At 40.9% G+C, this 264,057-nt stretch overlaps 10 protein-coding genes and 2 long non-coding RNA genes across 59 annotated transcripts in view; 7 read left to right on the forward strand and 5 right to left on the reverse strand.

Annotated features, from left to right (window-relative positions):
* The window catches only part of hs3st1l2 (heparan sulfate (glucosamine) 3-O-sulfotransferase 1-like 2), a 36,638-nt gene extending 31,200 nt beyond the window's left edge, over positions 1 to 5,438 (reverse strand). The window contains exon 1 of the mRNA XM_038704005.1: positions 5,418 to 5,438. The gene's annotated coding sequence lies outside the window, so the exon portion shown is untranslated. The remainder of the gene's footprint in view (positions 1 to 5,417) is intronic.
* A 12,023-nt stretch (positions 5,439 to 17,461) lies between these two features.
* LOC119892037 lies at positions 17,462 to 18,560 on the reverse strand. The gene is made up of 2 exons (XR_005442502.1): positions 18,329 to 18,560; positions 17,462 to 17,661 (listed from the first exon to the last, which is right to left on the reverse strand). It is a non-coding gene; the product is annotated as an uncharacterized LOC119892037 (long non-coding RNA).
* A 143-nt stretch (positions 18,561 to 18,703) lies between these two features.
* On the forward strand, positions 18,704 to 21,858 carry LOC119892527 (nuclear factor 7, ovary-like). Its single transcript, XM_038704802.1, has 2 exons — positions 18,704 to 19,207; positions 19,547 to 21,858. The coding sequence occupies exon 2, from the start codon at positions 19,799 to 19,801 to the stop codon at positions 21,221 to 21,223; it is 1,425 nt and encodes a 474-aa protein (XP_038560730.1). The 5' UTR covers positions 18,704 to 19,207; positions 19,547 to 19,798; the 3' UTR covers positions 21,224 to 21,858.
* Positions 21,859 to 23,566: 1,708 nt separating this feature from the next.
* On the forward strand, positions 23,567 to 37,066 carry LOC119891249. 4 transcript variants are annotated; one of them, XM_038702690.1, is made up of 10 exons: positions 23,567 to 23,620; positions 25,857 to 26,468; positions 26,562 to 26,598; positions 27,290 to 27,369; positions 28,691 to 28,771; positions 28,940 to 28,999; positions 30,417 to 30,524; positions 32,760 to 34,636; positions 35,498 to 35,642; positions 36,378 to 37,066. In XM_038702690.1, the coding sequence occupies exons 2-8, from the start codon at positions 25,896 to 25,898 to the stop codon at positions 33,402 to 33,404; spliced, it is 1,584 nt and encodes a 527-aa protein (XP_038558618.1). In that variant the 5' UTR covers positions 23,567 to 23,620; positions 25,857 to 25,895; the 3' UTR covers positions 33,405 to 34,636; positions 35,498 to 35,642; positions 36,378 to 37,066. The 4 variants fall into 4 exon arrangements, with proteins under 4 accessions (XP_038558618.1, XP_038558616.1, XP_038558615.1 ...); XM_038702688.1 differs by having other exon boundaries at positions 23,581 to 23,661; XM_038702687.1 differs by lacking the exon at positions 23,567 to 23,620 and adding an exon at positions 23,668 to 24,088.
* Positions 37,067 to 37,882: 816 nt separating this feature from the next.
* LOC119891248 lies at positions 37,883 to 56,057 on the forward strand. Of its 2 annotated transcripts, none has more exons than XM_038702685.1 (9): positions 37,883 to 38,101; positions 39,874 to 40,491; positions 40,585 to 40,621; positions 41,211 to 41,290; positions 41,556 to 41,636; positions 42,203 to 42,262; positions 48,704 to 50,572; positions 54,064 to 54,207; positions 54,855 to 56,057. In XM_038702685.1, the coding sequence occupies exons 2-7, from the start codon at positions 39,919 to 39,921 to the stop codon at positions 50,459 to 50,461; spliced, it is 2,589 nt and encodes an 862-aa protein (XP_038558613.1). In that variant the 5' UTR covers positions 37,883 to 38,101; positions 39,874 to 39,918; the 3' UTR covers positions 50,462 to 50,572; positions 54,064 to 54,207; positions 54,855 to 56,057. The 2 variants fall into 2 exon arrangements, with proteins under 2 accessions (XP_038558613.1, XP_038558614.1); XM_038702686.1 differs by having other exon boundaries at positions 37,883 to 38,052.
* A 1,769-nt stretch (positions 56,058 to 57,826) lies between these two features.
* On the forward strand, positions 57,827 to 69,668 carry si:dkey-13n15.2 (protein transport protein Sec24C). The gene is made up of 21 exons (XM_038703523.1): positions 57,827 to 58,069; positions 58,438 to 58,501; positions 59,124 to 59,182; positions 59,608 to 59,661; positions 60,007 to 60,118; positions 60,662 to 60,789; positions 61,020 to 61,155; positions 62,028 to 62,137; positions 63,363 to 63,475; positions 63,668 to 63,859; positions 64,285 to 64,381; positions 64,540 to 64,644; positions 64,867 to 65,034; positions 65,367 to 65,463; positions 65,541 to 65,689; positions 65,800 to 65,936; positions 66,551 to 66,674; positions 66,983 to 67,185; positions 67,621 to 67,795; positions 68,078 to 68,167; positions 68,949 to 69,668. The coding sequence occupies exons 1-21, from the start codon at positions 57,827 to 57,829 to the stop codon at positions 69,087 to 69,089; spliced, it is 2,697 nt and encodes an 898-aa protein (XP_038559451.1). The 3' UTR covers positions 69,090 to 69,668.
* A 3,534-nt stretch (positions 69,669 to 73,202) lies between these two features.
* Positions 73,203 to 144,749, forward strand: camk2b1 (calcium/calmodulin-dependent protein kinase (CaM kinase) II beta 1). 41 transcript variants are annotated; one of them, XM_038702667.1, is made up of 24 exons: positions 73,203 to 73,501; positions 78,873 to 78,967; positions 90,721 to 90,780; positions 92,024 to 92,078; positions 92,360 to 92,425; positions 104,101 to 104,173; positions 107,370 to 107,472; positions 108,329 to 108,412; positions 108,559 to 108,653; positions 111,015 to 111,137; positions 111,358 to 111,441; positions 112,319 to 112,361; positions 114,999 to 115,094; positions 120,701 to 120,735; positions 125,948 to 126,016; positions 130,860 to 130,904; positions 133,199 to 133,247; positions 136,811 to 136,900; positions 137,635 to 137,778; positions 139,722 to 139,910; positions 140,705 to 140,780; positions 140,877 to 140,971; positions 141,778 to 142,011; positions 142,853 to 144,749. In XM_038702667.1, the coding sequence occupies exons 1-23, from the start codon at positions 73,440 to 73,442 to the stop codon at positions 142,008 to 142,010; spliced, it is 2,064 nt and encodes a 687-aa protein (XP_038558595.1). In that variant the 5' UTR covers positions 73,203 to 73,439; the 3' UTR covers position 142,011; positions 142,853 to 144,749. The 41 variants fall into 41 exon arrangements, with proteins under 41 accessions (XP_038558595.1, XP_038558558.1, XP_038558557.1 ...); XM_038702630.1 differs by lacking the exons at positions 104,101 to 104,173; positions 136,811 to 136,900 and adding exons at positions 98,621 to 98,693; positions 123,128 to 123,160 and having other exon boundaries at positions 73,204 to 73,501; positions 120,698 to 120,735; XM_038702629.1 differs by lacking the exon at positions 136,811 to 136,900 and adding an exon at positions 123,128 to 123,160 and having other exon boundaries at positions 73,204 to 73,501; positions 120,698 to 120,735.
* LOC119891236 lies at positions 73,205 to 93,579 on the reverse strand. Its single transcript, XR_005442414.1, has 4 exons — positions 93,532 to 93,579; positions 77,279 to 77,317; positions 75,064 to 75,110; positions 73,205 to 73,338 (listed from the first exon to the last, which is right to left on the reverse strand). It is a non-coding gene; the product is annotated as an uncharacterized LOC119891236 (long non-coding RNA).
* Positions 144,750 to 149,876: 5,127 nt separating the features above from the next.
* LOC119891237 (zinc-binding protein A33-like) lies at positions 149,877 to 152,760 on the reverse strand. The gene has a single exon (XM_038702672.1). The coding sequence runs from the start codon at positions 152,380 to 152,382 to the stop codon at positions 150,964 to 150,966; it is 1,419 nt and encodes a 472-aa protein (XP_038558600.1). The 5' UTR covers positions 152,383 to 152,760; the 3' UTR covers positions 149,877 to 150,963.
* Positions 152,761 to 152,886: 126 nt separating this feature from the next.
* si:dkey-174n20.1 (uncharacterized protein LOC796174 homolog) lies at positions 152,887 to 155,550 on the reverse strand. Its single transcript, XM_038702673.1, has 4 exons — positions 155,147 to 155,550; positions 154,623 to 154,865; positions 153,508 to 153,810; positions 152,887 to 153,399 (listed from the first exon to the last, which is right to left on the reverse strand). The coding sequence occupies exons 1-4, from the start codon at positions 155,265 to 155,267 to the stop codon at positions 153,140 to 153,142; spliced, it is 927 nt and encodes a 308-aa protein (XP_038558601.1). The 5' UTR covers positions 155,268 to 155,550; the 3' UTR covers positions 152,887 to 153,139.
* Positions 155,551 to 155,615: 65 nt separating this feature from the next.
* susd2 (sushi domain containing 2) lies at positions 155,616 to 179,224 on the forward strand. 3 transcript variants are annotated; one of them, XM_038703568.1, is made up of 14 exons: positions 155,616 to 155,696; positions 156,293 to 156,491; positions 160,947 to 161,095; positions 161,782 to 162,139; positions 162,829 to 163,030; positions 163,639 to 163,724; positions 163,822 to 164,090; positions 164,981 to 165,124; positions 165,755 to 165,907; positions 166,358 to 166,606; positions 167,542 to 167,820; positions 168,211 to 168,387; positions 178,347 to 178,443; positions 178,578 to 179,224. In XM_038703568.1, exons 2-14 carry the CDS (start codon positions 156,424 to 156,426, stop codon positions 178,603 to 178,605), a joined length of 2,259 nt encoding a protein of 752 aa, XP_038559496.1. In that variant the 5' UTR covers positions 155,616 to 155,696; positions 156,293 to 156,423; the 3' UTR covers positions 178,606 to 179,224. The 3 variants fall into 3 exon arrangements, with proteins under 3 accessions (XP_038559496.1, XP_038559497.1, XP_038559495.1); XM_038703567.1 differs by having other exon boundaries at positions 155,630 to 156,009; XM_038703569.1 differs by lacking the exons at positions 178,347 to 178,443; positions 178,578 to 179,224 and having other exon boundaries at positions 155,628 to 156,009; positions 167,542 to 167,879; positions 168,211 to 168,347.
* A 22,662-nt stretch (positions 179,225 to 201,886) lies between these two features.
* Positions 201,887 to 260,722, forward strand: kremen1 (kringle containing transmembrane protein 1). Of its 2 annotated transcripts, none has more exons than XM_038704562.1 (9): positions 201,887 to 202,232; positions 224,383 to 224,545; positions 233,361 to 233,452; positions 248,882 to 249,006; positions 250,654 to 250,807; positions 251,607 to 251,939; positions 256,402 to 256,641; positions 257,230 to 257,314; positions 257,698 to 260,722. In XM_038704562.1, the coding sequence occupies exons 1-9, from the start codon at positions 202,154 to 202,156 to the stop codon at positions 257,855 to 257,857; spliced, it is 1,431 nt and encodes a 476-aa protein (XP_038560490.1). In that variant the 5' UTR covers positions 201,887 to 202,153; the 3' UTR covers positions 257,858 to 260,722. The 2 variants fall into 2 exon arrangements, with proteins under 2 accessions (XP_038560490.1, XP_038560491.1); XM_038704563.1 differs by having other exon boundaries at positions 201,888 to 202,232; positions 256,402 to 256,599.
* Positions 260,723 to 264,057: the final 3,335 nt, after the last annotated feature.

The following is a 264,057-nucleotide window of genomic DNA, read 5'->3' on the forward strand; positions in this document are numbered from 1 at the left end:
ATGTTAAAAGCTGGTTAGGGATACAGCAAAATTAAACTTTTTCAGCCATAAACATGTTTATATAACTTAGTGAGCAGTATTACTTTGCTTTTTCACACTTTTCAAATCATTCACTGGAAATTCTCTCTTGCTGAAATCAATAACTTTCTCCACCAAAATATGTTCAAATTTCAGACCATGTTCTGATTCTTTCATAGTTTTAGTGTGTAAAAATACATAAATCATAGAAAAAGCAAAGCTTTAAGAGTTTCCACATATTTACCAGCTGCCCTCTTGGTTTGAGCTTGATGTACACTTTGGACTGCTGAGTGGACTCTGCTGCTTATAGTAATACTATTTGTATATGTTATTATGTTGTAATGATAATGCCATTCAGATGTATCTCTTCTGCTGCGTGGGCCTTTCTGCAACCAGCAGCACAAAGTCCTTTATTGGGTTTGTTAATGTGATTGTTTTGCTCGTTTTACTTCACAGCATTTTTGTGCTGTACATAAGATAACATTTTTTATTATTATTATTATTGCTTCATTGACTGTTTTGTTCCTATGGAGAAACTGATCCACAAAAGGAGCTTGTGGTGTCCGAACAATAATGCTGCGATGATGTGTTGAGAGGAAACCCGTTTGACACTGTTCTTGATCATAAAAGTTTATTAAATCAAAGAGTTCAGCATCAATTACAAGCTCTGCAGCAGCTTGGAGAGTGACCCAGCCCGATGGCCACTCTGTCTCTCTGTTTCATCAAACATAGCTTATATAGGATATGTTTAGGTATCTGTTAGGTACCATAGAGGGGTTTGAGTCTGCAAAATAAAAGGTCAAACCCATAGAAGGGTACAGTACTATTTTGAAGTAACAAAACAAGGGGTTAGAGGTCAAATTCTATAGAAGGGTTCAGTCCCTACTTAACCACCAATCACTGCTCTACCAGTAGAAGGTCACTGACCCTCTGTCCTGCTGCAACAGTGCTATTTTGAACTGTTATGAGTCAAATGCATAAATATTGGATACTACAAGCTGAAAAATATTTTTTTTATGAATGTTGACTCATGCAAGCGGTGCCCTGCGATGGACTGGTGACCTGTCCAGGGTGTACCCCGCCTTTCGCCTGATGTCAGCTGGGACTGGCTCCAGCCCCCCGCGACCCTGTACGCAGGATAAGTGGTTGACGATGGAAGGATGGATGGATGGATGGATGGATGGATGGATGGATGGATGGACTCATGCAAGCGCAACAGAAACAATTTAAACAGTATCCAGTAAGTTTCTACTATGAATCTTTCTAACACTGGACTTTAACACAGGACACAACTGTTTGTTTCCTGTTTCAAACTGACGATCAACATTTTCTTAAAGTGTGACCATGCGTTTAACCATGAAGACCATGACAACAAAGTTTTTATTTTAATCTAAACCATGATCTGTTCCTAAATTTAAGTCGTTTTTATGGATAAACCTAACCAAACCTTAACCATAGCATTGCCATATCATAAAACAGATGTTTTTTCAACAGGGATTTGTAACAGTTTGTTTGTAAGGCAAAGACAAATGATGTCGTCCTGCTGATAGGGACGATACATCTATTAGTCTAGACGAAACTGGAAAAACAATGTATTTTGACATTTAATTTGTAGTACTTGTGCAAATAGTTTGTTACACTACAGGAAAATGAATGTGATTACAGTAAACATAAAACAAACTGCATTAGTGCTCTTCAGCCACATAATGTTAATTTCATTTATACCAACATAATCTGCATTTCAGACACATGGTTTTGTAGATCTGAGATAAACAGCTGTTGACTCTCTGCTCAGAAAGCCCACTCTGTGAACATTTGGTCACTGCTGAAGCTGCCAAACTCTCAATGTGTTGTCCACCATGACTCTCAGCTCTCTTCAGAAGCTGCAGAAGGACAAACGGGGTTCATTAGCTGATGATGAGTCGTGCAGCTGCAACAGGCTAAACTAGAACAGAGGCTAATTAGCCAACAGTTGCCAGCTGGGACGTCAAACCTTTGTGCTCTTGATGTGTGCAGTCTTTGTGTCTGGGCTGAGAAACCAAGAGAGCAGCGACTGTATAGAAGAGATCCAACGAGAGGCTGTGATCGTATTCAGGCCTCAGCTCTCTGCTTTGAGAAGACTCCAGTAATTTTAACAGAACAAGAACCAACTGCTGCTCGAGAGAGAGAGAGACTTTGTAGTAAAAGGAGGTGGCAGCTGTTTGCTTTTATTTACACGTGGAGTGATTTCTGATGATTAAAGATGGTTTAAGATGCAAGGTGCTTATTTCTGTGGTGATTCTGCATTTTCCAGAAATCCTTTCTTTAGATTTTCTGTTTTTGGGGTTTGCGTTTGTCACTTTTCAAAACTGTTTCCACCGTACTTTCACTTTACTGCAGTGTCACGCTACATTGTCACGCTACATTTATTCATTAACTCATTAATTCATAACTTTTTTTAAACTAGAAAAGTGGAGATCAGTTATTGTTCTAAGCTCACGGTAAGCTTAAAACAATAAGTAAGGTCTGCGCAGGTAGAATGTGTCCAACGGCGTGTAAAAACGGCGCGGTTTTTACACTCTGCCCATGCAGTCGCCTGCAGCTCAGTCATCTTGAACGCACCTAAAATGTCAGCTGTGAAGGGGTGGCCATGAAAAAATCACGGCATGGAGGGCTCTTTGTACTAACAGGAAACAGAAAATGGAATTAATTTAAAGTAATTGGTTTTTACATGCATTGTAAACTCACACAGGTGACCTCTCAGTACTGTGAGTGTATACAGACTCTTGAATGACTCCTTCCTCACTCTCCTGTTAGATTTGGGGACAACACCTGTTGTGTGTGGGAGTGGTGGGCTTTTAAGCAGGGCACAACTATGAATACTGAGATGTGTACCCATTCAGCTGTAGAGTTCTGTTCTTTTCATGGCATATGTATTCCATCCCCAACCCAATGAGCAAATAATAAACCGTAAATTAATAGTGTCAGTCAGAGTGCAAATTATACAGTGACAATCAGAGGGGTTAACTTTTTTTCCAGGTCATAATGGAAACCCAGTTTGAACAACCTTTGTAGTCAGGGGTCACCAAGTATTCCAGAGAAAAACTGCCAGTAAGTCAGATGTGCACACAGCAGCAGACCATCATTTACGCTGAAATATCATTTACGCTGAAACATAGATCTACACAATGCTGAACCAGAACCAAACTATCATAAAATATAGTCTGCATTATCATCTCTAATTCCTAATTCTTATCATACGTTTTAAGTTTCAACTTAATCTTTTTTTGGCACCAAAAAAATGTCAAATATCTCCTTTCCTCTTGCTCACGTTCACTGAATGTGAAATGAAATCTGCGGAGACAGCAGTAGGCACACATTTGAAAAAACACACCTGGACTTTAACATTTTTCAATTTCCCAGCCAGCTTAAACTTCTGAACTCTGAGCGTGCTTATTGTAAAAAGACTTTATACTGATGTCAAAATGTTTCTCTACAATAACTAATCCTCAATTTCACTGCTCATGCCTAAGCACCAGTGTTAGCTAACTATTAGATGAAATTTGACATTCAATGCAAAGCCAACACTGGAAATCATAGGGCGGGCTATCTGCTAGCTACACTGAGGGGAGAAAAGTTAAGAGTACTTAACAAGCTAGCTATGTAACTACTTACATTAACCTGCCTCCATTAGCTTGGTGTGTGATGCATTTGACTTTAATGAGCCTCTGAAAGTGATGCAGATAGACGTTCAATTACTGTCAAGGTTAGGAAATGGTATGGTCCATTTTAGGGGTGTCTTTAGGTATAATTATGGGAAATTGTAATATTTACAATTGACCCTTCACTAAGCCACGCCCCAATAGTTAGTTTTGCTAAGTCCGACAAACTGTTTGACCTGTCCGAATTTTAGTCTGTTACTGCCCTCCCTGGAGAAATATTTTCAAATTTTTGGAAAAAGCGATCGCAGAAAGAAGCAGACAGTTTTGCTGTTACATTTTGCCTTTGAAGGTTGTATCAGGCTGTCAAACTCACGTGAAAAAAAATAAAGACAGAAGCTAAAGCCTGTGATTGGTCAGCTGTGTATTCGGGGGCGTGGCTTAGCGAAGGATCAATTGCAGGTAAGAAATACCGTCCTGAACTGTTGTTTATGCTTCTTTTGGGGGCTGTCCAATTCTTAATTAACCCCAATCACTTCCGTAATTCAAATAAACTACAGAGAGAGAGAGAGAGAGAGAGAGAGAGAGAGAGAGTGAAGCCTTATTGGTGTATCAACATAGATAATGAGATAGCTTCCTACATTCTGGATCACCTGGTTCTGTCCTTCAAAATTCAGTGCTGTCAAGGGCTTGAATTCACACGTCAAAATTTAACTCTGATTGTCACAATTTATTTAAAAACATTTCTGTCATCAGTGCTGTTGTGATCTTCAGGAAAGTCTGTCCTTAAATTCAGCACTGTTTTCCCTCTGTCCATGTGGCTTCAAGTGGCATAAGACAGATATCTGTGTGATTTTTTACCAGCAGCTGATTTGAAGCATTTTAAATAAAACCTCAGCAGCAGGGTTAATGCAGGTGTGCCTGTGCACATCTACTGAACTCTCTGACTAATTATCTGCCACGTGAGGCAGGATGTAAATGGCTTCTCAGGAGAGTAAAATAAACATTTGGTGTTGAAGTGGCCTGAGACGTCAGAGCAATGGACACTTAACAAACCTACAACTCCTACCAGCAGTTAAACAGAGCCGGGGGCAAAATTATTAAAAGCTGAATGCCTTCTTAACTCACTTTAGCTAAAAGTCCCTTCATGTGTAAAAACAGATCAGGGGTGGTTTTAATCAGTGAAAAGAAAAAAATCTGCATGGATATGTGGATACATAGATAGGATAGATTGGTGTGTGACTGCTATGGATCTTGGTGTATTTGTGCAGACACCACAGCTCTGTCAAAACTGGGAGGCATATTTTGTTCCTTAACTATAAATACGTATGAAAACAAGCAGAAAAAGTGTAGGGACAAAATCAGCTGTGACACCTTTTGTTAAACCGACTCGCACGTGTACGCACACACGCACACACGCACACACACACACACACACACACACACACACACACACACACATCTTCTTGACATTGCTGTCAGTGCATGTTGGTAGGGAATATGTGTTACATCCTAGAATAGATATGAACTGTCATCCAAAAACACATCTGATTCAAGCAGCGATTCAGAAGTCAGCACGAAGGCCTGCGGTGGGACTGTTGCCGCTCAGACACACGGATGCACATAGATATATACACAGAAATACACATCACAGGCAAGGTTTTGGCGGCCTGTCTGTGAGCTTAAGGTAGCGAGAGCAAATAAGGAAAGACACAAGTGGAGAAGGTGGAGTGAGTGGTAAGAGGCAGTGTTGTTCCTCACCTTCTCTAGTAATTGAGAAACGTTCTCTTCAGCCCAGATATTCAGGAGGCATCCCACTTCATTGTGACCAGTCACCAAAACAGGAAGAGAAAACATTTTTAACCAATGACACATAAAATAGTACGCTTCCAATCATTGATTTGAATAGTGCTCACACCAGAAAATAACTGCTCCAGAGTTCATTTGACAGCAGTCCAAGACCACCCATTCAAGGTGAACCAGAGAGCGGTTGTTTGGTCCCCTCTAGAGTTTGAGTTCAACATTCACACCAACCCAAACAAACCACACCAAGGGGGTAAACACTCCAGGGTCCAGTTCAACTGGTCTGGTCTGTGATCTGGTCACACACCTGCCATAATACTAGTTACATAATAAAAATACTGCCTGGGTACACAGTGCATTTGTCTACAGGCTTGTCTGTCATATGAGGTAGTTATCAGTGTAATTAAAGACACAATCTGCACCAACTACGAGAGCCCACCAAAAAAGGCGCAGGGCTTTCCTCTTCAGCTGGGTCTCGGTGCGGTTGTTTGGTTCATACCCGAGTGTGATTGCTGTATTCACACTTGCCTAAAAGATCTGCACCAAAGGGGGACACAAGTTTGGTTCAATCAAACCAAACCATACAGGTGTGAATACACCCCAAATGTATGTTGTTGTCCATCTTTTTCATTTTATTAATCTCTGACCGTATTTCTCCTGCTCATTTCATGTTTAATTAACCTCACCGCTCACATGCCTACACACCTGCTTCCCATCAGTCATAAGCGTCAGTATATAAATGCTCCTCATCCTGCATTCAACCCTTTGTCAGATTGTCTTTAGAATTTTGTTTTGTCTCTATTACTTTCTACCCACCTATTTTTATGAAAAGTTTCAGTTTGTGTTTAAAAACTTGAGTGGGAACACGAGAACTTTGAGACCAAGTTTTTCACTCTTGGCTGAGGTGGAGAAATTGGCATACAGAAAAGAAAATGTGATAAAAACTGATTTTTTTTTTTTTTTTTAATACACCTTGTTGTTTTTGGTGCTGCTGCTTCAGCTGCTGTAGTCAAAGCATTCATGCTTGCTGCCACTCACTCTGCTCATGACTCTGCTTCACCAGAAAGCCCAGAAAATAAAAATAATGGTGGCAACGACTGGAAACAACTGAAAGAGATTTGTAGAGAAGTTTTTCATGCATTTGAAGAGACTGAAGATTGGAAAGTGCAATTGCTTGGTATTTGGTTAATAAGTGGGTGCAACCTCACATGTTTTTGAAACAAAGTCTGAAATTATTTTTAATGTTGTTTTTGTTAAGCTTTGCTCTCAGTTTAGCTGCAGTAAAGTTCCAGAAATGTGAACATTACCTAAGATTTGGATTTTAGAAGAAGATAGGGACCTTTTGGTTTGTCCTCTGAAGCCTTTATTTTGTTTTGTGCACCTTTCTGTCTGTAGCAGTGTACCAGTTGTGTGTTCTCATACTAGAGCTAACCTGCAAACACTGATGTCATATGTCACATCCCACTTACAGATAATATTCTAAAACATGTTGCCGTACAGAGTTTATCGTCATGATGTCAATCATGTTAGCGTTAATCCAAATCTGAAAAAAACATATCTTCCCTCTTAGCCCAACTAGTTTGAGTTTTTGTTTAATCTGAGGTCTTGAAATATCAGCCTCCTCAATGATTAAATGTGGGGGGGTAGGAATTTGTTTGTGGTACTCAAAGTATTAAAACAATGTCTGTTTATCTGGATAATCCACAAATAACAGTTTTCATTCAGCAAGTGTTTGGTAGAAAATAGAATGAAAACTGTCTTGTGGTTTAGGTATAGTGAGCCCTTAAACACATTAAACTGTAGACATCAACACCCTGAAAATAATCACTGAATGTTACTAAAACTATACTTGCATAAAATCCAATTATGCTGAAATTAAGCTTTGCAATAGGTTGTTATTTTCCACAACTTCTCATAGAATATCTCACATATAGTATGGTCCCTTGCCAAAAAAGGGTAAATATGGTTATATAAGCTTGTAAACAACTTTGTGGTCTGCTTGGCTTTGTAACAGTGATTACACTGTAGCTGAACTACATGAGGACGGTTTAAAGACACCTCTGGCCTCTGAAGTGTGCACTGAGACCATGGTGTAATAAACATTTAAAGGATAAGACTTATTGTCAACAAATCCAGTGAAAAACCAAAACCAACAATGCGTCCCAATCCTGCCTGTGACACTCAAGCCCATTGGTTCCAAACAGGGAAACAAAAGTTCACAAATAAAGTTAAATTTTTTTTTTAATGGTTAATTTTCCTAAAACATTGGCCACTGTAGTTTTTAGCAAATGTATTGACAGGAGTAAATAGTGCATTTGTTGGTGCGTTAGAGTATTTTTGGCAGGCAGCAGGGAGGTGTATGTGGGACTGAGGCAGAATAAACTACAGTGTGTGTGTTCAGGGTAATGAAGGTCACCCTGGGTAACAGTGCAGCTCATTGATGTGTTTTTGGACAGAAATTGAAGATAAATTGATACATTGAAGATAATCAGACTTTGATACACACAGAAAATTAATATATAGTTATAGTCTTTTCATGGAAATTAGAGCCTTAAAAAACAGAATTTCATTACAGACTTATCCTTTAAGGGTTTGCTTTGAAATAAGGTAACATAACATTTCAGTAGCATCACCAGTTGAGTCTGAGTTGCTGCTTCCTCTTACATGTGAAGACTCATGTCAGATTTGTGCTTACCTTGCAAATCAGAGGATAACAGGCATTAAATATTACAGTATTGCTGCCAGGAAATGTGCAACATGCTGATGAAAACTGTGAAATGTTGTGCATAATGCAAAAGCATCTTAGGTTCAACACCAACTCCAAAGACAAAGAGACCCAATATGATATTATGAGAGTGATCAAATTCAAGACACCCCCGCAAACTACTATCAAAACAATGTTTAGATTTTAAAAACTCTCCAGGTAGCAGCAGTAATTGTAGTAGTATTTTAAATGTCTAATATTTGACCAAACAAAATCTACGTTTAGTGGCTTTAAGGAAAGGTGCTTTTTTACTTTTTATTCACATTGGTCCACTTATTAAATAAAACAGCAGCTGATAAAGGGAGACCTTAAGAGTTTGTATGCTACAGCAAAAACATATTATTATTGATAATGATGTTCGTTGTTAATTCTCTCTGTCTGACTCTGCCCCTCTGCCCCAGCAGAGGGATTTTGGTGTGTTGTGTCTGGAGCCTGAGCATGGAGATGCTCCACTATGACGCTCCTCTGAACCTTTGTGGCTGGAGAGAGCCACAAAGGTTCACAAAGAGAGAGAGGAGAGGAAAAAGGGAGAGGAGACAGGAAATCAGTAGAGGGGAAAGGCATTTAGGGGAGAAGAGACAAAAACAAGAGAGGAGAAGAAGAGAGAGGAAATGGGGGGACAAGAGAGGAAAGCAGGAAATATGAGATGCAAAAAAAACAAAAACATGGAGAGAAAAGAGGAAATTCAATTAGGAGGAGAGAAAAGTGAAACAAGAAAAAGAGAGTTAACAAGTAAAGAAAAGAGCAGAGGAGGCAGGGAGAGGTAAACAGAGAAGGGAAATGAGGGGAAACAAGAAGAAGAGAGGACATGGAAACCAGTAGAGTAGAGCAGTGTAAGGAAATGCAGAGAGGAGAGGAGAGTATGACGGACAGGGTGAAGAAGAGGTTGTTAGTTTATCTATGAATTTTACATGAGTGGGACTGTAACAGCGAGGCAGCTGCTCTGAGCCTTGGCCTTGAGTTCATGACCCACAAATTGACTGTCAACTTGTTGCTCCTGCCAGCACAAATTACTCATCAACATTATTTATTGAGGTACATCCAGGTGAAGGCCCCCTGATGCAGAGTCACGCCCTCCTGATGATAAGACCTCCTCTGCCTCAAGACTCTGGTCCATCGTTAGCCAGCACAGCTACATCAGTGGCAAATGTGTGCATGATAATGATAAGTCTTTGGGCAAACCAAAAACCAGAGAAAACAACCAGAAACAGATATCAGGTAACAACTTTGTAGCCCACATGTCTGAGTCAGATCCAACATATATTGCTATATGTGTGGAACATTCTGAAAGCCCTTTGAAACAAATATGTTATTTGTGACGTTGGACTATTTATAAATACAATTGACTTGATTGGCCTCACTCACACCAGCAATTGCAATTAATTAAAATCAAAATCAGTTTTCTTTCACTTGATTTGCCTATGTAGAAGAGGTACATTTGGACTTCTGCATATTGTTCAACTTTGGTGAAACAGACATTAACACTCTACTCTGATGTCAAATCCACTAAGGTCCATTTCCTGAGAACCTGTTCAGGCCCATCTCAGGTTTTAGTTCGACAGTTATCATGTACAACTTTTCAGATCCATTAAGTCCTCCAATCCTTGTTTGTAAGTGTCTGTGATGATGATGATGATATGGTTGTTGACATTTACAAAGTGTTTCATTCAGCCTGAGCCCAAAGCGGATTTGGTAAACTCCACGTAGCACCCCCCCCCCCCCCCCCCCATCAATTAGCTAACTTGTCGATGTCAGCATGGTCAGTATAATCTCTCTCTTAATGTACTGTAATAAGCCCCCTCAATCCTCGGCTCTTTGTCAGTGAAATACATACACACACACACACACACACACACACACACACACACTCAACAGCTCCTGGGGGAAACACACAACAACATGACAGGATGCTGCATTAGCCCAGCCATCATAACAACATTACCAGGGGCTGAATGAAACTCTCCAGGGCTTTGGAAGAGACAACTTTCTGACCCAGCTCACAACTCTGCTATGCAAGCATTGAATTTACTGTTAATCTGGTGCCATCTCATTGTTGTTTATTAATTTTATGTCACTCTTTGTAAAGTCACATAAAGGTTATTGTAGCAGTATCAGGTGCTGAGGTCCCTTGTTGCACCTAAACACAAATTACAGCTGAGGCTGATTACTTCAGAAAGTATTTGCTTTTAGACCAAAAACAAAATGGAAAAATATACATTTTTACTTGACGATAGTGTGAAATTAAGGGGTCACCAATGAGATCATAATTCCTCTATGAATGTCTGTACCTAATTGTATGGCAGTCTATCTAATAATTGTTGAGACAGTTCAGTTGAAATGTTGACCTCATGATAGCACTACAAGAAAAGTAAGGGGATCACCAAAGTCATTAGGACTCTGCCTCTGAGGGACATTGTATGTCTGCGAAACTACAAAGCAATCCATCCATCCATCCATCCATCGTCAACCGCTTATTCTGCGTACAGGGTCGCGGGGCAAAGCAATCCATCCAATAGTTATTGAGATATTTCAGTCTGGACTAAAGTGGTGGACCGTGTGGTGGCTGTTACTGCTAATGTTCATTACCCATCTCTGCTTTTGTTTATTCCAAACAAACAATACTGTTTTTACATATGGAAAAAATGTCTTTATGAACAGAAAACACAGTGATGACATGTTTATTTACGTAACTTCACCAAGTTTGCAGGCACATTTTATTTCATCCTGAGCTGCACAGCCAGAACAGAAATAATGACAACCAGCCTCACTTCCCCTCCAAAACTTCAACAGCACACTTCCAAGCAGCCTGTCTGTGGCCTCCCTCTGGTTCTGAGGGACACAGCAAGCGTCAGCCAAGATGGCGGCAAATGATGCGAATCTCGCCAAGGGACTAAAGCGAGACTGCCATTTCAGCCGGGGGATGGTCCGGTCGGGGCGGCTAATGCATCCAAGACAGCTGGTGACACAAACTGTCTAGAGGATCTGTCGGGTCTCTCCAGACATTCAGCCACCACGGCTAGAGTATCCCTCCTGGAGAAATTGTGGAGTTGTGTGTGTGTGTGTGTGTGTGTGTGTGTGTGTGTGAGGGGAAGAACAAGATGATTTTCATGACTGACATCAGTAGGGACAACAGATCTTCAGAGTCTCCAGTGGGTCTAATGATGATGAGGGGAGGATATGAAGATTAACAGCAAGTCTTGAGGAGTGTGTGTGTGTACAAATGTGTGTGTGTGCAGGTGGGTGAAAGCATGTTATGTAAAACAGCTCCCAATGCACAACACACATATTATCTTAATGTCTCAACTGTAAATGCTGCAAAATTTGAAAGCAAACAACGAGGTGAACAAGAAGTCTCACCTGGAATCAGCAAGAATCATGACCACAAAAAACAGACCTTAGATGGGAAGCCGTGTGTGTGTGTGTGTGTGTGTGTGTGTGTGTGTGTGGACATGTTGCCTTGTTTCGTACACATGAGAGTCCTTCAAGTGCTAAGTGTCTTTTTCCACCTCCTCCGTCTCCATGGTGAAACAAATGAGGTGCCTTCCTTGAGGGATCATTGATGAGCTTTTGAATGTGTGTGTGTGTGAGTGTGTTTTGTTTATGTGTGTGTGTTTTTGTTTATGTGTGTGTGTGTGTGTGTGTGTGTATTTGTAATTACATAGTGAGGACCAGAACAAGATTTTAGCGGAGTGAGGACATTTTGGAAAGTGAAGACAACTTCAAATCTCAATGAGGGTCCTCACGACTATAGGTGTACAAAGGTGTGTGTGTGTGTGTGTGTGTGTGTGTGGCAGGCATCTCCAGGTGTCTTTTGCACATCACTGTGTTTTCAGGAAGCGCTGCCTGTCTCGTCCCTGAAGCCTTAAACACACTATTTGTTTTACGCATCTGTCTGCCAGCTGTACACCTGCTGCATCAGAAGAATAACACACAATGTACACACACATATGTAGACAAATTATTTCTAATTGGGGAACAAATTTAGCTCACTTGTACAAATGAAAAAGTTTATTTTGTTGTTTATTCCATATTCCTCAGGGTGGTCTGTTTTATAGAAGTGATGTGATTTTTATTTAGGGTACATCTATGTGTGTTTTAGTTGTAGTTTGCAATGAAAGTGTGTTACTGAGCTAAACCTTAGAGAGTGTTTCGCTGGTGGCCTTGGTTTACGTGTCCCCGAGCTCTTCTGAAAAAATAAATAAATAAAAGATTTCTGAAGCAAAAGCTGTTGAATAATTCAGCCATGTTTAAAAAGAAAAAATTATGATCCTCCTGGTAATCGCCAAAGATGCTCCCTCTTTCTCTTTCCCTTGAGTTCTCTCTCTCTTCCATTCTTTTGCTACAACCTGCTCCACTTTCTGGGTTCATATTCTAGCACATCACAATTATTTACCCTTAACAAAACTTACCAGGGAAATATATTTGTTTTAGCCTTTTTACTACATGAATGCCAAAGATTTTCTAAAGTATACTGTGTTTAGATCAATTTCATATCTTGCAGGTAGGTTTAGTTTCATTTTATCTTATCTTCTTATCTTATCTCATTATATTGTCATCATTGTATTTATGTATATAAATATAGAGTATAGAGACTTTGACAGATGATCAAACTCTACTTACTTTCTCACCATCTGGCCAATCGCTGTGTGACTGGCAATAGTTGATGTCTGCCAGGAAATATGTCAACTGTTATATCCAAGATGTAGAAAAGAATGAAAGAACATAAAAAGATGGAAGTGTTTGAATAGGAAATATTCTGTGAGGAAAGACACAAAATATTTTAATCCACAGAGCAGACAACAAGAGAGCAGAAAAAACTGCAGTTAGAAGTCATAAGTTACAGTGCCCCTCCTGCTGAGCCTAAACTCTGTTTCTTCTTCTCTGCAGTGTTGATGACAGAGGAGGCACTTCCTACTAGTAAGCAGGTGTCATGCACAGAAATGTGACCCCGACACAGACTCAAAACCCATCTACAGCTCCAAATGAATCAACAGTCAAGAATATTAATCCATCTTTGAACCTCTGAACCCTGTTGATGATGTTGTTGATGCAGAAGGAGAGACTTTACATCAAACTTGAATGCTGATGGTAAAATGTGATATCATAATGCAGCACAGGCTTCACATTAGGGAATGAAATGAGACAGAACGTAGAACATGACACAGGGGTAGCACAGCACCGTGCCACAGCAGCAACAGCTAAATGAAAGGGTGCCCCCTATGGATAGTCAGATTTAATCACAAGTAAACAGAAAGGGGAAAAAAAAGATCACAGTTTTGCTTTATGGCTGACAGGTGATCTTAAGCAAGTGTGAAGAAACATCAGCAATAAATCTTCTTAAAGAGCCAAAATTCTGTAATGCAGATTCCTGTTTTTATTTTTAGATGAAAAGTTCTGGATTTTATTGACCAAAGACTGATAGACATAAATTGTGAGCGCACACTGTACGAGTAGAGGTGGACAGAAGAGTCAGTGTTCAAGGTTTACAATTAGCTCCAGATGAAATGAGTTATGGTGGGATCCCCATGGTAATAAATCATGTATACCAGACTTGGATGACAATTGTTTTCTCACCTCCACCTTTCCTCCTGTGAGTGTAGTCGCATGTTGGACAAATCATTGCGTGAAATGTTAGTTTATTACCAATAAATTAATACATTTAAATCACTTGGACCAAAACCAGGGTAATTTGGGAAATAGAAACATGGTTATTGCAAAATAAAACAACTGCCCCACTCTGTTTTACTGTTGATGAAGTCAAGCTGAAGGTTTAACATGATAGACAAAGTTGGCAGTGCTGCCCGCGAATTCATGATCAGATTTTGAAAAATTTAGGAGCTTTATAGCTCCCAAACACTCTGGGCCCACTGACAGTACTGGACAGATTTGAATGGAGAGCAGTGAAACCAGTTTTGGACCAATAAAATACTACTACAAGGCTACTTCCTGTTGGCACCAGCGTCTACTGCGCATGATCGTGCAGCATAATGTTGGGTCAGATGTGCGACCAGGCTGGGCCAGTTAAGCCTGGTCCCCACCTTCACCAGCTTTATAAACTTTGTCAAAAAATACTCCATTAGCTTTCTATTATAGTCAATAAATTTGCAAACAAAAACTTCTCTGGAGACGGTCAAGAGTCGGTGCGAAAGAGTTTATTCCAAAACAGGACACATAAACCCGTACAACATCCCAGCAGGTCGGAGGATGAAGTCAACCCTATGGTCTGCAGACAGTCTTATATATCCCCTCTGGGCTGGTTTGCCCCCTCCTTTCCTCATGATGAACTTCTTTTTCTCTGTTGTTGTGGTGTTTTTACCAATTAACACTGTTCCCCAGCTGTCATTTATTACTGGATTGTTAACTTTCTACATCTTTATACTACTGGATAAGAAGTTCATCATTTACATTTCAACTTAAGTCTCACCGTATTTTGTAAAGGTTACGCATGCTTAATTTGACACACAATTATTTAACAATTTAATATAAGAATAACATAAGTAAAGTTGCATTTTTCATTAATGCTTGGTTTCTTACAGCAATCTTGATGTTATGCTGGCTGCTTTCTGCTTATTATCTCTCTGTCGTGTTTTTATCAAGCATCTGATGGTTTTTTGGTCATCCTGTCTGTCCTGATTTCTGTCAGCCTCTGTCGCTTTTCTGCAATGCAAAAATTCCTTAAGCAAATTCACTCAAAGCTCACACAGGCTATAATAACCAGAGGTTGGAAGTTGACAATCAAACCCCTTAATCAGTAATTAAGCATGTAGTCTTAATATTAGCAGATTAACACATCAGCAGTTCCTCATGTAATCACAACAGTAGGTAACAGCAGAATGAAGCATGCACTGTCACAGTGTCAGCAGATCTTGCACACCTGCAGCCTCTCCTATAGTCATAATCTACAGTAGATGACAGTTGGACAAGGCGAACCACCTGCAGCCACTTCCTGCAGTCATTCCTCCCACTCAAGGATCTAACCACAGTGAGCTTGTTTCTGTATTCATGACTACAGTTCACTACTTATAAGTAAAAACCGAAGCACATCTAGGTAAAAAGAAAATGATTAAGAATGATTAATGATTAATACTAATAAAATTATCAAAAATGATGATATAAGAATGATTACTTATTGATACTGATTAAAGATAATAAAACTGATTAAAATGATTATTAATATTTATTAAGGATAATCACTGATGACTGTTTCTTGACTGATGTCTAATTGTTTATCTGCAATGCTCCCCCTCTCTGTGTCCTAGGCATGCCCTCTGCTTTTTTAACCAGAAACCTGACTTTGTGGAATAAGCTGGTGTCTCTTGTGCTGTGTGCTATAGATAGGACCTTCTTACTGTATTGATGTATGCTTTGTAACACAATATTCACTAATTCTGCTTCTACATTTTCCTTTGCTGGTGATTTTTTTGACCACACACACTCAGAGCTATAGAGTCTGAACACTGTGATCTTAACTTTACACTATAAAATAACACTCTAAATGATGACAATAGCAATAGAGTTTTGACACTGTAATCTTAACTTTACACAATACTTTAAATGATGCCAATGCAGACCACCTTCGCTCTAACAATATATTCTCAACAATAACATTTAATGATGTAGAACAATGGCAGAAACACCGTAATTCTGGTAGCTGCAGCAATAGAGAAAGTCTTAGATCTTTGAGTTCAGTTCATGATGAATGGGGGTAAAAACCAAAGTGTTGCGTTTATAATTTTGTTCAGTATATATATTGAAAAAGATTTTGATTCACTTTTTGTGACTCACATACAATATTAACAGGCACCTGCCAGCCAATCAGATTCATGTACTTTCAGTTGCTATGGTATGTGACCAGCACAATGCAGAGAAAAGGTATTTTCCAACTCACAAGATGTTTAAATTCTGTGAGAAAACCGCATGTAAGGAAATCCGGTATATACTTTCACTTTACTCACACATACAGACAATTGTCGTCATCATACCACACTGGTTTTCTCTACTGGGAGGTCAGGGAGAGCTCAGGTGTGTTAGCATTGTGCTGATATATCTAGGAACCAGAGAGAGACGGACTCAAGGCCTCTGGACCACATCAATATTGCAGCACACAGGGCCAGAGAGGAGCCAATCAAATATTCATTCATCACTGCTCCTCTCTTTCTTTCTCCAGCTCTGGTTCTCTCCAGCTAGCCTGTAACACACTGAAACAGAAAACACAGTCACACACAGTGTTTACCTCTGTGTAGACGCTCTGCTTGTGTATGCAGTTATTCAGAGTTTCTGGGGGAGAGCTTGGGTTAAGTGTTACATGGAGCAAGAGCTCCTTTTGGGGTCAAATGCAGAACAAGGATGACTTTACTCTTGTGTAAAGTGTAGTCTGTTCTTTACTGCAAGTACTAATCCTGCAAATGCACATACTCACAGTGTTGAAAGAAGTACTCACATCCTTTACTTAGTGAAAGTACCATAATGAAAAAATACTCTCCTGTATCTCCTCCAAGTACAGTATAAGCAGTATGTTGTACTTAAAGTAAGAGTAATCCATTCAAAGACATTTTATTTTTTAATTCATTACCATCCAAACAACACGTTGTCGAAGTAGAACATATTTTAACACCTGAATATACTGTTGGGTAGCATATGTTAAAATCTCGTTCTGATGAGTAACTATACTGTACTGTATATGTTGATGCTGAGATGTGTTTTTATGTTGCTGCAATGCAGAAAATTACTGGAACAGAAAGTTTTCAGGAATTTTTGAGCTTTTAGGTTTTTAATACAACTTTAAAGAGAAACCTCACAGCAGTTTTTGTTGATCATCACATCAGTAATGATCTGCAAAAAAATGTTATATTATATTTTTGTGTATATATAAACTATACTGGCTGTTTGTAAGTTATGTTGCAAGGAGATGTGTGATGCCTGATCGCTTCTGTAATGCATTTTACATTCATATACAGTGCATGTGCGTTTACACATACACAAATTCTGTTATATTTGTGTGTGGACATTTCCACAAGGGGGAGACAAAGCTTGAACTTTTCCTGCTGGGGAGGAAGTCAGTTTATTTCCACTTACTGCCTGTTACCTCTTTGTGAGTAAAACTTGAAAGCTAAAAGATTTATCAGTGTAGTTTAAACTACTATTTCACACATGTATCAGTTCAGATTGGGTTATATATTAGTTTGATCCACACAATCCTGGTAAGTCTTACATATGCCAAGTAAGAACACCGACACTATTCATTGTTTTACAGTAGTTTTTATGGGTTTTGCAATGAAAATAAATAAAGTGAAAAAGACACAAAAACAAGTTGTAAAGTTGTTGATTTTACAGACAGTTGCTACAACTGATTCGTGTGTCATCTTTGGAGTCGCATGGTCAGGTACAGGCATCCAAAAATTTATCAGACAATGTCCAGAGATAAGCGAGAGCTGTAATCTGCAATCAACAAGAGGAAGAATATTTCAGTTGCATACGAATATAGGTTAAAGCTCAAATGGGCAAAAACAAATATACTCACACACACTTCCTTAATGTTCCTTCACATCATCGGTAGGCTACAGTAAATAACAACTTTCGAGTTTGTGGTTTGTTCTGTTTAACAGGTTCCTTGTCCAAAGTATATTTTTGTAGATTTTCATTTAGATAGTCAAAATCAGCCACAACATTTTGTTGAGATACAAATGTTAACTGGTAAATGTTAAATTGGTGTTTAAGACCAGATTTCTCAAACTGGTCAGATCCTCACACAGAGGGAAACAGAGGGCTTAATAATGTTTGAGCCCAGATTGGACAGCTTGTAAAATATCCGTTTTTATCTGCTGGTAATAAAAAGACAGGACTGCATTTACTACCACTGTACAACAAATAGCCCCTCTAGGATTATAAGATATCCTTAATCAATTAATGATTAACCAATGACAGAGGTGAAATTGAAAGCAAATTCTGACTTGTTGAACAAAACCACAAGTCATGTACAGTGCGTGTCAGGGTTTGGTATGGGTGAAGCAGGTAGTAGGTTGGAGGACCCAAATGCAGGACACGAAAGCCAGCAGGAACAGTTCAGAGGGGTTTTAATAAGCAAACAAAAGCCGAGCACACTTACAACAGAGTGGCTGATTGACTGAGTCCAAAAGCAAAGGCTGTCCAACAGAAATCCAAAAGGGTGAAAACCAGAATCCAAAAATGAGCAGGGTAACAGGGAGACACGGCGAGTAAGGCTGAAGACACGAGAACAAACTGCAACACAGGGTGACAACATACAACAGGAGACCTCACAGCAACAACAGGAGACAGCATGCAATGACCCAACAAAGACAAGACAGAAACACCAGGTATATATACACACACACACAGGGACTAACGAGCAGGGCAGGAGCAACACAGGTGAAGGACATGAGATTAACGAGGCAGGCAGAGAGACAACCGGGGGAACAGACGGAACACAGGTTACTGAACACAAAACAGACCAGAGTGAACACTTAACATGAACTAAGGTACAGGACTGGGAACAAGGACAAAGAACTAAAACGCAGGAACAAGAGCAAGGCAGTGACTAAGAAACAATATAACAAGTAGACTACCAAACCAATATCAAAACAACACAGGACTACGAGCTAGAACACCAGACAAGACATAAACACTAAGGACAAGGAAACAAGAAGAACAGGAAAACAGAAGGACACCAGAAACAAATGGCAAAAACTACAACTCATGACAGTGCGGGAGATCTCTAGCCACTAACTTAAAAGATTTGAAGCAGCATTACGTTAATTCATTTAGCTGATGCTTTTTTCTTTTAAAACAACTTACAATTACTATATATGTCAGAGGTTGCACGCCTTGAGGAACTAGGGGTAAAGGGTCTTGCTCAGGGACAAATAGGTGTCTCACAGTGGATTTTAACCCAGGTCTCTCACACCAAAGGTATGTGTCTTATCCACTGCACCATCACCACCCCAGCAATCTGAAGGAAATTGATAGGGTAAGTCATAATTTTCTTTATGAAAGTTACTAAGATTGTCATTTATGTTTGGAGACTTTCAGAGATCATGTGTCTCTGAGCTGCAACCACAGCTTTTGTTCAAGCTGCCAGCAAATATTCTGGGAACAAGCTGAAAAGGGGTTGAAATTAAATGAAATCTAAACAAAAGCCTTCCAGTGCTTTCATGTTACCTGGATATATCTACATATGGGTTAAACACAGCCATTGTTTATGGCATTTTATGAGCATTTTTATTTTTCTTTGCTGAGTGAAAGAAAATTACAGATCAGATTTTTTTTTTTTTAAGGGAATTTGCCTTTTGTGTTTGTCTTCCTACAGACACCTGTAAATGGAAACAGTCCGGTAATGACTCGCTGTAGACTGTATATAAAAAGGACTCAGCGGCATCTGCTGGCGACGAGATTACATGACATCACTTCCTGCTGTTGGTTTTGACATTGTTGAACAGAGCTGAGGACATTACAGGGTGAGAGATCTCTGCTGGAAAACACATATTTGGAAGATTTTAGGCACTCAAAGGAAGAGATATTAACTTGGTCGGTCTTACTGTAAGTCTAACTTGCATGTCAAATGGCTGAGAGAGCTCTTGTTGAACGTTACCTGAACTGCCACGTGTGTTCAGAGACTTTCAGAGAGCCTGTGTCTCTGAGCTGCAACCACAGCTTCTGTTCAAGCTGCCTGCAACAATTCTGGGAACAAGCTGAAAATAAAAACTGTCCCATTTGCAAAAGAAAATCATCAAAGGAGTATCCACATGTGAACTTTACACTGAAAGAACTGGCTGACTCCTTTGCTGGGAGACAGAAAGCTGGATCACCTGAGGCAGGACAAGGAGAGAAGAAGGTGGAGGTGGTGTGTAGTAAACATCAAGAAGAGCCTAGATTATTCTGTGAGGACGAGCAGAGAGCTGTGTGTCCTGTCTGTGAGTTTTCTCTCCACAAGAGTCACAAGGTCGTTCCTATAGAACAAGCAGTCAGTGACCTGAAGGGCCAGCTGAAATCTGACTTAGAGTCTCTGCAGGACAAGAGGGACAAATACAAACAAGTGGAGAAAACATACAATGAAGTGATTCAACACTCCAAGAAGCAGCTGTTGTCCACAGAGAGGCAGATCAGAGCCGAGTTCAACAAGCTCCACCAGTTCCTGAAAGAGGAAGAGGAGTCCAGACTGGCAGCTCTGAGGGAGGAAGAGGAGCAGAAGGGGGAGACTGTGAGCAGAGAGATGAAGAAGATTCAGGAGCAGATCTCCTCTCTGTCAGACAGTATCTCTGCTGTTGAAGAAGACCTGCAGAAACCCAGCGTGCCATTCCTCAGCAGTTATAAAGCCACTCAGACCAGAGCCAGAGTCCAGCGCTCACTGTCAGATCCACAGCTGCTCTCAGGAGCGCTGATAGATGTGGCCAAACACCTGGGCAACCTGTCCTTCAGAGTCTGGGAGAAAATGAAGGACAAGGTCCACTTCAGTCCTGTCATTCTGGACCCAAACACTGCAAATCCCGGTCTCTATCTGTCTGATGATCTAACCAGTGTGAGACGTGGAGACACATATTGGCAGCTGCTTGACAATCCAGAGAGAAACACAATGTATGCCACTGTTCTGGGCTGTGAGGGCTTCAGCTCAGGGAACCACAGCTGGGAGGTGGAGGTGGGAGACCACCCTGTCTGGCTTGTGGGTTTGGCTAAAGAGTCAGTTGATAGGAAAGGAAAGCGAAATGCATCACCAGAATTTGGAATCTGGTGTTTATTGCATCAAAATGGAATATACACTGATGGAGCTGGAACGACTGTCAGAGTGAAGAAGAGTCCCCAGAGGATCAGAGTCCAGCTGGACTATGACAGGGGGGAGGTGTCCTTCTACGACCCTGAAGTAATGACTCACATCTACACTCACAGAGACACTTTCACTGAGAAACTCTTCCCATATTTCAGTATTGCTGCGGCTGGTGATGCTAAAACCACTGATATCAAAATCTGTCACACTGAGATGTCTCTGTGACATTATTTGTTTCAACTTTTACCATCAAAATGTTTGCATCATGATTGCTTGATATTTATTACACTCTAGACTCATACTTTACATCTAAACGTCTCTTATTATTATTTTATATGTAATGGTGACGAGGGTTACAGATATTTTAAAGGTAATTAAGACTTTACTTAGACTATAATGTCTGTGTAGAAAATCAGAATAAATAAAGGTTAAACCCTTTTCAAATACCAAATACTGAAACTATGTTATATCATCTGGCCTTGAACATTCATACAGCTACAAATCAATTTGAATTCTAAAGTATTAGCCCGGTCAGCAGAATCTTGACTTAATTTAGACGAAGAGATTAGATTGGAGAAGTATTCACTATACTAATATGCTGTTTCCAATTGTGTGATTTAATCCTTATCAGACATCAGTTTTAGTTTGAGATTTCTGGATCTTCTGATGAGTTATTTCAGTTTCTCTACACTTTACACTCTCTAGAGTCTCAGATGTACAGTAAAACACCTTCTGGCTCTGATTGATTGTTTTTTGTTGTTGTCCAAGGTCACAGAAGTTGTTTTTCACACCTGTTTCTACTGTCTGAAGTGAATTATGCAAAGTGGTTTTCATCTTCTGAAATTCATTTTTGAAACACTGAAGGACTCTGTTTTGTTTTGTTCAGTCAAATGTAGGTGTTAACACCTGCTTTAGATATTCATATACATATACACATATATATATATATATATATATACACATATACACACACACAACTTTTCCACAATGGAAAACCAAAAAAAGGCGAGTAGAGTTGAGCTGGTACCATGCAGTGGAAAAGGCCCTTTAGATTACATGTTACAGGGTGAGGCCTTATGAAAGAGCTCCACTAAGGTGCTTCTGTAGAATATTCCAGACAACGTGATGTTATATGGACATGTGGCTGTAGTATGTAGAGGAGTCAGAAGATGTGGGAGATGTGTGAAGAAGAACTGTGAAAGTCAGGAGTGTGAAGGGGAGCAGGAACAAGTAAAGTGCATTCACTGTGCGGGAAATCACCATGCGGGGTCAGCACAATGCCCGGAAAAATAAAACAGATAAAAATGAGTAAAATCATACGCCGAAGCTATCAAGAGAGCAGAAAGAAAAGATGAAAGAGCAGCAGTGCAAAAGGAACAGGATACATTTCTGGCATTTGTTGCCATGGTGCTAAATTGTGCCGAGCAAGTCAGAGAGGTTTAAGGTGGTGTTGCATGCAGCAAGAAGATTCTTGGACATTGTGGACTTAACAGGAGAAGAAATAGACATTACACTGAGGGAAGGATTTACACCAACTCAGACAACTGAGTCTGAGTTGTAGTAGTGAATGGAAATCCTTTGGGTGGGCACTGTCCAAAGATCCTGATACAGGGCGTGCAGGTGCAGCAGTCTTTTTCCCAGCAAGTGAGTCATATATCAAGAAAAGAATATCAGATCATGTCTCAGTGTATACCACAGAGTTGACTGCAATAGTACTGGCCCTGCAGTGGATAGAAGAGAGGGAAACAAATAGTCATTGCATCTGATAGCTTGTCTGCTCTAATGAGTATTAAATCTGGCAAATCATCATTTAGATCCAAAATCCTCAATGACATATTCCTTATATTGTACAGGATGGAGCTAAAGGGATGATCCACATGCTTCCTTTGGGTTCCTGCTCATGTTGGTGTGGAGGGAAATGAGCAGGTGGATATTCTGGCCAAAGGAACACTCAAAATCAAACATGTAGACCTAAAAACCCCATTAACTAAAGATGAAGCTAAGACATTTATCAGGACCTATGCACAGTCAGTTTGGCAGGAGCATTGGGACAATAGTGAAACTGGAAGGCACCTATATAATGTACAGAGACAGGTTGGTGCCGGAAGGATGGTGGGCTGGAAACGTAGGGAAGAAAATATAATCACTCGTCTGAGAATAGGACATACAGGTCTCAACCTTTCATTATATAAAATAGGTAAGCACCCAACTGGGAAATGTATATATTGTAACCAACTAGAAACGGTTGAACATGTTCTCCTTCAGTGTAGCAGATACACTATCAATAGGCAACGCCTGTTTCAGTCATTACCGAAGGCAAAACATCATGATATCTCATTGGCGGGTCTCTTGGGGAAAACAGCAGGCCAGATATATTGTCATATAATTAAGTTTCTTAAAGAAACTGAGTTAGGAAAAAGAATTTAATTTATGTTTGTTTTTTTTGTTTTGTTTTTTGTTTTTGTTTATTTCATTTATTTCCTGCTTAATCTCTCGTTCCACACTCCAGTCCAGCTTGTGGCGGTAATGCACCGTTAAACTGGTTTGCCAACCGCCATTAAACCCTAAAGAAGAAGAAGAAGAAGAAGAAGAAGAAGAAGTCTGTCAGAGCTGAACTGGGAGGTAAACAAACGGCCTCTACCTCCGGTGCTCTTCTAATAATGGTATCCATTACTTGGACACTTGACTAAAAATTTGATGCAACGTTATTTCCCGCAGATGCGTTTTTTTCCAGCTTTGTCATTTTGCAGTCGTCAGTTCTACGAATAATTACACAGCCAAGCATGCTAACAGCTAACAGCTAATAAATGAAGCTAGGTTAGCTACAGAAATGAAGAAATCACGCTGCTACGACACAGCGTGCCGATGTGTAACGTTATAAGTTATGATTATACCTACAACGATTTAGCTTAAAATCCCCCAAAGTAAGTATAACTGTAAAATTTGGGGCAAATAAAAAACTATGCTGCAATTCAAAACGGTTTATGCAAATGACGCAGTAACGTTAACGTTACGACTTTACGTACGAGCTTTTAATTAAAACCTGAAAAAAAAATTTATCTGCATGGCTGGGCAACGTTACTACAAGAGGTAAGACAGGAAATGTGTGTTTTCAAATTACAAACTACTAAAGCCATGTGTGAAAACTCAACATTGTTATTTCACTCGGGTGTTTGACCTTCACTGTGCGTGCAGAGTTCGACACTTAAAGTTTACGTTCATCTGCTGAAGGAGGAAGGTTTGTGTGTCTGTGCTCACCTTAAATCTGAGTTTAACAAGTGTACCCATGAGCATGGTTTTGAGACCTCACAACGAGTTTAAGACTCAGTCGTGGTGCTGTGTGAATCTTGCACAAGTGTGATGTGAAAACTTTTAACATCCAGCGCGCGCGCGCACACACACACACCCACCGAGTAAGGACTTATGAGTATTAGGAGGCATCAGCTGTTCTGTAACGGGTAACGTTTTTGTGAAAAAGGCACACATTATTTTCATGTTTGTTAAATTACAGCTGGAGTGAACTATTTCAGCATTCTCAGGCCATTTGCCTTTTCTAAATATATGGCTTTTAACAAACCGTACCAGTTGGTTGATTATTTGATTATTTGACATTATTATGACCTGTTAATTGTCATAGTCATGTTCAAGTAGAGCTGGGCGATATGGCCAAAAATGTTATCATGATAAAAGATTTCATATCATTTGATATCAATTATCACGATATATGTCAAATTAAGTTTAACGGCTGATTTTTTTTTCTGGAGTGAAAATGACAAATGACACCAGATGTTTAATTATGTGATTAAACTTTTCTTTATGGTCAGAAACACTTGATGCTAAACAGTGAATCACTTAACAAATCTGAGGTAGAACATTCAAAACTGTGATGATAAAATCTTTTTCAACAAATATGATTAGTAAATCTTTTTTCAGTCCCTTATCCTCAACAAAATAAATATTTTTGATAAAAATATTATAGTGATAATTTGTTCGTGATTCATGTGATTCATTAACATTTGATGGTTCCAGCTTCTCAAATCAATAATCAGTTCTAGAGCTGAATCTGTTGGTGGCTTAATTGATGAGTCTAGCAACAGATTTTTAAATATTTTTTTAATCAAAAAAGGTTTTTCTAATGCTTTTTTTTTCATCTTATACCATGGGAAGCACAATCTTTGCGTTTCGGACAGTTTGGTGGACAAAAATATTGAATATGTCCCTTTTGGCTCTTACAGTTTTATTACATGCGTTTGCACTGTTTTCTGGCATTTTCTTGACACAGCTGTTAATATACTGGTCGAAAAAATTATTGGCAGATTAATTGTTCATAAAATAATTGTTAATATCTTTCTATATATTTTGTTATGATGTTCTGAAATTTTACCTATTATCCAATCTATTGAATAAAAAAGTTTAGTATCCAATCGTATTCTTCTCTTATTCATAAGAGAAGAATACTAATATTAGCAATCATTTTTTTTCTGATACCTGTATTAGACAGGTATCAGAAAGAAAATACCTATCTAATTTTCATTTTTAAAATGTATGGCTATTTTTAATATATGCTTTTTATTGGTTGATCTTTTTATGAAATTCTACAGTATCTCATCATTTTTTATTTTCAGCTTGTCAGCCTATAGGATCCCTTCCAACTGAATCCTATCAATTGTTTCTCTGTCATGTCCCCAGTGTTGTTCAGTATAATATCCTAAACCACTCACTCGCACCTCTTATGTCTCTGTTATACAAGGCTGAAGGCAAACCACAAGAATGTTTTGAAATTTATCCTATAATAAAAGAGAAATACAATCAGATTTTGACCATGATTATCAGTTCTGCATGTTGTTTGTCTCCGAAGGAAATAACAGAGACTGCAGTCAACAAACTGTGATGGAGAATGATGGACAACCTGACAGCAAATAGGAGTCGCAGAGCCTGTCAGTCATGGGCAGACCAGAATGGCTGGCCAACAACTTTAACTCAAGGACCCTCTCTCAACCTGCTGCCCACCTCTCAGCATCTCAACCTGGGCTCGTCTTGTGACCAGAGACCCTCCTACGACCACCTGCAGGCGTCCAGCCAGAGCTGTATGGGTGATCTCAGCACCTTATCATCCAGAAACACTCTTCACTCTGCCCTGTACAAAGGCCCTCACAGTAGCAACAATCCATCATCCAACATGCTGTTTGCCAACACTGCTATCCCGTGTGACTCTCACATGATTTCCTCATTTGCTCAGCAAATCCCTCACACTTCATCAATGCTGCTAACTGCAAACCAAGGAAAAAATATCCCACCACCATCTCTCCCCCAAACAAACCAAGCTTCAAAGCCCTGTAGGTCCCAACATCTACCACTTTTCTCACCCCACGACCCATACAAAGCTTCATTTCAACCTCCATTAACCAATCAGGGTGTACCAAACGGAGTTCAGGATCAGCCCATTAGCCTGCCGTCGTGTGGACCGCATGTAAGTACATCTCAAGCTGCTTTTGAAGGAGCAAATGTAGAATTTCTTGGTGGTGCCGGAAACATTCACAGCCATACCTCATCCACTTCTCAGGAGCAGCGTCAGTGGATACCTTCATCACCCTGCAGGGGTAAGCTGTATTTATAGTACCTTTGTGGTTCTCTGGCTTGTCCGTTGTATTCTTCTTTTTATTTATTTATTTTTTTACTTCACTTATATTTTCAGATCCTGATTGAATTTGAGCAATCTGAATGTATATTTTGAATTTTTGAAGATCTTAATTTGTCAACCCCAAAACTATATATACTTGAATTAAAGTTTTTGAAATTGACTAATTCTTCCGTAAAGAAGTACAGGTTGTTTGTGGTAATAAGTTAGGATCCATTATGAACAGCTGTATGTTCAGATTTCAGATGCTGAATTATGCTGTCTTTTACATATTTATAATGAGGTCTTACTGGTCTTGCAACCAGATGAGACAAATAAAACTACAAATGTTTATAGGACCAAAATCTATACATTAGAAGCTGCAGTCACACAAACTCTACTCTTGTTAATTTCAACAACACCTAACAGGATAATGCAGGACTCCCAAACTTTAAACAAAAACTGAACATTATTACCTTCATGGAGGTAGGATTTATTGCTGTGCTATGACTGCTGTATTAGACTCTTAGTTTAAGCTAGGTGAAGCTAAAAATTTAAATTTCAATACACTACAGATCAGTCACTTGTTTAAACAAGTGGTGCAGTTCAGATTACAGTACTGTTGGATGTTGCCTCCAACTTCCTCTTACATTATCTGACTATCTTTTCCTCAGGAGCTGTAAATGAGTCTGTCCCTGATGCAGCTGCTCATCTTAACAAAGAACCAACGCAAGAAGGGAACACAGCTCCACAAGTGAGGAAATGAACAGCACCAAAAGTTATTACAGAAGAAAGTTTTGATGTGTTGTGGTCTCTTAATTGTACATCTTCACAAATAGTAGTGATTTGTTGATTGTACACATTGGGCCGGATTTACTAACATCCCGAATAAAGAGTACTAAATTGCGTGTGCATTCTAAAATATTCCACGTTCAATTGTAGTACCTGTTAGGGGTGATCAACTAAGAATTATTGCGTAGGTGGAGGAGGCAGTATTTAAATGAGGTTTTGCATGTTTTAATGGTTTCCGCCATGGAGAGTCGGGAGCGAAAGCAGCCACTGCGTAAAAACCTTGGTTTGTTTCGTTCAGTGCGCCCCGAGTATGTGGAAACCATTATGTAACTGCCCATCCTGCCTAAGATAGCACTAAGTACTTGGAACCGCACTGCTTTAGAAAACCCCAGCAGAAACAGCTACAGTACGCTGGAATGACCCAGACGCAAGGAAATGCTAGCAGATCGTGCTTCATCCAGCCAGAGGGAACGATCACCAACCGTCCGCACCATGCCCGGTCGCTCCGCAGTCTCTGTCTCTGTACACCCGTTGTGTCGCCATTACGACCGGCTGTGAACAGTTGGTGATCGTTCCCTCTGGCTGGATAAATTTTACGCGCGATCCATGCACCACTGCAGGTGGGGGCTCTCCGCAGCACCACGCAACTTTCTAAATTCTTCCCTCTCACAGAGAAAATAAGTCAGGTCAAAGCGAAATTTGCTTTATTGGCATGAATGTTAATACAACAGTATTGCCAAAGCTTCAAGGAAAATACAAAAAATTTTTTTATTCAAATAGTTCATTGAATAAATGAAATAAAATAACTGAATAATATTATCTAATATTTTTACTTTCTCTACGTCTTCTTGCATTACAGCTGTGTCTCCTCGCAACGATAACAGCAGCCATGCAACACTTGGCGGTTTGCACCTTCCTTCCAAACGTTTTAAATACAGATGCTGTTGCACTCACATGAAGTTGCTTTTAGGCTTGTTGGATCAAATTGCATTTAGTAAATAAATTTATTTGCACGTTACCCTCCCATTACTTTGCACACTAAAACTGAAACGCCCCAAATTGCATATTCATTAAGGTAAGTAAGTAAGTAAATGAACAACAGGTGCTGTCTTGCACTTTTGGAAGGAGTCATTCTCCGTGCACACCGTTAATAGGTTCCGTGTTAATTTGCTGGCGATATCAAGTTTGCACATGTTTTTACTTACACAAACCTTTAGTAAATCTGGCCCATTGTAAGTCACTTAACAGTTTCATCTCCCTTTCTAATTTAATTCTGCTTTCAGACCAGCAATGAGAAATTGCGTTCAACGCTTTTACATCATCGTGCACAACTGCTTCAACAACTGTCAGAGTTGGATAAACTAGTAAGTGTGTTAAAGCAATGTTTTAATTGAAGGTGGTCTTCAGATGGTTGCCACCCACTACAACCTTAAAACGCTGTTTCACTTATAATTATAAATTAAAGCTAAAATATGAGAGATTATAGATAATTTTACACAGTTACCCCCTGTTGACTTTGTCTCCCCATTAAGCTGGAATCGGTACCTCCAGATGACAGCAACGTTGGGCAGTCTCCACACACAGCTGTTCAGGTAGGTTAAGTTTTTTTAGACGCTACCTTTTTTCAAAATAAGAGTAGTGATGCCTAGCAGATTCAGCTGTGTATGAAGGTCATTGTGGCCAGCCTAAGGCACACCTGTGCAATACCCATGCCCAACACAGATTTTGTCAGATTCGTGAACAATATTTGAGAGAAATAGGCCTTTTGTGTACATAGAGAAAGTCTTAGATCTTTGAGTTCAGCTCATGATGAATGGGGGCAAAACAAAAGTTTTGCGTTTATAATTTTGTTCAGTTTAGATTATATATTTATCAATTAACAAAATGCAAAGTGAATGAACAGAAGAAAAATCTAAATCAAATCAATATTTGGTGTGACCACCCTTTGCCTTCAAAACAGCATCTATTCTTCTAGGTACACTTGCACAAAGTCAGGAATTTTGTAGGCATATTGTCAAGTGTATGATTAAAATATTATACCAAACAGGTGCTAATGATCATGAATTGAAATATGTAGGTTGAAACACAATCATTAACTGAAACATAAACAGCTGTGTAGGAGGAATACCACTGCGGCAGGCAGGGATTTCAGATGTGCTGTCCAAACTCTCTTGAAGAAGCACAAAGAAGCAGCCAACATTGAGGATGTAGACGCAGTGGTCAGCCAAATAAACTTACTGCAGCTGATGAAAGGCACATCACGTTTACTTACCTTTGCAACTGGAAGAAGTCAATCTGCTCAGAACTGCAGAAAATAGCCGGACCCTGGTACACCCATCTACTGCCCATAGAAGTCTGGTCAGAAGTGACCTTCATGGTGGACTTTTGGATCAGAAAGCCATACCTCCGACATGGAAACAAGGCCAAGCGACTCAACTATGCACAGTAACAAGGCAACTGGGGTGTAGAATAGGGCTGCATGATTAATCTAATCGCAATTGCGATGTCGTCATGTGTGATTTAATAAAACAAAAAAAAAGTGTGTGTGACGCTGTCTTCTCTATTTGCGCTACAGTCTGCTCATTATCTCACTGGGCTCTCGCATGTGCCTCTTAAAGCAGGTAGGCCTATTTGCAATCAGAAAAAATTATTCATGAGGAGTGTGCCAGTAACTTTTAAGACAACAACCTACCGTAACCCCCCGCCGCTAATTGTTCAAAACATAGTCGGACTTGCTACCTGAGCACCGAGATAAATGCAGGTGTTCCGGTTGCTCTGTGACAGAGACAGAGTGACAATGTCAGCAGCTGAAGCGGTAAGACAGAAGAAATAAGAAGATTTGGGTTTAGCTAGCTGGCCATTTAACGTTTGCTGTATTGGTGCCTTTTGTTGTTCAACTTTTCATAAAGCCGACATGCTTGTCAGTCACTGTTCGTCAACCCGCCAGTCACAGCCTGGATGGGGCGGGCCATTAAAAAAAATGTCTTCACTGTTTGTTTTGTTTTTCAGTCACAGTCACGCTCAGCGGATTGTTCACCTGCATCACCTGCACCCTGTGATAAACAAAGTGAGACTTGGGACACACCAGAGGACCCAATGTCCGCCTCAGAATCAGTGGTAGTTACCTGTATATCTTTCAGTTTGTTTGTTCATTTATTCTTTAAAGCTAGAGCGCTGAACTTTTACACTTAAATGAACATCTGTTACATTTAAGCCCTTGCCAAAGAGTTCACAAAATACTGATCAATTTCCATTCCATTCAAAAAGTGAAACTTGGATATTATATTCATTCATACACACAGACTGATATATTTCAAATGTTTATTTCATTTAATTGTGATGATTAAAACTGACAACTAATGAAAATCCCAAATCCAGTATCTCTGAAAATTAGAATATTAAGACAAATACAAAAAAAAAGGATTTGTTGGCCAACTAAAAAGTATGAACATGAAAAGAATGAGCATGTACAGCACTCTATACTTAGTTGGGGCTCCTTTTGCCTGAATTACTGCAGCAATGCGGCGTGGCATGGAGTCGATCAGTCTGTGGCACTGCTCAGGTGTTATGAGAGCCCAGGTTACTCTGATAGTGGCCTTCAGCTCTTCTGCATTGTTGGGTCTGGCGTATCGCATCTTCCTCTTCACAATACCCCATAGATTTTCTATAGGGTTAAGGTCAGGCCAGTTTGCTGGCCAATTAAGAACAGGGATACCATAGTCCTTAAACCAGGTACTAGTAGCTTTGGCACTGTGTGCAGGTGCCAAGTCCTGAAATCTGCATCTCCATAAAGTTGGTCAGCAGCAGGAAGCATGAAGTGCTCTAAAACTTCCTGGTAGACGGCTGCGTTGACCTTGGACCTGAGTAGTGGACCAGCACCAGCAGATGACATGGCACCCCAAACCATCACTGACTGTGGAAACTTTACACTGGACTCAAGCAACGTGGATTCTGTGCCTCTCCCTCTCTTCCTCCAGACTCTGGGACCTTGATTTCCAAAGGAAATGCAAAATTTACTTTAATCAGAGAACAATAACTTTGGACCACTCAGCAGCAGTCCGGTCCTTTTTGTTTTTAGCCCAGGCGAGATTCTTCTGACGCTGTGTCTTGTTCAAGAGTGGCTTGACACAAGGAATGCGACAGCTGAAACCCAAGTCTTGCATACGTCTGTGCGTGGTGGTTCTTGAAGCACTGACTCCAGCTGCAGTCCACTCTTTGTGAATCTCCCCCATATTTGGGGGTTTTGTTTCACAATCCTCTTCAGGGTGCGGTTATCCCTATTGCTTGTATACTTTTTTCTACCACATCTTTTCCTTCCCTTCGCCTCTCTATTAATGTGCTTGGACACAGAGCTCTGTGAACAGCCAGCCCCCTTTAGCAATGACCTTTTGTGTCTTGCCCTCCTTTTGCAAGGTGTCAATGGTCGTCTTTTGGACAGCTGTCAAGTCAGCAGTCTTCCCCATGATTGTGTAGCCTACAGAACTAGACTGAGAGACCATTTAAAGGCCTTTGCAGGTGTTTTGAGTTAATTAGCTGATTAGAGTGTGGCACAACTTTTTGATGATATTCTAATTATATGACCAGCACCTGTATATTGGGTGTCTGTGGCAACATTCCCACATTGGCAAACTAGTAGTGATGTGTTTTGTGGCAACTAGCAATGCTTGGTTTGCCAGAGCTGAAGGGTGGAGACAGTGATGGCAGCAGCAACTCAGTAAAACAGAGCCTACACATCACAAGCACGTGTCGACAGTGTTGTGTAATGACTCTCACAATCAGAAGGGGAGAAAAGTTCAGCACTGCAGGTTTAATAGTATGTGCTAGTTTTTAGTATTGGTGCTAAAAGGTTTCACATTTCAATGTGATATATTAGGGCATAGCTATCTGTCACTTTTGGATATGTTCTTTTGACTACATTGATAAGTTGCGGTTATGTGGTGTTTAATGTGAGAGCTGTTGAGCCGTTTTATACTGTAATACTTTTTCAGTGGGATTTCATTTATTAAAAAAACCCACTGTCCAGTAGCCTCCCCTGGAGCACTTTTTTTACTTTGAGTGAGAGAATGTCCTATAACCTGTTGCAGTTTTGGACAAAATGTAAAAGTTATTTAATAGTCAGTGTTTTATAATGAACATGCAATTGAATGAACCCCAGGAAGTATGGCCAATGCATTATGCTAAATGGGATTCTAATAAAGAAATTTCCGTTAAAGAAAAGTTACAGAAATATTTGTGTACGGCATCGTTGGTACTTCTTAGAAAGAAAGATATTTGGAAAAAAGGCAGGTCTGACTTTAAAAACATCAGTATTGGTGAAGAAAATTGTAATCGCTTTTTTTTTTTTTCTTTCAGAAAAAAGAAAATTCTTCCGCCGAATCAGAGGAGGATGCTGATCTTGATGACTTAGATCACAGTGATGATGACCTCTCTTATGTCCCACATGAGAGCTCTTCAGATGAATCCAGTCACAGCACTTCCTCAGCCGACACAGACAAAAGACCTTCTCTCCCGAGGAAAAAAAGGGCTAAAGCGGGAAGTTCTTTGTCTAAGGCTGAAAGTGTCTGTCCCCCCAAAAAGACATGTGCAACTAATCAGAAGAAATCATCTGAAACTGTTGTGTCGCCATGTTCAAATTCTAAAGCGAAGCGTGTTTATGACAGGAGGAATTATTGTGTGTTTTGCTCTAAGCCAATATCCAAAATGGCACGGCATCTTGAGACAGTCCACAGTGACAAAGCAGAGGTTGCAGCTGCCTTTCAGTATCCCAAAAATTCCAGAGAAAGACAAAAGATATGGAACAGACTAACAAATGAAGGAAACTTTGCCCATAATAAAAAATGTCTTGAAAACAGGGAAAGGCCAACTTGCTGCCAGAAAAAGGCCGAGGCAAACTGGAAAAGCCCAAGACTTTCTTCATTGTCTTTACTGTCGAGGTCTTTATGGGAGGAAAGCTTTGTTCAGACACATGAGGTTGTGTCCAGAGAAAGTGAAGAATGAAAATGAATCACAGATCGGAAGAAAGCGTATCGCATTGCGGTGTTTTCTTGAAGCTTCAGAAGACCTTGGCATAACTGATGGTTTTAAGAGCGTTTTGTCCCAGATGACATACGATCATGTGGCTGAAGCTATCATGGATGACAAGGTCATCTTGCAGTTTGGCGAGCTCCTGTTTAAACAACACGGATCAGATGTGAAGAGGCATGAACATATAAGGCAGAACCTTCGTCAGTTAGCAAGGCTTGTACTCGAAGCTCAAAAGATAACTCCTCTGAAGAAACTGGAGGACTTCTTTCTCCCCTCAAGCTTTCCACATGTGGTGTCTGCGGTGAACGTCCTGGCAGGCTACGATCCGGAAAAAAAATCGTACAGCATTCCTTCACTCGCCATCAAGCTGGGCTACCACCTACAGAAGGCCTGTAGTATCGTTGAGGGTAACGCAGTGGAGTGTGGTGATGAAAGTCTGGCAGAGTCTGCACGAAAGTTCCTCTCTGTGTACCAGAAAAAATGGAACAAACTCATTTCTGCAGGTGCATTAACAACACTCAGAGTAACAAAACTGAACACCGCAAAGAAGGTGCCGTTAGCTCAAGATGTAAAGCGCCTGAACTTCCACATGGAGAATGTTCATGTTGTTGCTGAGAAAAAGCTCAGAGAGAGCCCTTCTGCAGAAAACTATGCTGCTCTGGCCAAGGTAATACTGGCTCGAACAATACTTTTCAACAGGAGAAGAGCCGGAGAGGTATCATCAGTGCAACTAACAGCTTTTATGTCACGGAAAACGTCGAACCTGCACGCTGGCATGGACATAAGCGTGTCAGATTTGGAAAGAACCATGTGTGGATTCTTCACCAGAGTAGATATACGAGGAAAGTGCGGCAGAATGGTCCCGGTTTTACTAAAACCATCATTCGTTTCTGCTATGGAGCTTCTTGTGAAGGTTCGTGAGACCTGTGGAGTCCCCAGTAAAAATCCCTTCCTGTTTGGCCGGCCAAATGCACTGTCTGCCTACAGCGGGTCAGATTGCATCCAAAAATATGTGAAAGCATGCGGAGCTCAAGACCCTGAAACCCTGACATCGACAAAAATCCGGAAGCATTACACAACAATGCTACAGATGATGAACCTGGATGAAAACGAGGCCAACCAAATTTTAGGCCCCAATAATCAAGTCCAAACCCTGCGACATGACAGCAGCATGGAGCTGGATGACGTCAAAATGGACTGTTACGGTAAGAATAGAAAAGGACACGTTTTTCCTCCCACCCTCCAAAGACATGCAGACTAGGTTAATCGGGGACTCCGCTGAGGTGTGATTTTGAATAGTTCATGTCTGTGTGCCCTGTGATCGACTACCGACTTGTCCGGGGTGTACCCCACCTCTCGCCCGATGCCAGCTGGGATTGGCTGCAGTTTACCCACGACCCTGTACACAGGATAAGCGGTTGACAATGGGTGGATGTTTTCAGTGGTATATAAAGACCTTACATAATAAACCGTTGTTTTTTATTACCTTAGAATGAGCCATTTCTATCTACATACACTGTAGGTCCCCTTACACAGAGGTCGCCGTGTTGCGCTACCATGTTTATACATTAACTCAAACAGACAAACTGCTCTACAGACTGCGTTTTGTCACCACGTTAAATACGTACAAAGAAGATGATGATGTAGTAGTAGTACTCGTCATCATCGTCGTCTGGGTTAGAAGTAAGAAGAGAAGTGAAATTTTGGACAAATGGAGGACCACACGTATTTAGCACAAGGGCTGACAGAGTGTCGGTCACTGTAGCTTCTCCTGCGCACTTGCAAAGGGAGGGGTGAGCGGTTAGTGAGCAGCTGGTTACAATTCACAACCATCACCACCAAGTGCCACTAAAACACACACACTCGACTCATGAAGACTTGAATATCTAAAATCATGTTGATTGGGCCTTAAAGAATTAGCTCTATTAAATAAGTTTTGTTTGACAATTTAATTTGGTTACCACCAAATTGCTAATGAGCTAGATGTTCAACCCAAAACATATGTGTGTGTGTGTGAGAATAAGTAAATGGAACATGTAAAAGATTTATTTTTGTCTTCAATACAGAGAGATTCCAATCTGCAAGAGAACAACAAGCTGCATCATGGGATCACAATGGATCAGCAGAGTTTTTATCCTGAACAAGCACATGGAGCAACAACAGACACCAACATAGCTGCAACTCCAAAATCTGTCAACTGGGGCAACAAAGGTATTGAAGTTGATCATTAACAGTCTTTCTATCTGGCCACTTTGGCTTTAAAAAAAAAAAGATCTTCACAGCTATAGACAGTCATACAAAGTTATGTTTAGATTAACAATAGCTGTAGTCAGAAGAATTAAAAAGGTCTAGTTTGTGTTTTATAAATAAGAACCAAGAGGAGAAGTCTGGTTAAGGTACAAGGACACGGAGCAACAGAGTGATACTACTGATCTCAGGGGTGGAGGCTCAAGAGGTGTCCTCTTACTTCATGGCATATTAATAACTAATGATTATGATGTATGTTTGTATTTAATACCTGCATTAATTGCCTTGATTGTTTGTTTCAATGTCAAAATGAGCTAATTTGTTCATGTCGTGGGAATCTTCTCTAATCCAGATCAACATATGGGGTGACATGTGAAATATTTACTACTAAAGATATTGACATTGTTGTGACAGCCCTCAGGTTTGAAATATAGGCCACACATTGTAAAATCATTAATGCAGATCAAAGTAGAGTTGAGGCAAAGTATCTCCTGAGTTTCTTTACTGTCCACGTCATTGTTCAAGTTAATGACAAAAATAAAATATGGATGCTGAAGATGATGGAGTTTAGGGTTTGAAGTCTTTGAGAACAAATGTGAACAGCAAAGCGTTGCAGTGATGACAGTAAGATCTTTTTTATTTTTGGAAATCTTTTTTTAGTGATGGCAGACATTCACTTGTTTCTCTTTTACCCCACAGGCTCCCAAAATAATGGTAAACATAAATGGGAGGAAGCAGAGGTCCTCGCTGTTGAAAGACAAATGATGCGTTTAATTCAAGGACACAAGGTGCCTCAGAAAAACGACTGCATTCAGTGTCTCGAGGCTGAGCCAGAAGCGCTGAGGAACCGTTCATGGAAAGGTGTAAAGGACTACGTCAGAAACAGGATCACTGCCCTGAAAAGACAAAGTGGAGCTTCTCGGGCTACGTCCACAAACAGTAACTTGCCCGGGCAAGTGGAACCGCAGCAGAGTACCGGACATTTTCAGCAGTTCTGAACGTGATATTTTGTCGGTGACAAAATCTGTTTGTGCAACTTTGCTTTCCCACCTTTTTTATCCTTCACCTTCATCTACGTCTCTGATGCAACGTTGTGAGAGTTTCCATCCATTAGGATGAAGAATAGATTAATATTTCATCTTTGTTTTTTTTAAGGGTTATGATTACAGTATATCTGTCACAGTGGTTTTATTTCATTTAATTAACTTAATTTGTAAATAGACATCTCATACATACTGAAGAATGATGTATTTTAATTTTTTGGAGCTGCAAGTTAACTTCTGTGATCAAGTTATCTGGCATTTTGTATTTTGTTATTCTGTTTGGTACACTGTATTCTCTTTGACTTTGTATAACAACTTGCCACCATTAAAAAGTGCCAAGAATAATATTTGTGTTTGTTAACAAAAAGATAAGTTACCCGTAATTCACTCATAATATGGTTAACGCACCTTAGTGATTTGCGTCACCCGGTGATGTTTATTATCTCCATCCTTGCATGTATGAAGGACATCGGTAAAGGCCGTGGTCAGAGAACTTTGCAGATAGCAGCAAAGTAACCCATTCAAAATTTTACTAATGTAACAATACAGGATGTGTTTAAAATATCAAAAAGTGAAAATAGTCATTAGGCAGCAGAATTGCCCATGTCAGTGTTATATATAAACCTGTGTCAGATTATATATATATATATATGTGTGTGTGTGTATATAATATATATGGTACATTTGTTAAGTAGTAATCCTTAATGTGTAATTTTATAAACTCAGGTTTTCTATGTAAAAGCTAAATCTGAAAAGTAACTGCAGGTGTTAATGCAGTGGCGTCAAAGTTACGATACTTTCTTCTGAAATGAAGTGGAGATAAAGAAGCATAAATTAGAATTACTTTGAAGTACAGTACCTCAGAATTGTACATCGGGGAAATATCCTTTGACTGTGTCAACTAACTATATTTCTTGGATCCAACAATCAAATGCTTTTACTTTCAAAGGAACCGCAGAAATGCGTTGTGATTCATGCTGGCATGACACTAACAAGTAACATATTTGTTATCAGGGAATTTTAATTTAACGCAAACATTTATTTGAACCTGTAGATTAATATATGTATTTGTAAGAGATGACGCTCTTATTCTGAAAACCGAAGCGGAAGTGTCATATCATGCACAGGCACCCGGAGGTAAACAAACTAACTCCTTTGCAGTTCATGTAATGGTACTCATGTATAAACATTTGACCAAAAATTGGTTGTATTTTCTGCAGATATGGGTTTTTCAGCCTTGTCATTAGTTTGGAGACGTTGCCAGTTACGAATAATAGTTATAATAGTACGAATAATTCCGCACAGTCACAACAGCTTAACAATGTAGCTAGGTAAGCTAACGTTTAAGAACTGAAGAAATTGGACACCACACTGCTAAGAGTAAGATACATTTTGCCAATCAATAAATAACTGCCACGATTTAGCTACCCATGCTCACTTTAAGCATAACTCTAAAGAGATTATGGGCAAATAAATAAGTATCAAAGTTCTCAAAGGACCCCGTAAATGACAGACTACGACTTTGGGTGATAAACGTTAGCTTCAAGGGTAACGGTAGTTGGGGTTTAACCAAACTACTAAAAACACATTAATTACTAAACCTAATCTTTTAGTTCACAAGAGCTTCACACAGTTAATATTGTAAGATAATTGGTAGATTAATGGATCATATATAATTGTCAAAATCTGTACTCCAACATCCTCTCTAGCCTTCCTAGTTATAACTTCAGCTGAATATTAACAGTTTGTCATTCTAGAGAAGAACAGAAATATTAAGAATCCTTTTCTTTCTGAAACTTGTATTAGGCTGGTTTTCAATTTTGAAAATGTATGGCTATTTGTAACGTGCTTTTTATTGGTTGATCATTTCATGATATTCTATAGTATCATAATTTTTATTTTCAGCTTGTCTGCCTATAAGAGCCCTTCCAACTGTTTCTCTGTCATGTCTTCACATTGTTCAGTATAATTACCTAAACCACACACTCACTCACCTCTTGTTATGTCTAAGTTACACAAGGTGGAAGGCAAACCACAATAATTTAAAGGGGCCATGTGTAGTTTTCAGTGGTCTCGAGCAGTGAGCTTTCAGATTGCAACCACTACCTTCCCAAGCGTGTGCTTGTGCGCATGCTCAGCTTGACTTTTAACTAATCCATGCTTCGTTGCGTGTCAACATTACATTGACTGAATTTAGCTGACACGATACATCGGCATTAGCTAGCCTGCCACAATTTCAATAACTATTTGAGTATCTTTCTTCGGAGAGGCTCAGCAAAGTCAGCATAGCTGAACGTATTGGGTGATAACAGTTAGAGAGCTTGTCTGAATATTATAAATGAGATTGTTGCCACACTTTATAACGGTTAGGCCGCATTGACATTCCACATTTGCTTTGTACCGTCACATCATTTCTGTCAGGCTAAAATCAAGTTGCTCAGTGTGTGCACGTAACACAGTGTGGTTGAGGGTATCGATGGGCCAATACCGCGGGAACAGCTGAGCAGCTAGTCAGCGATAGGGACTATATTAACAGTATGAGAAGACGCTCCGTTGTAGTTAGCGCCGGTCGAAGTTGTCATTTTCGAAGTGATCGTAATAAATAAACACACATACAATCCCTTTCGTCCCAGAGAATATTTCTCTTCATCCTAATCACATTTTCTGTCGTCCCCAGGTCAACGGGACGCTGTTAGTCTCGAGCCCTGTTGTGTGGAGTTTATGTTGGAGCTTGTGTTGTGCTGGGAGCGTCTAGTTTTTTGGTAGTAGTGGACTCCATTTTGTTAGCTGCGGTGTTGTCGCTGTTCAGACAGTTCAGAATCAGTAGGCAACATGGCATCACAGCCTCCATAAACCAATGGATTTCACAGAACATCTGACCCATTTGTTCACATAGGAGGCAGTATAGTGGCTGCTCCAAGCGACTGAGAAAGCAGGCGTGTGGTTCATTTGGTTCATCATTCATCATGAGGTTACAACCAGTTCACAAATAGGCAATAAAAAAGTGATTTATTTCATTACAAAACTACATATAGCCCCCCCCCCCCCCCTTTAGATGATTGTTTTGAAATTTATCCTATAATTAAAGAGAAATAAAATCATTTTCGTTTTGACCCTGAATATCAATTCTGCATGTTGTTTTGTCTCCAAAGGAAATAACAGAGACTGCAGTCAACAAACTGTGATGGTTAGGGAGAATGATGGACAACCTGACAGCAAATAAGAGTCGCAGAGCCTGTCAGTCGCAGGCGGTCCGGAATGGCTGGCCAACAACTTTAACTCAAGGACCCTCTCTCAACCTGCTGCCCACCTCTCAGCATCTCAACCTGGGCTCGTCTTGTGACCAGAGACCCTCCTACGACCACCTGCAGGCGTCCAGCCAGAGCTGTATGGGTGATCTCAGCACCTTATCATCCAGAAACACTCTTCACTCTGCCCTGTACAAAGGCCCTCACAGTAGCAACAATCCATCATCCAACATGCTGTTTGCCAACACTGCTATCCCGTGTGACTCTCACATGATTTCCTCATTTGCTCAGCAAATCCCTCACACTTCATCAATGCTGCTAACTGCAAACCAAGGAAAAAATATCCCACCACCATCTCTCCCCCAAACAAACCAAGCTTCAAAGCCCTGTAGGTCCCAACATCTACCACTTTTCTCACCCCACGACCCATACAAAGCTTCATTTCAACCTCCATTAACCAATCAGGGTGTACCAAACGGAGTTCAGGATCAGCCCATTAGCCTGCCGTCGTGTGGACCGCATGTAAGTACATCTCAAGCTGCTTTTGAAGGAGCAAATGTAGAATTTCTTGGTGGTGCCGGAAACATTCACAGCCATACCTCATCCACTTCTCAGGAGCAGCGTCAGTGGATACCTTCATCACCCTGCAGGGGTAAGCTGTATTTATAGTACCTTTGTGGTTCTCTGGCTTGTCCCTCGCATTGAAGGATGAAAGCCTCTTCAGTGTGGTTAAACAGTTGTTGTTTGATTTGTGTAAACCATGTTTTAGCTGTTTTGTTTATCCTTGGTATCTTGGATGTTCAGATCTGAAATCTGTGACTGTTGTTTCAATTTGAGCAACCAGATTGGTTTTTATTTCACTTGAATTTTCAGATCCTAATCAAGCTGATTGAATTTGAGCAATTAGAATATATTTTGAAGATCTTAATTTGTGAACCAAAAAAAACATATGTACTTTAAATAAAGGTTTTTGAAATTGCACATCTTGAAATTGACAAAAAGAAAGGTGACTTCAGAGCACATAAATTCAGATTGATGCTTTTCAAAATAAAAAATGTAAGTGCTCTAAATTTAGCAATATTTAAATTTCAATTAAAACAGTGATTACATTTAGACATTCAGTAGCTTATAAGATTAAAATATGTATGAACATTATTTACTTCAATATGTGGCTCAACTGAAGTACAACTTGTTTGTGGTAATGAGTTACCTCTTACATTGTCTGACTATCTTTTCCTCAGGAACTGTAAACGAGTCTGTCCCTGATGCAGCTGCTCATCTTAACAAAGAACCAACGCAAGAAGGGAACACAGCTCCACCGGTGAGGAAATGAACAGCACCAAAAGTTATTACAGAAGAAAGTTTTGTTGTTTAGTGGTCTATTTGTTTGTACATATCTTCACAAATAGTAGTGATTAGTTTATTGTACACAATGTAAGTTACTTGAACAATAGCATCTACCTATGTGAATGAATATTGCCTACCTCCTGGGTAGAGTGGGTTGCCTGTTAATCAGAAGATCGGCGGTTCAATCTCCGGCTCTTCCAGGCTGCATGTTGAATGATCTGTTTTCAATCTGCTTTCAGACCAGCAATGAGAAATTTCGTTCCGCACTTTTACATCACCGTGCACAATTGCGTCAGCAACTGTCTGAGTTGGATAAACTAGTAAGTGTGTTAAAGCAATGTTTTAATTGAAGGTGGTCAATATATATATATATAGATAGTTGCTATCCAGTACAACTAGGGGTGTGACGATACACTTAGCTCACGAGACCAGACAAGACACGATATTGGGGTTATGAGAATGAGAGAAGACAGTATTTTAAGAGTGTTAAGAAATCTTCAATGATAAAATGTAAGACTGGAAAAATAGTATTTTATTCAACTAAAAGTCAAAAATGCAAAACAATTCAAGTGCATTTTGAAATATTGCTTACATGTTGTTCGTGCCTTGTCTGTCACTCTGTCGCTGTTTATTGGTTCCACCGGGTATCCAAAATGCTGCCACACAAACTATTCAAAAGTGGTGGGGGCATCTTTTATGCTAATTTCACCCTCACCTCAACGAGAAATATCGTCACTTTTTAATATCGCGAGATCTCGTGGCACGACTCGTCACACCCCTAAGTACAAACTTGAAATTATAAAAGGCTCAAATACCTATTAGAGGGATGTTATTGAAAAGTCTACACAGTTACTTCCAGTTGACTTAACTTTGTCTCCCCATTAAGCTGAAATCAATACCTCCAGATGACAGCAGCGATGGGCAGTCTCCACACACAGCTATTGAGGTAGGTTAAGTTTTTTAGATGCTGCCTGCAGTTTGAATGAAGTACAACAATTAATATCTAAAACACGCACAAAACCGGCAATGATTGGTTTGCCAGAGCTGAAGTGGGGAACAACCGTAGCAACAGAGTAGGCTACAGACAGAAGGAACATGGAGAGCCTACATGTCATAAGCAGGTGTGGACAAACTTCCTTCTACAACATATCCTCACTGTAGGTGTTGCATTTTGCTCTGTCGTTATGTTTTTGTAGTGAAGCTAAGCCAAACTTTTGATTGTTTGCTGCAGTCCGCCATGTTCCAGGAATGTAAACAGAACTCTCTTCTCACATGCTTTTATCATTCCAACTTTTATGTACTGTAAAATGCTCACTGAAGTTCATTTGGGAGCGCGACTGAAATATGCAAAGAGTTAGGAACCAATGAGCAGAACAGAAATGATGTCTTAACGAATCCACCGTTCTTGAAAATTTGGTAACAGTTCCAACCTGGAAGCGGTTCTCGATACCCAATCCTACACGTACTAAGGTCAGCGTATTGTGGCGATAACATTCTGACAAAAAAAGATACTTGCCTGCCACAGGGGTAGTCAGTGAAAAAAGTTAATTTCAGCCCATGATTGGTACTAAGTAGTTTGTCAACAGTTTCACAATTCCATGTGATATATTATGGCATTAATCATAAAATGGCGGCCCCGCCAAACTTTCCATGTGGCCCGCAGAAGGGCCACAGATGAAAATATTGCAATATTAATATATTTGTTGTATTACAACTCTGCGTTTGTGGCGAAATGCCCTGTAAAATGCTGGATTAAGTTATTGTTAATGCAAACTGAACACGAACACACAAATTGACTTTTATTATGAAGAAAATTCAATGTGTTAGTCAGTGAAATTAGTACTGACCGCTATCGTTTATCAAAAAATGTGTCTACAAAACAGGACAATGGTCATTTTAAACATTTTATGACTGCACGCGACAGGCTGCACACCTCCACCTTCTCAGCCAGGTAACCAACTCCTTTCACTTTTGCTGTTCACACTCCTGTCGTGTGCAACATAAAGTCAAATCATGACTGCTCACATAATTGGGGAAAAAGACCATTTACTGCCTGATAATAGTTTCTTTAGCTGCCCCAGACTTCTGTAACATGCAGTATTAAACCGCATTTTCTGTTACCACCGGTAACTACAGGTGTCATATGCACATGCATTATAGCAGACTCTGAAAAAAACAGTTGAATATTTTTCCTGCCAGTGAGTACTGCATCTTTCAGTTACATTTACAGTTACAGATTTTAACCATATCAGTCCTTAGTGAAGAGCCTCATGGCAAAAGTCTGACAGCATGTTCTAATTAAATAGGCTAGATATCATAATGGATTTACCATATTTTTAGGAGTCTGTTCACATTGATGAAGGCTAATTAAAAAACACTTATTTCATGAAATTTAAAATTTTAACCCTAATATACTAATTAAGCCTAAGTCAAAAAATGAAATGAGCAGTGAGAATTTCCGCTACTCGTTGAGCTATGTTATACTTAATTCATTTTCAGTTGCAGTTATTAATAGTAAGTGTTTTATTATAAACATACAATTGAATGAACCCCAGGAAGTATGGCCAATGCTTATTCTAATAGAAAATAATACTTTTCAGTTAAAGAAAAGTTACAAAAATGTTTGTGTATGGTATCATTTTAGTTCTTAGAAAGAAATTCGTAATCGGCTTGTCAGAATCAGAAAGCTCAAGGAAATTACAATCGACAAGTTCAAGGTAAACTTTATTATCCCACAAGGGGAAATTCATGTGGTCATACACGTCCTGTTTACCACACACACACACACACACACCCCATGCACCCATACATCCACCACAGAGGAGTGATAAAGTATCCCATACAATGCTGGTAAATTAAAATATACATCATATAAAATATACAGTATACAATCTAAATAGTCTAATACATACAATGGTAAAATCTGTCTTTTTAATCTAATTGCACAAACGTCTATAAATCCTATCATGGCAATATGGAAAATATACTACAGTATGCAACATACGATCTAAATACTCTGATATAATAAAATCTAAGATTGAGAACACAAAATGACATTGCACCTTTATAACCAGACAGGTGCGTTGGAGTGGGACAGGAGAGTCAAAAGTAGCAAAGAAAAATAAAATCTAACAAATGATCATGGGTATTGCACAGGTGTGCCTTTGGCTGGCCACAATAAAAGGCCACTTGAAAATGCATTGTTTCCCACACATAGGCTTTATTTGGGCGGGCCGCCCAGGTAGATTAACAGCCGCCCAAGTAAATTTAGTGAGCCGTTTTAAAATCGTTTTTGATTGCAGTGCTGCACAGCTCATATTAGCTCCGCACATCCTGTCACTCGGTCTCTCTCTCTCTCTCTCTCTCGCATACACGGACAACGGACCGTCTGTGAATTGAATGGTTGGTATAAGAAACACCGCTGCACAAATCTGCCCAGTGCAACGCTGTCAATGTTGGAGACCCATCTTCAAAACGGTTATTAGCAAGCATGTAATGAGTCTAGCTAATTAGCATAGCTATGTTAACTTTGGAAAACAGCTGTCGAAGTAACCACGCTGTATAACTGGTAGTCAATAGGTGTGTTCCACATAACTGTGGCTGACTTTCGCCGACTTCACAGTCTAAAGGCTCGTGCAGACTACACGACTTTCAGCGTCGATCGATGACCATGCAGTTCACACTACACAACTTGCCATCTTGTGACGGCAGTCTTGAAGTCATTGTGGCGTTCACACTACGTGACTGATCGGTGACAGGGGGTCACACACACGAGCTGACAACGACTCTGTCACCCGACGCTGGTCTCCAAACCACGTTTTGAAAACACACGTGAAATGTGAAACGTGAAATGTGAAACGTGAAACGTGAAATGACATGAACCTACACATGAAACTGGAGGTGAGTAAAATGTGTTTTGCGGTGAAAAAGTAGCTGCCTGCTCTCATTGGCTGGATGTGGATGTCGAGTCGGCCGACTTCTCCAGATATTTGGCGTGCTAGATATCTGGCAGACGTCCGCGATGTGTCAGAAATGTGTCGGGGAGCCGTTTTGATGCATCCCCCCACCACAGTTATGCTGTCATTCTGTGGGAAACACTGAAATGTGCAGTTTTCCTGTATTGGGCGGGTCTGGGGGGCTCCGGAAACCACTCAGTATCTGGTGTGACCACCATTTGCCTCACGCAGTGCAACACATCTCCTTCGCATAGAGTTGATCAGATTGTTGGTTGTGGCCTCTGGAATGTTGGTCCAATCCTCTTCAGTTCGAGAACCCGATGAGGACGACAAGCATGCAGATGAGCTTGCCTGAGACGGTTCCTGACAGTTTGTGCAGAAATTCTTTGGTTATGCAAACCAATTGTAGCAGCAGCTGTCCGGGTGGCTGGTCTCAGACGATCTTGGAGGTGAAGATGCTGGATGTGGAGGTCCTGGGCTGGTGTCGTTACACATGGTCTGCGGTTGTGAGGCCTTTGGAGAAGGCTTATGGTAGAGAAATGAACAGTCAATTCACGGACAACAGCTCTGGTGGACATTCCTGCAGTCAGCATGCTCCCTGAAAACTTGCGACAGCTATGGCATTGTGCTGTGTGATGGAACTGCACATTTTAGTGTGGCCTTTTATTGTGGCCAGCCTAAGGCACACCTGTGTAATACCCATGCTGTCTGATCAGCATCTTGATTTGCCACACCTGTGAGGCGGATGGATTATCTCGGCAAAGGAGAAGAGCTCACTAACACAGATTTTGACAGATTTGTGAACAATATTTGAGAGAAATAGGCCTTTTGTGTACATAGAGAAAGTCTTAGATCTTTGAGTTAAGCTCATGCTGAATGGGGACAAAACAAAAGTGACGTTGCGCTTATAATTTTGTTCAGTATAATTGCTGTAGGCACAAATGATTTGCTGTACCTAGTTGTTGTAGGATTCTGCCTTTTGACCTACTACTCCTTCGGAATTTCAGATGGAGAGGATGAGTAGGATCATTGAGGATCTGATCAGCCTTCTTTAAGATAAGGTCATTGGACAGCTGTGTTGCGGACACCTGATCGACCCCAGTGATCCTACTTGCCGTCTTGATCATCCGCTGCGTTTCCAAACATAAGTCCAAAGACAGTCTATAAAACAGATTTGTAGAACAAATGAAGAATACTACGGTCTACTCTAGAATGATTAAATTTCCTGAGACAGAACAGCCTCTGTTGTAGTTTCTTAGACTTTATCCGTGCACATTCATTGAATCTTAAGTGATTATCAGTTATCCACCAATTTGTCCAACATCAGGTAGGGTTGGATGGTGTTGAATACACTGCTAAAATCCACAAAAATAATATTGACCAGGCTGTGAGCCTGTTCAAGGTGCTCAAATATGTTAGACAGCCAATCATAAATAGCAGTGCATCTTTTCAAGAGCGACGCCTCTTCCTGCACAGTTGGCAGATTGGTTTGGATCCAAAATTGGTGAAACCTCAAATAGTAGTTGATATAGCAGAATCTTTTCAAGACATTTCATCGCTGCAGATGTCAAGGCAACTGGCTGTCTGTAGGTCATTGAGATCCTTAGGTCTATTATTTTTGAGCACAATCATAGATCTTTTCCACAGGTTGGGGACTGACCAGTATCCAGTGAGAGCTGGCGCAGCCTCTGGAAAGGCCTCACCAGTTGTTGCGCACATCTGTATGTCTTGCAAATGATGCAGTCTGGCCCAGGGGTTTTGTGAGGTTTTACACGTCTAACATCATCTAACAAAATTACATATAATTATATGTAATTATATATAATTATCCACATCCGCCATATCCCTCACTTTCATGATGGCCTTAGCCTGTTCTGTTTTAAAATTATGTGAGTCATTTGCCAAATCAAGTTCATTAACAACAGTCATGCAGTGGCTTTTAGGCTTATATCCAGTGATCATATGCAACCCCTGCCATGCTCTTTATAATTTATATTTATATTCTACCTTACAATCAACAATTTTTATTTGAATCTTTTTCTGCAGTATTTTCTTTTCATCTCTGCTTCCACCTGACTTAAAGTGGTCATATGCTCATTTTCAGGTTCATCATTTTATTTAGCGGTTGTACCAGAACAGGTTTACATGGTTTCATTTTAAAGAAAACACCATGTTTTTTTGTCATGCTGCACATTGCTGCAGCTACTCTTTTCACCTTGTGTGTCCATTTTAGCTATGGAGTAATACATATTACCTCTACAAAATCTTTGTTGGGAGTTGCACATGTGCAGTTCTTAGTTAAGGACTACTAGCCAGCTTAATGTTGCTAACCAGCTTAGCAACATGACTAGAGCAAGAGTTTCAGAGTGATGAGTTATTAATCTATAACAAATGTATCTTTCATCCATAAAGTTATATCTGTGCACTGTCTGTACATCACAGTAACAAGTGTCCATTGACTGCGTGGAGGGTAGCTAATGTTTGGGAGGGAGAGCTGTTTTCAGGCAGTTCAGAGCAGTGCTTTAACTTGCATAGATTGAAGTCCCCCAAAATGAAGATGGCTGCATCGGGAGCCTGTGCTTCAGCCTGGGATACTAGTTCATGAATAATAGTGGCAGCATCTTGCGTGTCAGCAGAGGGGGCGATATACATAACAAAAAGTCTAATTTGGTGTATTTCTAGAAGCAAATAGTATGGCCTTAGACTGAGCGATAATAGTTCAATGTCCTTTCTACAAACCCAATGCTTTGCTGTGGTATGAGCTGGGTAACAATATTTCTTGTTGATGAACAGGCACACTCCTCCGCCCTTACTTTTGCCAGAGACGAGAGTGTAGCCCTCTAGGTCAACAGCTGAATCAGGGTCCGTCTCTGTAAGCCAGTTTTCAGTCAGGCAGATAAGACAGGACTGCCAGAAGTCAGAGTGCAGACCCGCAACTTGTCCACCTTATTACTAATTCTCTGAACATTGCCGAGCATAATTGGTGGAAGTTGTCTATAAGGCCTCCTCCTAATCTGCTCCCGGATTCCACCTTTCCTGCCGCGTTTCCTTACTTTGGCCGTGTTGCCTTTGACACACTCCAGTGGTAATCTCCGTAATGTGTCATTGTAACGCAGATGTGTTGCAGTTGATTTAAGGTTAATAAAAAAGGCTCGGGTCCCTGGTTGGTGTTCGTAGTAAAACCAGTGGCAAATGAGGCACTTTGTGGCACCAGAATCAACACCTCTTAACCTTCCGTTATCATATATGTTAAATGTAGTGGCCAATGTTTCAGCTACCAAAGACAAATACTTAAAACAAACAAATACATGGGAAACATGCATGTACAGTGTCGGCGCAACCAGCAATTGCTGCATCTTTGATTATATTTGCTGAAACCACAATTTGTTAGAAGACTTTATTCCTACATAGAACCTCTTTTTTTTTTTCAGAAAACAGAAAATTCTTCCGCCGAATCAGAGGAGGACGCTGATCTTGATGACTTAGATCACAGTGATGATGACCTCTCTTATGTCCCACATGAGAGCTCTTCAGATGAATCCAGTCACAGCACTTCCTCAACCGACACAGACAAAAGACCTTCTCTCCCGAGGAAAAAAAGGGCTAAAGCGGGAAGTTCTTTGTCTAAGGCTGAAAGTGTCTGTCCCCCCAAAAAGACAACTAATCAGAAGAAATCATCTGAAACTGTTGTGTCGCCATGTTCAAATTCTAAAGCGCAGCGTGTTTATGACAGGAGGAATTATTGTGTGTTTTGCTCTAAGCCAATGTCCAAAATGGCACGGCATCTTGAGAGGATCCACAGTGACAAAGCAGAGGTTGCAGCTGCCTTTCAGTATCCCAAAAATTCCAAAGAAAGACAAAAGATATGGAACAGACTAACAAATCAAGGAAACTTTGCCCATAATAAAAATGTCTTGAAAACAGGGAAAGGCCAACTTGCTGCCCGGCAACGGCCGAGGCAAACTGGAAAAGCCCAAGACTTTCTTCATTGTCTTTACTGTCGAGGTCTTTATTTGAGGAAAGCTTTGCACAGACACATGAGGTTGTGTCCAGAGAAAGTGAAGAATGAAAATGAATCACAGATCGGAAGAAAGCGTATCGCATTGCGGTGTTTTCTTGAAGCTTCAGAAGACCTTGGCATAACTGATGGTTTTAAGAGCGTTTTGTCCCAGATGACATACGATCATGTGGCTGAAGCTATCATGGATGACAAGGTCATCTTGCAGTTTGGCGAGCTCCTGTTTAAACAGCACGGATCAGATGTGAAGAGGCATGAACATATAAGGCAGAACCTTCGTCAGTTAGCAAGGCTTGTACTCGAAGCTCAAAAGATAACTCCTCTGAAGAAACTGGAGGACTTCTTTCTCCCCTCAAGCTTTCCACATGTGGTGTCTGCGGTGAACGTCCTGGCAGGCTACGATCCGGAAAAAAAATCGTACAGCATTCCTTCACTCGCCATCAAGCTGGGCTACCACCTACAGAAGGCCTGTAGTATCGTTGAGGGTAACGCAGTGGAGTGTGGTGATGAAAGTCTGGCAGAGTCTGCACGAAAGTTCCTCTCTGTGTACCAGAAAAAATGGAACAAACTCATTTCTGCAGGTGCATTAACAACACTCAGAGTAACAAAACTGAACACCGCAAAGAAGGTGCCGTTAGCTCAAGATGTAAAGCGCCTGAACTTCCACATGGAGAATGTTCATGTTGTTGCTGAGAAAAAGCTCAGAGAGAGCCCTTCTGCAGAAAACTATGCTGCTCTGGCCAAGGTAATACTGGCTCGAACAATACTTTTCAACAGGAGAAGAGCCGGAGAGGTATCATCAGTGCAACTAACAGCTTTTATGTCACGGAAAACGTCGAACCTGCACGCTGGCATGGACATAAGCATGTCAGATTTGGAAAGAACCATGTGTGGATTCTTCACCAGAGTAGATATACGAGGAAAGTGCGGCAGAATGGTCCCGGTTTTACTAAAACCATCATTCGTTTCTGCTATGGAGCTTCTTTTGAAGGTTCGTGAGACCTGTGGAGTCCCCAGTAAAAATCCCTTCCTGTTTGGCCGGCCAAATGCACTGTCTGCCTACAGCGGGTCAGAGTGCATCCAAAAATATGTGAAAGCATGCGGAGCTCAAGACCCTGAAACCCTGACATCGACAAAATCCGGAAGCATTACGCAACAATGCTACAGATGATGAACCTGGATGAAAACGAGGCCAACCAAATTTTAGGCCCCAATAATCAAGTCCAAACCCTGCGACATGACAGCAGCATGGAGCTGGATGACGTCAAAATGGACTGTTACGGTAAGGCTTTTTTCCATAGATGAGGATTAGAAAGGGGGTCAGTCTGTGTTTAAGTCTGCTGTGAAGAAAGTTACATGTTACTTGTACGAGTTGTAAAAGAATGATTTTAACTCTGATATCTGGGCAGCCACACATTTTTACTTCACTGCAAAACTTGTGTTTGATGACCTGGTTTCCGTTACCTGTGATAAAGTTAGCCATGTAACTGCTGATTTCCTGGAGCCGGTTGCACCAACAGGGCTTTACTAAGCCTGGTCCTAACTGCTAAGTAGGTCATAGTTAAGACCAGTCTTTAGAATTGACCTATCAAACTGCTGTCAATCCAGAGATGGATGTCGACCACTCAAGCAAAATTGTGAAGGTGTGTAGCCTATATGTTAGAGTGCAATAACAGTTAAGTCTTAGAAGTTGTCAGACAGCAGTAGGCTATGACAGATTTAATGGATTCTCTATTTTTAGACTCGATGGAGGCCCAAATTACTCCACAAAATTCTCATGAAGTCAGCAGCGGTGCACTGCTAGCGAAACGGAGGAGGAGGCTGGAAGATCTGCACAGATGCTTCTTAAGAAATAAATAGCTCGAGTGGAGGCTGAAACAAAAAAATCACAGACTGAGCAGGAAAAGCTGGAACTTGAAATCAAAAATTAGAAATATAGTTGCTATAATGCATGTACGGACTAGTCCTCCACCGACATCTTCATGGCCCACAAGGTCGACACCTTCCTCCGGCACCAGCTGATGGTGTTGCCTAGGGAGAGGGATCCTCTTGGTGACACAGATGTTGTGGAAGACAGTGCAAGCTGCTAGTACAGTGCAGACTTGCTCAGGGTGCATCCTCATCTCCCCATGAAGACAAAGAAACCTAGAAAAAATAGCCCTAGTTAATGATTAATGTCAAATCGAACTTTGTCACTTTTGGCATTTGTTTAAATAGCCTATTTATATAGTTTTCAGCGATCTAGTGACAGCACTTTGCCGCTATCCGCTACCTAGTGGTAATGTGCAGGGCTCCAGACTAACTTTTTTCACCTCTGTCCCAAAAAAAATTTAATCGTCCTGAAGTTAATGTAAAGTATCCCAAAATCAAAATGTTTTTTCTTTACTTTATTATCCTCTATAGTTGTTAGTGACATAGTAAATGATGAGAAATTGACAAATTGATAAAATAAATAATATTTATTTTTCTCGTTATTTCTCGTTTCTCGGAACCGCAGCAGAGTACCGGACAGTTCTGAATGAATCTGTTTGTGCAATTTTGCCCTCCCACCTTTTTTGTCCTTCACCACTTAACCACCCTCTGTTCCTCTTTGTCTTTCATACAGTCATCTCTTTTGCAACGTTGTGAGAGTTTCTATCCATTAGGATGAAATATAGATTGATATTTCATCTTTTCTGTTTTTATGGTTCATGGTGGCGCATTTAGACGCAGAGGCCAGTATTGCCTTCAAACTTTACTGCACTGTTCCTATTCAGACTGTAGGCTTACTGAATGAGACAAGTGCACTGCACTTCATCAGAGGTACAAACCGAAATCTAAACCAATACTTGATACGTGATCAAGCAGAAATCTCTGCACAAATCCACACGTTAACTTCTGCAGCTCTGATAAAGTGCAGCCCACAGACCCAAACAGAGCCAGGTTGTAGATGTTTAGGTATAATGCTAAACTCTAGCAGTAGGTCTCCTGGCTGCGTCTTACCGTGCGCGGGGGTGGGGGGTTACTTTACTTTATCACATCGCATGGCGAGCTGCATTAGCTGGGGGGAGATATTTGCCGCTTGTCGACGTTATCAGAATATAGATTTGTTTTTCACCGTGTGACAATATTGATCTGTGGCGCTTAATGCATTAGCATAGGCCTATACAGCGCGATTGAGAGATCAGCAAGCCGTTTGTGACTGAGAGGATAGATGGACATGTACCGCGGGAAAAGGTGAGCAGCCAGCCAGTGAGAGTGACAGTAGTAACAGCATGATTGTAGCTCTGTTGTAGTCAGCGCTCGTTTTAGTTTGTCATTTGATAGTAATAAACACACACACAATCCCTTAAGTCCCAGAGGCATCCCAGAGAATATTTCTCTTTGTCCAAGACACATTTTCTATCGTCCCCAGGACGGGGACGCCGTTAGTCTCGAGCCCTGGTGGTGTGGATGGTGTTATACCATAGTTCTTGCTCAGTCCTCGGAGCAACGATAGGTGTCATCAACCAGTGTTTCAGTGGGTATCTACTGTCGCCAAGAAGCAGCCCGTCTACTTTTCCAGCCTCAAAATCCTGGTATAACGCACTCTCCTGGAGGATGCGTGCGTCATGTATCGATCCAGGCCATCTTGCCATCAAATTAAATATGTTGTAATAAGCATTACAAGCAATCTGAACATTGATCAAATGGTAACCTTTGCGGTTGACATACAGATACTCATGCTCAGACGGTGCCTGGATCCAGACGTGAGTGCCATCGATGCAGCCCACAATACCAGGAATGCCAGTGGCCCGGTGGAATCGGGCCTCTGCAGACTCTGCCTCGGCGGGGATTTGAGCAGATTGTGGAAGGCGACTGCTCAGTGCCAGCGACAACCTGCGGATGGCCCGACATGCGGTGGATTTGTGGACATTAATCATGTCTTCAACGGGGTTGAAAACGTAAAAACGTAGCGCTATTAACAGCTGTAATGCGGGTGTCAAGCTGCGTTGTGGTACGACACAAACTGTAAGCGGAATGACAACTCTTCAATAAGTTCATATTTCTCCGACAGAATCGGACCCTCTCAATCAGCTCCTGGTCATTGTAAATGTCTAATGGATTGCTTATGTCCCTAATAAAGCTCTCCACTCTAAAAGCCCGATCGTTGTGAAGTCTGTGTATAAGGCGCGCCATGTCTTTACTGCTGAGTTATGAAGTCGTTATTATAGAAGCCTAGATTTTGATTTTATCCCTGCTACTGACTAGGCGTAAGATTTACGCCCGGTCTTAGCGAGAAGAGGACTTAAGCCTAGATGGTGCAACTGGCGTAACTATTAGGTCGGACTTAGAATGCTGAGTTAAGACCTACTTACCTTAAGACCAGGCGTAAGCCCTTTTGTTGCAACCGGCTCCTGATGTCCAAACCTCAGAACACTGATCCACAGACCATATTAATAAGGTTACACAGTGCTTGTCCCATCGCTTTGAGAATATCCAACATAAAAAGAGGAAGACACACAACTGTTTACTGTGATCTTCTGCAGCTTAAAATCAGTTTCCACTCAAAAATATAGAAATGAACCACTTTGTGGTGTAAAAGCTGGATTGATGTTTTCAATGATCTGAGCAGCATTGTTAAAAGCATTATGTATAACCTACTAAATAGCCAATATGAAGTCTCATCGTTTGAAATCCCACCTATGATGATGGTGTCGTCCGCAAACTTCACAACAGTGAAGTGTATGTGTGTGTGTATGGAACTAAAATCAGATGGACTATGCAAAAGATTTATTTTTGTCTTCGATACAGAGAGATTCCAATCTGCAAGAGAACAACAAGCTGCATCATGGGATCACAATGGATCAGCAGAGTTTTATCCTGAACAAGCACATGGAGCAACAACAGACACCAACATAGCTGCAACTCCAAAACCTGTCAACTGGGGCAACAAAGGTATTGAAGCTAATAATATATAGCTGTAGTCATTAGGAGAAAAAAAGGTCTAGTTTGTGTTTTATAAATAAGAACCAAGAGGAGAAGTCTGGTTAAGGTACAAGGACACGGAGCAACAGAGTGATACTACTGATCTCAGGGGTGGAGGCTCAAGAGGTGTCCTCTTACTTCATGGCATATTAATAACTAATGATTATGATGTATGTTTGTATTTAATACCTGCATTAATTGCCTTGATTGTTTGTTTCAATGTCAAAATGAGCTAATTTGTTCATGTCGTGGGAATCTTCTCTAATCCAGATCAACATATGGGGGGACATGTGAAATATTTACTACTAAAGATATTGACATTGTTGTGACAGCCCTCAGGTTTGAAATATAGGCCACACATTGTAAAACCATTAATGCAGATCAAAGTAGAGTTGAGGCAAAGTATCTCCTGAGTTTCTTTACTGTCCACGTCATTGTTCAAGTTAATGACAAAAATAAAATATGGATGCTGAAGATGATGGAGTTTAGGGTTTGAAGTCTTTGAGAACAAATGTGAACAGCAAAGCGTTGCAGTGATGACAGTAAGATCTTTTTTATTTTTGGAAATCTTTTTTTAGTGATGGCAGACATTCACTTGTTTCTCTTTTACCCCACAGGCTCCCAAAATAATGGTAAACATAAATGGGAGGAAGCAGAGGTCCTCGCTGTTGAAAGACAAATGATGCGTTTAATTCAAGGACACAAGGTGCCTCAGAAAAACGACTGCATTCAGTGTCTCGAGGCTGAGCCAGAAGCGCTGAGGAACCGTTCATGGAAAGGTGTAAAGGACTACGTCAGAAACAGGATCACTGCCCTGAAAAGACAAAGTGGAGCTTCTCGGGCTACGTCCACAAACAGTAACTTGCCCGGGCAAGTGGAACCGCAGCAGAGTACCGGACAGTTCTGAATGAATCTGTTTGTGCAATTTTGCCCTCCCACCTTTTTTGTCCTTCACCACTTAACCACCCTCTGTTCCTCTTTGTCTTTCATACAGTCATCTCTTTTGCAACGTTGTGAGAGTTTCTATCCATTAGGATGAAATATAGATTGATATTTCATCTTTTCTGTTTTTATGGTTCATGGTGGCGCATTTAGACGCAGAGGCCAGTAGCGCCTTCAAACTTTACTGCACTTTTGTTTTTTATCAGTTTTTTTCCAGCTTTATTGCCAAAACACGTATGACCTATGATTGGAATACAGTCATTGGAAAAGGAAGCCAGGCTTTTGGATTAAAGAGCAGCGGACTTTAGATGATCCACCCAGCCCGATCAACCAGACCAATCACCACAGCAGGTGCAATAATCGCCCAGAGTAGAGGAAAGAGAGCCTGGATAAGCCTTAAGGACTTAAGGTTGCTCGTAAAGGTCTGGTCTGGACAAAACGGGACTCAGGTCGGCAAATCAACGATAATCAGAGACTTCATCCCAAAGCACTCAGCGTGCAGACCGTGTTCTGAGCTGACAGACCACAAGACTGGCAAGATGAGAGGAGGCGGTTTTACATTGATGATTCTTGGTGCTCAAATTAAGTCAAAATGGACACTGTTTCCCAAATGTCAGACTTCTTTATGTGAAGATAAAAAACATACTATGATCACTATCTTGTTGTTGCTGTTTACAAATTCAAAAAATGCACTGCAAAATGTTCAGGGTGTATATGTGTATGTATATAAGTGTATAAATAACTTTATACTGTTTTATTTTATGTTACCATACTTTAATACACGTTAAGTTCTGTATGTGTAGCATGAAGGGACTATAAACCTTCTTTTTGTTATACGATGATAATACGATGATAAATAAACAACCTTGATTACAGGATATCTGTCACAGTGGTTTTGTTTCGTTAAATTAAGGTAATTTGGAATAAGACGGCTCATACATACTGACGAATGATGTGTTTCAAGTGATTAAGTTTTTAGAGCTGCAAGTTTAGTTCAACCAAGTTATCTGGTATACTGTTCAGAACAAGAAGCCACAACATTCTGATGGGCTGCCCAGGACCTGCACCTGGTTCAACAGCTGCTTCACCGCAAGATGCCCAGGATATGTTAATCAGTGACACACCAACAACAAATTACCAACTTAGAGGGACAGAGCTCCTCGGGATGTTATGGCTTCTTGTACTGACCTGAGTGAAAGGAATATTATTCCAGCTAGTCCCCTTTTTACTCAATCAGTGGACTGTGTCTGAGTTTCCTCTTCAGAGGACTCATCGGACGAGTCATTAAAGGAGTCTTCTTCATCTGGGAGAGATTTCAAGAATTGCCTCCTCATCTTACTCTACCTGTTTTTTATGCTGCATCTCTTTGATTGCAAAGTGGCTGTGTTCAGTTGTGAAATGTTTGGCAGGTGAATAGTGGTCTTCAGTAAATATGTTCCTAATTGCTAACCATAACAAGTTTCTATCAACTTCTGTAGTGAATAAATATGGGTCATTTTGGACCCATGTGGGTACAATTGATGAAGGAATAAAATATGTTGGTTAATACAGCAATAAAAGGAAAATAATGATTTATGGTAAAAAAAAAAAAAAAAAACAAGATATTTAATGACTACTTTAAATATTAAATGATGAAATAACTGAATATGGGTCATCTTTGACCTGTATTGTGCAGGAGTCGAACAATTAAACAGATAGAAAATAAAAACAGATGAAAATAGGAAGTTACAGTGTAGTTTATCTGAAATGTACTTAAGAAACTCAGTATACTTTATTTACTGATGTTAGTAGTTTTGAATTCAAGTATCGCATGCTTTTACTTTGAAAGGAAAGGTGGAAATGCGTTGTGATTCCTGCTAGCGTGACTCTAACACTGCAGCAAAGGTTCAGGTTGATGAATGTAAGCGGTTATGTTGTGGCTTAAATTACAGTTAATAATGTAACAGTTTCTTATCATGGGATCTTAATTAATATAACGAAAAAATATGTGTATTGTAAAGTGAAGCGGTCGCAGAGGAGGAAATGAAGATGTTGACGAACAAGTGCCGCACGAAAAGACCACTGTTTCCGTTGATGTCCAAAGGTATCGACTCAAGATTTTTCAGTGCTTTAAATAAGATTGTTTCCCACAGATGCAGCTTTTTATTTAACCCTGTTTGTTTATGTGAAGCTGCTGGCTGTCCGGCGTCCATGTCGAGACTTTCACATACACATGATGCCTCTGTGTTGCTAATATTAACGTTATACCAACGTTAGCTAACCACAGAGTAACGATAAACAATTCAAATAATAAGCTTATATTAATAATTTCCCGACATTTTGCTTTCATAATCATGTCTGTAGATTATGTAGTTAGCTAACGTTAGTTTCGGTAACGTTAACCTGCTGAATAACGTGATATGGCAGCTAAGTTAACTGCTAAATTATCATTTTCAAATATGTAATCTCACTAGAAATTGTACACTTTGCTTGTAATTGGTTGCAAGTAGCTATAAGCTATCTGCAGTAACGACTGTCAGCGTCCGCTTGTCTCAGAAGCGAGCTGAGAATAACATCACGACCTGATGGTCAATTTGTTCATGTTTGTGTTGCCTCGTTAGATCCCGCCTCCACGGAGAAACACACCTATCAGTGATGGTTATGGAGGATGATGGACGTCCCCACAGCCAATCAGAGCCAGACACCCTGTCAGCCGTGGGCGGGCCAGAACGGCTGGTCCCCGGCTTCACCTCAAGAGCACCCCTGCAACCCTCTTCCCAGCTTTTATCATCTGAACCTGGGCTCACCTTCTGACCAGAGAACCTGCCACGACCATCTGCAGGCGTCCAACCAGCGCTGCCAGAACGACATCGCTTCATGCAGAAGCAACACTCCTCAGAGCACGCTGTATGTTAATGCTGATCAGTGTGTGCAGCCTATCACTCCTGATGCTAATCTTTCATCCGTGGTTCCAGCTGCAAGCCATGAGAGAAATATACCTCCATGTTCTCTCCCTCTTATGAACGAAGGGACGCTGACTCGCAAGCCACAACAAATGCCTTTTTACTCTCCTCACAGCCCTTACCAAGCGATATGTTCCCCTTTCCAGCCTCCGTACACACACCAGGGTTTACTGAATGAACCTCAGTCATCACATCAAAAACATCTTTCTATCAGCTCTCCATCATTTGGACAGTGTGTAAACCAGAGTCCACAGTGTACCCCACAGCCGGCATTTGAGAGGGAAAATGTGGAGGCCTCTGTCGGATACACCCACAGTCACGCCTCACATCCTCTCCTATCCAACAGCAACCTCACTGGACACTTTCACCAGGCTCTAAAGGTTGGTGTATTTGAAATGTGTACATGACATGCTTACATGCATGCTGCAGAGCCTCTCTCAGGAACTCATCATTTAAACTCAGTGACTCAGGATGGCTGAGAAAATAAATAACTTAAGCTGCATACCTGTGGCACTACAGGAAAAACACATAATAGAACAAGGACCCCTAAGCGGACACAAATTAGACCTGGACCCCTATGAAATGTTGCTTTTAGATGTTTTATTACAGAAAGTGAATGAAACCCATGATCAAAACAATCATACATTCTGCCACTGATTTACTTTGCAATTATAGTAAAAATAAATCCTTACCCTTTTTTCTGGGGACCCTCTGGAATCCCCTCAAGGACCCCTGGGCGTCCATGGACACAACTTTGATGACCACTGCAATAGATCAAGTTAACCCCATCATCCAGCGTGCAAACCACCACCACCACCATACTGATTAAAGTACAACTTTGATTCTTTCAGACAAGTGTTGTAGTCATCGATGGTATAAAAGAAGTGGACATAGTGTGACCTCACCCACTGGTTTGTGTGACGTAGACCGTATAAAAAGAATCTGAGAGAAAACAGCTCACTTACCTCGTACTCTATTCTGGTAACTCTGTTTTCTCCTCAGGAACCATAAATGAGTTTGTTCCCAATGCGACTCCACAGGACAGGAACATCACGCCACAGGTGGGGAAAATACAGGAACAGCATTAAAACTCTTTCATGTAGAGATTAATCAATACACCTGCAGATTTTATCCTTAATTAAATGCTTTTATTATCACAAAATATCCTCAAATGTGTTGTTTTGCTCAACCAACAGTCCAAAACCCAAAGAGTTTCGGTTTTCACTGCTATAAAACAGAGAAGGACAGCAAATCCCCACATTGGAAAAGCTAAAACCAGCAAATTATGTTTTTGCTTATCAAAACACAATATAAGAAAGGTTTCGGTTTTGGTCCCTCAGAATTAAAGGATGTCTTTCCAGACTCAACATTGTTGCAGTCATAGTGAATATACAGTCTAGAAAAACAAAATCTCACCGAGAATAGTATCCACGTGTAAAAGTAACGTCAAGGTTAGAGAATGAGTCGTTATATTTTCTCTCTGCAGTCTCCTAATTCTGAGTCTCGTTACGGCCTGGACCCAGAGCTCCTGCCCAGTGCTGTAAGTTCTTTCATTCTCTCTTGCAAAACATCTCTTCTTGATTGACTTCTGCAGCTCCTCTGACGATGAAACACTATTTCCTGGTCAGCGTGTTTTAGGATTTTGCCCTTAAGGATGACGACACAGCAGAGGCATCGTGAAGCATTGCATCAATTGACAAATTGAACAAAACTACTAATATACTGCATTTTGTTGACAATGAGATGAACTTTTTAGTACATGGTATGCAAAGGCTGTAACTATTGTATGAATCTAAATATTATATAATAAATCCTGCCTTTATTTAAATATAGTGAAATGTCACCATGCTATTGTTGACTGACTGTCTCTTTCTGTCTGTGTCAGGTGAAGGTGATTGCAGAGGACAGGGCAGAGTGGGAGGGCAAGGTCTTCGTCTCTGAGCCTTTTTCCCGTCTTCCTCCTCTGGCAACTACTTCCTGTCTCATAGAGGACAGGGGTAAACTCACACAACACTGCCTGTATCTGTGTCACAGAGATATACTCTATTAAAATGTATTTTATGCAGTACTATGGGTGCAGATAGTTTCCTTAAAACTGCATCAGCATTACTCACAGCATCAGTGTGACTGAAATTATTACATGCATTGATAGAGGTACATCAGGCATTGATAAAACAAGAGGACACATTCTAAGCATGTTTAATCTAAGAAAGTGGACACTTAGAAATGCCTTAGAAAACATGCATGTAATGTCTCACATCAGGTGCGTGTAAACATCTGTAATGTCTTTATCGTGGTTTGTGCTCGCTAAATGCTAAATATTTGGGTCAGACCAAGGATTATGATAATTCCTGTCTGCAATGAAAATGTTCTATTACAGTGTCTCAGATGATTCAGTCTTTTCAAATCCAATTACAAAGATGATATTTTGATGTGTTGGTCAGTTTTTTTCCCCTCTAGCCCTTCCTGTCACCAGATGGAATTTCACCGTACTTTAAGCTAACCTTCTTGTCACTCCTGACATTGTCTCTGTACTCCAGGTAACGCGAGTCCCTTTGCCATCCGCTCCGCCTCGTACTGTGTGCCCTGTGAAGGTCAGGCTGCCCTGCTCAGCCGTCTGCCGCTGGGAGCTCTGGTCACCCCTCTGGCAAAACAAACTGCTGGAGAGGTTCATTTTGAGCTACTCTGCTTTTTCTAAAATCTATAAAAAAAATATGTTTGAAATATATCACCAATAATGAACTTAACGTATAGTGAAACATAAATATCTAGGGAGATGTTTGCATGGAAGTGAAGCCATTTTGTAGAGCCACAATTATCCCATGTGCCTTTTAGATCGAAGGTTTCTGTGCACATATTAACATGTGTATTTACTGTTGGTGTGTCTGTTGCGTCTAGAAGCCCCTGCCGTTGTGCAAAGAGCCAGAGTGTGTTATGGGTTGTGGTTGGTGCGGAGCCTCCATGTGCCCGGCGATGAGCTGGCAGGACTGTGGGCAGAGGTTTTACTGTCCCTTCTGTGGGAAACTCAGCGAAGGTACACTGCAAAAACTAAAATCGAAGTAAGATTAATTATCTTAATTGAAAGCAAAATATACTTGTTTTTTGTCCTTACCAGGCGGCTTTTATGTTAGTCCTTAAGTAGCAAGTGAAATATTCTGTTGGCAGATAGTTTTGCTTATTTTAAGTTATATTTCCCCCATTTTAATGCTTTTCCCCTTGTTTTTGAGAGCTCACTTTTTGCAGTGGATTTAAAAGTGAGCATCTACCTGCGGTTCACTGTCCGTTTGACAGAAAACAATTTTTCACACTCTGTATGGTCTAATACCAAGTTTACTTACAGCGATAATATCATTTTATTTATTTAGCTCAAGCAGTGTTTTTCACAAAACATTAAAATAAAAACTATAAAAAGTCCTAAATACATTTATTTCATTAACAGTACATTCATATGAACTGAAAAAGCCAAGTTTCCACACAGTGCTAGTGTTTTGTTGACATTAAGCTGCTGGGAAGGAAGATGTGTGTAAAACCTTTTCAACAGAAAGTGAAGACAACTTTTTTTATAACTTAATTTTATAATTAACATATTCATGTTGCTTGTTTTGTTTGTCCAAAACCCCAAAAATATTTAGTTTACTATCACAGAACACAAAGAAATCACATAACTAGTGACTTTGGGGCACTTTTGCTTAAAAAAAATTACTTTAGTAACTGAAAATCAAAGTGGAAGCTGGTTATTTTCTCTCCATTGACAAATCCATTTATTGTAATTGTGTCAGCTATAATACAAATATCTGAAAATTCAAGAATTTTTAGTGTTGCCAAATTGCCTTTGAGTCGTTTTACATCAGTTTGTTGCTTTGTTTGCATACAGCAACAGTTTATCTCTCCTCTCTTGCGTCTCAGTACCGTGGCAACACTACCAGCCCACCAAAGGCGTGGAGGGGGTTCGGGTGGACAAAGACACGAGGCCTGAACTCAGTATGGGGTCATACGAGATCCTCAATTCTCAGAAGGTAAGTTTCACCTTTCGCATTTATTAGCTTTGTTTTCATGTTAAGAACAATTTCTACTTCTGCGTCAAATCTGTTTTGTAGGTACACCGTAGCCTACGCGTAGCCTCTACGCAGTAGTATGAATTGGCCTTTAATCGTACCTGGTCTCTGTGCACATACATCTACTGACGCTACTGGACACTTCTTCAGTGATGTTCCTGGAATCATTGGGTGTTTCAGGTCTTCAGGTTGTTGACCAGTCCTTCGTACTTGGCGAGCTTCCTTTCAAAGGCCTCTTCCAATCGGTCTTCCCAAGGGACAGAACCTTTTGTTTGGTAGACTCTGACAAGAGAACAACATCTGGTCTTAAGGTGGTGGTCACAATGTGGTTGGGGAACTTGAGTTGCTGCTCCAGGTCCACCAACAGCTGCCAGTCCCTCGCAGTGGCCAGGATGCCTGCAGATGTTTTTGCAGCTGGTCTTGGCTGCTCTCCAGCTCTGATGAAGGTGATGGCTTGTTTGGAGGGGCGGGAGCGCTTGGCCCACTCAACTCCTACAGCAATGGCCTTCAGCACCTGGTCATATCTCCACCTGTACCTTCCCTCTCCCAGTGCCTTTGAGCAGCAGCTCAGAATGTGTTCTAGGGTTCCACGCTTGGAGCTTGGTGACTCCACTTTGCCCCATATGTGAAGGTTTGATGGGCTGGGAAGCACATCATATACCGCCTGGATGAGAAACTTGATCCGCTGTGCCTCTGCCTTCCACATGTCACCTTCCTCTCGATTGCGTTCTTCCATCGTATCCAGGCACCCTGTTGCCTCATTCCCACTGTTCTGCAGGTTCTCTCCTCCTGGACTAGGCGGCACCTTTCCTTCCCTTTGGTGGTGTCAATGTGGGGAGTTGAAAAGGAACCAGTCTCTAATATGGGCTTTGTCAAACATATTTCAATCTGTGTGTGGTGGGAAGCAGCGGTCCGTTTCCCAAAACAGATCTGCTACAGCCTCCAAAAATAGAAATACGTTAATTAGTTTTTATATGGGACACCACATTTGTGATCTCTGTAACCTGATATGATTCAATTATTAGTTAATAAATAGGACATTTATTAGGCAGTAATACAACATATTTGGTCATTCTAGGTCCTCAAATATGAGGCTGTAACTGTTTACATTATTAAAAGACCTTTTAATAGTCTCAGAATTTCATGGGGAAAGATGCTGTTTGTGTGTAAATGTTTGTAATTCTAGGGTGAACCTGCTGCACTGCTTATAGCCTTAGACGTGTCTGCCTCCGCGCTAAGAGGAGGACATTTGGAGTTTGCAACACAACAAATACTCACTCTGCTCCACTCTCTGAAAAGGTAAAACGCCCTCCCACCTTACTGTACACACACACACACACACACACACACACACACACACACACACACACACACTCACAGCCTGCTTAGCAGTATCCCTGTGCAGGTTTGTAAATACTGTAGAAACAGGAACAATTGTACATGATTTAGTTTCCAACCAGCAATTTTGAAAGTCTCATCTTATTTGTGTAGGGAGGATGGTGAGGCCACGTCTGACGTCCGTGTTGGTTTGATGACTTATGACAGTAGGATCCACCTGTACGACCTCAGCCCCGCCCTTTCCCGCCCACACATGCTGGTCATCACAGAGACGGACGACCTGCAGCTTCCTGTGAGGGAGGGGCTTCTGGTGCCCCTGAAAGACTGTAAAGATGGTATCGACAGGTAACTGACCATTTTGTCAGATTTATTTTGCAGAGTCTGCATGCTATGATTCTGCTCATAGTTTCATTCATCTTATACGTCATACATCATCTTATAAGTAATATTTTCATTTAATGTATCGAGCTTTAAAAAGCCAGCTCAGTTTTTGCTGTCAGACATCCACTTAGAAAGAATTGAGCCCAGCAGCTAGAGGCGGACAAAAGGTGAAACAGAATTCATGGTCTGGTTTTATGGCTCGTAATGTTCTCTCATTTTTTTGCTCTCTCATAAAGGGGGTGTTTAGTATTTACAGATGTTTTGTCTGTACCCAGAAAGTAACAAATACTTCCCTGCAAATAAAAGAGACAGTTGTTTGCTGCTTTGCTGAAAATGATTTCATCACTTTGGTATTCTTTAGCGTAAAGTGATCATATCTGTGTGTGTAGTGTGTTGCAGCTCATTCCTCAGTTTAGTTCAGAGTGTGATGACTCTGGTGGAGTTCCCATGGAGCTGCCTGTCAAAGCAGGACTAGCCGTACTGCAGGTCAGTGAGTCTTCAAAGTTATTTTGGCTGGACAAGGAGGCAGAATATCTGATTATTTTGCAAGCTGTCAGTGATTAGAGGTAGAGATGTTACATCTTCTCTCAACAACTTGACTATCGTCAGGGACCTGATATGACTCAAGGGCCGTTTGTTTCTAGGCCCTGAGTTGTCCTGGCAAGCTGCTGATCTTCCATACTGCCCCTCTGATAGAGATGGGACACACAAACACGTCCTCAGGGTTCTTTGGCTCCAACAAACCAAAGGTACAAAACACTCATTCACACACACACACACACACACACATAGACTCTACAATATACTGTATATACTCCAGTCTCCATAAAATAAATTTCATCTTCCAGTGGGTGCTGCTCTTTAGCTGACGTTCCTGTACAGGTGGGAGGACAAAACAACAGCAGCATTGGGCAACAAGTATGAAGAGTTTCACAGTTGCATTTTTTCCCTCCTCTCTTGTTTTTCCCTAGTCCATCTTTCAGCCATCAGAGTTAGCCGTCTCATTGGCCAAGGAGTGCGTCAGTCAGGGCTGCGGCGTTCACCTGTTTGTCCTTGCCCAGCAAGATGTGGGCGGGGCTTGGCCGGGACACATTCCATATCTAACAGGTGGAGCTCTGTACACCTACAGCCACCTCCAGGTATATCGACAGCTGCACCCTCAGTATTACTGGATGAAGAAATCAAACTACAACAGTTGATCAGCTGTTGTGTTCTTTTGTTAAAGGAAATACGCTATTCGCTTACTTACTGAGAGATAGATGAGAGGAGTGCTTCCACTTTCATTTCTGTCTGCTAAGAAATGCTAAAAAAAAAAAGTCTACAGCCAGAGTACAAAGTACAATATTTTTAACTTGAAAATACAAAAACAGTTGCTTCCTCTTCTTGATAAATAACAGAATAAATAATGAATTGAAAACAGATGAGTTGGCGGTCCAATTGTAGACTAGTATTTTTTTCGTTTCCACTACAGGGTGAATTGGATAGAGAGCGTTTCAGCACTGATCTAAAGAGGATCGTAGAGACGGACACAGGCTACAAGGCTGAGCTCAGGATTTTTGTCAGCAAAGGTGAGATTTTCTTTTTTTATGCACACTGTGTCTTTTGAACATACCTGTGATTCCTCTGTTTGTACCTGTCTCGACAGATTTGCGTGTGTCTGGCTGTTATGGACTTTTTATTCCTGGGCCTAGCCCCGGCCAGGTCCCCATGGCGACTCTTGACTGGCTTACAACGCTGGCTGTGGAGCTCGCACACACCAGAGCTCTGGACGAGGCGAGAGGTGTAGCCATTCAGGTGGGTTGACGTTCACGATCATAGATCAGAAATGGGCTGAAGTTACAGACCTGTGGTCTGTTTTGTTGTTGTTTAACCGTAATCCTCCTCTCTCCCCTCCTGTTTGTCAGGCTGTATTGTCTTACAGCACCCAGACCGGAGACAGGAGGACCAGGGTTCACACTCTGACCCTTCGATGCTCACGTCACCTGCAGGAGATATTCAGGCAGTACCAGGCCCAAACGCTACTCACCTTCTACTGCAAAAACGTGAGGGTCTTATACTGCAGATGGTGTTTTATTTAGGCATTATACTATACTAAAAAATGCAGTGCTTATTAACATCTGCATCAGTTCTGTTTTAAATAGCAATTCATATTTAAATATTTTTATCCAATTTGGGAAATGAATAGACAGTACAGTACAAAAATATGTACTGCACCCAGTATTCAATATTATCGATATAGTATCAATATTATGTTGAAGTGATAACTTCAGTGCTATTAAACATGTCAGATAAATATTATTGCCTTTATTATGCAAATGCGACCATGATCAACATGATTTATAGATTTCCCCAAAGCTGAGATATTATTATCTATGTTCCTAAAAATTAAGACCATAGCATTTTCCATAATCATAAGAAGGTTTTTTGCAATCTAAAGCCACTTTTAGTTTGGAGTCTAGTTGAATTGTAAATAAAATGTAGAATATAAATTATGAACTGTGTGAAATGGCATTACAGACTGCCTTCCTAGTTCTTCCTTCTTAGTTATGGCATCATAAGTTTACAGTAATTGTCAAAATTAAAAAGAGATTAAATTGAACAATTAAACAAACATTAATTTGTTTGTTGTTGTTTTGGTTGGGGGGGTTTCTGTCTAGTTTACTGTGCAGTGTTGGAGCGCCCCCTACATGAGCTGAGGGAGGAACTGCAGACGGAGGCAACAGAAGCGCTGGCATCTTACCGCAAACACTGCTGCTCTGCTTCAGTGTCTGCTGGACAGGTGAAACATAAAATACACCTCAAAGTTTTAAATCCTTCCACAAATATAACTTTTTCCTTTTACTATTAAAATATAATATGCGCTTTTGTAAATGTTGTAAATGTCTAAAACATGTAAATCTTGTTATATCCCTCTGTACCTTTAAATTAAAAAAACCTAACTATGACTGGAGTTCATTTACATCTTTTTGACCATATGAACTGAACTCTGTGTGTGTGTGTGTGTGTGTGTGTGTGTGTGTGTGTGTGTGTGTGTGTGTGTGTGTGTGTGTGTGTGTGTGTGTGTGTGTGTGTGTGTGTGTCCTGTAGCTGGTTCTCCCTCAGTATCTGCGAGCTCTTCCTGTTTACATCAACAGTCTGAGGAAGAGCGAGGTGCTGCTGCCGGGGCTGAGGAGCTCCGTCCACCAGCGGCTGCAGCAGCGCTGTCAGGTGCTCAGCATGGATGCCTGCAGCACTTCCACACACTTCTACCCTCTGCTGCTGCCTCTGGTCTGTACCATCACACATGGGAGCTTGTCTTGATCAGATTTAGGATGTATCGTGCTGAAATTCTTCACTACAGAGCTACAGGAATAGTAACCAAAATACTGTATCTAGCAGTCAAAAACCCATGTTGTTTAGGAGGTATCACTGCTGATATGTCATTTAGAGAGTTTCTAAAACAGTGTCAACAAGTCTTTGTTGTCTTAAGTTGAATGATTTAAAGTGGAGCAGGTTCATGTGAGAGATACAGACGTTGATAGTTTGTGTGTGTTGTTGCCTCTTTTTGTGATAACTAACTTCATGCAGGGTTGTTTAAATGTTTATAGGTATTGATATTGCACTTTAGCGTTTGTTTTAGCCTTTGTAGCTTTGGCTAGAATGTTTTAAATCAGTAAATATGTGTCAGATGTTCTGGAGAGACTGATTTTAGTGACATTTTCACTCATTTGTAACCTGCAGCCAAACTGTCCAAACCGAGAGGAGGCACTGCGCTGCTCTGCTGCCAGCCTGGAGCCCAGAGGTCTGTATTTGGTTCACACACCCCTCACCCTGCTGCTCTGGGTGGGCACCCAAGTCCCAGTATGCACCCTGGTTGAGCTCTTCAACACCAGCTGCTTCTCCTCCCTGCCCTCTGGAGAGGTAAGAGATTAGACGGATGGAGGTATACACGTACAGTACGCTAATACAGTAATGCTGCATCTACCGCAAAGAAAATGCCTTAAATCAAACTGTTCGAATCTTTATAATGGTTCACAAACATTTCGATTTTAAAAATGAAAAAGAATGATTCCTCATCTGCTGCATCAGCTTTCCTATAAAAGTTTCAAGACTTTTCTGGCCGGCCAAAATACGCATGCAGCATCGTGAGGTTCACTGTTTGCTGTCTGTTTCTGATGTTTTTATGCGCATGTGTTCCTTCAGACCAAGCTGCCAGTTCTTGACAATCCTCTGTCCGTCAGTGTTCGATCGCTCATCAACACACTGAACTCCCAGACACCCTGTGCCCGCAAGGTGAGCTGCCGACCGTCCTGCTGTAGCTGAAGCAAAGATGTCATATTTCAACAACAGCCTCATGAGTCAGCGAACAATCTGTGACCTTAAATTACACAGTTGCTGTGTCGGAATGTGAGGTCAGTTAACATCTGCTCAGTTGCCAGCCCGGTGCTTCTCCTTATGCTCAGAAATGTGTTTCTTTATATGTGCTCTAATATCAAATGATACTTTACACTCCATAGCTGGAGACAGAGTGAACACTCCTGCTGTCTGGAGGTGAGGAGATAGTTACAGCAGACCAGCAACATGTTGTTACTCAGCATTGGCTACTCTGAGGAATTAAATAGAATTTTTCCCAGAAAAAGTTATACAGTAAGTATTTTGCTTCAGAAGTTTGATAATCTTCGACCTGTTGCAACGGTATTATTCTTATCTTGTATTTTAACCTTGCTCTGACTTTTAATATTTATATTTCTGTTTGAGATATGCGACAAACAAACAAACCTTTACCTCCAAAACTATTTCATTTGTCAAGGCTTTTTAAGCTAACAGAACCTCTGAAGGTAAATGAGAAAATCATGAAAGAGCTGCAATAAATTCCATTAAAAATAAAGGCGAAACAAAATATAATTACAGTGAGATATTTACTCAAGATCCCAGACAGTGCTGAAGCTGTAACCTCCTTGTGCACCGCCCTCCACATCCACGCCAAAGTCCCATCAGGATAAATGAATTACAGCGGGTGCTGACAGATGACGCCGCAGCCACTGACGAGACTGTGTCTGTTTCTCTGTCTCAGCTGTGGGTGGTGAAGCAGGGCGACACCTGCGAGGAGGCCCTGCAGCGCCACCTGGTGGAGGACAAGAGTCCCAACGGGGGAGCGTCCTATGCAGACTTCCTCTACCACCTCCACGTTAACTCTGTCCGGCTTCTGCAGTGACACACAGACATGTTCGGACCTCTCTGGGTGCGTTATCGCCTGCAAAAGACGACTGCAGCAGATTTACCACAAAAAAAACTAGACCAGTGGGATCACAAGTATTACTTTACTGTAAAGTAGAAACGATAAAGGAATGTTGTCAGGCAGTGCATGGGGACATTTTATGAGATATTTATTTATTTCATGACAGCTGTGATACGTGTGATATGTGAGTGACGTGTGCTGTGTTGAATGTGATTCGTGCTGTTCTGAAAATGTGTTTGTTAATTTATTCCTGTGTCATGACAATTCTCTAATCCCTGCCTGAGATGTGTGTGTGTGTGTGTGTGTGTGTGTGTGCGTGCGTGTGTGTGTGTGAGATGCCCACAGTATGTTCTGTGTGTGCATAATCTCATATAAATAAATAAAGGCTTTAATTGAACCTTGATTGAAGTGTCTTCCAGTGTAGTTCTGCTGAGAAGATTTTTCAGTGTTTCATGATCATCAGTGGAAGAGTTTTCTAATTAATGCTTGAGAGGTGAAGTCGCATCTTAGACGTCATCCCGCAGGATCAGATGAATATGTGACTCAGAAAGCCAAAAGTGCCAGTGTCTAATGAGTCCAAGTGGCTAATCAAACTAATTTGCAGGAATTATTATGCAGGGGCTGAGCTGGAAGGGGGTGGGGGGTGTCACAAATTTGATAGGCCAAAGACAAAGCATCTACAGCCATGGTGGAGGTTGAGTGATGTTGTATTTGGGCACAGCAGTGCTTGGAGCTAAAGGCTAACACATCTTAGTTTAGCGAGTTAGCGTGCTAACATTAAACACAAAGTACCCGGGGTGCCCCTTTTGTTTTGGCCACGATCCAAGTCTGAGTCTGATCCCATAATTGATTAAATATATTTTTGGCACACTAAAATAACAGCTGTAGCTATTTAAAACATTTAAACTCATTTTAACAAGCTGTAAATACTGAGGGTCCTGATTCAAAACTGTAAAGATGAAAAACTTAAGTTATTGGTATATTAATGAAAGTTGGATTTTGCCATCAAGTTTCTCACAGAATTATTCTTGATTAGCGACAGCTGATATAATCTGCTGCCAGCGACGTTTATCCAAATGACAAGCAATGCCACTGAATAATTTTTCACATTCACACAATCCTAGTTTTCACTCGCAGTGTAGACCCCGGCTGTCAGCAAGGAGAGCAACGCTACAACACCGACAGGCTGTGGTGGACAAACCACTGTAGAGGCTGCATTTTAGTCGATACCCATCCATGAAAATATGCCTGAATCTGCCCCGATGCCGATCCTCAGGCTCAACTCAGCACAGCCCTACAAAGTACAGCTGAGGATGGTGGAAGTTGCTTTGCAGGTATTTAGTCATAAATCAAAGTGTTGGATGAACTGAAATGTTGACCAGATGATGGCGTTGGAGCACAAGTTAAGGGAACACCAAAGTTATCCTCCGGGCAACATGTTTGTCTGTCTGGCAATTCATCCTGAAGTTGTTGAGATATTTCACTCAGAACCACAAATGTGAACCTCATGCTGGCTCTAGATGAAAAAAGTCGGGAAATAACTAAAGTCAGTAGGCGTCATGCTGTGGGTATCATGAATTCCTGTCCGCCTGTGCGAAGAAATTCAGTCATCCATTAAACACTTGTTGAAATATTTCAGTCTGGACCAAAGTGATGGCTGACCAAGATAGCCAATTAATATTCTTTCAAACTGCTGAAATGAGTCTGTGTGGTTAGGATGCTGCTGGAATATGTTTTGGGGGAAAACAAACCCTCCTAACTGTTGGTTGCAGTTCAACTTTGATGCACAAAAATTGACTTAAATGTAATTTTCTTGCAAGGTGCAGTTTTAGACGGAAGTGCTATAGAGAAAGAAAAGGTGTTTTGATGGTGATTTGATTTACCGTCACTTTTTTTCATCTGATAAATCATTAAACGGAAGTCAGAGTCAATACAGAGTCTTTTTTTTTTTTGGTTAACAGGAATCGTTTCCAAATGCATTACAGTTAATTTTATCTCCCAAGTCTCATCTTTACTTTGTGATCTCTGCCAAACCCTGATCACACAGCTTTTATTTTTGGATTTAGTTGCTTTGTATCTTCCCAAATTCATACTATTCAAGTATGATCACTGTCTATGACAGTCTGCGAGGCCTCAGTAATCACCATCTGGAGCTTACATGATGTTTTTATATACAGCACCATGTCACAGCTTCATGGGCACTCTGAAAAAACAGGCCACAACACTTCAAATAAGTTATTTTGTTTCCTTCCGAAAACCTGCCAGCCACTTAGTTAATGTCTGTGTGCTTGTTGGCAGTGTGTAGGATGTCCTGGTTTGTTGAATTTGTATCCTCAAGCATTTTTGGATGCAGCCCAGCTAGATTGTGGTGGGATCATGCTGACTGAGAGGATGTGGGCTGCCGGAGCAGAAGTTAAACTACAGGAGCTCTATCTTTGACACTTTATTTTAAATCAAAGAGAAAGTTTTTCTTTTCTTGAAGAATTTAAAATATGCATTAAATAGATCAAATCAATGAAGAGAGATGACACCGTGTCAAGATAATGTAGACTGTACTCATGTTCTTGGTAATATGTCTACAAATATGAACACGAAGAGGAGTTTATATTCTACGATTACACATATCACACGTGTTGTTTAAAAGTGATTATGATAGTATTTAACTAAAATAATATTATACAAACATATACATTTTAATACAATTGATGGACACCTTCCAGCATTGCATATGTGTTGACAAGTGTAGAGGAGGATTTGAAACAACATTTAGACAATAATGTGAACAGTTAAATGACAAAAACAGTGACAACATGTGTTTTTGTGTTAATCCTGTGTTTTTTTACAGTTTGGTTGGTTGGCTGTAAACACTCTTCTAGTTGTTGGTTTGCTTCGACCCCTGAGTGCACAAAGAGCAGAAAGCAATTTTGCATTGTGATATACTTTTTACATTTGAACACAATGCAATTAACATGCAACTGAATATTTATCATGCAATGAAATCCAAATTCTGATGCCTATTAGTTATTAGTATTTCCATACTAATAACTAATAATAATATTGCTATAGTGGCCCATTTCTCTGCGTCCTGAATTTAATAGTGATATTTGACTGTATTTTCTGCAGAGCTACCAGAGCTTCTGTCTCAATTATGTCTTTCTGAAATTAATTTCGGGTTTAATATAAAAGTCTTTCTGCAATGTTTTGTGGATTAAACCGTGTCACCAGCTTGAATCCAGATAAACACCTTCATCCACAGCACACATGGCGGCACGCTTTGAAGGCACAAACCAGCTCACTCATATTTGACCCTATTTGGAAATACGCACCGTGCAGCCGGGAGGTGTGTTCGATTGCGTTGCCGCGCTTTGCCGTTGCGCGGTGTGTCCACCAGAGAGCGATTCCTCCACCGCAGCTCAGCAGTGAAGCTGCAACCAAATCAAGCGGACTTTTGTCAAGTCAGGCAGCCTTATCCGCACAAGACCGGAATATAAGTGTTTTTTGCCTTCAAAATAAAGTGCAAAATTGCCGCTAAAATGACTAAAACTATTAAAGCACAGAAATTCTCAAGTAGAAAAGGGCGGGTAAACTATAACATCCTCTTAATTATCATTACAAATTCAAATAAATAAATAAAAATATTAAAGCAAAGACTTTCTCAAGTAGAAAAGGGCGGGTCGGTGATCATTACAAATTCAAATTACTAAATAAAAATATTAAAGTAGTTCCATCTGGAAAGTGTCCCGGGAAAAACTTTTTTTTCAACGGAAACGGTGGTGTTGCCTCGAACACCCTGGGTGAGTTCAATCTCAAAACGTTTTATTATTTTATTTATAATATTATTATGCACACAAGATAATAAACAACTAGCTAGTTAAAAAAGATTTTTGGGGCTTCAAGGGCTCCATTTTAAATTAAATTATCATCAGAGTCAATTCAACAACCTCCATAAAAACGGCACGTTTTATTGAAGTCCTAATAATGAGCACTTTAATTTCAAAGCTGCGTTTTATTCTGGAAATCCCAGCAGCAGGAAGTGACTTTACTTTGGTGGGCCAGCTTGACTACGGCTCGGTTGAGCGCGGTCGCTGTCAGATGTTGGTGGAGAGAGACGGAGAGTGAACACCCACCCTGGTCGCTTCGTCTTGTCCGTATCAAACCCTCCTTCTCTCGGCGCCTGCAACAAGGCACTTCACCGCTCCTCCGGCCGTCTAGCTGCTGGGCGGACCTGTTTTTCAAACGCACATTTAGCGCCTTGTAACCGCAGTTTTTTTTTTTTTTTTCCCCCGGAGCTGTCAAAGTAGAAGCAGCGAGAGACAGGGGAGCGACATGGCCACGACAACCTGTACGCGATTCACAGACGAGTATCAGCTATACGAGGAGCTGGGGAAGTGAGTACCAGCTGTTTTAATGAGTTTGTGTCCGCTTGTTTGTGGGAGGGTTGCAAAGTGTGAGGTGGATAAAGAGCAGAAAGGCTGGTTTCCACAGGCAGTGCAGAGCTGAGCGTCTGTGCAGCTCAGCAGTGCTGTGTGTGTGTGTGTGTGTGTGCGCGCGCTCTCAAAATATGCAGCTCGCTCTTTCTCAGTCAGTGTCTCACACACAGATTCCTCTTCTCAGAATATTTTGACATGTACGTTTCGAGATTTTTAAAAAACAAAAGAACAAAAACTGGCAACAATATTTGCACTTACATGTTTGTTTCACCTTGAAATGCAGAGAGACGTCAGAAATGTCTTGTGGTGCAGCTATTTGAACCACAGATGAATAGGAAGGAGACTGCGGTTCATTAAAAGTATTTCTGTTTTCTCTATAAGTAACAATTTTTAGGCCTTTACAGGGAGCTTGCATTCAGAGCTCTTCAGATGTGGTGAATACAGTGGATATGTGTGAAGTCTTTATGGCTGCTCACATGACGTTTCTGAGTGGTTTGACCAGATATCCTCTCCAAGAGTCATTAGATGTCATCTGCAAAGCTAGAAAGCAAAGTTCTGTACAAATAAACCCATCCTTGTGGCCATTTTGATATTTTTCTTTATTGTCTTTCTGAAAACCTAGTTTTCATTTGACCTACTTTTTTTTTTTTCATTTAAAATGTGTAACTAACGTCATCTAGATGTACATGTGTTATGTAGAAGTAGTTTTACAGGTCTTTTTTGTTGCACATTTTGGGAAGGAGTGGCAACTCTCTCTGCCTTTTTTTTTTTTGCTTCATTGTGGTGGCAGATAACACAAGATAAGACATTCTGCACACACCGTCCATCTCCGTTTAACTGTATTAAATGTGTGCATGCACACATTTCTTTGTCAGAGGGTCTCTAATGTCTTGGAACAGACACAGTTTGTCCTATCCATGAACCATGTCAGTCATAAATTCTGCTGTAGCACCACAGGAGATTGAAAAACAGCTTGAATGTCATAAAGTCACTTAGTCCTCTCTGTTCTTAATAAGTATGAGCTCCCTGTACAACATGTATGTTAGTCATTGTGATCATCATAAGAGATGAAAACGAACATGAAGGTCAGTGAGGTCACCAAACGCACCTCTGAGCACTGGAGACGTAGTTTCAGTCTCTGTGCTGCAACATTATAGTTGTTCTGTCATTACGACGGGGCAGGGGAGGAGGGAACAATAAAGAAATCACTCCTCATCAGACGTGCATCGTTTACACGGCTGACGTAGAGAGTCGTGCATCTCGCTGCTGTTGTTTGATTATCATGCACATCACTCGTTATTTACTGATAGCTTGATTGTCCCCTTACTGTTTTTTTTACAGCCACCACGGGCATGATAATTGCAACAACAAAATATTTAAAACACATTGTACAACCCAGTATTTATGGGTTTCATGGATTAAAGGTTAGGCTCAGGCAGGATAATTAATGCACGATGAAACGGCAAACTTTGGGGAAGGGGGTTTGCTTGTTTGTTTGTTTTGTGGATGTACCCACTTACCTTCAACCTGCTGTTTTGCTGTGTTTCCCAGAATGCCTTTTGACAACCTGAGAGAGAATGAGCATCCATTTATTGCTTGATTTATTGTCAGGTCTCGATACTAAATATTTTGCACAAGGACTGACTAATAAAAAGTTAATTAAATGTTTTAAACTGCTTGCATTGAGTGTTTGCGTAGAATTTGATCATTTGCAAAGTTAAAAGGCCTCCAAAACAGCAGTCAGACCATCTGTTGACACTTAAACTTGCTTTTGAAAGTGGGTTTCGTATATATTTTAAGGTGTTAACAGGTCTTAACGGCAGCTAATGTGACATCTGATCTCTTCTGAGGCAGGTGTAACTCACATCTGTGGCAAGTCAACTGACATTATTAGATTTTAAATTAATAAATATGCCAAGAGGAAATTAAGTAGGGGGCCCTGTTGGCTTCAACAGTGCCTCTGAAATGCGGCTGAACAATTAAACAAAATCTTATTGAAATTGCAACATGGCCTAGGGCAAAATGTGTGTCAAAATCGCATGTCGTGCTGCAGAGATGTCCTGGCCTACACATCATATTATACAGACTTGACCTGATACAGATCCTTGCAATAATCACCTGAATATGTTTTTCAGTGAAATGAGAATAGGGATGAAAAAATCATCATTCCCTCCAATATTGCAAATCGTAGCGCAAATGCAATATCAGTCAAAATAATTGCAAATAGATCTTTTTTCAAAATCGTTTAGCGATACTTTGAAAAGATAGTAACTTGCTGCAGTGAGCTACAAGTTAGCTAGTTGTAATCAGCTATGTCTGCTTACAGTGGTTATGAGCAACAAACATCTAACTGCCCTAGTAAACAGAGCCTGACCGATAAATCGGTGTGCCAATTATTATGCATTAATAACATGAGCTAATTTCAGATACATCATTGTTTATAACAGCCGATAAATGACCGTTAAAAAAGAAGCGTGAAGACCGATCCTTCAGTCATGTTATGAGTGTTGTGATTGCACAGTTTGTCCACCAGAGGGCGCTCTGCAGCATCTCTGTTGGCAACACAGGTGTGGTTGGAATCCACAAAACTTTGTTAGGGATAATCTAGTTTATGTTATGTGTTTTGAAAAAGAAGAAGAATATCGGCAGATGTATCGGAATATTGTATGTTCGTTAATCTTAACAGAGCCATATCGGTCGGGCTCTACTAGCAACACACGAAAGCTGTATATTTTACATTGTATTGGCATATTTGTGTGAAAATATATTGTTTGGAACAGACTGAACATAAGGATTGATATCAGAAAGGGGAGTCGGGCTGTAATGAACTGAGAATTGTGTGTTTTGGTGTAGCTCAAAACCACAGACTGATTTAAAACACTGCGTCCCAGCCGTGCTCGTTCCCTCCCATAAGTAATAAATATTCTTAGCAGGGAAGGTTTTGCCTGTCTGACTCCAATATATCCCATCCCCAGTGAGACCTCACGTTCCTTTCTCTTGATTTAAAAATACATTGTGAAGAATGCAACTGATCAGATGTGTAGGCCTCACTACAGTACACTGCCGTCAAAAGCTCTGGCTTTGAAGCTCTCTGTGCGAAAAAGATTAATCTGCACGCCCTGCACTGCAAAATATCTTTCATAGAGCACTCTTATTATCCACCCAGTCACATGAAGCTCGGAGGAAAGAGCGCAGGTGTGATTGGCTCGGCACCCTCATGATAACGCTCTCTGTAACTTTGTTATACTAATCCAACATCTGAGGAGGAGAGCTAATTGTTCTCTCTCTCTAAGGGTGTCACTTCCTTAGCAGGGCTTGTGACATTTAAGCACTGTGTCTTTACTTTAGTATGTTTAGCCCATTTATTACAATATAATATCTACCATACTTAACTATAATCACCACAGCATGCATCAGCAACAATATTAAGTACTGTACATGTGATTTACTAAATGGGATGAGCTATGCTAAAACACTTAAAATGACTTCAGTGGTTTTATTAAATGTTTGTGCCATAGGGTTTCAGAATGTTTATATATTATTTCCCATATCTGCCAGAAAATAAAATGTTAGAAAGATAATCAAATATATACTTCCTCATTTTAATTCTTGATAATTATAATTTTAAAAACAACATCCTGCAAACCATGCACTCAAGAAGCATTTTCACGTCTAGGAACAATAATATAAACAGCCATGCAGCCTTGAATGTAGCTTCCTGTCACAGTTACTCACTGAGAAACACACCCGAAGGGCACCTCTCAAACGTCTGCCCTAAAAAGAAGAAAGCAGAAAGATTAAGAAAAACTCTTTTTTTTTTCCTTTAACGGTTTTTATATCACCCTGTTTAGAATCAAGGTTTTACAGTGTGCATTCACAAATCCTACAGTGCGTAATTCTTCTACATCATTGGCACCTTGTGAGGCCGTAACCAGAAGCTCAGAGTTATCCGGTTACAACGCTTGACTGCTGAAGGCACCAATGTTTTTCAAAAATAATTTGAGGTCCATTTAAATCCCTCCCTGTCTGTCCACTGTCTAGGTGTCAAACCAGACTTTGAAAAGCAGTGATTCATGACCTTTTACTTTATTTAACTCTGTGTGTGTGTTAAAGCATATTTAGCTCCTATGCTAGAAACTTACCTCACGGAGTGTGAACTTTCCAGGCACTGCTTTGGAGCTTGGTGTCAGTAATGTATGTCTTTTCTGTGTGTGTGCGGTGTGATTGGTGTCGCCCCTGTAGTGCTTGGACACAACTGTGTGTTGCATTTTAGGTCATATTTTGCCACAATGCGCGTGGTCACTAAAGAAAAGACAGTCCTGACCCTGAGATAGGGCATTTTAAACTTTTAATCAGGTGCTGAAACTGTATTGAAACACCCTGTGAATTCTGCTGGGGTTTGTGTCTCCACATAGATATTTCTGCTCAGTGTCAGCTCATCAGGTCAGCTCGTCTCTCAACTTTCCCCTTTGACCCTGACCTTGTTGCTTGTCTGTAACTGTCTCAGTGTGGAGGCAGACCAGTGGCACCAGTTAACCTTTTACTGTCAAAAGTGGCAGTAAGACTGGGGCAGATCTAACTAAACAGGCCAGTTCTCTGCAGAGTGGGTTAGGGTCAGTTCTGGATACTCATATTTTTGTGTTGAGACTGCTGATATTCGGGATGTTGAAATGTGACATTTCTATGGCAAAATACATCTAGATATTCAGTATTTCCAGTCAGTTTTGTTTACATTTTCACGTTACAAGACACAGACACAGTGGATACTTTGCAAGCTCGGACCAGGTAAAGCGACAGTGAACACACCAGCGCAGATGTCATTTGTTAGCTACAAGGTTGGTTTTGTTTTCATAGGCTACGTCATTAACAAGCCTTCAACACATGTGGTGCACCTGCTGCTGTAAACCGAATCCCGGGTGGAAAAATCCAGAAGAAGACGCTCTGTGTCTTTTCGGTGACTTTATTAAACTTAGAGAAGGTCAACAAAGTGGACGCATGCAGGGAGAGAGAAGTGCAGCAGAGGTGTGTGAGTGTGGGGAAAGTAGAACTGAGGGGAAAGGGAGCAGATTTAAATAAGTGAGTAAACGCTAAAATATGGTGGAGAATAAATTAGATTTAAAATAGGGAAATAAGAAATAAGCTACTAGAAATTGAAAATATACCCCGCTAACACCACTCTGATAATAATAATTTTCCATTATATGATGATGCAATGAGAGAAGCACAGAAATATGGTATCAATTGGACCCCCGGTATCAACCTGTTTGTCTTTGGGGTGTGACAGAGTTGTCCACTGATAATAGTAAATGCCTTTTCTGTGTTTTTACAGGGGAGCCTTTTCAGTGGTGCGCAGGTGTGTTAAGCTGTGTACAGGACAGGAGTATGCTGCAAAAATAATCAACACCAAAAAGTTATCTGCAAGAGGTAAGCACGTCCATACTGTATTTCCGGATCATTCCGTCAGAGCACAACACTGGAGATGAAACCAATGTGCTCTGCTCTGAAACCAAAACTGTATAGCTGAATTTCACTGTTATGTCATTTACTAAAAGTACAATGTGTAACCATTCAAGAATGACTAATTTGTTCATAGTTCCTCTGTCCCAGTGGTCACCTCCCCACCTGCAGTGTAGACAGTTATATAAGCGGTCTCTAACAGCAATTACCCCCTCAGATGGTGCTGCGTAGGACAACATTTTATCACACTGGGGTCTGTGTATGAGAAATGGAGGGCAACGGAACAGTTACAGAAGCTTGTGATAGCAAAGTAGAAACGCAGCTACTGTTGTACTGCGATGGCCTCTGGTGATGGCCCTACAGAGGGCTTTTCTGAACACCAGGCTCACCTTTTACACACCCCCTGAGATGCCGCTCATTCTAATTGATGAATCCAGTAGTTTTAAAGCTATGTCATGCAATAAAGGTTCCCATCATCAGATGGGCTCTCAAAGTACCCAGGGGACGCATGGCTGGGGCAGGGCTAGAATTCTCATCCATCCCATAAGCAAAACCTCCTTCTTGGCCCAATTGGTTTTGTTTGTATGTAAGTGTATACTTATACCACACAACCTTTACTGGCGGGTTGGAGTTGAACTGGTGGGGATAGCTTGATACGTCCTCCCATCGAAGTTTATGACTGACAGGTAAAAAGAAGCGAATGGTGACACCATGTGTCACAGACGGATCACATTTTGACTTATGTTTTGCAGAGCAAACACAGCAGTAATGATACCCTCTGCAGTGTAAAGGGAATTCGGCAATCCAAAGTGTCCAAAGCTGAAAATCAGAAACATAAAATGTGTAGAAAATAGTAGATATATTTGGGTTTTGGACTGTTGGACAGACAAACAAATCACTTTGAAAGTGTCAAATTGGGCTCTGGGAAATTGTGATTGGCATTTGTTGCTATTTCTGACATTGTACTGATGATGCATGTACTAGAGCTACAGTCGAGAAGAATCCTTCTTACATTTTGTCAGCCGATTCACTGCACTTTTTTTACGTTGGCTGCTCAGACTCTAAGCACTGGTGATGAATTCTAGTGAAGTCTGCTGAACTAGGCTACTTCTGAATCCAACGCTGGTACAACCTCTCCTGTTGTCCAGCGTGAGGAACTCTTTAGCGCAGTCAGTAGACAGACAAGACAAAGTGCACTAGGATTTTAAAACTACACTATGACCAACGTTTCTTCGAACATGAGACTCATGTATGCTATAATATGAGTTTAATATAATATGAGTTTAATATGAGATGGCTGCTCTGCAAATCAGCTGAACACACACTAAATGGGCAGGGGAGTGAATAGTAGTGAGTAGAATAACATTTTTGATCTCTCTGCGTGGCTGAAAGATTTCCTCCTCTTGGTACCACCAACGCATCCTGCCACTGTAGGAAAGGTTAATCTCTATTGCTTTTCCTGGTACTTTTCCATTAAATAATCACTACATGGAGAGACTTTTGTAAAAGCACAAAAGGCTCTTGAGTTTTTAAATGTTAATTACTTCTAAATTTGGTGATGAAAAGCTTCCTGCACTGTTTTTAATAACTGGACACATAACTGGGAAAAAAGCTCAGCTAAATGCTTCAAATGTAATGTACTAGGCTTGGATGGTATCTATTTTTTCATACATTCATACCATCCTGACATTTCACATGATGATTTTTGTGGGGAAAAAAAATAAAAACTGAGCTGCTGGCAATAGAAGCCATTGTAGCATGCTGGAGTGTTTCTACTTTAACCACTTGTTTAGCGCCCCAGAATCATTTCACGTGGCGCTACTTAGCCAATCAGATCTGTGCATTGCGAGTCAGCTCAGTGAGTGAGATACTCCCTGTGGGGAGACGAGATGGGAGACAATCGCAGAAATAAGTGAGTCAGAGAAGCAATTTCACATGGCGTGCTCCAAAAGACAGCAAAAAGAGAAATCAAGCATGGACAGATTCATGTTCGCTCTTCCCACCGGCAGACTGTGGCAGTTATTAAAAGCGGAAATGTGAAGCGCCACTAACGTTATGAGAAAAAGTACAGAGCAGCTTCAAGCAAACATACTCACTGAAATCCAAACTGAGGGCACAACAGAAAATAAACATCTACGATCAGTCCACCAGAAAGAGGCTGATACCGCCCAAGTCTATAATGTAAAAATGTTTTACTAAATAAAAAAAGACATTTCAAGCACCTTAATTAGTGTCATGCTGTGCAGCCAGTAACGGTTTAAGTCAAAGCCAAGGCTAAATGCCATGGCTATGAAGACCAATCCGGCAGCACAGTGGCTGCTGTGGCTCTTCTTGCCCGGTGTAAATCTCCTGCCGCCCCTGCAGCCTCGTAACTGGAGCCCCACTGTCTGGGTCCTGCCAGGTGGCACCACACTTGACTATTAACTGGCCTTCACACACGCACACAAGCAGTGTCCCTGTTTGTGTTTGAAAACACTGAGTGTGGCAAAATAGGCGTTAGCAGAGGGCATCAACCTAGAATGTGTGGCCATAACTGTTGTCTCTTAAATGTTACTCTCAATTACGACTGTAGGACTTGTCAGAATGGAGACACTTGGAAACAGTGTAGTGTTACTACATAAATTAGATAATGGTGTAATGCACTTTCGGCATTGTATTTCAACATAATATTTCCAGCTAATGAATATTGCAACAATCATAAAATTTTGTACAGTGAAAATACACATGGGTTTGTCAGCCTTTTAAGAGGTTTGTAGAGGATATCTTTTTCAGCTGTTTCAGCTTTCTTACTTGGCCATGACCAAAAATCATGGTTCAGCTTTAATGTTTTTGGTTCACGGTTGGACAAGTGGGTCAGAAATCTACTTGTCCAAAGCAACAGCAGGCAGCTGTTTTCAGCAAAAAGCTCTAAAAACCGACCGTACACTACCTGCATTACAGCAGACAGAAACATTTTGGGACTAACTGGTGAAAATAGTGAAGCATTTGGCAGCTAACAACCTAGATGCTACCCTGAGGAGCTGGTAGATACTAAAAACAGAGCTAAAGAGAACATTCGCCAGGTGACCAGAAACAAAATATCAGTTATTGCAGGTTTAAAGTGTTTGTCTTTCTCAAATTGATCCATTAGTTAACCATCTTAACGTCCAGCATGTTCAGTTTTTACTTTTGTGCTACTGTCATGTAATATTTTCATAGTGCTGGGTTGTGTGTCCTCAACAACATGGAAAAAACTAGAGCTTGTATTAGAATTTTACTTTATATCAAAACAAAGAAATAAAAGAGAAAAAAACCCCCAAGATGACAAACTACCATTTGTAAAATCTACATTGTTATTTACATGCTTCATTCTTGGCAGCACTCTTTTCATATTTTCACTATCTGTCAGTGCAAGCAAGCAGCTTTTAATGAGATTAAACCCATCCTAGATTATCCTGATGCGATTAGCAGGGGACTAACAGTTAATCCCAGTGATTGGCTTGGTGAAAGCTAAAGCAACACAGAATAAATAATTCACCTGTAGGTTTCAGTATGATTGGACCTATACATATCAGGGAGTGCAGCTGCTTGAAGCTTTCCACCATATTTCTGAGGCACAGCATGATCTTTCTACATTTGATAGGAGCACTGATCTGACCTGACTGGGTGGTGCGCGAGGCTTGTGCTGCGCTCCTTACTAATGGATGAGCCATGTTCCATAAAACAGCAGTGCAATGTTAGAGCCGGCAGAGCTGCTGCATACTACTGCTATTCCAGGTCCTATTTATAGCTTCATGACCTATCTGACATGGGCTGCTACAGTCGGGTTTAATGGCAGCCATCATCACGATCACTTGCTGCTCTACTTTAGTGGTATTTGGTTTAGGATGTTGTAATATTTCTCAGGCAGCAGTTAAGATCGGTGAGCTTGGAGCCCTGGTTGCAGTAAAGAGGAGAGTTTGTTTAGGACTGGCAGATGGAGATGGTAGCTGAGGGGAGGGAGGGGTCAGGCGAGAGAAGGCACCCCAGGCACTTGGCAGCTGAAGGCCATGTGCCTGTACTCCTACATGCCTTTAGCACGGGACTCTCATCTGACTCTCTCTCTCTGGTTCTCTTTGACACTCATGAAGATATTTAGATGATAGCAGAGGAGTTGAGACTAATGCTCAGTGGGTTAGGTTAGTTAATAATCCATTATAGCTACAACAAGAAAAGACTAAAGATTTCTTGTTTGTTGTAGCCTAAATACTTGAAGCCATGATGATTCACTGACTCACAAGTCATGAATATTGGTTATGATATTAAACATTTATAAATAATCATAGTTGCAGCCTGTGTGTGTGTGTGTGTGTGTGTGTGTGTGTGTGTGTGTGTGTGTGTGTGTGTGTGTGTGTGTGTGTGTGTGTGTGTGTGTGTGTGTGTGTGTGCAGAATAAGATACAATGAAAATCTTGTACATAATATTAACAAACACAGCCAGGTTTCCCCTCTGTGTGTAACATCTTCCAACCACCCGACCCCCTTGCAGCAGCAAACGTTTAATGCCAATCCAACACATGTCAAGAGGAAATGTAGGACAGGTCTGTTGGGCGAGGCCTCCGGCCAATCGCAGAGCTTGTTTATTGGCAGTGCTCTCTGGACAGGGGTTTCCAGAGGTTGCTGTATGGCCTGGTTATTTATCATCAGAGAGAGTAGTTGCACTTGTGTGCCTGTGTGTGTACAGGTGTGTGTCTTTATGTGTGTGTGGTGTTTGAGATTCACCTGCATTGCAGCAGGAGGGATCTGACCTGGTTTGGCCAGCCAGCTTTGTGTCAATGTCAAATAACCAGGACAGATGTAGTCACCTTAGTTGAATGCGTATTAAACCTCAGTTTTAAGCCTTTTTATAAAGTCAGATCACCTTAACTGTAATTAAATCCTGATTTGTTGGTAATTCGTACTTTATTCCTACCAATACATACAGTCTACTTGTATGCTAAGATTTAAAGCAGTATTTCACTTTTATGTGACTCGAGGATTTAATTTAATGACCTATATTATGTCTATTGGCATAATTTAGGTTAAATTGAAGGATTACACAAAGCGACACCTTCAACAGGATTAGATAATTTAGGTTTTTGGGGGGGGATTGTTTATTCTATTGTTCATTTGTCTACTAAATCCAATTAGATATTTCTCACAGTGAGATATAATTTCCCCCCAAGGGGTCAAGCTTCACCTTTAATTTAGAAGATGCATTATGACACTGTGTCCCTCAGTCTTGCCATTACATATCTGCTCATGGTTTAAATGTGGCTGCCTCCTGACTTCCCTGATCAGTGTAGTTCATATCTAGCATTTCCCAACTGGCAAGGTTCATGGTAATGCTGTGAGTCAAATGTTCAGAACAATGGTTATATCTGGCTGTCTTTGTCTTTTTACATCTCCTCCCCTCTCGAGACTTAAGTCCTCACTGGTGATGATTAACCCAAATGTATTCCTCTCCTCTTTTCTCCTTTCACCTCCTCCCAACATATAGATTCCTGCAGATGTCTCTGAACGATGTCCTTGACTTATACCAATCAGTGAAAACACCTGCTTACCCTCTTTTTTTTCCACTTCCTCTCTCCTTCACCCCATGACCAGTCCTCATCCTCCTTCCTTTCCTGTCCTCTCCTCTCATTTCTTGTTTGCCCTGCTACATCAGAGGCACAGGATTGGTATCTGACCGACTGACTTACTAAATTAATATTTTACTGACTCACTGAGCTCTGATTTTAAATTAAATCTTTGGCAAATGCGGTTTAATACTACAGGGCACAGAATTTGCGGGGCAGCAAAACAAACTATTGTAGTTTTTAACAAATAATTCAGGCAATAATTGTCCTTTTCCCATCATTCTTTGAGAGACCATGATTTGACTTCACACTGCACACAGCATGAGTCTGCAAACAGCAGGGCACAGTGAAAGGAGTTGGTTACCTTGCTGACATTTATAGGTGTGCAGCCCTTCATCTAACAGCTCACTGTGGCTGCTCCTTGTTCCGTTACTCACTGCAGTATTTCAAACTGTCGAACATTTTTGAAACTGACCATTGTTTTGTAGATGCAACAACAGGAGCCCGTTCTAATCTCAGTGACAAACCATTTCCTGCGACTACATCATAATATAAGTCAACTTGTGTTTCGTGTTAAAGGCAGGGTAGGTGATGCTGGAGAATCTGGCAACAGACAGCTAGATTTTGAAAGTATCTAGCTGAAAAACAACTAACAAGCTGGCGGGAGCAACGCAGGTGAAAGGGATCAGGACTAACGAGACAGGCAGGCAGAGAGACAGCAGGGGAAAACCTAAGATACAAGACAGCACAGATGCTAAGTGAGCAAAACTGAACATCCAAATGAGCCATGGAACAAAGAAGGCTAAACAGAAAACACAAGACAAGGAACATAGACAGGAGCAACCAGGAAACAGCACAACACTAAACATGGAACAGATCAGAAATGAGGAAAATACCAAAACACAACACCAGCTGACAGATCATAACCAGATAAATAATAACATCAGGTAGCGGAAGCACACTAAGGTAGCAAGCAAACTATAAACTAAGTCTAAACTAATAGAACAGCAACAGGGAGTCTAAACGCAAGGCGTTAGCAACAAAACAAACAGGGGCCGAACTAATAACACAGAGTGGCTAAGGGAGACAAGATAATAGAACAAACTCAACAGACTAAGATAACTGAAGAAGACAGATTAACACTAGCAGACTGGACACAGGACAATAGACAGGACTGAAACCCAAAACACAACAGACAATATAACGGATACAGAACTGACCAAATAACAAATAATACTACTACTACTTTACATTGTAGCAAAGTGTCATTTCTTCTGTGTTGTCACATGAAAAGATATAATTAAATATTTACAAAAATGTGAGGGGTGTACTCACTTTTGTGAGATACTGTAGTTCGTAATATTGCAAATGCAACGGCTTTCATTAGTGGGTCATATGCTCCATAATCATTGTGTTACCTCATTCGGCAATAGATGGTGACTTAACAGACAATTATGTAAATGAAAATCTTAGGGAATATGGAGGATTATGACCCGATACATTTTAAGATATGAAAAAGTGGTGTCTTCACTGTAGGTTTTAGATGTCTCACCTGCACCCATTACCACTGCAACTCTGCACATCATAACTCCCTAACACAGTAACACAAGCCAGTCTATTAGTCCACCAGTTATGTTTTTTCTGTCCATTTGTCAACCCGGCCACGATCCACCTCTTCTTGCAGTCATATGTGCATTTAACCACTACCACATTTTTATTCTCAGCATGTACAAATCCAAAGAAAACACTGACTAGCTGATTAGCAAACTATCTGTATTCAGAACTACAGTGGTGGCAACATCACATAAGAACATGATACCTTAGACCATCTTGGCAATTCATTCACTGCCTAAACCCCCACATTGCATCTCACCCCCATGTTATCGCACATAGTGCAGATTGTATGGACAGTTGAGCCTTCTTTATGGGAACAGCAGTCATTACAAAACCTTGTATGAGTGGCGTGCAAACGGCAGATCATATGTCATTCACAGTGTTGGCTCTAGGTTTATCTTCCATTGATCCAGCCAGCCTGATAAAGCTGGGATGAAGGACCTGAATAGTGACCTTCCTTGTTCAAGAGGTTGTAAATCTCATTTCAAGTCAATCTCCAGCTGTAAATACCAAGACAAGTTCTGTGTTACCCCTGCTGTTTTCCAATCCCAGAAGCACGGTTACTCATTTATATCACTTTCTTTGTTTCTATGCCAATTAATAAAAACAGAATACGGTATGTCTTTGTCAGCGTTATTGAAACAACTACAGGGAACTTTCTTTTTTGTGTTGATTCTGGCCCCTGTGGACAAAAGCAGTTGTGTTTCCTCCTGTAGTAAAGATGTTGATCAGGCTAGCACATGCGTTTGGTTTGGAAGCAAGTGAAAGAAAGATGCAACTTATTTTAAAACTATTTTTATTGATTTTGTTATTTGAGGATTTTAAAACCTTTTTTTTTTTTTTCAGAAACAAAAATCCCCCCCCCCCCCCCCCCCCCTAACATTTGTTATGTGTAGTGATGAGACCTCACCAAGATAACATGACATAATGACCTTTTAGTACTTTGAACAAATGTGCGGCTGATTATGTCAGCTGATTGCGATGTTTTGTGGCATTCCAACAGCACCTGTGTTGCCAACAGGGGAGTTGCAAAGTGCCCTCTGTTGGACACACTGTGGAACGACAACACTCAGAACATGATTGAAGAATCCGTCCCTCCGTTTCTTTTTTAATTGTCATTTATCGGCTGATATAAACACAGGTACCAATTTATCTGCAATTAGCCCATTTATTTGTGGCTATGCAAGATTAATAACGGTAATATAATGATGGTGAAACAAAGTAAACTTGTTTTGGTACCATTCATACACCTAGGTTACATGTAAACCTACAACTAACATAAAAGCATCAAAACATCAAAGCGCTTTTACACTGCACGTCACATTCACCTCATTCACATGCTGTTGGCACAGGCCACCATGCAAGGTGCCAACTGCTCGTCAGAAAGAAACTAATCATTCACACACACTCAAGACATCAAAGGGACACCCTTCAGGAGCACGTTGGGGCTGAGGATCTTGCCCAATGAAACTGGGGATCGAACCGCCGGTCTTTTGATAACTGGTCTCTAGACCACAGCCGCAAATAAAAATTCCACTTCAGCCTCAGTCATGCAGTCCTTCAAAAATGAGTAATGTCAGCAGATGCCACTGACAGAATGAAATGCAATGCTTGTGGTATGACATGTTTTCCACCATTTGACGTTGTGGTATGATGAATAACATATCTGGGAGTGTTCAACACCAGTGGACCGTTGGTAATTTTTAAAACCCGGGATGAAGCAAGTCGCAGAGAGTTTAGCTGGAGTGAAAGCATGGCAGCACTCTGTGAGGAAACTGTAAAGATGTGATCCTTTGCGGACAATAGTCTTACTTGGGGTGCTAACCCATGGTTCGTCTTTCCCAGTTTCTCAGCACACTGATAAACTGCAAAGAGATAAATCTAATTTTTACATTTTATCCCATTAACAGTGTCCGAAATGCCGTTTTTAATAAAGTAACTAACAAACGAATAGGAAAAAAAAAATCAGTTTGTCAATAACATCCTCCAAAACCAAAATTAAAAATTCAAGAACAAATCAATAGTGTGAGAAAAAACAAAAACAAGTAGCAGGCGGTGGCGGTCGGTGAAACAACAGCAGCGACCAACAGTGTCTTATTCTTTCAACAGAAAAACAGCAACCAGGCTGTGTGCATATTAATCACGTTTTTTTCTCCTTACTTCCTCCCCCTTCTGTCCCCTCTTCAACACTCCTCCACTCCTGTCTCCGCCTCGCTCCTCTCATCTTCTGAGACTATAATCACTGGGCTTACACTTCACTGTCACTCCTCAATGCCTGCGTGAATCTGTGGGCTTCTGTATTTGTGTGCCTGCATGTAGCTACTGTACGTGTTTACAGTACGTGTGCATTTGTGTGTTGCTCTGCGCTGTGTTCTGCAGGCCTGCACATTCGGGGTGGTCAACCCCCTGGGGTGGGTGGGTGTGTTTGTGTGTGTTTGTATGTATGTGGGCTAAGATTGCTGCTTGCTTGATAACCACGGAATCCATGTTGGTTAGCATCATTAAGCTGTTATATAAGCGTACATGTGCACACATGTGAATAGGCTACATAATCTACATACGTGTTTATCGGACAACAAGTTAGCAGGCCTGTATTCTGGCTCACAGGGAATGATATTAAAATAATGTTGCTTTCTTAACACGATATGTTTTCTGTTAACCTTATGAAACCCCACAACCCGCCACCACATTTACTTAAAAAAATCTCCAAAAATACACCCTTTATCATAGTCAGAAGCTATAAAAACAGAAATGATCTTCTGTTTCTTACATTTCCGATGGTCCTGGATAACATCGTAGATGAACGCTTTCATCAGAAAAAAACTACCAAATCTAAGCTTCAAATTGTGACCTTTGATTCAAAAATTTCCCCAGAAGATTATTATATTTATATACTATATCTATATACAGATAGATGGATGGATATATAATAAGATTTTTTTTTAAGTGTAACTGTTCAACTACCTTTTTGGTACAGTATGATAGAAACAGGTTTAAAGGTGAAAAGTATAAATTGAAGTTTGTTTTTGAAAAACATAATATATTTAGATGTGGAGCTGACCCCTAGTAGTGCTGTGGAGCAGTTTTTTTAGTGTTTCTGAACGTTGCGCTCACACTTGAATGATGCTATACACAATCCTGGCAATTGTTTCTATCTACAGGACACAGGGCACCTTCATATTATCCTCATATTCAGGTTTATCATTTTATTTAGGGTTGAACAGGTTTATGTGGTTTCATTTTCAAATACACCATATTTTTTTGTCATACTGCACATTGCTGCAGCTCCTCTTTTCACCCTTTGTTGAATGCTTCATTTTAGCTATGGAGTGATGCATCTCACCTCTACATGATCTTTGTTGGGAGTTGCACATGCGCAGTTCCTAGTTAAGGATTACTAGCCAATCAGAAGCAGAGTAGGGCGGGTCCTGCAAGGCCGGTAAACAGGGCTGCAGTTCAGCTGTAGATGTTCCCCTTACCAGCTTAGCAACATGGACTGGAGCAAGATTTTCAGAGTGGTGAGTTATTAATCTGTAACAAATAAAGTTTTAACTGAGCACTGTCTGTACATCACAGTAACAACTTTATGTCCGTTGACTGCTTGGAGGGTAGCGAGTGCTTGGAAGGGAGAGGAGAGGCAGCAAGCAAACGTCTTGTGCTGCAGCTCAGTCTGAATCTAACTAGTGCTGAGCAATATGCCAAAAAAACATCATATTGAGTTTATGTTGAAAGATATTATGTGTCACAGTGTTAGTGGAAATGGTAATTTTTGCGCTTAATTTTCACTGAAAAAAATATAACAATCACGACATATCTGTAGCAGCACAATGCATCATTTATCGCTCCTGATTAATTGTCGAGCCCTAAATCTGACCTTTCTTTGTTTGGTTTGAGTGGATTAAACGATACTTTCTCGTCCCCACACAAAGTTGTTTTGCCTTAATAAAACTGGGTCTGGCTTTGGAGAAGTGTGTTGTTTTTTTTTTTCTTTTGTTTGTATTGAAATGGCACAACGAAGGCATGACTATAGGGAGATGAAGCAGACATTTGCAGTGTGCCTCATATTGCACATCCATTTGTTGATTTCTGCCCCCATGTTAACTTTGAATGCTCATTTTAATAGATGGATTGAAAGCACTGCTTTACCTTTAATTTATTTGTTGTCAATCTATCCATTCATCCGGGAAGCACCAATGATCTTGTCAAAACCTGGAGCAACAACTCATTATATTTCAGGTTTTATCGAATTTACCCCACTGGGTAGATCTACATACTGAAGTTAATTGTGTGTGTGTTTGTGTGTGTGTGTGTGTGTGTGTGTGTGTGTCAGATCTCACAGTGGATTTTTGTAAAACTTTGAAATAGCATATCTCAGTCACCACAGTGTTTTGACATTTTCACATTTAACCTGATTGTCCCAAGCGGGCTGCTAGAATATCAGGTCATAATGAGATAGCGTATGCAGTCATACTATAAGAATAACTCCTCATTATCTCTCTTTCTCTTTTTCTCTACCTCCGTTGCCCTTCAGATCACCAGAAGTTGGAGCGAGAGGCTCGGATTTGTCGCCTCTTGAAACACCCCAACATCGGTGAGGCCATGTCTTTCTATTTTCCTGTTACCACCGACATTTGTCTGATTAAATAATAGAACTTTTATCAAAATGAAACCCAACTATTACCCGTACTTCAAAATAAAGATCTATTTGTTGTTGTTTTGATTTTGCAGAACATCCATTCATTACATCTTATCACAAAATAAATCACCTGTGTACTACCTTGTGTAAAGTGAAATAATTTTGTTAGTATTACCTTAAAACGTAAAACGAAAGACTATTAGAATGACTATAAGAAAAAATAGAAGAAGTAATACACAGTACTATAATACTAGCAGTGTTTTACTGCTGCTGCTACTAAGTAGTAATTCCATAACTTGCGATTCAGAGTTGCACTGAAAAGACAGATGCACAGATGCAGACAGATGTTATGTTTAACTGAGTCTGAAGCACAACGACTGGGTTAGAGGAGAGCGACTAATTTAAAAGCCATCGCTTTAAACCATGTAGGCGGTGACTTAGAGCATGTTCAGTGGTGTAACTGGGACACTGGGCTGCTTGTCATCATAGAAACAGATCATATGATTGTGATGTTTATTGCAGCTTGAGTAATATCTGCTGCGTCCAATCAGAGCGGGCAGAACATTGAGCGAGACGACAGAGTGGTGACTACATACAGAGAGAGGCGACTACATCAGAGCCAAAGTAGCGCATTTTAAAATTAATTTGACTCAACTCCGTAAAATGATCCAAGCATGACTCAGAACCACAGTATGATCCGAACCGTGAGTTTTGTGACCACTGGGAATTGTGGGCATTTGTGGGTCTCTGTAAATAATATTACAAAGAGTACAGTCTAGACCTGTGATAACTTTAGTTATGAATTGGCGTTAATTATAATTAAATTGGATTGAAATGAATTGAAAGTGTATCCTAATATCCATCTATTTCTGTTGATTAAGTAGACCAGAGTAAGTCTTGCCAGAAGCCCTTTTCATACTGTAAATATATATGATGTAAGACTCAATTATTTTGACTCCCTGTGGTTTCTACCCCTCACCCACTCGCACTCCCTCTTGATCTCTCCTTTATCTTTTTTTATTCTCCTAGTTAAAATGCAGCACAGTTACCCTGTGTAATCAGAAATGCATTTTCAAAAACAGTTTATAGTTTCCAGCTATGCTCAGACAGGGAACTCATAATAAAACACAATAAAATAACAACAAATATCCTGAAAAACAGACATTTAAGTCCTAATCTGTGTATCTTTCTCCTCCAGTTCGCCTTCATGACAGTATATCAGAGGAGGGCTTCCACTACCTCCTGTTTGACTTGTAAGTCGTCCTCCTCTCTTTCCCCACCCCTGCCTACATATACAATTATATAACTCTCTCTTCCTATATTACCCCACCACCCACACCCTCCACATCCATCTCTTGGCATTCCCTCTAGTTTCCATGGTAACGGTGTGGAAAGGGGGAGGATTGGGGGAAGAGGGGTACCGTAGGAAACAAGTGATGAAGTATGAATCCTTGCTTTATAGCCTTTATAGCCCCCCCCCCAGACCTCCTTCCAATCCAAGCATCCCAATTTGAATAAGTGTGTGTGTGTGCAGGGTGACCGGAGGTGAACTGTTTGAGGACATCGTAGCCAGAGAGTATTACAGCGAGGCCGACGCCAGGTAGGAACACAGCTGTTACTCCTGTGTGTGTGAAAGGGCTTCTCCTTGTCCTTAAATGGTCTGTGTCTTCTGTTGTCTTCTCTCGTCTGTTCTTTCTTAGTTTTACATATTTCTCCTTTTCTTATGTGACTCTTACGCTTCACTCTCTTTTCTACTCTTTAATCGTCTTCTTCTCCCCTTCCTCTTTAACTCTACTTTCTGCTCTGCTCTGTCTTTTCTTTTCCTGTTTTCTGCTCCTCACATCCCTTCTTTGCATGTTTTCTTATTCTTTGCTCATATTTTTTAAAAGGTTTGTCTTCTCTCGTTCCAGCTGTTTCCCTTTCTCTCTTTCTGTTAAATTCTAAGTCAACCTCCTATTTTCATATCATCACCATATGTTTTCTTTTCTCTGTACTTCTTTTCCTCCTCCTTCATTTTTCGCTATTCCTCCTCTGGCCTTTACTTTCAGTATTTCACCTCTCACTCTGACACAGGAGCAATGTGTCTTTATGTCCTATCCAAGGTTTGACCAATATGGATTTTGAAAGCCAAATCAGATTTTTAAAATGCCGCTTTTTCGGGTTTTCAGTTGTGAAAAGTGCAGTGGTCCCAGAGTCTATTTTGGACTGGACAGTGGCCCATTTCAGTAAAATTGACATTGAATGGGAGTTAAGAGTCTGTGAGTTAGTGCCTCAAATTGCAGCACATCTAATATCTTGTAGTAAATATTAAGCTACCAACAGAGTTCTGTTTGTAATAAATGGACAAGTGATTTCTGCAGTGGATAACACGCCACAGCGAGAAGCACTGAACCTCAGGACATAACAATTACCTCGCTAATAATAGTAAAAACTACATTGTTTCTCACATTGAAGGTCGCTGATATTTGGAAAAATACCAACAAACTCTTATTGGTCAATCCTTAAGTATGTGTCTCTTAAATTATCCAATTAGCTTGACTGGTGCAGGTGGTCTAGGGTGTCCCCCTACTATGTACTGTATTTCCACCTTCATTTCCCCCCATTTGCTTTCCCTTAGTCAAACAGCAGGAGAGATAAAAATAAGTATGTAAGCAGAACAAAACAAATGGCCACCTATAGTGTTTCTGTCTGTGTGGACAGTCTCACCTTCGCTATTTCTTTTCTTTTCTTCATTTTCATTCAGCCCTCTTCTTTACTTTCTTTTTCACCCTCACCCCCCTGCCACTACCCATGTTGTTTTATATCTCACTCCCACCACACGTGCTGACTCATCGACACACATAAGTTCATTTTAACCAATGACTGAAGAGGGAATGGAGTAGTGGGGGGGTGTGGGGTGGGTGGACAGACAGTAGGCTGACAGAAGAGTGTGAGAGATACTTAAAAATGACAGTTGTGATGTGGGTGTTAGTCCATTCAGTTAAAACCACTTACTAAACTAAATAGTCCAATATTGTAGAAATGCATGCCAATATGACGCAGTAAATGGTTGTCTTCAGCCCTTGTCTCTACCCAACCATTTGACTTATAGCTTGAGTGAACAGTGAACTTGGGTAACTTGAGCAAACTGTTTGCAAACCAGTTTGTATTACATTCATTAAAAATGCTTCCAGTCTTAAATGTCCGTTATGTAACATTTGATGAAAGAATGATTTTCAGTTTACGTAACTGAGAAATTAGATTTTCTGATGAATCTACTGAAAAATGTCTCTTTGATATCCTTGGGTAGAAAGTGACCCCAGAGCTGTAGTGCACAGTTTACTGACATCACATTACTTGATTGCTGGGTAATGAAGTCCTCAAAATCCACTTGGCCTGATTGTTGTGTACAACAAGTAGTCTAAAAACAATTCAGTTGGGGGCAAGAGTGGCATGCTTTGGCTCACAGCTCAGCTTTTAGTCAGTTCAGTAAGCTCCATCATCAATTAAATCAAGCTTGATATGGCCTAGATTATTCGGTCTAGAATTCATTTTTGATCTGGTTTTAATGAAGTATTCAGTAAAATGTTGTTTTGATGACAGTTGTTGCTGCCATGCCTCGCAGCAGCAACAACTGAGTGGTAATGAGGCACACATGTCACTCACAGCAGTCTATAATTTGTTCTCTTTGATGCAAACACACAAATAGTGACTTCTAGAAAATATAAAATAAACTGTGTGAGGGTATGAAGAGGGTATAAACACACAATTAAAGTTTTTATGACCTTTAAACCCATTTGCAGCTACCAGAAAACTTAAAAGTATAGCTACAGCTCTCTGCTCCCTTTCTAGAGTCTTTGTTGATTTTTAACCACCAACAGAAATTGTGAGGAAGGCCTAGACATAATCAAATTATTTTTGCACTTGTATCCTTCAGTAAAATCAAAGCAAATCAATACCATTATGATTGTTCAATATGTGGAAAATGTCTTCCCGAACAAATCTTTAGCTTAATGCAACTTATTCATTAACAGTAAGAGTGTGCTAGTGTATAAATACCATCTGCATGAGATGTCAACATATATAGTTACAACTAGAAGCCCCCCCTTTAATGTATTAAATGATTATGACAGCACATCTGAAAGATTTTTAATACAGAAATCTGACTTTCATTCACTAAATCTGCGTTCTGATGGATGACTCAAACTGTTCAAGAAAAAATAGACAGCCTGACTCACACATTTTATACCCAAATCAGAGAGAAAGAGTGTGTGTGAGAGAGAGAAAATATTTTCACTGTAATTGATATGAAATTATACACATAAAGCAATGAAAAAATATCAGTTGTAGCTCTGTTGGGCTGTGTTGTTTCACACCAATGATAAGGATCTTTATATCATACTGGCCTCAGTATGTATAGACAATTCCCATCATTAATAAGAGATTACTGTATTGCAAAAACATCTTTCCTTATGTTTTTGCTCTCCTGCACCTTGGAGGACGTGCAAAGCTGTAACAGATTTGTTGCCCTTTTACACTGGCAGGCTTCAGCTGTGCCTGGGTTAGTCGCTCAAACCATAAGTGGCAATGTCCAAAATAGGCTGGCTTATTCTGTTTGTGGATTGTACAAGGCGGTCATTAATCTTTTGCCTAAGTTAACTAATTTCAGTTTGCTAATTATCTAGGATTTTTGCTTGTTCATCTCCTGTGTGCTCAGGAGAATCGTTGTTTTGTCAAAACTGCATATTTAGCAGTCTGTAACAACTGCCAGCAAATATCTCCTGATGCCGAGGAACTTGTGTTTTGGCTTTGGTCCAGTCATTTTTGCCAGCTAACAAAGGCTGAAGTGATGCACAAGACGTCCATGCTTGATGGGCTGTAGCCAGCTCATTTAATGGAAATCTTAATGTGCGTGCTTATAATTATTATTATTTTTTTCGTTTTGCAAACAGAGTTACAGTAATTTACTCTGTGTGTGTGTGTGTGTGTGTGTGAATGTGTGCGTGTGTGCAGGCCATGTAGCTACCATATGCTATAGTGCTAATAACTGCTTATCTAAACTCCCTAGTGATTGATGCATTTCCCACCCACCTTGTAACCCTTGCAATACTCATCCTTGGCTCATGTACACACACACAGACACACACTCACTTTCTTTTCCCCTCCCTTCTGAATGCCAGTCATCCAGGCCAGTCCCTCCCACCATCCCACCCTCACTCCCTCAGAGACCTGCAAGAAGTGGGACTTTAATTAGCTGCGATAATTAGCCTCACACACACTCTCGTGCAGTCACACAGACCCCAAACTGTGCTTCATCACACCTTGCTGCACACACACCTATGTCAGAATCTTTCACACTTTTTCCTCAGTAATTTGGTTGGATTGAGACCATTATGAGTAGAGTGAATTACACCTAAAGCTGTATGAGGGATGTTTTCATCACTAGGGAGCTGGCAGACTCAAAAACAAAGTCCCACAAACACAGCACTGTTGATTTATTGAATTATTTTCGCTAACATGTTAGCAAACCCTTACCTGCACGCACATTCAGGATACACAGAAACATGAGCTTCCTTCCGAACACCTGATGAACGTAAGTCTAATATTCACACAGCACTGCTTTTGTCCACCAACCTTTGACCAAAATATCTCTCTAGTCTTTAGCTACTAGATGCTGCCATGGATAGTTTATGCTTGAGTTTCCATGGTGAACTATTTAACAAGATCATTTTGTTGTTTTTACGTCCTCACATTTAATTATTTTGTCACACAGCACTGAAAGCATGGCAGGAAACATAAATTGTTCCTGTCCTGATTCTGTTTTGCAAGGCAACACAAGCTTGGACATGCTTTATTTCAAGTCCAGTGTGTATTTGAATATTGAAAGCAAACACAGGCATATGAGAGGTACATGAGGTGCCCTCTCTTGACATACAGACTGGTTCTGTGTTTGGTTTTCCTCCCAGTGTCTTTTTACTTCCCTGCAGAGAACAGTGGGACACTGTAGCTCAAAGTGCTGAGCAAGTCGCATATTTTGGCAAGTGTGACAAGGGCTGCACTTTTTTTCCCTCTTTGCCCCACCAGGAGTTCATCAACAGACGAGTCCTTTGGAATGACATAATGGTTTTGGACAGGGAGATATTGGAGGCACACAAAAACAGGCAAACAAAGGAGTGTTCTCCTCTTTCTAAATGCCATACATAACGGGTCACTGACAGGTCAAGCAATGTGTCCATGTATGCTTACGGTAAAGTTTATTTTTTCTTTCACTTTATATCATAGAGTAAAAGTCAGCGAATACTGATAACTGTGTGACCCATGCACAATGAAACAGCTGAACCACACTAGCAAAGGTTTTGTTTGTCCTGTACACCCGTCTATGCGGTCCTGTAGTTTTACCATCATTAACAGTTTGAGTCATCCATCTCAGGGAGGTTCTGCAATTAAGGGGAACGAGGTCTGCATCATTTGTTGGTGATGATGAGAAGTGATATTTACTTAAGCAGCTTAAGCAGACGATTCAGCAAATCATCTGGTCAGTTTATGTGAAGGTTCTTTCTTTACTCCCTCGGTGCACAAGGCTCTTACTTTAAAGCTATTTTACTCTCTTGCTTGCTTTGGATCATTGTTCACAAGTGAGTGGTGTGATTAGTGATCACTCGTAACCACACCTAGCGTAATTTCACAGCACACTGACACATCCTGAAGTACACTACGTCACTGCAGCAAGGTGAGAAGTTAAATAAGTCTGAAAAAGGATTATATAGAGTTTCCTGACAGGTGCCACTGCCGCATGACAATTTACTTCTCAAGGTTTCTGTTACAAAACATATAAAACCTCATGGTAGAATAAGGTTTAAATAAGGAAATGAATGCAGTCAGTAGGAAGTCATGTTTTATTATAGAGTTTTGTGTATAGAAGTATGTGTGTGTGTTTATTAGCAAGCATGCACATATATCTCTCATTCTCTCTCTCTCAGTCCTCCCACTCACTAGACACTGTGTGGGTGTGGATCCTGCAGGCTGCCTGTCTCTTTGCGCCTGCTATTAGTCACATATTCTGCACATTACACTTTCTCACCAAGCCTACATACACACATAGTTAAATGTACACACACACGCGCACTCACACGATAGAGTGCGTTAGGTATGTTACGTATCTCCTGCAGTGCACACACAGTGATGTTTTCCTTTTAAGTGATGGAAAAATAGCCTGGCACCAGCCCACCAGTCTTCTATGATTCAGTTTCATCCTATTCATAAGTTCTATTTCTTGTATTGTTATCTCTCTTTGCTCTTTAAAAGCTCCCTATCTTCTCTTTCACAATCTTTCACCTTTTTTCTTTGGGTTTCCTCCTTTGTCAGTGTTGTTGTGATATTTGTCTGGCAGGTTGTTCTCCTGTGGCTGCTCTTGTCTCTCATCATGTTTTAAAAAAGCAAAACGAAACGTTTTTGTCTCCTCCATCCACATTAACGCATCACTCCCCTTCCAACTTCTGTCTGCATCAATCTCCCTCTCCTTCACCACTCTCTTGTCTTCCGCCTGTTATCTGTCATCTCCTCCTCATTTCTTCTGACATGTCATTTGGCCTCGCCTAATCCAACCTGCCATTTTCTCATCTTCAATTTGTCGTTTTCATCTTGCACTGGCGCTGCCCATCACTCTGTTCACCTGTCAGCCTCTTCCTTCTCTTTCATCCCCCCCTTGCATTTCTCCACCTTAATCCTTTTCTGTCTCTGATCCATCCATCTGCAACCCTATTTTCACTCCCCCTCCACTCCCACCATCCCTCCTCTCTCTGTTTTGTCTTCACAGTCACTGTATCCATCAGATTCTAGACAGTGTCCATCACATTCACCAACATGACATAGTGCACAGAGACCTGAAGGTTAGTATTTGTAGAGGAGCACCTGGACCCCCCCCACCCCTTCCCCACAACCTTTGCCTGCTTCCTTTCCTTCCTCCGTCCCTTTCCTCCCTCCTCCCTCCTCCGTCTCGTCTGTTCGTGTCGTTCCTGTCAGTTGTCTTATGTCCGCCTGTCCGATTTGTCTCTTGGTATGATCTTATGGTACCTCTTTTCTTTTTTAATGTATTGTATTTTATTTTAAAATTGGAAGGCTCTGGTTTGACTCACCCACCCTCCCCGCTCCTTCTGCCCTCCCACCCGTTCTCTTATCAATCATTTTACAAACGATTACATAACAAAAGCTCCTGTTGCACTGACTGACAACCAGATCGATCAATGAATTAGCCTTATACACACATCCACACGCAAACAATCAGCCGCAGAGAGCACACAACCGTTTGCAAGTGTGATAAATATCCAGTGTCTACAACCATAAATTTCTCCCACCAAGCTAATTAGAGAAAACCACAGTCATATTTATTGTGATCTTCATTGATTTTTGTCTTCCCTCCTCCTTCCTTTTCTCTGGCTTTGAGTCCTTTATTTTATTGTATTGATCCCTGTATTTTGAAGATAGCATCATTCATTACAGCCTCATTCAACATCAAGTACATCTATACAGAGGTGTTGAGCTGAAAGAAAAACACACCAAAAGAACAATGGTACATTTAAAACAGTATCTTTTGTTGGGTTTTATGATATTCCCCCGGAGCTGGTGGTTTGTGTATGGAGATGCTGCTATCTTTGGTCCTGAACAAAGTCAAACAGTGTCATTGTAAAACCTCAGGACACTTTCACAGGACGCTGTTGTTTTTTGACATCACTTGCTGGTTGACAAATTAACTACTGTTACTTTTAGATTAATGCTGAAACAGTACTGCCCCCCTTTCTTTTAAATATCCTTAAGCCAGAAATATGCAGTATTAGAAGTTAAAACACTTACGCAAATCTTCACCGTAACATATATATTTTTACATGTTATTTCATAAGATTCAATGTAGTTTATTGCCACATTGATGTAATCAGTGAGTAGTGATTAGTAAAAAGATATTTTCTGGAAAAAAACTAATTTTGATTATCTCTGTAGCCCTCATAAAGCCAGCAGGTCTTTATTAGTATATTATATGAATGGTAATTAATGCTCACACAGTATCTGCAACTACTGGAAATCAATGTACTATACTGTGATCATTGGTATTACGACATGTAATTTTACAGTGGCACACTGAAGACTTTGCACCTGTGTGCCACTCTGTTATGCATACAAAAAATCTAAAAGGAAGAAAAGATGCCCTTAATGTGTCAAAGTACAGTTTTATTGCTTGCTTAATCACCTGAATCACAATATAATATTGTCTTGCCTAATTAAAAAAACTAACAGTGTATTTGTGTGTTCATGGTGCATTTTTGGCACTGATCTTGCGGACCTAATTATTTAGTTCCTCTTTAAAGAATACTATCAAGTGCGGTAACTTGCAACTTGGCAACAGAACCATAAACAAACATGTCTTACAGCAGATTACATATGGACACAGTAGTAATCAAGCCTGCTTTTATTTCTTACAATTAAACACAATGTTTAGCTGTGTATGCTCCTGTAATATATGCTGCAAGGATGTAAATGATGTATGAACAATCCAGGAATAAGCGGCGGTGCCCAAAGCTGCAGCTGAGGCATATTTTAAATCAGAAATGCTAAAAATGATGACACTAACTTGTTTTACTTATTTGCTGTTTGACAGAGAAGACGGGTGTTCAATGTAGTTAAAACAAATGGGGAAAGGGAAGACTGCAAAATGGATCTTAAAAAACAGCAAATACTGGGTGTGAAATCCACGGCATGTCCACCCCTAACTGCACTGCTAACACTGCCACCTCTGGGATGATCTCCTTCCATCAAGTACAGACACAAACGCACACATGCAGAGGATTCTTACCCTGCGGGTACAGAGCTCAACAGCTGACAAAGTGAACAAGGATGGACATGGACACACACACACACACACACACACACTGAACTGCATGCATACGTACACATAGTCACACAATTATGCGTGAATGAGGGTGCAAGAGAACACACACACATTATGAAATCGAACGCACATTTTACAGACACATGCAGCCGCATGCTTTGTGTTGGCTTTTAGTAATCATTCAGCACACATACACAGCTCTTAGTATTTGGGCTGTAAATGTGACCTGCCTAGTATTTATTCATTGGGGGACCTTTAAAAGCAAGACGCAGGAGTCTAATTTATAGCCCTGAACTTTACAGCCATGCCAGTCCATTTTTCTCTCTCTGTTTATCACTTTCTGTCTCTCCCTCTCTCTTGTTTCTGTCATGTTATAATATTTTGCAGACTGCCCACACTCTGCTGCTTTATTGCAACATATTACTGTAAGTCAGCCTTCGAGGTCCTGTACGTTTGTTGGATTAAAACCGGCCCCTATTTAAAGATCAGTTTCTGGTGGTTTTGTCATTTCAAGGTACAGGGAAGTATAATAGTTGCATTTTTCCAAATCTGTATATAAGTACAGTATGGATGAGATGTACTGTGCCAAGCATCTGGCAGGACGTAAAACATCAGATAAAAATTACCATAGTTTATTTAGACTTTTCTCATTAAAGTCCACATGCCAGGAAAGAAGGGACCTTTTATTAGATGCAAGTGAAATCGAGAAGGCCGTGTAAATAATGCACACAAGAAATAATCGATTATACACCACAACCTTAAATACACAGGAGTCTGCAAGCTGCTGTTTTCTCATCTGGCAATGACACTAATGACCTGTCAGTTACACAATGACGATGCTCTGCATAGAGCAACAGTCCAGCACTCTTCCATATTTAGACCTTTTTCGTTCGTTGAGAGAGTATTTGAACCAGGAAATAAATATTGTAAAAAGAAAAAACACAGCATCTTAGTATTTCATAGTAAATTATTCTAGTGACAAATTCACAATTCAGCACTTCCTCTATTTTTATTTTATGAAACACTGCAAACAGCCAAGGTGGTATTTTTTTGAATGGCGCTATTTAATTACTGTGCATCATTTTCAAAGTAATCATTTTTGTGAAGGTAATCAATATATAAGTTTGAGGAGCTATGTTGCACCTCCACTGCCTGTGTTATTCTTGAAGTGAGTTTTAAAAGAAAACTCATTATTGTATCTTACTTTCAATGTTGATATTAACTGTTTTCCTGAAATTACTTGGCAACTGTTTTATTGTGCCTACTTTCCCACAACAAGGCTTGCCTAATTCTATTTCAGTCAGTGATTTGTCGTTTACACAATATTTAATTTCAACTGTATTTTGAAGAATGCTCATAGAAAATATGCTTATGAAATAGGTTTACATAATGAACATTATTTCCAGCAGTGTAGGTGGAAAGAGCAGGAGTGCATCTTTTTCCATTAAAGTGTGAAGTTTCTGGCACGGGCGAGACAAAGAAATACAATCCAGGGCATCAAGTTTGAGTAATTAATCCATGGGTTTAAAAGCTCATTAGACACCAAAACACCTCACAGCAGTTTATAGTACTGTGAGGAAGGATTTTCCTGCTTTGGAAAGTTATCAAGGTACTAGCCATTTTATCTTTCATTGCAACGCCAGGTAAACAGTAGAAAGAAAACATTTATGTTGCTTGCATGTATTTCATTGGCAAACACAGAGCCTTAATGGATGTCGTTTTCATTGTGGCAAAGGTTGACAAGGTTCAACTTTTTTGCCATAGCCCTGGACGTTGGCACTTGGCCTCATTAAAATGAATGACAGGGCTGCATTTTGCCAAGAAATCTACCTCTTCTCTTGTCAGCTCAGACCCTTTCTCTCTCATTCCTGAGGGACTGTCCAAACCGTGACACAATAAAATTAAACTTAGTCATTTGTAGATATTACATTTCTTGACATCATCTTTTCTTGACATCATGTCATATGGTATGCATTTGGGAATATTTAGGGGAAAAAAATGTAAACGCTACTGCAAATTGGGCAAAGAAATAATAACTTCAAAACCAAGTTACAAAGTGCTGCAAGTTGCAAGTTTCATAACCTACAACTGTTTGTTAACCATTGTCTGCTGGATTTTTTTCAAAATTAAATCCACTCAAAGAAGAAAATCCTGTAAAACTGTGGTCACATGCACGCACAAACCAAAACCTCTGAACTTAAATGAATTTCGACTTTGTCAGTGCACAGGAAGCACAGATGCACGATCAAGCTTTTGTCCTCACACAAAGCCACATCGCCAATAACGTGTGTGTGTGTTAGTGTGTGGGTGTGTGTGCGCGCGTGTTCATGCAGCATCGCAGTTCAGTCCACTTCAGTCAACACCTCCCACAATTGGACCCAGGCAATGTACATGGCTCAACGCACACATGTACTTGTTGTCTTTCTCATCACACACACATATAGATAGAGCTATCTATCCAGCTATGCCTTTCTTCCCTTGCTCAGATGTATCATCTAGTCTCTGCATAGACTCAAACCTCAATCACCTCTCAGAGTCCCTTGCACAGTTTTGGAGTTTTGTGTTTTTATTTTTAGTCTCCGGTAGCTATCTGACATCAAAATGATAGCTCTTGTCAGCAGAGGCCAGCAAGGCTGGCAGTAGACATGGCATTGATCCCAGACACGTCTTTTAAATGTTATTAATTGCACAATGACTCACTTCTTCCCTTACCTCCTTCATCAACGCCTTCTGTGCCCCCCATGGCCAGCCACATTCTCACACCCCCTTTGAAGGCCTGCTGGCTAATACATGGAGGGAGGTGGGGTATCTCAAATCCACCTGCAGCCAATTGAATAGTAAAGTGTGCTTGTTAAATGAGTATGTCTATAGATATACTCCTCTCCAAAGAATATAGTAACTAAGACAAAAATCTGAGTATATCCATTGGTTAGTTACAGAATAGATTGACTCAAAGGAATCTTCTATTGCAGAGCATCACAGCAATGCACTTCCAGGGCAGCCGAGTCGAACCCATAGCTACAGCCAACCCCCAAAAACCTCACTAATGACGGTCATTGATGACATCTGCTGTACTAAAGGGTGTTCGTTCGACTTTAGTCCCACTGTGGCCATTTTAAACTTCAACACGGAAGAGGGAGCAAGAATAAATGGTTACAATGGTTAGCTAACGTATGTAGCTACTAACCTGATTGGCTTCACTGGCATAATCTTGGGTATGTGCTTATCTTTGGGTCAGACAAAGCCAATAAAAAGGTGAGGGTGTGGCAACAGAAGAGCCCTTATAACCCCTGTCGTACCGCATAATCCCCTCCCACTCCTCCATCATACCTCCCCCCCACACCCCTGGCCTGTGCACGGGATTGTAGCGCTGCTCAAACTAACATGCGCCCCCCTCCCTTGGTGTTTGCATGCAGTCATTGCATCCAGCAGATCCTGGAGGCGGTGCTTCACTGCCATCAAATGGGCGTGGTGCACCGGGACCTGAAGGTGAGTGATGGGGATCACCTTGCTGACCTTTGAGTGTGTGCGTATATATTTATGGGGGTTTGTGAGTGTGCTATTTGTGTAGTCTGTGTATGTCTGATAATTAAATGGGAAACTGTAACGTTTGTGGACATAAAGCCTCAGAACCTTGAGATGGGTTTGAATCATCTCATTCCCTCTGAATTCTGATATAAAATGCAATTGCTCTCTTTGTAACCCTTTATAATACATTTTAAGCCTACATAATAGTTGGTTGTACTGTTAGAAATCTATTTTGGGTCAGAACAACTTTCCCTACTAGAACAGTCCCTACAGCCTATCACCATGAGACTGTCAGGTACCGCCTCCGACCTTTCTCTGGCTCTAGCCTCCAGCTCTCTGCCGTCACCTTCTTTTCCTGTTGTGTAAATACCACTTCCCCCAGTCTGTGGAGACTTCAAGCATGCAGCGCTGGCCATACAGGCTGACCAATGCTGCCGCTCTGTAACCTTTTCGGAACAGGATCTTGTCATTGCACAGCTGGCCATCCAAGATGGCCCAGGAGGATACTTAATCTGACCTCTGGTTAATTTACTAGTCAGAAAAGTGTTAACTATTGATTATGAGACACCCTGTGTGGGTTCGATGCCTTCATAGATCAGTTAATGACCCTCAGCGCTTCAAATGTAACAGCTCATTTCTGTAAACTGCCATTAGTTGACTTGTGATGTTGTGACATTTGTTTATATCGGCTGACTGGCTGGTGGCGCAGTCTTTTTTAGGGTTGGAAACTGAGAGCCAATTGCTAATTTTGAACTGGTTACACATTTCTTAGAACTGTGGGACTACTTATTAGATGTTTTTTGTGGACTTCTATACATATGTTATATCATTTGGTATGCTTTGCTCTGAAGGATTTTTCCTGAGCTTGATATGCAATTTCATTAAGACTGTAACAGCAAGCAGTAGCCTTGTTTTGCTTAGGTTTATTAAGTCTTTAATTTGGCTTAATGCTGAGCTTGTGGAAATGCTTGCCCCAAACAAAGCAGCACCTCAAATATGATGAGCTGTGCGTGAATAAGCGTCTAAACAGATAGAAATCAAACTGTTTCCAGTCCTCTTGCTGTCGTGTACCTGGTCGTGCATTTTGTACGTGCATGCTTGTATGTCGCATCTTGTTGTGCATGGTGCACTTTGTCAAGTAGACCTCTGCTATGCAAATGTCAGTCCTAGCATTCCAGCAAAGGCGTGTTGTGTTATCAGAACTGTTGTGGCTATTTCTTTATTTAGCAGACACGCCTATCTGGTTTCACACCCAAGCGTCGGAGAGCATTTCATGCAATAGGTCATAGTGTGATGACTGAGGATAGCCTAGGTGACAAGATCCCTCAAATTAGGAATTGCGTTATGATAAATGAGATGACACCACAGCAGACATATTTATTTGTTATATATGTGCAATAGTATAAAAAAATGTTCAACTCTTACCCAGCACTGATTATAGTTTAGACGGTAAAATGAGTTAGGGCCAGTTTCTCTTCACACACTACAGCAGCGTGCTTAAATTGGAGTGCCTTCTTAATGGAGATCTACATATCTGCCAGTTTCTCTGAAGGAACAGGTCAGGAATGCCGCAGCGGCTCCAGATCCTCTACAGAGAAATAAAAGGGAAGAAAGAAACACCCACTCATGAACTGCTCTCGATCTTCCATATACCCGCTTGCTCGCTCGCTCGCTCTCCATTTCAACCAAACAAGTTGCTAGTCACCAGTGTGCTCAGCTTTGTGTGCATGTTCAAATTGTATGTGTGATGTGTGTGCTAAGGAGAGGGAAGTACCTTTCCGATGGAAGCTCATGCTTCATCAGAATTTCCACCCACATCCGTTTTCGTGGATTATCTTACTGCTGCAGTGTTGGCAAGTTCTAACTCCCTCATTTACAAAAGAGTAAAGCCTAACCAAGTGATAGAGTGGTGAGAATGTGATGACATGAGGGACACACACCGCCTTAGGATTACTGGTTTGCTCACTCACGGTCTCTCTTTCTTGCTCATTTCCTTCTCTATTACTTATGGGCTCAAAGGCTGTAAAAGCACACTTTTAAGTATCTGCACTTTAAATACAGAGTGTTCCTGTGCCTCTAAACAAATTAGATGAGAGGAGAGAGCAAAGCGAGGAAGGCAGAGGGTGCAAAGACACGCTGCTGCAATGCAGTGACAGAAATGCAACCTAAATATAATGTCCTCATTCTCTCAATGCTCTAAATTTGCGCTAGTGTTGCTGTTTAGAGTGGTGCATTTCAGGAAACAGCTACACAAGCTAATTGGAAAAGAAGGAAGACTTGTATAAGTGACATATAAAGACTGACATTTAGTCCCTGAAAGACAGGATAAAACCTCTTACGTTCAATTAATAGAGGCTCTCAGTAATATGCACGTCAGTATAAGTGCAAGGCTATGAAAAATCAACATTTGTTTGACGTGCAGTTTTTACATAGATATATCCAGTTTAGCCAAAATCATGTGGTAGCATTTTAACTGAAACTGAATAGTTCAGTGTAGCAGTAGGAGTAGAGCCTAGCTGACCATCCAAAGTCTAAGTAGTCATAACTACCTCATTGTTAGTGATTTTTCTGACAAAATGGATATTAATAGTTCCTACCAGAGTGCTTTATTTGTCATTCAAGACAGACAAGACATTTGCTTTTACAGAGGCAATGATTAAGTGAGATGATTGAGAGAGATGTAGAGAGACAAAGTGAGGAGGAGCAGGAGCCAGTGGGGATTGTATCCCATTATTAGAACCCTCTTCTGACAGAGAATAATGAGGCTGGCTGCAATATCTGGGCCACAGATGGAGCCTATAGACCACAGCACACCACATGAGGGACAAAAAAGCACTGCAGACTGGGTTGCGTGGATCCATAAAGCTATACAATAAAAGTTTAGGCAAAACATTCTGCTGAAATGTGGACTGACTTTTATTTTATAACATTATGTGTACACGCAAGTTATTTAAATGACATCTAGGGTTGTGTGTGCGCGTGTGTGTGTGTGTGTGCTGAATACAGTGTTGAAGAATGTATTGTATGAACCCCATTACAATTTTTTTGCATGCAAAGCTATCTACCTCCAACTCCCATGCTGGGACAGAGTAAATGTTTTGTACCCCTATCCTTCAAATGTTTGGTAATCTCATTTCTCTCCTCTTCCCGACTTTAGCCAGAGAACCTGCTCCTGGCAAGCAAATGTAAGAATGCCGCAGTGAAGCTGGCTGACTTTGGCCTAGCCATTGAGGTGCAGGGGGATCAGCAGGCCTGGTTTGGTAGGTACAGCTGATACAGGAGTTAATCACATCTGTTTTTATGTGTCTGTGTGTGTGTGTATGTATGTATGTATGTATGTAAGTATGTATGTATATATATATATATATATATATATATATATATATATATATATATATATATATATATATATATATATATATATATATATATATATATATATATATATATGGACTCATTATATCTACATATATGGACTCATTATATCTACAGTGTTAGAATAAAGTTCAATTACTCTCAGTGGTAAGCAAAGCTCCATCGAACCCAAACAATTTCCAGTGGCCTTAAAGAATGATTATTTAAGAAAAATGTTTGGTAAAGGAATTAAGACCTAATGATAAAACGAGTAATGCAAAGAGTTGACAAAGGTAGTGACTTACGCTACTAGAAAAAGTAAAATCTCCAATCTTTTAATCTGTCTTTGTCTGCACCCTCTTGTGGTCATGGATGATGGAGTGGTAAAGATGTATGCCCCAGAACACTTGCCCTCTTCTTTGTCATCGACACTTTGTAGTATCTTTGTATTGTTTTGCATTTGATAAATGTTGATCTGGTGCCAAGAATGGTCACGCTTTTATCCACTCCCCCTAGTGACATCATCACTGGTGGAGTCTGTGGCTCTCCTCAAGCGAGAGGTTTGCCAGCATTCACAATCAACTGACCTTAAAGCCTCTGATCTGTCTTTAAGATCTCAGTCGACCCTGTGGATGAATAGGTCTTAGCTTACAGAAGATTATCTTGCTTTTTACACAAGCTGATACGAGGAGAGCAGATCCACAATCTGTTGACTTGAGCATGTCAATCAATCGCATGTGAGTCTGTGTTTTGTTACTGAAGGATTTGCTGGCACACCGGGATACCTGTCCCCTGAGGTACTGAGGAAGGAGGCATATGGCAAACCTGTGGACATCTGGGCCTGCGGTGAGTTGCAAAGAGACATGCATTTATTCACACGCTTAACACACACAAAGCATTTCCTAGAAAATTATACACAAACAAAAACAAATTTTCTGTCTGTTTGTTTGTTTGTGTGTGTGTGTACATATGTGGTTTTGTGTGTGTCTCAGGGGTGATCCTCTACATCCTGCTGGTGGGTTACCCTCCTTTCTGGGATGAGGACCAGCACAAGCTGTACCAGCAGATCAAGGCTGGGGCTTACGATGTGAGTCCTCTCCTCTCCTGCTCTCTCATGTATCCCCTCCTCCCACTGCCCTCATTCCTTTTTGGCAGCGGTTACATAACTCAGTCACCTCATTCATATTTCAGGGGGTGCAAGAGAGGGATCCTCACCTTAGATCACATTTAAGACCATGCCAAATAGAGAGAGAGAGAGAGAGAGAGAGGCTGACTGACTCTCTGGCAGGGATTCTGGGCCCACAGGACACAGACCTCGACATTTAAACTCAACATGACCTGATGGGTTTAGAATTTTTTAACAAATTGCTTGGGGCCGTGCTTGGACCGGGTGTCTGATAGTGCTGAAAAACAATTGGACAGGGGGCCACGGTGGCTGGCGAAAGTGTGGGTTCATATCTGGCCTGAGATATATAAACAAATAATAAACACAAATAAATTGGCTTACATTTCACACATAATGTTAAATCAATATGTAAGAAGACTTTGAACTCATCAGGTATAAGCAGTACAGCAATCTTTTTCTTTTTATGGGGTGGACAAATGTCACATTAAAAATGTACCATATCTCACACAGTACTGTGCGTATGTGTAGAAAAATGCTATAAAGTAAGAATGTTTTCAAAAATGACATTTATGAATGATCAAAATGCAAAGTGAGTGAACAGAATAAAAATGTAAATCAAATCAATATTTGGTGTCACCGCCTTCAAAACAGCATTAGTTATTCTAGGTACACTTTCACAAAGTCAGGGATTTAGTTGGCATATCGTCAGGTGTATGATTAAAGAATATAACCAAACAAGTGCTCGTGATCATAAATTCAATTTGTAGGTTGAAACACAATCATTAACTGAAACGGAAACAGCTGTGTAGGAGGAATACAACTGGGTGAAGAATAGCCAAACTCGGCTAACAAGGTGAGGCTGCTGAAGACAGTTTACACAGTTTAACACAGCAACAAGACAAAAGGTAGTTATACTGCATCAGCAGAGTTTCTCCCAGGCTGGAATTTCAAGGCAGACTGGGGTTTTCAGATGTGCTGTCCAAGCTGTTTTTAAGTAAGCACAAAGAAATGGCCACAGTGGTCGGCCAAATAAACTTACTGCAGCAGATGAAAGACACCTCATACTTCCCTTTGCAATCAGAAGATATCCAGCAGTGCCATTAGCTCGGAGATGCATAAAAAAGTGGGACCCTGGTACACCCATCTATTGTCTGGAGAAGTCTTGAGAGAAGTGGCCTTCATGGAAGACTTGACTTGTGGTCAAAAAACCATACCTCTGACCTCTGTGTGCCAAGCGACTCAACTATGCACGGAAACAAAGGAACAGGGGTGCATAAAAATGGCAGCCGGTGATCTGGACTGGTGACTCAAAATTTTTAATATCTAGTTGTAGCAGAAAGCAGGTTGTTCGCCCAAAGCTGGAGAGCGGTACAAGAATGAGTGTCTGCAGGCAACGGTGAAGCATGGTGGAGGTTCCTTGCAAGTTTGGGGCTGAATTTCTGCTAACAGAGTTGGGGATTTGGTCAGAATGAATGGTCTCCTCAATGCTGAGGATTACAGGCAGATACTTATTCATCAATCAGTATCTGAATGGCGCCAAATTTATTCTGCAGCATGACAAGGACCCCAAACACACAGCGATGCCTGGGCCAACCTACCTGTTGAGTTCCTTCAAAAAATGTGTGCAAGTGTACCTAGAAGAACTGATCCTGTTTGAAGGCAAAGTGTGTTCACACCAAATACTGATTTTGATTTTCTTCTGTCCACTCACTTTGTATTTTGTTAATTGATAAATATAATCTATCTTTACTAATCTTACTTATTTCTTCCGCACCTGCTTAAAACCTTTGCACAGTACTGTATGTACACATACATCTCTAGATTTATGGACTTGTAATGGTTTTTGAAGATTTCCATTTATTCATTTAGCTGATGCTTTTATCCAAAGTGACTTACAATTGCCATTTATGTCAGAGGTCGCACGCCTCTGGAGCAACTAGGGGTTAAGTGTCTTGCTCAGGGACACAATGGTGGATGGATCTCTCACACCAAAGGCATGTGTCTTATCCATTGCGCCATCACCACCCCATGTGTGTCAATAAGGGACATTTAGACATGTTTAATAAATGATTAAAATCAAACTGATTTGAACTTGCAAACAGGTGATCATTTTTGGCGGATATTCGGCATCTAAAAAAAGTGCTGACTCTTCCCTACGTATCGAATTCTGTCTTTTAGTTTAGTGTAAATTGTGATGAACAAAATTGTGAATATCTCAAATATCTCAATATCACAATAATTGCTGATTAATTGTATCAATTAATCAACTTATCTTTCTTCTCTACACTGAACGTTAAGACATGGTTCTGTTTGTCCCTTAAGTTCCCTTCCCCAGAGTGGGACACAGTCACCCCAGAGGCCAAAAACCTGATCAACCAGATGCTGACCATCAACCCAGCCAAGAGGATCACTGCTCAGGAGGCCCTCAAGCACCCATGGGTCTGCGTAAGTGTCCCCTGCTGGAGATTGATGAGCAGACAGCAGTTGTTTTTCATACACATTGTTACTCTACTGCAGTGGTTGGATGACAGCAAACACAAAAACCTTGGTAACCAATTTCTTCTAGTCTTTTTTTTCCTCCTCTTCCTAAACGTCACTCTAATTGTCCTCCTCATCCTCTTCCTCTCCTCATCCTGCTCCTTTCTTGTTTTCTTCCTTCTCCCAGCAACGGTCCACAGTGGCATCTATGATGCACAGACAGGAGACGGTGGAGTGCCTGAAGAAATTCAATGCCAGAAGGAAACTGAAGGTCTGTTTGCATGCTCACCCTCTCACACATTTTCTTTAATGGTGTGGGAATATGTATTAGAGCCTTCTCTCCTGACTCTGAAACTGAGGTGAAAAGGCAATGAGAATTGTGATCCAGAGATTTCGTACATGCATAGTATCTCTTCTACTCTGATTTATAGCTTACAATTTGTGTGGACACAACGGCTTAGCCATTGGAGCATGTCAGTGTTACCCTGCTGCTTTTGGCCAGACTTGGCATGGCTCAGATTCCAGCACATGGGAACCTGGAAGCAGAAACGCAGGTGGCTGCAGGCAAATGTTGCACCATTCAACCAACATGCCATCAGCATGAACCAGTTGTCGCTGGCTTTTCACATTTAGAAAAAATGAACACTGGCAAGGCTAGACATTCAATGACATAGTAAATGACAAAAAATGCAAATTCAATATATTTGAGAAAGAAGTTGCCTGTCATTACCAATGTTGTTAAATGCACAAAACATTACATTATGAAGACAATCAGCTAGACGCCTTGTCAGATATTAAGTATATTAAGCAGCCTTTAAATACCATGGTCTATTTGCAGTTCAGTACCATTATAGCTATAAAAAATTTCAGCTCCATTTATAAATGATGTCTCCAGAGAGAAAAAGTGTAGCTGATTCTCGCTCTCTCGCTCTCTCGCTCTCTGGGTTTTTTCTTTTATAAATTTTGATGTGTAGTTTGTAGGATGTTTTATTTGTGGTTGCATCTTAAAGTTTCACCTGCAGTGAATCAGGATTTTCCCAAGAAGATTTAAGAGCTTGGATATTGGTTGAGTCACTTGCTGACAGAGTGGTTTAAATGTTAGTTAGAAGTGAACATCTCTGGGGTTTTTTTGTTTTTTTTCCTCTCAGGGAGCCATTCTTACCACCATGCTGGTTTCTCGAAATTTCTCTGGTAAGTGTTGCCTAGACATAATTCTTGTGTCCTTCATTACTATAAATCTGCCATTTATAGCAGTGAACCAACAACTAACATCAGTTAGTATGCAGTTCATGTAAACATGCTAAATAGGGTAGGGATTTTATTGTCTGCATGCAGTGGTATTGCTATATGCAAATATTTAAGTACTGAGGGAGACTGAAATTTGTGTTGAATATAAGTCTGTAACAATCAGTTTGGTTTTGAGGAACATGCCACCATGGAGGACTCTGTGACTGTTACAAGTGATACTTCACCCAAAACATGACTTTACACCTACGCTGTAAATGTCACAAAGCCTGTATTTGCCTTTGTTCTTTGTAAAGAAGCAAACTACAAACCTTTTTCAGCCGCTTTTAAAGCCTGCCGGGGGTGAGTATTTGACCCTCTGAAGTTACGGTTTGTGAGGAGTATTACTTTAATGCAGAATTTGAACACCATAGCGATGCATTTCTGCTCCCCCCCCCCCCCCCCGGAAAGAAAGAAGCAATTACATCAGACTTTTGCTTTTGCTAGTCTTTTCTGCTAAAGTGATGGCATGTGCCTTGTAAAAACTGGTAAAGGTTAACATTCAGTGACAGACCAATTTGTCTCCCTTGACCAAAGAGATAAACAGTATATTTATGTAAAGTTTATAGAGCATGCTGTAGAAAGCAAAATCACATTTTCATTTCATCTCAGTGCAACTTCCGTGTTTCCCTTTTTGTTATTCAATCGACAGTAATTATACCACACTTTCCATTGTTACCGATGTCCTCACTATGTATGGTAGGCTGCGTCATTGGCACTGCGCTGAACTGCCACTGAAAAAATATGGGAAACACTGAATTTGATCAGCAAGCTGTGGATGTGTTTGTGACTGTCTACTTGTTTTTGTGCATATCTCTGTAATAGACACTCTCTTGAAGGTTTAACGTTGACTTTATAATCAAAGCTAGACAAAAATGATTACAGATGTAAAACTTTGTACATCTGTACCTCCCACCTCTTGAGGCTGCCTCGGAGACACTTTCACAAATTACTTTCTTCGGTCAGGAATTGTATCTCCTTTTTTCCTAATTTATTATATAGACAGCAAGATCCAAAAATCTGTTTGCCCTAATGAGGCATTTTCAGCACTGTTGTGGTCAGTGAAATGAGAGCTCACTCTCAAATAATGATTTTTCCATTTAGCATGCAACGACAAGTCAGAATTATTATGGAAGTACATTTTATTGCTGCCAGGCTTGGATGAAGCTCATTTGTATGCTTCAAATGAGTGACTGATATTCAACTTTAAAGCGATATGTTTTCGCGGTGTAATCATGGAAATGGAAGAATTCAAAACAGTTTCTTAATAATTGTTGAAAATCAGCTCTTTTTTTATGAAATCACCTACTGTATGTGTGTGTTTTCCATATGTGTGTGTGTGTGTGTGTGTGTGTGTGTGTGTGTGTGCGCGCGCGCGAAAGCATGCTGCTTCAGTAAACATGACTCACAGCAGCTACTCTGACAGTGCAAGCTTTGCGATGGGAAATGGTCTGAACATCCACTAAACAACCACTGAACTCTTTAACTCTCCCACACACATACTGACCCCGGCGTGTGGCCTGGCTGTGTCACTGCTCTTAAACACCTTTATCTCGCTCTCTGTCCTCTTGTTAGGAAGTGGTACTCCTTTTATAAGTTTGAGGTCATTCGGTGAATGAGTCAGAGAGGATGAGAAATGGCTAAAAAATAGACAAAAAAATGATAGACCTTCAGTGAAAGTGATGCCGTGGCACGTTACATCAACACATAAGCCATCATCAGTGCTTTACACAACAGGTTACAATATTCTCATCATATATCATGAATCATGCATTATATAGATTAGTGAGTCAGTGTAGCTAACGCAGAGGCGGTTCTCTCTCCCTCCATCTGTTGATGTAATGTCTTGTAGTATTACTAGTGTATAAGGATGAAGTTCAGGTTCAAATAACAGTTTTGAATTATATATCCCCACAGTTTATATCCTCAGTGAAGCCACCATTATTTCACTTTGGTCACAATGTACTGAACTGCCTGGAAGTTAAGATAGGAGTACGCCACCTATTGTAAATTTAAAATTTTACTGACAGTTATTAAGGTCAGTGAGCCCTGCAAGTCTAACATTTACTAACAGTGACTAAATTCTGTATCATCATCCCAATCATCATCGTAACAACTAATGCTATTTCTAGGGATACATAAAGACAAAATGCAAGCATCAAAGATTCTCAGATGAAAGTTGAGTTTGTGTCTCTCACTGACATTTCTTCTGTCAGAGCAACGGATGCATATGTGGCAGAATCTGTGTCACAGCCAAATAATGTCAGTGGTCTGTGTATATGAATTAATCCCTCTTCTCTAAACTGTTCGTCTCTGCCTTTTTGTGTCTCACATTTTCTCTCTTTTTTTCCCCCCACCCTGCCCACCTACCTCCTGCTGTGTCTCAACCCCTCCTCTCACGTCCTTTTCCTTTACCCTTCTCTCCACTCCACCCGCTCTCCATCTTTACCCCCTGGTCCTTGTTCTCTTCTCTCTTACCTTCCTGTCCTCCTTGCCTTCTAACTCTCTTTCTTCATATGTGACTGGGTATTGGACTATGAACAGTGGGCAGCAGGCAAACCACCGCTCCGGCCTCTGTCACTGCGGCCGCAGCAGCAGTGGCTGCAGCCGCCGGCACCACCGCAGGGCTGGTGGAACAAGGTATCACGGCGGCTCACTCAGGGCACGCCAACCCCCCTTCACCTTCTCTGTTCCTGTCTTTTATACTTAATTCTTTTTCTTCTATTTTCCCTCCTTACTCAGCATGGGCGCTCAGAGCATGCTGGCTGACCACACTAACTTTAACTATATCGCCCATGTACTCATCACCTGCAGCATTAGCTTTGTTTCCATCTATTTGGCAAGTGTTATGCAACATTTTGATACTTGCAAAAAAATGCAACCGTGTGTTTTTCCATCCACTGGGTTATGGCGAGTGTTAAAAACATCCGTAAGATAAGTGGAGAAAGTATTAACAGTCAATTGTTAGATATTGTTTTATCCAAGGAAGGCATTTGTTTGAAACAATACAATAGACGCAGTGAGAGTGATAGTAGTTATGGCTTTTCAAGGAAGCCGTGATAGAAAGATATTTTATCAACAAGTTAAAGCCATCATTTCAAACCTACTTCACAATTTATCTGCCTCTGTAGCTTTTTTTTAATACAAAATTTCTATATTGAGGAAAACATCTTCCACTAAAAGCAAATAAGAAATTCATTTTTGTTGGATGTTTTAGTCAGTTTCCATTTGCCCATTCTATGTTGATGCTTCATAATTCATAAAGGACTTGGATGGAAGCCCAGCTATTGCTGTCATTTTCCATCTGTCACTTCCTGTCTGAGATCTGATAGGGTGGCTGTGCTATCACCACTCACCCATATTATTCCTATTGTCTTCATCTCTAGACGCAGCAACAGAGCATGGCCTCGACCCAACCAAACTGCTGTCCTGTCTGTCTGTTTCTCTTTTTTTCTCCTCACCTTTTTTCTCCCAACTCACCTCTGTTACATCACCACTTCATTTTACCCCATTCCCTTTCCTATATTCTGTCTATTTCTACCTCTCCACCAGCATCACTTCCACTCTCCCCCATTCCATCATGATTTCATATTTCCCTTCACTCTCTCTTCTTTTCTTTGTCTGATGACATTGGAAAGTTTGCCCCTGTCACTTTAAGGATGGGACTGCCCATGAGCTCTTGGTGAATGCTGCATGGGGCAATGGACTGGTGCATGTGCTGCAACACAGGGCGATTTTGGTGCATGGTGAACACTGTGGAAGATGCAAGGCTGGGATGGTTCTCGTGAAGTCAAAAACCTTTCAGGCTGTTGCTTTTATATTTTTAAATTTCTTGCATTAAGGATATATCCCATTGTAGCCCACTGCTGGAGCAAAAATTCACACTTATCTTTGCTCTCCATGATTGTGTTTCATAAATGAGACAAGAGGAAAAAGGAGAGAGACTGGAAGAAAATAACGAAAGAACCAGACTGATGCACATTCCCACAAACACATTCGTTACATTGGCTGTGTTGGTCCAATGGTCCACATGGCGCAAGGCAAATATTCGCTTCACTTTCTGCCTGAACCAAGAGGCAACCTCCGGGCTGAAAAGTGAAGCCAACGCAGAAGTGGCAAACACTGAAGTTGGCTGCCTCCAAAAAGCGAGCAAGTTAGTCAAAGAGAAATGCCCAACGTTGCAACAGAAATAAACATGTTTACAGCCTGATCTCTAATAGCTAATTTCGCCATTCATTACAACTGTGCAGGGGTGAATTCTGTATATAACATACTCGTTTAAATTGTATTAAAGCTTAAAAATATGCATAATTAAGGGCGGGTTGAGCGACAGGTGGTTGCCTTCTCAGGTGGCTAGGCCTATTTGGCCCACCTCTTTGCCTTTTGTTTTTGGATTAGGTGTAGTCAAATAAAGCACGCTATGGCCGAATCAACTGGTTAACGCTAACCTTATTAGTAAACAATTGCCTATTTATGCAGCCGACACAGAGAAACATGGACATCCTCTAAAGCTGATGATACACGGGACAACTTTTTCAGCAATGTTGCTGGGCAATCTTGCTAGTGGCAAGTCTGACTATGACTATTTGAACGGATAGCGGCGGTGCGGGGCGGGTGGCGGAGTGGTGGGGGAAGGGGATTACGGTAGTAATCTTTATTCATTGCCATTGACAGCAACGTTGCCCTGCACGATTGCTCTAAAAGTTGCTCTGTGTATCATCAGCTTTAGAGTTTTATTTCTGTCCCCCTGTAAATCTAATACTTACTGTTTGGTCAGCCACCTCTTCAGAAATAATTCCAGCTTGCTACATCCTTGGCTGTCGTCACCAATGCACTTTTTACAGTATATGATGGCAGTTTTAAACAAAACATTCCTTCTGAGACCAGTGCGTGATGTCACATACATTTTTTGTGTGTTTTTTAGACAGATATTTAAACAATGAAGTGCAAGAGCAGTAGGTTCAGAGGATATTTTAATAAATGTGAACCCAACCTAATGTGTTTGTTCTGGGTATGCAGAAATGAACCGCAGGCATAAGCAACAAAAAAAACTTCACATGACAGTCTAGCATTGAGCTAAGGAGACCGTGACAGTGTCCTTGTTTCTGTGGACCGCTGGGACTCCACAGTCCTCTCTGTGTCCCTCAGCCTCCACTAGGCTCCAATCAAATATTTATAGTGGGCTGTCTCCCCCTATCAGCCTCACTCTGCCTCGCTGGCTTACTGGAGGCCTCACTTTTGCATATTCATACACACAAATGCAGTCGCCATCTACTACATCCACTAGTGTAGAGAAAATGTATCTTTTAATGTGTGCTGGCCTTTAACATGCTAAAGGTTTTGAGTCAGTCTGAGGCCTCTGAGTGGGTCTCTCCAGTAGCTTACTGCATTTCCACATGGCACTTTTGTGTGATCACAACTGAAACATGATGTGAATCCATGCCCATCCTTTCTTTGCTCTTGCAGTGGTGCATCTTGCGTGTTTTTAGTAGGAATTGATAGCGGTGCTTTTGTTTTAATCTCTTCCTCCTCTCTCTTCTTGCTTCATGTGTAATTTGTGGCAAGGTAAGGAGTGCCCCTTGCTTCTCCACCTTGAATTAAGCTTCCTTTTATTTTTCAGGTTTCTACAGAGATTTCCTCTTCATCAGTGGAATTTAAGCCATTTTTAGCAACCTTCAGTTCGGGTTTTTTTTAATAGAACATCCACTTTGCTGTTTTGGCAGAATAATGGTGTTTGTAAAGAGCACAGCAAAATACCCTTATCACTTTCATTACTCTTCTCCTTACTCTTCCTCTCTGCTCTCCTTTCATATCCTCTCCTCTTCTGCCAAGCCCTCAGAGAATTTGAGAGAATGAACTTGACACTATTCTGACCCCATTTCTTCTCCTCAGTAACAACCGGTCTTCGGACGGAGGAAGAACACACAGCACAACAATAAACCACACACATTCATGGCAGTCTCGCATATCTCCGGATTATGTAGTGCTTCTTTATCACTTCATAATGCTTCTTCATTGACTTCATTGAAAGCTAGGACAAAAGGTGGCAGTGATGTATTCTACACACCCTATCTTGCTGTCTCGCTTTTCAAGTGAGCTTGTATGGATGTGGTTTTTCACTTAAAAGAACTGGCTTCCTTGTGACTGGACATCTGTTCCCCCTAAATTCTCATGGAATTTAGGCTTCTGTTGAAAATTCAAAGTAGCTGGCTTGGAGCATGTTTGGAAACGAAAGTGAGAAAATCAGAGAGGAGCTATGTCTCATGTTCAGAGGAAAGAGGCAGAGAGAAAGAGAGGAAAAAATCCCAGACTGCCTGAAAATAGTGTTTTATGTAACGTGGCTGGCTGCTGATGTGATTGCATCTGATCAGACTTGAAATTGCACTCAGCCCCTAAAAAAGTCCCAGTAAGGATTATGTCTAGGGGAGTAAAAGAGAGACTCTGGGACTTCATTTGTTTTTGACAAGCTGTAGCTATTCCCCTTTACACCAATAAGAGAGAATGTGAAGCAGACAGACAGCGAGATTCCTTCCCATATGCATTTATTTTGCCTTGGTGACACATTTCACAAAGGTCGCATTTAAACCTTTATCAAAAAATGTCTTCCAATTCCAAAAATGCTTGAAAATCTAATCTGTCCCTAGTTAATCAGGATCTGTGGTCATTTTTAGCTTACATATTTCGATAAGGTGAGTTTCCTTCACTGGTAGAGTTACTATCTATTATTCTTCCACTGGTTCATTTACAGGCACAGAGAAATTAAAATTAAACAGTTCAACATATATAATAGCCAAACAGATCATTCAGTCATCCAATATGACATATCAAACTCATCAATTCATGTATGCTGGTGGTCGTTTCCTGTATGTGTGTGCATCCAGGGTTGGAGCTGTACAGTACCAACACGTCTGCTAGAGGATTTGTGAGCAGTGAAAATGCACACAATTGCTCGTCCAATCTCTGGTGTCTTGTTAGTGTTAATCCTCTGTCTACGTCCTCACAGGCACACCCGCAGCCCCCACCAACACCACATCACAGAGAGTCTGGCTCTTACTTTGGGGCCCCTCTGGGTGAATGTGTATCTATTTAATGCAATCGGACCACCTTGATAGCCGTGCTATAGCAGTGCAGCCATGGTGAATGGCCTTCAGACTGTCTACTGTTGTCTAAACGCAGTTTCCACAGGGATTATTATGGGTATTACGCTCATCAGAGGACTGTTTCTACAGTATCATTCTTCCTCTCCTACTGCCCCCCCATTATCCTTCATTACAGAGCAGGCTTTAGACTAATGCTCCTTAAGGCCCCCAAAGACTTCTTTAAGGCAGGACTTACTGCCTTACACAGCAGCCATCTTTGATTCGGCTTCCTCGCGGCCATGAGGGGACCATGGCACAAGAATTCATGTGAACCAATGAGTTTGAGAACATTATTTCACTGACAACAACATCTTTGGTTTTTAGAAAGACGAGTATGGTGTTCTGACTCCAGAAGAGGTGGACTATGTAGCAAGTGTGAAGACAAATTAATATGGTGAAGGGTTGAGAGGCATCTTGTTCACCTGACCAACTAGCTTTAGCCTTTAACATCGAACACTTTGGGACCTATGTTGAACCTCGCTATATCTATAAAAACTACTCTAATGCACCGAGTCGGTTCAATTACTTTATAGAACGTGTGATTGCACAATGAGCTTGATGCACACAAGCTTCTGTATTGATCGCTGTTCATTTTAGATGGTGTCTTGGCTGCTCAGTATCACTAAAAGGAAAAACGTATGTGTGGATAACAACACACACTGAGCCCATCAGTACCCAACTTTTCTATCATTCTTTCAGATGCAGCTTTACAACCATGTCTGTTCAAGCAAGTGGATATTAGTCGCACACATGCGGAAATAAATCCAATGTTGCACAAGTAATGAAAGTACACTTTCATTGGAAGTTACAGTGCTATAGTTATAAAACAGTTAAAGTTAAAGCGCTTTATCTGCAAGGTGCCTTTGCTCTTTCAGCCTAAGGCTATGTCAGCTGAGCCATTGCTTTGCAAAAAGGCAGTTTTACTACAGGGGTCAATAATAAATATTTTTTTCTCAAAGTCAACTGAATGTAATCTCTGAAGGCTTTAATGTGGGTTAAAGATATTGTAGCAGACATATCGCTGAAAACTTTGTTGTTGCACTTCTCTGTGTCAACTCATGTCCACCTTTGACTTGTTATTTTTCCCTGTGTTTGTCACTGCAGCAGCTAAGACCTTGCTCAACAAAAAAGCAGATGTCAAGGTAAGGGTCATCACATGTGTTCTTCCCACTTCTCTACTCTCTCAACTCAGCTTTATTTTCCAGAGGTAGAAACTCTGCCTCTTCTGCCTCTTTGCTGTTTTTCTCTGCTCTGCTATTTGCTTCTTTCCCAATCTGACTAATCTCACTTCTACCTACTGTAGCTCTCTTTCTTTTGTAATTGAATGTGTCTCATGTCTTGTGTGTCATAATCTCATTGGATGTGTTTTTTGATGATGTACTTCTGTATTAGGGCTGCTGGACTTTTCTGTGGATTTTGGCATACCATTTTGGGTGTGTAAAGTAAAGATATTTACAGATTTTTTTTTTGTAAAAAGCCACAGCCCTACTCTGGATACATATCTGTTGATATGTGTCTGTATACGTGCACGTGCATATGTGCTTATGTGTATATGTGCATGTATCAGCCTGTGTGTTGCCTGCCAGAGCACAAGCTTCAAGTAGCACATCTTTCTGAAAGCACCCTTTATTTTCATTTGGCATTATTCAGCTCATTGCCACCTCTCCATCTCCATTATTAAATGTAACCATCTGTCAGCCCTCCCCTTTCGTTTTTTCATCACTTCCTCTGCCTCTCATCCCTCCATTTCTGTCTCTTCCTTCCTTTTCCTGCTCACCCCATCTGGTTTTTAACCCCACATTCCTGTTCATCCTTTTAATGAAGATCTCTCACCATCCCACGCTCGCAAATACACACACTGCAGTAACACATCCCACACAAAAATGGATGTGTCTGTGTGCGCAGCGTGCATGCATGATAGTGTCCAGCAAAGCTTGGAACATTGTGTACATGCAAACAAATGTGTTTGCGACTCTTCTTTGCATTGTACATCATGTTGGGCATCTTTGTGCACATACACGTGGACTGAAAGGTGTGTATTTGAGAATATGTAAATGTGACCGTGTGTGAATACGTCACATTTCTTTGTAAGTTTCAAAAGAGAATGAAAGCGCAAATGGGTGTGTGAGCATGCCTGCACACCAAGTGTGCATAAGCGGGGGTGTCCGCATGTGTGGTTTGCTTATGTGCATGTGCAGCAGTGCGTGTGTGCATGTGTGTGTGTTTGTTCACGTGTGCACATGGCCCCCCTCCCCTGTCTCACTGCTCAGTTGGTTCAGCAGGGAATGTGACTCCAGTTCCAGGAATAGCTGCCAGTCTGGACCCTGGAAACATAGACGACAGAAATAGACGCTTACTTCCACTGCGATGCACTCGTTGCCTAGCAACAGGCTCCCCACACTCGCCCCAAACCATTTCTAAAGGCGTCTTCTTCGTTTGCTGCCGTCCCTGCTTTCCTCCCCTGTTTCTTCCCTCCACGTGTCCTTTTTGTACTCTTGGCAACTCTGACCTCCTCTCCTCGGCCACTCCTCCTTCTTCCTCTCCGCTGGTTCATTAATGCATTATGGCACCTGACGTTTTTCAGCTGTAGCACCTGCTCAGAGCAAGCAGGCGGCCTCTCTCTGCCACTAACTACACACCACCATCGGCCTCCCGTGCTGCTAGCTACTTCCTATAAAAGTCGCTTCATCCAGCATCTCATGCAGTGTTGTTATATTGATAACACACACTGTGTCTATTCTTCCTGTTTCTAAAAGTTATGACATGTGGCATTCTTATACGTCGCTGTGATGGATAGATAAACTGATAAGCTGCTTCAAAACAAATTTGGCCTGAATTCACAATAATGTAATATACAACATAGAGGACCTTTTAGGTTCCAATGGGTTTTTTTTTGGTCTTGTTCATTTGAGGTGATTGCACCTCTGTCCCCAAATTATCATGCTAACAATTTATGGATGTATAAATGCTACATGTAACAGTATTGAGCCAGTGGTGATTTTAGATTTAAAATGAGTTCTGGGAGAATGCTTTTGTATGCTGACAGAATAAATTTTGTATTTCCTTCTCTTTCCATTCTGTTATGCCCCCATCTTGCTCCTTGTTGCCACAGACAGGCTTATTCTGTTGAAGAAGCACAGTGGGTCACCGCTTTTCCATCCGCACGACTCCTCTGTGATCTGCTTCCCACTCTTGTTTCCTTTTCCTGATGACTTCCACCGCTCCTTTGTGTGTGCTTGCCCCTCCCTACTTTCGCAATAACACTTCAAAATCTCATTTTCAAGAGGGGAAACACTACTTCTACTTTCTCCAAGCTTTCTGGAAAAGTCTGATCCTGTTCTTTTACAGGAGTAAACGCTGCATTGCCATCTAATTGTGGAAGTTTTGGCTTACACTGACCAGTTCTATGTTGTACTTTGTACCAGTACATTCACATTTTGTCATCCGTTACTTTATCTTCTTTCCCCCCTTCTTCTACCATCCATCCATCCATCCATCAATAAACCAATCCATCCATCAATCGCCTGAGGACAGAAACGCAAGTCCAGCTCTACTGTCCAGTACATGGTGAGCATGCTATTTATGCATTTGCCCAGTCACTCCTTTTTCTTTTGCTCCTTCTCTCCACCTGTTAAATCCTGTATTTGTTTTAGCCACCTTTTCCCTGCCTTTACTCTATTTCATCAGTGGAGTCAAGTCTCCCTCACTTCACTGAAGTATTAACTGCAGCATCATGAAGCATTTTTAATTCAAACAGCAGTCAGGTGTAATTTAAGCATTTCCTGGAGATAATGCTCCCGTGCATGAGAAGTGATCCATTTTAGGAATTGTTAGGAATTACAGAAACAGAACTGAGTAGTTAACATGATAAGTGATGGCTATGGAAAATAACAATACAGAAAGTCAAACTTAATTGACAAATGCCAGGCAGACGTCACATCTTTGGCTCTTACAAAGTGCACTGCCATTACGCTAACCCTGACATTACTCTGAAAAACGTGTGGAAGCAGGATGTTTTAGTTCCATCAGAGTTACTCCAGGGATACTGCTCCAGATCTGTCAGGGGCACACTTTTAGAATAGAGGCAGCGCTTGTGCTTGTAGTTTTAATACAGAGCTCTTCAGACAAGACATTGCACATACTCCAAACAAAAAGTGGGAACAAACATATGGGTAGGTGGGGGACATACATGCTCCTGGGACTACCTCTAAGCACTGAACAGCAACTGACATTTTAAATTTGCATAGGGATAATGAGCAAAACAGCAGTACATTTTTAATTCAGGTAAGTGATTTGGAAAGGAATTTTACCCCCCAACTTGTTTCCCTCTTTTCTGCCGCAAGGCACCTTCTTTACCCCGGCATGTCACTTTTTTCTACACACCCATCATCTCTTCTGCACCGCATCCTCCTTTGTTCTCCCTGTGCACTGCTTTCTGTGCCCATCTGGGGAACCACCTGTGAATACTTTTTACCTACCTTCTCCTTCTTTGCTCTCTGTAACATCATTGTATTAATTGCGAAGATGTGTGATCTCTTCTCGACTTGCATCCTCTGATGCCTAATACTATGGTTTTGCTTTCAGTATAGTAAATGGTTTAGATGTTTGGCTTTGGACGTCAACAGCTGTTTTTCACCACTGGAGAAGCTTTGTTCAGGACCATCTGTCTTCATGCCAGTTTTTGAAATGCCATTCAGGAACATAGGGGGCTTTTTCCCCCAAAGACACACATGATGCGAATGCCTAAGACCTTGAGTTGATACTGCAAACAAGCTCTGTCTCACCTGCTAACTGTTACTTTGATGAGGAATACATTTCCTGTTGCTCCACGGAGGCAGTGGGGTGATGGCAGATGACGGCTTTGGTTTGTTTAATGTGTGCTTGAGTGTGGGTGTTTGTTTGTGCACTGGTGTGTGTGTGTGAGAAATGTCTATATGTCAGCTTATTGTTGGCTTACACCAGCTTGTATTTTCATGGTTGTTCTGTGTGCATTTGCATTGTGTTGTGTTTTTGCACTAGGTGTGCAAAAACACAACACTCTCTTCTTGTCTCCTTCTCCTTCTTCTCTCCTGAGTAAGCCCTGTGGCTTACAGAATTCATATTTTGGTAAACATATACACCTATACACACGCACACGCGCACACACACACACAGACACACACCATTCTTGACTTTCTTTCTATCCTGTAAATCCATGTGTCAAACTATTACCAATTCTGTGACTCAGCATCACTGCACAATATCAACACCTGCTTTAATAAAAATACTTTCTTTAACTCTTCCTTTTTAAATTTGATGTAGAAATGTGTGTGATATGAAACGGTTTCGCTATCTTGATTAGCATTGGGGCTTTTAACATTCACACCTTATAAAGGCTTAATGACCCATTAAGTAATCCATGACTCCTTTTGACCTCTTTCACTGACTAGCAGGATACGCTGCTTAGATAAAATAGTGTTTAAGAGTGATTAAGATTTATGTAACGGTAACTGACTTCTTAGAGTGACTCACTTTGGTGATTCACTTCCACACCCAGCACTCAGCTCCAATTAGCAATTTCAAGTTAATATTTTGCAACAGGATGAGAAAAAATGTTATGTAGATTCAATGCAAATATCGTTGTCATTGAACTAAGACATAAAGGACCGGCCGCACTTTGATGTGTGGCCTTCAAAGAAGCATTTGATCGTGGCTTATGAAGGTGATTCATTACGGCCAAATGGCACAGTTGAATCGTTGCGATGTGGCATCCTAAGCAGCGGTAGTCATTACCAAGTCACAATATGATGATGTCACCCGCCCCCTCATTGCACCTCTCAGTCTTGTGAATGAATGTCTTAGGTAAAGCTTTCGTCACTGCTGCTGCTTCCTGATATCTACTGGGATCCACACTCAGACATGAACCTGTGTTTATCTAACTGTGCTTGTGGGGATCTTCATTTACGGCCTAACCACTATTTTCTGTCTCTTAATTTGACAGAATTTTAGTCTAAAGATAAAAATAATGGAAAACTGTAATCTTGACAGCTATGAAAAGACAAGGAAGTTTTTTTTAAATGTCGTTTTTTTTTAAGAGCAACACAAACAAAACTCCGTTAACCTCTATTGTATTGGGGTGGAGGAAGAATTTTCTGAGACGGATTTGTCAAAATATCTGCATCATAAACTTGAAATGAATGAAATTAAATTATAATTAAACCAACAGGATGTCAGAAACACTGTGGTGAGAAGCTCAAAATGTGTTCTCACAGGACATAAACTTACATACAAGCGTGGACATACACACAAACCCACCTCTTGCTGTTGTTAACACTCTTGTTGTGTCTCCTCCCTTTCCTCTCCTTTCCTGCACAGCCCCAGACAAACAGCACCAAAAACAGCATAGTCACCAGCCCCAAAGGAAACATCCCGTCACCTGCTCTGGTATTTACTTCCTAAGCCCCCCTTCACCTGTGTGTGTGTGTGTGTGTGTGTGTGTGTGTGTGTGTGTCTTTCTGTCTGTCTATTCCACCAACCGTCTATCCTTCAAAACCCCTATACCTTCACCCTAACCTACTTCCTTACTCCTTCACCTTTTGTCTGTTTTTCCTCTCTGTCTTGTTGATTGTGGTTGATCTTTGTGTAGCCGCTGCGATGGCCACAGCGGTCGGAAAGGTCTTTAACCAGCAGGTGGTGTCTGGAAACATTTCCCCATGGCAGGTGGGGGTGACTTCCACTAGAGCTGATATTGTGCTGCCATGTCATTTTCTCTGTCAGTGAAAGTTTGCCAAAGAGGAACAGACAACCAGTGCCTGCCGAGGCTGTCAGAGCAATTTACCCCCTACTTCCAATTTATGCATCTGTAGAGAAGCAGTTCCCCACAGTGTGAGCATCAAAGTCTAACGGTCTGCAGATTGTCCTTCCAGCCAAATAGCACACCAGCTGATTTCGAGGATTAATGCCTCCCCTTCTGTTGATGGTGTGAAAATCAGTGAGATTATCTAGAATGAAAACCTGCGTGCTCTTGGGCTTCCAGCACATGCTTGCAAACCAATTTTATACTTTTACTTGGCATCAGGCCTCCAGGGGAGATTTTACTGCATGTTCATTGAGGAAAAATTAAGGTCAACCAAGAAAACAACTGTTGGATAAAAAAGCCAAAAAAAAATTGTATTAAGAACAAAAGTTTGGATTTACATTAATGCTGACAATGTTACAAAGCATATCATAGCTTTGAATTGTTGTACTTACCAGAGAGCTATGGTTTCAGTCCATGCCAGTACTGTCTAAAAACCTTAACAGTCCCTGTTCACCACTGCGTTACCAGGTATGGGTAGGATCAACCTGTAAAAGCACTTGTGTGGTCTGTGAAGACAGCATGTAAGTTTAAACTGCAAACATCTAAATCATGTACATTAGTCTACAGACATCATGGGATAACTGTAACAGCGACATTTAGTTAACATCACAATTTATTTCTGCTTGTGCTAGGGTTGGACGATATGGCCAAAATCGATAATTATCACGATAAGTATCAAATCGTTATTTCTTTCAAGTTTAAAGGCTGAGTTTTGCCATACAAAGCTGATATTACAGACTTACAAAGGTCAAAATTCATCATTCTCACATGCCCAGATGGATCCAACAAAACCAGCAACTGTTCTAGCCGTCGGTAAGCTGCTTTAAACCAGCCTAGTGTAAAAACTAAAACTGCAATGAAACAGTATTCTTGCCATAAACTGTCAGTCCTGTGTACCCTCTCAGACACCCGCCATTGTACACATTGTCTGACGTCTGACCCAAAATCTAATATCTAATCAAAGGTCACACTGGTGTGACGTGGTTATAGAACAGAGCAAACACAGTTGAAGAAATAGTGATAGTTAATTGTGGTTAAACTCTTGAGGCCAAACAGTGGCTCACTTTGCAAATCTGAGGTAGGACATTCAAAACAATTATGATAAAATCTTTGTCAACAAATATGCATGAGTAAAATTAAGGAAAAGCTTTTTTTTTCAGTCCTTTTTCCTCAACAAAATAAACATCTTAATAAAAAAATTAAGTCCTAATTTGTATATGATTCAAGTGAATAAAATCAAACATTTATTGAATCTTTATTGAACATTTGTTATATTGTTGTTGAAAAAAATTATATTGTGCTAATTAATGTTATTGTTTTATCGTCCAGCCCTAACTTTTGCTACACACTACGCCTCATGTTATCGTAATGACCCAATTTCCTGTCAGGAATTTCTTTCCTGTCAACACTGCTGGTGAAATCCCGCTGCTTATGAGACAGTTTAGATTATCTTCGTCTTTTGATAAAAAACGCAGAAACCTCCATCCTCGCTCTGTTCTTAATGGCTAAAGCTGCGTAGCTACAGTGTTGTGTTAATGCTCTGCTGATCATTCCAGGTGAAGCGCTACAGGAGGTTTTAATGGCATGTGCTTTTTTTCTTTTTGCTCAGTTGCCTTTCACAGCTACTGCAGGCTGCTTTGTTGTCATTTGAATACTAATTTAGATGAACATTTTAATGGCGTCAGTTTGTTTGTCATTAGTTTTCTGAAACCATCATGGTTCGTTTTAAAAAGTAAAAACTCTGTATGAGAATGCAGAAATTTAATTAAAGGTTTTATTTTTAACTTTTTTAACAGTGTAGACATTTTAACATTGTCACATTGTAAAAACTAGAGGACAGGTGTGGAGGAAAAGATTTTAAAAAGCTTGTGAACATATTGTGCTTTATAGGCTACGGTGTTTTAACGGGAACATCTACAACAACCCAAACCTGTGGCTACTGTGCTGAAACAGAACTTTTAAAACATGTGGACATTAATCTTTAATCTGCATTTTAGTTGTTTTCCAACAGTGAGGTACATTTGCAAGTATGTGTGAGTATAAGGTTTCTGACACTATTTTCTACATATTATGTTTTTATATTTAGACAGAAGTGTTATATCATGCCATTTATATACCAAGGCCAGTAGCCATGCTTAATCATAAATCACTGGCAACCAAGTCCTAGATGCCGCACTAATGATCTCACCAGCTTAGACATTTAACACAGCTGATGTCTTGGGCAAGTTTGGGTTTGCTCCTTGGAACTCCTGCACACTAAATATAGCTCTGGCTATACAAAGCTCCATCTAAGCATGTAATTGTAATACATAATCTGTTGCTCAGTTATATTATATTATTATAGAAACCTAGTGGTTCACCTGGTATGTTGGGAATTACCTGTTCATGGTGTGTGTGTGTGTGCGTGTGTGTGTGTGTGTGTGTGAGATCACCAGCACTAGACTAGCTTGATACAGTGATTAAAAGTAGCCACCTGCTTTCAGTCCTTTCGTCAGAGAGGGCAAAGCGAGAAGCACACAGCCAAACACACTGATGGAGCAACAGGTGTGAGCATATTTTTGTGATGGACATGCTCGCAGTTGTCCTTTTGTGAGTGTGTCTCTGTTTTTTGTGTGTGCATGCATGTGATGTTGGCTTAAGTCTCAGTCCAGTCTGCACATGTGCAGACTTACTATCAGAATCGCTTGATGGGAAGTTTACGTTTATGTGCTTAAGAATGGGCATGGTAGTGTGGGCACAGTCATAGATCAGAAGAGCCTTTTTTTTTTCTCTGATGCTTGAAGGGAAGAGGGAGTGGGCGGGCGGCTGTGATCTCCATGCTGTTGCTAAGGTCTTGAGCAAGTTACTGTTTAACCATTTAGTACATTTAACTCCTGTATTACAGAGCTGCCAGGCCATGGAAAGACAGACCGCCTTCACTTACATGACCTTAATTGTCTGACTCGGAAGCCGTTTGGTGGGGTGATGGGAATCTGAAATGTGTACATGTACTTTAATCTATAGTATATGTGGCATGGCTCTATTTCCATAACACAAAAGAACATATATTGAACTAATTTAACTTAGCTGTGCTACTAGAACATCCCTGGAAGAGCAGCAGTTTCAGTATGTGTAATGGTCAAACCCTTCCCCATTTGATGATGTGATGCCATCAGGACCCACCGCCTCCTCCTAATCTGCAAAAAAAAAAAAAGGTTGCCCAAGTTGCCGCTGGTGCTTGTTGCCCTGGGCGACGGTTGCCCTGACAACATCATCTTCAATGAGAAAGCTGATGATTGGTCATCCCAGAGGTGTCACGTCCTGGGGGACGAAGAGAGCTGCAACAAATATGGGGGGTGCTGATGGGTTCTGTTCTACTGTAGATCAAATGACTTGAGAGCTCCAGAAAGGGAAGAAAATATATCTGTCTCCATTCTGAATCATCAGCAATCAGTGCCTGCCCTATAGGGTGGCAAGAAGCCAGCGCTGTGGGGGTTGTCAGCCATAAAGGCCAAGTGACAGTGTTGGAAAAGAGCCACTATTTTGCTAAAAAAGTAGCATAGTCATAGCTTAGAGGTGATAGCTTATTTTTAGCAGCAAGAAGATTTAGATGGGGTTGATAGCAGAAAAATAACAAAGAGAAAAGTTCTACTGTTTGGCTAATCTTGTGGAGTGAGTGATTTCAGACTGAATTTCTTTTAGAAAGGGATCCTGAGATGATGACAGTATCTTCCCGGCAGCGCTTGCCTTTTCTGTTGAGACGAGTGTGAAGGAACAAAATTACCTGTTTTCATATTATGAGGCATCTCTGTGTTTTTGCTGGGCGTCTCAGTGCCTTGCAAGATGTTGAGGCAAGTGTTAATCTATGTCATCCCCCATTTCATTTATATTGTCTGCCCTGGTTGATATTCTCTTAATTGTAATCTAGATTATTTCTTGATTCTGTACATGTGAAGGGCATTGAAGGCACTGTACGCATGCACAGCAAAGTAGTGTAGAATAAAGTGCCTATGTTCAGCAAACCCTGGATAAGTTAAGGCTGAATAAAGGTCACAGTTTTTGAGTGCAGCTTTATGCTGTGCCTTTCCTTAGGCTGTGGATATGTACTGTATGTGTGTGAGAGAGATATATATGGCAAGCACTTCACCCTGAGTTTCTGTGCTGTATCTGTTCTGTGTGTGTGTGTGTGTGTGTGTGTGTGTGTGTTGAATTTGCACAGAACTGACTCCAAATTAGCTCATCCACCCACTCACTTCGCTTTGGAGGACTCCCCTCTCTCTCTCCTTTGTCAGCCTTAACAAACACTTTCTCTTTATCCAACATTCATATCACCCTCTTTGTTTCCTTTGTACATTTTCACACTCTTTTATCTTTCTTTCCCTCCCTCTTTCTCCCCCTTTCTCTCGTTTATTCCATCCACATCCCCTCCTCCTCTTCCTCCTTCTCCAGGAACCTCAGACAACCGTCATCCATAATCCAGTGGACGGGACAAAGGTAGACATCATTCCCAAGTCCTGACCTATTCTTTGTCATTCTCCTCCTTTTCCTCATCTTCTCCTGACCTTTGATCCTTCTTCTCATTATGCATCGGTGTGAGCACACCATTGGCATTGGTTTATTAATGCGTATGTGCATATGTCTGTCTGTGTATGTGTGTTGCTTGAGAGTAAACCCCTCAGATAAATTCGCTTTATATTTTTATGGAAAACATGCAATTGTTGTTTACCTTGTTAACCAGATGCCCCATTGAGTAAGCTTGTGTGTTCTTGTGACTCATTATTCCACCTAGGGGACCTCGACACACGCACACACACACACATTACACTCCAATACTACAAATGAACAGTATACTAATGAGGGCAACAACTGCAACAGTATGTATGTTATAAGTGGGACCAGTGGGGAGCTCACCAGAAAATAATTTAAATATTCAGTAGCTTATATCAGAGCTCAGCATATAAAACAAACATTTACCATAATTGACATTTGGCTCATGTAAGTGTTCAGTAAAAGTACTTTTGAGAACTTCCCTGTAAAAAATATTACAACACCCAGGATCATCCCAGTCACAGGCTTCTTGCATGTCTTTCTTGTCATCGGCATAATGATCACTATTTCTAATGATTTTATGTTCATATTCAAAAGGATCATATAATTTATTGACTAGATTGTGGTTCACACATAGCTCTAATATAGCTGAAAGAGATGTATAATTATAGTGTATTTGTTGTGTATAGCATATAGCTCCTAAATGTAGCTGCTACAGTTGAATGTTGTGTGAATGTTTAGAAGTTGTGCATGAACCTGCATGTTGCAGTAACATCCCTTCCTCATAGGTATGATGAAGTATTTAGTGTGTGTGTGTGTGTGTGTGTGTGTGTTTGCGCGTATGCGCGCCACTGTGTTTGCTCTGTTCTATAACAACGTCACACCAGTGTGACCTTTGATTAGATATTAGATTTTGGGTCAGACGTCAGACAATGTGTACAATGGCGGGTGTCTGAGAGGGTACACAGGACTGACAGTTTATGGCAAGAATACTGTTTCATTGCAGTTTTAGTTTTTACACTAGGCTGGTTTAAAGCAGCTTACCGACGGCTAGAACAGTTGCTGGTTTTGTTGGATCCATCTGGGCATGTGAGAATGATAAATTTTGACCTTTGTAAGTCTGTAATATCAGCTTTGTATGGGAAATGGCCCAAAACAGGAGGTTTTATTATGAAAGTGAATGTAGTATAAACACCAGTGAGGGAAACTATAGCGAAGTGCACAAAGTATACTAGCATGAAACTAAATGAATAAGATGCAAACTGTAGGTGTGATCACACTTTTAATATTTCTAATATTTGAGGATGCTTGCCACAGTTCTCTCCCTCACACACACACATACACACTTTTTGTCTATACTTGTTCTTCCTCTGCTCAGGTCACCAGCTGCTCTTTACAAAGCACAAAAGTTGCTATGAAACCACTTTTGTGCTTTGTGCTTGTGTTGCTGTTCGTGCACGAGTACACTTCTAATGAGGTCACCGAGTCTCTCAGCTCTCCTGTACATGCAGGGGAATTTAGGCCCATTTAATCTGCTAATTGGAAATCAGAAGCTAACTTCTCCTCTGGCAAAAGCCTGACAAAAAAAAGACAGCCTGGAAGACTGAAAGGTAGATGAATAGAGCGATCTGACGCCCTGCTTAAGATGACATCGACTTGCCACTTGAGAATCCATTCTGCCTGCATTGTGGAAATAAATGGATGGAGCACATCCCATTGAGTTTCTGTCAGTTTCAGCAAGAGACAAAAACACCCTATGGAGGAAAGACGTCACTTGTCCATGTGGTGTGATGCGCACACACACATACACACACTGAGAATGAAGCAGAGGGAGCTTTGCCCGGGGTAGAAGAAGAGAAAAGAAGTTTAGGCCATGGGTAAAAAAAGTCAAATATAAAATGACACAGTGGCAGATTGAACTATGAGGCTGATGGGTTTGCTGGAATGGTTTGACTTTCTAGTTGCAACTATTGGATGGTTGTGACACATTAACACACTGAACAATATTGGAATTTTGTCCTGGCATCTGTTTATGGATTTAATCCACATTCATTGGCCTCCATATACAACATGTAGTGCTCTGTTGTTTCTGTATTGTGAAGATGGTAACATAAGAATATGCCCCCTGCTGGCCTGTGTTTTGAGTTTGTAAAACAAGTATGTGTGTCTTCTATGTGTCTTCAGCACAAATGTGAGTGCTACTGTGTTTGAACCCAGACCTGTCTGTCTCTGGTCTCCAGGAATCATCAGATAGCAGCAACACCACTGTGGAGGATGAAGATGTGAAAGGTAAGACTGCACAGATACAAATCATGTCGTGCCGAAGTGTTTGCTTCAAATGAAAGGCTGAAGTACTTCTGGGAACTTGACAAATTTTGGATCATCACTTCACATTTTTAATGTATTGAGGTAGGTAGGCAGGCAGTCAGTGAACAACCTGTGTAACTGCAGAACCTCTCATGATCAAAATTATCACACGAGACAGACATGTTTTGAAACAACGGAAGCATTAAAAACAACTGTGTGACAGCAGATAGCACTCTCAGCCAGAAAGTAGAGGACATTTGGTCAGTTGCCGTTCAGTTGGCCATGTTAAGTTTTTTTCCATTTTGTAATGGTGGATTGTGACTGCTATGACAGTCAGTTACACATGGCGAAATGGGTTATTTAATTCTCCTTGCAGTAAAAGGTGTTCATCATTATTTGCTGACATAATTGTTGGATCTGAGTCTGTCTTTATGAAATTGGGCACAGTTGCTATCATTTTTAAAAGCTTAGAAATTACAATTAAGCATTACGATAATCCAGAGAGCCTACAAATGTCCTCTGGCAACAGGCGCTCTGCTTTGCATTAGCTTCTTGTTTATTAGACGGCAATATCGCGAGCCTCAGGGTGGTAATGCATTATGATGCCAGCTGTTGAAAAGATGTGTTTTGTATTCTGACAGAGTAAACGTGTGAAGTCGTGAATCTTGACCATTTTTAAAAGCTTACAGACACAATGTGGAACAGAAAATTGCTTAATGACTTATTATTTTCTATTTTAATATATAATCACCGAAAAAGAGATTTTTTTTTTTTTATCACAGTAGCACACTCTAGATAGCTGGCTGATAGCTGACCTCTTACTGACCCCTTATGGAGTCTGGTTGTATTGCTTCTGCTGGTTTTTCAGAAAGACTGAAGCGAAGTTTTGTGTGTGGCTCAGAGGTGGGGGGGGGGCTGTGAAATGTAAGAGGCCTTGTACTGCGTGTTATGCTGTTGTGGTTTGGCTTTCTTTCAAGCGATGGCGTTTGGCAGAAATCTTAATACTAAGAAACACACACCTCTAAAATACCAACATGTCCGGGTGGTGTGTCAGCTTGCGGAGTTGTGTACTTGTGTTGTGAGCATGTGTTTATGTTGCTTGTGGCTGAAATTGTGAAATGACCATCTTAGTTGCACATATCACACATATCGGCAAATAACCTTTTTTGTCCGCTGTGTGTGCGACTGAAACAATGTCTGTGTGGTGAATGTATGGATTCTGCCTCTGCTTATCTATGCCAACACACTCAAACACCCCTGTTCTCCACATCCAAGCTGAATACAATGCATCTGTATCAGGTCATGAATGTTTCATTTCGGTGTCGGGCATACAGAACAAAATGTGCGCTTCCTCCTCCTCCTCCATACAGAGGCTTCGCTGACACAAATTCCCTAGCAACCATGGCAGTCATGTAGTCATGTAGGTCTGTAAAAAAAATAATAATAATAAAAATATAAAAGAGGCAACAATTATGAAGTAGTTCTCAAGTAGAAGTGGCCTGCCCCAATTTTACTGGTGTCATCATGCTTATTGTAAAAGCAGAGGTTTGGGCAAGTCCTTTAAAATGTACTCAAAGTAAAAGTAACTGAGGCACTTTTCTGAAAGGAGAACACAATCTGAAATGTCACATAAAGCCCTGAGAGGATGGAGTTCAAACTCTATATTTTATTTAGTTGAAACATTTAAAATTACCAAGTAAAGTGCACCAGCTGCATTAGTGTGCGTTAGCTAGATTTGGTTAAACATTTTGATCTGTACCATGCTGTTAACTGTCGTTAGCACCAGTCTCTTGGGATCGAACTATCTATATTCCAGAGCACATAAGAAACATTCAGTGTTTGTCGTCATTATTTATCTTACTTGCAAGCTAATAAAGCAAAGTGATTGCATCTATAACTCTTTGTCAAAATGTTATTTATGTTATTTGAAAGTTGTGGACAGCCAGTAGGTGAGATTCCAGTAATAGAGGTTTTTTTTGTTGAAAATATATGTCTGTCTGAAAAGTTCACCCTGTTGCTAATTTACAGTAAATTATTAAAATGACCCTTGGTAGAAGTAGGATACCCAGAAGGAGCATTGCATCACCTGAAAATCCTTTATACCCTCCAGGCTCTACTGTACCACACTGGACTTTCCCTGTACACACAGTGAAAGGTATCCTCCCCCTACCCATTTTCTTCCCTTCCAAGGTCCCAAATTGGAGCCCTAACACCCCACCCCTCTGGCAGGAGTGTAGAGGGCAAGGGCACCTTTAGAGGGGGGTCAGGGTCTAAATTTAGCCAACGGGGACAGGAAATAGCGACAGAATGCCCAGAGAGGCGTTAAAAACACATCGCTCTGCTAGCGCCACCCTTAGATAGCATTGGTCTCACACAGCAGCTTTAAGACTCCTAAGATATGAACCGGCAGAGCACGGTTAGTGCCAGAGAAAACTACAAGAGCTAGGTGAGTGCGGGAGGAAGGTTAGTTGTGTTAGGTTGGAAAAGTCTGTCATGTTGGCCTTTGTAGGATCATGTCAGGTCAGCGACAGCTCGACAGCTGCTTTGTAACCCAACAACTGTGCTGGCTTTTGGAGCATCTTAACACATATCTGTTCTGTTACTCTCAGCGCGTTTATAGTAGAGAATATGTTACAGACGCTCTTTTCTGAGGGAGTTGTTGTGAGTCATTAATTTGTTGCATAGGCGATCATTTTTTACGTCATTGTTGTGACATCTGTGGAATTAAGTGCTAATTGCTGGGAAGTTCCTGCACTGCGCGTCCAAGGAATCAGTCAAACAGTGTGGGCTGTACTGTTACGTCTTTTTCTGGTTGTGTTTGGTTTCTGTAGTTACCTCAGAAATTGCAGAAATTATTTTTTTGCATTTTTTATGCAAATGTTGTGGTTTGTTGCGTTGGTCTATGAATTTCATTTGCTCACATTGGAGAGGGTGCGGTCATACCTCTAGTACTATAGTTTTGTGGCAGGAATCTCCTTTTCCTGTCTCTCTTAGCTGTCCTGCCAGTCTTGTGCCATCTATTTTTTTCCTCTGCAGGCATGCTTTCTTTCCCTCTGTTCAGCAACGAGTGTTCATATGTTGCGTTTTCCTCTGTGCCTGCTGATTAAACAGACGAGTGTTGATGAGTAACATCAAACATCCACATCCTCTCTCTCATTATCATGGCCAACACCAAGTTGTCATCATCCGTCCTCTGCTCACTGGCAAGACTTCCATTAAAGTCTCAGTAAAAGCAGCTACACTTGGAAATCCTGCTAAAACAGACTTATTAACTTGAATAACAATGAAAATGCTTTTGAAATTGCGTGATGGACGACGCGTCAATTAAAAGTAGCTGTAACTTGTCCCTGCGAGATAATTTATCTCACTGGGTTTATCATCTTGTATTATCTGCCCCCGCTGTGTCATCTCACACTCGCTTTCGCCCTTCCCATCATTTCTCAATGTGACATTTCTGTTGTGTTTTCATGTGCAATATGTTTGGCCATCTCTCTTTGCATTCATGTGTGTGTTTGGTCTCCTTCTGTGTGTGTGCATGTCATCAGGGAAGAGCTTAGACAACAGCTCGCTTAAGGCGCAGTCCAGCACAAGCTCCCAGCCTGATAGCTCTCAGGGCTCCTCAGCTGCTGTGTACTGTAAGTCAGCATGGCCCGCCAAATGCAGCCTGTAACACACGCACATTTATATCCTGTACTAGCAATATACCCTGACAAAATCCTTCCTTGTGTGTATTCGTTTCAGCGGTCCTGCATCTATTAAAAGGATACAAACACTGTCATTTAGCACTACTAAATCCCTAAAGTACCCTGACTAACTTATACTGCGCTTCATTCCTCCATTAGAGCCTTCTTAGTCAGAACCATTCTTGCATCTTACTATCAGACTGTCTAAAACATTTAATACCAACATAACCAGTCGTTTTGAAAAACAGTGAGATGCCTCATAGTACTTCTGCTCCTCTACAATCCTATCCTCCCCCCTGTTCTGCCCACGCCACGTGTGTTCAGAGTAACTCGTTGTCTCCTTCTCATGGATTTACGTGGAATTGCAACAGAATACTGCTCCATGACAATCTTTGTCTTAACATTGTTTTTCAGACATTTCTAGGAATAAATGTTGCTCTGTGTCTTTTTTTATTTATTTTTCCCTTCACTGTCTGTGAGTCAGACTTCATCGTGGAGAGCTCTAATGACACACCAAGTACCACGATTTCACAGTAAATTAGACTTAAATCTCACCTTTTTTTCACATTTGGCTTGTGGCTTGCTTGTCTTAGTGCTCCCCGAGACGAAGTTTGTTCATCTGAACGCCCAAAATGCTTTGATCAACCTTCCATTTAAGTTCCTCCCTTCCTCCCTCCTAAACTTAGCTGCCACAAAGTTTGCTGACCTGCTGGGCTCAGTGCGTAGGGGCTCAGGGCCCACTTCTGACGGGGAAGGGAGATCCAGCACTCCACCTCCTGCTGTCCTCTCTGCCCCCTCCCCTCCACACACCCCTGTTGTCCCAATGCAGAGTAAGTAGAAAAGAGCCAGACCAACAGGGAGTGTACAGTAGACAACGACTGGAAGATAAAGTGATGATGAGACTTAAAAACATAAATTGGCATCTCCTGTTCTTCTGTTCCCATACCAGGATGATGCATGAAAAGGGGGCCCTTTCATTTGTCATTTTGGGACAGGAAGTAAAACAGCTTATATCTTAAATCTGCATAGCTCACCCTTGGTGCACCTTTGTCATTTCTGCATCTTTAGAAATCCCTTCAGTTTTCTTGTTGACCAAACTTCCGAAGTCAAGAAAGCAATGGTACTAAAGTGGCACTAAAGAGATATGAAAATGTTAAAATGACCTCCAGCTGCAGAATCAAAATACATTTTTAAACCTGCAGTGTGGAACATTTGTGTCTCCCTGTGACAGTGAGAGTAATTACTCATCACTGTGCTTTTGACGTATTGGCTCTGCCATGCTCCATGTTGCTGTAGCCTAATATGTTGCTGCGTATGCTACACTATAGGCAAACCAATCATTAAAACACATCACTACCGGTTTGCCGGTGTGGGAATGTCACCACAGACACCAGATTTAAAAACTATAGTATAATGTGAATACACAGAGATTAACATGGCAGTGACAGGATTTATCAGGCTTGTGTGAACTCATTTGGCGAGGGCTTGAAGGTAACTGATGTTCATTCACACATAAAAGTCCCGCACTCGTCCTTATTAAAAAATAAAGCTGATAATGTATATTTTTGTTATTGTCAAGTAAATCCTGTGACAAGAGCAAAACAATGAATTGATTCTAAGTAGTCTGTGGAGCCATACGCTGAAGAAGTTTATTTTTCTGTTTCCTGGAGCTCCATTGTTGTCCAAAAGGTATTAAAAACAAAACAGTGAGCCACATTGTTGCACTGAGTGACATGTTCATTGCAACGAACACGGGTACTCAAGTTTATTTTGAGTCAGTGCCACACAGCTGCCGTAAATATTCAATGGTGAACCACATGTCTATTATTCCCCTGATGAAAATAGTCCCAAACAGATGCACTACTTTACTACTGTTTGAGTAACATTTGTGAAAAAATGCACATTGCCAAACTGAAATATATATACTTCATTATTTTTGGTGAAATTATATATTTATTCCTCCATTTTATACATGTAGATTAACGACATAGGAAAGTCAGAGTATTATTAGTAGTATTATAGTAGTTAGGATTCTCAAATGGCAAGTCGATGTCATTATAGTAGTATTATAGTATTAAGTATTATGAGACAGACTAGCTCATTGTTTGTTTTGGTGTTGGTTTTAACTGCCTGTAAGTAAAACACAGAATAACACCATCTTTGTCCTTTAAATTCCAGTTTTTGTAAAATATACCTTTTTAAATGTATCATCAGCACAATATAGACCTAATACAGTGAGTCAGCTTGACTATGTTTATGTTCCATGTTTATTATTGTAACTGCATGGTTTAATTAAATTGTGTTCTTTGTTGAAGTAATCTTTTGAAATAACTGTATGCAAATGAAATGAGGACAAATGAAAGGTATAATACTGCAGGTTTAATGAAAAGCAAAGTGTGCTTAACTTCTCCCAAAACTCCCATATGAAACCATAGACCAACCAACCAACCGTTTGACCGCTGAATGATCCTCAGTCTGCTTTCCTAATGCTGCCCTGTGGAATATGTAATACAAAGGCAGCTAAACTATGTTGATGTATAGTTGATGAATCGTTGATTATGTGGGAAAAGTGTGATTATTAGCCATGTTGCAGACACTGTAGTTCAATTTGTAGTTATTGTGACCACAAACACAAACATTCCTGAAGGGATTTCCTTATTTCTTCATTCCTATATTCTCTTTTACCTCCTCACTGTTTCTTATCTGTTCTTTTGCATTCCTCCACCCCCACCACCTCCCACTCATCCATCCATCCTGCCTGGACGGCACTCAGTGTCTCGGCTCACCGACCTGGTAAGCAGCGTTCGCAGGGTGCCGGCTGCTCCTGCACCTGCATCCGCACCCGAAGCAGACGCTGCCCCGGCGCTGGTACCCAGCGCCAGGCCTACCCCTTCGCCTGCACACACCACCTCCCCACCCCCACCCCACTCCCCCTCCAGCCCTTCCCTGTCTTCCTCCCAGAGTGAGTACCGAGCATGACCTGCCCCAACCCCACACATGGTAGCTGCCAATCATGGGGCTTAATTAAATGACATTTCATGATTTCAGCGCGGGCCTGTGCGTGAGCAAGAGTATTTAACAATCAGCGTGTTCTGCTTTTGGAAGACTGGTGATAGGGCTTGTGTTAAACTGCTCTCTTGTCAGCTGACTTGGAAATTAAACTCTGGATGTGTGGGCTTTTTACCTTTGAGTGTTATTAACCTCCTCTTCCGTCTGCCACACAGTGCACTGCTGACTGCGGACAGATTTGTGCATCGTTCGGTTGCTTGTGATGTTTTTAAATACATAGGTCACATTGCTTGTGGTGACAAGATGCCTTGTGCATTCTCATATTATAGTGTTCAGAATCACATGATGAGCAAGCTCTCTGCAGTATGTGTGTAGATTTATAGTTAGATTTTTTTATTTTTTAAGGACAAGAAATGTATTCCCAAACAAATTCAGTAATTAATTAACTTGCTGTTCAGGCTTCACACATTTGTCCTACTGAATCTACGTTTAGCAAAAGTAATTTCACAATAAAGCATATTTTTCCAGTTCATTATACAAACGCCAAGAGAAGTGGACACATTAGTTTCTGTTTTTCGGAAAGTATTCTCAGTAAGTATGAATGTATGTTGGGGTTCTCACTGCCCGTGCCTGAGCATCTGGGGTGTTGCGTTAAAACATAAAATTATTCTTTAACTAACTGCTCTCCATCTGTCAAACTGTTTCAATTGCCTCCCAGTTAACTTCTGTTCCAATTGTCCTCTGCAGCACGCAAACAAGAAATTATCAAGATCACTGAGCAGCTGATAGAGGCTATCAACAATGGAGACTTTGAGGCATACGCGTGAGTCTGCATTATTGTGTGTGCTTTGTGTTTGGCTTTTGTTCATATGGGTTCATAGTTTGGCTTCATGAGCACCTCCTGCTCTTTCCTCTTCAGTAAGATCTGTGACCCAGGACTGACCTCGTTTGAGCCGGAGGCGCTGGGGAACCTGGTGGAGGGGATGGACTTCCACAGATTCTACTTTGAGAACCGTAAGACTGATAAATGAAAATGATGTAATTTTTCAAATCGCTTCTGAGCTCATGTGGTTGCAGTCTTGCTTGTAAATATTGGGTTTATGTTTAGTTTAATTGTGAACATACTCTTGTGGTTAGTTTGAATCTTAAAATGGAGCTCAAAAAGAGAAATGTGCTCAGTCTACTCTTCATTAGCTGCTGTACATCACTCCATTTTCCCTACTGCCGGTTTCAGGTGTCAGAAAGAGACATGTTTCCACAGGGAGCATCAAATCAAAGTAGAGAAATCTAACTAAGGCTCCATCCTGAAAAAGCTAGACTCTCCAATGATGGCTGAAGATATTTCACAGCAGCTCCCACGTCTTCTAAAATAGAGATTTTGTTGAACTTGTGCTCAAAATTGTGTGCCAGTGTGTGAATCTGCACAACGAAGCTTGTAAGACTTTTCAGTAACACTTGGAGAGTACTACTACAGATAGTTGGAGTATTTGTAACAACAATTTGTTTCAACTGTTTGGCTTTGTCTGTAGATATTTAACAGATTATCAATAGAGCATATGTGACATTTCATGAACAAACCCTAACCAAGATGTTGGTTTCTTTTGTGCTTAAATCTACCAAACAGCTTATCGATTTTAACTGTCTGTAGACGAGTTATCCAAATAAAGTGTAACCGACGTTTCTTGTTAATACAATACACGTGAACTGTATGAAAATTATTATTAGTTGTAATAATAGTAGAGGAGTTGTTATATTCAACAGTATTACTGTGTTGTCCTGCTCATTCTTTCTCCTGACATTGCTCTTGTCATCTTTTTAAGTTTTGGCTAAGAACAGCAAGCCCATCCACACTACCATCTTGAACCCCCACGTCCACCTGATCGGCGAGGACGCGGCATGCATCGCTTACATCCGCCTGACTCAGTTTGTCGATGGCCAAGGTCGGCCGCGGTCCAGCCAGTCAGAGGAAACTCGCGTCTGGCATCGCAGAGATAGCAAGTGGCAGAACATCCACTTCCACTGCTCAGGCGCGCCAGCTGCGCCACTCCAGTGAGGTAAGGACCACAACACTGGGACAACTGGGAGAAAACTGACAGCAGGTGGCGTCTCAGTACTCGGACTACTTAGCTTTTTTTTCAAACTGCTACTTTGGAAAGAAGCTGCAGCTGTTTATTATTGTTTATGAATATATATTTTTAGGCAATAAAGCACTTCGTGTGATCAGATTAATACAGTAAAGAGGATACAGGATTTCACTTAACTGGCAGTTAAAGACGACAACCTAAGTGGAAATGGAGGAGAAGAAGAACAGAACAGTAGTTTGACAGATAGAAAAGTTAGTTGTAGATTTTACTCGAATCCTAAATTTAGTATTGGGCACATTGGCCACCTCACGGTTGGTTCTTGTGCGTTCTCACACTGTTTACAAGCAGAAAACAGTTGTGTTAAATCAAATGCTGAACAGATTTTATGTGAGAGTCAGCAAAAGAAAATTGGTGTGTGTTTCCATCAGCCCTTGGTATGCTAATAGTCTGAAGAAAGCGTTGGAACTCTGCTTAATAAGATGAGGTATTCCCACCAGTTAAACAACTAAACAAACAACTAGCCTGGAATTGTCCAAAAAGTTTAAAAATACACCTACCAGCTCCTCTGAAGCTCGCTAATTAACACGTGAGTTCTCGTTTGTTAAATTCATATAAAAACTGTTTTGATACCTTTGGACAGCCAGTTTCCAGTCTCTGTGCTAATCTAAGCTAAGATCATATTTACCCTGCAGACCTGAGAGTGGTCTCAGTCCTCTTGTCTAACATTCTGCAAGAAAGTAAATACGCCTTTTCCCTAAAATGTTGAACGATTTCTTTAATTTATTTGACACTGTTTTGTTTTCCCTCTCAGGGTTGAACGCCATAGCTGTTTCAGAAGTGCTCTGCTGGAGAGAGAGAGGAAGAGGAGAAGGGATGAAAGACCAAGTCCAGTGTCAGTTTGGGAACAGGGCTCCTCACCCTTCACCAACAAACTTCCCTCACTGGACACCCATCCTCAACCCCCAGCATGCATCTCTTCTTTTACTACTACTCCCCCCGTCTGTCACCTGCCCTACAACATCTTCCGACAACCATCAAACAAAATCAACTGGACGTCCAACGCTCCCCCCCCGGCTTCCTCTTCCTCCCTCCGGCACACTGGGTGATTTGCGGGGTGGGGGTGTTTTCAGCACTCTGTGTGATTCCTTCTTCCTCTGGTCTCTCTCTTGTGACACCAACCCTCTTGTCCTCCTGTGAATCCACACTTGTGTGACATAAACACTGCACTGGGAATACAGTATGTAAAGTTTTAAGTAAAATCTGTTATTATCATTGTTATTACGATGAGTATTATTATTATTATTATTACACATTTGCAATTGTATATGTCATTTGTATAATTCTAAATTCTTGATGCCAGTGGTTTCTGGAGTTGAAGGAATTTTTTTTTTTTTTTGTTTATCTATCTTTTTAAGGAAGCATGTTTTTTTTCCCCATATTAACAGTGGCTGTTTTTATTGTGGCTATTATGTGGAAAATGATATTGGCAGTTTTTGTAATTTGCTTGTATGTTAGCTATAATACTGCGCGCAAACTCATGGTCAGCTTGTTTTTTATTTGTTTTAGGGTTTTATTTTCTTAAAATTTTTTAGTTTATTCCTTTTTTTTTGTTTTTTTTTTTTTTTTTTTGGGAAGGGGTGTGTCTGATGGTGTCATGTGTTCATGTAGATAGTGTGTGTGTGTGTGTGTGACTGTGTACTTTGTGCTAGTCCAAACATAATAACTGTGGGGTTAACAGTTGGAGGAACCGCTTGTTCTTACATCATTGCGGAGTAAGAGTTAGCTAAGCTGAGTGTCTTCCTGCATCAAAACATGAACATTTCAAACATACAAAACAAGCATGCAATATGAGTTTTACCTTGAATTTACTTTTCCATCTTCATGTGTAACACTTTAATCCTAGAGTTTAATCCCCATTTGTATTTTCCATGCTGTAACAAGAAAAACATCCGGTCCAGAGAGGAAATATTATAGGCGACAACAATGATTCATTTAAAGGAACCATTAGATTTTTTTATTATTTTTTGGGGTGAAATCTTTTGATCTAGTATCTGCTTTAATTGAGCACAGTTTTATTGATAGATAGAATAGGCTGCATGTATACTAGTCCCAGTCCTGTTTTAATGTAAACCGAGGATTATTTTAAGACTGATCTAGAGAAACCTCAACAGGTTTAACTGGACGCTAAGGCATTGAAATAAGATTGTGTTAAGAAACCACAGACCATTTTGAACAAATTCAAGGCCGTCTTCTTAAAATACTCAAATCTCAGCTGTAGTATAAGAAATTGAATTCATCCTAATCCGCTCCTTATGAAATAGAAAAAGCGCAACACTTGTTAAATTACTAAATGCGTCAACATTTCGTCAAGTATTTATGTCTCCCACTAAGACTAAAAAACCTTTAACTACTTAATAAAACTCTGAACAAATGTGAAAGGACAAAAAAAATCAAAATCTAATGTTATTTCTTATTAAACCAACATAGCACCTTGTGATAGTATAAGAAACTCTTCTTGTTAATCTGAAATCATTTGGTATGTCATAATAACAAGAGAAATATGTCGAACTGTTACATTTAAGTAGCACTGTCGCCTCACAGCAAGAAGGTCGTGGGTTCAAACCCGGGTGCTCCGGCTTCCTCCCACCATCCAAAGTCATGCAGGCTAGATTAATTGGTGTCTCTAAAATTGCCCTTAGGGGTGGATTTGAGTGTGAGTGGTTGTTTGTCTATGTGTGGCCCTGCGATGGACTGGCGACCTATCCAGGGTGTACCCCTCATTTCGTCCGATGTCAGCTGGGATTGGCACCACGCAGGATAAGCGGTTGACGATGGATGGATGGATGGATGTTACATCTAAGTATTTTTTAATTAACGGATTTTCATGACAACAATCTGAGCACTATTTTTGGTCGCAGTATCGGCCCTTTGACGCCACACCTCTGCCTTTTTATACAGTGATGACTCATAAATCTCAGTGGGGGATCCAGGAGTTCAGTGTAGGGCCCTGTTTCCACCAGCAGCCTGTTTTGTTGTTTCGGCTAGTGGTGCTAAAAAGGTGCTCGTGGAGGGATGCGCTGTTGGTGGCTCCTGCTGTTGCTAGGCAACAGCTGAACACCCGCTTGAAGCTCAGCACGCTTTCCCTCAAAGTTGAGATATTTTTAGCTCTCTAAAATCACTGCGCTGTCTGACAACAAAACACAAGGCACTTTACTTTTTTTTCCAATCTAACATGACATACAAAAGAAATCAGTGCGCCAAAGGACAGGATGGCAGTAGCTGCGTGACATTTCTCACTTCCAAAGCCATGGGGCAGGAAGCTGGTGCCACAGCCCCTTTGTAGACATGAAGCACATGCAGTTAGGCCCACGTCAGTACTGAAGAGTCAAGGGCGTGTATGCTTGAAGTGTGAGGAGTTTTTTCCACTATACCTTGAGGTTTGTGTAGGGCTCCCCTGTTCTGTGGTTTGGTTCCCCATTTCAGGGCAGTCCTTTGCCACATGGTGCAATACTGTGTGTGTGTGTGTGTGTGTGTGTGTGTGTGTGTGTGTCTGCAAGCATGTACATCATTGCTCTCGGTGTGTATCCTTTACAAGCCCCTGGGAGTGGAGGGGTGGAGAAGGCTTTATTTCGGAGGACATATCAGTCCTCTGCCTTCAGCCCAGGACTGTTTTTTCCTATGATTTGATTCTTCTTTTTTGTCTTTTTTCTTTTTTTTTTCTTTCATGTATTATCAGCTTTTTGTGATATAAAGTGCTTGTGCCAGGGGTGGCAGGAATAATCCGATGGACTTTGCAGCACTGAAAACTGTTTTTGTGGGGGTTTGACTTGCGATCAGCTCCTCTGTACTTTGCTCATCCACCATTGGCTGCCTTCACATTAGTCTCACCCATATTGGTCAGACCAAGATTTTAAGAGACCGGGCAGTCGGTTTGGTGAATAGTCCTCAGGTTTCTATTTATTTTGAATATTTATTTATTTATTTTAGTGGATATTTTTATTGTGCTTCTTTCTCTTTGTTGTTTTGTTTTTTCTTATTGTACAGCTCATGCACTTGTGCAAGTACTGTCTGTTGCTGTTAAAAGGGACATGTAAAACGTTTTTAAAGGGATAGTACACCTGATTTGCATCCTGCATGTGTTTTTCTGTAACGACCAACATGGTGTTAATTACATTTTTTTTCCCGGCTTTTTTCCTTCTGAAACTTAAGTTTTAAGTTGTTTTTGACTTTATTTGTGCAGTTTTAAGGTGTCCATTTTTTTCTTCTAGTTAGGTTATTGCCACTTTGCCAGAGTGGGACATATATCACTTTATAGCTCATATAATACAGGACTGTATTTTGTGTGAACTATCCCTCCAAAACCTTTTTTTAAGGCGATGAAGCTTTTCTTTGAATTAAGGTTTTTTCCCAGGTGAACCAGTCGTTGTAATGTACTCGTGTCTCATCTAGTAACAGTGTTATTGCCTAGTCGACCCTGTTCTCATACTAAAAGGTCGAAGGTTACCCGAAGGCGTTCATGCGTGATCGTGCTAACTGAACATGACCCCCACCCCTCCGAAAAAAAGAAGAAATAGCAGCATGTACAGTTCAAATGTGTTGTTCTTCTGTTCTTCTTAGTGTGTTAACTTGAAAATCAATATAATAAGATTCACATATTTAAATGAGGGAGTACACAGTATTACACAACTGCAGCTAACTAGCAGCGTAGCTGGCATTTTCTTTGCATGACAGTCAACAAGACACTTGTTTTTTAGTGTTTTTCTTTTTATTTGATTTCTCATTTTCTACTGAATGCTGGTATACTCGACTTTCTCTATTTTCTCAGCTTTTTAAGTGCATATAACTATTTTTGTCTCAAGATGATATAATGATGATGATTATGATGATCAGGATGATTTTATGATGATGATGATGATATTAATGACTGTGGCACTATGAAGATGTTGACAGTGACTATGATGATGTGATGAAGATTACTGCGCATGCTTTTCTATGGGGCTCTGTGTTGTCAGTGCAGAATGGCTGCCTTTTGTACGTAGCTGAGAGAACACGAGGAACGCTTTTTGACTATCAGCACCAAGAGGGACTGGAGCGTCACTCAGCCTGCATGTAACTTTGAGGAACAGCACTTGAATCCAGCTGACAGATTAGAGGCAGTTCAAAGAGTGAACGAGCTCCAGCAGGGGGCGTAGTCACACAAAGTAAAGCACAAACACACAGACAGATGGCAGATCGATGCTTCTAATGTAGCTGCACAGTAAATTGACTTTAGTGTCAAAGCCAGCAGACAATCCAGTCAGAGACAACAGCAGTTTATAACTGTAGAATAAGGAGAAGCTTCCTGTATAATTATTGATCAGGGCTGCCCAATTAAGACCAAAATGACCATCCTGATCACAGTTTGACATCATGTTGTTGATGATTGTTTTCCTCAGGGATTTTGGGGAACAAAATCTTTCTCCTTTATTCATCTTATATAGCAAACTGTTTCCAGACTCGTTTTACATTCTTAACTAAAATGTATCTATACCACTGATCAATCATGATTATGTTTGATCAGAGCTGAAATCAGTGATTAATTGGGCAGCCCTACACATAAACTACAATAACCGTCCTTCTCTAGTCTCTGTGAGGTCAGTGCGAGCTCTGCTGCCTTCCTGTCAGCTGTCAGATGAAGTGTTTCTGAGATAAACTGGAGCTACTGTGCTGCTCTGAACCTCTGCCATCTTCTTTCTCCAGCCAGCGACTAAGTTGCACTGACAACACTGAGTTGGCTTCTCTTCGTAGGGCGTCTTTCACTCTTTCTGCCATTCAATCTCAATCCAACCTTCTCTAATCATTTCTCTGCAGTTGGCTCTTTCTAGTTTCCCTTTGTCTCTTTCTGTCGCTTTGGGTTTCTTCTGTATAATAATATTAATCCTCTAGTTCTCTGATTCTTGGGATTATCGCTCTGTTCTCTTACGTGCTACACGTGTTTCTATAACTTCAAGAAAATGTGTTAAGGTGTTATCAATAAAATGATCATTTAAATATTAAAGTGAATCAGTTTCTGTGTTTACAAACACACAAAGTTACAGCACAGCTTTGGTTTTTATTGACAGAAGTAACTCGGGACATAAATGAACTCATTAATGTTTGACCTGAAAACTTGCCAGACAGACAGGAAACATACATATTTTTGAATCCAGCTTAAAGTGAATCCACAGTTATCCAGTGTAAATCCTGAAGTTCATCCAACACAGGCTCATGTGTTGATGATGGGTTGCTTCACCTCTAAGGGACAGTTCACATAAACACAGGAACAAACAGCAGCTCTGCCTTTATAAATGTTCAAGATTTAGGAAGTAAATGCTGCTGTGATCATAGATTAATATTAGAGATCAGGATTAAGGTGACTACTGCGAGCAACCTTTAAAATCCACAAATCAAAGACAAGCTCAGGGCTTTGCAGTCAACATTTGGATGCAAATTATTGGAAATGTGGACTGTGGGTGAAGTTGTTAAATTAACTGTCATATATACCTACTAAACCATATAGGTGCCAATTTGAACAATCATTAATCGTTAAAATTATTAAGTTTTAAATATAAGCAACTGCCATTTTTCACAATTTTCTGATATTGTTTTGACAATCAAATCAACTAATGAATTGATGATAGAAACCACTTTTAGTTGCAGCCCTAATCCCCACAATCGTTAATATTTGATGGACCTTCAATTGTCTTATAGTTTTGAGCTACTCTAATTTAGACTGAAGCCTAAAGACAAATTGTTTCAAGCAGTATGAAGTAATTTCTGCAGAATTTTTTATAGTCAAAGACGAATAAATAAGGAGACTGAGTTTGTTCATGTGGATAAAACTGAAATAATAAAATATGTCTGACAGTCAACAGTAACCTGTATTTCATGACACACATGGTAAACAAATAACTGCTCATCTTTGGAAAATCATCACATTAAAACTTCTTGTCCCAGTTGGTGTGCATGTTTAATCCATGCACACCATTTTAGCAAGAAAGCTTCACGTACCTAATTATGCCGACATTTATAGTTTATTTTTTGTGCTTTGGAAATATTTAATATTTCTCCCTCCTCCACCTCCCAGCTGTGTTTCCCTGAGCTGAAGCCCTCAGAGCCCAGAACATCTGCATACTTAGTGAATCTCTCTGGATTGTCAGGAAGCTGCTGATTTGTGTCTCCACGTCTCACACTGGTCAGATCATCAAACAGGTAGAGCCAGGTGTCTGCAGTGTCTGGGTCCAGAATGTCACTTGTTTCAACAAATGCACTCAAGGCTGCAGTGACCTGTTATACGAGTCTTTTCAGAGAGAAAGTCACTTCTGAATGACGACCTTTGATCAACATATTGCTCAACAGTCAGTGTAAGCAAACTTGCATCATTAACAACAATGTGAGTTTGTTGAAAGTTTCAGCTCTTCAGACTGCAAGAATCCCAACATGTAGCTACAGAAGACCACACAGATGTTTTACTGATCTCTCTGCAGAGTAAGTACTAGAGTTGATGAGGTACATGTGCATATCTGAGTGGATTCCTTTCATACCAGAGTACTTGAGGAAACCGCTGAACTGAACTAATTCTTTAAACCTCCATCCTGGAACAAGCATGGATAAACTATGGAACTTGATACCAACACACTTCACCTGACTGACTGACTTAATTCAGCCATTCAAAGAGACAGAGATGAAATCAGAAGTCACACTAACACTATTCTCTCTGTTGAACGATTACTGAACAGCAGGTTAAACAGACAGTCACGTTCAATCTTTCTTCTCTCATATCCTCTATTAAACTATTTTGACAATGACCTCTAAACTCTTTCGGATCAGAAAACTTTTATTTAGAAGAGCAGAAAATCTACAGTAAGTTTGAAGTCACCGTTTTACCTGTTAAGATTGGTGTCACTGGCTGCACTGCTCTGCTCTCGTCCCAGTGCCGATGGAAGGACAGTCCTTCTTTGTGGATTGAAGACATCGTGTCAACATGAAGGTCCTCACCCAGGAGCTCCAGAGGCCACAACATCACAATAATCCAGCCAAAAACCAGCTGCTACTTCAAAGCAGAGTCCTCACTACAGCTCAATCTTACAGCATGAACTTTTAGCTTTTCTTTAAGTCGCCATGCCACATACAGCTTTCACGATAACAAATTTCATTGACAACTGCACTATGAAATGTTACATTTTATTTCTAAAGTCAGTCAGTGTACTCCTCTTTTCTGACTGACACATTTTCCCAAGTGCTATCCACCAGGCATGAATTACGATGTCCATAAAAAGACAAATGGCAAATGCAACTGTAAAATCCTAAGTTGAAATCCTTTTTTATCAACCATGACATCACACAATACAGGGTTATACAAAATGGCAGTCTTAGTGTGCAGCAACACTTCCAAAACAACCCAATTTAAAACCAAATCAGAAATTGATCAAATATCTCGTGTCCTCAGAGTAAATCGACGGCCACCAAATTAAAAAAGAATTGCCTAAAGTTTCCATACACACTACATAATGACTGGTTGACAAAAAGAGGCTTCTTTTCAATTCATTATGATCTTAGAAACATACATGTAAAAAAATCACTTGATATTATTAATACAAATTCATTAAGAATCCCCCGCGACCCTGTACGCAGGATAAGCGGTTGATGATGGATGGATTCATTAAGAATCAAATTCTATTTTCTTTAAAGATAAAGCCAAAAAAGCAGCAATTTAATTAGATACAAAACAACATGACCAAATTATTCAGTTATAATCATTTCAACAGTGAGTGGAATGTCAAAAATAAAAGACAAAAGTTTCATTTTCTAACTTTAGCTAAACTAACATTGATTACAAACACTGATTGATATGTCAACCTAACCACCGCCACCACCAACAACTACAGCTAACATTCCTGAACGTCACAGAGAAATCTGAGTTTGATAGATTTTGATATCAATAGTCTTAGCATCGTTAAGACCAATATTAAAATATGGGAAGAGTTTCTCAGTGAAAGTGTCTCTGTAAGTGTAGATGTGAGTCATGTCTTCAGGCTCGTAGAAGGACACCTCGCCCTTGTCATAGTCCAGCTGGACTCTGATCCTCTGGAGACTCTTCTTCACTCTGACAGTCTTGCCAAGACCATTAGTGTATTTTCCACTGTCATGTGATAAACACCAGATTCCATAATCTGGCGAGGCGCCTGCCTCCGCCTTCCTGTCAACCGACTCTTTAACCACACCTACAAGCCAGACAGGGTGGTCTCCCACCTCCACCTCCCAGCTGTGTTTCCCGGAGCTGAAGCCCTCAGAGCCCAGAACAGTGGCATACTTAGTGAATCTCTCTGGATTGTCAGGAAGCTGCTGGTTTGTGTCTCCACGTCTCACACTGGTTAGATCATCAGACAGATAGAGACCGGGTTTTGCAGTGTTTGGGTCCAGAATGACAGGACTGAAGTGGACCTTGTCCTTCATTTTCTCCCAGACTCTGAAGGACAGGTTGCCTAGGTGTTTGGCCACATCTATCAGCGCTCCTGAGACCAGCTGTGGATCTGACTGTGAGCGCTGGACTCTGGCTCTGGTCTGAGTGGCTTTATAACTGCTGATGAATGGCACGCTGGGTTTCTGCAGGTCTTCTTCAACAGCAGAGATACTGTCTGACAGAGAGGAGATCTGCTCCTGAATCTTCTTCATCTCTCTGCTCACAGTCTCCCCCTTCTGCTCCTCTTCCTCCCTCAGAGCTGCCAGTCTGGACTCCTCTTCCTCTTTCAGGAACTGGTGGAGCTTGTTGAACTCGGCTCTGATCTGCCTCTCTGTGGACAACAGCTGCTTCTTGGAGAGTTGAATCACTTCATTGTATGTTTTCTCCACTTGTTTGTATTTGTCCCTCTTGTCCTGCAGAGACTCTAAGTCAGATTTCAGCTGGCCCTTCAGGTCACTGACTGCTTGTTCTATAGGAACGACCTTGTGATTCTTGTGGAGAGAAAACTCACAGACAGGACACACAGCTCTCTGCTCGTCCTCACAGAACCAATAAGGGACGTCTGAATGTTTATCACAAAAGACTTCCTCTTTCTGCTTTTCTTTTTCTGTCTCAGGTGAACCATTATTCTGCCTCTCAGCAAAGGAGTCATCGAGTTTCTTTAGTGCAAAATTCACATAATTATTTGAGTATTTTCTTTTACAAATGGGACAGTTTTTATTTTCAGCTTGTTCCCAGAATTTCTGCAGGCAGCTTGAACAGAAGCTGTGGTTGCAGCTCAGAGACACAGGATCTCTGGAAGTCTCTGAACATACGTGGCAGTTCAGGTAACTTTCATCAAGAGCGGTTTTATCAGCCATTTTCTGATATGTTAATTATCCTTAAACGGCCTGACTCACCAAATCTGTGTTCCTTTGAGGTAGACTCTTGTGTGTTGCATTTATAGTAGAGATCTTTCTTTATCTTTCTATACATACAACATTGCAATGGCGTCTCAGGTCTTTTCTGTGCTCCGTTTATGTCAAACTTAGCTTTAAGTTTCACTTTCTGTTCACGTAGCTGACAGCAGAAATTTTATTTCTTCTACCAGCAGGTGGTGCTATTTGATTTATTAACAAATACAGTAACAATTTACAACTTTCCACACTTAGTGCCATAGCATTGTTATTTCTAAATATATATATATATGTAATATATATAGTAAATACTAGGTAAATACCAAGGTTAAAACCCCAAATATCCAAAATTTTAACATGTTTAAGCAATAATCACCATGTCAATTCATGTCTTGTAATGCAAGTGTTTGAAACATTAAATCATTATTTCATTAAATGACAGTGTACTCTCCCAAGACAATGAAAATCACTGCAAGTAAGTATTTTATTTGTGCAGAGAAAAATGATAATGTAGAAAAAGAAGTTGTGCCACTGAAGAAAAACATTTCCTTTTAAAATCCATAAGCACATAAAATAACAAGAAATATTTACAACTGCATTGTACACAACAAAAATGTTTATGAAAAACATAAATATTTAAAAAAAACACACACAAAAACAATACATGAACATGACTCTTTTCAAAAAATTAAATTAAATTATAAATAACCAGCATCCACCCTCAGGCCAGTTTCACCAATCTCTCACTGGCCTCCCACAGTTTTTTTGCTACACCAGCGTCTCTCGCGAAAGGACGCAGAGTAGCTGGTCGGCAGTCGGCGAAGTAACCTCCGCTGTGTTTGGCAGCTTCATCTGACACAGCGCAGTAGATGACAGTCTGAGCTCCAATCTCACACGGCACAAAAATCATCCACATGATCACCTGCATCAGCATCCGGAACAGGATGGAGTAGTGGCACGTCCAGCGACTCTGGAGAAGACCTAGAGCAACACGTGCGAGCAGAGATATTAAGAAATATTTATACAAATAGTGTCAGGAATATACAGCTCGCTCAGCTCATTCTTGTTATATAAAAAACAACCTCTTACCAGGGTGCACAGCATAGGAGGTCACTCCCTTCCCTTCGGTGATGCGGGCCAGTTCCTGACTGAAGTAGATGTTGGCCAGTTTGCTGCGGCAGTAGGTGAAGAAGGGCAGCAGGTTGTAGTTGAGGTCCTGGAAGTCCAGTTTCTGGTATTTGTATGTGGAGCATGTGAGGGTGATCACCCGGCTGGGGGCGCACTCCTTCAGGCGAGGCAGAAGCAGATTTGTCAAGAGGAAGTGACCCAAGTGGTTGACGCCAAAACACATGCTGAAACTGTCGTCTGTCCAGTCGAGGACACCAGGCACGCCTGAATAAGCAACAAAGACGGTGGAGAAAGAGGTCAAAACAATGAGGTGGAGAAAAAGCAGGAAGATATGGCTTTTAGCTTAGGATGCTTTTCATTCATTAACATTGCCACAATGATTTGGGCTTCAAGAATATATCTTAAAGTTGATAAGCTGATACGGACAGAGGTCAGAGTGCCTGCTCTGGTGCATCCAGTTTAACACTCCATATTCACAGGTAAACTGTCCGACCAATAGCAGGCTTTTTTGTTTTTGACCACTGATTTACTTATTACTAATCCAGTTATTTATATTTCAATTCTCTCAGCTTCACTGGCCTCTCTATGTCTGTGGCCCCAAGCAGGTCAAGGATACAGTATTGCTTCAAAAAAAAAAAGAACAAAAGAAGCTGAATAATGTTCTAAAACTGTGTGTTTTAGCACACGGGAGCATTTTCAGCTGCAGATTTGGTGCTCTAGTGAGTCTTTACAGCAGCAGGGCGGTGGATGTTGGACTGAATCAAAAAAAAAAAATGGCTGTGGTGATAAAATAATATGTGGCTCAACCCTTTTGTTGCTAAACATGACAGAAGTCAAGTTATTTTTTATTCATAGAGCCCAAATAAGAACACAGCAGGAGAGAATAATCTTAGTAAATTATACATGATCTCAATACTGAGATATTTGTATGCCAAGTCTATTTAATTTTTTATATCCCAAAATCACATTTGGCTCAGAGGGCCTCACTGTACAGCACTATCTATACTTTATTCAGACAAGAAAAATGTAATTTTTAAAAAAAATGCATGTTGAGACCTCCATGTGGCCACCCTCACCTGCATTATTGATCAGGATGTCCAGCCTCTTCTCCCTGTGGAGAAAGCTCTTACAGAATTTCCTTACTGAGCGCAGGTTGGCCAGATCCAGCTCCATGTGAAGGACGTTTAGGCTGCGACTCTGGAACTTGATCTCCCTGACAGCCTTCTCAGCCTTTTCCACGTCTCTGCAAGCGATGATGACACGGGCGCCTCTCATTGCCAAGGCAACAGCTGACTCCTTGCCAATGCCAGAATTTCCACCTGCAAAGAAAAAAACAACAAAATAGTAAATCCAAATGTGTTTTATTGCACTTGTGAGGATTATAACTTGAAGGCAACAATACTGGCTGCAATAATGTGAATTTTATTGTAATATCAGATAACAGGCAGTGATATGTTTGGTGTAAATGTCATGTAGCTCCCATATGTCAGTCTGACTGACTTATCAATTCAAACTACGCTGATCTTCATACATAGGGTCACCTAACATACGAAGTTACTAAACGCAGATATTTGGTGCAATAAACAGGACGTTTATTTACCTGTAATAAGAACTGTTTTGCCATCAAGTCTTGTCAGGTCGGTGCAATACCTTCTTTTCTTCATCCATTTCAAAAGGAAAAAAGAAACTAAAGAGGCAATGACTGTGTACAGAACATACATTTCCCTGTGAGTGCAAACCTTGAGAGCTGATATCTTTTATTATGAGCAGCTAACGTTACTGATGCTGCTGTCTATGTGAGCTAACGGCAGCTAGCTTGATGGCTTGCTAGATGACTGAGAAAAACAACATTGTTTCCCCTACTACTCCGTCATCCTGGTTCTTGTCGCGGTGAACGTGGCAGAGTTGATTTCAGGACAAATTAAATACAAAAGATGAGTTATTTTTATAATATTTCACAGTCCCCTGCAGCTCAGTCTGAATCACTTCCATGGAGGCTAGAGTGACGTGTGCACATGCGCCCAATGACCAGATACCGCCAAGTACCGCGAGAGTACATAACTGCGTGAATAAACACTCACATCAACAGTTAACTCTCTGCAAAGTCTCTGGTCTCTGCTAAAATGCAATGAAGACGAAACTATGAACAGGTCGGTGTGCGTATTGGGCGGCATATTTATTGTGTGTTGGTACGCCTGAAGAAAAAAACACATATCGACCTACGTTTAATTAATATCTGTTCATTAATAACTGCAATCAGAAACTCGTAAAGTTAATGTTTGTTTGCCTTTCCAAATGACCTTTGATACACTGCACGACTCATTAAGTTGTCAGAGTTAAAGACAGGTATGCGTGTCCACGCAGTGTTATTTTGTTCTCTAGATAACACAAACATGAGAGGTCACTTGAAAGAGACCGTTTTTCTCTGTGGAATATTTCTTATTTGCTCATCTGAAATAGCTGGTAAGTCACATTTGAAGACATTTTAGGGAGTAAAGATTAATATTAGCTGCAGTTCAAATTCATAGTTCCACTTTTGCATAGAAGAAACACATTTAAAAATGTTATAACTTGTTTGTATTGTGCATTTTAACTAGATAGAGCAAACTCAATGAAGCAATGTGGTGTGCGGGTAAAAATGTTACCTATCATAGAATTCAGTGCCGTTGATTTATTTTATTTTATTAATAGATGATTTTGAGAGCATTAGGCTTCCTTTGTGATATTGATTTTGTTTTTTAATAAGGTCAAACATGCAGGGGAAAGTGTGGAGACATAGTCGAGGAATGCTCCTGCCATATAACCTGTGTGTCTTTGCTGAACTGCTGTGCGGACTACAACCAGTCCTGTTTCCAGGTGACGCCTCACTCCAGCTCCATGCTGGGTGGAAAAGTTCTCAGGATCCTTGGTTTGGTCCTTCATCCTGGTGGCCGACTTCTCTGCAGGTTCTCTGATGAAACTGATAAACTAATGTACTGAACAGCTGCCTGCCATTAAGGACTGGATGGCTAACAACTTATTACAGCTCAACACAGATAAGACTGAGGTCCTTATTGTTGTCTCTGACAGCATAGGTCCTATCGTTGCATATTGGGTCAATAAATACTAGTAAGAGCTAACGTACAGCATCAGTGAGGTAAATACCTAGGGAATGAAGTAAGAGTTAATGAAATAGTGCAATAAATACAAGATAATTGTAAGGGCATAGAAAAAGAGCACAGGAAGTGCATGTTAGAGGTTAGTGGTTAAAGGTGTTATAAGAGAAAGAGATGAGTTTTCAAGAGCTTCTTGAAGTTAGAGAGGGATGCCCCTGCTCTCATGGCTTGAGTTATATTTGATAAATCTGTGTACTTTGACCAACATGTCAAATCACTGACCCGTACATGTTTTTTTCATTTAATAACCAATGCCAAACTCAGATCTTTTGGATGACAACGTAAGCTAGAGATGATTCATGCTTTTATATTATCCAGGTTAGACTAGGTGGCAGCTAACACAATATCCACACAGAAGTACAGACAGTAACAGTCTGAAAATGAATAATGGTACAGAGATATTTATAGTAATGTTAATGATAATAATAACAATAATAATAATAATAATAATAATAGGACTAGTAATAACAATTGTAGCAGGAACATGGTAGCAGCTGGCGGCTCATAACCGCAGACCCAGAGTCCAGGGCTCCCGAGCTAGAAGCACCTACAGAAATTTAGAGGAGGAGAGGGACGAGGAAAACACAAGATTATGGGAAACGGAAGCAGTTGAGTTAGTAACATGCATTAATGGGATGAGGCTGCATACAGATGGAGAGAAAGAGGAGGAGAGAGGAGCATAGTGCTTCATGGGAAATCCCCCAGCAGTCTAGGCCTATTGCAGCATAACTAAGAGATGGTTCAGGACTCACCTGAGCCAGCCCTAACTATAAGCTTTATCAAAGAGGAAAGTCTTAAGCCTGCTCTTAAATGTGGAGATGGTGTCTGCCTCCTGAACCCAAACTGGAACCTGGTTCTACAGGAGAGGAGCTTGATAGCTGAACGCTCTGGCTCCTAGTCTACTTTTGGAGACTCTAGGAACCACAAGTAACCCTGCATTCTGGGAGCACAGTGCTCTGGTGGGGCAGTAAGGTACTATGAGCTCTTTAAGATAAGATGGTGCCTGACCATTAAGAGCTTTGTAGGTCAGCAGAAGGATTTTATATTCTATTTAGGATTTTACAGGAAGTCAGTGCAGAGAAGCTAAAACAGGAGAAATGTGATCTCTTTTCCTGGTTCCTGTCAGAACACGTGCTGCAGCATTCTGGATCAGCTGAAGAGTCTTAATGGACTTTTTCGAGCAGCCTGATAATAAGGAATTGCAGTAATCCAGCCTAGAAGTAACAAATGCATGGACTAGGTTTTCGGCATAATTTTTAGACAGGATGTTCCTGATTTTCGCAATATTACATAGATGAAAAAGGCGGTCCTTGAAGTTTGTTTAACATGAGCGCTGAAGGACATGTCCTGATCAAAGATAACTCCAAGATTCCTCACAGTGGTGCTGGAGGCCAAAGGCGATGCCATCCCAGGGAAACTATATCTTTAGATAATGCGTCACGGAGGTGCTTAGGCCCCAGAGCAATAACTTCAGTTTTATCTGAGTTTAACATGAGAAAATTACAGGTCATCCAGGTTTTAACATCCTGAAGGCACATTTGAAGTTTAGCTAACTGATTAGTTTCATCTGGTTTGATCTTTAATGCCAATTAAATGTTCCATGTCTCTGTAACAGGATCTGATGGTCAATGGTATTAAATGCAGCACTAAGATCTAATAAAACCAGTACAGAGACAAGTCCTTTGTCTGATGCAATTAGAAGGCCATTATTGCTGTGATGCACTCAAAATCCTTACTGATATTGCTATGTAGTAAGTCCCACAACTGTTTGGCAACTGCTTAGAGAGAAAGGGAAGGTTAGAAATAGGTCTATAGTTTGCTAAAACCAGTTAATAAAGACAGATTGATCATATCTATTAAAGAAGTACTGACTTAGGGTAAAACATCTTTAAGCAACCTAGTCGGGATGGGGTCTAAGAGGCAGGTTGATGGTTTAGATGAAGAAATTATTGAAGTTAGTTGGTAAAGATTGAGGGAAGCAAAACAGTCTAAACATGTATCTGGTTCTACAGCTGTTTCTAAGGTTCCTGAGTTTAGAGATAAGTCGGTGCCAGTTGAGGGCAGGTCTTGGTGAATTTTGTTTCTAATAATTATTATATTATCATTAAAGAATCTCATGAAGTCGTAACTACTGAGAGCTATGGGAATAAATGGCTCAATAGAGCTGTGACTCTCTGTCAGCCTGGCTACAGTGCTGAAAAGAAACCTGGGGTTGTTTATTATTTTCCTCTGTTAATCACGAGTAGTACGCTGCTCTGGCATTATGGAGGGCCTTCCTATAAGTTTTAAGACTATCTTGCCAGACTAAACAAGATTCTTCTAGATTCGTGGAACGCCGTTTCCTTTCAAGTTTCCCTGATGTTTGCTTTAATTTGCAAGTTACTAAATTATACCACAGAGCAAACCGTCTTAAGTTATCAAATACTGGTGAGGTAAAAAGGGATTCTGTGGGAACACTATTAAATGTTCAATTTGAATACCATATACAACAAAGTCAAGGGTGTAGTAAAAACAGTGAGTTGGTTTATGAACACTTTGAGAGAAACCAATTGAGTCTAATAGAGAGATAAACGCAGTACTATTTTTCTCACCGTCCACATGGATATTAAAATCATTAATATTGAGTGGAGTGGATTCATTTAGGCTAACATATTCTTCATCACCAAGCCAGGTTTCAGTAAGACAAAATAAATCAATATTATAATCTGATTAATTTATTTACTAGTACAGCTTTTAGATGAGAGGGATCTGATGGTTAAGAGTCCACATTTAATCCTCCTAATTTTTAGCACTTTTGCACTCTTCGTTTTAATTTCTATGAGGTTTTTATGTACAGCTCCTCTTCCGTTTACCTTTGGTTTAAATAATTTCAATGGTCGGGGGCCAGACACCGTCACCATGGGGTTTTGACTAGGCAACTGCTGAAATGGAAGCGCAGAGAAGTGTGTTAGACTATGACTCTGCCTCCAGGTCTCAACTCTGGATTGTCATGGATTTGGTCCACTAATAAACTTGTCCAGATTTGTAGATATGAGAACTGCTCCATCCGAAGTATGATGAATGCCGTCTTTGGCCCCAGGGATGCACTTAGAGTCGTTAAAAGATATAAAGAACTGTTAGTGCTTAAGCAGAACTACTGTAAGATTAAGTGTATAGCGGATAAATAGCCGTGGTAATGACATATCTTACAAATTTAACTGGTTTTCAGTTAGCGCAACAAAACACTACAAGCACTGGAAAAAGAAATACGCTTACCGTATCCTCGTTCCTCGTGCTCGACTAAAAAGAAAAGTCGTTGAAGTGGTGGTGCCCACTCTTTGGAACGCAGTTCCTTTAGACAGACTTTCTGCAGGTCTGTTGACGCCTTTAAAAAGCAGCTGAAGACTTTTGTACAAACTGGCCTTTGTCTTGTCTTGTGCTGTCTAATGTGTGCAGTCTTGTGTGTTTTTAAGGTCTTTTACTACTAATGTTTTATCGTTTGTTTTTTTTACTGTAAAACATACTGCAATGGGGCTGCTTATGTTTCATTGTTGTTTAATTACTGTTTTGATGGTCTCATTTGTAATACTTTATTCTTCTAAAGCACTTTGTGACCTGCTCTGTAAAAGGTGCTAGATAGTAAATAAACTTTACTTACTAATTGATGTTAGAACCTAGTGCATTATCTGATAAAGTATTGATAACTCATAATTGTGTCAATATTCCAATATTTTTTATCTTCAGAAAAGGCAACAGTCAATGCCAAATCTTACACAAAGTGGAAATAAACATTAACAAAACACTGAAAAAGTGTCACAAAACAAATAAATGTTAAAATGGTGCCTGACAAGAAATTGTGCAACTTAATTAGTAAGTAAGTGCAAATTAATGTATGCATTAATAATGTTTCTGCATTTAAAACAAATGGAAACATGTTGTCTGTAAAGACAACCATGATGAGGTCTTTGAAATTATATATTGCATTCTCTGATGTTGTGGTTTCAGTATAATATCAAAATGCACAATAATTTCCATTATTATTGTCCCATGAAATGTTTTAATGATCTGCTCCCATTTAAAGCTGTAAAGACTTACTTTCCCAGATTGTTCTTAAATGTCACGTTGCATGAAAACACTTAAAATTGTTATTCTACTGACCATATAAGGCCAGAGTGTACAGAAGTGAAATGGTGTAAACAACAAAGTAGTAGTAGTGTGTAGCTAACCAAAAAACAAAAATATTCATTTTGTCTGTTTCTGTTGCAGGTTCAAAGGTGAGCTTGAACGAGAAGGGTTCATTGATGCTGAAGGCCACGCCTACTGTATCTCTCCTTTATTGTATGAGACGGGTTGGATACCATTTGCTGTCTCAACAGACGGAATACATTTTGACAGATCTGGAGAGTACTTGTCAGGTATGTTGCTGAAATATAAAAATTATGTTAAAGAATATTTCTTAGGGGGCTTAATTGATATAAGGAAAGGTAAGACAGGTCTAGCTTGGAGTCATTAGCTGAGCCCACAAGTGTTCACTGACCTTCCAGCTCTAGTTATTTCTCACATGTTATTTTCCTTGTTAGAGAGACAACAGTTGGACTGATAAGGTAGAGACAGTAGCTCAGGCGTCAGGCTCGCAGTGTTCTCAGTGTTCTCTGGGAATCTGGCAAGTGGGTTCAAACCCCAGTTGCCCCGGCCTTTCTATGTGGAGTTTGCATTTTATCCCGGTGTCCGTGTGGGTTCTCGCCAGTTGTTTAACTATGTGTGGCCCTGCGATGGACTGGTGACCTGTCCAGGGTGTACCCCGCCTTTTGCCCGATGTAAGCTGGGATTGGCTCCAGCTCCCTGCAACCCTGTACGCAGGAGAAGCGGTTGACGATGGATGGATGGAGTAAATTCCTTGTTCTAGTTATAGCTTTTAAGACCATCCAGAAAATACAAACTGATGCAACTGATAATATGATACGACATATATATGATATAAGCATGTAACTATTTATGCAACTGTTTCATACAGTTTTATTGACCAAATTACCTCACTTTTCTCTTCTTCTGGTTGCAAAACCTGACATATTTATGCACTTCAATATTTTCTCTCTGTTAGTCCACCCCAGTAAAGCAGACCCTGCCTTTGAAGTCACCCTGGTGAATTCAACACAGTGGCTGTACTACGGCACTCCAAACATGGCAGGACGGCTTAAGATGATATGGAACAGCTCTTTGGTTGGAACAGAGAAGGTCAACATAGAGCTGTGGGGTTACAGAGAGTTCAGCAGGGGCACAGAGGCAGGGACGAACGGATCGTCCTCTCTGCAGGCCGAGCTGAGCTACCTGTACTCTCTCGGCAGGAGCCTGCCCAACACTGGTGCCTTCAGCTTCATCCCCGAGCCTTCAAAGAACCACTCTGACTGGGTGTTGGGGAATATCCGCATCACTGCAAGTTCTATGTCAGATGGAGCAAGGTATCCATAATACATATCAAGCATCGTATCAAGAAATATCTCAGTCTTAATAAAAGTATGCAACATAAGAAAACATCTAATGGAAACATTTCTGCCGTTATTTGGCTAATACCAGAAACAATTCTTATTAATTGGCACAATCCTAGAAACAAGTGAAAAAAGGACAGTATTTGCAAATGATTTTAAAGTTTATTTAGCATTTATCTATCAAGTATCAGAACATCCATGTTGTTCACTTATATGATGAAGAGGTGATCGGGATTTACTCATCAGATCCTCACATGTGCCTGGCTGTAAAACCTAAAATCCAAAAGCCTTATGGAGGTGATGACCAAAAATAGTGTAATAAACATGGGCTGTATGTTGAGTTTGACTGTCCCATTGATTCCAGAGTTAAGTATTTGCAGATGTTCTCAAATGTTAGGCGCTGCTCTTTTGTGTGTTTTACATACATGTTATTGGAATGTTTTTGGGCTTTTCTATTGTTGGTTGGACAAAACAAGCATTATCAAGATGTCACCTTGTGCCCTGGGAAATGGTGAGAAGTCTTTGACAACTTCTCCACTGAGAAGAAAGACAGAAAAAATCACATAATAGGTAGTACTAATTCGAACTTTCATTTAGAAGTTTATATTTTAGGACAAATAGCTCTTTCAAAGTAAAGTAAAATGGTAATTGTTTATATGCAGGGATGTAAAGGGGCTCTGGAGTGGAGGTCATGTCTTAGCCTGGCACCTGGAGTACGCTTTCAGAGATGACTCTGCAGCCTGGGCCAAGAGCAAGTGTCTGCAGTGGGACGTGTTGGAGAAGAAGCTGCCCAACTTCCTGGATGAGCTCATTGACTGTCCTTGCACTCTGGCACAGGCCCGAGCAGACACAGGCAGGTTTCATGTGAGTGCACTTCAATGTATCTAGTATTATTATATCATTAATATTTTATTTTTTTAATGTTTTGTTATTGTTAATTTCATTGTGCAATTCTGTATTGAACAATGACAATATAACTGAACCTGGACCTGAATAACAGTATCAGTAATATCAGTATTGCTATAATTGGTATATGTAATTAAAAAATGTACGTTACTTAACTAAATTACAGACTGTAAGAAAATAACCGGAAGAAAAGAGTCATTTCACTAGTAGATATTCATCTGTTGCACAAAATAAAACAATAACAACCCTATGAAATCTTTGTTAGGGAAAAAAATATGGAAGCAATATAAAGATGGCCAAAGCATGCTTTGTCTCTACACTGTCTATTTAAGATCAAATTCAATATGAGACCAATAATTGTATCATGCAGGTTATGCACAGTTCCTGTCAGAAATTTTATTTTATTTTCAGGTCCACTAACATTTTTTAGACCCCTCTTCCCAAAGCAGTACTTGGATAAGACACACATGGATGTTGAAATGATCCTAAATGTATTTATTGCCAAATCATATTAAATCACATTTATTATTTCATTAAAACTGATTTTATTCACTGTGTTATTACAGACTGACTATAGTTGTGACATTGAGAGGGGCAGTGTGTGCACTTACCACCCAGGTAGTGTCCACTGTGTCAGAGCAGTTCAGGCCAGGTAAGAGTGACAAGAGAACAGATCAAGTTTTTACCTTTTTACAAGTGAAAATCCCTTCCCTTCCCTTCTTGACACAATTTTCTTCTCACATTTCCAGCCCTACGCAGGGATCAGGGCAGCAGTGCTGCTATGACAGCACAGGTGCACTGGTGCTGACGGGAGACTCGATCGGTGGCAGCACCCCAGACAGGGCTCACGACTGGGGCTCACCTCCATACAGGGAGCCACCGCGGGTGCCGGGGTACTCCCACTGGCTTTACGATGTCATTAGTTTCTACTACTGCTGCCTGTGGTCTGACCACTGCCACATCTACTTCAACCATCGGCCCTCTAGCGGCTGTCGCAACTACTGGCCTCCAAGAGCTGGTGAGAGCAAGTTAGATCAAGTGTTTTTATAGATTGCTTTTAACACATACGTCTCAACATGCTTTACAGATTTCAAAGGACACACAAAATGGATACAAACTAATAATAAAGCACAGTACCACAGCACAGTGAGGATGATTACCCTATTGAGACCTAATTAACCAGGTTCTGATATCAGATTTCTGGTTCATTAGTTGCTCGGCTACTATTATCCTTAAGGTTTATGATTCATTATTTTAGTCAACATTAACAACAACAACATCCTTTTTTCTTATGACTTACATTCAGACGGATTTTATGATACAAATGTGTTTGTTAAGTATCAAACGTGAATGTTTAGCTGCATTTTGGGAGTTTACAGTTATTGAGATGATAATGTATGTCATAATAAATCTGGCAAGATCGGGATATTCTATATTTCTTAACATCTAACATACAGTCACCTATTTATATGGATAAAGAAGTTTAACTCTGGTTTCCATGGCTGAATCTGGGGTAAAACTGAGACTGGAAAATTTACATTACAGACTGCAAGAAAGTGTATGTTTGTTAATCTGTATTTAACTGCCTCTGGGTGGCTACACACACATACTCTACTACTGCAAATGGACATTAGAGTAGCAGGTGATACCAGATCAGTTTGCAGGAGAAGTAAATGAATTACAGACTGCAGCTGAGAGTTAAGATGTGGAAAAATATAAGATCACACAATTTACTACCTGCTCTTCAGAGACTATAAACACAACAATAAGCCGCATACTGGTATTAGTAGAAAACCAGTGTTTAGATGAGTAAGACATCAGCCGTGTACTGTTCGAAACAAATATGTTTGTGCCAAAATGTGTATTTGATGTAAACGCATCAGCGCTTTGTTTCTCGACGCCTCACAGGTGTTGTCCTTGGGGATCCGCATTTTGTAACGTTTGATGGCCTCAGCTACACTTTCAATGGCAAAGGAGAGTTCTACCTTGTGTCTTCGCCAGACAGAGAGCTGAGTGTTCAGGCCAGAACAGAGCAGGTGAAACTTAAGAACGGTGAGTCCACATTTGTTATGAAAGCCATGTTTGTGGTTCCCCTTTCATCCCCATGCTACTACTGTAACCCTCTCTTTCAGCTTAAAGCTTTCTTTGGATGAAACTTGTTCCAGGACTTTTTCAGAGAGACCTGTTTTATGGATTGATGTGTGCTTGTTTTGTTTTTTTTATCAGCCACAAGATTGATTGCCTGCTTCTAGAGTTTTCTCAGACATATTGGCCTTGGTACAGTGTTTCTTTTGCTTGCACTCTTCTCTTAAGAAGGATTTAAGGCTCGCTCTCACATTTATGAGAGCAAGTGTTGTCAGGTCCTTGTGTGAGTGAAACATGCCGGCGCTGTAAAATGGCAGCCTGTTTCCTTAGTTCCCACTTGTTTTTGTTCTGTATCTCTTGGATTCAGATGTGAAGAAAAACACATGTTAGCGTCATTGTTAAGAATTTCCTCCAAGCCATTACACAGCAACAGCCATGGAGCAAGTGACTGTAGCTGGACGGATGTCATTAATATTCTTCTCATCAGATCAGTCAAACATCTGCATTATTTTATATTGCAGAAACTTAGAGAGGTGATAAAACCTTGACTTCGGAATACATATCTATAACAATGTGATGTTTATATTTACCACCAAGGTACTTGGGCCAAAGCCACATGGCTGTCATCAGTGGCTATGAAGGACAAGGTCTCTGATGTCATTGAGGTGCGTCTAGCAGAGGGCCACGTTCAGGTGCTAAGGAACCAGAAGGTCCTTCATTTCACAGAGCAAAGGTGGATGGACGTACGTGGTGAGATGATTTACACAATTCTAACCAGCTGCACATTAAACATCTTTAACTTAGATGGCCCTAACTGGCAACAAGAGACACAGAGAGATTTTGACAATTTAAAGATACCATTAAATATTGAAATCTGACGTCAGTAACACCTTGTCACTCTCCTTTAAGTTATGTGTTTTCTATATCTGGCAAAGGTTAAGCAGATTTGATTCACCACTTCTTGTTCTGAGGTTTTCCAGCAGTGGCCATACCAGGCATAAAAAGTCATTCAAGCCATGTTTTTTTAAAGATGACGGGATGCTCTACTTTCTACAGCTAAATATTGCCTAGTGGGTTGACATCTACTAAAGTGCCCCATTTATGTCTTACCATGCCATTTGTTTATTGTAAGTTGTATTATAAGTATTGTAGATTTTAGTGTATTTACCACGAATTTCCAACACAATCTCTCTTTTCTAGGAGGTTTTGTGTTCGCTCCCTGTCCTCAGAACGTGACAGTAACCTTTCTGTCTGGAGTCGGCGTGGAGGTTCGTGTGCATGAAGGGACCATGGCAGTGACCGTCCTACTTCCAGCAGAGTTTACCAACCACACTCGGGGTCTCCTCGGTCTGATGAACTCTGACCCATCCGATGACCTGTTGACCAAACTAGGAGAGGTCATCTCAGCCGACGCCACACCAGAAGAAATCTTCACCTTTGGAGCAGGCTGTGAGTGTGAAAGACTGTTGAACTTGAACTATTTGTGAGACAGCAGACATCAATCAGATTCATCAGTGATGAAATAATCAAATCTCACTCTAAAGCAGCAGGAATGTCAAACTTAACTTCAATTTTTCGTAGAGAGTCATGTTGCATGTTAACGAGCCACATTTCGCTAAAGAGTGCACAGGAAAAAAAAACGAGGCAAACGTTTAGAGTTAGCACAGCTTAAATAGATTACAGAGAGATATCAGGGGTTGGGAGCGTACAGTGCAAGTGAAACCACATCCCTGGAACACAGTTGGGGCCAGACCGCATACATACATGATAATAATGTCTCATCTGTAATTACAGTACATATCCCTCAAAACCAGTGAGTAGCTGACTTTTCATGGACTTGACCTTTTGACTGAAATCATTTGCTTTGGTGTAAGTGCAGCAAACACCCAGTTTAAGCTTGTGGGAACTTATAGATTTTATTGTTGCTGATAAAAAGACATTTTAATCAAAAGCTGGGCCAAAAGAAAACCATGACTGCATGCTGTGTGTCCCCCGCACTGGTCTCTTCGAGTTATGTTCTTATCTCTAAATTATAGTGCCTCATATTCTCTTATTTCTAATTCCATGTTTTAGAAAATAGGTAGTTTGTGCCAAGCACAATGATTGGTCAAACATGTGCTGCTAAGTTGGAAATTCCCATAAATGTGATTAGCCATGTCTGATTGGTTGCTATGCTTGTCTCCATTTGCCCATTCTTATACATGCTTTAATGCTTTCCTACTTGAACTTCGCTTATGATGTATTGGGTAACAGATGTAATGCAGTTGAGGATGTTCTCTCGTGTGATTATGTATACCAGTCTGAAACCTGTAATTTGTTTCTCTAACCAGCAACAATCCAACATAGTTGCACACCTTAACAGGTGTTGCGTCTTCTGTCTGCAGGGAATGTTTCAAAGAAGTCTTCCCTGTTCACGTATGACTCAAAGTACCTTTTGGATACCTACTATTTCCGACCAAGCCACGATCCTGCTTTTGTTCCTGCCTTTTCTATACCTGAGAGACCTGATGACCCTCTGGTGGCAGACATGTTGATGATGTGCTTTGGAGAAGGAGCAAAGTTCTGTAAATATGATACCCTGTCCACCAGGAGCCTCACAATGGGAAACGTCACACTCAGGGCCTACCAAAGTCATCAGGCCCTAATGGAAGCCCTGGAGCCAGGTACCATGTGAAACAAGATCAATCCCTGGCCATTCATTCAGTCTTTCATAGGCATAAATGTGGATACATATTTATTTACATATTTTAATGCGAACTGTATCATTTGCGGGTGACTAAGGGTTTGTGTTTGGTTTATCTTTGAATAATTAATGGAATCCCTGAAAATACAACATGCAGAGCCTGTAAGAATTTGCATGTGTTTGGTTTGTAATTCATTCATACGCCAGACTAAGATCATGCCATAAGAAAGCTCAATGAAGTGAAAGCATTAGCTTTGAACGTTATATATGTTCATACATCTGCACATCTTTCGAACACATTTGGTTGCTGCTAGTTAAAACAACCCAATGGTCTAAATATTGATTTTTAAATATGTTATTGTTCCTTTAGTGGTGTCTTGTGGCTGGCTTCCCACACCCAGAAATGGAAAGAAGCATGGGACACTTTACTTAGAGGGGAAGACTCTGAGTTTCACCTGCAATGAAGGCCACAAACTGTACGGTTCAACAGAGCGCACTTGTTCGGATGATGGGACCTGGACCGGAGAGCAACCCTACTGTATAACAGGTTGGTTTCTAATATGACAGCAGCTGGTTGTGTTGAGTAAACTATATTGTGTGTGTTTGAGAAAAGCACCGATATTTTTAACTCAGACCTATAGAGTCTATTATAAATATTGGCATACAGTATAAACAATACAGAACTCTCCTAGGTGGTCCATTAACTGATACTTAAGAGTTTTGAGAGTCAGCTGCATGATAGCATGGCATTCATGAAATATTTTTTGGGCAATCAAACCACAACAGTACATCAGAGTATCTAGCACACATGGATGTTGTGAAAAGGATAATGTGAATTTGATGTTTTGTATTAACAAATATACATATTCTTAAACACAAACAGGGAGAGACAACAGTCCCTTCTGGCAATGGCATCACCACATGACAATGACATATTTGCAAAAAATAACAGAAAGTTATTACTTTTATTAATTATGTATTCCAGGCACATTAAGTCTCTGCATGTTGAGTTTTATACTGTACTGCATAGAAAACCATGTCTGCATGGAGGGTAGGAGTATAAAGTGTAATATTCTTCCATTACAAGTAAAATGTAATATAAATTGGGTTTAAACATGCAAAAACGTTTGTATGGTTCTAATTAGTGTGTGAAGTATGTGTTGTTCTTTTTGTTTTATTCATGCATGATCTAGAAAGATACTACATAAACAAAGTTGCTTACTTATTACCAGCTAACTCCTCACATGTTTTATATTCAGTATGATTGGCAGCATTCTCTAATGAAAACTGAGAGGGACTCTGGGAATCCTCTTCTTCTCATCCAACCTCTTTGAAAGCAAAGATTCAATAGACTCGGCTTTCAGTTGCTCATGCAGACCATTAGCTACAAGCTGTAAACTTCTGAACTTGGATTGGCTTGGCTTTCTGTTTGTAAATTGGAAGCACCTGGGTCCTTCTAATGGTTTCATTCATCAACCCAACCGCGAACTCTCAGAGTATAGTTGAAATCATCAGCTGTTGCCATCAGGTGGCAGTATTTCCCACTAAATTCCTAGTGTTTTGTGTTTGTAACAGTGGAGGCTAATGCCTCCTTTTGTGCTCAACAGGGTGTGAAGCAGACTGCTTCTGAGGAAGCCTTGACAAATAACTGGTAACAACATAGTAATTATTCATCCACACTGCAGTGAGAGGAAGATTGGATGAAATTAGTTACTTAATCACTTAGCTGGATAAGCTGAAGAATAAAAGAGAAGGTTTCAAGAATTTCAAGGGGTTTGGCCTCATTGACCTCTCAGCTAAGTGAAGTGAGAGTGAGCAGAGAAATAAAGCCACTTGACTCGTGATCTGTTTAGGGGTGGCTGTGGCTCAGGAGGTAGAGCGGGTCGTCCACTAATCGCAGGGTTGGTGGTTTGTCCAATGGGGCAGTGGATAAGGCATACGCCTTTTGTGTGAGAGACCCAGGTTCAATTCCCCACTGTGACATGTCCACCAATGTGTCCCTGAGCAAGACACTTAACCTAGTTGCTCCAGAGGCGTGTGACCTCTGACATATATAGCAATGGTAAGTTGCATTTGATAAAAGCGTCAGCTAAATGAATAAATGGAATAGTATGCTTCCTGTCTCCTCCAGTGTCATTGGGCATCTGTGTGAATGGGATTAGTTTCTGATGAGCGGTTGGCACGTTGCATGGCAGCCTCTGGCGTCAGTTTGTGAATGTGTTTTGAGTGGTCAGAAGACTCAAAAGGTGCTATATAGGTTAATTTACAATTTACCATCCACCTCCATTTTCATGGCTTCAAGCCAGTCCTCCATTCTTTCCTAGTTAGAGCTGCAAACAGAGACTTCCTCTTGATAGTAATCAGGGATGAATAGACTTCATTTGTCAGATTTGGAGGCCCATGTAACAACCGCCTGGGTCACAGCTGGACACAACTGATCCTGACTTCTTCGTTAGGCAAACATATTAGTTTCATAACTTGGTTATCCAATTCAGATCTGTTTAGAAATGTTTCTTATTAGACCAGGTGATTTTTGTTGTTTTTACTTCCCTCTCACAGTGACATGCTTTCTCACTGTCTTGCCTCACTGGTTTTAGTTAACCTATAGTACCATACACTATACACTTCTTCTCTTGAACTAAGAGCCATACCTGCTGATGTCGTTTCTGTGCCATTACTGCAGACAGAATGTTACGAAAGTACTTTTCTTGTAAGTGTTCACGTGACGTGTGTGGAGATAAATTTAGCCTCGCTGACACATACACACTTTCATTCATGAATGTATAGATATATAACACAGTCATACAGTGTGAGGTGGAGCATTGCTTGCACTTATATTATTATGTTGTTCACACACACACACACACACACTATAACTTGGCTTTTTTAGCTACGTAGCAATGATCACACTTGCTCATTACACAAATCAGAGGTGTTGGATGAGCTGTTACCTACGCCATTCAAATGTGACCTCTAGCCATGTAAACAAAGCTAAATACAGGCCGAGCGAGAGACGCCCTAACGGATCTCTCCTCCTCCGCTTATATGAATTGCAGCAGCGTGATGTGAACACCTTGGAAATTGTAGTCATAGTTCAGATGAAAACGGCGTGCCGCTGGAGAACAAATGCCACAGCATCCAGTTTGACTTCTTCTCTTTAATGAGCCGCTGTTGACATAGCACCTGTCAGCAGAGGTGACACTAAGTCCCTTCAATCAAAAGTGAATTTCTGTTTGAGTATCTCCCATCACAGAAAGACCCACCTATTTGATATGGATTATAACCTGCTGCTCTACTTGTCAGTGTGCCTTTTAACTGCTTTAGACAGGGGTGTGGTGCATTGTGATGATCAGTGTTAATATCTTCCGCTATAAAGACGGGAATGTTGGAGAGGTGAGGGTGGGGTTTGGATAAAATGTCCTAGGAGTGTTTGTGATCTAAGCACATACAGGGCCATGGGAGACTTAAGAAGTAGAAGGTTATAGAGTTTACTAGCTTGGCAGCACCTTGTCACGGTCTTCTGAAAAACAATAGCTCTGGTTGAGTATCAGATGCATACCGACAACAGACTCACCCCACCTTCATGGTGTTATAGTATAAATAGAGTTTCTTGCGCAGAGGAGAAGACAGTGATTAAAGGAAAGGTGACAGCTGCCAGAGAGGGATAGAGCGATTTTCACAGGAAAAAGTGACGTGGGTTGCAAGACAAAGCTTCACTTAGTTTTCTGCTTGTAGTTCACTTCTCAGATGTCCCCTGAGTCCCCGTCGAGAGCCGAGAGAGTAAGAGAGAGAGAGAGAGAGAGAGAGAGAGAGAAAGACAGAGGTAGCTGGTAAATGCAAGTTGCATAGAAGACGGAGTTGTTGAAATACTAACCAAGGGCTGCTTGAGACCTTTAAACCAGTCACACTGCTTACACTTCGCTGTCTTCTTGTGGCCATTTCTGTCAATGCACAAGGTCTCTGCCTCAGAAGATCTTTGGAATAGGCTTTCTCACCTCTCTGTTGTGAATGAATTCCCACTTCCTGTCTCTTATTTCTTTTTTTTTATTCTTTCTTTTATTTCAAGTTGCCTCTCACACGTGGATGACGTGGAGGTGCTTGCGTGGTAGAAACCTTAAAGCTGGAGTGTGGGACTTTTATGTATAAATGAATGTCCGTTACATTCAAGCCCTCGACAAACAAATTTGCACAATGTTGATTACGCCCATCGCCACCAGTTAAATCTCTTTTATTAATCTGGTATCTGTGGGGACATTTCCGTGCTGGCGCACCATCAGTGATGTGTTTTATGCCAACCAGCAATGACTGGTTTGCCAAAGCTGAAGGGTGGAGCATCCATAGCGACATCGGCAACTCAGTATAGCAGAGCCTTCACGTCATAAGCATGTGTTGACAGTGTTGTGAAATTACTCTTGTCGAAAGGAGGAGACAAAATTTGTGCACTGGTTTTAGTCAAATCAGTTAACTAAAAACCTAAATAACTTCTGTCTGCCCATGTTTACAATCTAGAAGCGTGGTGTGATTGACAGTGCCAAATGCAACAATGTACTTAGTTACTTTAGTAGGCCCGGATAAAATAAAAGCTGTTTCCTTTGGAACTAGGTTTTCTCAATCATAAAACGTCCATATTCCTACGCATAATGCAACTTGGCTGCACACTGTACAGGAAATGGCTGTCTGACTGCAAGAAAAAGCGCTAAAAATATTCTAAATGTATAGTCTAAACATGAACTGAATTTCTTTCACTGGGCCTTCTTTTGGGTGGCTGAAGCTGACCCTTCCCTTAGCATTACATTGCTTTGCTTCTGTGCTGGTTCATGACTTGAGACTTGGCTTAGACTTGAGACGGATGACTTGAAAATGACTGACTGATTATTTTTTTATTAAATACTTGCATTCGCTCATTCCAACGTTTGCGGCATAATCCTGCAACCACGTGTGCTTTCACATAGCAGTCCGGATCTCCATAATTAGCGGCGTTGAAAAAGACCGTTAACGTTACATGTAATACAACAGACTTATTTACATAATAACTTAACAGGATTATGTTGTCTGACGACGGTCTGTCAGACCAACCAGTACAATAAAAATTTACACGACTCACCTATGAAGCCTCATAGTAATCCACCGATTGATTACATTCCAACAAAAATGGTCTTTGTTACGTTGTCAAAGGTCCAGACTACTAATCTACTAATAACGAAGACTAAACCTAAACACGTAACAATTCCAGGACGCTTGAGCTCATCTGATAGAGCTCTAAAAAGATTGAGAACCCCTGATACAAAGCATTGTCTGAAAGGGAGTGCATGGAGCACCTTTAATTGACTAGACTCACACATATGAGGGGGTGGAACTGGAAAGTTTATTGATAGAAATACATGTAGACAAATGATTTTATTAAAATTCTTAAAGGGGCTGTAGTTCTTCAATGAAATCACTTCTTAATAAATCAAATTTTCACTGCCTTATTGTCAATGGGCTGTCTCCTGAGTCTCAACAACACCGCAGCTAACGAAATGCAGTCCACTAACACCACAAAACAACCGTCTCCCAGCACAACACAGACTCCAACATAAATTCCACGTAAGAATAAAAAACATCAACAAAGGTTTATGTGATGAAGCCTGTCAGGACAAACAAGAATCAGATGTCGTCTTGTGAAAACAGTGAACATCAGGTAGGCTGGAGTCACCTAGAGAGTCACGTTAGCTCGCTGGGTTACACCGAGAAATTGATAAAGTTATCTGGTGCAATACATAATATGTAACGTTATGTCTTTCCACATTACTTCACCAGCTAACGCGATCCACATTACTATCCTGTGGACCACCGGTATTATGTCAAAGTGTTTATCTTAGCCTGCAAGAAATAATGTAACACTACAAAGCAAATGTGGAGCAATTTGTTTATACTAGCTTTAATGCAGTGCAGGAGCAGCCAGCTAACATATTGATGCACCTCTGTTTGCTTCGTTCAATTTAGCTTTATTGAAATTTGACCGATACTGAGGTATACAGCTTCTCCACTGTCTTGAGTCGCTATAACTAACGTGACCCACATAATATACAATAATGCAAAATAACGGCACTGAACAACAACAACACAGTTAAAGACCCATCCACTACAGCAATTTCACTTACTGCGGTCTAACATAAAGTGTGGCAACAATCTCATTATAACATTCAGTCCAGCTCACTAACCGTCTCATTATCATCTTAAACATTTAGCTGTGCTCACATTGCTGAGCCTCCGGTGAAAGATACACAAATAGTAAAGTTAGTTACTGAAAAGCAGACAGGCGATCTAGCGACGATGTAGCCCGTCGGCTAAATGCAGTAAATGTAACGTTATCATGTAACGTGCATGGATTACTTCAATGTCAAAGCTTATAAAAATATTACTGTAATGTTGCAGTGGGAGTTTACCTGAGTTTCCAGCATGTTGTGTGAAGCTGTCTCCCTGTCAGCCTTTTCATCTGGGAGTATTGTGCCAATATGCTGGCATGCTGCGCTGTCTGAGCCGGGAACGTTGAAGTATGAAGCATGTCTGGAGAAAAGCCACAGCCTGCATGCTGGTGTTTCCATGTTTATTGTGGGATCTCTGTATGAAAGTGGTTGTGTTTTTGATTATGCTCACTCATGAGTTAGACCGAGCACGCGTACGAGCGCACACCTGGTTGCAATCTTAAAACCGCACCGCTAGTGGTCGCTAAAAAAAACACATATTACCTCTTTAATTTGGTAAAACAACAAAATGCAGTTTGTTAAAAACATACACACAGAGACACACATACCTGGCCTTAGGGTCCAAGACCACAGAAAATTTAGCTGTTAAAGCTCAGTCTAATTCCTTTGGACACCTTTATCTTCCAGAGCTGCTGCAGCTGCTGTGTGTACATTTTCTATTCATAAACTCCTCCAAGAGTGTCTGCGTATGAATCTCTGACAATGAATGGAGTCAAAAAGGTTTAGAGACAAAAAATGTTTTTGTTGGCTACTGCTTGGCGTTGTTTTCTGAGTGTGTTTATGCAACTGGGTGCTTGTTAAGTTTGCACTTGGAACATTTGATGTCTCAAAGTTTGCTGTCTGACACATGGCTCAAATTCCAAGAATACTTCCACCCTTCACATTAAGTCAGACAGGGTGAGACACACATATCAGATGACAACAGTAGCGTGGTACAAAGACACACAAAGTTACCAGGGGACGGAAAAAAATCAACAGGATTATTTTAAGATGATATCAGCTCTGTCAAAAGACTCATCTCTATCTTAAGAAATGCTTTATGTGATAAGACCGTAGCTCAAGGGTGTATGGACATGGTAGGGTTATGAAAACAGTCTTGGATTTCTGATTGGTATCGTCTGTTTGCAATTTCTTCATGAGATAAAAACTGGAAAAGGGATTGAACAACGCAACGAGTTTTTGAGTTTGAATGTGTGCGTATTGTAGTAATTACTTGTGAAATATAATTACTTTTATCTATTTATATCCAATTTATATTTTTATATACAGATGATAGAAATGGGTGATATACACTACCATCTTTAAAATGTATAGAAAACACCTTCAACTTCAGTCCAGCCCCATGATGTCTGTCACGTGTTAATCCCCTCTCACTGGTAATCGACCAAACTGAGTGCTATTGCTCTCAGTTTGGTCTGGAGATTTATTATTTGATCAATGCAGGGGTTCAGTTGAGTAATGAGATAACTTTGGGTTTTACCAGCAGGAAAAAGGTGAATGATAACACTGATTGACTGCCAGTTTTCCACATGCTCCCAGTGCAATTTTACTCCAGTCGCACTGATTCAGAAAGGCTTCACCGTGCAGCAGTTTGATGCCAGTGCTGCTGCATCCAAGGCCTGGCCATGTGTAGCGAAACTGATTGGTTTAGAAACTTAAGGGAATATGTGTACATGTGAGTATGTATTTCACTGTGCCTCTGCATGCGTGTGTGTGTGTTTCTGTTTGATGTTCCAAGGCTGATGACATTTTAAAGGACCAGCACCTGCAGTACCTACCTGACAAACATCTACCTCACTTGACATATGTTCGTGCATTCATGCGTTTGAGGATGACAGTACTTCATAATGTCTGTTTACTTGCCTGTCTCAGTAAATAGTTTCAAATATGGTTCACTGAACTTGCTCCCAAGGAACATTTTCAGATGTTCTAATTTGATGACAACAGTACCAAAGCAACAATGTGAAGGCAACTGCTGGAAAAATCCAGCAAATGGAGGCTGAATCAGTCCATCAAGCATTGTGCTCATTATGTGTGTTTGAAGCCAGTGTATCTTTTTTGTTTTGTTTGATCCCCATGGTAATTATAACATCTGATTCATGCTTTTGCTGATATACTGGCAGAACACAATGGCCTTTTGTTGGATGGCTGTGCTTGACCTGCATGTAAAAACAGGGAAGAACACCTCATACACTTGTTTTTACTGCATGTAGAACTGGGTGATGTGGATAAAATGCTCTGTCACATCTAGATTTATATCTTGATAAACATAATGATAAAAAAAAAGATCTGGAAATTGTGGAAAAATTAAATGCCCAGGAATGTGTTTTTTTGTTTCAAAATATCAAGGTCTTTAGCAAGTTGATGAAAGAATCTAATAGATATAACATTTGTCATAAAGCAGTGCTGCTCAGTAATTTCTAACATTACCCAGTATGGCCTAACACAGCCAAATATATAAATGAATAGCTACCTGGGCACTAGCACTTAAAACCTCAGAATCACCTCAGATTTGATCAGCGATTCAATTCTGTCTTGTGTTGAGCTTGTTGACGAATCATCCAATCAGAGATTAGTAGGTGGGGTTAAAAATTGGAACATCACCTTGCTAGCTACCTAGCTAGCTATATTGATGAAAAATAGCTACAGAAGAATGGCGAAAGGCGTTGATGAGATTGGCACAATGGTTCAAATAAATACGTCGATTTAAAAGAACAACTTGATTGATCTGAAAAACTTTACTGCTCCAACTGATCAGTACCACACCAAAATTATATTTGCAGGACAAGTACATCAGTAACACTAGCCATGTTTCCATGTAATTGTCATGCAAATTTTAAGCGTACTTTTGAAATGTTGCAAAAAAAAAAAAAAGACATTGCGAAATATGTGGAGCGAATAAACCAGGCAACGACAAGCGTAGTTATGTCAGTAGTTGACGTTACACATGGCTGTAATAAACAAGACGTATTGGTTCCAAACTAGAAACAAAACCAAAAACTCGCATGAACCTGATGGCCACTGATCTTACAATGGAGAGAGGTCCTCTGAAATGTGTTTCATGCGGTCAAGTTGCTACCAGCCATGTCTCTGCACGTTATGGGAATTTCCGGTGTTATGCCAAGTTTTGCATGCCTGCCGAGAATTGCATGCATCTCCAAATAATGCTTTTAAATGCTATAATATCCTTTTCTGGGGTTCATCAATGGTAATAAATGATTCAAAGTATATTTCATATATTTCATAAACGTTTAGAGTTGTAAATATTTTATTTCACTCTGTAGAAGTAGCCTAGCATTCATGGAGATTCAGCAAAAATATGCGTTGATAACTAACTGTTTGATCAGTGTGCAAAGCAAAGTATCTGAAAAGGACCTTTAAGAGTTGAATGCATAATTCGGCAGAACAGATGATGAAGGTTACCTGCCGAGATTTGCATCCGCCTCTTTTCTCAGAACAAATGAGAGTAACAGCCACAAGGTGCATGAAATTCTCAGCAGGCATGCAGAACTCTGCACAACCGGGCAAGATGCCGACAGCAGAAACAGCTGATCAGTCGTGAGTTACAAGTTCGCTATGTCAGAACTTATTCGGAAAAAGTGTTTTCATCTCCAATTTAGCGCATTAACTCTTTTTAGACAAAGGTAAAAACCACCTCAAGCGAGCATAAAAACTTTCTTGTATATTAAGGATTTTTTTTTTATTTTGACGTTTCCATCAACCTTTTCTAATGCGATACAACACAAACAGTGTGGCAAAATCAATTTTGCCAACAATTGACACATTTATATTGTTTCAACCATACTTGAATGTCAAAATTGTAAGAAATGGACAAGAAGAGATTAGATTAGATTGCCATAGACTACATGGCTACCAGAACACCCTCAGTTGGTCTAGCAAGTGTTTTGTTCCTTAATCCTTTATTTACCCAGGTAAAACAGACTGAGTATGTATGGTAGATTCAGCCACACCTAGCTACATGCTCAGACTGTCACACCCTTCCTTACCTGGGAGCTTCAATCGCATTCCTCTACTGTTGGCTACTGAGGAGCTCCACAGGATGCCTTGCTCAAAGGAACTGTGACTGTGGATTGATCTTTCCTCTTACGTTTTCCCCCATGCTTCTACTTCTAACACCAATGATTCCCTGCTCACCTTTTGACTCTGTATTGATTCATATTAAAAGCTATGGAGGATAGATAGAGTGTTTAGAGGGATGGGAGCAGTCACTAATTCTGTGTTGGTATGATTTTCCCAGATGATATCCTGGGGTTTGTACTTGGCGGTGTTGGTTCCCTCTCAGTACTGGTCACCATGGGAGTAATGATCAAACTGAACAACAGGAAACAATACAGGTGGGTTCATACTTGATTCACTTCAAGATTTTGCTATATAGGAAACAAGACATATAAAAGAAGCAAAGTCAGCAGTTTAAGTTGTCTTTTAAACTTGATTGCAGCAGCTGATAGCTTCTTTCTCTTAATTTCAGAGTTTTCATCACCCAGCCGACACTGTAAATATGACTTAACTACATGTTTTACTTCCTCCTCCGGCTATTGGATTTTGCTTTCCTTAAGATTTCAGTCTGGGTTCATTTAGTAACACTTGTGGTGGTTACCATGGCAACGGCAAATGTGGGTTAATACAGGTCTGCGCAGCAACTTTGTCAAAAATACAACAGAGGAGCAACTGGTGGGTCTGATTACAATGGACACAAACAAACTCACAATGCTTTCATAAAGAATACAGTCAATAATCGTTCTGTTTCCATCATGTGCCGCCACGATCTGATTTCATGATTGACACAGCACGAGTAGATTTCCACACAACATCAGGGCATAGTGAAAGGAGGTGGTTACCTTACTGGGAAATTGGAGAAGTGCAGCCAGTCGCCTGCATCTCTTCATCTAACAACTCGCTGGTCCTTCTTGTTGTCTTGTTTTGTAAACGCATTTTTGATGAATGAAAGCGGTTAGCGCATACATTACGTTTCCTGTGACCGCTTTGCAATAAACGCCACCCTGAGTTTTTCCAGTTGAATGCTTATAATGTAAAGCTGCAGCAGGGTTGTGATTGCATAAACAGTACAACCAGCAGTACAGTTAATATGGTGCACAGTAAGCCGTGTAGCTGAAATCAAAGAGAGAAAATGACAAACAATATCATTGGATTACATATACATGCATTGTTTCTTGTGAATTCCTTGTATGTGTGTGGAGGCAATATAAACACTGTGTGGGATTGGTGGACTCTGCCACTAACAAGGAAAACTGCTGTGAATAGCTGAATTTTTTTTTTGCTTTATGGCTTAAACATCATTGACTGATGTCTCCTTGGATTTGATTTAAAGGACTAAGCCAAATTTGTTCAAATCGACTGGATCAGGAGATTTTGACCATGGCAGCGGCTGCGCATGCAGATGCCATGGTCAAAATCTCCTGATAGGAGCCATGCTGGCTAATAGTCCGGTCTGGATTAAATGAGACTGGGGTTGGCCAAGCAACAGGAAAAAAGAGACTGTCCCGATATCCCATCAACATCCCGGATCAAGCAGTCGGCGGGCGGTCAGTGTACCAGGCTGTCACGCAAGATGAGAGGAGATGGACACTGTGTTTTACATCGATGATGCTTGGTGCTCAAACACAGTCAAGACGGACACTGTTTTCCAAATGTCAGACGTTTCAATGTGAACTATCATCTTTTTGCTGCTGTTTACATTCTCCTCAGACTCAAATTCAAAAAATGCACTGCGGAGTTTTGAATACGTGTATGTATTAGAGCCTGACTGATATGGGTTTTTGGGGGCCGATGCCGATATTAAAAAGAGCACATTTATAAGTCAATATTTTGATTTTATTTTGACAGGCCGATATTGGAAGCTGTATGTGGGCTACAATACCTTATCTTGACTGGATTATGTTAACAAAATCCTTAGATTAGTCTCAACAAATACATCGGTGTCACAGTTTGTCGTGTGTGCTGGCAGGAACAGGTTTTAGGACCCAAACGCAGGACACAGAGGCAGAGCAGGTACAGTTTCTGGGTGTTTATTTAAGCCCACAAAGCATCCAAACCAAAGTTGTCTGCAAAAACAGTCCATAAACAAATGATCCAGGGGAAGACAGAACAAAGGATAATCCAACAAACTTGGTAGCAGAGGCAGGCAAGCATGACACACGGCAGTGGATGAACATACAACGAACCAGCATTTAAACACTGGCTAACGAGGAGGGCGGGAGCACCAACAGGTGATACTAATAATGACAGCAGACAGACACAGACAGGCAGGGTGGTGAACTGACAGGAACACAGACAGATACCAAACAGGCCCAAACTAACAGAACTACCAACAAGCCTACAGACAAATACCAACAGAAATATGAATACATATAAACAGACATACAGGGTACAAAAGACCAAGGACAAAAGACGAGAATCCAACAGGAACTCAAAACACAGAACCGACAAGCAGGCGCAGGAATACAGGAGGGAACAGACGGAACACTTGACAGGCAGACATGGGGCAAAATAACCAACACAGACAGAACATATGTAACAAAATACCAGACAAGAATCTAACTCAGACAATAACAGAAACCCATGTAAACAGACAAACACCGACCAGCTATAACACAGGGATCATAACAGACAAAACCTAAACGAGAACACAGAACTAGAACACAGAGTACCGAGCAGACTAAACCAAAATGATGCAGAGAAAGAACTAGAAGCAAATACTACGACATGAACTAAGGCACAGGACTGGGAACAAAGACATGGAACCAAAACCGACTGAATAACAGGTACTGAACTGACAAAACAATAACTCAGAGAAACTCAAAACACGACAGAGTATATAACTGATACTGGACACAGGACAGAACCCAAAACAATAAGACAGATACTAAACAGACTATAAATAACATGACTGACTGAAAACAACCAACTGACCAAAACAGAACAGACACGCCCACAGTGTGACAATCGGTCGAGCTCCAGTATGTATATAGCTATATAAATAACTGTAAATTTTCTTATTTGTTTATTTTATTGTATATTTTACCATATTTTAATATAGACTTAGTGTATTACTTGAATTTATTAACTTTGTTTTGTTATACAAAAAAACAAAAAAATAACCTTACCTTGTAATATGGTAAATACATTTCCTTGATCCTTGATATCTAGCTCTCTATCTGTTTGATTTCATGAATATCTTAAGGATTATAACTTAAAGGTGCGATTAAAGGGGGTAAAATAAAATTGAAGACCTGTGGCTATCTCCCTCTATTGTGCTGTCCCTCAGTACAAACCACCAATAGAAAGGTCTCCATTGGTCAGACAAACACTGACTTATGACAAATAATGGCTTGATTTTTAAAGGAGACCTAATATGCTTTTCCACATTTTATGACTCATCTCACTGTTACAATGTTGGTTGTTAAACATGGCCTGTAAGCGAAATACCTCAGATTTCCTCCTGTTCTGAACGCTCTGTTTTGAAATGTTTTTTCTACCAACGGCTCCGTTCTACGTAACACAGAGCTAGAGGCAGAGCCCTTTTAAAGAAAGTCGCGTCATCTCCGTTCACTCCAGTGGACAAGTTTTTCACAGCAGTGGCGGATCATGGAGCGTCTGAATAGTTCCTGGAAGTTGGCATCAAATTCTAGCAGCGCAGCGGAGCTGTAATAGAAAATGCTATTCGGGATGCACATTTAAAAGGTAAGACGTGTAAAAAATGAGATCATATATTATTAGCACAACTGAATCAAGTTAACAGGTGCATTAAAGCATGTTAAATTAGAAGTTTTGGGGACAGTAACGGTTAACAAATGAGTGAGGTGGGTGAGATAGAAAACAACACATGATTGTAAATGCCTATTATACCATTTATAAGAAATCATACTTAAAATGTTGTATTATTTTCTTTCCCTTCTCTCAGTGTCTGCATCCCTTCTTTCTTCCCTTCTTAGCTTATGAGGTTATTTTCCACACAACAATTCAGGTTTATTTACCCACATTAATACATCATAGTGACTGAATGCATCATATTGGTGAACACTCAATTCTTACTAGATAAGTTTACTCTAATTACATAATTACTTTATAAATATTCATATCACAGTTATAAGTCCCTGCTAACAAACTATCTAGTAACTGATGTCAACATCCGCAGCAAAAGCTGTTAATGAAGTTCGAAAACTTAACAACGCATTAACTTTCTCAATCAAACTTGTAGTTGTTTACAAGAAAGGTTCTTCTGAAACGTCATCTACCACCAAGTCCAGTTGTTCCCGATTCAACTTTTCTTGGATAACCATGACCTGGATGAATATTTACAGATGTGTAGATTTACCTTACCCCCTCTCTCTCTCGTTCTCCCTCTCTCAGCAAAAGAATTAGGTGGAGCTTGAAGATTATCTGCAGTGATGTTTTTAATAAACCAAACATTAAGCCAGTGATGTGTTCTTTCTTTGTGGAAAAAGTACTTCACATATTTCTTTGTTGTTAGCCTCTTTAGTGATTGTAAGGTTGCTCCTGTTGACCTGAGTCAACCATTTTTTCTTCCTCTCTATGTCAGCTGGGAAACCATACATTCGTACTCCTTTTTCTGACCGACTGCAGCAGCATCTCCACACAGCACAATAAACCATGCTGTAGACTGACACTTAACATGCTGTTTTCTGAGTTTATTGGACATTTATTACATTAATACATGACAATCATTGATAGTGACCTGTCTGTTTTATCTAAAGTCATAAAGATTACATTATTCATTAAGATCAATTAACCCTGGTGCCATGGGATTACTAAAAAAAATGTTAGAAAGGTAAATCTGATCTCAATTTTAAAATGTGTTTTCAAGGCTTGTAGGCTTTCAGTGTAAGGTTAGCCAAAAAATGTCAAAAGGTAGGTGATTGTAGCTGTTATTGTCAAAAATGTATATCCTCCTTTTTAAACATAGTAATGTAACTGCATACACGTGTCAGTGTGCTGTACAAATATTGTAAATCAACACATTTATTGAATAAATTACCAGAAATCGATCAAAATCATCGTTTTGTCGTTTCTCTCGCTCATTTTCAATTGCCCACCTTTAGGACTTCCGTAAACTATCTGTGGTCTCAATGAACAACGTGACGATCAAGCATTTTGGACCCCTGCTGACGCAACTCTCTCTTTAAAGGGCTCTGGCTAGACAAGAGCATCTATAGCTTGTATCAGAAAGAGGCTTAAATGAAGGCCTACATGAAGAGTCATCATAAGAAAATAAATATTTTTTTGAACTTTGTATCATGCAAAGCTGTCATACAGGACATAGGATAGAAAAACAGTATAATAGGTCTCCTTTAACCGTCCATATGTCTTTTATTCTGTCTTTGAATACATAGATTACATAGGTGCATAGCTAGAGGTCTTCTTCTCCTCCCATTTCCTCCCAATAGTCAAACCTTTTTTGCTGTGCAAAAAAAAATTAAAAGCAATGAATCCCACCTGCCTGATATCCATCATGTCCCTACCTCCTAACCGTTACTCATAAAATTTCTTTCTGATCTGATCAAACCAAATAAACCCATATACCCTGTGGGATCATACTTATGACTGCAGTCCAGAGAAACGAGAGCCAACAGTATTGCTAGCTCCTGGGCATATACAAGCAAATTAAAGGCCTGTTTTATGGGCTCATAGACTTCATTTGGGTTTTCCCCCCACCATAACTCCCAACAGGGGAAGATGGATGTCAGGAGTCAAGAGCTACCTCCCACTCCTAGCAGCGCTTGAGACAGGCGGGTGATGAAACTGTTTTTCAAGTCAAGAGGGCAAAGAGCGAGCACACCTGCCCTCTCTTGAAGCCTTGATCATGGGAGACCAGGTGTAAAAAGAGACAAGTAGTGTCAAAAGGTCTGCAGATGTGAGGGAGGTGATCTCACATACATGCTAGTACACATGGTAGTATAGGAGACCCGGGACACACAGCCAGGAAACATGCTGTGCGTTCAGAAACCTAAATGTGTAAAGAGACATCTTATGCATTCCTTAAGTGTGAGCGATCACACTGACATGCATAAACACACACACACACACTCCACTACCAGCAAGTGCAGACACATTGATTCCTCCCAACATCAGAAGCATAGCAGGATGGAAGTAGCAGGACTCTTACTGTATTTCAGATCATGTCTGGGTTGCGTGTCTGGAGAAAAATAGCACTGATACTGCACAACACCTGTGTGTGCACGTGTGTGTGTGTGTGTGTGTGTGTGTGTGCGACAGGTAGATAGTGAAGGCCTCCTGCTCCTCAGTTCCCTGAGTCTCAGACTTGCATGGGTACTTTCCACATCTAGGGTTACTCAGCAGGTTTCAACAGGTCTGCTGGCAGCTCACCACAGGAGTAAGAAAGTCATTACACCATAAGATGTGAGTCTTTTGTGTGTGTGTGTGTGTGTGTACCACCATGTCTACTCCACTTCTGCTATTATATGACACATCAAAAAGGTAGAGGGGGGCTTTGTCTGAACCTGGCAAGGGTTTCAAAATGGATCGAACAAGTGAGGAAGGAAGACGTTTTAGCAAAGTGAGATAAACTGTCTCAACACCACATGCCAGGAAATTCTGCTGACATATCTCACATTTGTATCTGAAATTAAATATGATGGGACTGGGAAAAACAATTCACACAAATAAATTGTGAAGTTTGATCAAGTTTGACCTTTTTAGCATTAAAGCTCAGTGTTTTATGTGTTAATTTTGTTCCATTTGGAAATGATTTATATTACAAGGGGAGGTGGGTAGTAAAAATGTCCCCCTCCTCCTTTGTTATAAAAGTTGTTGTTCCAGAAGGCATTTTAGCTAGTGGCTGAAATGCTGCAGGCCGACCATGTGACCTTCATCACTGGTATGCGTGGTATTATTTTTAATAATATTAATTACCAATGATTGTTTACCTGTAATTAAATTAATAACACAGTTGTAAACTACTTGAATGTCTCTTTCTGAAAGTCAATTAGGCTACGTTCACCGTAAGAATGGGACTGGAATCTGCAATAGTGTTAAATACATCTAGCTCTCTATGCATAAAATCAGTTTGGCTATACAAAGGTAGGCAAGCAAAGACAGAATCACCTGTAATGTGACATTACCTCAAAGCCTCTTTGATCAACTTCTCAAAATGGTCAAGTTTATCTTTACTTTTTTCCATTGTACAAGTTCACTGATGGACCCATATGTACACTGAAACAGTTTTTGCTTGCAGTTAAAATCCCTTCTGTTCATACTGGCCCTTAAGAGATCCCTTCCTAACGTGCTGCTAATCAAAGAGATGGAGGACAAAATACATTCTCCTTGTTCCATGTAAAAATGTCTTAGTTAAAGTTAAAGTCAATAAGTTAGTTGTAGTAGTTAATACGCTAAGCTAATATGAGGCCTCAGCAGTCTGAGATAGAAAAATCAACTGGGTGTCTTCCAAAGGTAATCTTTTTGGTACAAAAACCTTCTTTATGTAATCTTCACTGTAAAGTAATGGATATAATGTCAAAAACTAATAAATGCATTACAAGTTCAAAATACCATGGCAGGGCTTATTACATTTACTCTTCAACATTTATTTCCCTGTTTTGCAAGTGTCCCTAATGAGCGACTACATTTTATTGGTGCAGTTAATAAAACACTATTAATAAGAGCAATAAAGTGGGGTTATTAAGGACCAAGTTGAAAATAATCCTTGCCCTGATGCGAGGTCACCAGATAATTTTCCTGCAGTCAGTTTTGATTAAACAAGTGTTCCCCATTACTTTGCTTATTCAACTGCCATGGAGCAGCAGGACATGCCGTCTGGATGGCGATTTCGCCAAAATAACTTGCATGCATCTTGTTAGTTGGCTCTAGTTGGTTAGTTTTTTAATGTTAAGTCTTGTTTCAGTGACTCTCATCTCTTTTGTATTTTCAGAGAGAGAAAAAAGAAACCGGACCAGATGGTGACCCAAGAATAAACTTGCTAAACCATAAGTCCTTTCGGATTATGGATCACACCGCTGCACATTGAAACCTTCAGCTATGTGATCTATAGCAAAAAATATGTTTAGAGCTGAGCATTTGGAAATCACACATAGTCTTGTTGTTCGTTAGGATGATGGTCTTCTCCTGACTTGTTGACCTTATCAGGAAAACCCCAGCCGCTAGTTAGGCTTTCAGCATGCTGTTTGGCTTCATTGTTTTACCTCTTATTTAGTTTGGAAACCCTCCAGGTCGTGGTAAATGGCGCATGGGGTGAGGATTGAGGGTACTGAAGCAAAGGAAAAATGCCATGATTGTTTTTATATTCCTGCTTTGCATGGCTGAACGTCCGATCTTCGCTAGAGAGAGAATTGTATAAATACTAGAGATATCATCATTACAGTCAGCACTCCCTTCTCCTGTTCAGTTTAAAATAGGACCAGATGTGTTAATACTCATGTCAAATGTGAAGCGAACCTGATCATTTTTTGGTTGAAAGACTTTGAACTCAAACGCAGCCTTTGTGTGGGCTCGCAGCCTTCAGTTAAACGAAGGGTTTCACTATATATCTGTATCAACACTTGCTTTCTGAGTTTTCTTTGTAGTTACATGTCTGTATGTGAAGACACTGATGGATTGAATGCATCATGTTCTTGTGACTTCTCTGGGTTCTTTATCTGTCCTTCTGTCTGTCTATCTATCGCGGAATCATTAAATAATATTACAAAGTTTAGATACTGCGTATTTTTTTAAATTTTGAACTGGATCGTTATCTAGTGCTGTGTTCTGTGTCGATCTATCTTCACGTGTGCACACTACTGAGCTCAGAAATAAAGAACCATCCCCTTGTCAAGCCCGCAGGCGTGCATTGTCTGGCACGGCCACATGCTCCGTCGGACAGACCCTCATCTCACGTTACCTTGCGGTCTTCTCCTCTACTTTGAACCTGTCTCACTTCTCCTTTTCCAAAACAAAACCTTTGGGGGGTAAAAGGAAACAGAGTGACAGGGTCCCGTGTGGCTGATCCCTGGGAGTGATAGGTGGGGGTCCAGCTGGGGTAGAAGAAGGGTTCTTGTTGGAGACTAATTGAAATAACCTGGCCTGCTGGACATGGAAGGCTTTGAAGTTTTTTGTCGCATGTGAACACTATTTCCTAACTATCAGTTGTGCAATGCACTATCCATTACCAGCTCCTGCAGACAGTGAGTGTTGTTGCTGCTCTGTCACGCCTCCGGGACTCTTGGGACCCTAATGTTTTTCACATAAAAGTACATGATTTTTCATTTATGAGCATTAATAAGTTCACATTCACCAACTTCAAATATGTTGTAACCTGGTAATGAAACAGGTCATGATACCATCACAAAGGAAAAGTAATCCTCCCTGCGTGCTGCTTTTTGAGGTCTTTCCACAGTATCTGCTCAGATTTGACTCACTCACTATATAATCTCCTAACTGGGTGCAAATTTCCCTGCTTTCATGTGTCAGTCAGCACTCACAAGAGATGCAATGGAGCAAGCTACTGCGTCTGTTTGCAGTGTCAGATGCTGATTAATTGCGTGTGGATGAAAGTAGAGGGTTTTCATCTCTTTTGGGGGCCTGTTCTAACCCCGAATGTTTACGGTCGCTTATCATCCCAACGACCCGACATAATTAGTTCAATCAAATTCAAACACGAGTAAATGCTAATGTGCTCTGTGGAAGCCAGTTGCTTTCACGTGGGACTTTTCCCATTTCTCAGATCTGCTCTACATCCCTGGATTATGAAGAAAGACTTCTGAAGTGGCTTTTTGGATGAAGCTTTTGTTTTGGGGGTGTTTTTTTGTTTCATGTCAACTCCAGCTTTGCAGGTGTGCTTTGTCCCATACCTCCTAATACCTCATGGTTGAGCAGCGCCTTCTGATGTTAGCTCCTAATTTGAAGGCGTAGGTTGAAATATAGATGGATTTCAGGATTAAGGTGTTTGCCCAAACAGAGTTTTGTGTTTGGGTTTGTCACTGGCAACGTGAACACTTAACGTTGGGGAGAAGATTTTTAGCAATGTCAGCTAATCCTAAGGTAGATAAAAACACAAGCTTGATTTTTTTTTTTTGCTATACCTTTGTTGTACTTTATTTTTCAATTCCCTTTCTCCCAAACATAGCACAATCGCCAGACAAATAAGCAAATAAAAAAAAATAATAATCATGTTTCACAACTAGTCATTATCTTGTGACATAAAGTCAAAATCCAGTCAAAGACAGATAACAAAAAATCTCTTGCACATATCAATATACAAAGTAGCATGCAGGCTCTCACATCAGGCAAATGGTCTAGCACTGAAGCACACATTATTGCACGATAGATAGTGTGCGAGAGTTTGTTTGCAACTTTGGATCCACTCTCTTAAGCACCTGTCTCATGATACAGATGTGCGAATTGTTCTTCTGTTACATATCAATATAAAGCATAAATATAGACAAATACATTCATGTATATGCAACATAGCACCGATATAATAAAAAACAAGAAAATAAGTTATTTAGTTATTTATCTTACATTTTAAAGATAAAAGAAACTCTTTTTAAACCTTTATGTAAAAGATTTTTTAATTTCACATGACAACTTTTTGTCTCATATATTCCTCCATTATTGAACTCCCTGAATTGTATTTTTCAACAAATTTAGTCTTTAGGTTGTCCTTTTCCAATTTCCAAAAGCTTAATTTACTCTGATCTTAAGCAATGTTACCAACATTTTCAGAGCTGTAACTATTGGCACAGTAAGCATGCAGAACTTGCACTGTAGTCCACTATACAACCCACATCTGAACCTCAGCTCCTGTGAGGACTCACAAATATGGCTCTTCAAACACTTGACATTAACACTCAGTATAACTTTATCATTCACAGGCCAGCTTCTTGTGTTCCTCCTTCTGAGAGGCTGAACGTCATCCCCTGAGGGAATGTAAACCACTCAGCGACCAACGGCCGTTAGGACCCAAGCCTCGTTTTTCATTGGAGTCAGTTCTTTTTATAATGGAGCACGTCATTCTCCCAGGCCACAGAAAAGGCAGATACCTCACTTTACTACACCACAGATGAGCGTAGCAGAGCAAAACAGACCCAGCATGCCCAATCCACCCTTACAGATGTTCGTCCTAGACCATGCCCAACACAGGAAGCCATTAAAGAGCAAATCAATCAGGCGGCACAGTGGAAATAAGGGGGACAAACCTCCATGGAAAGCTTGTGGAGGGGCACATTGCCAGGAGAGTGAGATGCACTACGCAGCTTGCACCAAATATAAATTCATTGCAGGCTCTTGGAAACTTGTGTTTTCATAAACACAAGAACTGGGTGGAAGCGATTTCTCGATTTGGAATGATTCAAATGCAAAACAGGGGAGGCCACTGACAAAGGAGAAGTGAGAGGAGAAAATAAATAAAAGAATTGTTGGCGGTCGCCTTTTATTTGCCTAGAGGGGAAACATTTTCAAAGCTCATTCTCATCCCGAGAATTCATTTTAGTGGTGATAATCCTCAAACAACATTCCCCTCCTGATTTCTCAGCTGAAAGGAATACAAACCATTTTCAAAATCTTTTATGCAGAGATCAACTGTTGAACTCATGAATAAAGATGTGCACCATGGCACTTCTTTACAGCAAGCAAAGATGAAGTTGTGCTCTGTCCCGGTTGTTTGTTTCCCTTTGAAGAAGTTCATTCCCTACAGACACAAATAACGTGACCCCGCTTCACTGCTCTCCATATCTCTCCCATGTACAGCTGTTCTGTTGTTGTGTGGTCTTTTATTTACTCAATACTGAGCAGGCAAAGGCAATAGATCGGTTAGGATTTTGGATCTCATGCATTTTAAGACAGGTTTAACATAAAATAATTGTTTATTTTCCATCATTTTAAATATATTTCTTAATGTTATTAATTTATTGTCAAGCCAGACACTAACAATAATGGCGTCTATCCAAGGGAGAACCTTAAATCGCTTGATATAATCTATCAAAGGATAACTTTATCCCAATATACCTTAAGTCTTAGTGAGTGAGTAATTCCTTGACTCTAGATTTATGATAGCACCTGTCTGTTAGCACAAGTGAACTGTTCCAGCAGACATGGGAATTCCCATCAAATCCAGCTCCAGAATCCCCCAGATCATCAAGAACTTTGAACATCAGAGATAAAGCTTTGCAATCCTCCCCAACCATTACGCTTAATGATCTGCTTAACTAGCTGCGCTACGCCAAAGATAGTTCCAAGAAGAAAGCCAACTTCAAAAGGCACATATTCCTCCACGCTTGGCTTGTGTTTTCCCCCCGTTTTCTCCTTATCTGTGGAACTTGTCCGATGCACAGATTTGATAAAGGAGGAATTAAATCTTTGCTCTGTGTACATGGAGTTTCATCGAAGGATTTGTTTGTCTGTGTGTGCGTGTGGGTGTGCATACAGTCTCAAGCCCCGTCAGTAGTGAGCTAGTACACAGGCACCACATACACAGTGTACATACAGTTTATCATTCAGTTGTTACTAGCTCAGACTTGCCTCTGTCTCATCTTTTACATTTACTGACATTAGTGTCTTAATTAAGAACACCTTAATATTCAGTGATTGCAACAAGCAGTGCTTTTTCACGATCATTTGATCTGGTCGAATGTTAGTCTGCTCAGTTTATGGCCTATTGATGGCTCAACTCACAATTGTTTATGTACACATTTGCTCACTTTCAAGACTTTGTATGTAGTTAGCCCACATTTTGTAGGCCCATAGCAGGTATTGTTTACTGTCTAGACAAACTCTGTGTGTATCTGTGCATATACCTGATTCATATCATGGGGGCACTGAAGGTCCTTTATTTTTCTCTCTCAGACATATTGTGAATTCTCACCGCTGTGTTTCATCATTTGTTGTCTGTTGCTCAGCGTCTCTGAATCCACAAGGTCAGATATCTCATAAGTATTCATATCCCCGTCCCCGCTCAGCCCTGCGGTAATTGAGAAGGCACAGCAGCCGCAGCATCATCAGGTTGATTTCTTGTTTTTTTGTAAAAGGGAAGAGGATGATTTTCATCAACATGCTGTACATACTTCACTGTACTCTGACTGTCCATATAAACAATTCCGTATACTATGAAGGCATTTAAAATGTTTGTTTTTTTTCTTTGCTCACACTCAACTCTTAAGTTTTTAAGAGTTTTTCAGGTTTCAATAAATTAATTCAAAACTAAATTATAGTGCTGAAATACTTAGTGGATTAGTCAACAAAAAATGAACAGGAAACTACTAATAGCCAATCATTATAGTTGCAATCATTTTTTTCAAGCCAGAATATATAAATTGTAAATTTTACATCTTTGGATTTTGGACTTTTGGACAGACAAAACAAGGAATTTGAAGGCATCATCTTGACCTCTAAGGAATTAACCTATGTCACCCATATATACTGCATATTTTCAATGCAATAGCTTGAACTCCAAGTGTGATTAATACTTTTGAATGAAAATCTCAGATTAAAACCCCAACCATACAAATCTGAAACATTTATTCCCTAGACGCTGGCTGAAAGGCACTGCTGCCTAGGCTGCAGCAGTGGGCAAACACTGATCATGTTAGCCCACCACAAGCCATGTGGCAGTTTACACTGTTCATCTCCTTGGCAGGTCTGTGCCTTGTCTGTGAGCTGAGTCTGAAGAGATGAATTTAAAAAGGAGGAGAATATCTTTTATTATCGCCATGTTATTTTTATTTTTACTTTCACAACCTGCAGTAATCTCTTGCTGCTACTCTGTCTGTAGTGTAGTGTCTTACTGTGCAGTATAATGTTATTCTCTGGATGCAGACAGCAACTTGCTTGTTTCAGTATGATTTGCAGGCACGGATTTGTCATGCTTTCTGAATTATAAGATTGCATGGAAGACACAGTTTCCCCTGACTAGTTTCATTTCATAAGTGGGACTGAGGTATAGTGGGAGATCTGCCAAACATCAGCAAAACATGGTAAATGAGCAGTGACTGTGCAGGGGATCGCTTTGTTTATAGCTTGAAACCATAAACCTGCAAACATAAATTTGTTCCTGCATTCTGTGGCTTGAAACTCGGTTCATGGATTGTGTCACTGTATATATGTGACACGATAGAACTGTGTTTCTGTTTTTTAACTTGGCCACAAAACTGCTGAAATGAAATATGACGTTAAGACGCTTTTCATCGTTCTTTTTGTTCAAGTCTTGTAAACAATGTCGCCATACCAAAGTTTGCATCCTCAAAGTGTGTTTCTCATCAACAGTTTACACTTTGCATATGGCGGATTGTGGTTCTCACATTGCATTCCCTGAACGGATGAAACGAAAAAGGCACCCATGATGTTTGCAATGTTGTCGAGTTTGACATGGGAAAAAGAGGTACAGTGTAAAAACAAGTCTGGCCTCAATATACCCCACAAAGTTACAACCCCCTGGAGTTGTTTGTGTTCAGAAAGAGCAATTGGATTGAAGCAGATTTAATGTGGTGACCACCTTCTAAAATCCTTTGAAGACCAGGCTCAGACAACTGTCAATAGAAAACACACCAATTTACAAATGTAAAGAAAACATTCAGATAATTTTATTTATTCTGTGTCAACAAAACAGGGTTTCCTGAAATGTTCCCGGGCCATTCCCTAGTATATATTTAAGATCTGAATCCAATGCCATTTCAACCCAATGGAGAGAACTTGTATTATTGTTGTTCAGAAGACTCTTTTGAGCTGCTACCATGGCTTTGGTCCCCTGTGCTCCATATCATTCTCCTCCTCAATTACCGTTAATGGCTGTTTTTGAGTGTGAGTCATATGTGCTGTCATTGTCAGCCCACAACAGAGATCCATCTCAGGATGATTCCCACAAACTGGCGCACTGGGTGGGGACATTGTTTCATGGCGGGAAATGTGCAATTGCTGCCCAACAACATAGGGCTTCTGGCTCTTTTCTTGCACTGTGATGAGTTAATGTGAAGATATTTCTGACTTGGAAGAATTATGACAGTGATGATGTTAGCCAATATTTCCTTATCTTTGTTGGCAGGAAATGATAAAGCAGAAAAAGAAAACTTATTTGTTGTGTTCTATTACATTAATCACAAGCAGTAGGAAAGATTGACTTATACAGACTTCCAGTAAGTGAAGATTGGATGTTCAGTAAGAACACTGTAGACTACATTTTTAAGGGGCGACTGTGGCTCAGGAGGTTCAATCCCTGGCCCCTCCAGGCTACATGTCGAAGTGTCCTTGGGCAAGATACTGAAATTTCTGATATGCCATTCATCAGTTCCAGCATCAAACGTCATACCTGCTTTAAAAGCATTAACATAAGCACTTCCTTGGCAGCTTGGTGGGAACTTCTCAAATATCTGTGTCTTCACCTATCCCATGCAGATTTACCCCAATCTGGAATAATCCTGACATCCTGCAAAATAAGAAAACACTAAATTCCCCACTGTGGTATGACAAAGGGATAAGACATCTAGAGCATGTAATGCAAGGCAGTAACCATTCCAGGATCTAGTGGCACAATATGGAATTAGCCATAATAGATTTCTGGAATTTCAACAGTTTAAATCCATAATTCAGGCTAGATTTAAGTATAAAATAATGGACTTAGATTTACCTCCAATGATAACAGACTTTCTTAAACTCTCACCTCCAAAACTGTTATCAAAAGTATACATGTTACTGTTAAAAACAGTTCAATCTCTCTCCCATTCTTAAAGTGGGAGACAGATCTATCCATTAGTCCAGACAAAAACTTTTGGATGCAGATATGTTTAAATACCTTTAGAATGACTACAAATCCCAATCTACAACTTATACAGTATAAAACTCTCCATAGAACACACTATACTGGACAGGATGTTCAGAATGGGTCTTATGCAGTCAAACATCTCAGGTAACATATCTGATAGTTACATGCATGCTATGTGGCAATGTACACCTGTTCAAAAGTTCTGGCAGAAGATATGTGAAGACCTATCGATATGGCTAAGTTACCCCGTCCCAGTTTCCCCATCACTCTGCGTGCTGGGGGACCTAAGTGACATTAGTATAGAGGTTGACACATCATACATGCTTCTCACTGCCTTATGCATCGCCAAGAAAACTATCCTCATGAACTGGAAGGCCAAAAAGAATATAAGTATCACCCAATATCGGAATCACCTTATAGATCACATTAGCATGGAGATAATGTCTGCTATAAAAAAAACAAACACAATTCCAATCTCTCTGGTTCCCCTTGATCAAGTTTATCACTTAATGGGGGTGGGTGTGTACTGCCTTGCTGGTCAGGGTCCCGTGCGGCCGGTAGGTGTGTCTGGGGGTGGGTTGATTCTTCGATGCATCACGGTGCGGGCGTGGGGGAGTCGTTTTTGGTTTTTTTAATGTTGGTTGATGGCGTGGTGTTGGCGGGGGGCGGTGGTGCGGCGCTCGGGCTGCCTAGGGCGCGGGCTTGACGGGGGGGACCGGTGTTGCCCTGTATTCGGCGTGCCGCTGCTGCGGGGTGGGTAGCCACTCTGCTTGGGTGTCACGCGGCTGTTGGTATTGGTGCGCGCGTGGTGATTTTGACAAGCGCGCTGTGCGGATGTGGTGGCGCTCGGTGCTTGGCTGCCTCTCTGTGGGTCTTGTATGTCGGTCCGGGTTGGGGGGAGGGGGCGGGTGGCGGGCATGGCGGTGGGGGTTTGGCGGGCGGGGTGCTTGTGGTGGGTTTCGGTCCGGTGGTGAACGTGCGGTGTGGGTCACGGTGTAGCCGTGGGTGGGGTCTGTGGTCTCCCTGGCTCCGGGGGGGATGGGGCGTTTCTGACCTGGCCTGAGTGACATTGCCTCCTGGGTGTGGGCGGACCTTCGGGTCTGGGCTGTTGGGCCGTTCTGTCCTTGGGTGGAGTCCTTGCTGCTCCGGACCTGCTCCCTTGTAGGTGGTTGTGCCAGCTCCGATGGCCTGGTGGTGCTCAGAGTGCTCCTGATTGTGAGGGAACGGTGAGGTGGGAGGGTGGCATTGGGGCTGCCGGAGGGGCCCCAGCGAGGATGGGGGATTGCCTGATCTGGGGTGGGCTGGGGGGTTCGGGGCTCCCCTGGCGTGGGGGCCCGCTCTTGACCTAGGGATCTGGGGACTCGGGCTTGTGGCTTTTGCTCATTTCTGGGCAGGTTGTGTGTCCCTGCTCTGTCCTCGCCTGGGCCCTCTTCGGCAGGGGTGGGGCTCCCGCTGCTTCCCCCTGCCAGCTCTCTCACAGTGGGGGCATTCGGGAGTCTCTGGGGTGCATGGCTGGTGTTGTCGGGGTAGGTTTTGGTGCTCCTCCTTGGGGGTGCTTGACTGGGGGGGCTGGGCCCCCATCCAGGGATGAGATCGGCCTCGGGGGCTGCTGGCACTGCCTGCCTGGTTATCGCTCCCTGGCGGCAGGGAGCTTCCCGGCACGGCTTTCTGCTGTTCTTCCTTGGGGCGAGGTACAGCTTCCCCTGGGACATGCGGTCTGGGGCCCTTTGCGCTTGGGGGGTCGCAGGGTGCCCTGGCTTCTGGGGGTGGGGGTCTCTGCGCGGGTTGATCCGGTTGCGGTTTGGAGGGCTGCGGTGGGATTGTAGGGCGATTGTGGATGCATCTTGATGCATTGTGCTTTTTCCCTGGGCAGGGTCTCTGAATGGCTGCTGGGCGTTGCAATTCGCAACCCTCATCATTAGATGCCACTCACACTAACACACTGAACCTTTAAAGGGACCATGTGTAGTTTTCAGTGGCTTCTAGTGGTGAGGTTTCAGATTGCTACCCCTACCTTGCCAAGCCTTTGCTCATGTGTGTGCTCAAACTAATGAACAGGTAAAAACAGAGACCAACACACTGGGGATGGCATCACACAAAATGCTGAAAACTCAGGTAAGCTCCCTCTGCAACATTACAGTAATATCTTTATCTGCTTGATGTTGAACTAATCCATAACGACTGACTGCATTTAGCTGACATGACACGTCGGCGTTAGCTCACCAGCCAGCTTTTCAACAACTATTTGTGTATCTTTAATCGGAGCAGCTCAGCATTTTATGGGATGATAACGAAAACAATTAGTGAGGTAGACTGCATATTATAAATTAGATTGTTGACGCACTTTAGTATAACAGTTATACTGTAGTAAGTTAAGTTACTTTTGTGAATGGGTCTTCCACCATGATGTTGCATTATTGGCAACCGGCAAAGAAGCTGTGTACTTGAGTAATAGTATGACAACAATAAATCTAAATTGAACGTTACGAAGCAAACAACACCAGAACCATGCTATCATTCCACATTTGCTTTGTACCGTACATCATTTCTTGCAGGTTCAAATCAACACTTTGTCATAAAACTTGTACACAGGACAGCTGGTGAAACAGAGTTAGCAACTAGCTGGTGAACATAGTATTATTAGTATAGCATTTAGTAGCTATTTACCTCAGGAAATCAACACTAATGTTGACAGTGATGCTATTAAATAGGCAATTGTTTGCTAACCCTTTATGCTAAAAGAACTTTATATGGTGATAATAGTTAGCGTTGTATTTAAAGCTTGTTCCACTACCCCTAAATGGCCAATAAATCAATTATTAGTGCTTTAAAGGCATATATGGGAACAAATATATACTTTGAAGATATAACCATATTGAGTTTTTAGGAAAGGTATTAATCTAATTGATTAATTCACAAACAATAAATCATCTTTATAATTTCTACAATATCTCAGCTCTACAGCTACTGCAGCCACCCAATTTCAAATAAATTTTATTGCGTCACCCAATGAATCAGTCACTTTTATAGGATATCCCAAAAATGGAATGATGACTTGTGCAGGGACCAGGCTCTGGTTTACAGGGACCAAGATGCTTTAGGTTTGGTTTTTGGTTTGGTTTTGAAACTCATGAGGCCTTCGGTATTTTAGCCCCTTTGAGGCCAATGGACAAGGCACAAGAAACATGAATGGCTGGCATCCACTGTGGGTAAAAAATGGCTACTGGGTTGATGCTCTACCAGTCATTCTCATCTTGTGCTCAGAAATTACTTCTCCTTATGACCTATTTTCAAATTGGACAAACAAAAGCACCTATGCAAATGTCCATATGGAAAGTAAACACATCAACCCACAGAGTCATCTTAAAGAATAATTCTAGATTACATTGTTATTATGTTTCTTAATGTCTTATGTTATGCTGTGCGGGTTTAAAATGAAAATTTACTACTTATTTTCATAGGTTTGACCATCATTCCTATTTGTAATAATGAGATTGTACTCACCAAGTTAACTGCTAAAATCTCAGATTACGGTCTTAAAAAGAAATCTGACAGGACAAGAAACACGAGCAGTCTGACGGTCAAACATGTTATCAACAAACCCCCAGGTTAGCCATGAAGAGAAAACAAAAGTCAACGTTAAACTTGCCCCAACTACTCAAACTGTTGGAAACAGAGTTTACCAGAGCACATTTTGCTATAGATAAATGTGCTTACTTTCCTCCAAAAAAGTGGTTTCAATAATCTTGAAAAACTGTTGGCTTCTTTATCACCTGTTTGATTGTCATACTGTTGTTTTCCAACTGGATATTGTTGTAGCGTGGTCATCATGTTCCCAGATCTCTGCAATTATCTGGTGAGTACAGTGCCATCATAACTGATAGAAAAGACAGACGAAATATAACAATGGAACCCAAGTTGGGGAAAAAACAATAATATACCTATTTCCAGTAATAGGAGTCCTAATAAGTTTAGTCCTAATAAATATCTTGGTGTTCCATCCACCTCTCATTATTTCTCTGCTTCTCTGTCTGTTTTCTATTATTTCTCCTTCTCTTTTGGTCTCTCTTTTAAAGTAGATAAAGCTGAGTGATGTTACAATAAACATTCCAGAGGGTGTCACCCACACGGAGCCTAATTAGAGACCCGGGAGGCCTAGCAAGATGGATGATGGCTGTGTGTCAGCGGAGAGAGGTGGAGGAGGAGGGGTTGCATTGCTACTGTGGCTGGATGTAAACGTTGGCTTTTATCTTGGCTTTGAACATGGGTAAGCTCAGGGGCCCGTACAGGTGTGTGTGTGTGTGTGTTTGTGTGTGTGTAGGGGATAAGAGTTCAGAGAAGATGGTGGTTACAGGTCTACAGCTACAGATAGGGCCAGAGGCAGTCATTTGTCAAGGCGAGCCCACTTTATCCAAGCTTTGCTGGGGTCAAAGAGTGACACCATAATGTGTGTTGTCTTGTGTGTGCAACCACTAATGATGTGGCCGTGTGGGGGTTGTTGGCCAGGTCGCACAGACTTCAGACAACAACCAGATGCTTTGGTTGAGTAATCGCATTGACTCACTGTGTCCCCCATAGGAGTAGATGCAAGAAGTTGTGCGTCACTGTGTGTGCCAGCAAGTTGTTTTTAATTAATGCAATTAAGTCAAGTGATAGCAGAGATTATTTTGGCTGTGAGGAGAACGATCCTGACAGCAAACAATGACTCAATGGTGGTGTCAAAGAGGGAGACAAAATGGTCATCCTTCTTCTTGTCACATTACTGCCAAAAACTGAAAAAACATAACAACCTCCCAGATCTTTTCATCAGGTTGCAAGACACACTTTCCCAATCCCCTAAATTTAGCCTAAGAAGAGAGGTGTGTACACACTTTAACATACTAGTTTTAAATTGGCTTACAAAAAGAACATATTTTATCAATTAATTTAATTGCAAGCTGTGATTATTTTCATTACTGATAATTTTGCCAATTATTTTCTTGATTAATTGAGTAATCGTTTTGTCTGCAAGTTGTCAGAAAGTAGTGAACATGCCAATCTCAATTTCCTACAGCTCAGCTCAAATCGAGTCATTCTTAATTTTTAATTTTTTATGATGTGAGAAATAAAATAAAAATTATATTATATAATATTAATTAGCCTAACTGAAGTTGAGGCAGAAATGTCAAAGACTCAAAACCTGGAATAAATACAATAATCTGAGATCTGAGTGAACTGACCCTTAAATTTAGTTGTCTCTCTCTCTCTCTCTCTCTCTCTCAGATGAAACAAAATGTATGGCCATATACATATACATATACGTATATATACATATATATGCCATAAGATTCAGGGCCAGGCACTCTTGTTTACCCAAGAGGGAACAAGGACATGACATAGTCTTGGCTCCTGAATTTATGAATTCAAAGCATCTGGGCCAATTTTTTAATTCAACTATGCATACCTTCTCATTGCCAGGCAGGTCAGGGATGACCTGGGCCAGCGTACTTTCTAATACAGCTCACTGTATTATGAGACCTCCAGCCTCTGTCTTGCATAGCTCAGCAGGCAAGACACACTGGCCAAGGGTGAAATGCTCTCACACACATGGTACTGTGAGGAACTTTTGATTCTCGTCATCTGATGTTTTCAACCTGATGAAAAACTGTCTAAAAGGCAAAATGCCAAAAGAATAAAGTGTGAATGTCATGTGTGGAAGTGCCAAGTTTTATCTGGAGAGAGCAAAAAGACGGAACAGAATTACAGTAACTCCAGCAGACCACAAGGAATGTGGCCAGGCAGCGTGTACAGACAAGCCCAGCATGTGATCACACACACACACACACACACACACACACACACACACACACACACACACACACACACAGAAGACAAAGGGAGCCTTGCTACTAGTGCACAGCATCACAGACAGATAGCAGGGAAGATGGGAGGTAATAACAGGACTCCAATTCAAGTTAATTTTCATATGGACCCATAGTTTTCATTCAGTCTGAGGACACTAAGACTGCTTTGTATAAGAACATACTCATTACATGTCACATGTTGAATAATGATAACAGTATTTAGGATACAGTGGTGGAAGATGACCTGCAGTATTCAGGTGCTTTGCTCAAGTTAAAGTTGCATTGCTTCAGTGTAAGAATACTCATTTACAAGTTGTTCTGCAATCATAATCGTAAGTAAAGTACATGAGCATAAAGCTGCAATGACTAGTCGATAAATTGAATTGTTTTTGAGCAAAAATTCACAAATGTGAATATTTTCTGGTTTTCTTAGTCTGTGATAGGAAACTGAATCTGTTTTGATTTTGGACTGTTGGTGAGACAAAACAAGACACATGAAAACATCACTATCAGTGGATGAATTAATTGATAATGAAAATAATTTATGGTTGCAGCCCCTTACAAGTATTATCAGCAAAATATACTTTAAGCTCAAAGGATGCCCCCTGTGAATGTACAGTATATATTCCATATTAGATTATTACAATACTAAAGTATACTGATGCAAAAATGTGTTAACTAGCAGAAAATTAAAATACTGAAGTAAAGTACCTCAGAACTGTACTAAAGTAAATCTACTAAGTTATTTTTTCACCACTGATAGGATATGTAAAGGATATAATATCCAGCTGTCACGCAGTTTCAGAAAAGTTTCAACCTTCAAGAAAAGGTTAGACATCTCAGTTATAGACATAGTAAACTGTCAGTATGGTTCAATTATAATACATCTCTTTCTCTCAAACCTCAGTTTTTCACTGTAATATAAGTGCAGTTTTTACCCGCACAGGCCACACAGTTACATTTCTCTAAAGGGCGCACGTCATGCTAGATTACTTTCCCTGTGCTCCCCATCTCAACCCTGTCGGTTTTGGCTAAATAAATGTTGGGCCTTTTTTCTTCAAGAGCAGTGAGATCATCCTGGATTTTCTATTTTTAGGTTAAATGACTGCTTTTGGCTTGGACACTTCTTCCCTGTGCCGCATGATGCTTACAGTGAAACACACGAGGGTGCTGTTTCACACTGAAGATGAGGCTGCCAGTCTGAAATGGCAAAGAGGTGAGGATCACTCACAGTCACAGTGCACCTGTTTCTATCCAGTGGGTAAGATTCACTGGAGACACGTGAAGGGAAAGTCATTCAAGAGTACATTTAATATTTTTCACACCCTGATTTTATGTTCTAATCTGCTGAGTGTCCTTATATTCATGTCAACGTAACAACAATATCACCAGCTTTAAAATGTCCATTTATTCCCACCACAGGTTTCCTACTTCTATGTATTAAATGTAAGCAAACAGGCAGACAAATTAAATAAAATATAAATGGTTTTGGGATCAAAAGTTTTTTCCCTTCATATCCTCATCCACATCTTAGTCAATCCCCTTTATATTCAGCTACAGGGCTACATACTCACAGCTGTACCAAGATCATGTGCAAATCTTTGTCACTCGCCTTCCCCCCTTTGCTGTTCTGCTATTAAAATGATGTACAGCTATGGTTGTTTGACTTGCCTTTGTGACCGGCTTAGTATTGAATATGTCGTAGCCCAGGGGTTTCCAAATGTAATGGACCCCCAATTAGATTTAGACCCCGACATAAAACCTAGACAATACTCCCATAATAAGTTCCCAGAAGGAAACTTGTGTTTCTGGTTCTTCACAGCGTGTTCACAATGAACTGTCATACTTTATGGCAGTTCTGAGCTCTTGTGGCATCACTTTTATGCCTATAATATTACTAGAGAGATCTAATGCATGACAACCCTCTATAATAGTTTTCCTCTGTGTGTTTTTAGTGTTTCACTAAAAACACTTTTAGTGTTTTAACTTATTATGATATTAGTGTGGGAAACTGCTTTAAATCCAGTCTTTAAAGATGGAAAATCAGTTTCTACTTTACTGACCTGCTCTTCGCTGCACTACTGAGTCCACCCTCCAACCCCAACCCACTCCCTCCTCCTCCTCCTCCTCCTCCTCCTCCTCCTCCTCCTCCTCCTCCTCTCTGTCTGCCTCTTCCCCAGCGCTGCAGGTTGAATCTATTGCCCCTATTTCCTGTCACATGGGTTGGAAATAGGATCCCTGCTTCTACTATCTGTTCCCGTCTTTGTGGTGTCAGTGTAGTAGTAGTTGTGAGACCTGCCTTGAAGTTCAGGGACTTTTGACGCCGGTCAAAGAGCTACTCCTGCACAGACCCGGACAGTCAACCAGTCAGTCAGTCAAGTCCAGCAGCCCTCCGGTCTGCGCATCCGTCCGTCAGGCTGCACTTCACCTGAGAGCCAGCTCAGACTCTTTAATCACACGATGGATTCCTGGACAGTCACCTCTGCACTTCTTCTCGCTGGGGTTATTTCTTCTGCGGCTTTTAGTAATTTTGACACCGGTAAGTCAAACTTTTCTACTCGCCTTTTCTGAGGCAATGTGTCGATAAATATCTGCGTTGTCGCGTCATCAAAGTTGCTCCTTAGCGCATCGGACAAGCTGTTATCCTATCAGAAATTGTAGGCTACAACACACCCAAGAACTACGTTAATTTGAATGTTATAGTGTCATATTCCTATTTGGTGTCGGACATGCCACAGATTGCAGCCGCAGTAACTTCATTCATAGTTCATCGCATTGGTCCGAATCCCAGTACGGCACTCTTTCCCAAACTGCATGATGTCTTTAACTGCTGTGTTTACAGGCAGCAACCAAAGCAAAATGGGAAACTGGTTTGTTGTTATTTGATTAGTTTGAAGACAGGAGAGTGGGATAATGTGGGCGAAGTGACTAGTCTGATTAGACGACAGTTTCAGTATTACCTCCACACCAAGCACTTGAGGTCCAAACCGTATCCATAGGTGCCCTCAGACCTGTGGAGCCCCTGCGGCAAACTTCTACCACATGGGGGTCCGTGTAAATCTGGAAAAAGCTTAGAAATCATCGGGAACCCGTGCTGTGTCGTCCTGTAGGTTGCGTTTCGATTTAATCAGGGAAACGATGAGCCTGTAACACAAGCCAGCAGCTTTTACGCACTCGACTCTCCAACACATCCTGCGCCCCTTGTCCTGATCTGTTTACCTGTTTTGCATCAGCTGCGTGAAGCTGATAAATCACAGTGTAGTCTTTTTGATTGAGCACATTTACAGTGGTTATGATGATTTATGACATTTTTAATCTCCATCACAATATGACTGCTGCACTGCATTGCTTGCTATTGTCTCTTAAACTGAACCATGCAAAACACCATTTCCCCCCTGAAATGAACTCTAAACCATCAGCTCTGTCATCTGATATCATCCATTTAATGTGCCATCAAGTTAAGACTAATACGCAGGGATATGCTTGCGTCTATCTGTGGAACTTCAAAGTTAAAGCCGGATCCCCATGCAAAGCTGCCTTCCCAGAGAATATTTTGTTTTAATGTGAATATCTAATAATGATGACCACACAAACCAAGCTTCTCCTTGCTGTAATTTGTGCCGCGTTTCATGTCAAAGCAGCAAATCCTCCTGCTTTCCTTTTTAATTTTTTTGTCTCTTAATTATACCCTTGGATTTCAAATTAGAGGGTCCACCATCTGGGCTAGTGCGTAAGTACTCCCATGTGTACCTATGTATTAACAAAGTATTTAAAGCAATGGTATTCCCCCTCATAACACTAGGGAGAAAAAAAGGCCAAGTTTATGTTTAGTTTAAGTCAGCTGTGCCATATTTACTGTAGAGTAAAACAATCATTTCATGTGTCTACAAGAAGTCAGTCTCTCCTTGTAAAGCAAAGAGTGACTGTTTCATGCTCTCTTTGCTCTCTTTGCTCTGTTTGACTTTTATATGTTTGGAACTGAATGTGAAACAACACCTAAATGAAGGATCCACCCTAAATACCGTCTGTGTTTCTAGTAAAGATACAGCTGTTAATTCAGTTTCCACGTTTGTTTAGTGGTGTATTTTTCTTACAACCACCGATTATTAGCTCAATGTCTTGATCTACTATAGAGTTCAATAGCAGAAGACGAGTCTTATATGTTAAATGTGAGAGGAACTTTTTAGAGGAAGATTTTTAGTGTCAGGCCCTCAGAATCAAAGAATAAGGGCTTCCTTCCAGACCTATAGTTTTGTGCTCATGTGTAACAGGAGAAATCCAATAAAAAGAGATTAAGTTTATGGGTGATGCAAAATGTTCATGCTCTGGAGACTGGTGAAAGGCTTTCTGCTGAATGTAGGAACCTCAGGGGAAATACATGAGGCAAGTTGAGGGAAAGTGGGCACACTGAAGCAAATAACTCCTGGATTGCACTGAACTAGTTGATGTGGATATTATAAGAGTGCTGCATAAATATGTCCTATGTTATACTGGTGGTTTAGCATCGTCCAGGTACATTTTATGAATGTCACCATCTCTGTCAGAAAAATCCGGTCTGTGATGGCATTAAGAGGTCAAATCTAGGCATGCACAGATGTGAATTCTTAAAAACACAGACATTTTTCTCTAACTTCTAAAGCTAGGTCATGCAGCAGCTTATTAATGTTCTGCAGAAAGACAGCCACTGTTGCTGTTGTGACAGAGTGTCTGAAACAACTATACTAGAGTGCTTGCACTGTCCTGGTAGACTGCAGCATCGCATGAAGCAGAAGTGTATTAACAGCAAAAGTGTCTTTCTTCTTGCGCTGAGGGATAATCATGTGCTCAGTGAGATGCATTACACACACACACACACACACAGAGGTATACACACACATATACAAAGAGGAATTTGTATACGTGTCCCGCTTTTTCACTAGAAATCTCAGACAGAATGGCTGGATTAATAAATAATATGAATTTCAGCTTTATCTGGAAGAATAATTATCATTACATTAGGAGAGCTGACATGGTCAAGAGTGTTGAGGAGCGTGATCTGTATGCCATAGACCTCTCTGTTATGAATGGGGTTCTGAAATTGAAATAGCTTAATTACTACATTCTGCACAAAGAGTCCATTTTGTATACCTTCCTAGATGCAATCTTTAAAAAAAAGGGAGAAATCAGTTTTTTCTTGCTATGTGAATATGATTTATACAAAAACCTATTACAATAAAGCGATACAATAAATTAACTACAATAAAGCGATAGAAGCCATTCCACTTCCCGGTGCACTCTAATATTTTATCAGAAATGAGGCCACTCTATATTAAGGGTATCAACTTATGCAGCGAGCAGTTCACTAACAAGCTTTTATGAAATGTTTTATCAACACCATACTACCTTAATTAAGAAAATATGTTGTGTAAGTATTCAGCGAAGAAGAGGCTATGAAAATAGCCACTCCTACCTTGAATAAGACCCTCACAATGTTCTTATTTCTTTTGGTTTGTTGTCTTTGCTGTAGTTTTTTACTGTATTAACACTATTTTAGGTTTCGGTTATTGTGTATTTAAATTTTCTGATGAGATGACGTGTTGGTTGCACAGTTGAAGCAGTAAAGTGACTTTATGCAACCTATAATATGAGAATCTCCTCCCATACAGCACACAGTGTTAGTTCACCAGATACTCTTATCATTAATGTATAGGATTTCTCTCCCACCTGAACTCAGGGGCTATTTAAAAAAAAATCTCCCACATGCTGGATTGTCTGACTGCGGCCTGCCGCTGCTCACTTGGCAGCTGCTTAGACCCTTCACAAAAATGTACACACAAGAGGAAGCTGAATCCTGTCAGAGCTGTCAAGATGAGGCATAATTGAGTTGCTCTGTAAGCCGATAATGATGTAGATAGTGGTGTTTGTGTCGTGAACAAGCTCGAGCTGGTTAATCAGCGGGGTAATTATTTTGTTCTTGATTATTCCTGGTATCCATGATCGGTCTGAATGGCAGGTTGACGATGGGGGCCAGAGGTGAAAGTAGTGGTGAGAGTCCCACAGTGCGCCATACACCTACATGCATGTGTTTTGTTTATGTAATAAATATGTGTTTCTGTAACAGTAAGGTGGCTCACAATTAAAGTGTTTCTTTTTTAATTCAGTGGCAGGTTGAGCCAGCTGTTTTCCTGTAAGCACATGCTGGGACAATCTATAATCTAACTTCGTTGTTCCCCACCTGGGGTCGGCGAAGATTAAAGGAATAATAAGACGTATTGAGAATATACGCTTTCTGGCGAAGAGGTTGATGAGAAGATGAGAAGATATCACGCTCATCTCAATCCATTTCATATGAAGCTAAAGTCAGCAGGTTAGCTTAGCTTAGCACAAATACCAGAAATAGGGGGAAACAGCTACCCTGGCTCTGTCCGAAAACACGCTGCATTATATCTAATTTGTTTAAATATGGACAAAAAACAAAGCGTACAAATGACATGTCCCAGTTTTATGCAGGGTTATTTATCTATTTCTTGGCCTTGAAATTGTAATTTTTACACTCAAGTTTTTGTACAGATTAAACAAATGATATATATTATGCTCATTACTGAGCTTTAGCGGTGCTAAGGTAAGCTAGCCACCCGCTGACTGTAGCTTCATATGAAATGGATTGCTTACCTTAGCACCGCTAAAGCTCAGTAATAGATATAGTCCGATACATAACCCTGCATAAAACTGGGACATGTCATTTATACAGCCTAAAAAATGTTCTTACGCAGTGCTTGAAGTGGGCCAGTATTCACCGGTGCACAGTACCAGCACTTCTACTTTTTACTCTTTGGTGTACCGGGACTTTTTCTTGCGTACCGGTACTTCTCACAAGCTGCCAGTAACATTACTCTTTTCTGCCCTCTCCATCAGCAGAGAGAGTAGGGAGAAGATTGGGTGCTTTTTTATCCAAGCGTGTGCATAAAGTTACTCATCAATGTAATTTTTCATGAACTGACCAATCACAGCCTGGATGGGGCGGGAGGTTAAAAAAAGATTGAGGCGCTTCAGCAAACTTTAAAAATGTTGAACTCGTCCTGCATGAATGGTTATGATTATTGACAAGTTGGCACTTAGCATTAACAAACTAGAAACTAACTACCATGTAGACCCTATTTCTTGCACAAGGATTTAATGAATGAGAACAGCGTACCAAAAGTAAACTCATCAGACGAAATATTATCCTAGTGGTAAGCAATATAGAATACTACTATCTGAAATTATAATGAATGCGGTAACATTAGCCCTAATCAAACCTTAACAAGACAGAAAACGGTTTTATTTGTCAGTTGAAAGGCCTACTATAAACAATCTCTAGGCAGACATTAGTCAAATAAAGTGTATCCTATACTAATATATTATCCTAAAATGACCTTTTCCAAATGTTATAATATTGCACTATACTAGTTCCTCCACCAGGTTGTGGATAGTGCCTCTGCAGTGGACAGATGTAGATTTAGCCAGAGCCAGGATGCCATTGTGCCAATATTGGGTTCTTGTATCCGCCTTTCTTCTTGAGAGCAACATGTTCCCCTTGTTGTGTTTACTAAATTATTGTTGTAATAAAATACACATTGCCATGGTGCCACCAAGTACTTGAATCCCCCCCAGCCCAAACCTTCCACCCACTGCGGGTGTTTGTCTGCCTCCTGCCCCGACTAATTAAATGAAATAATATGAAAAGCGAAAACCAGTCTTTTGTATAACTGCTCATAGCTCATTGTCATATGCAACCTGTCGCAAGGGATTGTTAAGGTGACATTGCTTTGATATAGAGGTTTACAAGGCAAAAATGTTGGCAACAAATGATCTGTCTGATGATTTACAGCGAGATATTGATCAAGAGAAACATGAAACAAGTGGAGTCACAACCTGTATATCACTTGACTTTTTTCTATAACCTTTTAAAGGAAAACAGTTGGGTTTGGTTGTGACATTTTGGCTGTGACATTTTAGCAATATGCAATGTGCTCTCTTCATATGATCGCAAAAGACAAGGCTGTAAAAGGCCAGACGAAGAAAACATCAGGTCAATATTAGGCTGGGCTCAACCAGCTAAATCTTGGACTTATCTTATGACAGCATGTGTTGTGATTTCTCTTTGTGGCCTGACGTGCATATAAGCTGCTGCGTAAACTGGCAACCTTCTGTTTCATCTGGCAGCCCATTTTTTTCCCTGCTCCCCGTCTGATTGCTGTCCAGCAGGGCATGATGTTGGCCTGTCAGATTCAATGCACTCAGCCGCAGACGAAACTGGCCGTCACTGTGCGGTGCAGCAGGCGAGTCGAGGTGGCCGGAGCGAGGTTTAAAACAATGCACGGACTCCTGAACAGTAGCTCACACAGAGGTTTGGATTGTTAGATTGGATTGTTGAGGTTCAAAGTTCATTCTTGACCTTGTAGTTGAGAAAACAATCCCACCACAAGGTCCATTTAGAGGGTTTTCTGGTGCTTTTGATCATATCACATGACCAACTTTGTCAGCAGATGGAGTTCGCCCAGTTGTCAGTGAACTGTAGATGTTAATTTTTTTTATTTAATGTTTTTTTCTTGTCCGTGTTGGATTAAAGTTTAAAGTTGATTTTATTGTTTATTTTTATGATAAATCATAAATTCATGAGTCAACAGTCCAAAAACGTTCAATGTAAAATGAAAGAAAACAAAGAAATGCAGCAAATTATCACATTTAGGAAGCTGCAAACACCAAAGGGTTGAATTTTTTTTCCTGTTAAAATTGATGATTTGTTTTATGTCACTTGACTAATCAATTCACCAGCCAATAATTTCAGAATTACATGTGTTTGAGTAAATGTGAGGCAGCTGTGGCCATCTGCAGCCTCTATAAACCTACAATGTTCCTGCTTGTAATTTTAAATGGACCACATCAAGTGTCAAACCAAGAGGTCTCACATCCTCTATCAGATTCCCCTCCTCTCATGTAAACTCTCCCCACACATGTAACCGCCTAACCCCCCTCCACCCCTCCAGTCTTTATCCCATCCACAACTCTCCCTCATACAGCCAATCACCATATCTGTCTCGACTTAATCCACTCTCAACTTGTAAATGCAGTCCATACAGTGCAGTTTATGACTGACCTCCATCAACCTTTGTAGCCCCTAAGACAGAGGGATCTTTGTGAGTGTGTGAGAGAGAGAGAGACAGAGCGAGAGAGATACTCTAAATCGTCTGCTTCGGAAGATAATAACAGACCGTCTTCAGCTGAAGAAGCAAGAGCTTGTGTTGGCAGAGGTGATCGCAATGGAGCGTTGGTTTGAGGAGAGACAGCGGGTTCTTAAAGAGTTTAACATAAGGGCTTTCAGTGTGTGGTAAACCTTCTGTGCTCAGTGTGGGGAGTGTCCAAAGGCATTATGGGAAGAGGGTGCATGGGGTCTGGGTTTCAGATGTGGGCTATGTGGGTCCCCCCCCCCCCCCCCCCTCTGTGCGCTTTTCCGGTTCAGAGATGGAGATGGAAACCTTTCCTCCTTGGTGAGCTTCTGTGCTGCAGACACAAGTTCAGACAAACCACTGGGGTAGATTGCTGTACTGTACTGTACTGTACTGTGCTGTGTGTGTGTGTGTGTGTGTGCTTATCTTCGATCTGCACTTCGAAATAACGGTGTTCATTGTTAAGTATCTGACCACTGATAGAAACCAGCGGGAGTTTTAGACTTTCAGAGTGAAGAAATTTTTGCAAAGTAGGTTATCTTTGGTCCTGACTTCTTGCTGGTTTAGTTTTATGTTGACATGAGGCTCAGGACTTTTGGTTTAATTTAGGATTTGATTTTTATAGTAATTTAAATGTAAATATTTATTGGGCGGGTGACCAGTCACCTTTTTTGACAAGGAAAGCGTTTGTAAACAGAAATAAAGCCTTATTTAAGAAAAAAAGCATGAATTAAGCGTGAAGGTTCGTCTGCTGATGAAGATGGTGAGATGCTCTGGAAAAAGGGTAGTAAGTGGACCTTGAGATAAGCTCTCTGTAGTCACTCGTCAGTAACAAACCACCCGATTCGGAGTCCCCCTTAAATCTACGTGCCGTTTTTTGCATCTTCCTGCTGATTGTTTTGGTTTTTATGGCCTAAAACCTTTACTGTGTTGCCCACAGCTGGCAGCCGTTAACACCAAAAAGCTCTAAAAACCAACTGTAATGTAACTGCTCAGCACCAAACCAAGGTTAGCAACTAGCTGGTGAACATATTGTACCATTTAGCTGTTAAATAGGAAACTATTGGTGGAGACCAAACTAGTGATAAACATGACTCCAAATGAATGCTAAGTTTGCTCTGTTTCTGCTAGGTACCTGCATACTAACAACATTACCATTACAATGTTGTGTTTATAACTTGTTCCACTGTCCCTAATGGCAGTAATTAGTTAATACCAATGTATGATTGTTTTGTCATTTACACTTTGCTTCTCACTATAGCATACACTGTGTTGAGTGTTAGGTGACTATTAGCAAGGATGACATGTTAGTAATGACATAGTGTTAGAAAGTTAAACAAGTGATAGCGTTTTTTTCCAGATGGCTTATACGGGAATACATGTACAGAAATATTGCACCTATTTCAACCAATCAACATATTCATACCCAGCACAGTTTTAACTGTCCAAGTTCTCAGAGTCCACGTCTCTAAAGTCGGCCAAAGTACTCTGTAATAGATGAAAGCAATCCCTTATATTTACTGTATATATACACATGCATTTTAGTTCCAGAACCATGTGATCAATTGCATGACAAAGACAAAGACAGAAACTGCCCACAAAACCAAATTAAATCAAATGGTTAATATAATAATGCCAAGGGCTTTTTGTGATTAGTGTGAACTACACTGAGCGCAGAGAGAAAACCTGTTCAGAATATTTGGATTAGTTTGAGGGTTATCATGAGCCATTTTATTTAGAAAGAGAAGCTGCTGCTGAGATTTTTCAAATGCCTCATTTATTCCCATGGTTCTGGATGGAGCTTTGGCCAACATCTTCATATCTCAACATGTCAGACTAAAACTATCTGGATGAGACAACACACTCTGGGTAAGATGAAACATCAGTTTGTAGCTGTCGTTTTCTTTTTCTGACTTTGGAGATAATGGGAATCCCTTGCCTTTCACTCAAGGGCATGCAAAAGTATGAGCATCAATCACAGGACGAAACAATCTACTGGGGACACATGGTTGCTTTTATTGCCTATTTTTGCATCACTCATTGGAATCATGAGTAAGTTAACAAATAGGCTGGGCTCCCCAAAACTTTTTTACACTCTGTAAAACTTTATACTCTTTTAAATGTCCCTTTTAAATGGGGTTGCACACAGCTTCCGTAAACCCAGTCTGTCTGTCTCCTCTTTGTGTTGTGTCCATGCATAATAAGCTCCTCACCGGCCCATATGGAGCCCTCATGAATCTTCAATGGTATGCACCAAGAGGTTAAGTTTATTAAGACAACAAAACAAACCAGCAAACGAAGTATGCATATCAACTTTAGCAGACACTGGGATTGTAAGGTGACCAACAACAGAACAGAGTTGTATGGAGGACTGATCCTGACAGATTAAGAAATAAATACAAAAATAAATAAATGCTCAATAAATAAATAAGCATCCTATTAAATGCACAAAAAATAAAGTTAATAAATAAATATAGGCAGTAATTAAATTATAAAATGAGATAAATGTATATATCTCTTTTAATTAGCTTTTTTATTTATTCACTTTTGTATAAATTACTGTATTTATTTATTGTCGTTATAATCTTCAACTTTATTTATTAATTACTTATTATTTATATTTAATATTTATTTATTTGTGCGTTTTAATATTTTGTCTGTTTCATTCTTACTTTGCATTTTCTGCCCTATTTATTTCCCCAATGATATTTATTTCTGCCTGTCCTTTTTACATTTCTCTATGCATTTCCACCTCATTATGCAAATGAGGAGGAGCTGTGTCTGAACTTCTCCCCTATTGGTGGACCAGTCACACCACAGAAGTTGATTCTATGCATACATCAACAAGCTTGCTCCTCACACAGTCAGATGGCTTCCTTCAGTGAACTAAGGTGTTTAGCAACTCTATTTGAAGACATTACTACCATTACTACTGTTTGACTGGTCCACCAATATGGGAGGAGTTTACCCCTCGAGACACAGTACCTCCTCATTTGCATTATGAGGCAGAAATGCATTGAGAAATGTAAAAAGGACAGGCAGAAATAAATACCATTGGGGAAATAAATAGGCGGAAATGCAAAGGAAGAATAAAACAGATAAAAATAATAAAACACAAATAAATAAATACATTTAAAAAAAGTTAAAGATGATAATGGACAATAAATAAATAAGGTAATTATTATAAAGGTGAATAAATAAAGAAGCTAATTAAAATATATATATACATTTATGTATCATTGTATAATTTAATTACTGCCTACATTTATTTATTTGCTTTATTTTTTGTGCATTTAATCAGATGCTTTTTTATTTATTGAGCATTTATTTATTTCTGTATTTATTTCTTAATCTGTCAGGATCAGTCCTCCATAGAGTTGTAGTAGAGAGATGCTAAAATGTTACTTGCCCTTAGCTGTCCTGGCTGAGGGAGTAACACGTGCGCTAAAGTAGGCTAAAGAGTTGCACTCATTGAGAAGCCAGACATATAAAGTCAGAAATGGAAGAAAATAGAGCAGAGCATTTTCCTTTTTGCATATCCCAACACTTGTGATACTCAGCATGTCTTGACTTGTAAAGACAGGCCAAAGTTTGAAGAATTCCCTCATTTACTTGGCTGAAAGTAAGATTGAGCTGGCACACAGTGGTAACAGGAAGAGAGAAAAAAAACACTCAGAAATGTGTGCTTCTGTGTCATGCTGCTGCCCATTTACTTCCAGTTGACCTCTGGGTGGTGCCCTGCGAAGGTCAAGTTGCGGGCAACGCCCTTGTTCTTCCATGCCAAGGGATTGGTCCGCCCATAAAACCACCAACCGCTAAGATGGAGAAACAGACCTAGTTATTATAAACACAGTCATGCTTATTATCATGCCACTGTGATTCTCGTCCTGTCGTGTTCAAAGGCTTACATTTGTTTCTATCAAAGTACCTCTCTCAGTGTCGTTCCCCGCTCCCCCCGTTTCTCTTTGAACGTCCGGTGATTGCAACTCTTTAATTTTTCTCTCACGTTGTGCAAATCACCACCTGCTCAGGCGGTTGGTTCAAGCGACCCAGCATGCAAAGCAGCCGGGTCAGTTCCAGCTTCAGGATCCATGATGGTTATGGTGGTTCATGGGTAGCCCCCTTCAGAGGTGACGAGGCATGACGGGCGTGATAGCCATGTAAAGCACAGAGAAAGAGGCTTCTCCAAACATAGTAGAGCGAGCTTGAGTGTGTCGCTCCAGTCCCTGATCCACGGGGGCGGTCCTGTGAGACAACATGAAATTAAGTTGTCACGCCGCTGCCATCTGTACACAACTGTCAGGTTTGAAAGAGATAAACAGTGTTTAGGTGGGAGAGTGTACACATGTGGCCAGAATAGTGGTTTGTGAGGTTTTGTCGCTCAAAGATCAGTCAAGAGTATTTTTCTAAATGAGCTGTGACATGTTGTTTTTGGATGAAGCTCTGCAAAGCAATGTATATCTTTACTTATTCTTTCACAACTCTCTTCATCTCAGACTATCTGGATTATATGAAGTTTTCTTCCTCCCTCTCTCTTCCCTTCCATCCATTGCATATTTTAATACTATTATGCATGAGCTGTGTTCCCTGGCCTCCTCATGTACCTTGACATTTGCGTATGCATGAGGAGACCCACTCCTGTCGAAGCCGAATGACATTCTCTCTAAGCTTTGCTCGTGCTCTCTGCAGCAGTCAGAGCCCATCAGCTAGAACACACTCCAGGGCGAGGGGGTAAATCAAATACTCAGAGAACAGTAATGAAATGCCATAGAGCCTTATGTTCTTCCATGAATTCTATTAACTCTCAAACAAACAATTGTTTTCGTTATCAAAACTAAATTTCATTCACAGAGAATGGAATTTTAAAGGAGGTTTTAAGGCCCCGGGGAAGAAGTGGCCGATGCGTGGAAACAGTACACAAAATATAACTTTCTTCCTGAACGCTGGATTTATATACTGACGCGGGAGTGTTATCACTTCGGAGCGTGTTGATAAAAAGAAGTGCAGCTTTGCTATTCTCGAACAGTGCTCATTGGCTGGTGTATTGTCTCTGCATTTCAAGGAGGACAGGAAGAAGCGATTAGACTTTGAAGTTTGATTTGTTTTAGTACAAGCCCAAATCCGTGCCGACTTCCTGTCGCCTCATTTCTCTTTTTGAACATACTATTAATAAAGCTTTTGACATAGTATGATTAAGGTAAATTAGCTGTTATTCTTTCTTTGATTCAAACATGTAACATGTTCCAAACATCTCGCCAGTGATTGGTTGGGTGTTTTTGCAAGAATCTCCACAAGCTGAGTTTCAAAGCAACCATGTATTTTTGTGGTGTCACATGCAATTCTGAGTTTTGAGAAGCGTAACCAAGAACATAACGGGAGGATATTGAATTGCTACTGTGTGAGACATGACCTGTCCGGCGAACCTAGTTCTTTATATAATGCAGTTATGGTTGGGCCAGGGCCACTGAGGTCTGTGCTGTACTGCGGTAGAGTAATGGCAACCACTTTAAATAAATGGAGAGTAATTTTGCTGCTGAGCCCTGGGGTCTGGTTAGTGTCCAGCTGCAGCAGTTTGTGGCCAAAGAGGCAAATTGTCGCCTTTCCTCTTTGCAGAATACACCCACCAACAGCACTGATTTCACAAGGCCAAACAAGTGGACATGGCTAAGTGGACAGAGCAAACATCTGGACAAGTGAAGGGAGCAGACGTAGCTAAGTGGACAGCAAACAAAGAAACAAAGCCAGTCGCGGGCAGAGCTAAGAAGCTGTGACTGGGTAATGTGCAGTGGATCAGAGGACAACATGTTTCAGTGTGGTCGTTCTTGAAAGAATATGGAAATAAACGTCCATTAGGTTAAGCTGCAGGACCCTGGTGATAGCTAACTGAGCTTAAACAGTTCACGGACCCTGCTTTAGAAATGCACAGGAACATCTCAGTCAACATCACAAACAGGCATTGTCCCTCAAGCTGTGGAGCCAGTGATATCCCATTGCAATGTGAGGCCCTTTGAAAGAAGCTTGCACTCAAAAGGGATGAAACCTAAATCGCCAAGAGGCCCGGATTTAGTTATCTGTCCTGCATCGAAGGTGAATACAGCTCCCTGTGGTGAACACAAAAAGAGTTGGGTCTGCAGCAGCCTACGTGGCACCAGCCCACGACCAATGCCAAACGAGGGGTGGTCACACTCGGCCGATGCCATGAAACAGAATCTGCTGGCCCTCAATAGATCCTCCGTAATGGATCCCGTTCTCAGGGAGGCCAATGGGATGCCCCCTGTCTTTTACCAGAGCCATCTGGTTCCCAGTACTGCTGCTCTTCCCACAGCGCACAAACCACAGTGAAAATGGATCACTTTCACAATCAAGATCAGGAACTGGAGACGTGGCTTGTTAAAAGGGGTCTGAATGTTGAGCACTGTGGTCCCCTCTGCAGCAGCCTATTGTGCTGTTGTTATTGTGTCCTTGGAAGTGCACTCTGTTGCTTTGTATCTGACAACCTTTTGTGATTTGATACATTGGAAATGTGTCTTCTCACCAGGTCACTCAGGCAAGATAATTAAAAAAGAAAGATTTAAACATGTTAGGTAATAATGGTGTAAAATGAGATGAATGTGTGCTCGGGTGATAATGATCACGGATTGTTCGAAAGCCAACAACAGGCATAAGGCGAGAGATTAAAGCAAAACGTCATGACGCAAAGGACTTTAAGTGTAAAGAAAATCATAAACATGCCAAGGAATGCTGAGGGAACAGACCAGTGCCTCCGTCTGTACTTTACAAAGATGGACAAAACAAATGTGTTTGATGTGTTTGCCACTCTCTCCAAACCGGCACGCTGGAGTTTCATTGGATGCAGATGGCAGCGTGTTTGTGCTCCACACATGGGGTCTGTTAATCCACCACTGCAAGCAAGAAGTAAACACTGATTAACCCTCAGTATTCAGTATACATCTATTATACATTAATTACTGTTTCTTTCTATGTCTAGCACTGATGTTCGGGGGGGGGGGGGGGGGTGAAGGGGGGTGAATGAAATGCACCATTGGTCTGCTTTAGTTACATTTAATCACAACACATGGCTCTAAGCTTCACTCATGACTTATCAGAAATTTGATCAACTTAAGCCCAATTTCCAGTAACTATATTGTTGCAGTTCTGAAAAGGGGCTTCAAAGCTGCCTATAAAGCTTAAGATTCCCGGGCTGACGTGACACTTGAGGTGGCATGCTAGAGAATATCCAGACACACTGATGCATTGGGTAAGGTCTTATTTTGTTTTTTATTTTCCTAGTTTTGTCCATTCGCACAGCAGTAAAACATAGACCCACAGTAGACCTGAAGTGATTAGTTGTTCAACAGAGAATTAATCAGCAACAAATTTGATAAACAATTAAACCTTTAGGTTATACATTGACATACACTGAAATAACAGCTGTAGCCTTTTTAATCAACCAGGTCCTGGTTCAAAGTTTAGTCAATACTGATCACTTCTAATATTCCTGGATTGGCCCCAGTACAGATTCTTAGGATTGGCTTGGTACATCTTTATTATAAACTAAATTTAAGTAATTATAAATATCAGGACATTTGAAGATGTGTGAATTAAATGTGTGATGTTATTTCTCACTATTTCTTGACATTTTATAGACCAACGATTAATCAGTGTATTATGAATGGCGCTTATGAACTCTCTCAGCTCAAAGGACAAAAAGAGACAAATTGAATCAATTTTGATGACAAGAAGAGTCAACATATTCCCTATTGCCTTTATAGTCCTCTATTTGATTTAATAGATATTTAAGATAGTGTCTTATATTAATATAAAACTGCCGTAAGCTAGATTTTATTTAACAAGACAAGACAAAAACATGTCTAACAAATCTGAACTATCAATTAGGGCTGAAACAGAGAGGAGCACTGGCAGGAAATAACTCAAAAGTGGAGAGCAAACACTAAAAACTCTCTTCCAAACAGCAGCAAAGCAGCACTCTGTAAGGAAGAAGTAAGATAGTGTTTGAAAGGTCCTCTAAAAAGATTTTCACCTGCACCCTCATCAGCTACTAAAGCAAAGAATTGCACAACATGAACATGGAGAGGGTGCTGTTAACTGACATACTGTTCATGTCATCATAACTGAACAAATAACTGCCATCTGCAAAAGCACGTTTAGGTTCACATCCTTTAAATCTCTTCTGCTGCTTTACACAATGGCTTCAGCTTCTCTTGCCTCGAGTATTGTTATGACTCACTATTAAAAAGAGGCACAGCATCATTCTGTTTTAATAATGATGTCTTTTAAGAATAAACAGGAAAAAGAGCTGAGCTTTTGATCTGGTGCAGTAGTGTTTTTTATTGTGTTTTTTGTTTCTGCATTAGCAGGGCAGGTCACATTGCTCCCTCCCCTCGACTCGAGACCTTTATTTATCCAAGTCAGACCTCATCTTCCCCGGTGCCCTGTAATCACACAGGTCCTCTGAGAGAGAAAGAAGAGAGAGGAGGGTGTGTGTGTGTGTGTGTGTGTTTGGGTAGGGGTGGGGGGGTGTAATGGTTGCATTTAGTCCCCTGCAACTGCACTGACAGAGCTTCAGTGCAAACCAAGCCACATATAATTTACATTCCTCAGATACTGGCTAACCTGAGCACAAACAGGACAAACGAAAACAGGTGTGTTTTGTGACAACCCTTCTCTTTTTCTTTCATGGTTCACTTTTCTTTGAGGTGCTATCTGACTTTTATGTTATAGCTTAAAGTGTATTAACGTACAGGGCAAAGGGCCTACATATGGATCTGTGGTCCATCACTGTATATGGATCTAACTGTTACCATTGGAGTAACGTGAAACGTGGAAATCATTCTACGAGAGAACGGACAGGAGTCAAGCCGAAGCCTTGCTGGCCACACAGCTTTCATAATGTAACCGCAAACTGCCTTTGAGAAGCTGGCCCATTGTGAGGGGAGATAGGGAATTGACATGTGCACTCAAACACACACACATAAGCTGGGTGATATCTACAGTAGTGTGATGAGTGAATGAGAACGGCATCACCACAATGACACTGGCCTTAACACTGTGGGAACAAAGGATCCTGTGTGCACATTTGTGTGTGTGAGTGTGCGAGTGTGTGTCCTCCCTTCCCTCCACATCGGATCCATCTTAAAATACTGCGGCTGCTCTACTGATGAAAATTGCTCCCTTTCATTCTTACTGTAAGTGCATCTGGGGGGGAAGTATGAGTATGGGGGAGATCTGGAATGATGTGGGTAGGAGTGCAGATTAATGCATGTTTTGTCACTGCATATATTTATCAGGGCATCTGACAGCACAAGTTGACTAAGAGATCATTTTACCATCCATTTACAGGCAAAACAAAAAAGCTTAAAGCACCCCCATGCGAGACATGCACGGCCATTGGCAACACTGAACCATCATGACTTGTACAAACCATAGATCCTCTCATTTTCAAAAGCTGCATGTGATAAGGAACCCATATGGGGATGTGTTATTTTCTTCACAGAGGGCATGCATTAGCAAGACATATTTTCTCTCTGTTTAGCCCTGCATCGGTTGTTTGTTTGCTGGTAAAGGGCCCCAGCACGCAGCTGTGCCACAAAGCCCCTCTGGAATGAGATTTGTACCTTCAAACTCAGACCCGTGGGTTTGGAGACGCTAACGCTGTGTTTGCTGTTAATTTTACAAGCCTGGTTTTTGTCGGCCTTGTCTATAACAGGGGGAAATGTGAAATAACCCAGTTTTCACTTCATTGGTGTTATGCACAAGAAGGAGAAAATTAGAGCCTGGGTTAACAATCTGCGGGGTCATAAAAACGGTCTTTGTCCCACCCTGACTCACTCTGTGTTTGCCTCTGTGTTTTTCTCTCTTCTGTCTTTTGTGCTTAATTTTGATTCCCCTGCCATTGCCCTGTCTTTCACAATCATTCCTTGTCTCTCAGTGCTGTGCTCTAATTTGCAGTTTGGTTTAAATTTAAGATAGATCGATCACAGACTAATTGTGCACCTTTATAAACTCTGATCCCAAAACCCTCAGCACATCTCCGCTTCCTTATCCGACCCTCACTTATAGCCCCTGTTTTCTCCTGGCTGCAAGTTTTGTTTACTCTGGTGTCAGAGTTGTTTTAGAGCTGGTTCCGTGGCATGCGTTGAGAATGTAGATTTCCCTTCTATTTATTTAACCCTGAAACCCATGTCTTCTTATTGTATGGAGAGGTGTGTGATTGTGTGGACGTGTGTGGGAAAGTATGGAAAACAAAGACAGTGTTGGAGGTGAAGAAGCTTTTAATCATGTTTGGAAATATGGCCTTTTTTGGCAGATGTTGATTATGACTTGAGGAAACGTTAAGGAGGTGCCAGAGGGAGGTAATTGAATGTGACACCTCATCCGCCCTCATGTCAGGTTGGCTGGCAGGTCCCCGATGTCGAAATTTTTTCCCCCAAGGTTTAAGCAAGTCCCTGAATGTCCTTTACGTCATTGTCAAAGTCTGCAGCCCATCAGTCCCTCCCTGAACGTCTGCCAAGCAAAACTCTAAATCGTCCCACCTCGCTCCATGCTTGTCCACTCACTCTAGCCAAAACTACCCATGGCCCATCTGGACTGTATATTTTGTCAGATCTCATCCCAGCCACAAAGGTAGATGTTTTTATCTGCTTTGGTATGTTTGTTGATTGATTTTTCAAAATCCCTCAAGATGTAACACCTAAATTAAGGGCCAGAGAGCAGCATGAGGGAAAAAATTTTTATGCTTTTTGCAACAAGCAACTTCAAACTGAGGTTTTTTTGGCAGTGTGTTTAGCCCACCACTGGCTCCAGCAGATTAGACTCTTTCCATTACGGAGCTAAATAATAGGGACCGCACTAGAAAGAGATGGGGCTATGTTTTATAGGTGCTACCCAGCGACTTTGGCAGGGAGTCCTGTGGGTCTGTGGCTACTGTGGTAGTGAACTCGGGAGGTGGTGCAGCGGAGGGTTGGTTGCAAGAAGAATGGTGGTGATGGAGGCTATTTTGGGACTGAATGAGGTCTTGGTTTATGGCCTGGTTATCAGGGGCTACAACCTATGACAAAAGCATGAAATGAAAAGGACTGAAAAATCCCACTGAGATGTCATTGTCTGCAGATTTAACTAGTTCGAGGCATCTGTTCTCATCACATGGGAGGGTGGGTTTTTTTGCACTTTAATTGACCCTCTTGCATGAGGGCACTTTTAAAAAACCTCTTACAGGAGAGGAGAGATCAGAGAAGCAGGGAGGCGAGGATTGGTCCGTTAACCCCCCCTCAAGAAATCACTGACTTCTCCTCAGCAACATCCGACTTCATTAAAAGAGCCGCACTGAATCTGTGGCTATCTGTGAAACCAGGATAATAAATGTGAAGCCGTCTTCATGCGATCCTCTGAAGTCTTATGTGGTTTTGAAGTGGAAATGGATGATGTTGGAGAAAAGGGGAACCAGACTTGATGCTGCCAGCTGTGTCCCCCCAGAAAAGAAATCTGTTACCCGCTACATCTGGCCTGGTTTGGCCTGTCCCTGGCCTCTGTTCTTACTACACTGACATTAATGAGCCCCACAACAGTAATGGCTACCAGGACACAATGGAGGGGAAACATATTGTGGCAAATCGTGTGTGCAGCCTGCAGTTTTTGGTGATGTTAGTGCTTGTGCAAATGTTTTTGTTTTGTGCATAATACTGTACATGCATGTTTCTGTGTAATTTTATTATAGTGGAAATATTGCTCATGCACTAAGCTGGTATTGCTGTCCCCAGAGCTCGAAGCATATAATAAAGATGGAAGGAAGCTCTTTATGTCAGCCCTCTGTGAGGAAGCAGCCATCTGTAATTATCGCTGCTTTTCATCCCTCATAGAAAACACAACAAATAAGTGCTCTTGTGTGACCTGGCAACGTGTTTCAGAGAAACCATTTGTTTGTAAGCTTGTTTGTTTGTGTTCTTGAGATCACATGACCAAAGCACCCTACTCTGTTCTTTCTTTCTTTCCCTCTCCCCCTTCTTTTCTTGGAGCATCAAGTGCATTTGAAGTTGCAATGTGGAAGTCATTAGCCACAAATCTCAACAAATATAATAACAGGGTGATTAGCTCTGTCACCGATGCTCTGCTGTTTTTCTTTTTTTCCCCTCGTTGTCGGGGTGGTGCAGTATTTTGTGAGCGTAGGGCTTGGTCAAGGGCGAGTCTTCCTCTTCCCTTTCCCGGACCTTTTCTATTTGTAGATCTGCATGTATTTTATGGAAGGCCCCCCCCCCCCTTCTCTCCGTCTTTCATGCGGTGGTGGTTCTGTTTCCCATCACGGCCTATGATGAAACCACAAGAAAGCCCAGGCCCATGTGACGAGAGCCAACAGTTGCTTGGTGACAAGGAAAGGGGTGTGAGGTGGGGGTTGGGCGTGTTCGGAGGGGAGTGGGCCTGATGTGGTGACTGTCCAATCAGCAGATGAGCTCTTCATTTCTTCCAGGACAAGGATAAAATGCTCATATCCACATCGCTCCAACGTAAAATTGGTCCTTTCTTTTTAGCTTGATAGATGTGTGGCCATCCGCAGTGCTCTTAAATGGACCATTCATCTTTACGATGGCCTCACTTATCTCTGAGTCCTTGCAGATCTGCTACTTCCCATTCCCACCACAAGCAAATGGTGCCTTGAAACCACATGGAATGGGCATCCCCCTCCTCCCCCTCACCCCACATCTTCCTCCCGGCGTTAAAATACTGCCATATTTACCATCTCATCCTGGAAAGCTTACTTGGCCACAGCGGGGCTGAATGACTGCCAGCAGCAGCTTGTTCCAAGCGGACCATGTGCAGACAAGCTCTCCTTCATCCTGAAACTCCAGAGTAAAGTTTCCTGAAGGAGGAGAGGAGACGTTCACAAAGTCATTTGGCTCTTTCTCTTTGATACAGTGCAGCGCTGCATGCAGCCAAGTTCATTCATTTTAATAACCGCTCTTTTCGTAGAGAAGATATTTGAAGGACGTGAGCTCATTTGGGATGCAGTCCGTTGCCCTGTCCCTCCCTGATGTTATCCTCTCTGACTGGGGCAGTAACCATCGTGATTGCTTTTGGGGAGCAGTGACTCATGATTGTGCTTGTGCCGCTGGCAAACTCTCAATAGCAGTGTTTCTCTTCTGTTGCCGTGGACGCCGGCAGCCAGAAAAATGTAAATGCAATGACATTTCATTACTTGAATTCCGTCTTCCCAAAGTATATATCATATTATACAATGCATATCAAAATACCATCATTCTCAAACTCTACCAGGGCAGCTGACACTAATGTTGGTCTTCTGCAGGTTAAACGCTGCTCCATCATGGAGGGTTGGCGATTGCGTAGTGGATACGACACATCCACCAATGTGACCCTGAGCAAGACACTTAACCCCTAGTGGCTCCAGAGGTGTGCGCCCTCTGGCATATAAAGCAATTGTAAGTCGCTTTGGAAAAAAGCGTCAGCTAAATGGCTTACTATTATTATTATTTGCATCCTTTGCACACGTAACAATTGAGACCTTCCAAATGTGTAGTTTTTAACATGCCTTGCCTGTCTGCTGGGTGTCAACCTACATTAACTTGTTTCCTCCACCCCCTCATCGTTCCCTCAGGTAAGGGTAGCAAGAGCATGACCCCTGTTATAACACCATTAAGCTGTTAGTCTAATTTTATGGAGTGACTTCTCTCGAGTGAATTTACAATCCGGTGGTTGATATCCTTGCATGTCAAGGCCGTATTAATTTGCTAAGAGAAAGGGGAACCATTTATAGACAATAGAGTGGCATCATAATCGCTGGAGCCCGACACCCTGCAGCTCCTTGCTGCTGTTGAACTCCTGTCAGCCAGACGATGGATGGCTGATAGGCTTGACTGAACAACACAATCGAAACAGCTTTAATTAAAAGCAACTTTGACTGACACACTGAGAACAGCCAGAGCCTCTGATTTACTCTAAAATGAAGTGTTCGTAGTACTTTTGTGGTGGATGCAAGATGCTGGAATGTGTGTTTGCGTGCAAGCTAACTGCTGTAAATATTGCGAAGTGTGGTAGAAAATATCGCAAGCTAATTATTAAACAGATGAAACTTTAAAAATGTTTAGGCACTACAATCCTACATTTAAGTTTATTGATCTCCCACAAATAAAACAGTTACTTTTTTATGTCTTGTTGATGCTCCTAGACTTGGAACTGGAGAAGAAGTTGCATTGCAGGGCTATGAGGCTAGGCGATCCCCAAATAAGTCTGTATATGAGTTGAAAGGGGAAGACAGAAAAGGCAAAAGCAGCAGGGGAGAAAAGATTAGAGGATGGTGAGAGAGGAGAATAGGCCATAAGATACAAGTGAGGGTGAGGAAGTTGGGAAACCTTGGATTCAAAAGAGAATGGGAGAGACCCTTGGAGCACAGCTGTCTCCCTAAGGGGTGTATAATGACTGTCATATTGCAATGCATTAGCTCATACTCAGCCCAGACAGCTTGGCTTGATTAAAGGGGCCGGTCACTGGCTAACCGCGTACATAGCAACAAGACCCCATGGAGACGAGCCAAACAAGAAAGTATTGTTTTTTTCTTATTAGTGTTTGATTGACAGACATGCTGTGAAATTGTTGTAATCCTTCCACGCGCTCCTGCTTGATATCTAAACACTACAAAGTGTTAAGAATGGAAAATTGCATATACTGTATATCAGCTATATCAGTATATCCTTGTGGTCCTGTTTGTGGTTACTCTTTGCAAGTAAATGTCACGTAGACAGTGAAAAGTTTGTTACACTGAAGGGTATCCTGCTCTGGCAATTTTGAGCACCTGCTTTATGATTAATCATTACAGTCACATAATAAATTCATATTTTCCATCGTAATGCAATCAAAAGAGGACTTCACTTGTAGATGTTAAAACTCTCGGAGCCCCCCCCCCCAGGCTCAGAGCGATGAGCGGTGATGGCTCATCACGCTCCCATCAGCCATTGTTTATTTGAATTCCCTCTTTCAGGGAAGGAAAGCCTTCCTCTAGCCATTATTTTGCCTTGGGAACCCAGCTCTCTCTCTTTCTCACTCCCTCTCTTTGACTTGGCCATATGGTCGTCATACACTTCCTGGAAATTCAAGCCATGTTTGCTTTTGTTGTATATCTGTGGGGTGTTTTTTTTCTTTGCTTCTGCGTTGACATTAATTGAAACAATGCTGTGATTGATCTTGCTTTAACACGTTTGGCCAGAGCTGAAATGAATTGAGCCTGCACAACGAATACAATGATTCCAAGTGTATTGTCTATGATCATTCCAAACACATTAAAACATTTTAATAGCACAAGAGTATTTCACTGAATCCAGACTCTCAATAAAGCAGGTCGCATATGTGGCTGCCTTTTACATGCCCGTTTAAAAGATCTTGCCAAGGTTTTGATTTCCATCTTAACAGATGTTTTATCCCTTCATGCAGACACCAATAAATTCTCTCACTTTCTTTATCTAATTTCTCTCTTTTCAGAGTGTTACACTGCCAATGGAGAGGACTACAGGGGTTTCCAGAACCAGACCGGCCTGCATGGTGGTAAACCCTGCCTCTTCTGGAATGAGACCTTCCAGCACCCTTACAACACCCTCAAATACCCCAATGGAGAGGGTGGTTTGGGCAGACACAACTACTGCAGGTGAGTTTCTTTTCTTGATCTGGAAGGTTACTGATAGCCCACGGAAATCAGCATCTATGTCATTAATATATTTTAGTTAGTTTTAGTATAGTTTAACAATTTAGCATTCTTGAGATTTGCATTCTTGCAGAGTTAGATGGGAAGATAGGTGCCACTCTTTTTTCGGCTTAAGCAGCCGGCTAGCTTAGATTGGCATAGCACAAAGACTGGAAACAGGGTCTAATCAATCTTTGTCCAAAGGTAACAAAAGACACCTACCAGCACCTCTAAAGCTCACGAACCAACATGCTGTATCTCATCTCAAATAGTTACATACAGCATTTTAAACATCTCTTGTATTTTTAATTAATGTTTTAATCCTGCAGCCGCCCCAGGTTTTTAGTGGGGCTACAGATAAAGCTAAGGGTTAAAGTTTATTCTGTGAGCTCTTCACTTATCATCATTTTGAGGACATTAAGGTAAGACTGTTTCTGCACTGTACTAATAACGACTCCTCCCTCCTATTTTATTGTAAAACAAACTCCTTTTGTGCTGGAAATCCATCAGATTTCCTACAAAAGCCTAAGCAGTGGCTCACAGTGGAAGGCTGCCAATCTTTGTTTGTTTATGATACATATAATTTGTTATTGATGTGAAAATGCTTTGAGTAGCAGCTTTAAAGGGACTATATGTAAGTTTTTCAATAAAATTAATCAAATATCATTGCCTTATAGTTAATGGCCTCAAAACTCACTTGCATCAGCCACTATTCTGCTTTTAATGTGAGGTCTCCGGGACGGATTCAGGCCTGTGCGCGCTCCCGAGCCTCTCTCGTACTACAGCAACAACACGGCAGCTAACAACATGCAGTCCACTAACACCATAAAACAACCGGCTCACAGCAAAACACAGGCTCCATGTAAGGATACAAAAATAAAGGTTTATATCAGACCAAACATATTCAGATGATGTCGAGTAAAAACAAAGTGAGCATTAGTAAAGCTGGAGAAAGTCACGTGAGCTCGTCGGCTAACGCAGAGCAGTTGCTAATGTTATCCGGTTCAAAGTTATATCGCTTTCCACATTACTTCACCAACTAACGCGACTCATGTTACTATCCCGTGTACCACTCTTGATTTAGCCTGCAAGAAAGGATGTAACGGTAAAAAAGCCAATGTGGAGCGATTTGTTTACTAACGTCAGCCTATAGTGATGCAGCCAGGAGCAGCCAGCTAATGCTACAGTAACATTAGCTCCGACCGGTGCCGCTGTCTGCTTCGTAACATTCAGTTTATGTTTATTGTGGTTTTACCAATACTCAGGTACACATCTTCTCCACCTCTCCGTCGCTGTAACTAACAGCAACAACATTGAGCCAATATGCAGCTGGCTGAGCTGAATGAAAGGTAACGTTACGGCACCGGTGTTGATCTGCCTCTGAGACGGGAACGTTGAAGTAACAGAGCCTGAAAATGTCTGGAAAAAAGCCACAGCCTGCATGCTGGTGTTTCTGCGTTTATTGTGGTATTTCTGCATTTCTGCAAGTGGTCGTGTTTCGGATTATGCTCGCTCATGAGTTCAAGCAAGCACGCGTATGAGCACACGCCTGGTTGCAATCTTAGAACCGCACCGCTAGTGGCCGCTGAAAACTACATAATGCCCCTTTCTAACACCGGCTGATACTGATGTTTGACAGAGCTTTGAACTTCTTAGACAAAGTGTTTGACTCCCCCAATAATTTAGAACTAGGTTGTTAGCTGGGGTTTGAGCACAGGGTACCTGCTCACACATTCGCCCCTAAATATTTTATTGGTGGTGCCCAAACCGAACGTTTAGCCCTGTCATCACAAATATGCAAACATGCTTGAAGAGTTTATGTAAGCTAATCTCCATCCCTTCTTCCTGGAATGTGAAGGGACACGGTGGCTTTTGGGTGTCTAGAAAACCCTTTCAATCTATCAGTCACACTCCAAGTGCCACTGTCAGCATTGTATTCACGGCTGTCAAACTTGCGTATTTGCAGGAAGTTAGTTCAGATTCACAGAGATGTCCAGCACAGTGGCTTGGCCCAGATCGCCAAGCCATGAGAAACAGAACCGCCCCTCCTCCTCGACCCAAAGCCTCTGAAACATTTTTCTAAGTCATGGTTGTAAACTCATAACACAGCAATGCTTTGAAGTGGCACTGGGCAGATTTGTTTTTACTTGAACTGGATGGGAATTCGGAAAATTTATGAGTAGGATATATGCAAAGGATTGAGGAAGACTTTCCTTGCACATTAGGAGTGTATTATGTCCAACAAGCGATTCAAAATGGACATCTTCATTGCTTGTATTTGGTTATTTTCTTGGCCACCGATGCAGTCAGGAGCTTTTCCAGCTCACTGTCATGCCTTTGTTTGTTCCTGACAGAGGGTTAGATTAAATTCACTTAGGGCTGTAGCTACAGCTATACTCTAAGTCTCTCTCAGACACCCTCCTTGTAAAGAGTCAGCCATCAGCAGTTCAATGGGCACCAAAGTGGCCACTTCATTGTGAAAAGATGAGGGATGGTATTTATGGCATGTCTGCACAGGGTCAAGTATTTGTGCATGCATCCACCCACGTGTGTGTGTGTGTGTGTGTGTGTGTGTTGCTGTGTGCATGCAGAGGAGAGAGTTATCCCACTGCAAAAAAGATGTGTAATGTTTGATTTGGTTGATCACGGAAAGTTGGCTCTTGAGATGTTGTGGATATTGTTGCTCAATTTGGATTGCAAATCTCCTTATTTACATGAAAGCAGCTTGCAATTCAAATTTTGTTCCCTGTATTTCTTTAACCCCCTCTAAACTTCAAACTCACTCTGTCTTTCGTCTGAGGCTTAAATGTTTGCGGACATTTCTGGCTAGAACTCCACAATAGATGGTAATTGTTAGACAAAAGGGGGAGGTAGCAGAATGAAAGCGAGAAGGAGGGGTAACATAAGACAGCCAGGGCATTTTTGGCATTTCTGACCCCAAGGCCAATTGTGGTTTTATGAGATGAGAGCTGAGTCCAAGGCACAGGTGGATAATGCAAGCCCGGAATCACTGCATTGCTTAACTTTAACGCACAGCTCTATGCCTGTATCAGATGTTGAGAAGCAGAGAAGTAGTGCGATTACAAACTCACTTCTCATCCCATATCTGGCGTTTTCCTGGTGGTGATTTAGTCGAGAGGGTACCACAGTGGTGCTGAAGAAAGAGCCCTAACAGCCCCCACATTTTATCGTTATAGCCTGCTATAAAATACCCCAGTGAGAACAGGAAGAAACTGGGCAGAGGGGAAATGTCACATTGTTCCCCTACAAAAAAAGGAGCACAAAGCCTCAAGATAAGGACAACAGCTCTCGTGTCTAAGTTGATACTTAGCGAGACGCATTTTTAAATATCACATTACTGATCGTTACTGTGGTTCGATTCAGAATTCATTCAAGTCTGGTATAAAGCTTGAAAGCTGCTTTGCTGTAATTCTGCAATTTTACACTTAAACGAGACACTTTTGTCACTTCTGAAGTACTTCTTTGACCTTTTCTGAATCCTTCATGACATTCATCAGAAGAACATCACACATATTGATGTCCTGATTTATATTTCATTTACTGTTCCTTGTAATCTTCTCTTCCTACAGGCTGATATTGGACTCTCTCCCTGGTGCATTAGTATGAGGGTGTGCATGATGGTTCAGTGGGTGGTTGAATAGCTTTGCCAGCCATTTCCTCGCTATTTATATGCAGGTGTGTGTGTGTACAATTTATGAGTGTCCACTATGGCTTCTAATGACTTTCCCTTACATAGATGAGATAATGGAAATGCCAGAGTGAATGGTGTTCCCCAAGTTGATTGTAATTGAATCTCAGTGATGTCAGGAACAAGTCTGAGGTCAGGCAAACTGCAGCCAAGTTGTCCACTGTTTGTATGACAATATTATGATCCCAGTGCGCGGCTTTGTTAAATTGAAGAACTTAATAGAAGTGTCCCACCAGAAGATGTAATGTGTGGCGTTAAAGCATCAGCCATCAACATTAAAGGAGTCAATTTCATGCAAGAAAATGTGCCCCTTAAATGTGTGTATGTTTGTCTTTGAAGGGTCAGTTCAGCCAAATTACAAACAATAATGTTTTCAAATTTGGTTTTTGGAATTGCAGATAGTAGTGGTTTTATTGACATTTATTCATTTAGCGGACGCTTTTATCCAAAGCGACTTACGATTGCTATACATGTCAGAGGTCGCACGCCTCTGGAGCAACTAGGGGTTAAGTGTCTTGCTCAGGGACACATTAGTGAATGTGTCACAGTTGGGGATTGAACCTGGGTCTGTCACACCAAAGCCATGTGTCTTATCCACTGCTCCATCATGAGCCCTATTTTTCCAGGTTTTGAAATATCACTTTCTGAGATTTTTGCCTCCAACCCATATGGCTGCAAGGGGAGAGGGATGCTGGTTCTGGATGTGTTTTTCCCCATTCTGTTTTTAAACGGTATGCTCTGCGTCCCTTAACATAGAGTCATGAGAGTCTCCCAGATAATTTACATTTATTCATTTAGCTGACGCTTTTATCCAAAGCGACTTACAATTGCTATATATGTCAGAGGTCGCACGCCTCTGGAGCAACTAGGGCTTAAGTGTCTTGCTCAGGGACACATTGGTGTCTCACAGTGGATTCGAACTCGGGTCTCTCACACCAAAGGCATGTGTCCTATCCACTGTACCATCACCACCCCCCGATGATTTAACGATTATATAGATTTAATTATTTTAATAATTTCTTCAGCTGCTGTTGCCAGTCAGAGTTGTGAATTAGGGCTATTGTCAGTCTTCTCAACTGCTAATCTTTTGTCACCTCAAATTTTAATTGGATGATTGGATGTTTCTTGCCCAAATGAAACTTGGGATTTGTTGTTAACTTCAACCTTTAGGTTTTTTTTACACTGGCTTGTACCTTTGACTCTCAAAGACAGACATTTTCTGACGCAGTTGGTTTAACCAGGAGCGCTTCATGTCGATTTGAGCCGTAAAAGTGCTCCGGCTGTGAGTCACATAATATTTTCTATGGAAACATTGGGTTAGCATTAGGGGTCCTCTGGCCTCAGTGTCAACAGTTTTCATTGGATTTACCTTCTGCTGAAGAAATTGTTAAAAAAAACTGTTGACAATGTTGTTTGTAGGTTTTTCTGAAAAGACAGAGTGGCTTTTGCTTTCAATTGATAAGAAACCATTATTATCTTTGTAATTTATAGGTGCATCCTTTAAAGACATTAGTCAAGGAACATAGTGGTGTGTTTACCAGCCACGTATGACACAGTAACATCACAATATCGTGTTTAGCACAAGTGGACCGTGAGAGCACAACAATAGACAGTAGACTATACATATCGGCCCACAACCAACAAGCCTTCTTCTTCAATACATGCATTCATGACGCACAGCAGCAGGCAGCAGTTTGCATGCTAAATCATCCAAGTCAATTAAAGAGTCTTCTCTCAGGCAGTAAATTGCCAGACTCTGATCTGCTGCTGACCTCAAATCTCAATTCAGACAAGCCTCTCACCACCTCTTTCCAATCAGCATTTCTCCTCTCTCCCATTCATGTAAAATGAGGGAAGTGTAGCTTTGATTCTTTTTTTACGCATCTACTAGTTTAACTACACAAAAGTTCCTCTAGAATCTTACAGTTAAAGTTTAACTCTGGAAAAATGCATGCTATTTTTAGCATTTGCACGCGTAGTTTGATGTAAGTGATTTTGTGATTTTTATATGTAGTTTCACAGTGCCAGGCATTTTAAAGATGATCATAAATTTTCTGATTAAGGTACGTGGAAAATGGTTATTAAAGGAAACCTTTTGAACAGCGGCCAGCCAAGAACACCTGTTTTTTTTCTCTGTGTTCAGATGTAAGCCCCTCTTGCCTTCAAATGCAGGACGGAGAGCCTGTGAGGGAAAACGCAATGTGGCTATAATTGGCTCTGTACCGAAGTGTGTGGCTCACTCTGAGCAAAATGATTCAATCAGGGTAATTGTGCCAATTAAGTGTCCAAACATCTTCTGTGATCTACCTCTGGGTATGGGAGTGTTTCAACAAGCTCTCCTACTCAGAGCCAAGCGGGACATGTCTGACGCACATGGATGTGAATGCAACCCCCCCTTAAAAATGCCCTTATACACACCCTGGCAGCAACTTTTATCAGAGTGTCTCCACGAGGACCGGGTTAAACGAATGCTGCCGGGTTAAACAAATGGATTTCAGTCCATTGAGGTCTTATCTGCACTGTGGCACCTCGGCTAATCTGAGACTGTCTGCTTTACAACTTCTGTTCCATCCCTCCCTCGCCTAACACACACACACACCTACGGACACACAAGTTCACTGATACCTTGGGGCAGGATTGATTATGTTTCTCTGTCATGTGGGCTGGCCTATTCACCTTAGCCCTGTGGATGATGTTCCCGTGCTTCTGCTAAAACTGTGTTTATGGGTGTGTGTCTATGTGTGAAAGACTGGGATGAAGCACTATTTGGGGACCAGGCGTTTGGGAGAGAGAACATGGATGGACACACCGCATCATTTTCAGATCAAAAATACCAGTGGGTCAGACACGGGATGGGAGGTCTCCTGAGGATGTGTTTTTTTTTAATGCTGATGGTTATAATTCATGTCTGCCTCCTGAGGGGGTGATTAAGAAAGTGCAGTAAATTACATAAGTGGCTAAAGATGAACTCTTGGGAGTCTTATTTCAAATAGGGCTATTACGCGTTGACAGGCATGAAAAAGAGAAGGGGAGAGAGAAATAAGGGAAGGGTACATAATCCAATGTTTTGATGGTTGGACCCAGTTTTTTATTTCAGCAGTAGCCTTAGGCTAAACAAACAGGTGTCTGCCTCCAATCTGGGTGGAGCAACAATCAGATCTGGGCCCATGATATGGTGTCGAAATTTACTGGAAAACAAGACTGGTTTCCTGTGAACATGGGAACATTTCAGGTTGAGAGAAGTTCTGGGTTCTTTTGATAGCATAATGGCAGGCCTCTTTCTTCACACATTGCTGTTGCCGACAGGCTGCAAGAAATAGAGCGATAACTGTTTACCAGATATTGAGAGTGAAAAGCTTTGAGGCACTTAAACTTGAGTTCAACCCAAAAAGTCTTTACAACGACATCTTTGTCAATACCTCATTCTGAGTGTGAAAAGAGAGGAGGAAACTCGGGATAGTGTTTTTGATGGGAGAAGAAAAGAAATGGAAACGCCCTTCACAACTTTGCTCACAAAAGGCGAAACGGGATATTGCAGTGCCCCAGGGCTTTTTCAAGAAGCTACAATGAAGTGTGTCAAAAGAGAAGAGAAAAGGTCTCCAGCAGCAATTACAGTCAGGTATGAAAAAAAAAATAGCATTGTCATCTTAGAAGGTTTTTTTAGTTGACAGGGTGTGTATTTTTTACAGTTCACAGTAATCCTAAAATAGAGTTTAAATAGCTAAACTGCATGCTAGCTGCTTGATTTCATTTATCAGCAATTTAGAAGTTGACATGAGGGTCGTGATTTACAAAGTTGCACGATCCCCCTGGGGATATGGAGCCTCCACAAAGCTTTTAGGTATTTCTATCTTCTATCCCAATTCTTTGGCTTTTGTAGGTAAAACCGAAAACCCAAAGCGCCATGGGGCCTGTCAGCCTTATTATGATGGGTTGAAAGTGCCTTGATGAGGTTCAAAAGAGGCCGCAGCCTCAGACAAAAGCCCCATCATTCAGGTCTGTGTCTGGCCCAGAACAAAGAGCCTTCCCCTGACCTCCAACCTCCTCCACCTTTTAAGACCCGTTGGTCTGGCCCTTGACTGACATGCATGGTCAATCCTCCAGAGCTCAGAGGAAGGAGCTAAACCAACAAGCGCCAAGGGGTGCTACAAGGGATAATTGACACAGCCAAGACAGTCGCCCTCTGAAACGTGATTGAGCCCTCTGCAGCAGAGTTTTCAGACGATAGCCTGCCTTTGTGTTGTTGATTTGCCCTCATATCCCTGCCATTTCATCTTTCTCTACCTTCTCTCTCTTTTCATCCCTTAGCATGCCCCCAACACAACTCCAAAACAAAACAGACAAATCTGAAAATGCAGTTTATTTGTGAAAATGTCATGCATCCATTTCAAGTGTTTTCATTTTTGTAAAGGTCTCTCAAACCTCAGTTCTGTCCCCTCCTGCTGTCATGGTCTTGGAAAAGTTCAAATATGGCCTGTTGCCAACTGTGTCTGTTGTCAGACAGCAGAATGAGAAAAAAAGAGTAATTTGGTTGCGGCTTATAAACGCTACCTGTTAACAAATAGGACTGCAGCTAACGATTATTTCCCTTGTCATTTAATCAGTTGATTATTTTTTTCAATTAATCTATTAATCACTTTTGTGATTTGTCTCTGTCAGACAATAGCCTAAAATGTCTGTTATGATTTCCCTCAGCCCATGGCGATGTCTTCACACATCTTGTTTTGTCTGACCAGTCAAACAACCACATTCAGATTAGTTTATTTCAGCATCACATCATCACATATGAGAAGCTGGAACCAGTCATTTTCTGTCAGTGGCTAAGGTTGCATGAAAAATGCACATGAAGGGGTTAACACCTGCAATGTGTGTTTGGTTTTATTGTTATACATATTATATATGAGTGCTCACAGAGTGAGTAAGAGACGATAGAAAGTCTTCCCCAAGGCAGGTGTTTTTGAAAAGGTCAATTTTAACAGGAAACTACAAAAAAAGAAAAAGATACATTATTATCAGATTTAACCAGCTTAGTGTGGACACCTTCTAACCTTTACCCCTCAATGCCTGCAGGAATCCCGATGGGGACGTTCAGCCGTGGTGCTACATTGCAGATCATGAAGACGGGATCTACTGGAGATACTGTGACATCCCAACATGCCAGAGTAAGAGATTTATGCCACTAGTTTATCTGTCTCTCCCTCTGCTCTGCCCGTCCATGCCCTAGGGGCCACATCATGGGCAAATGGACCAGCCATTTTCATTGCTATGCTCATCTGCTTGCCAGCTACGAATAGCTTTTGCAGACTGCATGACTTGTACACAGCTATTATCATCTAAAAAATGCCTCTAATTGCCTCCCCTCACCTTCTTTCTGCCATGCCCAAGCCTGTCCTTACTTTAATGCGAGCTGTCAATCACTGCCATTGTGTGTGTGTGTGTGTGTGCGTTTTTGTATGTGGGTTCATTAGTTTCCCCTTTGGCTTTGTAGCTTGTTTTGGCATGTTTTTTGATGTGAGTGATTATGTGCATCTACCTGTTACCTAATGGGTGTGAGAGTGTCCCTGTCCAGTAATTCCTGGATGAACTTGTATGACGGACTGTTTAAGTTGGGAGATATTGTGCTTCTGTGCATCTTCTCTACCGGTTTGGCACACGTTTACAAAGAGCTGCCTGTCTTTAATCCCATTACTTTCATTCCCTCCACCTTTTTAATCACTGCTGTTGAAAACAGACTTAGGTGGATCAACCTACGCTGTTTTTGATGCCAAAGATCCGAATTCCTGCAGAGGAGGTTCAGATATAGTGATTTGCTGCAAGCATATTTTTGTTTGCTCACGTAACTGTCACACATGCTTATATTTCTAAGGTGATATTTACTTAATGTTATTTCAAAATGTTCCATGTGTTGTTCGCCTCACAAGGCTAGGTCAGAAGTGTTACTGCATACTTAAAAGTATGCAGTAACACTGAAAGAATCTGGTGTGAAAGATAGAGGCAGCTGCTGAAATAAAGCCAAGCAGAACTCAAATATTCTGTTTAACTAAAATGAATAGTTCATTTACCATTTCCGTCATGAATCACATTCCCCTTTCTTACCTAATCAACCTCAATCTACTTTTTTTCAATTTTTTCTCCGAGATTAAACATTCCTCCTCCTGCTTAATCTATCTTTTATTCTATTTCTTTTGAAGACCTTTACCTCTGTCATGTTTACGTCTGACCCTTGCATTCCTTAATATTTTATGTGTCTACTTTTGAAATCCTTGCAACAACAGATACAAGCCTCGCCCAAAAGCCTAAAAGACAAAATGCAGCATGTGTCTGAACTGAACTTTTTGAGGTAAACGGGTAGACAGTGCAGAGGAGCAGCTGAGCCTTAGAGATGTTGTGACTTTTCACTGCAGTAGGTACCACCAGGCCTCAAGAAACTCCCAACCCCTCTAGCTATCCCACCATTATCGTGTCTTGAGTAGCATGCTTGACTAAAGCCTGCTGTTTGAATGGCTCAGGACCCATTAACTCATCTAATAATGCCTGTTGGCTGCATGGCCTGTGTGTATCCATGTATTTGTCCATGTTTTTGCGTGTTTATGTGTATAGGAGTTTGTGCGTATCCCATTAGACTTTTGACTGACCTATTTCAGACAACTGTCCATTTAGCTCAGTTTTTATAGGCCGATATCCCAAACCTTTGTGGTTTGGGAGGGAAAGTGGAGAGCAGCCCAAACTGTCTCTGTTCGGAGTCGGGCTTGTCCCTTATCTTTGGTGAAATTAGGCCAGCTTTTGTTCCAGATGGGTATGTCATGTGCTGGTTCAGCCTTTTTTTTGTCTAGGATCCAGTACTGTGTAGCGTGTAACCCATCCTTGCGACATGTGGCCCATTTCTATCGGCTGAGAGCTTCGCCCGTATCAAGTGCCGTCTTACACGGACGTTCCTCTTTATGTTTGGGCATTTAAGTTATACAGAGCCCTGTAATGTAAGAAAAGGAGAGGAGGTTTGCTGTGAGCCCGGCATCCAGTGTCATGAAAACATGCCTGTTCAGTAGAGACGGTTTCTCCCTGCAGGGATACCAGGGAGCTTTTAGACTCAAATGCTTTGTCTCATTTATTGTGAAACCATAATCGCCACGTGGTACCTCACCTTCTGGCGGTGCATGTTCTCAATCTGCTGCGTTTGAGAGCTTCAGCTGCCAAGTGAGAGAATGCTGATGCTCTTTCAGTGTCAGTGTTCTCAGTCTGCGGCTGGAAACAAAAGGCTGGAAAACACTGTGGTGTGCCAGAGAAAGGGCAACAGTGGTCTTTGTTTTCATTTTGTCTGGCTTTTGTTTTGTCTGCTTTTTTGCTCACGTTTGATGTTGCGTGGTTGGTGTTGGTGGCCACTCGCTGAGGCACCTGGAGCCTGCCAACTGTCATCCAGCTGGGTTCCCTGTCATCTTGGGTCATGCCACCATGGTGGTGGTGACACACCCTGCTGGAGCGCACACTGCTGGGCAGGTTACACGAGGCCAGAATCACATAGTCAGGCAGGGTAGATTATAGTGTAGGTCTCGGCATTTGTTGATCCCAGTAATCCCTCATGGCAGAAGATATCGTGTGGTGGAATTATCTAAACATTTCAAAAAGGCCCGCTGCCAAGGCACATCGTCTACTGTACAAATTGACACTTCCACGGTATGTCACGATGGATGCTGGTTATGGGGCCCTTCTCATTCCCAGGCCACTAACTGCTCAGTGAAGCAAAACCTTGTCACATGTGTTGTTATTTAGATTTTAGACTTTCTTATCCCTAAGGGGAAATTCATTTTCACGCACTGTACACATCGGACAACAACAGCACACAGCAACAACATACAATGGCAGTCAACAGTACACACTCAGGCCAGTTCAGTGAGGCCTTTTATTAAAGGCGGCTATGGCTGATCCTCACATACAAGGGTCAGACTTTCCCAAAGCGGGCACTACTGCACCTCAGTGCTCTGTTCCCTGCGCCCAGAGGGCAGTAGGGTAAGATGGTGATTGAGTGTGTGTGTGTGATGTCTTTTACTATTGAGATTGCAGTGCAATGGCCTTAATGTGTGGTTCTGCTAGGTTGGGTGTGGGATGACCAATTGTCCTGACGGCAGTGTTGGTTGGTTGCGTGTAAGATGGGCCCGATTAGTAAACGATAGCATGTTAAAGAAGCAACAGGAACAGTATAACAGGATGGGCTAAATAATGCTCTGATGTAACAAGAGTAGGAGATGGGGGGCAACATAGAGTACTTTAAGCTTGCAGATAACTGATTGTCTTTGGTGGCTCTTTTTTTTGAGGTCAAGATTGTGCTGGTGGAAACTGAGTCTACTGTCCGGTGTTACCTCGAGGTTTCTGAACAGTCCACTTCCTGTGTAGCAGACCAGCCTGACTCTTTTAAAATCTGACATTTCAAAAATCTAAATTTTTCTGCATTTAACTAATATGAGCTATATTGAAAGTTGGACACATTTATTGTGAAATGCGGGTTTTCTCTGTACTGTAGGTCAGTTCAATACTGATTTATCAAGCCTCAGTACATGGGGCAGAGAAGGCTTTATATTGTTTGACTGAGCAGTGCTGATTCTAATATGGTGTGAGGAAAGTACCAGGGGAGCCTTTGGCCAAACCAGTAGGTTCATCAGAGTTGACAGCTCAATCCATTATTAAAGGGCTTCAGTTTTTAGCTTTACACAAGTTCAGAACTGAGACGATTCCTGGGAGCTTAGTTTTACTTGTGTTGAGCCCACTTTAGCTATATTTTACTCATGCGATAAAACATTCACTCACATTACTGATTAAAAACATGGCAAAATATTTGTTTTAGAGATTTTAAAGAAAATCCAATTCAAAGATTCTGTTTTGAGCACCGCTGGACTGTACGTCTCAGTGTGTGGACATGATCAGCAGATGGAAAAATGCTTGTTTATTGACCATTTACTCTGTGATGGTTCCTGTTCAGCTTTTCCTTTTTCAGAGTTTTCCGTACTGGAGGGACGTTTTGTTTTGGTATGGCCTATTTAAACTGACATGCATTTGCTTGACAATGTGCCCTGCCTGAATTTGATTGACACAGAGTGAAACTGTCAAGGTGAAGTCCTCAAGCGCTTGCCAAGACAAAGACGCTTTGATCTCCGCGTTCAGAGCTCATCTCTCAACAGCATTTAACCTAGAAAAACTAGTTGTGCTTCCCTGCAGTAAAGAGACAGGCCTTTTAGGAAAATGCTAATTTGGAATATATTTCATGTGAAGGATAATGATAAGAATTCTCAATAAAACCATTTAAACTCCCACATCTCCCACCTTTTACCTTGCAAGAATCAAATTTATCAACATTTGTTATGGTTTATAGGTGCACCTAGTAAGATTACAAGGGGAACATCACAGAGGTTTGATAAAATTCTTTATAACCAAAGACCAACCAACTTTTGCCTGACCAGGTGCTGATATTTCTGACTTTCAAAACTCCCATTTGTATTTGTGCTGTGTATTATGCTTCATTCACTCGACATCATATCAATCAACAACAAACTTATTTAGACGAAAGAAAGTTAGGACCTGTTAATATAGGATGAAAAAATAAACATTTTCCTTAAGTTATATCATTTCTAGTGTGATATATGTTTACAATAAGTGCTTTGTGATATTTTGAGATGCTCCCTTGTTATAGAGCTGTCAGTGTGTGCACCTGAACATTTAAGAGACTTGATGGTTGACTTGAGTCACTCAATTACAGTAAGTTATACTTTCATCTATTTGAACAATAGAGGGAATGTCTGATTAACCTTGTCTGTCACCAATGAATAATAGTCTCAATACCAGAGGCACCACATCCATCTGACAAGCTAACCAGCCACACCTTAAAGACCTTAAAACAAAGTAGTTTTGTGTTTGGCCCAAGGTTTGATTACTAAATGTTGACAAAAATATGCAATGATGAGATATTGCCTTCATTAAGAGTGATTTATGAAGCCGCTAAATGACACTTTGAAGTTATGGGACACCTGAGTCAACCGCCAGCTGAGTTGAAAGCCAAATTGCTTGTGTTCAACTATGTGGGATGAAACTGAGCTTTTCATAAGTCAGGAGTTTAAAAGGTTTCATACTAGTCTTTTTTAAATTACTCAACTGCTGTAAATGTCCATCTTCTCTGCTCAAATACAAGCTAATAAATTTACAGTTTTATGAAATGCAAAAAAAAAAAAAAAATACCACCACTACTTTGTAGCATGGGAAATCCTGCTGGATGAAACGTTGAATGAATACTTGAAACAGGAAACCTGAAACATACCAGATAACAGGACTTTAGTCAAAATAGCAATTTCCCATTCCGCATATTTATGTCTAGAGGGATTTAATTCTTAGCATTTATTTTTGACAAAGGATGAACAGGTCAGAGATGTGTCAAGACCAGACAGAACCAGAGCTAAATCTATCAAACAAGATCAAAATGGGCTATAAGCAGGCCACTGCGTGTAAAATTATTGATTTATGAGCCTCTTAAAGATAAAGAGGTGTACCTGTCTCTGCAGCAGCTGGGAGCATCCAACCAATCGATACAGTGAATAATGATTTAATACACACAGGTGTTATTCCTTAAATTGCAGTGCTGTGAAGAAAATGACAGAATGTGGACCAGGCTGAGAAAAAAAATGCATCTTTTGAAGATTTTATAATAGGCAGGAAAAGTCTGAGACAAGAAAGGTCTGAGACAAGAACAAGTACAAGTCAAAATAAGCAAGAGGCCGAGACATGTTGGACATGTGGTCTGGAAACCGAGCCCAGACTGAAGCACCACAGCCCTGCCTCGTGGCTGTTGTGGTTGCCTGAATCGGGGATGCTTTCAGGTTCTGTTTTTGCAGAATTCAACTCATTCTCTGTCATTGTTTTCAGAGGCAGAATATTTCCCGTAGGTGGTCTTGTACCAGCTTTCACCACAACCAACCAGCATACTGAGGCAGGTTCAGGCATCACTGAGTGGAGAAGGGTGTGTGTCTGTGTGTCACTGTGTGTGTGTGTGTGTTTGTCCTGAACGTTTGACAGTGTAAAAACCGGTCAGAGATTTAGACCTTCAGAGTGAGGACATGTTTGTGAAGTGAGCTCATATTGGCCATTCGTTACCTCTTTAAGAGGCTTGTAGGTTCAAATGATGAGAATTAAGGTTCGGGTAAGGTCAGTCATGTTGTGCTGATGGTTAAGTTGTGTCTAGGAGATCTTACTGTTTGTTTGTTTTTTTTCACATGAAAAATATAAACTAAAGTAACAAAATCTGACTGGTTTAACCACAAAGAAAGATTTATAAGAGACGATCCTGTTGAACCCCCCAAAAAGCTTAGAGGCGTATCATGTGGCTGCTCTTAAAATAACTACATTCATAACAAAGACCTAATGAGTGTGTGGTGTGTGTGCAACCGCATGCAACCATTGTCCAAAATTAGCTTTTTAGCCCCGCTACCCCAGTTTTGTAAATTAAAAAATTACCCGCCAAGATTATTTTCTGCCAACCAAATTAATTATTATACATTTTTTCATAGAAATATGCCAGCCTCATTTTTAGAGCTATTTTATGTGTAGAATTACCACATGTGAAAGCCTGCAGTTTTTCTCTTTCTTTTTTTCTTTCCACTTTCTGCTAACATTAGACACACGGGAGAAACAGGAGAGAAGTTCAAGCACTACAGATTTAGAGCAGCGAATCAGGAGCCTGTGCCATATATTGACTGCAGTTTGAGACCATGCATAAGATGATTGAGCTGAAACAGATTTTTACTGTGATTTGACACTTGACAGGTGCTAATTTTGGATGCTTTGAGGCACAGGCTTTGAGGCACAGAAGTCTGTCGGTTTGATGTGTCCCCTTTCGCCTGCATTAGGCCTGTTCTTACCTAGCAAAGAGGGTAGAGGAGCTTTGAACTTTGACCTCCTCATAGCTCCACCCACACCTGCCCTCAGGGGGAAATACCTGCCTCAGACAGAAACTAGAAAGTAGAGACTCTCACAAAAACAAGCCAGAGGACGTCAGGTAGATTTAATCTCTCCGCCTCTCTCCCTGGCTCCGTCTCTCTCTCAACACGGCTGGGGTTAAGTCAGCCAGGGCCATTAAGGAATTAAAGGTATTGATTACGAGGAGAGCTGGTTGTGTCGAATGTTTTCTAAAGAGAACAAGTAGATGGCCATTGTTGTGCTTGTCTTTGGAAAGATGAAGAGATGAATAGCAGGCCAACCAATTTAGCACTCAGGAATAAGGGCTCACAGCCAATTGTAGACACATGGCTCTACACAGGTGCAATAAGTGTCATTTTATTATTAAATATTGTTCAGCTAATGACACTTGAGCTCACAATGCACATTATGTGTCAGCCAAATTTGATGAAATTGTATTATTTACATAGTCAATATGAATTTTAGTCGTCACAGTCTCCAGCCGTGCTAGCGCCCTCTGTGAGGCTGCACAACGGCTGAGCTAAATGCTGACGTCAGCATGCTCGAATAACAATTGTCAGCCTGCTGGTGGCACTAGAGGGAAAGTCAGAGGATCACCAAAGTCTTTGTATTTCATGGCAACACATCCAGTCTTCAAAAACGAGATATCTGTCTTGACAAAATTCGCTTTGGACATTAATGGTCGAAAGAGGAAAAATGTATACTTCCTGACGAGTTTCACATGCAGGCCAAACTCGCCACCCAGAAACTGAAATTTACTGTGCACATTCATGCTCCCAAGAGGATAAATCTTTTAAAATTGTGATTTGAGCACTCCATTAATTGTTGTCCAGGACTGTGCACATGAGATGCAGAGTGTAATAATCTAATGGGCAGATTAGCCATGAAATTTATGATGCACATTAATACTCCCCCTTTAATAAGGCCCTGTGATTAATGACCACAGGCCTTTTCCTCTTCATCCATCCTCAGAGCAAAAAGTTACATGTTTTGTTCCAGGACTATTAGTCTGTAAGAAAACAATCAGCATGTTGTGAAGGCAGTCATTACTTTCCTCGCCATTATTGGTGCTTTTAGCTGTAAGTCTTGTGTGACTTTATTCACGATGGTTTCAAACAATATCTGGAACAATGCTTTTCATCTTGTCCCATTGTCGTATCTCAGTGTTTTGTGGTAATGCTACATCAGCAAACTAGTTTCATGCAAGTTGAATGATGTAACAATGATATAGTTTTACTTTGCAATTTATGTGCAGCTTGCATTTAAACAATCAAATGAAAGGCAACAAAGACGCAACCTTTGTTGCCCTTGGGAATAATTATATACAACATCTCCTAATTGAACTTTGAAAAAAAAGTATTTAAATGCAAACATGATTTTGTTCACACTGATTAGAAATGTTACATGTGAGGGAAAGTGTCAGAATCTGGACTTTTCAAGCTGCATTATTAATTGTAATACATCTTCTGTATCTGGCAAACCTTTTTTTCTGCACATTCCTGGAGACTTTGCCACAGTTAGTGACATCCAGATAACCAAGACAACCTGCCACACTAGACAAACAAGAAGTCCATCTCTTTGAAAGTGAATGATGGTAAATGGAAGTCCACCGCTGTGCTTATCTAATGCCTGAGGTGGTCACAAAGTGTCTCTTCATCTTTTTATCTCCCAGTCACTCCGGCATGAAGTCCCCTGGGACACAGAGGAGGCAGCCATTTTTCATCTCTTGCCTGCACTGTTGGGCCGGGTCTCTGAGAAGGCACTAATTATTCATTTAAAGCTCCGGCTCTTCCCTCTTCACTCTAATTAGATGGTTAGGCCCTCTCCTGGGGCATTCATCTCCTCCATCTCAATCATGTTGTAACACAGACTCCACCACACACACACACACACACACACACACGCAACACACAGAAACATTTAAATGGGATAAAAAAGGACACACAGATACAGTAAACATGCACGTGGTGTCCTGACACATCTTTCTCTCTTTCTTCCTCTCTGTATCTCTCTCTCTAACACACACATGCACACACAGACACGCACACAGCTCAGCAGCATGTTTTGAACATCCCACTGGCAAAGTCAATCTGTTACATACAAATACTTATCTTATTCTACCCAATAATAAGTCCTTTATTGGCTAACTGTAAACTGTTCCCATTTACAGGCTGGATAATTTATGACCGCCATAGAAAAAGCAAAGCATAAACTCAACAGAAACACATAATAGCAACTCCCACCTCCTCACAGATAATACCAGAATTTCCAGAATTGGTCGTCCAGGGGGAATTTGTGGCATATTTGTCTGTTTCGGATCACATACCAGATGAAATGCTGCATCTGTATTTGTTTACGTATTGAACATACTGTACCACAAAAGGCGTAATAAATGGGGCTGAGACACAATGAAAGGGAGACGGAGTGAGGACTAAAGGCAGAGAGACAGAACGGGACTGTGATAAGTGTTGTTTCCTTGCTTTCTTGCACTCATTATTCCTGGGAAGGCAGTATATGTTCCAGTAGGTGTGTGTGCATATGATTTGAATTGTTAACCTGCTGGCGGTGCATTAATGAGACAGTGGGAGTGTTTCCAATGCTTCAACATTCAGTGCCTATGTTATATTACTTGAATCAAGCCTTTTAGCACTTGAGGAATGTGCTTTTAAAATCCTGCTTCTCCTCTTCTGACCTCACGCTTTAACATCTCTAATGTGGAAGCACTAATGACTTTTTTTTGTCTCTGGTTACAATGTAATTGGATGTTAATGAAGCGCTGATAAAGGATGATTTTGGCCAAAGTGAATGTTTCTTGTGGTTTCTTTCTTTCTTTATAAGAGACCCTAGTCTCTAGAAGCAATTTACTTTCTTTTTACTCTTAAGCGATATCAAAACTAAATCTCACAGATGTAAGAAAATAACCCATGAAGGAATCTTTGCCTGCAAAAATGTTTCACAGCCATTGAGGCATACAAAGAAAAACACTGAAATGTTTATGCATTCACAAAGCTGTCACAAGACAAAGCCTGTGATGTTAGACATGAGTGTAAACACTGAAAGCTGAGGAAGGGATTCATACATGATTCTCTGCATAAGCATGGGGAGAATTTGTTTTCCTCAGTGACGTTGCTTTGCCTAATCAGTTTGACACATGGTATGTATGTAGCTCGGCTGGTCTGTTCTTGCATTTTTCCTGGAAGTTTGACAGAACCTCTCTTGAAAACGTCTCCAGGTGTTACGGTCTGCCTCATGTCGAGCCTCTCAACTGAATGCGGGTCATGTAAAATTAGTGCACATTATCGATTAATCTGCTGCTTATATTCCCGATTAATCGTTTTGTCTACAAGGTGTCAGTAAATTATGGAACATGCCCGCAGCCCAGGGTGATCCATTTCACTAGCTTGTTTTGTTTTATTCTAAAAAAGCCCAAAAGTTCAGTATACTATCATACATGACCAGAAGAAAGCCATCAAATCCAGACATTTGAGAGGCGAGATCCAGCAAATGCCATTTTTGCTTGAAAAATTATTGAAACCATTAATCAATTATCAGAATAGTTGCTGATACATTTTTCTGTCAGTTGCCTATTTGTCTAATCTATGCCGCTCTATGTGAAATGGATCAGCATATATAAAGACAAACAAATCAGGAAATGTAGCTAAAATGTCAAATAATTTGATATACAGCAAAGGAAATACATTGGGAATGTGAAGGAGTTAGAAGTTATTCTGGAAAAGGGGCATAAATGTCATCATGACTGTAATCATTCATATAGAAACCCCACGCCATCACCTACACAGTGAAGCCACAGTGGCGATATCGTTGTATGATCTGTGTGGGGGCTATCAGTCAGTCCCTTTAAACTGATCTTTCATGTTCCCACGTCCAGAATTCTTCAGGCAGCAACAAACAAGCAACTAAATAAAACAAAATCACCTGACTAGAATAATTGTTACTAGCCCAGATAATGAATCTGAATGAATTTAAATGTGTGTAGGTGAATGGGGAAAAGGAGGAAGGAAGGAAGGAACGAAACGTTTACTGAAGTTTAGAGACTGTTCAGTGCAGCCTAATGGGGAGCCTGTTTGTACATTGCAATGATTTTTATGTTGAACTGGCTCATTGTACAGTGGCTATGAATCAGAAATATACTATATATATACTATGTTATTTCAGCATTTAGTTTGGTAAGCCCTTAGTATCATTAGAAGTTTTTTGATCCTTGTGTCGATATAATAACGAAGGTAATAACCTTACCTTAGGGAAGTTCTCAAATGGTAAATATTGTCTGACATTGGTATAATTGGTATACAAATAAATAATTTAAAACTAAACAAGATTATGAATGTGAGCGGAGATTTGGTGCCACTTATTTGTACTTCTTAGTTTCCAACACATTTCAGTGAGTACTGAGGAGGAAAAGTACTGAGGTTTGTTTTTTGAGCTCTAATGTATTTTCAGTTTTATTGCTCTTGTATCTACATTTTTCAGTGTCATGGCTTCTCTTATAGATTATAGGATTAGGACCGAGTGAGTATAGCTTTTTTATCGAAATCCTGCAGTGTTTAAGCGGTGATTATTAAGGAAAGTCTTTAAAGGTTCATTGTTCCTTAAGGCTTCATATTCTCTCTCTCGCTGTCTCTCGGCCTTACCTCATCTTTTAAGTGAAAATATCTGGCATGCTGTTCTGGGTGGATGCAAGAAAGAAAGCAGAGTCTGACTGTTAAGAGTAAATCTGTTTTGAAAAAGAGAGACACCAGGGGTCCCATTAAAAAGAAAACACTTTTTAAAAATTCTCTCTCGCTCTCAATGTCTTTTCTATTTTTCCCGTAGGTTTATTTTGCTCTTTGCCCTCCAGATGGCGTAGAAATGTATAACTGTAATTATGTTTCCTTAATAACATGTTTGCCCCACAAGCTCATCAACCTGCTTGCATGCTCCCTGCCAAGTGCAATTGCCAAAGCCTGCTGCACATGTTTGATGTTCCATCCCTCTGTGTTGTTCTTTTCTCTTTCTCTCTCTGATGTGTTTTGGGTCAACACTGTTGTTGTGTCTGCTGCATCAACAGAGGTGTCTCCTTTTTCTTGCTAGACAGACACCCATGAACTTTGTTGTTTTGCCTGCTGCCTCCTGTCTGCTTTGCCCTGTGTTGCATTGTGGGAAGGCTGCTTTTTTCCGAGCTAATGCGGCAGGCTGCCAGGTTGTGATGAGTCTGGCTGCAGTCAGGCCTTGTTTAGCTCTCTGCATCTGTTTTTTTTTTTTTTACTTTGTGGCAGTCCCCCCTCCCGCTGTGATCTCCCAAGGTTTTCAGAGGTCTGCTCTGGGCTGACTGGAGCATTTATGCACCTTGAGTTTCCTCCATTCTCAGCTTCTGGCTCGTTAAGTCTAAATTCCACAGAGAGCTTTGAAGTGTGTTGAATGTTTTTGCATGTGAGATATTTGCACTTGTTGTGCCTGCAAAGCAGATGTTTTAGGGAACAATGCTTTGCTCAGGGATTTTCATGCAAGGACAATTTTTCACTTTTTTTTTTTGATAAACGGTGCAGTGCAGTGGCTGCCGTCTTCTCCAGTTCCATATAAACATCCAATGCTCTGGTGTGATACGATCCCACCACCTTCTGCTCCTCAGCCAGCGCTTCACAGCCCCTGGGATGAGAAGAGGACAAAGACAGATAAATTGACTGTAGTCTGCAATCTTCTTGTCAAAGCAAAATGAAAAAGGAGCACTGCTGCCTTTAATCTGGCTGTTGAACCCTGCAGTAGCATTTTCTCCTCTGAGTTTCAAAAGCTCCATTGAAGTGGTACCTGCCTGCCTTGCTCGGAGGAAGGTTGCTGGTTCCCAACCAGGTGTTTATCTCTCTTCTCTTCTGATCTCTCCTCCTGCACACTTCACTGGGGTCAATGCAGTGTATACTTAAGTGACAGATAAAAAGAAACTGCTGCTACAGCGCTGTCCTGTCTCATCCTGAAAATATTCTAGTCTGCGCTGTGGGGTCTTGCTAAATGATTCAAACAACCATATTAATCCATGTATAAAGCTTTAAAGTATTTGTGGCTGAAAAAGGAAGATGTGCGATGTATTGCTGGTCTGAGGGAGTCTGAGGACTTTGTCTTCAAGTGTTGAGTCATCTGTCAGATGTTCTGCACAGCAGCCAAAATCTCGCCGGTCACTTTACGGTCAGCAACCGTGGGTGAAATGCAGGGAAGTGCCCTCTCTCTGCCAGGCTGTTTCATTCCCCCTCTTCACTTTTCCATTCTGTGGCGGTCGTTCTTGTGCACGACATTCTGCGTGGAATCTGAAACATGTCACAAGCTTTTGTGCCTCATTCTTACATAAACAGAAAGAATCTGCAGCATGTGTTGTGCGTGTAGGGGGGCTTTCGTGCCAGCCAAAAAGTTTGCGTTGCCAACAGCTGGCATGCCAAAGACAATGCATGTGTGTGATCTTTCTCTGGGTTACTTTGGTTCATGAAGTAAAGGCAGTTTTGAGTGATGCCCCTCTTTGGCAAAATAGTCATATATTCGAAACTGAATCGTGACAGGCTTGTAAAAATGGATGAAGTGTTTCTTACAGCCAAACAACTGGGTGCCAGTTGTTCACTGGTGGAACTTGCTGTCATCAGACGAGCAGGCAGCTTCCAACATGCAAATGTTTGAGAGGAGAGGACACACAACAGCAAGCTCCAGAGATGTTCAGTTCTAGGACAGTGTTTGTATGTGGAATCAGGGGACAAACCGCTCCACAGTCTCTGAGCTTGTTGTCAGATTTTGCAGCATCCACAAAGCAAGACTCTGTTGCTGCACACAAATAGACAGGACATGCTCCGGTGTAATATCTAGCTTATGATCAAATAAATGTCTTGCTCTCTTTTATCGAAATGTGGGGAAATTGCATGGCTGAACTCTCTGCTAAATTGCATTTGCATACATATTTGTATTTAGTAAAATAAAATAACTATTTCCACGATTCCAATATTGGAGGGTCAGTACAAAATTAAAATATCAGATTTAACCTGTTTATCTCGTGATTTGATTTCCCGTGCTGAAAATTTTTGTCCTTTTTAGTTTACAAGACAGCAAGAAATTAAATTTAAAAGAGGAACCATCTGTCACACTTTGAGCTCTGTATTAAAGATGCTTTGTGCCTCAGTTAACTTGCACTATAAGATTGAAATGAATTTGGAAATCGCATATGTTTGATAAAGAACAAGAGTGCTTTCTAATGTCACATGCTTTTGATTTTTGTGTCTCAGTGCAGCATTGGCAGCTATTTTGGACACAGTCTTTGCTCTTGTCTTTTATGTCTTGTCCTAATGAGCTTCTTTGTACCCATCGGTCGGATGACACCAATTCAAATGAGATTGAAGAGCATTGTGGAGGGGAGATTTTTCATACTGCAGTGGAGATTCAGATTGTGCATTTACTTCTGTTTGTCAAATGTGTTTCATCTTCAAGAGAAAGCCTGTTTTCGCAGTGAAAAACTAATCACAAGTGGAATATAGCTGCTGGAGGCTTTGTTGGCACTTCCTGAGCTATTACATTGAATTTAAAGGCTTTGGAATGTTTGATGAATACACAGTGGATTAAGATAGGCGGGCTGATTCGTCTGACTTGAAGGTGATCTGTCTGTGATCCATCTGTGATTGTTGGCCTATTTGTGTCATACATTCCCAGGTTTCACCTAACAAACATTTTAATGTTCAATAGTATTTCATATGATTGGGCTGCAGCAACAGTCAAAAAAGTGAAAGGAAAATTGAGATGTGGAAGTTGTATGTGGTTGTTGCGTTCATTGTTTTATGAAAGCTCGACCAAAATACGTCTCAGGTAGCAGAAACACGAAAACTTTGTAGCACAAATTTTTGCTTATGCTCTAACATCACTCTGGTTCTCTTATGGGTTAAAATTGAAGCTGTGTTTAATGTAGACCTACGGTGTTGGACTTGGCCTCCTTCCAGATGTTCCAGATGGAAAAGTCGCTATATAACAAACATTTTCTATTTCTTGGCTCATAAAACCCCTCATCACACACACACACACACACACACACACACACACACACACACACACACACACACACACACACACACACACACACACACACAGTCACACGTAGAACACGTTATATCCCTAATCTGATACAACTTGCTCTCACATCACACAGGGTACATTTTCTAGATTCCAGCTCTCTTTCGCCATGACTCAAACATCCCTGTCCCTCTCTCCCCTCCCTCCACCTTCTCTTCTTCTCCTGTTTTCTTCAGAGGCCAAATAGTTGACTTTTCTGTTGGCAAGTCACACCAAAACATTCATACAGAGGACTAAATACTTACTGAGTGTGTCACTATAGCTTGTTCTTTTTGGGGGCGGGTCTATGAGTCAAAGTGTTAATCACAAACATGTTTTTAAAACTTGAACCACTTAGAGGAAGCTTTGAGACACATAAGGGTTCAAGGCATGTTTCATAAAATACAAAACAGGGAGTGATCCCTGCAATGGATCTAGAAGGAAACCTGAATATAACAATCTAATAATGAAAAACACCCCTGATATTTGTACAGGAAATGCTAATAGTCACCATGTGATACAGAGTGCATCTAAGTAGTTGTGTGTAACTGATCGTTTTTTCATCCCTACAGTGCCTGGGAACTTGGGCTGCTTCAAAGACAGCGGTGACCCACCCACTCTGTCCGGGACGAGCGAGACCTCCAACAAACTCACCATACAGAACTGTATTAGCTTCTGTAGGAAGCAGAGGTACAAGGTAAGATACAGTAGTGAAGGAGAAATGTATCAGATAAAAAGAAAACATGTAAACCAAGAGATGTCCAGCATTATATTTAACTTGAATTAAGGGCTGGCTTCTGTAGGAGAACACTTTAAAACATTAATAACTCAAATGTCTATATTGTATCCTTTATCCTGGCACTCATACTAGAAAGTTCAAATGTGCCCCCCCCCCCCCCCCCCCCAAGTGGATCAAAAAGTGTCCAGTCAATTGCCTGTGGCATGTCTAAAATAGACACAAGCTGTCTCAAGCTTTTATGTAAATCATTTGCATTTACGGACAGTTTCCTGACTGTCGCTACCATCGTGCCCAGTGCAGTCTATACCCTCTTTATTCAGCCATCAAACCTCCTGTTTCAAACCAACCAGCGGATGACAAATCATCACAGCAATCAAGGCTGGCAGCTGGAAATGAACGGTTATTAGCCCAGTGGGCACCTCCTCTTCGATACGTTTTCCTCATCTCTGAGTCTGGTATGTGATTGTCCCAGCTATAAACAGTGCCAGGTGTTCATTTTCTGTCTCAGCAGATCCAGTTCAGCCCCGTCTGCATTGACAGATACTGACAGCTCCCCCCTCCCCTCTCAGTTCAGCAGATGTTACAGGATGTGGCGGCAGATTGGCATCGTCTGCCTACCCTTGGACTGTCACTGTCCTTAATGGGCATGTGAAACTTCAGTGCTCTGAAGCACAGATCCCGTGTGACTGTTTGACAAAGAGCATGCCTGATGACTTGGACAGCGATCCATCTCTTGTTTACTCCACCAGAAGTATTCACGTTGGTGTTAGTTCATCAGATAGATTAATGCAACAAGGACGTTGTGTGAAACATCTTGGCGAGAGCAGAGGCTTGATAAATTCCTATTCCATGAGGAAAGAAGCAGAGTGGGAGAGGATGCAGTACCTTCAGTTGTGTGAATTCATTCAGGGTCTGAAAAGTGGACAATGGTGTCCTTTTGAGTGAAGGACAATAGCTCTTTTGAGAACAAGCGGCCAGTGGTGGCGAGGTCACGATGTGTGAAGGTTTTTTAAGTTTCGCATTCCTGCTCCGATGCTTTCAGGAACAGTTTACAGTTTGGGTTTGAAAGATAGATAGGTGCTATTTTTGTAAGGTTTATTCTCTTCACCCTCTGTGCAGCTGTGTGTTTGAAAGGAGGCTTCTAATCAGCTGAGAGGTTGTGGTTGTCCAGACTCAGATTTCAGCATCTTGAAACCATGAGAGAAAGAATAATTAGGGTACTTTAGACTCAAGTCAGTTTAATTTCAAAGAGTTCCATGCAGTGAACTGTTTACTGTTAACCCAATTTCACATAAAGCTGATTTAAGAAACACAACATATAAAACTATTTTTATTTGAATGTGTTGTGAATTTGCAAAATTATTTTTTATGCATAGTTGTGATGTAATCATGTATAATGTTATTGAAAAAGTAGCCATTTTGAATGTTGTAGAAAGAATAGTCAAAATCTTCTTGTTTCGTCCACAACGTTTGTTGGAATGACTCCCTCAGTGTTTTCCTCGCTGGCATCCATGTCAAATGGATTTATAATGAGCAGCATTATGGGAAAGGTTTGTTTTGAATTGCTGAAGCAGTCATTTGCATAACTCCTTTTGTGTTTTGCAGCTTGCTGGAATGGAGTCAGGATATGCCTGTTTCTGTGGCAACGAAGTGGACCCACATGACCACGGCGAGTCGCCTAGCATGGAGTGCAACCATGTTTGTTTCGGTGACCACACCCAGCCCTGCGGTGGAGACGGCTGGGTCATCATCTTCGACAGTGAGTGTTATTAACTAGTGTCACTCTGGGTCTGACACAAGTAATATAAGATACTGCACTTTTACAAACACATCTTTGTCTGTGTTTAAACCACTTGATGCTCTTTATGTTAGTGCCTGCAGTTTGTATAAATCTAAGGTGGTAATGAGTCTGTCATTGCTTTTGTTGAATATTGTTGAATTAGTCTACAGTTCACCTCCAGAAGGCAGAGTAGTAAATTTCCTTTCCTCAAAGCAACTGTGATCAGACCTCCTACACTACTGGACATTAACACCTAAAGCTATACTTTTCAATATAGAGTTGTACTAAACAACTTTTTGGAAAGTTTAAAGAACTTCATTATGTACTAATCCAACTTTTCCTCTCCTAGTACCAATTCTGATACCTTAACTCAGGGTACTTACCATATATATTGAGTGCCTCTCTTTACCCCAAATTTAAAATCTCTTTAAAATACCTCACTGCATATCATATGAAAGTATGAGGTCAGCCATTCCTGGCACTAAAAGCTAAGTCGGTGCCCAGCTGTGACCAAAGGAATGTAATGGATAGCGGAAATACTGAATTTTATGACAACATTGACAAAGAAACTGGATCAGTCACGTCATGGCTCATACTTCATCCACTTAATAAAGTTAGGCCGATCCGGTATGTCACATTGGTGCACCCTCATTCATTACCATGAAATCATGTAACATGGTGTCTGTTACCAAGGTACTGAAGAGACCACAAATAATCCAATAAGCTTTTATGGCAAATAGCACTAACTATTCTCCTGTTTCTGCTCTCTCTCCTCCAGCCCGAGTGGGGGCCTGCGGTGGGAACTATTCTTCTCCATCGGGAGTGATCTACTCCCCTGATTTCCCCGACAAGTACGGGGCTGGCCGTGTTTGCTACTGGACTATACAGGTTCCTGGATCCTTCGCCATCCTCTTCAACTTCACCTTCTTTGACATCTCCGACCAGACAGACATGGTGGAGCTACTGGACGGCTACACCAACCAGGTGGTGGCACGCTTCGACTGGCGCAGCCCGCCGCGGGAGCTAGTGAACATCACAGGCGACTTTGTCATACTGTACTTCTACTCAGACCGCACCAACCAGGCCCAGGGATTTGCCCTGCTCTACCAAGGTGGGATATCACTTGCTTTTTTATATTTCTGGTGAAAAAGTATGTAGCAGTTGAAAGAAGAATGTTTTTATAAGAAGTGTCAATGCCCCTGCCAGACTATTACTTCTAATGTTTGGTTTGAGTTCTAGCAAACATCCTGACCTAAAGTACCCCCTTAAACCCACCAAGAGCCACATTTGCATAATCTGGTGCGTGCTGACTTGCTGGCTCCATGATAGAGTTTTGCATGGCAACCCTTGTTTTGTAGACTAATGTCTGTTAGCTCTGGTGAGGCAGTTGTCACGCCACTGGCAGGTCCTTTTCTCTTTTCATTTGCTAGTCAATGTCTCACTGCCCCAGGTGATACTGCATATTTAAATAATGTTTTGTTTTTCTAGGAACTCACTCTCTTATCAAGCTGCGGCAGGCTGCTTTGCTTCTCCAGAGTGTGTTCCTTGGTGAATTGCAAAGCGAGTTTTTGTGCCACCTACATACAAAATAGTGCAGTACTATGTATCGCGCCTTCTGATAGCATGATTTCACTGTAGAGCAGACATATAGCTGGGGAACTATAGTTGACAGGAAGTTGAAGACTTTGCAGCAAAAAATTGTTTATCCCGCTAGACATATGTGATAAAATAAAAAGCTGTCTTCTGTTATTTTCACATTATGTTCTCTCAGAATGAGTCTCTGTGTGAACAGTCTGAATGCACCAAAATGATTTAATAGATAAATTTCTGGAGGCATGAGAGAAACACAACCTGATATAATTCAGTGTAGGTGACATTCAAGCTCAGTACACTGGGAGGCAATCTGTCCCTGCTCCTTCCTCTCTGCCTCCATTTGTCATTTTTCTTTCCTGGTGGCGTTACAGTAAAAACAATATTCAAAGGTCGAAATCCTCTGACCTCTGGACAGGCACGATCCTTTCTGCTCACGTCTTGGTTCTTGTTTTGCATTAGGCGTCATGTAGCCAAGAAATGGAATCCGAGACATATAAGAAAAGGTCACCTCCTAAAGTAATAGCTTTTTCACAGAAAGATAGAGATAACAATACATATCGACTCAGGTAGAGAGAAATAAAAAAACAGAAACTGAAAGAGAAAGACAACAGTTAAACTGAGTACCACCACTAAATATATCCAATATCTCGCACGCTGCGCGATCAAAACGGTAATTTTGGGATAAATGCTTTCAGATGATGATGGAGCGTTTCAGCTGAGCCCGGGTGTCAAGCATGGTATTTTGTTTGCAAATAGGGAAGTCTGGGAACATCACAGTCAGGTTGAGCTATGAAAAGAAAAAAAATCCAACACTGCTTTAACATTCAGCTACCATTCATTGAAGAGTGGAACAGGCATGGATCAGATAGTATTTAGCAGTTCAGGGGGATTTAACACAAGGTGGGTGGGGCTTACGGGCTTACCATTTAGAGTTTAGCTTGTCAGTCGTTCTAACTATCTCATCTTACCACGAATGATGACTGAACTTGTTTGACCAGTGTGTGTCAGTGAATATGAAAGAAAATCTTAAAGAGGTAGTATTATGCTTTTTGGCTTTTTCCCTCTCCTTTATTGATTTATATATCTTTTTGTGCATGTAATATGTTTGCAAAGTGAAAAAGCCCAAAGTCCACCCCAAAGTGAGTTCCCATCTCCCACAGAAAACTCTGCTCTGAACTGCCTGAAAACAGCTCGTTTGTAGTCCAGCCGTTGCCCTTTGATTCCTGTGACAACACAGCGAAATGTGCGAAAAACACACTGAGCTGCAGCACACAGTGACAAGACGTCCTCCTGCTGCCTCTCCTCTCCCTTCCAAACACTAGCTACCCTCCAGGTAGTCAACGGACAGAAAGTTGTTACTGTGATGTAGAGACAGAGCTCAGTTAAAACTTTATGGATGAAAGATACTTTTGTTACAGATTAATAACTCACCACTCTGAAACTCTTGCTCTAGTCTGTTGCTAAGCTACAGCTGAACCGAAGCCGTGTTTACCCGCTTCTCATGATCCGCCCTACTCTGCTTCTGATTGGCTAGTATGCGAAGTTCCTTACCTAGTATGTGCAACTCCCAACAAAAAGAGATGTATCACTCCATAGCTAAAGCGAAGCCTTTAAGACACAGGGTGAAAAGAGGAGCTGCAGCAGTTGCAGCTGCAGTATGACAAAAATATGGTGTTTTTTTGAAAATGAAACCATGTAAACCTGTTCTAGTACAACCCCTAAATAAGATTATGAACCTGAATATGAGCATAATATGACCACTTTAATACAAATTAAATAAAAATTAGATTTCATAGAAAATATATCAGACTTTTATAAACTGCCTCACATATTTCATACATAAACAAAGTAAAATATTGACTTGTTAAGTATATTGTATCTGCATCATACTTTGATGTGGTAATTCGACATATAGCATCTAACAGTGGCCATAAAATAATTTATGTATTTGTTGCAGTTGGTGATTATTTAATGAACTGTTGAACAAATTGGGGTTTGAAAAGCAAATTTTAAGTTTTATTAATAATTCTGACAGTTGGCTGAGATAGCTCATCAGAGCAGCAAGCTGCATTTTTCCAGTGTAAACCATCATGTTCAGCGGTATTGTTGTATGGTATGTTCGTGAGCTGACTGGATCTTTCAAAATTCCTTAAAAAAAGTTTATTATACTTGTATTTTCCCAAAACATTAATGATCGTGAGCAGGTCATCTCTACTGCTCTCTTTTAGCAACTTTTGAGCAACACAGCTAATTAGGAGCTACTTAGGATGTTTTGTCAATATGTCCCCAAGCTTATAATTATATTAATTGGAACCACCAATGTCTTATTATTTCATTTTGCTACCCACTTAGGAGCAATTAAAAGAGACATACTACTACATTCTTTGTAAGATGTGTCTGAGGCAAATAAGAAAAGCAAATCACATTTGTAGATGACTGCAATCACAGATTGCTGATAGATGTTTCTCTTGACCAAACCTCACTGCAAATTGATGTAGAAAAAATAATTAAAGAGTCAAGTGAAACACATAAATATCATCTTAAGACATTCCACAGTTTGTTTCTCACCAGCAGTGTTTCAGAAGTAGGAAGAAGGAAAATCACACAGTGATTTTAAATAAATCACTTTTCTGTTTTAGGAGAAGTACATGAAAGGCAGAGGCAATGTTATTTAGGTTATTGCTTTCCTCTGGGAACACATAAATGAGTTGAAATAGTCCACGCTCTCTAGCACTCATGTTTTATGAAGCAAACTCTGCCCATCTGGTGCTGTAAGCAGGTTAAAACAAACAGAATTTATTGCAAACACTTTTTGAATCATGTCTGCAGCGGACACCGCATGTTTACACGCTTAAGTTTTCTTCCAAAATTGATCTGTTTCTTCAAATGTTGTTAGTATCGAATATTCACTCGTGATTCTTCTGTATATATTTTCCACAACACAATCAACATGATGTATCCTATTTCTGCCTGCTTGCTGCCACATCCCAGTTTACGCACAGGGATAATTAAAGGGGCACTGAGTGATCTATGTCCTCAACTTGTAGAAATTACAACAACATGGCAGAGCTTTTCCTCTTCTGTGTCTCTGGCACAGGACTTACCACTACTCTAAATGGGAGCCAGGAAAGCCTATAATACTTAAACATAGTCACATTTTCAAGTTGTGATAGGCCACATTGCAGAAGATACAAAGACTAACTTTACTCTCCACAATTTTCAGAGATTGTAATATAGGTGAATGTGATAGTGCTTAACAACAGTGTTGTTGTTTGTTTTGTTATTACTGACAAATATAAAAGCATCTTGTAAATTTAAAGTCATAAAAAAAGCTCTACAAAATCACTGTAAGCTCAGCGAAATAAGTTAGCAGTTAGCTGGGTAACATAATGGAGCATGACTCTGCTAAAGAGACAATTATTTCCCCAGGAGACCAAAAGCAGACCTAAAAGGAGAGTGAATATTGGACTTACAATTGCTAGGAGGCCTGAAACATGACTCCAAATGAAAGATTATGTTGCTCCGTACCTGCTGAATGTGTAAAATAAGCAAGTGTTTGCTAACAAGTTTCAACTTTATAATGGCGAAAGTATGTCAGTGTTGTGTTCACAGCTTGTTTTTGCCGCTTTAAGTACAGTATATGAAATACAGTATATTTATAAGGGATATTTTTCCCTATGAAGATACTGTATATTTATCACAATCAAAATCATATTTAAAATGATCCGCTTTAATCTTGAGAAGCTGCAGAGCTGCAGTCTCTATTCACTAGTCAGAGCTGTAACTTACACTGTAGATTTCCATGTACACTGAGGCTTATTGATGACCGTTTTCTCTCTGCTCTGCTCGTCTGCAATTCACCGGCCTTGTGCAGAGTTGTGCATGCACGCCGACTCGCAGAGAATTGCATGCATGTCTCTCGTCCTCTTCTAAAACACACATGAACCTGTCTAAATCAGTTCTTATTCTTGTTTGCCCAGCACTGAGAAGCCAAGACACCAGAACAATGGAGGCTGAAGGAAATGATGAGGATGAAGGAAAGGACATCCCAAGCACGGCGGGGCCCCAGCTTGCTGGCGGCGTCACAGAGAGATCCAACAGCACCTCTAAAGGACGTTCCTCCCAGATTCTCTACGTGATCACGTCCAGCCCCGGTAAACCGGAGCACAACATGCCAGGTCAGTGGGCTGGACGCGGCGAGACCACTGGACACAGCGCTAGTATGTTAACACCCATCATGTACTGCACCCACTGCACCTCTCTCTACCTCTGCAGGGATGCTGTGGGAGCTTTCTTGGTTAGAGCCCCCATTTAGCATGACCTGGTTTCTCTGACAGTATTAAAATCATCTTAGTTTGATGAGAGGCTTCTGGAAGCTTCGGCCTAGAGTGACTCTCTATGATCATACATAGATTTAATACTTCATGACGCTTGTTTTTTCCTGTCAGTGACTCATAGCTGAAGTTACTTTAGTTCTCCCTGCTGATCACACCAATCAGGCCTCTTGTCAAAGCTACGCAGGGTGGACTGACGCATTCTGTTCTTTTATACTTCCTTCAAATATTACTCTTCAATCTGAGCAGTCTGTCTCAAAGGGCTATCGGATGTATTTCTCAACCAGAAGAAAACAGATGTGCAATAATAATGCGTCACAATTTCTTGACAATTGGCTGACTGAACACTGCTAACAGGTGCGCCAGCAGTGCTTGAATAATTCTCTAGCTAATCCTTTCAATCTGCTTCAGTTTGTTTTCATTACCACGATTCGATGTCTGATGTCTTGTTACTGTGTTGTTCCCTCTCTGCAGTGTGGACCATTTACGCTCTGGCTGCTCTCCTCATACTGACAGTCATAGCAATGGTGGCAAAGCTATTGCTGCATATTACAGTCAAGTAAGTATGAGCATGTTGGAGGTGTGTATGATCAACCAAGCATAAAATGTCAAAGCATTCAGCCGTTTCATTCATGTCATATTAGAAATAGATGAAAGAAACATTTATTTTTATTGTCCCAATGTGTTGACGTTTTATCTGATCGTAGCATCTGACAAACTTGGGACAATCCCAGTTGAAAATGAAAGCATTCTTCAAGTTGCGTTCTGCCAGTTCATCGGTGCATTCCTGTCTGCCACAGTGTCTTTTTTGATACAACCATAAAACGTCACCAAAGGCAGAAATGTTCAAATCCTACACAAAGGAAATTCAGATTCCCCTCATGGCTTCCGAAATTAATTAAAAAAATCTTCTCTGCCTTTCTTGTCCCTTTTCCCTCTCAGATCCCAGAATATTCCAGCAGTCAGCGGTTCAGACAGCTGCAGCCAGAGCACGGCGTCCTCCGAGCCTTGGATCATCCTGTACCGACCCTCCACCATCTCCCTCTTCAAGAAGAAGCTAAAGAACCACCATGGCGACCTCAGCCCCCTGGTGGGTAACTAGCACCACTGCTGCGCTCCACCGTTAACCAAACGCTACCGCCAACCCACAACTACTCTGTACTAGGGCCATCAGATGCCAGACCCTCAGAAAATGAAACTCTATGAGGCGCTACGCTAACAAGCCAACAACTGATTGGCTAATGACAACTGATGAGTGACTGCTACTAAATGGCCCCTTGGGCTGAAGTGGCTGGACCCTCCCATCCTGCTCAGCACCAAAGAGGAGGGGGACAGGCAGGGCTGTCAGTGACCTCACTGTGGGAGAGGAGAGCGAAGGATTAGATGGAGGAAGATCTGCAGCTCTGAAAGATTCAAGGACACTTTTAACATGCGGGAAGCTTCTCTGGTCCTGCGAGGCTCTATCTCCATCACACCACGGACGTCCCTAACAATCAACATACCTCCAAAACTCCATTCCAGACTACAGGTTTACCAGTGAAACGCAGCAACTTCACTGTCTGGTTTCAGTTTAGTTTGCCTCTTCCTGGTGCTTCAGTCACAGTGGTAACCGAAATCTTCATGAGTATCAAGGAGAGGATGAGGTCTTTGATACACACGCACACACACGTGCTGTAACACTTAACAGTTTTGTATAACTCTTCTAACTGCCTCATATGGACAATGAACACTTGCAGCCAAAAACCAGAATCCTCCCATCCAAAGAGTTGTGTGTATTTATTTGTCACTTTGATTCCATATGCAAAGTTTCTTTTTGATGTGTTTTACGTGCAAACTAGCTTTCTGAGGTGGCAAAGGACATGGAAACGTCACACGGAAGGTGGATATCACAGCACTTTGAAAATGAATCACTCGCCGTAAAATGAAAAGATCACAGAGAAAGAGAGCACTCTCGCCCACTCGTTCACTCAGCACTCATGTGGATTTGGGCGGGGAGAAGAAGTACCGTCGTTCACTGGGGGGGGTGGGTTGGTTGGCGCAGTTTGCAGACAAACTGCCATTTAGGGAGGCTTGGGAAGATCTGAGGGCTTTTTCTGCTCGGTTGTGGGTGGGAGTCTTTCCGGTTTGATGATGTTCAAGTGCCTTAAGGATCTCCTTTTCCCTCGTCTCAGATTCCTCACATCTGTTTCTTTCACGAAGCAGTCTGGGGTCCCTCACAAGAGGCTGCACGGCTTTAAAATCAGTGTGGATGTGAAGAGTTTCAGTCCAAAATAGGATTTTCACCACTTAAATGTAAAGTAGAAAATGACGCCACATCTTGTACAGTGATTGGAAGCATTAAGTATTAGTCTTTTTACACATAGTACACTCAACTGAACACCTCTCCAGACTGGATCTTTTACATTTTTGTTACATGATGGACATTTGATGATATTTTTTTTTCCAAAATGAACACATAGCCTTTTGGATTAGAGCTCTTCATGTAGTTACTGATAATGCTTTAAAAAATGTTTGTTTTTAATCTCTGTGTGTGCTCTTATGTGCAGTCTTGGACATTTACTGAACATATTGTTCACATTAAGTTGTCTTTTGATTACAGAGGGGGATGGATATTGTTGTATATTATGTAATTCAGTGTGGGAATGATATTTATGTCCGCTCTTTCATTGTGTGTCTCGGAAAAGCACTTGAGAGAAGTGCTTTTTGTTCTTACTCATCAACTTAGCTGAAAGGTGGAACGCATTTTTTCTCTCCTTAGACAGCAGTAAATTGCCTAAATTCTACAAGACGCTGCAGACCTAGAAGCTTTTACTTGTCACCTTGATTTTAGGCCAAAAGGTTGAGCGCAAGAAATATACGAAGACAGAAAATATATCCAGAAGCACTCAATGGTATTCTGCACAAGCTGACAGCAGGTTTGCAGCTGTGACGGTTTTCCGTGCATTGCCGTGACATTTAAACTACTTGTGAAAGGTCAAAATCTACCAGTTTGCCATATGCATAGTAAGTGGACTTTCCTGTCGTGGGACTGAATTATAGCGGAGGTTTCTGCAGATGGTCACACTAAAAATCATCTGATCACATGACAGGAGAAACAAAGAAGAGGTTTGAAACGTCAATGCACTTAAATTTGCTTCTACTTACAAGATGAAATGGTACTTACTCACTTTTGCATTTAGTTTCAGATAAAAGAAAAGAGCTAAAATGAACTTTGTGCAGCAACCTGAGCACTTGAGACAAAAGGTTATATTTTATACGGTGCAGGCTCCCTGTGTCATTACAGTCAAAAGATTTATAGTTTTCCAAGAATCAGACAGAATTTGAGGCCCATAAAAAAAGATGAAGAACCTTTCTTTCACAATCAGAGATTTTTAAAAATGTGACTGTGCTATATTCTGCCTGTCTGCTCAAGTGTAACTCATGTTAATTATTGCAAGACAAGAGCACATGCCCCTGGGTCTGTGATGTTCAGAGCAGACCATGCGTAGAGAGAGGGAGGAAAGAGAGCTTGGATGTGAGAGAGCGATGGGAAATTAATGTGCGTTCAAATCAAACAAAAACTAACAAAATCTGACAGTTAAAATCTAACAAGGGCATATTTGTTTAGATTGCCTGGTGAATTATGCAAACTCTCATTTTCTGTCCTGTTCTCCAGTCAATCGGAAAATTCCACGCTATCATCTAAGCGGTGGAACTTTTTCCAAAACTGTAGCTGATGTGAATGTCCTGTAGTGCTCGATGACATGAAAACACCAGAAGCCCTGTGGGAAGTAATCTGGAGTGGCCAAAACATTGTTTCCACAAAATTGTAAATAGCAGAATAGTAAAATGTTTAATTTATACAGTAAATTATTGTTATTTTGTATGTGAATGGGATATAATCTATCTTTTGTATAAGTGAAGTACCTTTGTAGTTTTATTTAATGTGTCCTGGTTGCAAAATAAACACTGTATGCATGTTTCTTAAGCTTGCGTTGTGCGTGTTCTTTAACTTTGTTCCATCCTTGTAATTAAACCACCATTTATTTCATAATTGTACAGAATATTACTTCCCCCCGTGGCTGAAAAGCATACAGCCCCAAAGACCAGATCAAGGTAATGCCATTCACTTTTCCATTTGAAAAGATTCCATTTGAAAAAATAGATTCTGGCTTCAGTGTTTGCATGATGGGACATCTGCACCCCCTTCTCCCCTTTTTTTCTGTGGAGCTAAATACTTATCAGCTTTGTGAAATGACTCCCAGACTGTTTGGAGATGCACACACACACTGAAGGAGAATGTGGAGTACCATGTGTAACCTATTGGATCCCCTCCAGGATGAGGTCAAGCATGCAACCTGCACATTTTAGAGGGAAACAGCAGGAGTTCAGCTTTACAACTGGAACACCATGAAAAAACAAACATGGCAGGACGTGTAATAAGCTGGAACACTTGGGATGAATGCAACGATGATTTCTTAATTCATGAAAGGTGTTTCTGTGTTTCTTTCATCTAGAGCTTGCTCTGAAACTGTTTAAGGGCTGGTTTTGTTTGTTATGCTATTTGTTGGCAAGACAACTGTCACATCACGGGGAAGCAAAATAACCTTGTAAAATGTTGCAAAATGCGAATGTTTCCAAACAGGCTTCTAAGGAAGTACATTTTCAAAAATGAGGGCTGATAATTTGTCCAAAAAAGGTTTCCTGAAAAATGTCTTGGACTTTCAGTAACACTTCCTAAAATCTCAAATCAAGTAACCTGTGAACCTCTGATGCTTCTGACTGAACTGCATTTTACAGCAAAAACCTTGTGCAGAACTTGTTTAATAATATTTCTATCCTGTTGACGCTCTCAAACATGAAAAGTCACAAAGGAATCAGAGAATATAAAGAACTTCTGGTGTGACAGACCTACTGGCAGAAGGGGGGTGAGGCTTTGTTTGTGAGTTCTCTTCCCCAGGAAATAATAACCAGTAATATTATTCATAAACAGAACAGAAATTGCAAAGACTTAATCATAACAAAATTGGCGCCCTGCATAAAACAGAATCTCTGTCTGGACTTAGAACATATGTGGATCAGTTTAGTAACTTACACTGAAAATACTGTAACACTTAAAATACCACATTCAATCACACCAAGGCTTACCCAACATTATCTTATACTTTTCAGATCATATAACAGTGTAGGAACTTAAATGGCAATCAGTATGATATTATGATGGGAACTGACAGTCTGTGTCCTGATCTGTCTGCCAGTCACAGGTGCTGCCGCAGCAGCCAAAGAGTAGTATTCATGAAACACCCACACCGGGATCACCACACCCAGAGAGTGTTACTGGCCTTTACATGTAGTTTACCACCAATAAACAAGAGGCAATAATCCAAACAATAATCTGCCAACACCAACATCACTGTAGTACCAAGGAGAGTGCAAGCCACTGGTCTGAACTGATCTATAAACAACATTTAACTCAGCAAAATACCATCCTCACTGTCAACAGTTTGAATAAAATCAGCTGTAGTGCCGGCTTATCCTTTACACAACAAGCTTAACAGTTTTGCACCACAAATCCACCACACTAGTTTCTCTGTTGCTCTCAATCTCACAAAAACAACACACACAAAAAAAGAAACACACACACACGTAATATTTTTTAACTTACCAAGGTTCCACCCCAAAATAATTTATTATTCAGTTAACTCCAAACAAAGTACCTCCACTAGTTCAATAATAAATAAAACCTCAAAAAGTATAAAGACATGGCAAAAAGAAGCCTCTCCACCTTAACATGCCTTTTCACCAGATTCTCCCCTTAATTTTGCAAACTAAACTGATTATAAAATGTATTTATTTTATCTAAACGAAGGTCAGGGGGCCGCTTCAATAGGTACCAGGCAGACAACACTGTAGGAACATGAGAATGCCACCATGTATATATATTTATGTATATATATATATATATATTTATTTGGATGCAGAGCAGCTGGCCTTTGATGGCGACCAGTTTGATATTTATACCATCGCCTTTGCCATTCGAAAATGTCACCCATATATATATAGTAAAAAACACAGTAGAATTACATTAATGGCCGGCCCCTCTCTGCCTCTCCATAAAACTCATTACTGGCCTCAGGTTATTTGGAGATTCAATTGTTTCATCTTTTATCAGAAACACACATTCCAGCAGAGGAAACGAGAAACAGCAAATGATTATCTTACCCCCTCTACTGGTGATATGATGTCTGACCACATTTCCTCAAAAGTACACCCAATAATGATGCTTGGTACCACTGGTATCTGCTTTTTGCTTGCTAGGGTATTAACATAATGGTTATTAGACACTAGCAACCAGAATTGTTATCAATAATGTTATTTGAATGTTTTAACTGAAGTTACAGTTGATTACAAATTCTAAGGTTTCTCAGCTGAGGTTTTGCAGGACCTCTGTTATAAGTTCAGTCATTCATACAACCACATAAGATACAAATCTTTGTGGCCTTTTACTATTGACCTATTGACCCCAAAATGTTTTTTCCCCTCAATAGCAATTGTGCATACATCATGACTCCTCTGAGTCCCTGTAGAAAAGCCTTGGCCTGCAGACCCCCCCCCACCGCCTCCGGTAAACCTTCTCATAGCCAAGGAAAAGAGAACCCAAGTCGACCAGTAATTGAGGCAACAATGGGACAATAGGCTACATAGCAGGGTCTGGTTACTGTCAGAATAAGAAAGTGAGAAGAATGGAAGACAATACCCACAATCCCTGCCATCTTCTGCACACAGGGTATGGAAGTGTGGTATATTAGGAGAGAGGTGCTGTTAGAAAAAAAAGGTCTTGTCTCCCTTGACAGATCTGGAAAAGAAGTGTGTGTAAGAGGTTTACTGGCTGTGTAGGAACTTGTCTGTTTTGATCCACCTCGCTCTGCAATATTGTCAATGACCCTGGTGCAATTAAAGCACTCTCATGCCCTTCAGTGCTTTTGAGTACATGCATTGGCCTGTTTCATGCTCAAGATTTGCCTTCTATTATTGTAGGTTTATGCTGCTGAAAGCTGTTTATATATACTACTTTTTCCCTCTGCCTTCAGGACAGTTGATTAGTGCTGAAAATAATCAAGAAGCATTTAGACAATTGTATCATTTAAATCAAACTTTTTTTTTTGCATGCAATAAAACTTTTCGACTGTCACCAGCTTCTCAAATGTGAGAAGTACTTGCAGCTTTTCTCTGTTAAAAATCTTTATAAAGATTAGACCTGGTTGACCATTGATTGTGCAGTTTTTAGGTTCCTGCTCACTGAAGCCCTTGAGTAAGAAGCTG

This window comes from Micropterus salmoides, unplaced genomic scaffold (assembly GCF_014851395.1).
Source record: "Micropterus salmoides isolate LMB-PRFRI ecotype aquatic unplaced genomic scaffold, ASM1485139v1 Ms_hic_scaffold_7, whole genome shotgun sequence".
Taxonomy (NCBI): domain Eukaryota; kingdom Metazoa; phylum Chordata; class Actinopteri; order Centrarchiformes; family Centrarchidae; genus Micropterus; species Micropterus salmoides.

Bases quoted from the DNA above. Each gene is read 5' to 3' on its own strand.
- LOC119892527 (XM_038704802.1), top strand. From the start codon at position 19,799: ATGGCTGAGAGAGCTCTTGTTGAACGTTACCTGAACTGCCACGTGTGT.
- LOC119891249 (XM_038702690.1), top strand. From the start codon at position 25,896: ATGATGGACAACCTGACAGCAAATAGGAGTCGCAGAGCCTGTCAGTCA. The intron at 29,000-30,416 runs GTAGGTTAAGTT...TTTGTTTTTCAG, and splicing joins CTCCACACACAGCTGTTCAG to TCACAGTCACGCTCAGCGGA. The intron at 30,525-32,759 runs GTAGTTACCTGT...TTTTTCTTTCAG, and splicing joins TGTCCGCCTCAGAATCAGTG to AAAAAAGAAAATTCTTCCGC.
- LOC119891248 (XM_038702685.1), top strand. From the start codon at position 39,919: ATGATGGACAACCTGACAGCAAATAAGAGTCGCAGAGCCTGTCAGTCG. The intron at 40,492-40,584 runs GTAAGTACATCT...TCCACTTCTCAG, and splicing joins TGCCGTCGTGTGGACCGCAT to GAGCAGCGTCAGTGGATACC. The intron at 42,263-48,703 runs GTAGGTTAAGTT...TTTTTTTTTCAG, and splicing joins CTCCACACACAGCTATTGAG to AAAACAGAAAATTCTTCCGC.
- si:dkey-13n15.2 (XM_038703523.1), top strand. From the start codon at position 57,827: ATGATGGACGTCCCCACAGCCAATCAGAGCCAGACACCCTGTCAGCCG. The intron at 61,156-62,027 runs GTACACTGCAAA...CTTGCGTCTCAG, and splicing joins CTGTGGGAAACTCAGCGAAG to TACCGTGGCAACACTACCAG. The intron at 62,138-63,362 runs GTAAGTTTCACC...TTGTAATTCTAG, and splicing joins AGATCCTCAATTCTCAGAAG to GGTGAACCTGCTGCACTGCT.
- camk2b1 (XM_038702667.1), top strand. From the start codon at position 73,440: ATGGCCACGACAACCTGTACGCGATTCACAGACGAGTATCAGCTATAC. The intron at 78,968-90,720 runs GTAAGCACGTCC...GTTGCCCTTCAG, and splicing joins CAAAAAGTTATCTGCAAGAG to ATCACCAGAAGTTGGAGCGA. The intron at 140,972-141,777 runs GTAAGACTGATA...CATCTTTTTAAG, and splicing joins CAGATTCTACTTTGAGAACC to TTTTGGCTAAGAACAGCAAG.
- LOC119891237 (XM_038702672.1), bottom strand. From the start codon at position 152,382: ATGGCTGATAAAACCGCTCTTGATGAAAGTTACCTGAACTGCCACGTA.
- si:dkey-174n20.1 (XM_038702673.1), bottom strand. From the start codon at position 155,267: ATGTATGTTCTGTACACAGTCATTGCCTCTTTAGTTTCTTTTTTCCTT. The intron at 154,866-155,146 runs GTAAATAAACGT...TTTTCTTTGCAG, and splicing joins CAAAACAGTTCTTATTACAG to GTGGAAATTCTGGCATTGGC. The intron at 153,811-154,622 runs GTGAGGGTGGCC...TTGCTTATTCAG, and splicing joins CATCCTGATCAATAATGCAG to GCGTGCCTGGTGTCCTCGAC.
- susd2 (XM_038703567.1), top strand. From the start codon at position 155,895: ATGCGTGTCCACGCAGTGTTATTTTGTTCTCTAGATAACACAAACATG. The intron at 161,096-161,781 runs GTATGTTGCTGA...TCTCTCTGTTAG, and splicing joins ATCTGGAGAGTACTTGTCAG to TCCACCCCAGTAAAGCAGAC. The intron at 167,821-168,210 runs GTACCATGTGAA...TTGTTCCTTTAG, and splicing joins AATGGAAGCCCTGGAGCCAG to TGGTGTCTTGTGGCTGGCTT.
- kremen1 (XM_038704562.1), top strand. From the start codon at position 202,154: ATGGATTCCTGGACAGTCACCTCTGCACTTCTTCTCGCTGGGGTTATT. The intron at 251,940-256,401 runs GTGGGATATCAC...TTGTTTGCCCAG, and splicing joins ATTTGCCCTGCTCTACCAAG to CACTGAGAAGCCAAGACACC. The intron at 257,315-257,697 runs GTAAGTATGAGC...TTTCCCTCTCAG, and splicing joins TTGCTGCATATTACAGTCAA to ATCCCAGAATATTCCAGCAG.